General features: G+C 38.3%; 6 protein-coding genes and 1 non-coding gene across 26 annotated transcripts in view; 3 read left to right on the top strand and 4 right to left on the bottom strand.

The window, feature by feature from the left end:
• Positions 1–48,375: 48,375 nt before the first annotated feature.
• Positions 48,376–155,070, bottom strand: NLN (neurolysin). Of its 5 annotated transcripts, none has more exons than XM_077898001.1 (18): positions 153,710–153,846; positions 149,648–149,745; positions 119,524–119,780; positions 116,176–116,324; positions 104,560–104,667; positions 101,389–101,491; positions 100,391–100,551; positions 94,646–94,781; positions 93,277–93,643; positions 88,394–88,595; positions 76,230–76,416; positions 75,565–75,693; positions 74,178–74,314; positions 61,065–64,187; positions 57,966–58,048; positions 56,189–56,274; positions 52,009–52,341; positions 48,376–48,530 (listed from the first exon to the last, which is right to left on the bottom strand). In XM_077898001.1, the coding sequence occupies exons 2-14, from the start codon at positions 149,695–149,697 to the stop codon at positions 64,053–64,055; spliced, it is 2,121 nt and encodes a 706-aa protein (XP_077754127.1). In that variant the 5' UTR covers positions 149,698–149,745; positions 153,710–153,846; the 3' UTR covers positions 48,376–48,530; positions 52,009–52,341; positions 56,189–56,274; positions 57,966–58,048; positions 61,065–64,052. The 5 variants fall into 5 exon arrangements, with proteins under 5 accessions (XP_077754127.1, XP_077754129.1, XP_077754126.1 ...); XM_077898003.1 differs by lacking the exon at positions 153,710–153,846 and adding an exon at positions 153,091–153,355; XM_077898000.1 differs by lacking the exons at positions 149,648–149,745; positions 153,710–153,846 and adding an exon at positions 154,754–155,070.
• On the top strand, positions 154,360–202,241 carry SGTB (small glutamine rich tetratricopeptide repeat co-chaperone beta). Of its 6 annotated transcripts, XR_013379975.1 has the most exons (13): positions 154,361–154,534; positions 155,696–155,819; positions 164,512–164,615; positions 169,213–169,282; positions 174,963–175,062; positions 186,351–186,455; positions 191,752–191,890; positions 191,995–192,057; positions 195,181–195,218; positions 195,448–195,531; positions 196,801–197,073; positions 197,431–197,518; positions 201,735–202,241. XR_013379975.1 is itself a non-coding variant. In XM_077898020.1 (12 exons), the coding sequence occupies exons 3-12, from the start codon at positions 155,720–155,722 to the stop codon at positions 196,910–196,912; spliced, it is 915 nt and encodes a 304-aa protein (XP_077754146.1). In that variant the 5' UTR covers positions 154,360–154,534; positions 154,780–155,080; positions 155,696–155,719; the 3' UTR covers positions 196,913–200,227. The 6 variants fall into 6 exon arrangements, 2 of the variants coding, with proteins under 2 accessions (XP_077754146.1, XP_077754145.1); XM_077898020.1 differs by lacking the exon at positions 201,735–202,241 and adding an exon at positions 154,780–155,080 and having other exon boundaries at positions 154,360–154,534; positions 196,801–200,227; XR_013379976.1 differs by lacking the exon at positions 197,431–197,518.
• Positions 200,083–239,058, bottom strand: TRAPPC13 (trafficking protein particle complex subunit 13). 7 transcript variants are annotated; one of them, XM_077898015.1, is made up of 13 exons: positions 238,917–239,058; positions 227,134–227,202; positions 226,476–226,575; positions 224,522–224,606; positions 218,111–218,238; positions 214,747–214,819; positions 213,420–213,464; positions 209,615–209,632; positions 207,549–207,682; positions 206,055–206,253; positions 204,439–204,539; positions 202,042–202,192; positions 200,083–201,922 (listed from the first exon to the last, which is right to left on the bottom strand). In XM_077898015.1, exons 1-13 carry the CDS (start codon positions 238,960–238,962, stop codon positions 201,815–201,817), a joined length of 1,257 nt encoding a protein of 418 aa, XP_077754141.1. In that variant the 5' UTR covers positions 238,963–239,058; the 3' UTR covers positions 200,083–201,814. The 7 variants fall into 7 exon arrangements, with proteins under 7 accessions (XP_077754141.1, XP_077754142.1, XP_077754138.1 ...); XM_077898016.1 differs by having other exon boundaries at positions 202,042–202,189; XM_077898012.1 differs by having other exon boundaries at positions 200,083–202,192.
• On the bottom strand, positions 233,965–239,054 carry SHLD3 (shieldin complex subunit 3). The gene is made up of 2 exons (XM_077898025.1): positions 238,917–239,054; positions 233,965–235,690 (listed from the first exon to the last, which is right to left on the bottom strand). The coding sequence occupies exon 2, from the start codon at positions 235,573–235,575 to the stop codon at positions 234,820–234,822; it is 756 nt and encodes a 251-aa protein (XP_077754151.1). The 5' UTR covers positions 235,576–235,690; positions 238,917–239,054; the 3' UTR covers positions 233,965–234,819.
• Positions 239,059–239,671: 613 nt separating the features above from the next.
• On the top strand, positions 239,672–276,981 carry TRIM23 (tripartite motif containing 23). 3 transcript variants are annotated; one of them, XM_077898010.1, is made up of 11 exons: positions 239,672–239,833; positions 246,167–246,329; positions 247,280–247,401; positions 251,113–251,217; positions 252,222–252,404; positions 255,453–255,668; positions 258,608–258,742; positions 268,810–268,939; positions 269,449–269,559; positions 272,498–272,622; positions 274,697–276,981. In XM_077898010.1, exons 1-11 carry the CDS (start codon positions 239,753–239,755, stop codon positions 274,874–274,876), a joined length of 1,551 nt encoding a protein of 516 aa, XP_077754136.1. In that variant the 5' UTR covers positions 239,672–239,752; the 3' UTR covers positions 274,877–276,981. The 3 variants fall into 3 exon arrangements, with proteins under 3 accessions (XP_077754136.1, XP_077754135.1, XP_077754137.1); XM_077898009.1 differs by having other exon boundaries at positions 250,939–251,217; XM_077898011.1 differs by lacking the exon at positions 251,113–251,217.
• LOC144314998 (U6 spliceosomal RNA) lies at positions 254,180–254,289 on the top strand. The gene has a single exon (XR_013380821.1). It is a non-coding gene; the product is annotated as a U6 spliceosomal RNA (small nuclear RNA).
• A 1,903-nt stretch (positions 276,982–278,884) lies between the features above and the next one.
• Positions 278,885–288,358, bottom strand: part of PPWD1 (peptidylprolyl isomerase domain and WD repeat containing 1) — a 20,557-nt gene continuing 11,083 nt past the window's right edge. For all 3 annotated transcript variants that reach the window (XM_077898006.1, XM_077898008.1, XM_077898007.1), the window contains 6 exons: positions 286,968–287,158; positions 285,925–286,114; positions 283,496–283,677; positions 281,719–281,800; positions 280,234–280,416; positions 278,885–279,191 (listed from right to left, as the gene is read on the bottom strand). In XM_077898006.1, the coding sequence (XP_077754132.1) occupies positions 279,048–279,191; positions 280,234–280,416; positions 281,719–281,800; positions 283,496–283,677; positions 285,925–286,114; positions 286,968–287,158 (972 nt within the window). In that variant the 3' untranslated portion in view covers positions 278,885–279,047. The remainder of the gene's footprint in view (positions 279,192–280,233; positions 280,417–281,718; positions 281,801–283,495; positions 283,678–285,924; positions 286,115–286,967; positions 287,159–288,358) is intronic.

Below are 288,358 nucleotides of genomic sequence, written 5' to 3'. Positions count from 1 at the left end.
CAGCCAGTCTCAAGTGCTCCCAGCTGCCTTCCCTTCCAACCTGCCCCACCCTCCCCACCCCCCGACCCCAACATCTGTCACGGCTCCAGCCACAATCACATGAGAAATTACGTGGGCTGCAACTGCCTAGCCAAGCCCTCCCCAAGTTTCTCACCCAGAGAAAATATGAGATATAATATTGATTGCATTTAAGCCAAAATATGTTGGGGGTATTGTGTTAAACAGCAATAGTAACCAGGACAGATACAATTTTCTTTTTGCATCAAAAAAATTTTTGTATTAAAAATGTTTTTTTTGGGGGGGGTTGAAAGATTTCAAATACATTCTAGAGCAGAGAGAGAGTTCCTCTACAAGGAACTCTACAAGGAACTGAAATATTTTAAGCCGCATCCCAGACATTGTGTTACATCAAGTATCATACACTACGTCAGTATGAATATCTTAACAAACAGGTATTTTCTTATGTAATGAAAATGTCATCATCACACTTAAGAACATTAACAAAAAGTTTCTGACATCATCTAACATCCAGACTACAATCAGATTTTTTGACTGCTCAAAATTGTGTTGTTACAGTTCTCAGAATAAGAATTCAAACAATGTCTACATACAGCATTTGGTTATTGTGCCTGTTAGCCTCTTTTTTCTAAAAAAAAAAAAAAAAAAAAAAAAAAAATTCACTTCTCCAACCCTTTCCCCCTACCATTAACTATTTGCAGAAACCAAATAATGTCTGAAGAATGTTTGCTTTCTTGTGGTGTCATTTAACTTGCTCCTTTATTCCCTGTAGTTACTGTAAATGAAAGTTGGATCAAAAGAATTGATTAGATTCAGGGTCAACATTTCCCCCCAGGAAGGATATTTGATAAATGCTGTGCGCTTCATAATGCATCACATTAGGAGGCACATCGTATCTGTTGATTCACTTTTAAGGTGCTAAGATTGATCAATCATGCTCACAGCCTTATTATCCCTCATGATAAAGTTCTCACCTGCCTTTCAACTAAGTTTTCACTCGATGATTGTTGCCTGAATCAAGTATTACATCATCGCTCCTGGGATGTCACTGCTCCTACACCTTCTCAATAGCTGGTAGTAGGAAACACGTACATTAGAAAAAGGGGGAAAAAATGCTGATAGTAATGAGGTTTCCAAGTCAAAATTAACATTACAGCAATGTAATCCTGTAGGATTTTTCCTAAATTCTTTGATTTTCTACATGTTTCCCTTACACTGCAAAACTTCGTTCCTAAGATCCATGTAATTACTTATTTTCATTAACCTCTAGTGTGTTTAAAAGTTTCAGAATGAAAAGAGAAAAAGAAAAAAATAGTTTCAGAATGATAATATCAATATTGCCTCTAACAATTAGATACAGAATACAGTTTACAAATTCTTTCTACTTCTTTTTTTTAATTTTTTTTAAATTTTTATTTATTTATGATAGTCAGAGAGAGAGAGAGAGAGAGAGAGAGAGGCAGAGACACAGTCAGAGGGAGAAGCAGGCTCCATGCACCGGGAGCCCAATGTGGGATTCGATCCCGGGTCTCCAGGATCGCGCCCTGGGCCAAAGGCAGGGGCCAAACCGCTGCGCCACCCAGGGATCCCAAATTCTTTCTACTTCTATTTGTTCTTCGACTCTGTTCTGTTAAGGTATACTCTTGAAATAATTATTTTCTTTGTATCTTTTTATTTTATTTTTTATTTTTTAATTATTTTTTCTTTCTTTGTATCTTTTTAGTTGTGTCTTTTGTGTTATTGACTTGATATTAAGTTCATTTGTTTCAATTCATTCAGTTCAGTTCAAGTAAGGTTCATTTGTTTCAGTCTGTTTGTAACTTTTACAAATTGCTTTAAAAATGTTTTTAGTTTGCTTTTTGAATATGTGCAACATCGATATACTTTACATGGTCAAATGATCTAATAGGATACATTTTGAGAAGCCATTCCATCTTTTTTCCCACTATCTGTTCATTTTTTTAATAGTCATTTTTTTATTAGTTTTGGTTTAGCACTATGTTTTTAAAAGATTTTCACTCATTTATGTTATTCTGACAGACTGAAGGGTGACAAATTAGCCTTTAGGCTAAATGGCTACAATACCTAGGCTCATGAGAGCTGCAGATTAACGAAGAATTAAGGTTCAGATGCAGTGGATTTCATACAAACAAGTCATTTTGGTTTTTCTTTCCTTGCAGCTTCCTCATCAAAGTCTTTTTTTGTTTTTTGTTTTTTTTTTAAAGTAGGCTCTATGCTCTATAGACTGAGGCAGCCAGGAACCCCACCATCAAAGCCTTTTTTAAATAGAGAAGTACTCTTCTGCTTCTCTTCTTCATGTTTTTTTTTTTTATCACTTCTACTGAAATGTGCTTACCTAGTTAAAAGATTCCTTTTTCCCTTAAGATTTTTTTTTTTAAAGTAATCCTTACAGCCAATATGGGGCTCAAACTTACAACCTTGAGATCAAGAGTTGCATGCTCTATCAGCTGAGCCATCCAAGTGCTCCCAAAGAATTCTTTTTAATGATTAGAAAATAAAATTCATAATAGGATTCCATTTTACACATACATATGTTTTCAAAGAAAAAAAAGCAGTGACACAGTATACCAAAATAACAATGTACTTATTTGTGAAGAATAAAATTTTAGATTATTTAATTTTAATTTTTATCTTCATTTTCTACAATGATGATATACTTGCATAATATTAAAGGGAAATGTACTTTTATTTATATAGAAAAATAATAAAATAATCATTTAAAAATGACTAGATGAATGATAAACTATTCTTATAGGTACAGAATTTTTGTTTGGGATCATGAAAAAGTTCTGGAAATGGATAGCAGTGATGGTTGCACAACATTGTGAATGTACTTAATCTTAGTGAATTGTACACTTAAAAATGGTTAAAATGGTAAATTTCATGTTATGTATATTTTGTTACCATAAAAAAAGAACAATAAAGTAAAAAAAGTTACTACACGTTATCCCTAGTATTAAATAAAACTCGTTAAGTACCATGATCTTGCCATACTTCAGTTATGTTTTTTAAAGTTTATTTATTTATTAGTAATCTCTGTACCCACTGAGGGGCTCAAACTCATGACCTTGAGTTGCATGCTCTACCCACTGAGCCAGCCAGGTCCCCCATAAAATTATATTCTTTAGATAGATGTCCAAAACATTATTGCTTGCTTGTTGCACAGAGAGAATAAATATAAACTAATATTTACTGAGGGACTGAATGAACATGTTACACATAAGATATCATTTAATATTCCCCAAAGTCCATGAGATAAGTACCATTATTATCTCCATTTTAAGCACGAGGAAACTGAGGCTAAGAAAGTTTAAGCCACTTGTCAAAGGCCACCCGGCTAGTAAGTGGCAAAATCAGGATTTCACCGAAGGTCTGTTTGACACCAAATCACTGCTCTTAACCACCATTTTCTGGTAGTTGGGCTATCCCAGCTCTGGATTGCCACAGAGGGACCAGTTACACAACATGCTGTGGTTATAATATGTTGTTTCAGAAGTTTTTGGAGAGGAGTTTACTTAAGATGTCTGCTGTGTTTGCTTTTAAGCTTTCCTATTTCTGCTATGTTTCAAAATGGGTTAATAGAGTTGTCATAGAAACCATTCCTTATTAATTTCATAGTCATGTCAAATAATGGCGATGATGGTACATTTGTTCTATTTCAGCTAGAGACAGAGTCGGCAAGAAGGTGCAATTTAGGATGATGGATTTTGAACACGTTTTTCCAAGATGAGGTCAGCAGCTTGCTGGAAATGCTGGGGGTGGGGATGTGGGTGGGGAATCACATAATTATTATTCTAAACCCAGCAACTTTAGAGTCTCCAGGATCTGGGGAGAAGATCAAGGTTTCGGTTAGTTCTGAGTTTAAGAAATGTAGTCACTGCTCACATTCTCCTAAATTAGAAGGTTGAAATGTACTTTGTGAGCTTACTCCTATGGCAGCATGCTGCTCCTAAGACCCCCGTCCTTACTTCTTCCTTGTACTCCAAAGTGCTCAGGAGTGAGTTCTGGTTGAGAGGTGAGAGAATTTGGGCCCATTATGGTGTTCTGGCATGGCTTAGAGCTCCTGCAAGGATCCTGGAGTCAATCCATTCTCTTAGATGCTGTTATGAATTTCAATTCTGAACCAGACATGTGGCCACACTCCTAGATGGACTATTAATAAGATCACATTTCTTGGGTTCTTTCAACTGACCCTTTAGACACTGAAGACTCCAGTTGGAGGTGCAAGAAGCTACCTAGGGCTTAGGGCCACACAAGCAGTCACAAAATGAAAATGTGTCTCTACGGGGAGCCTGCTTACAACTTGGTGTTGGACTGACTTAATTTTCCCAAGTAAAATGTAACTTGTTCATTTAAAAGAAGGAATGCTGTTTCCAGTGCTGTTGAGACAAATGTAAACTTAAAAGCATTACAAGGCCACTCTTGAAAGAAATGTGAAAAGCAATTAAAAGTTATCAATATTAACTTTTAGTACTTTTAGTATGAGAATGAGAAAGTAAGTTTCATGCCAAGAATTTGTCCAGTCGTGCAGAACTGAAGTCTGAGCATGCAAGGAACTCAGTTAATCAGGGTCAAAGGAGGCTAATGAAACAGGCCTTGGAGGTATAGAAAGACTGTGTAAAAGTCGAGTGAACGTGCAGAAACCAAAAAATCTAGAGGTTTTACCCTCTTGAAGTCCAAAAGATTGGACATTGAGAATATTTTTCCATAGTTAAGACTCTGAAATGTTCTTCACATAAATATCTGTGTAAAGACCCACAAATATGCCCTTAGCCATTGTACAAATGACCAGCATTAGACATCTCCACTTAAAAAGAAAGGGTGTCTACCTGTGAAAGGCATGCACAAGGAATAGTGAGTGTCTATTCAATGTCCATTATCCTTGCCCATGAAGAGAAGCTATGGAGTAGGAAATCCAAAACCCAGGGTAACCCCCAAATTACTCATATTTCAATTCAAAATGCTTCCTTATTTTATCCTTATGTAGGCCAAAACATCTCAACTTTAAGACTACTGACATTTCAGGGGGACCCGGGTGGCTCAGTGGTTGAGCCTCTGCCTTTGTCCTGGGATCCAGGCAACCTTGGGCTCCCCGCAGGGAGCCTGCTTCTTCTCCCTCTGCCTCTCTCTTTGTGTCTCTCGTGAATAAATAAAATCTTAAAAATAATAAAATAAAAATAAGTAAAACTACTGACATTTCGGACCCAATTACCATCTGTTGCAGGTACCCTGTGTATTGTAGGATGTTACCAGGACTTCTGGCTTCCATCACCAGATGCCAGTTGTGACAACCACAAATGTCCCCCGGGAAGCAACATCAGTTGCAACTGAAAACCACTCATGTACACCAATATCAAAGATAGTCTGTCCTTCCTGCTGGCACACACCAGCTGGATGGTGGGGGAAGTGGCATGAAAAAATATAAGAAGCTGACCCAAGACAAAGAAAATTTATTGCCGATAATCTGCAGTGTAGATAATAAACAAGTAATTCACGGAAATTAAATATAGGGCTCAGAGCATCCTATTAGAACCAAGGTTCTCAATTGGTAGACAGTGAGTGATTGAGGTTAATACAAATACAGGACGTGGTGGTAATCACCTTCCGGCTGCCAGGGCCCAGCCACTGATGATCAAATCAAGTATTCCTTTTATAGAACTGAATGACTTGATACACATTGTGCAGTTGAGAGCTCGCTTGTTTTTCATTCATCGACAGCTGGTCTAGCAGAAAGCCTGCCAGACGCTTGGGTCAGGCAACCAAATTCCAAAAAGCATATTGATCCTGAGAAGGTATAGATCCGATGAGTAAAGATTTCCAGAAAGAAGTAACCACTTCTTTTTTTTTTTATTTATTTATGATAGTCACAGAGAGAGAGAGAGAGGCAGAGACACAGGCAGAGGGAGAAGCAGGCTCCATGCACCGGGAGCCCGATGTGGGATTCAATCCTGGGTCTCCAGGATCGTGCCCTGGGCCAAAGGCAGGCGCCAAACCGCTGCGCCACCCAGGGATCCCCAGAAGTAACCACTTCTAACTGAAACATACATTTGCTAGTACTTCTGATGCATGTAGGCAAAGCATATTTTAGCCTCTTTTCTGGGTTTTATATATAGTTTATGGACAAAAATCTATTTCTATCAGGAAGTCTTCAGTGTTGACAGCAGGGAGGTGTGTGAAGTTCAAAACACAGGCTAACCCTCCACATGCCCCCTTCTACTCACTAACTCCCCCCAGGATGGTCACTGGACTGATTTCTAACAAGCATCGAGAACTTTTGCCCGTTTTTGTATGTTATTTAAGTGGGATAATACAACGTGTGTTATTTTGTGTCTGGCTTCTCTCCTTTGACATTACTTTATGAGATTCATCCAGGTTTTATGTGTGTATGTGTGTAACTGTAACTGGTTCTTTTTTATTGCCATGTATTATTCCAATGAGTTAATATCCCACAATTTCTCTGCTGATGGGTTGTTTTCACTTGGAATTATTAAAAACAGTGATTCTCTGGGGAAAAAAATACAGGCTGCTAGGGGCACATTCTTTAAGAGAATACATATGTGGACTATATTTCTTCTTGTTCTACATTAATGATACTGACTGGGTCCTGAACTCTGTCGTCTGCCCAGTGTGTCACATTTAACAAAAAAAGTTGAACCAATGTGCTTGTGGAATGGGAAAAATGTGTTCACTTGTATTTCTATTGGGTTCAACGACCATCTTCTTCGTACGTTCATTAATAGATTATGTATGTTTCCACTTAGAGAAAAAATTAGAATTAAGAGATGTGTCCAGGGGTTGATCCTTGAAACTAGTATGTTGCAATAATTCTATTAGTGAATTTAATAAAGACTCCCAGGAAAAGCATTTACTGTATCTATAACAGTGCCTGGAATAAGAAAGCCACGTATTTGTTGAAAAAATGAGCGACTAAATGGACGGATGGCAAAAGTGATGTCACATGACTAAGAGACAAAGCCAATATGGTAAGTAAGGAGAAAATGTTATTTCAGGAAATATTAACAAGGTAAAACAATCTGCCCATTGTCAGGCAGCCAGAAAATGTATAAACGGAATTCTGAACCAGGGAAGTCTAACATTGAAGCACTTAACCTCTAAACCAGGAACAATGCTCAGAAAGGTAATTCTAATAGGGTTAAATTCCTGACTTTAAGAGGAAAAAATAAATCCCACAAATGAAGGACTGTGTACTGTTCATGGCCACAGTGCATAGAAGAGACCTGGTGGCTTTAGTTGACCACAATCACAGCTGAGCCCACAGAGTGATGAGCTAGTTAAAAAAGCAGAAGCCATCTGAGGCTACGCTGATCACGGGAGAATATCCCACTCAAAGCAATCCCAGCTCTGTTCAAAATAGCTCAGCATCTTTCACTTCTCTTTCCTCGACCAATATCTCCGATAGGATGTTATGGAGAGATTCAGCTCCTATCCCTGTCTTCTTGTGTGTTTTGGGGTTTGTTTTGGTTTTAAATAGGCTCCACACCCAGTGTGGAGCCCAAGGCAGGCCTGAACTCAGGACCCTGAGATCAAAACCAGAGCTGAGACCAAGAGTCACAAACTTAACCGACTGAGCCACCCAGGTGCCCCTCTGGTGTCTGATTATCACTGGAAATATGCAAGCTTCACCCCATACAGACAACTAACAAGAACACCTTAAGACCACTTCAATCAACCCATTCCAGATTACTAATTTTTTGCTTCAGGTCCAGCTGTTGCCCACTCTTCCCCTCACTTGACATTTTGAATTGCCCCTTCCTTCTGGTCCACACTCAAATGGGATGTGTCTTTGCTTGTATCTCACAGACTCAAGCCAGCAAGATCCACTCCTGCAACCAGCCTAAAACTCTGGGCCCTACTAATTTGGAAAGGGGATTGGGCATGTCTCAGTTCACTCTCAGATGGAACATCATCTTTGGTTATGTGAGTCTTGATAAGACATAACGACAAGCTAAGGGCAATCAAGATGGTGAAATATCTGGAAACCATGCCATACGTACACATTTGGTTTTAGCCAAGAGACTGAAAAAAAGAATGTGTTACCAAAGGAAAAACTGAAGAACCTGGAGGAACAAGAAAAGGAAACGGTGTATGGTAGGCTTGATTGTGATCTGCACTTGAACAGCTGTGATGCAGATAAGGGAATAGTTAATCTCATTTTATTAGTAGGAAATACAAATGGATGGAAGCTTTAATGGACACTTCAGATCTGATGGGAGGAAGAACTTGGCCATAAAGAAACATCTATGTTAGTCATGTTAACACATGGAAGAAAATGTACTATATACATTTTCTTTTATTTTTCTTTTTTTTTTTGAAATTGGAGCATAAATAACACAGTGTTACATCAGTTTCAGGTGTACAATATAATGATTCGACGATTCTGTACATTGCTCAGTGCTTATCCAGATCAGTGTACTCTTGATCCCCCTCCTCTGTTTCCCTCCTCTCCTCCTCCCCTCCCTGGCAACCACCAGTTGGTTCTCAGTATTTGAGAGTCTGGCTTTTTGTTTGTCTCTTTTTTTTTTATCTGTTTGCTCATTTGTTTGTTTTCTGAAATTCCACATACGAGTGAAGTCATACGGTATTTGTCTTTCTCCGACTGACTTATTTCACTTAGCACTATACTCTCTAGGTCCATCCGTGTTGCAAAAGGCAAAATCTTCAGGAATGCACTGCCTTTCAAAACTGAAAAATTCATAGGGAAAGTCAGCTTCAGATTTGAGGAGGAAATAGGACAAAAACACAACGGGGGCCAGGATTCCACGGCATTCTGAGTCACTTTACATTATTTCCGAAGGTTGGGGTGCCTTGGGGTCAATTACTTGGAAGAGGTTGGTTTTTAAAATATTTTGAAGAATAAAGTAGAGATGATTTTCAGGGACACAATGAAAGATTGCCCAACACAATGCAGCTGCAGTGGAGAAAAGAAAATAGTGGGTATACTGAGAGGTTTTCTGTTCGACTAGACCAGAAGAAGTACACTGGACGAAGAGTGAAAAGATAGGAAATTTGAGACAGAGGCAGAATAATTGGTGAATCAATCTTAATCTACCTCGTAGGGTATTTATGAAACACTTTAGGTCATAGACTCCTAAAAAAATTCTTAAATGTTTACTTATAGGGAAAATGAGATCTGTTTATCTGGAAAATAATTATGATGTCATTTTCAAAAATATACCAATATATTATTAAAATAATCACATTATTGGATAATTTGCCAACAAGTTTATGGCAATATTTATAGACCTGTGATTTCTAGATAATATATCAATAATGCATAAATATCAAGATACTATGCTTTATAATATATTTCTATATTCATAGCCTATCTCTGGAAGGAGATGTAAGAAAGTGGTACTAATTGCCTCTAGGAAGGAAAACCTAAAGGGCAGGGGATGGAGGTGGAGGAGAGAATTTTCACTGCACACCTTTTTGGTATTACTTGAAATTTTCTATCATATGTATGTATTACCTAGTCAACCTTAACTGAATTACTAATTAATAAAAAGGAAATCTTTTATTCATATTTTAGTCAATATCAAAAGTTTAAGAAACTCTACATATATTTTCCCATTGATCTGTCTGGGTTTTCATCTCTTTCTCTTTCCACATAATTTGGATCTTGTTTTAATAAGCTGCTTCTTTTTTTTTTTTTTTAAGATTTTTATTTACCTGTTTGACAGAAAGAGAGAGTATGAGCAGGGGGAAGGGACAGAGGGAGAAGCAGACGCCCCATTGAGCGGGGAGCCCGATGCAGGACTCGATCCCAGGACCCTGGGATCATGACCCGAGACGAAGGCAGACGCTTCACCGACTGAGCCACCCGGGTGCCCCTTAATAAGCTTCTTTTGCCAAGGAACATAGCTGACTAAATATCTGTCTGATCAATCTTGTTATTTGAGGGCAAGCCCTCCAACCAGACTTAGCTCCTCCTTGCTGTTGGTCGTTGTGGCACCTTGATGGGATTTTACTGAGGCAGAAATGGCTAGAAGTAATTTAAATGACCACCTCTCAAAAGCGTCCAGTTTCCCCCATTCTTGTTGCTCCTTCCTTAACCTGGGACATCAGATGTTCCTGCCTCTAGTCTTCTCAACACTCTGTGTGACGTCCTGCCTCTCTGTCCCTGTTCTCCACTTTGCAGCCAATGACCTCATCACGTCGCTCCTGCTCCAAGCCCTTGGGGGACCCACCCTTGTCCTCAGGGAAGAAATCCAGCTGCCTCCATATGACTTACGAGGCCTGTCAGGATGCGGCCCCTGTCTCTTCCTCATCATCTCCTGCCACCCTCCCCATCTGAGCTTCCCATCTCTGGAACCCCCCATGCCTTCCCTGACTCTTACAACTGCAAAAGAGTCTGCTACAGCGTCTCTGCCTGGCTAATTCCTGTTCCTGAGTTCTTGTAGAAATCACATCCTGTGGAAGGCCTCTCAGCTCCCCGAATCCGGGTGAAAATACCCTCCCTTTCCAAGCACCCTGTACCCCCTCCATTGTCTGTTACTTCGCTGCTCCTGCTTCCCATGAAGACTCTCAGCTCTGTGAAGGCAGGGATCACAGGCAGTTACGCCCCAGACCTCAGCACCTCAGGAGTGGAGCAAAACTTAAGCCAATTCAGGTATATTCAGAAAAAAGGAACTCTTCTTTCTTTTGTGTGTTGAAAAATAAGATTGTCCTGTTTGGTAATAGAGACTTGCCTGGCAGGAACCATGGGAAAGAGGGATCTTATCAGTTTAATTTATTAAATTGTGTTAATACAGTTTTGTTCATGAATATTGTCTTTATTGAATTCCTGGAAGGAAGGCATTAGAATATTTCCTTTGAGTTGAGCCTATGTTTATATCCAGGACACACATTAATAAGGTTGGCTCTGTGGTTAGAGAATTTTGTTGTAAAAGAATACCTGGACATCTAATTTATTTGATTAGGACTTTATTAAATTTTCCTCAAAGTCACCTTGCTTGCCACCACTCTTTCTCTTACAGCTCCTACCTCTGCACAAAATTTTCTGAAATAACCTCTTATCCTAATATGAGCAAGTGCTCTCACCTCTGAATAAAATGGTTATTAAATTCAATTCTTATAAAATCAGACATTATAATTCCTCATTTTAAAGATTTGAAACATTTTTTTTCCTTTTCAGGGAAAAAGCAAATATGAAATTAGATACCGCCAACAGTCTTCAGCCTCATACCATACCAGACACACTGTAATATGAGAGAGTATGTCTTAAATACTCACATAAACATACATATTATATGTGGAGAAAAGAGTGGGAGAAAGCACAACAAAATATTAAGGTTGGTGGGATGTGTGATTATGATTAGTTTTTGTTTTCTTTCATTTTCCTCCCAATGTTTCTGCAAGGAGGAGGGCTGTCATTTTTTGTATGACTGACAAAAATCAATCAATCCACTTTAAAAATAGGCCTGATGTATTTAATGTATCTTTTTCTTCTCTTCTGGATGCTTGAGGTCTCTGAGTTCTCAATTTATGAAATGAATCAAAAACACTCTTGTCTTAATTTTGGGTAACATACTGTCTCCAGAGGGACCTCATACTAATGGCTCTGCTTCTAATCTTTTCACAGGAATGCCATTCTTCTTTCTGGATGGAATTCCAGAGAAAGCTTGTACATAGTCTTCAGATCATTATTCCTTGCGCGGCTACCAGTTTTTGTCTTAATCTGCATGTGCACGTTTCAGGACATCCAGAACTGGAATTAGGGCCTCTGACATACCTGCACATCTGATACAAATGGGATATGACAGGAATCAGTTTCCAAGAGCCTGCAGATGGTACTAGATTTTGTGACTGTTCAAATGTGGTAATGGTGGAGAAAAGAGGAATCCTATAAATGCTCTTATTTCCTCCTCATGTTCGGGATGCCTGAGAAAACAGCAAGTCGGCTCAAAAATCATTTTTACCTTCCATTCTTTTTTCCTGTAGCATTTCTTAGCCAAACAAAAAGCCTCCGGATTTTATGCATCTTTTTGCTTTGTAAAAAGTTGAAACAAATATCTTGAAAAATGGCCCTTCCAGTAAAGCAAAGTTAACTTCATTTCTTGACAGTTTGCCTGAGAGCCACTGTACTGGTTCCTTGGAGTGCTGAATTCTTGGAAGCAGAGGATGGAGGTAATACTCTGGGAGAAACTGCCCTCACAATCATCATTTGTACGTCTCAGAGTGCTTGTTTAAAAGAGCTCATTAGGTGGAAGCATGAGCTGTCTCAATCATGTAGAATGCCCCCTCCCCCCACCCAAAGATGGTTTTCTTATCTATTCACTACTTGGTTGTTCAAACTTCTAACCCATCTTGGGCTCTCAGCCTTGAACTTAAAAGCCTCTAAATTCTGATAGTAGTAATGATACACTGCTTCAGTCTTTTTTGGTAGCATATTTCTATTTTTTTCCTAGCCATTTTCACTGAAAAAGTCAATTGCTTTTTAAAAAAGCAACTGATTGTTTTTTCCACTCTACCCCATGAAGAACAGTAGATCTTAACCATGCTTGTGGCTTCACTACCCACCTCCGTGCCAATGGCTCCCAATTCTACATCTCTTGCCCAGACACATCTCTCTCTCCTGAGCTCCGGATGACCAACCACCAGCTGCATTTCTCAATTTGAACGTAGAAATTCATTCGACATTAAATGAATGTAGCACCTCAGTGCTATGTACTCAAAATTTACCTTCTTCCTGTACTTTGATTTCTCTCTCTCTCATCTTTAATTTCTTCTCTCATCTTTATCTTTTTACTCAGGTGAATGGCCCCACTATTGACCTACTTTCCCAAGCCAGCAACCTGTCATCTCTGACCCATCCCTGTCCATCATCCCTCACATCCAAATGCCAAGACTTGTTGATTCTATTTGCTAAACATATCCCAAGTAACTTTTCTTCATCATCATTGCCACTAACAGTTTAGACCACGAACACCTCTCACCTCAGTTATCGCAAACATTTTCTAAATCACTTCCTCGCCTTTGGTCTCTGTCGCTGAAGATCCAATCTAGCCAGAGTGATCATTCTGAAACACAAATCTGATCCTATCACTCTTGTGCTACAAATGATGTACTGGATGTCCACTGCCCTCAGAATTAAATCCAAATTTCTCAGCCTGGCTTTATAAGATTTTCATAATCTGGTCCCTACTCGTTTCTACAGTTTCAGCCCCTCCCACCTCTCCTTCCCCCAAACCTTGTCATAGCTACAATGAGCTTCTTTTTGCATGCTCTACTATTTCCTGGTCTTCACGTATACCACATGCACCACTTGGAACACTCCGGCTTCTCTGTATCACCTGATACTGGTTATCAGCTACACTCAGTCTCAGATCTCAGTGTAAGTGGCTTGTTCCCTGGGAAGCCTTCCCAGAATCACTCCCACCCTAGACTGATTAAAGTACCTCACTATATTCCCATAACACTCCCCACTTATCCTTGTCTTTTCATTTTTTTTGTTTACTTGTTTGCGTCCTTCTCCTAGATCGGTAGCTCCCTAAGGGCACATACACGTCTTGTTTACTCTTACCTCACATCTTCTGAGATCTTATAAAGGTCTCGTAAAGAACCCAGTAAAGTTCTAGAACCAGTAAGTTCTCAATTAACAGTCGTTGAACTAATGAATAAAGTTAGAGAACTAACAGGTTCCCTGGTTGCTGGAACATTTACAAATAAAGTTTGAGTTATTCTGATTGCTTGGATTGGCAAATGAACCTGCAGACCTAGGCCAGATTGGAGAAAATCAAGACTGATTTTTGGTAGAGCCTGGCCTAGATTAAACTAAGAAAGAAGAAAAGCCCCTAATCCTTGATGCCAGTGGAACCAATTTCATCTTCAAAATGGATTATAGAGGGATCCCTGGATGGCGCAGCGGTTTGGCGCCTGCCTTTGGCCCAGGGTGCGATCCTGGAGACCCGAGATCAAATCCCACGTCGGGCTCCCTGCGTGGAGCCTGCTTCTCCCTCTGCCTGTGTCTCTGCCTCTCTCTCTCTCTGTGTGACTATCATAAATTAAAAAAAAAAAAAAAAAAAAAAAAAGCATTATAGGGATCCCTGGGTGGCTCAGCGGTTTGGTGCCTGCCTTTGGCCCAGGGCATGATCCTGGAGTCCCGGGATCGAGTCCCACATCGGGCTCCCTGCGTGGAGCCTGCTTCTCCCTCTGCTGTGTCTCTGACTCTCTCTCTCTATGTCTATCATGAATAAATAAATAAATAAATCTAAAAAAAGACATTTATAAAAAAAATGGATTATAAACTAGGAAGAGTGAGTTTGCTATTCTTTTCCTTGTTGGGGTATTCTTCTAGGGATTAGAGGATTTCAGCCTTAGATTCCAGAAAAACAGACAGACAAGACAAGATTAGTGCTACAGAACAATGCAGGGACAGAGTGTTTGAATGAATGGGTTGAATGGTTGGAATATTTTTATGGGAATAGGGAATATGCCAGAAACAGATTTGAACAAGAGATAATGCCTCTGTTGTATAGAAGGTGAGAATGAGACAACAAGCAAACAAATAAGTCAAGAAGACACAATCAGAAAGTGATTAATATTATGATGTCAAAACCAGTTGATGTGATAGAGGATGTGGGTAGGGAGGTGGTTGCTTACAATAGAGGGTCAACCGAGGCCTCTTTAAAGAAGTGACATTTGAGCTGAGATGTGAATAGTGAAAAGGAGGCAGGCATGTAAAGAAAGGAAGGAAGAATAATTCCGTTGGAAGGAATAGCAAGCGCAAAGAATAAATTTGCAAGTTCAAGGAATGGAAGAAAAGGCTATGTGAACAGGAGAGGCATGGCTGTCGATGAAAACAAGGAAGTGGGTGGGAGCTGATGGAGCAAGGCCTTTTCACCTGTGCTGGGAGTTTGGGTTAATAGTGCACTGGGAAGCCACCAGAGGGTCCTAAGTCAGTAATTGACTTTACCTCAATACTCTTTTCTATTTTTATTTTTTAAGATTTTATTTATTTATTTGAGAGAGAGAAAGGGCACAAGCAAGGGGGAAGGGTACAAGAAGAGGGAGAAGCAGGTTCCACTCTGAGCAGGGAGCCCAATGCTGGACTCGATCCCAGGACCCTGAGATCATGACCTGAGCCAAAGGCAAACCCTCAACCAACTGAGCCATCCAGGCCACTATCTTAATATTCTTGAATTTACAGACTGAGGAGGAAGGAGTTAAAAGTGAAAGAAAAAAGTATTCTTTTTAACTTCTCCTACTTAAACTAAAGCCATGTGTTTGTGCTTTTCAGCATTTCAGTACCCAGAATGATTTGATGACACATTAAAATACATTTATTATACATTCCATTTCCTTAATTGAAGGAAAACTCAGAAATATCCCTGCCAATAGTGTTTCTAGGTGAAGAATCAACATTCCCTAGACATTTTAATTTTTTTACTATTCTTACCCAATGGGAGATTAGAAAGTAATTTTGTTTAAGAATTAAAATTAAAGTAATTACTAATTTTAACCTATTCTGCTCCCATGTGGTTATCTCAATTAAAATCAGAATCTATAACAGTCACATCCAAATGGGATTCAGGGTTTTAAAGCCTTTCATCCTAGACCTTTAAGTGACTAGCTGAAATCTTGCAAATCTCTGCTTAATTGCAATTTACACAGCCTTTCTGGTGAAACTATGAGGTTTAAATACGAATTGAATCTGAGTTCAATTAAAAAGTTATTTGGACAACATTCCTTGTTAGGAAATGTGATCTACATGGTGTTTGTTGATGATTATAAAGCCTGGTTTGTTGTCTCTAATTCAGACGCTTTATGTGGTTCTCTGTCAAAATAAAAATGGAATACGCCGTAATATTGAAACAATATTATTTTTTTCCTAAGGAGCCCAAAGCACTTCAGTGATGTTTCCTCATTAGTCCTCACCACCTCCCCAAGGTAAGTAGATGGAAAGTATTATGCACATTCAGTAGAACGCGGAACAAGGCCAAGAGAAGTGAATGAACATGCCCAAGGTCATGTAATACGTCATGGCAGGGGAGGGATGAATCTCAGGTCTTCTAATTCCCAGGGATCTGGCATTTTGTAATGCAGGGCAAGGTCCCAAACCAGTGCCTGTTTACTTTGGTACATTTGAGTCCTCATGTATACAATTACAGTGAACTAATACATCTGTCCTAAACTCTGTCTCTATGTTTGCTGTTTATATTGGCAATAATTATCAACAGTTATTGCTTTTAAGATTTTATTTATTTATTTGAGAGAGAGAGAAAGAATGCAAGTGAGGAGAGGGGCAGAGGGGGCAGGAGAGGAAAGGGAGAGAATCTCAAGCAGACTCCTCGCTGAGCCCAGAACCTAAGGCAGGACTCCAACCCATGACCCTGAGATCATGACCTGAGCCGAAACCAAGAGTCCAATGCTCAATCAACTGAGCCACCCAGGCCCACAATAATTATTAACTGTTATTTTCAAATGAAGACATTGGGGAGGGAATAAAAATGCAGTAAGGTTAAAATATTTATCTCATATATTGCAGATGGGTTATCTGTCTAGGAACCTATACTGCCTATAGGAACTTTATCATTTTGCCAAGGATTACATGTGTTGCTTGCTATTTAAGGAATCAGAAATGTAAACAGACACACACACACGCACGCACGCACACACACACTTCATTGTATCATTTTCTCATAAAATATTTTTCCTCCATAATAAGATATTTGAAACCTGTGAGCTTCTATAAAAAGTTAAAGCTGTTTGAGCTTTGGTTCTTAGGTTTTAAAGTGTTTACATGTCCTCTCATATTAGCATATGTTCTTGTTTTTTTTTTTTTTTTTTTTTGCCTTCTTCTCTCTCTCTCTCTCCCATTTAAATTTGTGTAAAAAAAAATCCAAACACACATAAGCATAGCAAATATAATACAATACACCTCCATATACCCACATCTTGATTATAATTACATATAATCATAATCACGTAATTATAAAGATTTTGCAACTTTTATTTATCCCTGTTTTTGCCCTTGCTGAAATTTCAAAAAGTACATCTCAGACATCAAGTCATCTCATCCCTGCACACGTGAACTATGAATCTCTAAAAATAGAAACTTTTATTTTTTAATTTATTTTTAAAAGATTTTACTTATTTTTTTGTTTATTTTAGAGAGAGGGAGAGTGAGAGCAAGCTGGGGGAGGAGCAGGTGGAGAGGGAGAGAATCCCAACCACACTCCACGCTGTACATGGAGCTCAAGCTGGCCAGATGTGGGCTGACCCAGCACCTGGAGATCACGACCTGAGCCGAAATCAAGAAGCTGTCATTCAACCAACTCAGCCACCCAGGTGCCCCAAAATAGGAACTCTTAAATCATAATCATACTGCCATTATTACACCAAAAAATTTAACAATAATGCCTTTATGTATCCAAAATACATAACATAAAGTTTCTCAGATTATTTTTTTTAATCTTTTCATAGGGGTACCTGGGTGGTATAGTTGGTTGGGTGTTGGATTCCTGGTTTTGGCTCAGGTTGTGATCTCAGGGTTGTGATCTCGAGCCCCTCTCAGGCTCCCTGCTTAGTGGAAAGTCGCTTCTCCCTATCCCTCTGCCCCTTCCACTTGTGTTTTTTCTCTCTCTCTCTAAAATAAATAAAATAAATCTTTTTTAATAAAGTCTTTTCATGGTTTGTTCAAATCAGGATGGAAGCACATGACATCTGGTTATGGTGCAGCCTCCTCTGGAGCAGCTATTTCCCTTTTCTCTACCTACTGCTCTTGACTAATGGCAGATATCAGGGAGGCTGCCCCGAAGAATGTCCCACATTCTGAAATTATCTGTTTGCTTCTTTATGGCATCATTTAACTTATTTCTCTATCTCCCATATTTGCTACTAATTAAAGTTAATCCTAGAGGCTTGATTATATTCAAGTTCATTAAAAAAGAAAAAGAGTGCTACAAGAACACTTCACAGGAGACACTGTGAGCTTCCTGTTCCATTGTATGACGAGGCCCATATGTCTGGTTGTTCCACCCTTGGTGATGCTAACATTATTAGAGGGTTCATGTGGTGACAACCTCATCCTTCCATTATAAAACTCCCCAACAGCCTTTCCAATAATGGTATCAACCACTGATGATCTTTGCCTGAATCCGTTATTTCAGGGATTTCAAATAATTATTTCATAAACTTATCATTCCTTCCACATTTATTAGCTGAAATTCTTCTGTAAACCAGACTCTTTCCTCCTCAACTAAGCCTATTAGCTTAAACAGAGAATTGCTGCTTAATTCTTTCCTTTGATTTGACAAGAGGTTGGTAACCCAGTTACATTCATCAGTGTTCAGTGGGGTGGGTTTCAGATAACTGCATTCATGATTTTTCTTAATACTCAAATTCATGCAATGACTTTTTACTTCTCACAGCAGCAGACAGTAGAAGAATATAATACAGGTGGAGTACTAGCTCTGTATTGTTTTTTGGAGAAAGCAATGGAGCAGCATATAGGCAGTTCTCTCTAGTATAAGGTACTTCCCTAGCTAAACTGAGCCTTTTCTTTTGTTTCCTTTGGCTTTCCTTCACTGTCTCATGGGGATGAATGGGATGTAGCAACCAGAGAGGAGGAAAAAGAAGGGAAAAGGGTAGGGACAAAGAGGAAGGGTAGAACTGTGACTCCGGAAAGACAATTGGCATATGGCTTCACTCATATGTGGAATATAAGAAATAGTGAAAGGGGCAGCAGGCCGGCCCCAGGGGGGGGGGGGGCGTGGAGTAAAAAAAAAAAAAAGAAATAGTGAAAGGGACTCTAAGGGAAGGGGAGGTGCTGAGTAGGGGAAAATCAGAGAGGAAGACAAACCATGAGAGACTCCTGACTCTGGAAAATAAACAAAGGGTTGCAGAAGGGGAAGGGGGTGAAGAGGATGGGGTAGCTGAGTGATGGGCATTAAGTAGCACAGGGGATGTGACGAGCACTGGGTGTTATACTATAAATTGAATTTAAATTAAAAAAAATTATGACTCATGTTCCAAAGCCAAGCATCCTGGAAAAGAGAACTACAAAGGAACCAAAAAATACTTCTATACTATCTCCAACCTTGAAGGAAATGAACCGACCATAGGAAGTTCTTCATAACTTTAAGAAATGTGACACTGAGCTTTATCAGTCTTTGCCTTAATAATTGTGTAATTAATTGGTGAGAGTAGCTAGAGTGAGGAGATGCTGATGACCAAGACTTCTTGCAGCACTTTCATGTTGCACATCAGAACAAGATCACTAGGCAGAAATACTTTTGGTTTACCTATGAGCCCAAAGGGTTTATGGGATACTACCATTAACAGGGAAGATGGCCCTGTTTATGCAACTGCCACAGGCCTAACTGGTTGCATAACTTCTTTCTAATAACAACCTTTTATTCAATAACAATATATTTTTTATTGTAGGTGTCAGAAATAATTTCATCCTCTGCTCACGTACAAAATGAAGCTGGGAGAGTAGCTTTCAGCAACAAAACGGAAACTAACATTCCAATATCTTTTGATGTTAGAGATATTTACATAATATAAAAGGTATTTCCCAAATTAAAAGGGTTAATTGACAATATTTTTTGAGTGGTTTAAAAATTCATGTTGAAAATTATCCCTCAGAGTAAGAATGCTTTGTTTTTCATCCACCTTCTCGTAATGGATATTAATCCCTGAATGCATAAAACTTTAATCTGCCCTGCCAAGTTATGCATTCTAAAAATCAAATCTTATAACACAGCCTAACATCCCTCAAAGAGAAACAACATGAGGAATAGAGGTCTTAGAATATTTGAAGGCAGGTGGAAGCAAGAAATGACTGACCTTTTATGGAGAGCAAGCTTCAATGGTGTCTTTTTTCTAAAAACAGTTGAAAAGCATCTTAATACCCAATTCTGCTATCAATCTAGCGGTAGTCCTTGTGGCGAAAGTTATTCAAAGGTTAGACTGGGAAAGTGTGAATAATGAGTTCCCTGAGGTTAAATGGAAATGATTGATTTTTGGTGTCTTGACAGTATTCTCATTAAGTAGCATATACATTTATGGATGGACATAGGAGAGTTGGCATGGAATGCGAAGATCTTTGTTCCACACAGTAACACCTACTAGGGAGAAGCCACCCGGAAAGAGGCACTGAACAACCAAATAGAATGACTTGGCTGGCTGATGTCAGTCAGCCTATGTCGTTGGTCACTGCAGGGCTGGCATGATGGGCCCAGGGATGGAGCCAGGGGGACAGATAGAGACGGTGCATGAGCCCAATTGCACGAGCTACCCTTTACTGAATCTGATCTAACAGTGTCACTTGGGCAACATGTCAGCCATAGAAAGCAATATTGAGCCACCCCTGTAACACTGTTTCCCAAAGAGGGGATACCAAATACAACTTCTTACGTTGGTAAGAAGTTAGATATACTGGACCCCTTCCACTCATTTTTTTTTCTGACAGTAATAGCCAAATATTCTGGTTATATATTAGCTTTTTCTGCCTACTGAGCCTCTGCTATCATCACTGTCACATTTGATTCACCACCATGGGATCCTACATAACAGCCATTAGGCCAAGGACTCACTTCACAGCAAGGGAAATATGAGAGTGGACCCATGACCATGGGATTCCCTTGGCTTTATTACATACCATGCCAACTGGAAGCTACTGGCCAGGTAGAGACTGGGAATGGCTTGCTGAAGACATGCTTAAGTGCTAGCTCAGAGCCAGCAGTTTGTAAGGATGGAGTGCAGTCTCCAGTAGAAAAAATTCATGAGACTGGGAGCCAAAAAGTCAAAGCAGGAATGATCCTACTTACCCTCATTCCAATAATCCCCCTAGGGAATTTGTGCTACCCATCTCCATTACATTAGATTCTTCAGGGTTAGAGATTCTGATCCCCAAAGGGAAACATTCCCCCCCCCCCTAGGGAAAACAATAAGAACCCCATTAAACTGTAAACAGGCTGCCCTTGAGCATTTCAAGCTTCTTGTGTTACAGGGCCAGCAAATATGAAGAGGAGTCACTATTCAGGCAGGAATAATTGACCCTGATCACCACAAGGGGGTTGAGCTACTATTATACAATGGGGGCATGAAGGAAGATGTGGAGCTCAGGTGATCTACTTGGATACCGCCTGTTACACCTTCACCAAATAATGGTGGAAACAGATGAGAGAGATGAGAGAAGTACCCCTAACCTGAGAAGGACGTGGAGACAGAGGCTCATTCCCTCTGGGAATGGAGAGGCCACTAACGAAGCCACCCAAACCAGCAGAGATGTTAGATGAGACTGAGGGCATTCCAGAATGATCAGTGGAGGAGAGATACATGGAGTCTTAACTGCAGGCCCAAGAGTAGGCTCAGCGATAGTAGGTGTAGTTTGTTTTGCTAGCCTTCCCTTTCTGAGGAAGAGAGGCCTGCTGGACATACATGAAGCACAAGGGGTCATCTGGGAGTGCAGCTGACAGCCCTCAGCTGGCGGGTCTTGGAGGGATTGCCTGAACTGCAGAGATCTGCCTTGCCCAAGGTCGCACCCTTCTGGGATAGCCCATCCCCAGGGAATGGTAGAGGTGAGAATATAAAGGCCTGGCTCACTGTGGGCCAAGTCTGGGAGGTGATCTGATTTAACCTCCAGCGCTCCCTAAGGAATTGCCTGAGGCCTGCACTGCAGTGTGACTTCTCCCTCTGCTCGATCCTTCTTTCTCTCCTCCCCTGGCAAATATCCCCAACAGTAAGCTCTGTCTGAAGGTCCACTTCCCAAAGTACACACACTGTGATTATTGGTTACAGAGAATCCTGCTTCCATGAATTTTCTCATCAGCCAATTTCTTTGGTTAGACAGATTTCCCAGGCAGAGCTGGGCCCTCACCTCTTTGCCACCACAGCACTAAGTCTCCTCCTTGCGTTCCAGCACTCACCACATTATGTTGAATTGTCATTTAGGACGGTGTGTCAGTCTGCCTTTCTAGACTGCTAGTCTCAATCTGGAAAAGAGGGATCTTTTCCTCACCAACCTTTGGGCTCCCAGCGTCCAGTGCATAATCAGTGCTCACATCATGTGGTTGAATGGGGATGAAGGAACGAAGTCTTGATTTCAACAGGCTTGCGTTTCACTCCTTCTTGAAGGTCTAAGCCCTTTAGGAGACAGACAAACACAAAAGATTTCCATCAGACTATCTTTCTTACATTTGACTCTGTGTCAAGAAACGTCATACTGATCATATTGAAATTTATGTTCCCTTTGTGTTGATTATGAGTCAAGTGGTCCATGGCTACCAGCAGCAGCAGCAGCAGCAGCAGCAGCAGCAGAGCAGCAATTGGTTTTCCAAGCAGGTGTAAAGTGTGAATGAGTTCTGTCAACTAGTCTCATCAATATCCTTGAAGTCAGTAACTCTCTGCTGACACATGCAGTTGACATTCACAGAGAAGCTGCTATGCATCAAGCACGGTGCTATCCTAGGAAGTCTTACCTGATAAGGAAGACAGATGAGTGAATAAAACCTGGATGTGCATAAGCCCTGTTCTTTCTAAAACACCTGTGACAAAAATAATAAAATAAAATAAAATAAAATAAAATAAAATAAAATAAAATAAAATAAAACACCTGTGACAACGTCAGTACCAGGACAAGAGTGAATTGTGAAGAAGTCTTTGGAATGAAGTAATAAAAGCCAACAATAACTAGAGTTTCTTGGAGACACACATGCAAACCATCCCCACCTCCCCCACCCCACCCCTTTTCTTCCATAGGTAAGTAGCCAGGAAATACAAACTTTCCCAGAAGAAGACAGTAATAGAAAGGGCAGGTTATTTACTGGGAAAAGAAATTAGGTGACTAGGTGACAATGAAAGGTTTGTGCAATAAAAGTTCTAGGAAATGGTACCAAAGATGAACTCAGGATCAATGAGGGGACTAATGTTCTCTCTTTCTCTCTACTTTTGGGAGATGTGGATTCAGGGGACAGGCAAAGAAAAGATTCATAGTTCTTTCTTATAAAATGAGAACCTAACATTTAAACTAAGTGTTTAAATGAATAGGAGAGATAGACTTAAAAAAATTTTTTTTAATTTATTTGATGTGAGAGATAGTGTGTACAAGCAGGGGGAGCAGCAGAGGGAGAGCGAGAAGCAGGCCCTCCGCTGAGCAGGGCAGGGACCCCAACATGGGCTCAATCCCAGGACACTGGAATCACAACCTGAGCTGAAGGCAGATGCTCAAGCAACTGAGCCACCCAGGCGCCCTGGGATACCAAGTTTTGTACCAGGATATGAATTAATTACTTACACATGGAAAAAGAACAAAGAGTCAGAAAGTTAATGCATCTTCTGGAAGACTAGCACAAGAGCTGACATCAGTGAGATAATAAATGTTATACTAAATTAATGAGTTGCCCTTTTGTCAACAGTAAGAATGCTACAGCACCTCCCACCAGTAGGACTTGCTCTGTGAAGAACAAGTAAGGATTTCTCCAAAACCGGTTCTACTCTTTTACTCTTTGGTCAGGAGTTGAAAGCAGTGAGCAGGTTAGGAATTAGCAGGATCTGTACTTAGGCAGTCACAGAAGATCACGGGATCAGGGGAGAACCCTGTGTAGGCAAGTGCTATGTTCAGAGAAATGTAATAAGGAAGATGCCGAAAGATAAATGGAACACAGCACTAATCGAGGCAGGATGGAAGGTTTGGCCATCATCCATGTGTCCACTGCAGTGCTCCAGAAAGTTCCTTTCAAGCTTTGGTCCTAAAGCCCACATGGAACCTTAAGTCTTACAGCTGGCTAGATTGTGTGGGAGCCACAGAGACGGCCTTTGCTCCTACCCAAGGTCCACCTGAAAGCATGCTCTCTCCTTTAGGCTCAACGCTAACTCTTGGTTCCACCACTCCAACGGTGAGATGAGCCCAAGAAAGATAAACCTAAGGAAAATGAGCCAATTGAAAGGACATAGACTAACAACATGGATGAACAGCACAGACACAACAATGAGTAAAAGGAGCCAGATACAAAAAGAACATACTGTATGATCCCATTTATATCAAGTTCAAGAACAGCAAAGCTAACATATGGTGACAGATGTCAGAATAGGAGTTACCTCTGGGTACAGGCTGGTGGGGGTGTTAGATATTGCCCGGAAAGGGCTTCGAGACCTCTTTCTGGGCTGTGAGGGATGTTCTGTATCTTGATCTGGGTAGGGGTTACCCAAGTGTACCCAATATGTAAGAATTCATTAAAGCGTACGTTGAAAATGTCTATGCTTTATGTATGTTATACCTCAAAATGAAGTAGAAAAAAATTCATTTACTTGTTTTTTTTAAATCACTTATTCTTCACTCCATTTCCCTTTTCTTCCTTCTACCTCCCCACCCTCCCCACCCCCCACATTCACACCACACAAGTTATATAGCCCAAGTACGTTGGCCAGTTTACGTCTGAGCTCCTCTTCCTTGGGAAACAGAGTAGGGAGGGACCGCTTTGCACGTTCTCTAGGGGTTGGAGGGTGCCAGAGACACACTGGCACATGGCACAGTCCCCGATAGGAGCATTTGGTACGTGCAGAGTGCATCTCCTGAAATTTGTAAGTGGGGTGGGAAGGTCTGGAAACCTAAAGAAAAGGGACATCTAAGACTAGGTACTTACAGGGACTACAGAGACTTGCTTACGAAAAGCGAGACCGGTGCCCTTTTCCTGCGTGGAAGTTGAAATAATAGACCAGGACCAGATAGGTCAATGATGCTGCTGCATGCCATGGAACTCAAATCCCAGGTTCTGTGATTTCCCTGGTCTGAGAAGAGGATGAGCTCCAGAATCTGCAGGGGAATTACACTACAGGGAAGGATTGTTGTGTGGCCCCATTTTTGTGAAAGGAGCCAGAGAAATCATTAGAAACACCATCCGAAGCCAGAGAAACGAAAGGAAACTAATTCTCACCAAGGGATTAACCTGAAACCTTAGGTCCAATGACACAGTATTTTAATCAAGTGTCTTCCAAAGAGGCGATAGGCACTGGAACAAAAGCAACCCTGACCCTTTTCAGGACGTGAGACCTTGCCTATTACCTTCATGGCTTTCAACTTCGAGAGAACTAGAATGTGTCAGGGCACGGGGCACGCAACAGAACGGCGGGATGGGCCTCCCGCTGCCATCAGTAGATGCACGGACATAAGCATGGCTTGTCTGCCATCAGACATAGATGCTATTGTAATCGGAAAGACAGAGCAGCTCTCCGTGCAGTCATCTGAGGACAACGTTAGCCACTTTAGCATGTGAACACAACAACGCTGTCAGAAACAACAGCTGCATCTGAGAACACACTCCTCATCAGAGACCAGCACCAAACTGGGCAATCAAATAGCAGCCTGGTAATTAATTAAGTTTAGAGATTGTTCTAAGGTAGCTGCTGGTCTTATTCACTAATGTCATTTATCAGAAGCACTTTTTTCCCCCCCAGTCAGGACAAGAGTACATGTTTATAAAGGTGACAGTCTTACGCCCGGGAACAGGACTGTGCCGGACTCCCCTTCCCGAGACACCTCTTCCAGGATGCTTCTCCCGTGCTCATGGTTCTTCTTTCCAATGTGTCAAGTATGCGTCATTTTAATTGGCTTTCGAAATATCTCATTACCTGGCCTCATTATTTTTTCTTCTTTTAAGATTTATACATTTATTTTAGGGAGAGAGTGTGCACATGGGCAAGGGGTGGAGGGTGGGAGGGGCAGAGGGAGAGGGGTAAGCAGACTCCCCGCTGACCGTGGAGCCCTACGCAGGGCTCAATCTCACGACCCTGAGATCATGACCCAAGCTGAAATCAAGAGTCTTATGTGCAACCGACTGAGCCGCCCGGGAACTTCCCTGGCCTCATTCTTTGTAGCAAAATTTCTGACTACATGTGGGACCCTTTCTGCTTTGGTCAGGTTGGAAAGCCTTTGACCTGGCTACTCCCTCAACTTCCCTCCCACCCGTTCAAACACTAAGCCGGCTTCTGAACCCACTTCTAGGTTCCCCTTCTATAGGTGTGCACCGGCTCTGGATCCCATTAACTGTCAGTGAGCTCCTCCTCACTTCCCTCAGCACTTGAAAACAAGGTCATGATTCCTTAGACAAGTCAGTCCTCCATCTCTTCATTTTATAGAAACAATCTTCCATACTCATTACTGTTGGAGGTAATTTAGTCTTTCCCAGTACCTTAGAAGCCCATGTGGCACCTTCCTGATAACATCTTCATCTCTTTCCATCAAAAGAAGAATCCCGCTGTTTATTTTCAGGTGAGAGCTTCTCCAGAGTGTACATAGAACTGGAATTGAAGTTGTAAGTTTTTTTTTTTTTTAAGTAATCCCTCTCCATGTTGGGTTTTGTTTTGTTTTGTTTGTTTTATTTTGCTTTAAAGATTTTCTTCATCCATTCACAAAAGACACACGGAGAGAGAGGCAGAGACACAGGCAGAGAGAGAAGCAGGCTCCATGCAGGAGCCTGATGTGGGACTCATACCCGGGATGGTGGGATCATGCCCCGGGCCGAAGGCAGACGCTCAACCACTGAGCCACCAAGGCGTCCCTAAAGTTTTAAGTTTTATGCATCTTCAACTTTGCCAAGTAATTGCCAATGGATTTTCTAAAGTGCTCATAACAATTTGTATTCTACTAGGAAAAGAGACTCTGAGAAGAAGATTATGGTGCAGAAAATTTATTAGGGAGCACTCTCAGGATCGGCACCAAGGGCAGACGGGAAAGGGAAGGGGATGAAGCAGGACCAGACAGGCAACGTTAAGGAAAGCCCCAGCTCTCTCACAGGGAGCTTTGAATCTGAAGTACCCAGAGTTGTCTGGGGCTGGGGGGCTAGACCTTTACCATCCCCCGTGGCCACACATGAGCTGTAGGCTGCCACGGGGAGACTGAATGAATCATTCTGGGCAAGACAATTGTCTTTGTTTTTTTTTTTAAGATTATTTATTTATTTATTCATGAGAGGCACAGAGAGGCAGAGACACAGGCAGAGGGAGAAGCAGGCTCCTTCAGGGGAGCCTGATGCAGGACTTGATCCCAGGACCCCAGGATGAGGACCTGAGCCAAAGGCAGATGCTCAACTACTAAGCCACCCAGGTGCCTCCGTGTTTAGTGGTTTTATGACACGGCCATAAATCGAGTTTCCACAATGTGTCGATTGTGTCTGGGATCTCCACCCTGTTACATTACTCTACTTGTCTTCTCCTCTACCAATACCGCATTGGGGTAATCACTATTCCTCCACTGTAGCTATTTTGTGGGAATTTTGTGAGAATTTTCCTAAAACACTGAATCTTCCTATCTAAAAAAGTGGTTCGGGATCCCTGGGTGGCACAGCGGTTTGGTGCCTGTCTTTGGCCCAGGGCGTGATCCTGGAGATCCGGGATCGAATCCCACATCGGGCTCCCGGTGCATGGAGCCTGCTTCTCCCTCTGCCTGTGTCTCTGCCTCTCTCTCTCTCTCTCTCCCTGTGTGACTATCATAAATAAATAAAAATTAAAAAAATAAAAAAGTGGTTCATCTTTCTAGATATTGAAATCTTCTTTAATGATAAACAGTAAAGTTTATCATTATACTGTGAGACAGATCTTGCATATGTCTGGTTAGACTTATTCCCAGACACTTCATATTTTTTGTTTCTATTATAAATGGAGTTTTCCAGTGGCTTGTTGCTGTTGTTTAGAAACACAGTACATTTTCATTTTGATCTAGCAATCTTACTAAATCCTTAACTTTGATTCTAATAATTTCTCTGTAGATTCTTTTCAGTTATCCAGTAATTGCATCTATTTCGTATTATTAAACCGTTTCTGTAATAATTCATTACAGTACAAGGATGTGCAAAATCAATGCTAATTATTTCCCCCCTCTCCTGTCACATTCCACGCTCTGTGTCTTCATCTTCTTGAGTTTACCAGTGTTAACAACCTTCCCTGCATTTCCTGTTCTTTCCCTGTGTGTACCAATATGCAGGGACTTTTAATTGCTTTTATTGGAATAAGACTATCACAAAACCATTATTCTACAATCTGTGTTTTCCTCTTTCCCTAGTACCATGAAGTTCCATTATTCCATCTTTTTTTCTAATATCTTTATGCATTTTGCCTAAATGAGCTCCTATCACATATGCTAGCTGGGTTTTTTAATTAAATTAATTTTATTTTTTGCCTGGCCGGTGTGAGTGCTTTACTCTTTGAAAAACAAAAACCGACTGTGGATAATCTGCAGGCCAAATGTGAAGGCCTTGACCCTTCATGAAAAGATTGCTGAACTAGTTGCACATATAAGTATTAAGTTTTAATAAAACATTTAAGGTATCTATGTACCTTTTTGTTAATGACTCACACTGTGATTGACTTGATTATTGGACATGGAGTTAGACACACACTGCTGAGGGACCAGACTAAATCTGTTAAACTGTAAAGTCATGAGCAGACGCACAAACCAAATAAGAAGCCGTGCTCAGCAAAATACTTGGTAGGCCTCTAAAGATAAAATAACAATCTGACTTGCATTGTCCTAGGGTAATGTAGTGTATCAGGTGATTCCAGTTGTCTCAGCGGCACTGTGCTGTGCCACATGGATCACATCTGTCAGGTGGGATTAAGTGACAACAGAAATTATTCCAGTCAAGCTGCCAATAATTTGACTGGGATTTTATTTAATTTATTTATTTTTAAAATATTTTATTTATTTGGGGGGTGGGGGAGAGTGTGAGGAGGGGAGAAGAGGAGAGGGAGAAGCAGCTTCCTGCTGAGCTGGGAGCCCAATGTGGGATTCCATTCCAGGACCCTGAGATCATGACCTGAGCCCAAGACAGACGCTTAACTGATTAAGCCACCCTGGTGCCCTTTGACTGAGATTTTAAAGCAGTAACCTAGTAGTGATTTTAAGCTAGAACCCAAGGAAGTAAACATAACAAGACTTCGTGATTCTTGTTATGTCTTTGCAGCAGAGCATTCTACTTCTATGACAGCATATAAAATCCCATTATGTCAAAAATCTTGAACACATGGAGCTTTCTGCAGAAGCATGATGTGTTATCTGCCAACAAGATATTAAACAAACCAAATTCATCTGGTGTTTTCTGTAAATAATTCACTATTGTTGTCTAGCATCTTGTAAGTATTGACTGTGTTTGTGAAAATATAATTCTAGGAATGACTTATCCTATTTTCTGGGATTCCACTGAAGAAAGAGCATACTGTTTCATTTGTGCATTTCATGTCAGCAATGTTTTACTATTATAATTTCCTGTTAATATTTTATTCTTAGAACAATGAATTCATAATATTTTCCAAACCAAGTGAGTTATTTCTTTGAAAGTTAATAGTGTGTATATTTCACAGTCTTCATTATCATCATTACCAACAAGTATTAAGTGTGTATTATAGGAAGCCCCACCGCGTAGAGTTTGCAGTATACCAGAATATAGGGCTGCAGTTTCTGCTATCCAGGAGTTGACTGTCTAGATGGAGAAAAAAGATGTCAACAGATGATAAAAAAGATAATCATAATACCAGCTTTTTAATAGATTATTATGTTCTGCTATTATGGTAAGTGCTTTTTATAATTATCATAATCTCCAAATAACCCAACGTGATAGGTGGTATGTTTTACAAATGAGAATTTTTACAAATGAGAATACCATACGTAGCAGAAATTTTGAACTTGACTGTGAAAAAGATTTATTCCTTTCTTCAATAATGATCACTTCATGAGTATCAGAATAATACTATATAAGAAGTCAACGGAGGGAGAGCTCTGTTTGGTAGCACTGAGCTTTGTACCTTAGTTGGATTTTAGTTAAAGCAGAAGAAGAGCGAAGGCAATGCAAACAAGAGGAAACATACTTCCAGAAGGCAAAAACATGAAAGCAAATTGGGTGACAACAGTTGGGCTCGAGTGAATATAAGGAGGAGAGTGAAGGTGAAATTCTGTCAGCAAACATTTCTAAAAGACTGGCAAAGGTGGTTTGAGGACAAGCTGATGAGTGCTTTAGGTATGAAGCTAAGAGGTTTAGACTTTATTCCACAGGAAGTGGTGAGTCAAAAATGATTTAACATGTTTAAATTATTGAAATGATAGTAGTTACATATGCACATGTTTGCAAATTCAGACAATACAGAAGTATAGAAAGAAAAAGGCAAAAATTCTCCTCCCTCCCACCATATCAAAATTTTACTTTCCAGAAATAGTCACTGTTAATAAGTTTTGGGTGCCACCTCCCAACATTTTAAAATTCATAAAAATATAGATCTACTTTTCAAAATAAGTGAAATTATATTATCACCTTTTTTGGCCACCTATTTTTTTTTCCTGCTCAGTGATGTATCATGAATACCTTTGCATGTTAATACATGCTATGAGGACTCTTGGACAGCCCCAAGCATTTCAAAGCTTGGATGCACTGAAATGAAAAAAAGTTAGAAAAAATGTATTAACATAACCAATGTTGTAATGAATATCTTTGTATGATAATCTTCCTTGCCCAATTACTTCTTTAGGCTAAGTTCCTAAAAGTGGAATTGCTGGATATATACATATTAAAATTTGGTAAATTTTCAAATTGTTCTCTGGAAAAATTATGTCAACTTATACTCTCAAAGAAAGTGTTTTGGAATGTTTTTTTTCTGTACCTTCACCAACATCAGATCTTATCAAAAAGAAACTTTTTGAGCAAGGATGTGACATGATCATAACGGCGGTATGTCTTGTACCTGGCTTATTCCAGATCATTGTTTTTAATGCATGATTCATTGTCTATTTTAAGTCCTAAAGCCAACAACGGGGTAATCAGACACTTTGGAAATGAGGATTTCTAATGTGTTAGGAAGTAGACTGAACATAATAAATCTCACCTGGCAAAATATTAATCTTCTTGCCTTAAGTCAATGGTTCTCAAACCTTGGTGCACTGAAATCATTTGGGGAGCTTTAAAGACTATCAATGTCTGGGTCCCATGTCCAAAATTCTCACTTAATTGTTCTGAACCTGAGCATTGAGATTCTTTAAGCCCCTCAGGTGATTCTAACCTGAGACACGATTGAGAATTCCTGCTTTATCTGTTAATTTTAGAAGTATCCGAACTTCATGCCCAGCCCCCTCATAAAGATGCCGCGTGTAGCTTCCTTTTTCTGAGGCTGTCTTGAAAGTATGATATGCATTCCACATTTGGGAGAGATCTCACTAGATTCAAACCAGGCCCTATAGAGTCACCGTCTGAAGAAGTTTGTATTTCTTTTCTTGGCAAAGATCCTGGATTGTATTCCAGGCTTAATTTAATTTCTATACTTTTAAGCTACAAAGACTAAGAAATATAAGTTTTGGCAGCCTTGGGTCAGCCATTCTGTTAGGACTCAGGTGCATTAAATAGAGGTCTGGTTAATCTGCAGAAAACAAACAAAATGACAGTTCTCAGAGTGTTCCCTGGAAGGAACAGAAGCTCCGGAGTTAGAAGCTCCGGCCTGACTGACGTACAGAGAAAGCAGGGTTTACACAAGGCAATATTAGTAGAATAACAAATGACTAATTCTTCTTCAAGTGTTTCAACTGTGTGAGTTCCAATTTTTCCTATCTCATTACTGTAAAATTTTCAGACATGTTCATTGTGATTAATAGTATTGGAAGGATAATCCCATCATGTTTTGAGGGATGAATGTCCCTTCGCTTTGCTGACCAGGAGAATGAGTAACTCACTTGCCATAGCCCTCAGGATATTTTGGTACTCCACGTCAACCTATCATTGCCAAGCAACAGCTGACACTTGAAAGAGAACTGCTGCCCTTCAGAGATGGAAACTGATCTCTAAACATTGCTATTCTGAGTTTCATATTTGCCTGGGTTGGTAACTTTCTAGGTATTATGAGAAGCAGGTTGCTGATCTTTGGCAACAGAGCATCAGGCCCGGGATTCATTTCCTGAATCTCACTGCAAACAGGATGTCCCTGCCCATGTGTGTGATGGTAAACCAGCTCTGTGGGGCAGGAGCCACGTGGAAGTGGGCTGATTTCCAGAATTTGCCAATTTCTGTGGTGTAAATACTCCTATTGTGACTGATTTTAGGCTACCAAGATCTAATAACCAGCACTCAAAATCCTGAATATTTAATAATCAGCTCTCACCATCTGGCTCTAGCATGCTACTGATTTTATCTCACCAAGAATCAGCAATCTTGGTTTTCTGGTAGGTAATTATAGATTGATAGCTAAAATACACTGCAATTATTACTCTTGAGGCCATTTTGTTATTTAAAATTCAGTGTAAGTAAGCAGCAAAGCCCAGCTCACACCTAGATCACAAGTTTCTAAAAAGCAAGCAATAAATAAATAAATAAATAAATAAATAAATAAATAAATAGCAAGCAAACAAACAAGTTTCTCAGCATGGACTTTCAAAAGACTCTAAGGTCTAACAATGTGAAAGCTTAACTATTAGCACTTTCAGAAGGTTTATTTAATAGAATTTTTACAAGAATTATAGTCTAAAATAAAATAATTATTTGGGGTTAGAACCATGGAATGTATTGAAATTTTTAAAATATTCAATCCAGCAATTAAATCAACTCATTAGCCCTAATGGTTGCATGCTTGACCATTGCCCTTTTATCTCATGAAGTTCAAATGCTTGTTGAGAAGACAGAGGCTGTTCCAGATCCCATTTTGTTTGACCCAACTATAAATTATAATCTCTTTACTTTAGAGAAAGGATTTCTCTTGTGAAGTCCTATGTCCCTCAAGTGGATGCCTTCCAGAATAGAAAGAGGCACTGGTTGGCCTGGCTCCTGTTTGGAAAAGGAACCTGTTTGTGTAATCTCAGGAAATGATAATTTTTTTATACATCTGTTTTTAGGAGGTAGTCATTATTTTTATTTAGGACTGTTCCCTTAAAAATACATGAAATGAGGGTGCCTGGGTGGCTCAGCTGGTTAAGCGTCTGTCTTTGGCGGAGGTCATGATCCCAGGGTCCTGGTATCCAGCCCCTGCTCTGTTGGGAGTCTGCTTCTCCCTCTCTCTCTGCAGCTTCCCCCTGCTTGTGCTCTCTCTGTGTCAAATAAATAAATAAAATCTTAAAAAACATATATATATATATGAAATGTGTAAAACATCTCAATTACTATTTGAAATAATCATCTGTATGTGTTTTCTATGCCACCATGTCATAAAAACTGCTTATTTAATCGCCGTACAAAGATAATAACACCTTGCATGTGTAAAGAGGTTGAGTATTCAGGAGTCTGAATAAATGTGTTTGTATCCTCACTTGTATCTTCAATGTGTAAATGAATATTCTCCCTTGTAAAAACAAGACACAAAAATAATACCTACTTCATGGGGTTATTGTGGGGATTAAATGAGACAACATAAATAAAGCACTTAGCATAAGCTTGGCATTTAGCAGATGCACAATAAAAATCAAGAAACTTTATTTTTACAGTGTTCTGTGACTGTATTTAGTAGATGCACAATAAAAATCATTTAGTAGATGTATACTGGCATTTAGTAGATACATAATAAAAATCAAGAAACTTTATTTTTACAGTATTTTATAGTGTTTTGCCCCTTTCAGTGTTTTTTAATTAATTCATTCTCATATGATCTTTTATCGTAATCAGGTGAAATATGTAAATGGTATGCTGGTAAATGGCAACCTGGGATGGGTTTTTCATTATATACATTATATATAATTAATCATAATACTATTTACTGACTCAAAATAGGGTATAAACTGATAAATAGCAATAAAAGCAAACCAGAGTCAGAATATTTTTTTCATTCAGAAGTAACAAAATATTGCTAGCTACTGATTTTAGAAATATTATTATTTCTTGAAAGCAACCATAAGTTTCTTCTCTTACAGCCGAAACTATTTTCAAATGTTTCCTATGTGCTGAGCACTATGTTAAGGGCTTTATCCCTTTTGATCCTCAGAACAACCCTGTACAATAGGAATTCTATTCTTTTTTTTTTTTTTTTTTTAAAGTCTTTTTTTTTTTATTTTTTTTTTCATTTATTTATGATAGTCACACAGAGAGAGAGAGAGAGAGGCAGAGACATAGGCAGAGGAAGAAGCAGGCTCCATGCACCGGGAGCCTGACGTGGGATTCGATCCCGGGTCTCCAGGATCATGCCCTGGGCCAAAGGCAGGCGCTAAACCGCTGCGCCACCCAGGGATCCCAGGAATTCTATTCTTTTTACAAATAATCATAAAAGCCAACACTTACACCATTTAGTCTGTGCCAGACATTGTGCCAAGTGGGTTTTTAAAAATTCATGTTATTTTATTTTAAAAATTTTATGTATTTATTCATGAGAGACACAGAGAGAGAGAGAGAGAGAGAGAGAGAGAGAGAGAGGCAGAGACACAGGCAGAGAGAGAAGCAGGCTCTGTGCAGGGAGCCTGACGCGGGACTCGATCCAGGACCATGGGATCACGCCCTGGGCCGAAGGCAGACATTCAACCACTGAGCCACCCACGTGCCCCAGAGTATTTTTTTAATAAAGATTTTATCTATTCATTTGAGACAGCGAGTGAGAGAGGGAGGGGGGGAGAGAGAGAGAGAGAGAGAGAGAGAAAATGAGCGTGGGGAGGGGCAGAGAGAGAGAGAGAAGGAGATTCCCCATTGATGCAGGGGCTCAATCCTGATCCTGGGACTCAGCAATCATGACCCAAGCCAAATGATCAACTGGCTGAGCCACCCACGTGCCCCTGTGCCAAATGTTTCACATGCATTATCTCATTTTAAGCAGCCTGACAACCTTCTGAGATTGGGAGGGACTATTATTATTATCCCGGTTTGCTAATGAACATGATATATAGACAAATTTGCTGGAATGATAGAGCAGGGAACTTTTTTATTGGGCATCATCTCTGTGTAATTACATAATTTAAAGTTCCCAGGATTATCTTTCTAGAGCCAGTTGCATTAAAAATAATCAGTGACATACAGATTGGAGAGAAAACAGTTCTGGGGGCAAAATTCTGTTTCAAGTATGTTGGCACCATTCCCTGATCCTACCACTGTCCCAGAGTTGCACAAGAGCAAGACCTGCTATGACACACTTGAGTGCTGGAGAATCACTGTATTAGTCAGCCCTTTCCAATTTGAGTAAAAATAAATTCAGTTTGGCAACTGCACACTGGAGAGTAAACTATTCTTAACACCTGGTAACACATCATAGCCTTTCCAGAGATAAAAACGGTGATGGGGTCAAAGAAGTATGTTGTTTCAGGGCGTATGTTGCTATTATTAAAACCGGCTCTCTGCAGGAAGTATACACAGACAGCGCACAAAAACAGGAAAGTCACTCAGGAACCTGCTTCAAAACTCCTGGTCTGAGTTCATGAAATTGCCCTAAACGTCACAAGGGATGGATATCACCAATTAGCAGTCAGAGAGAACACGGTTGTTCTCATACTTTAACTCAGACACTGTATTTCTAATCCTGTGAAAACTGATCCTGATGAACTAAGGAATCCAACTTTTTACACCAAGCCCAACACATTATAGATAAAGAAACCAAAATTACAGTGGACACGATGGATATCTGAAGCTAGTGTTTTTGCCTGCTCAGAATTCATTTCCCCTTCTGGTAACAACCGGTCTCCTGGAATTTTCTATGGTACTCCTCTCTGATTCATGATCTTCCTGTTTTTAGAGGGCCGATCTCAGCCTTACGTCCAGGAGTGGGCATAAACTGGGCTTGGACGAAGGAGGTCACACTAAGCACTCGCTTCAGGCATGAAGCAGAACCTGAAATGATTCAGTAGACGTGAAAGTAAATCTAAGAGCACATGGTTAATTCCAAAGCTAGGGCTACGTTGCAAGCCCAATGTTCCTTTCATACCATCATGCCACATAAACCATGTAAATTAAAAAAAAAAAAAAAAGTTCTTACTGGTCTAAAAAATAGTCACAGGTTCCATTTCAGTGCCAGTAAGCCAGACTGTCTCAGCGTCCATGCTACTTCCTGTTTATATACTAGAATACCTGCAACCTATACCCACGTTTCCTTCTATTTCCTTAAAGAGAGTAACAGCTTCTACCAGGGTAAGGAGAGAAAAATTATAAGTTGCTGCTCTACATTCAATATTCCTCTAAGGTCTTTAAAAAAAAATCATTCTATGGCACTAGGATGCTGCAATCTATTTTATCCTACTATAATGATTGCGATCTGATTTCCAGCTATGTGAAAGGGGGCTAGGGAAGAAGTGCAAGGGAGTACAGTGTCCCATAGTGCTTATTGTGGTTGCACTGGAGGGACTAGATTGCTACTAATTTCCTGTCATTCCATTATTTTCCCATTTGGGGCTTAATACTGTATTTCAGAAATCAATAAGCTTATACTTTTCTAAAAATTTATTCAAATTATAGATTATCTGTTATCTGTGCTTCAAATTATTCAATCCTCTTTTCTATGGTGGCCATTAATCTCCTCCTTAATTCTACCAGGAAAAAAAAAAGCGGTGACTCAAGCTAGAGGCCATTGGGCCTATCCTGGGCTGTAGTCTTCCTAGGAGTGCCCGTGTGAAAGTGTGGCTGCATTAGGGCCGGTGCAGCAGAGCTCCCAGGAAGACAGCCAACTCCCAGGAAATCAGTGAACGAGGAAAGAAGGAAGTTTAGGAATGACCCAGATCAATTTTAGTTAACCCTATCAATGTGGTCTCTCACGGCCTCAGGAAATTTGGCAATTACTTCACCTTATATTTGGGTGTCACATGAGGCCTCAAACACAGAATGTCTGAACTGAATTCCCTTATCTTTTCTTTTCCAGAATAGTTGTGTACTTACTCCACACTCCCACCGTATCTCTCAGCTCCGCCTCACTGCCTACATTGGACTCATCCTCAAGTACCAACCAGCATGTGTTCTTTACCATTCTCGTATTGCTGTATCGCCAACCGTTGTGTGGACTGACAGTTGCTCAGCTACCAGTCTCGTCCTCCTCCCTTTAATCCTCCACGGGGATCTTTAACATTCCAAATCCAATCCTGCCCGTCCCCCAGCCCATCTCCACCCACAACTCAGATGCTGTGGGTAGTTCCTGATTTCCCTCAAGATAACATCCACAGTTCTCTAGGATGGCATTCAAAGACTTCCAGGATCTGTCCTCTCTGGCTATCATCTTAGCATTATCTGTCACCACCCCTGGACACTCATGGCCTCACCTCAGTCACATCAAACTCCCTGAGTTACCTATCCGCACAAACTATTCCTGCTGTCTGGGAAACCTTGATCCTTCCATCTGGGGGTGATTAATTCACATCTGTTGACAAAAGAGTTTGTGTTGTGTTGTTGCCTTGGTGTACAACATGAGATGATTCATACATATGCTTCCAAATGCAGAGTGTGTTTCCACAGGAACACATAAGAAACTGGTTGCCTGTGGAAGAGAGAACTATGGAACTGGAGATGCGGGGGCAGGAGAAAGACTTTTTCACTCCATACTCCTTTGTGCCTTCAGAATTTTATGCCATGTAAATATACCAACAATTTGACTAAAGCTAAAGATAAGTCTGCTCTATGGACCAGCATGTCCGTTGATTGGTATAAACACAAGAGAAATGAATGTGCAGGGACACCTGGGTGGCTCAGCAGTTGAGCCTCTGGGTGTGATCCCAGGCTCAGGGATCGAGTCCCACATCGGGCTCCCTGTGAGGAGCCTGCTTCTCCCTCTGTCTGTGTCTCTGCCTCTCTCTGTGTGTCTCTCATGAATAAATAAATTATATCAAAAAAAAAAAAAAAAGGAAATGAATGTGCATGTTCACCGAAAGACATGGACAAGAATATTTGTAGCAACTTTTCTCATGAGAAACCTGAAACCTCCAACTGTCCATCATTAGGAAAATGGATATTTAAATTGAACTATATTTATTGAATGGAACCATATAGGAATAAAAAAGAATAAACCCTGATACATTCTATCAGAGATGGAATGTTGAGCCAGTGAATTCAACACAGAAGGGTAAACACTGGATGATCCATTTCAACATCAAATATAGGCAAAAGTAATCAATAGTGATAGAAGTCAGAATAGTGATAACCTCCGGCAAGAGTAGGGTATGGAGGGCTAGGAGGGTGGGGCATGGAGGATATTGACTGGGAAGGGATAAATTTGGGAGTTGTTGGCAATGTTCTGTATATCTTGGGTGGGTGACAGTTAAAAAGATATATACATATGTAAAGTACTCATATACACTAGATACATATGTAAAAATAATTGAGCATTACATTAAAGATTAGTGTATTTTACTGTTTGTATATCCATGAAATTTTAAAAAGTTCTTAAAAAGCATAAAAATACATATTACCAATTTGATAAAAGTAGATAAAATAATTTAAAAAAATTTTACCCAAACGTAAATTGATTTCTCCCTTTACATTGATAAAAGTCAAGGCAACGTCCATGCTAACAGTCAGTATGGGGGGAAAAAGGCAATAAGGAAAATATCAAGAATTTCTTTAAATTAAAGAAAAAGTCTGAAGCAACTACTGATTGTAAATGTAAAATCCCAATTAAATCCATTACAAAATGGAAACAAAACCAGAATTTTCTATCAAAACCCTAAAGCCCGAAGGTGAATGAAAGGGAACTAAGCCTGACATGTTATCGGAGGACACCACGGTAACCTGGAGACAGAGCTCACTTTGTGGAAAAGTGGCAGCTAGAAGTGGAAGTGACAAGTGCACTAATGAGTAACTAAGGTTTACCTGACACACAGAGAGGCAGAGCAATGGTGATCTTTCTAGGTGAAAGGACAGGAGAACCACGTAGTCCAGCGAAAGCAAAAGAGACAAGAGACAAGGCTCTTGGCAGCCAGAATGTTTACAAATGAATTTAAAAACGTGTGTGAAACCGTAAAACAAGCTGTGTTAGACTATATCAGAGGAGTTCAAGAGCTACACAAGGGCAGGTTGCCACCCAAAGTGAAAGCAACATGTGCTGCTTTTTAAAAAGACTTTTTTTTCCTCTTTTCTTTCTTTTTCTTTCCAGTTCCGGAGAGGCAGTAACAACAAGAGATATTTGGCAACCAAGCTCCCAAGACTTAATACTTTGAATTTCTTGTCTGTCAGGTTTTTTTTCCTCCTCTTCATAATCTCTCTCTCTCTCTCTCTTTAAATTAAAAAGTAACACAGTTTCATTGTAGAAAGTTTGGGGAATACAGAAGAACTTGAAGGAGAAATCAAAAATCACTCACCAGATGACCACTGTTGCGTTCAAGAATGGGCCAATTTCTTGTAGGTAGAGAACAGCCCAACGAGCAGGTCAGAGGCTCTCCTGCCCTAGGAAGCCAGACAATGTTTATTATCGGAGATTTGTCATTTTTATTTTTTATTTATTTCCCACTAGAAGTTCCATGAAAGTGGAAATTTTGTCCCTGTAGTTCACTGCTATATCCTGGTGCCTGGCACATAATAGACACTCCAGAAATATTTGTTGAATTAGCAATTTTTCCACGTTTACTAACAAAGATTAGCTGCTACTTTTAGTTCTTTGCCCTCTCATAATTAAAGCATTTTAATTCCTTTTCAAGTTGCATTCATGACTGTTCTCCTTTATCAGAACAATGTAGACATTAAATTAAAATGTCTGTTGAAAAAATAAAATAAAATAAAATGTCTGTTGAAATTAGGAAAATGTCAAATGTAAACAAAATCTTCATGATTTATATTAATACCACATTGTATTTCTTCTGTGGTGCCTCTTTGTGTATTCCCCCTGAATATTTGAAAAAATACTTCCTTCCATTCCTTATGTTAATCTCTTGCTCACATAGCTTACTGAATAGAACTTGAAAATCAATTAACACCTAGGGCATTGCAGCACATGTCTCCTTAAAAACCATGATTTCTTTTTAAAATTTAAGTTGGGTTACTAATTATTTTCCCCCAAATTCAGAACTTGCCTTTGTTGAATGAAAAGTGATCTAGGAGATCCCATGATGCTTAGAAGTTCAGTGAGGGCAGTAAAGAATATTGAATCTTCTTGTAGTAAAAATTTTCAGGGAGAGCAGATGGAATTGCTAAAGCTTGAAATATGTCCAAAATTCTGTAGTCAATATTCCTACTCTTAGAATTAAAACAAGACCTTTGGAATCTTCCATCATCAGAGATAGCCAGGGCCCTTCAATCATCCCAAATCAACCAAGGCCTCAGGGACTATGAACAGTTTTTTTTGGGGGGGGGATAATATCACATAGTTAAGGGTGTGGTTCATATAACTGGGAAGTCTAAAGGTAGAACTAATGGGCGAGGCCAAGTCCACAGGTTAGATAATGTCAGGGTCCTCTCTCTGAGCACCCATGTGATCAATTCTCAGAGGACCAGTTGGTCCTGGATCATGAACAGTGACCAAAGGAGAAGATATTTGAGTTGGGAGGGCATGGACAATGCTGGGGCCACGTACTCAACCATGTAAAGAGGGAAGTGGGATCAACTTTATTCAAGCAAGAAAAGTGGAATCTGTCACCACGTGGAGTGGCAGAGGGTATTGGTGATATGCTGAAATTTATCTGAGCCTGTGCTCCTGGAACACAATCCTCCTCATACACACACCCACCCACCCCTTGTGTTCCAAGAAATGGCTTCCTGCAAAGAACCACCCTTCCCCAAATGACTTAAATAAGACTCTTGACCATCTTGTCTACCTATGACAAGACACAGACACTATAAATTTCCATTCTTTGTCTCATAAATCATTAGCTAAACCATTTACACCACTGACCAAGCTGGACAAATGGCCACTAACTTGATTTGAGTAATCTTTAGTCAGATTTCTCTACTTCCCTCTGAATTTGGTCCCTGAACTTGGCCTACCTTTGACCTGCCTGACCTGAGATGCTTGCAAGTCTTATGCCCTATGATTAGAGCACTCCCCCTATTGCAACAGCCCCCCTCCCTTCCATGCAGTAATCCTTCTGAGCAAAGTCTGTCTCTCCTTACCTCACCCCAGATTTGTTTTTCACTCGACATTGGCCAGACAAAACAATAGATGTTTACCACAAACACTGTTGTCCAATGTGCTGGGTCTTTTTTTTTTTTTTTTAAGAATTTGTTCATTTATTCATGAAAGACATAGAGAGAGAGGCAGAGACACAGGCAGAGGAAGAAGCAGGCGGGGAGCCCAATCTAGGACTCGATCCCAGGACCCTGGGATCACACCCTGAGCCGAAGGCAGACACTCAACCACTGAGCTACCCAGGTGCCCCAAGATCTGCTGGGTCTTAAAAGGATGAAAATTAATCACGCCAACCCTTCCCATCTTCAGTTCTTAACCAGTGGAGAAGTAGAAAGAAAAGCCAGAATCAAAAAAAAAAAAAAAAAAAGAAAGAAAAGAAAAAAAAAAGAAAAGCCAGAATCAGGCAGGTAAGAGTTCACAACGTCAGCTTCATCAAGGGATAAATGGATAAAGAAAATGTAATCACACGCAATGGAATATTATTTGGTCTGAAAAAGGAAGGAAACTCTAACACATGTTACCACACGAATGAACCCTGAAGACAACAGGCTAAGTGAAATGAGGTGGTCACAAAAAGATACTGTCTGATGCCACTTACCTGAGCTACCTAGAGTAATCACGTTCAGAGACACAGAAAGTAGAACAGGTTGCCAGGATCTGGGAGAAGGGGGAAATAGAGTTGTTGACGAACAGACGGACGGTGTCAGTTTGAAAAACAAAACAAAAAAAAGTTGTGGAGATTCTTTGCATGACAACGTGAATATAATTAACAATACCAAATTGTATACTTAGGAATGGTTTAGATGGTATATTTCATGTTTTGTGCTTTTTCCCATAATAAAAAATAATTTTTACACAAGTCAGCTTCTTTTTTTTTTTTTTTTTTTTTTTTTTTTAAATTTTTATTTATTTATGATAGTCACAGAGAGAGAGAGAGAGAGAGGCAGAGACACAGGCAGAGGGAGAAGCAGGCTCCATGCACCAGGAGCCCGACGTGGGACTCGATCCCGGATCTCCAGGATCGCACCCTGGGCCAAAGGCAGGCGCCAAACCGCTGCGCCACCCAGGGATCCCCACAAGTCAGCTTCTTTACCACTGAAGCTGATTGGAGATGGAGATGTTGATTTGTGCTCAAATGAGCTTACTAATACTTTGCAGATTTCTTTTTTTTTTTCTAAAGATTTTATTTATTTATTCATGAGAGACACACAGAGAGAGAGAGGCAGAGACACAGGCAGAGGGAGGAGAAGAAGGCCCCATGCAGGGAGCCCGATGTGGGACTCGATCCTGATCCCAGGATTTCAGGATAAGGCCCTGGGCCGAAGGCAGGCACTAAATCTCTGAACCACCCAGGGATCCCCCAACTTTGCAGATTTCAAATAAATTTCTTCAAAGTTCAGACCTTCTTGCAGGACAGGACCTACTATAGTAAGATTACCACAAGGTCAGTCTTTAAGGGCAGGCCATTCTGAAAGAAGGGCTGAGTGACACGTTGGTACTTCATTCTCTCTCTTACCAAGGAAAGTGCTTTCTCCTCAAGGTGAGAGTGACCAAGGAGGAGAGGCCTGAGTGCTCCCAAGTCATCCCCACTGGGAAGCAGACAGATTTCAGGGTATAATCATTTACTCCTAAACAATCTGTTAGGAGAAAACCACATTAGAATGTAGGGAAGGAAGGAATATGAGAAGCAGCAAAGTTTTTCATATTTTTGTTGCTAGGATAACAGCAACAGAATGGTCTTTCTTTCTCAAAACAATTTTATTGGTGTGCCTTTTTAAAAATATAATTTTCCTAACACTGGAAGTACCACATTAATGATAATTTGATACACTTAATTTATTAAGTGGCTGGAAGGGGAAAAATGAAAAGGATTATTAATGTACAGTTCTCATTTTATAATTATCTTTTTTTCTGAGACTATTTATTTATTCACGAGAGAGAGGTAGAGACATGGGCAGAAGGAGAAGCAGGCTCCCTGAGGGGAGCCCAATTGGGACTCGATCCCAGGACCATCTGAAGGCAGATGCTTAACCGCTGAGCCACCCAGGCATCCCTCATTTTATAATTATCTTAACTATTTTCTGGCTTTTTGTCCTGTAAGTTTCATTAGTAGCTATCAGTGACACGAACAGTTTCAAAATGCTTTTAATTGATACGAATGCCAAAACAAGAGGATAATTTTGTGTTGGAAAGCACACATCTGACTTAGATGTTTTATTCTGAAAAAGAAAGACAGCCCCTTGGGCACAAAAACTTCAAGGTCAGATATAAGTCCATTAGACATATTTGACTGGCTACACATTTTTAAAAATTGTACTATTAAATGCACTATAGGGCCGGGATATCTCTGTCTTTCCAACATCTCTATGGAGAAAGCAGAGCAGATTTCATTTCTCCAGGTTATTAGATGAAAAAAAAAAGTCTATTATGTTAAATTAAATGCTTGGTATTATATACCCACAGAATGAAATAGCTGATTTAAAACTTTCTTCTTTTCTTTCTTTGCTTTCCCAAACAAGTATATTTAAATATATACTTCTCAAAAAATATATATATATATACTTCTCTCTTATTAATTTATGGTAAAAGGATTATCTTTAAAAGTTACATGCAATCAGACTTAAAAGAGAAAAAACTTACACTAAATGTAAATTATACCTCAATTTAAAAACTTACAAAACTTTAAACAAGTTTGGTGAAAAAAATTCCTCTGTAGGAACTTTAGACAAATAAAGGAGTACATTGAAAATCAGCTGTGATATGACACTTTGAATTAATAGTACAGAGTGAAACACTTTGCATCTTTAAAAAAAGATAGATACTATTATGTCAAAAAAATGTATATCCTCTATCAACAGAAAGCACATTTGGTTTGAATAATTTCTACATCCTCAGAGACATTCTCTCTCTAAGGAATCAATCCATTTAGGAAATTACTTCCTAGAACTTGTACTAAAAAATGAAGAGGACTTATCTATTACATTTGCGTTGAGGGGAAAATGGTGCGCTTTAGATAAAACATTGCAGTGACCAAAATACCTCCCATCTGTCAACTTTATATTCCTCTCATTTAGTTTCACGTCATGCACTTTGGCAGGATTCATGGGAGGAAAGCAGACAAGAACCTATTTTTACCATTGCTGAAAGCATGCCAATTTGGCAAGGGTGTGGGACAATGGGCAGTCTCATACGCAGTAAGAGTATAAATTGGTTCCGCCTTTCTGGAAGGTAATTTGGCAATATAAAGGATATCAAAATTTTAAATATGCATATCTTTTGGCTTAGAAATTCAACTTCTGGGAATTTATCCCAGTGAACGAATTGAACAAATATGTAAAGATACACATGAAAGATTGTTTACAATAAGGATAAGTTAGAAACCACCTCAATCTTCTATTGTAGACTGATTAAATACTTTATGTCTATTCATTGGAGTACCTTATGGTACTTTAGAATGATCATATATACTTGGGTTTATTGCTAAGGAAAAGTTATAGAATAGCATGTATAGTCTGGGTTGTGAAAATATTTCTACACACATAGGAAAAATCCTAGAAGGATAAACAGTAAAATAATGTTACCTCTGAGTTGTGCAGTTTCAAGTGATTTTTTTACTTTTTTATTTTTTTGAAACTATGTCACAAGCCTGTATCATTTCTTTAGTCCTAAAACACATGTGTTTCCGCTTGAAAAAATTTAAAACATGCCAACCTAAACAATTGTTTCAGGAGAAAGTACTTGCAAATCACATATCTGCTAAGGGACTAATATCCAGAATATATAAAGAACCTCTAGAATTCAACAAGAAACCCACAAACAACCCAATTTAAAAATGGGCAAAGGATTTGAGCAGGTATTTCTCCAAGGATGATATGTAAATGAGCAATAAGCACATTAAAAAATGCTCAAAATCACTAAATCATTAGGGGAAATGCAAATCATAACCACAATGAGATACCACTTCACACCAATTAGAATGCCTAGTATAAAACAACAACAACAACAACAAATAACAAGTGGCAAGCATGTAAAAAAAACTGGAACACTTCTGCTTTGCTGGTGGGAATGTTGCTGTGGAAAACAATACAGTGATTTCTCAAAAAGTTAAATGGAATTGCTATGTAATTTAGCAATTCTACTTCCAGATAGATACCCAAAAGAATGGAAAGCCTGGACTTGAACAGAATATTTGCACACTAAAGTTCATAGTAGTATTAGTCACCATAACCAAAAGGTGGAAACCACCCAAATGTCTGTAGACAGAATGATGGGATAATTAAAATCACACGCACACATACAATGGGTTGTTATTCAGCCTTATAAAGGAAAGAAGTTCTAATACATGCTACAGTGTGGATGAACCTTGAGGACATTATGCTAAATAATACAAGCCCAACACAAAAGGACAAATTCTGTGTATTTCCACTTACATGAGCAATGTGGAGCAGTGAAATTCATAGAAAGTTGCCAGGGGATGGGGGAGGTGGAATGAGTTGTTGTTTAATGCATACAATGGGGATGGTTGTACAACAATGTGAATGTATTTCATACCACTGAACTGTACACTAAAGTTCATGTTATAGATTGTTTTACCCCAATAAAAACGTTTTTTTCCCTACCTAGTGCTATCTTCTGTCATGACTAAGGAAGATAACTTGTCAGAAAAATATCTGTAGGCTTTGGAAAACAGAAAACTCTTATTCATCTCAATTCATTTCCCTTAGCCAGGCTTGGCCTACATTGGAAGGTATAAGTGACATTAATCCAAATTAATAAGGATTGAGTTAATCCTCGTCATTTCCCTCAATCCAATTAGGTTTATTTATATGTGACCTTTATTTCTTCAGCTCAGACCAGATACCTGAAAGACACGGGGAGATTGTGGGTAATCACGGGCAGATGTTTACTACAGACATGTCAGCTCTTTGAGCCCACCCGAGATAGTCTGGCTTCTCAGTGATTACAGCTCTTCAGGGTGTCAGAAGTAGTCTGGGTCTAAGCACTTTTTAATCTCCATGGGGGACTGAGCCGGTAGGGGCCACTACTGCTGTGACCCCAGTCTGTGCCACTCTCTCAGGCATTTTCCACCACCTCAGCTCCTGACCTCAAAAGGAGCATGTACCCCCGTCTTCGAGCTGATGGTACATTTCTGTCCTTTTCTGGGACCGTCTGTCCAGAGGTGGTGGCAGCTTTCCACTCAGCTGATGGAAGAAGTTTATTCTGGTGGAGGCCTCTCCATGCCCAAGTCCCCACTGCTATTCCTCTTGGTGGTCATGGTGGCCCTAGGGTGGACAGACAGGGTCTGGGCTAGGACTGGGTAAGGGGAGGAGGTTGGGATCACCCTGGACCTGGGCTGGTGCAGGGAGGGTAGGGGGAGCTGCAGCCTCTGCTCAGACTTTAGCAGACGAGCAGCTCCCCAGCTCTCCTTAGGAACCCCCGTAACAGCATCCCCATAAGTCGTCTACCTTACAGTAGCTTCCATTCTGTGGCGATTGTCCCTTCCTCACCCAGAGAAAAATAAAACAAAAGCAAACACTGGCCCACCCCCCCCCCCCCCCGTTTCACTATCCAAAACCCCAGGCTTGGGGCACCTGGGTGGCTCAGGTCCTGATCTCAGGGTCCTGGGATGGAGCCTGCCTGGGGTTCTCTCTCACTCTCTCAAATAAATAAAACAAAATAAAATCTTAAAAAAAAAAAAAGAACGAAAACCCACTCTTAGTTAATATCACCTCATCTAGAAAGAGTCGAGAAGGGTATGGTCTCTGTTGTTCTATGCAGGGTGGGCCACACTATACTGGCCATATTTTTAACCCACTCCCCGCTGGAGGTGGAGCCCGGAGAACCTCTGCAAACAGGACTCGCGGCCTGCCCTGTACCTCCTCCTTCCTTGGATCCATCACTGCTTGGATTCTCAAGGCCAGAGCACATGGGCTCACAGGACGTTAGAGCTAAAAGAGACGTTGAAAAACAGCTAGTCTAGTTGCTTTAGCTTTTGATGAAGTTCAAGGACATTAAGTGATCTGGCCAAGAACACGGCTATTAGGTATAGAAATTTCCACCACTATGTCTAGAGATAATTAAGATCTCTCACTTGTTGCTGTTTGTTTTCAGTGACTGGCTTAAGTATTATGAAGGGAGAATTGAGAAGAGGGGGAAAAATCTCAAATTAGTCATTCTTGGTAGTTTCTCACAACTTGGATGCGAGGTTTTTGTGGTGAAGGAAGTTGAAATTCATGACTAAAATGAGTAATTTTTTAAAAAGTCAATATTTGCTTAACATTCTCCTGTTCTCACGGATATTTCAGAGCTTACAGGATTCAGCATACAGCACCATTAGCTGCAGGCATAGAATGCTTAAGAACTGTGGATAATACAACAAAACAGCCAGTTGAAAAATAATTTTATTTCTGAAAATAAAGTTATAAAGCTAGGCATGTACACACACACACACACACACACAAAGCATGCTTTCGATTTCAGCTTTGGAAGATTGGGTCAGATTTGCTTTTAGAAAAGACCCTGTTCTTTGTGACTGAGCCACTTATAATTAATTGGAATTGTCTTTCTAACCATCTTTTGCAGTTTACACCAAGACTTGCATGCTTGATGTTCTGCTGGTGGACGTATGAAGTTGGTGAGATGGGGAAGGTTTAAGATCTACCCATCAAGGTTGGGCCACCAGATAGAAGTAGCCGCCAACGTGGACTCCAGAAGCCTAGCTGGTTGGGACAGGAAGAGCTACTGATGCAGTGTTCAAAGGACAACAAGCATTTCAATTCCAAAAGTGAGGACCACTGGGCTTCCGATAAAGCAGGTTGGGCACAGTTGTGGGAAATTCAGGAGGTACCTATCACTCAGGACTCAGTCTAAAGGGTGAAGTAAGGGCAAGGGTTAGAAGGATAGGGAAGGGCATAAGTTTGGGATAATTCAGATACAGAGATCAATACAAAGCTGATCTTACCATAGGCAGGGAGAGGGAGGAGATGGGAGATGGTAACACGACCATAATGGCTCAGGGTTCATCCCTTCAGACCCAGTTAAGAACATGAATAGTTGGGAACTAATTAGCCCCAGGTGTTATCATCAGGACAGTAATAGTTGGAAGAGTTTTCATCACTCCTACATGCTTTTTTTTAAGATTTTGTTGATTTACTCATGAGAGACAGAGAGAGAGAGAGAGAGAGAGAGAGAGGCAGAGACACAGGCAGAGGGAGAAGCAGGCTCCATGCAGGAAGCCCAATGTGGGACTCGATCCTGGGTCTCCAGGATCACACCCTGGGCCGAAGGCAGGCGCTAAACCGCTGAGCCACCCAGAGATCCCCTCCTACATGCTTTTCATTTATATCTCACACACACACACACACACACACATACACACACACACGAAGAGAGACGGAGACCGAGACGGAGATAGAGATTTATTGCAAGGAATTGGCTTATGTGATTGTGGGGGCTAGCTGCGCAAGACCAGAATCTGCAGGGCAAACCATCAGGAAGGGCAGGCCGCAAACTCTCAGGAAGGAGCTGACACTGGAGTCAACAGGCAGCATTTCTTCTTCCTTTGGAAAAAACTCAATTCTGTTCTTAGGCCTTCCCACGGATTGGTTCATGCTCACCCCAATTATGGAAGATATCTCCTTTCCTTAACGTCAAGTAACTATAGATGTTTATCACATCTACATAATACCTTTGCAGCAACACCCAGATCAGTGTTTGATTGAATAACTAGGTACTTTAGAGCCTAGTCAAGTGGACAAATAAAACTGACCATTACACCAGTTTGGTAGCATTGAATTTGCATTACACCCTGCTTCCCAGAGGGAGACAAATGCATTCCACTCATCTATATGATTATCATTCCTAACATATAAAAATATGGGAGAGATAAAACCAAAAACGTATTGCCTGTCTTGAAGATTTATATATCTGAAAACAACCGAGACTGAGCCTTCTTGGTGAAGAACTCGGCGGGGCCAGTTGTGGAAACTAGGTAGGGCAGAGATTAGGGGAGGTAGTACAACCTCATAAAAACAGGATGGACTTTGGAATCAGACACACCTGGGTATGAATTATAGTTTCACTACTCTGCAAATGCTGACTTTAAGCAAATTGCTATATGGAAAAAAAAATCCATTTCTTGAGATATAATTTATATATAATTTAAGTGAGTTTTAACACATTTACACATGTGTAATCATATACACGATCAAGATATAAAAGTTCCCTGTACCTCTGCGCAGTCAACTGCCCCTGATTGCTAGCCCAAAGCAACCGCTGACCTGTGTTCTCTATTTATCAATTCATTCATTTTAAACTAATATTTATTGAGTGCTTACTATGTGTCAGGCATAGTTCTGGGCGCTGGAATATAGTAGTGAATAAAACAGGTAAAAGTAGCCGCTGTTATGTAGAGGGAAACAGAAAGCAAACAAGAATACATAAGGAAAATATAGGTGGGTCATATGGTGGTAACTTCCCCAGACGAAAATGTAAAATGTTACTGGGGAGAACCAGGGTGGGGTGGGGGTGGGGCACATGTTGCTCTTTTCAGTGGGGTGGTCGGGGATCCCATCACTGGGAAGGTGATGTTTGAACAAATTGCTGATGGAAGTGAGGGCATAAACAATGTGGGTATTAGGACAAGAATGGTCTAGGTAGAAAGAATAGCAGGTGCAATGGTCCAATGGTGAGTGCTGCTGGAATGTTTGAGAAACTGCACAGAACTCAGTGTGTTTGCAGTGGAAGGGACAGAGATGGAAAGCAGAAAAAAGTAGAAGAGGTCCAGCTAGGATAAGGCCCGTAGTCCACTTTGACATTTTACCTTAGTGTAATTAGGAGCCACTGCAGAGTTTTGAGTAGAGGAGTTGACATATTTAAAAGGATCACCCTGGCTGCTGTGTTGGGAATTGACCGCAGAGGCCATGTGCAGAATTAGTGTAAAGTGCCTGGTACAGAGCAGATGTTCAATAACTTTTAGCTATTTGGAGCTTATTGATTTCTTAGCACAAGTGAGGCTGTGACCTCTTTTTGTTTCTTTGTTTTTGTATAATGCAAATACAAATCCATTCGTTTACCCAACAAATATTTGTGTAACATGACTATATTGGGTGCTGGGGAATGTGGAGTTAAATGTTGAGTTAATGCTGGGGAATGTTGAGTTAAATGTTAAGTCAAAAAAAGCTAAGATTGCTACAAATTCATAGAAACAGAAAGTAGGATGGTACCAGGATGGGGGAGGAGAAAATAGAAAGCTGTTTTTAATGTGTACAGTTTCAGTTTCGCAAGATGAAAATGCCTGGAAATCTATTGCACAACAATGTGAATATACTTTACTGAACCGTACACTCGAAAATGGTTAAGATGGTAAATTTTACATTCTGTGCTTTTTCTTTAACCACATTTTTTTTATTTAAAAAAAATTAAAGCTTTTTAAAAAGCAAAAAAAAAAAAAAAAAAAAAAAGAGAGAGAGAGAGAAGACTATTGTTAGGGGGGTTAACCAGCGAATTAACAACAGAAATGTTAGGTAGGAATAAGTAGCTACGATGAAAAAAATAGTGGTGATGTAGTGTGATTGGGGGGCTCCTTTAAATTAAAAAAAACTAAGACCCGTCAAAAAAGAAAGCATGACCCTATTTATGTAAAGGAGTATTTAGGTGTCTGCTGCCTGACTAGGCCTTAATCACTTACAAGCAAAATCCCAAACAATATGAGTAAGTCTTTCATCTTGGGGCATGTGGGTGGCTCAGTCCGTTAAGCCCTGACTCTTGATTTGGGCTCAAGTCATGATCTCAGGGTTGTGAGACTGAGCCCCACATCAAGCCCTATTTCGGGCTCCACACTTGTGTCAGCTTGGGATTTTCTCCCTCTGCCTCTGCCCCCACTGGAGCATGTGCTGTCTCTCTAAAATAAATAAATAAATCTTAAAAAAAAAAAAAAAAAAGTCTTACTTCTTTATCCCCTAGAATGTGGAATCAATTATATAGTTAAAATGCTATTTTTCTGTCTTACTAAAAATAGATGTGTACATAGGTGTGTATAACTTACATACGGGTATGTGTGTACATATACATACATACACACATTGGCACATACATGCATATGCTTGTATGTGTACATGCGACATTAAACAGATGTGTCTGGTTGCTTATTCAGCTTATTCAGCATCCAGGTAATAGAATACCTTCACTTCATTTGTATACTTTTCTGTATAGTATTAATTTTTAAAGTAATAAGCATGTAGCATTTTCCCTAAAACAATAAAGCTATTTTAAAAATTAAAACTACAACACAGTATAGCTCTGGTGTATGAGTTGATAAATGTGAAGTGCTTGGAACATGTCTGGAACGAGTCAGTGCTGATAAGTCAGTGTTGATTAACTCTGCTTGTTACTGTGTCACCTGTTAGGCCCTGCTCCAAGTTCTCTACATGTATTTTCTCCCTTAACCCTGACGGATATGACAGATGCTGAGATACAGACGCATTATGACAAAGATTCCACAATTTTTAAGTGGGGAGACTATATTCAGACAAATGTCTTTTAACTTTTTTTTTTTTAACTCCTTTAACATAAATGGTTATTCAAGATGCCTCAACCCTGTACTCATGGAAAAACTCTTTGCTGAGGACATTCTCAACTGATACCATAAACACATAAGTGCTTTATGTGATTCAAAAGAATGATGTATACATTCTCATAAGGTTTCTGAAGTATCATTTAAAATAAGTGAGTCAAATAACTACAGTCTAAGGCATACATAATTCACACAGAGAACTAAAATTTGCATCGTAACATTAGAGCAAAATTATTGATAATAGAGCCCGTTTGCCCTTGAAGAGCAATTTAAGAGTTTACAAAGCACATCCACATATGTTGGCTCATCTTGAGCTCCCAAACCATTCAGTGAGGTGGTAGGGCAGGCCAGACATGGCCGAGGAAGCTGAATCATGGATGTAGCTTCAGTTAGAATGCCTGGCCACAAGTAATAAAGCCCAGTTCTAATTGGATTAAAACACAGAGCTATCCTGGCTCACTTACTTGGATGCCCAGAGGTGAGGTGGTCTTCAGACTTGACATAATCTAGCTTCACTTCTTTGTAATACTCTTGGTTCTGCCCTTCATGAAGTGTTGGCTTCATCTTGAGACTCATACAGTCCTGGGCCTCAACGATACACATGACAATGCCAGAGGAGAATCCATTTCTTTCTGTCCCTTTATCTTGAAAACTAGGAAGCCATCCTCAGAAATCCTTAGCAAATTTCCCTCATTTATCATTGGCCTGGAGAATTCATATGCCCATTCATGAGTCAATTATTGGCAAGGGCCATGGGATTACCCTTAGACAAATCAAGATACTTGAGAATCTGGGCTCTGTTAAGAAAGAGGAGAAAGGGGAATGGTAATGAGCACTGGTTGAGTACTACAACCTGGGAAGGAGGAGTCAGGAGTCAAATCCAAAACTCTCTCAGGTTAAGTCCTGTGGCCATGAGAGTACCACTGAGGCCATGGGAGCAGGACTCAGGTCCTTGCACTCTCATGTTTTTCATATAACAACCTGAACTTGAGTTTCATTGGATTAGAATACTCATTTTTGGCTTTTGTGAGGACACCCAAAAGGTATCCTTAAAATGTTTGTGGGAATTAGCTATGCCTGGATTTTGCAAGGCTGAGGTTGGATGGACTACAAAAAATTTGCTTTGAAAGCCACCTTTTGAAAATTCCTTTTTTCAATTAAAAATATTTTAAGGAATAAAAAACAAAGTTTTTAAAAACATTAACATTATGCTATATTTGCACTAAATTTTTAAAAAAGATTTATTTGAGAAAGAGAGAATGTGAGTGGGGGTGGGGAGGTGCAGAGGGAGAGGGAGAGAAAGAATCTCAAGCAGACTCTGCACTAAGCACAGAGTCCGATGGAGGGCTCCATTCCAGGATCCTGAGATCGTGACCTGAGCCAAACCAAGAGCTAGACGCTAAACCAAGTGAGCCACCCAGGTGTCCCTGGATTCTATTTTTAAAGAAAAAACTATTGCAGTTATAGTTGAAGCACCCTGAGCATATCTCCCAGATTCCATTCTTTTATTCTTCCCTCACCAGAGAAAATCATATTCTGAATTTGCTGTCCATTTTCATGTGGATGTTTTTGTACCTTTAATACTATGCATAGATCTAAGATACATAATATTAAATAAACACACACACTTTGCATAAACACTAGCCTGAACATATCCTTCTGCAATGGGACTTTTCATTCAATATTTTTTTAAGTGATACCTATATTGACATATGCAGCTTTAGTTCGCTCATCCTGATGGCAATATAGCCTATTATTCAAATATACCCCAGGGTATTATCCACTCTTCTGTTGGTGGATATTTTCATTATTTTGCAATTCCAAATAAAGCTATTGTGAGCATTCTAGTAGATATTTCAAGGTACACATTCAGAAGAGTTTGTTCGGTCCACATCTTGGAGTGGAATTATTGGTCATGTTCATCTTCAGCCTTAATAGATCTTGTCATATTGCTGCCTGTCTGATGGCTGTGATGTGGAATTACATTGTTGGTTTCAGAAGCATAGTAATTTCTTTTTTCCCTTCTGTTTCCTATGCATTTGAGACCCTCCAGTTTCTTAAACTTACCCCATTTTCTAGATTGGAAATTTGTTTTCTTTCCCTCATCATGGAAAACTGCAGTGCTTATTATGAGTCTCTTCATCTTGATAGGTCTTATTTAAGTTAGCCTGCTTTTTCCTTTGAAATTTATTTTTTTGTTTATTGGACACAGTGAAGTGGCAACGAGAGAAAAGAAGTAAAAACACATATCCACTTTCTCATATCCACATGTCACTTTCTCTTCAAAGTGTTGAGATAAAATAATTTTTCTTAGTAATTTCTTGCTTATTTGATGAAATATGTGATCACAGTGTGATCAGAATTTGTGTATTTTGTACAGAGAATGGAATAAGTATATGCCTCTTTCTTCTCACTAGAGAAATCCCTAAATCAGAAGGTTTAGGAATAGCACTGATAACCAATTAGTTTAATTAATATTTGACAACTCTGTTTAGCAGAATCCTTGGACTTGTACCCTGAGCATAGAGATGACACTTCTGAATGATGCCACTTTTGCATCCTAAAACACCTCTCTATTTTTACAGCGTCTCCTAAGAGATTCAGCTGCACTTGGATATGCTTACAGCAAGCTCCCTGAGGACTTTCCCTATGTTAAGGGGAAGAAGTAAGGTCAGTAAATCAAAATTTACACCCTACTGTCCTAGGAAATGCAAAGGCAACCCAATAAACAAACATGAGATCATATTTCCATTTTGGCTGAGGACAAGGGGAACATTTAATCCCGAGGAGAGTGAGAGAGAGAGACAAGAGGAAATTAAACACGCGCTAATTGAGACCGTGCTGTTTTCTCTTGCAGTTTGCTTTGCAAAATCCAGATGGGAAAGGAATAAGTATTTACTTCTCGTGCTTTCCACACTTACCTTTTAAGTGTCTTAGCATCAAAAGAAACACCCACCCTGAAGCTTCATTTTCTTTACCCAAAGAATGTGGTATAAGTGAGAATGTTGTATGAGAGGGAGGAGGTGCAGGGTGAGCTCTGGGGGCACAGAGAAGTATTCAAGATAAAAATGCTAAAAAGGATAATTTCCAAGATTTGAGACACAAGTTTGATGGGGGAGAGTTATTTACGTTGGTTATGGGTTCCTAGAGAGTTGCCCCACACCATTTATCCTTTTGTTTATTGATTAGGTTGTTCAGAAATGTTAGAAACGGTTGTCAAGATTGTCAAACAGCTCCTTTTATTGCTTCCTCTAGAGTCGCAGGATGACAGCTAGATTCTTCTGGCATGCACAGTAAAGGTCAACTTTGGTAGTGTTCCATTAAAACAAGACTACAAAAGTTTTTATAGATAAGAGGTAATGAAGTTTTTAGGAATTTCCCTTTTTCTTTTTTAAGATTTTATTTTTAAGTAACCTCTGCACCAAATGTGGGGCTCAAGCTCACAATCCTGAGATCAAGAGTCACACGTTCCATCAACTGAGCCAGCCAGGAGCCTCTAGGAGTTTTCTTCTAACTTCGTTCATACCTTTTTATTATTAAAGTTAAGGAAGACCCGAACATTTGTTGGAAGCAGTTAGATATTCTCTTATGTTACTTTAAAAAATTACTTATCTTGAATTAAAATAATAATTTGTTAATCAAATATGTCTTGAAGCCAAACACTCTTTTCTCTTAAATATTCATGTCCTCCTCCCCTCGGAGTTCTGCAGTTGTGCACAGCTGGCACTTGCTGCTGTTGGGTTCCCGTCCCTGCCTTCTGAAGCTGACCGGCCAGCAGTTGCCTTCTGATGGGCACCTTCAAAGTGCAGCCTTCACACCAGCCTGTCCTCACTGTCTTCCGTATCAGAAACCTCTGTGGTGCTAAGTGGCACTTTGGCTCACCCTTTCCCGGCTACGAAAACCCTTCCAGCTGCTAGTTCAGTGACCTTAACCTGGGAGAGCCAGTGTGTTCGGGGGGGGGGGGGGGGGGGGGGGGGAGAAGTATATTCTAAGCACATGATCCATTTTCTGATGTAATGACTTCATTTCTATTATCCCAGAGGAATGCAGCAGGCGTACTGACATTGTGTCTGCTGGCCCCACGGACAACAGTGTGTTGTTGTACCAACACGCCCGGCTAAATTTGGATATGGTCCTGAGAATCTTATTAGGTAGAGAGAGGAACTAACCGGGTCTTTGTGGATGTTAACACAACTGCACGCCACCCTTATAAAAGAAGTTGGCTTTAGTTATAACTAGGGCAAAGTTAAAGTAGGATTCAAAATGTTTAATTAGGGCTCAGTGAATGTTTTTTCCACCTTAACCTGAACTTCAAGAGATAAAAGGTGAACCAGGTAGCACATTCTGGCTTTTGGGAACAAGTGTATAGCCTTACTTAAAACTTGGCTGACAAGCTATGAATGAGGCCAAATCTTTGAGAGCTCTTAAGCGTTCTGCAAACATTTTAAAACAGCATTTACTTATACGGGTAGTGGTATATAATTTACCCTGTTCTAGTCCTTCCAAACCTCTTATTCAGCATGCAGGCATTAGAATATTCACCGTAGTTAAAATGGGATGTTGTGAGAAAAGCCTTCCAAGCACCACCCCCCTTCCCGCCCCCCGCCCATGAAAGAGCACCTTGACCTTTGTCCATGGCCTCACCAGGGATGTTTTCTGCTTCAGATCTCTGTCATGTTCCTACTGGGATTTGGAGACATTCGCTTAAATCTTCCATTCACCTAATTAGTCTTTTGGGAGAAGGACAGATGAAAGAAAGGGAAGGCAGGAGAGAAAGTGATGCTTCACAGAGCTGGTTAGACCACAGGATGTAACTTATCTACTAAGGGATTAGTGCCATGAAAATCATTACAACAGAAGGACTGAGCTCTGTGAACTTAGAGGTTCTGTCTTCATTTAGATAAGTCACATTCAAACTAGTCCTATTTCCCTCCTTAACTATGGCGGAATTAAAAAAGGAAATGCAAAGTTGGGTCACCTTCCCAAATGGCTTCACAAAAATGTCCCTCATCAGAGGCCCCCCCAAAAGAAAAAATAAACTGGGGTATATAAGGGATTGATAGATAAAGTGTGAGAAATTTCTCTCTTGCCACCTGATTCCAGTTGGAAATTCACTGGCTGTGCTGCTGACTGAACAAAACAGAGGATAATAGCCTCTGGCTGAAGATTTTATAATTGAAGCTGAGGCAGAGTGGGCCATGTGCGTGTTCAGAACAGTGATTGCATTGTGAATTACAACACAAGTCCCACTTGTCAGTCACACAAATGTTTAAGACCATAGAAAGGCATCTGATTTGGGACAGGGATGACAAAATGGATCTTTTGGTTTTCCCCACTTAGCCCTGAATACAAAGGACTGACGACTGCTTTGTTCTGGGATAAAGTCTTACATTCCTTGTAGGACCTATCCAATCACTAATAGAGAAAGAAAATTCCTGTCTGGAATCACTCCTACCACTTTCCCAAAGAAGTAGACTTTAGTTCTCATCACCCGATGGGGGAAAGAAAGCCATATAAACAGTAACACACCAGATTTTGTTTTGTTTTGTTTGCTAATCATCATTTCCCCTCATTTATCTTAACTGAATACCTCAACGTTAAACAATTGTACTAAACAGTATTGAGAGACATGGCTCTAATTTGATAATATTTGTCAATACTTAAAATGCTTCTACCCTTTGAACCAGGAACTACACTTAAAGAATGTATTTAACAGATAAACTGATAGCTGTGGAAAATGATATATTTTGAAGGGATAGTCTTGGCAGCATTGTTTGTAATGTCTGAAGAGTGAAAATGTCCTAAAAGCTCATCGACGGGAAATTGATTAAATAAATCACAGTACATTTACACTTCTGAGGTCCAGTTCCAGTCCTTGTCACCAAACTTGGAACTCTCAAGTTTTTTATTCTTTCACTGATCTGCTTAATTAATTGCTATCCCTCGTGTCACAAGTTATAAATAACAGGCAATAAGGGATTGAAGAGTTGGGTGCTTTTCTTCAGCTGTTAGCAGTAGTAATGGAAAATTAACACTGGTGGGAGAAGGAAATAAGGAATCTTGACTCATTCTGGACCATCTCTAAACATCTCAATGGTCATCTTAATTAATAGCATGTTTTCTGGATTTATAGGATGTACCAGTGCTTCCTGGGTATATTATACTTATCAGGCCAAGGGGAGTCCCATGTCAGTTCTTAAGGGCTAAGGTTTATAACCATCTTTTCCTTTTTTTAGTTTTTAGGTAGGTTCCATGTCCAGCATGGAGCCCAATGTGGGGCTTGAACTCATGACCCTGAGATTAAGACTTGAGCTGAGATCAAGAGTCAGATGCTTAACCGATTGAGCCACCTAGGCGTCCTGGCATATAACCATTTAATCACAACACATAGATAGGGTTAAAGTGAATATTCTATTCTTACTTGTAAATCCTTTAATCACAGGGCCTAAGAAAATTCTAGGTGTAACAGATGGAAAAGCACCATTTAGTCCGATTGCTGACAGGCTGAAAAGAAAAAATCAATCATTTTATTAGAAATAAGTCTGTGCTGGCAGGTGGCATGATAATCATAAAATTTAGTGGCACAAACATTGAATTGTAAAATGGAGCCAACTAGTGTCAAGAAAAACAACAAGAAGGCTTTTTAAACATACTTTCTTCTAGAATTTTTCTCAATGTATTATAAGCCTATTTATCTTACTCACTACATTTGAGTCCCTGGAACTCAGAATTTTTTGTCATTTTTTTGTATCCTCAAGAGCCAAGCACATAATGGGTATTTTATAGTCTTCAAAATGAATTAAAAAACAATAGTTTGAAAGCAAATTGTTTAAGATCATCCTTAAATTTTTCTGATTAATGCTAGAGGTCCTTTTCCCAGAAAAATACACTTATCCATGCATACAAAACTTTCAACAGAATTTCTGGGCCATCATGGATGCCTGCTTTCTTTTCTTTTCACACATTTTCTAGGGAACCAGAGATTCTAGATTAAGAAATTCCTAGATTTTTTTTTTAAAGATTTTATTTATTTATTCATGAGAGACACACAGAGAGGCAGAGACACAGGCAGAGGGAGAAGCAGGCTCGCTGCAGGAAGCTGGATGCAGGATTCGATCCTGGGTCTCCAGGATCATGCCCTGGGCTGAAGGCAGATGCTAAACTCCTGAGCCACCCAGGGATCCCCAAGAAATTCCTAGATTTAGAGTACATAATCACAGAGAGAAGTGGAGGAATCTTTAGAAATATTTCCTATTCCTCAATTTTTCTTTTACAAAAAGCATGTTTTTTTTTTTTTTCATCTACTTTACAGAGAAACTTTCAGTCCCTAAGGAAAAGGGCCTCTTTGAGGTACAAGGTGTGTAAAAAAATTTTATCTATATAATTTTAGGTTAACTTAGATATTTTGCAGTTACCATAGTAAAATACAGCCTTATAGCAAAACATAAGTTTAAAGAGGTTTTTTTTTTTTTTTTTTTTTTTTTTTTTACAGATTTACTTATTTTAGAGAAAGGGGCAGGGGGAGAAGATCCTCAAGCAGACTCCCTGCTGAGTGTGGAGCCTGACAGGACTCAATCCTAGGACCTTGAGACCATGACCTGTATGGAAATAGAGCTGGATGCTCAAATGACAGAGCTGCTGAGGTGCCCCAAGGAAGTTATGTTTATTTAACAAACATTTAGGGACTATTCACTATGAGTCATGGACTGTGGAGGGCAGGGACTAGAAACAATGACTCAAATCCTAATACGGTAGAGCACAGGCATCATAAACTGGGTACTTGAGTTAGATTTTTGCCTCTGCGTATGTGTGCTGAAGGTAGTGATGGGTGTAATGAGCAGAGAGCAACTATAAATTCCGTGAAAGGAAGAAAATGCAACCGCAAAAACCTTTGGTTTTATTATGGTCATATACAACTATTAGCCTCCCTTCCTGTTACCAGATGACCCACAAGGAGTCTGATTATAACCTCTGGGTAAGCACTGATTGATTATGGATGAGGAGTAAGGTAACGCTTGAACTACAAATGCTTAAACTCTACCTCTGTGCATGAGCAGCTACAACCACCTACATGCCATTTCTAAGACCAAGCATGTAAATGTTTCGTTCACCCGAGTGATGTTTTTCTAATATTATGTTTGTGGCATCTTAAAGCTTTGGGGAGACCTCAAAGCTGATCTGGCATGAATGTCTACTCAAAGGAGAAATGCCCTCTGGAACACTCCTGAAGCCACAGGCTTCGTTTGAACTCTCATTAACAGCAGAATGTATTTGCAGTCACCGATAATTATTAGAAACCACCTCCTCATAATTGAACTAAGACCTCCTTATATTTTCCAATCATTTCTCTGAGCTTTGACTTCTGGAGTAATGCAGCATAATCCTATTCTCTCTCCCTACCCTTAAGGATCTGAAAACAGCCATCATTTTGTATTTCTGAATTTATCTCCAGGCTGTACTTTCCTTTCTTCAATGTATTCCTCTTGAGAAATATTTTCACAGTCGTCACCTTCCTGTTCCTAGTCTTTCACACACTGTAATACTTGGCCAAAGCCTGCTGAAAATGTGACACCTAGAACAGAACACGATATTCTAGCTCTGAGTATCTAGCACATCTGAGTCCAGAGGAATTCTTTTGATCTGGACACAACCTTCCACCAACACACTCTTCCAAGCTTTCATCCTTACCTCCTGTTCTCTCCCTAGGTATGCTGTGCTGTGGGCAAAAACATTTGGAATTTGGTCAAATAAAAATGTTGTCTTTTTTTCTTGAGTACCACTATCAACTCAAGTTCCCCTTTCATTTGCCTTGGCAATGGAATGTGTACAATTTCATCTTAAATTTGCCTCAGCACTGACATAATTGTACATCTTAATACATCATATTTAACCACTGCAGATCTGCTATCTGTAAATTTGATAATACTTTTTATGGAATTTCTTGTGTCTTCAAAGGATTGGAAATTGGCTTCAGTTTAATGTGAATCATTATTCAACTCTCAGGTTGTTTCAATAGCCAGGAATCCACCTGGCTGATTACCCATCTTGGCCACAAAGATTTCAAAAGAGATGTCGAGTACCTTGCTGGATTCAGTGAATATGGTACCTTTAAACCAGTCTAAGCCAAAATGTTTCCCCGATGACAAATCCTAGGGACATTTTATCACTGCCGTGAAATTTTAGGTGAGCTTCCAAGCTCTATGAAATAAGCAGCCAGGATGGGTGCCAGGTCATGTGAGTAGAAACAAGAGAACCTGTGTCATAGTCACCATTTCCCCTTTTCTGGTACATATATAGTGGACCAGAGGCACTGGATCTATATTTTATTAGGAGAGGTAACTCTGAGGTAAATTCAGCCAAATAAAAACTCAAAAATCACTCACTAGAGAGGGATATGTGAGGGGTTCTGTTCATTACCGCAATTTTCAATATTTTTTTTCAGATAAAATCTGAAAAGTCTTATTGTGGGTGTGTCAGAAAAGGCTACAATGATCTAGTATTTAGATTTTATAACCTTTACCCTTTGCCTTTGATAGAGTTGGTACTTAGGTGGATCTGTTGCCTGTGTAAATTTCTCCATTAACGACAAATGAAGAGGTAACCTTTGGACATTGACCGTTTTTCAAAGAAAATGAAAACATGTATTTTTTTTTTTTTTTGCTTTTATTCTCACCAAACATTCATAAGTGAAGGCATATTCAATTTCGAGGGGCTATCCAATTTCAGATGTGAGACACATAACTGTAATAATGTTGTGCCGAGGGAAGAAAGAAGCCTTGGTCATTGTATCTATTCAGATGAAATAGGTTTTCTCTTTTAACACTTTTAGGGGCTCAGTTAACCATGCCTAAACCCAATTTGGGGGATTAGTATTTTAATTCAATTCCTTCAGAGCATGAACAATTCTTCCTGTGCATGACAGCAAGGGAAAAAATGAAAAATGGTCATAAACAAACCAGCTGATCCACTGAGGATTACTATACAGATTAATTTATACAAAGGCTAAAGGCAAAATGAGAAAAGTAGAAAGTTAAGTCATTCCCTACTAGTTAAGGAAAGAACAAGTACAAAATCATATCAATTAAAAATTAAAAAAAAATATTATCTCTATTTTAGTTTTTTACACAATGCAGTTTGTCAATTTTACAGAGCTACAAATAGTTACCTTTCATCCTACTAGCTTCAGAAAAGCAAGATATTCATGTAAATAGCTCAGGTGGTAACTCTTCAAGATAATTTTTAGTTATTCATCTAGGTAACATGCAGCATTCCTACTAAAGGGAAAAAAGTCTATGTTAGGTGGCATAATATCATGCCTTTTCTTTCTTTTCTCTGTAGTAACCCAAAATGGTCCTAAATCTCCTGGATCAACAATCAAGAGAGATTTTATTATATATTGCTCAGTTCACAAATCTGAAGTGTATGTTGGCCAATGACAATTTTTATAGTTTATCCACCATTCAGAATGCTTTACCAACACTCTATGCTCTGATCTGGAAAAAAAGAAAAAAAAGAAAAAAAAGAAAAAAAAGAAAAAATAGATGAACGGCTATATTCAAAAACACCTAAAAAAATACTCCTTAGTTTTGAATTATGCTAAAGAATAAATATTTGAATTTATTGCTATGCTTTGCTAGATTTTAAATATCAGATGTGGACTTTAGATAAAAAGAACTTCATAGCAAAAAACAAAAAAAGGACTTCATAGCGCTTTTGCTTTCTTATGAATTTCAGTTTTAACGTTAAAGTATGAAAGAAATGTGAGCTCGTTCTCATGGATAATAATTTAACTTTATTGTGTGCAGCCTTTTTCACACCAAGTATTTGTTTTTCCATGTGAAATAAGATTTAAAATTATAAAGTTATTGTTAAGGAGACACACAGAAAGGCAATAGAAAAAGCTGAAGAGAGTTTTTGTCTGAAGCTAGAAAACAGAACAGTCTGGGAGAAAAAGATAAGAAATGAGAAAAGTATCAAAGGTTAAAAAAAAAACTAGTTTTGGGGAGAGAAGGGCCAGGCAATTGTCTCAGAGGGACGGTAAGATTTCATGTGCATGTTTAATATATGTGCTTGGCAATAATAATCTTAGAATTTTCTTCTGTGTCATTAGAGCTCTTAATTTTTCCCACTGTCTATAATTTTATGCAACATTATATATATGTGTGTGTGTGTTTATGTAGCACAAAATCCATTTGTAATTTTGTACCTCCCAGCAAAGTCATACCTCAGATACGAAATGGAAAATAACTGGAAGACCTATCAGAGTACATTCAAAGTTTGGATTTTTTAATTAAAAAAATTTTTTTTATTATCCTGCTTTGGTTTCCTTATTGAGTAGACTCCTGGGGAAAAGTAAGTACAGTGAGTTTACTGGTCTGCTGTAGAAGTAAAATTAGACTCATAGCAAAGAAAGTTAAAAAGAGATCCAAAGGTTCACTTAAAATAAAAATCACCAGACAAGATAGGCTATGAGGAGCCTCCTCCCTGTGGATGAGTTTTAGCACACACACACTTTGGAGCAGCTATCCGCAGATACTTCTGTCCAGAACCCACTCCTTTTCTGGAGTTTCTGAACTCTTTTTGCCCCACATCAGCTTTAGCTCTCTTCACTATGCTGCCATTTATGATATGTTTACCTGCCACTTTGGATGAGATGGCAGAGAAGGAGGAAAAGTCCCTACTATTTATCAGAACATGAGAAGAGAAACAAATCCCTGGACTTGCTTTAGTGCTCTAATTGGCAAATATGCCAAAAGACTGACCATCTCACATGCTGAGGTGGAAATGAACCTCTAATATAAGATAAAAAATCCTCTAACACAAGATACAAAAGATAATATACATTAGGCCAGTTCAGTTAAAACTCATACTTTTTTTGGTACTCTCTGACAGGACTTTAGAAAAGATATACCCCAATGGCAGAAAGTAATTTAAGTATGGGAGAAAGTTAGAAACCATAATGCCTGAAATACAAAAATAAATGCATTACTGAGGCATATTCCCCTGGTGCTGAGGTATGTGGGCAAAGAGGTCACACTTTACTGTGAGACAGGGGGTCAAAGGTGATGCAGGGCTCTAAGAAAATATTTACCAGAGGAATGTGATGATTCATTTACCAGTCCAGAAATCCTAAGTACAAAACTTTAAGATATAAGAAGGATCAAATTATATAATGTATATGATTCAATTTAAAAATTCTTAGCCCTCTTACATTATCTAGATTACAGTAGTAAAAAATCAAATTACATTCATATGAAACTTTTATAAAAAGAAATCAAATCCATTTTTATGAAATTTTATAGTACAATTATTTTCTAATGGGTATTTTCTTAGGTCATGGTATTTATAATTCCATTTACATCTGCAAAATTTTTCAAATCGAAAAACAAAAGGCAGTCAATAGAAATCTAAACTTTCATTTGCAAAACTCCCTTCAGTTTTCAGGCCAGTAACACATGGTGATGTCAACTTCTCCTCCAGACATGGACTGCTACCAAAGATCCCCAGTTTAAGGAGCATGCAGGCCTCTACTCATTAGGAACGCTTTCTGGTTTGGCTCACGTTTCAAGAAATTCTGGAGCATGTCCATGCCGTCCAGAGATCCCCCAGGTTTCAGGATTAGGTTTCTGTATTTCATTCCAACCTAATAAAATAAAACATCATGCCTAATAATTCATTGTTAAAGCAGTTTTCCAAATCCCTAGATGCAAAAGAGAAAGGGGTAAAGGTGAAGAAAAATGGACTTTACTATGTCTGGATGTTCTCTTTTGCCAAGAATACAGCTCTGTAGTACTTATTTATTTTGGGAGCTGTGAGATCTGAAGCTTAAGAACTCTGGTCTTCTACATTCCTCTCTAATGTCTTGTCTCCTTAGAGTCTCAACAGTGAGCAAACAGATGAACAAAAAAATAGCCAAATGGAATGTATAACTGATTTTTATTGGTTAGTCCATCTCTAATGCTATTTCAAAAGGGTTAGCAAAGCAAGTGTTCAAGAAGGCCAAAAACAGGGGGTCTGTGTACCTGGAAACAGTGGTACCACTTCTGCCAAAATGGCTTCTGCTATGTTTTAAACAAGGGGCTTTACACAAAACCCCTCATCTTTATGGATGGCAGTAGGACAACAGCACATGCTCCATGGTATAGGGCAAGATATTTCTGTGGGTCCAGAGGTGGGAATAAGAACTTTGTAAAGTTTTCTTTGGGGATGAGGTCTGGAATTTTAAAACATTGCAGTTACTCTGCTTTTATTTAGAAAAATATATGAGCAAATAAATATGTGAGAAAAAAATGACTGTACTTCAGTGTCAGTGTTATTCACTATTTTCACTTCCTTTTCATCATCCTTTTGAGGAAGACAATTCAGTGAAGCCTAATTCTAAATATACATTTAAAATAGTTCACAGAGTAACACTTTGAAATGTATAACCTTTATATCACTGTATCAATATGATTAGTAGTCTTTTTTTAAAGATTTTTTTTTGGGAAAGGAGAAGGTGGGGCGAGGGAGAGAGAAAGAGAGAGGGAGAGAAAGAGAGAGAGAGAGTGTGCACATGCATGAGCAAGCAGGGGGAGGGGCAAAAGGAGGGAAAGAGAATCCTCTAGACCATCACTGCCTGGCTTTTTTTAAAAAGTAAAAAACAAAAAACTTGGTAAAATTAATTTTAATAAAATATTCTCATTTTAAAAAGATTTTTATCTATTTATTTCACAAAGAGAGTGCACAAGAGCATGAGTGAGGCCTGGGGGATGGGGAGGAGCAGAGAGACAGGAAGAAGTAGACTCCCCACTGAGCAGGGAGCCAGCCGCAGGGCTCAATCTCAGGACCCAGGGATCATGACCTGAGCCAAAGGCAGCAGCTTAACCTACTGAGCCAACCAGGTGCCCCTTAATAAAATATTTTAACCAGTAAATCTACATTTATCTCAACTTCTACAAATATAAAATTACTGAAGTTTACTTTTTGTTATAAGTCATCAAAATCTAGTGCTTTTTACTTTTACAGCACAATTCTTCAGTGGCACTAGCCACAGTTTAATTGCTTGATAGCCACAGGTGGAGAGCATAGACAGGTGGAGAGCCCAGAACACTGATGATCTTTAGAAGGGCTGGTTGGACGATATTCTAGTCTGACATTGAAAAGGCATGTAGTAATCTTGCTGCTTTATTTAAAAGCTTTGGATAAATTTTCTTTTTTCTTCTTTTTTTTGGATAATTTTTTTTTTAAAAGGGCAGGGCCCGTAATCATTGATATTTCAATACCTGAAAACCCTGGTAATGAACGTTTAGAGCTTGATTTAATGTTCTTTAGGGGGAAAAAAATGACATGTAATTTCTTACTTGGTCTGCAGCAATTCATTACTGGTACAAGAGCAATCGAGAACCTAAAATGTGAGTGATGGCTATACCTACCTTGGACTTTATTATTCTAAGAAGTAGCAGCTCAGGGCCCTTAAGCCCAAATACAGTCTCCCTCTCTTCCCTTTATTTCATTGTCCAATGTGCTTACATTTCCTACAGTGTTAAATCAGTATGGGGACTGGGTGGTATGGGGAAGAAAGACTACGCTCTCTGCAGGTAGCAATATGGGAAGAACGTGGAAAACGCGAATTAAGTTCATCTGCAGAATTGTAAAAATATTTTAATCGTTAATGGAAAAGGATGTAAATATATGCTAATAACTGAGACAACAGTATAATGAAACCCATGTACCCATCATCCAAACTCCATAATTAATATTTACCTGCAGAAATTCTTAATGCTTAGGATCTGAGACTCTTTTACTTATTAAAAAGAAATTTTTCATTCCACAAATACAGGAACGTCATGAAAATCTAGGTAGGGTAAAAAAAAGAAATCTCCTGCAATGCTGGTACCAAAACAGTCTCATCTGTACAGGGAACTGTGGCCCTTGAGGAACTGCCGGGTACTGGGAAGAGGCAGCTCCGGGCTCCTCTGAACAGTAATGCCCCCATGGAGCTGGGTACTGTTCCGACTCACGGTACCCAGTTCAGCACAGCTCCAGCCCTGCCCTGCTTACGGCTCCAAACAAGTTGATTCAATTTCCTGAATTACAGAGCAATGGTCTTTTAATAGTTTCATTTCCTTCACAATGAAGTTTGGAGAACAGTTTAAGAGTCATTTGGTAATAGGATCTTGCTTTTCTTAAAAAAGAAAGAAAGAAAGAAAGAAAGTTAAGTGAATTTTAGTATTTTTGGAAGGTACCAGCTCTCTGGGTGAGAGAACACTTCTGGGAGACATATGCCACAGGTGGAAGGAGTCTTTGCCCTAAATTGTTCTACTTTGTTTACATAATAAAGAAACTTGAACTGAGAGGAAAGCAGAAAGAAAAGTTCTAAGACAACCACGGAGATTTTTCATGCTGAAAAAAATCCTTCAGGAGGATCTGCACATAGTATGCTGAGCTTCTATTAACTATTCCAGAAGGTAAATCACATTAGTCACCTGTGCGGTTTTTAATCCTGGAAGATTAGAGTGTATCTATTGGCAACTGTGCAAGTCCTCTCTAACAGTGATGTTTTCTAAAGCAAGGTCAGGGTGTTGGGAGTCAGGGCCAAATCCGAATCTTGGCTTCAGCCTCGGCTCTGGGACCGTGGGCCTTGGTTTCCTTTACCTATCAAGTAAGAATATGCCCCCCTCGTTTAGCTGATGGGGAGTTAAGGATGATTTCGGTACATTACCCACTCCCTAGTGTACCACATGGCATCCGGGGGGGCACTCAGCAATCCTCAATGGTCGTGCATCCCTCCTCTCATTTCTGCCCCTCTCACACTGCTGCTATGGTTCAGTGTCTCACGTACAGAGCAGGAACACAGATGCATTCCGGGTCTGACATCTCCTTAAAATTCATTCTGTCTCCTAATAAAGCTAAAAAAAAGTACGAGAGACTTCATCTCCATTATTAATAAGAAAGAGACTCTAATTCAGTATGAATATTAAGTCAGAGACAAGGCACTCATTTTATCTAAGAATATGTACCCTTATTTTTCAGAGATTTATTCATCTATTTGAGGGAGAGAGCACAGTAGGGGGTAGGGGCAGAGGGAGAAGGAGAGAAGCAGAACCCCCCCTAGCAGGGAACCCAACCTGGAGCTCGATCCCATGACCCCAGCTGAAATCAAGAGTTGGATGCTCAACTGACTGAGCCCCCTAGGAACCCTTGAGGTAATATTCTAAGAACAATATAATGACCTGAAGGAAGGGTGCCATCATCTATCTATCAGTAATGAGAATATGTAAATGGTCAACAGCCTGGGTCTCCTGCTATCTCCGGCATCTGTGAGACAGCACATGCTTCTACTGCCTTCCAACTCTCTCCTTCCTGTTGCTGTCTCCTTCCTACACTGAGTAACACACATCAGGGCAAAGGGCATCCACCTGAGCACAGGGGATGATGACCAGGCACCCAACAGGCTCCCTGACCAGCTTTTAAAGTGGACTTTGAAACCTTCCCTTCCACGGCCCATCTGTGAACTCCTTCTCAACAGCACACCCTTTGTTTTCTATGAGGGTGGGGAGATCGTGGGTGGAAAAATAATACCTTGGACAACAACAAAGAAAAAGGAAGAGAGTCAAAGATTGGTGCTGGTAGTCAAGGAGATGGAACAAGAAGAGTGGGTAGGAATCTTCGCTTCATTAGAAGAGGCCTTCTGGAAACCTTAAGCAATGTTTCAGTTTGTGAGGGTAGACAGACAGATCTTTATTTATGGGGAGGGAGAGCAGAGAAAAACAAAACAAAACAAAACAAAAAACAACCAGCCTGGGCAGTAGCATGCACTGGGGGAAGGGGAGGCAGATGGGGAGGACCACCACCATAATTAAATAGAACAGTTTTGAAGCAGATGACACGCAAAAATGAATAAAACAGCTCCTTAGGGCCTTATGATCTAGGGGGTGAGATAAAGGAATAGACAATTAACAAAACAGATTATTAGGGTTTAAGGAGAAATGCGAAGAAGGGCTGTTAAGAACACAAAGAGGGAAAAACTGCTTCCAGTTGGTTGGGATTCAAGACTTAGAAGGTCTGGCCTTGTAAATATGCAAGAAGTTGGAAATCAATCCCATTTCCTTCCTTTATCCTTAAATCAGGCAAAATCTAAGTCTATTTGAAAAGGCTGCAATGTAAGAGAAATCAGCTTTGGGGTGGTGTATCAGGAGAGCTGAAGCAGAATTTAATCCGTTTGTAAGGACCTGCAGGAGAGGAAATTTCATATTCTCCCTTAGCAACACATTATAGAAAGAACTGGGCCTAGACTTCTGATGGAAGAGCACTGGAACACTGAGCTTTATATTACACTTTCACTGTCAGGCAATTCTTTTGCATGTTAACCCCAAATTCGTCAGGTTTCTGTCTGTTATGGCATGTGGAGATCTAGCTCCTTCCTAACGGCATTACAGACTGAAATACAGTGATACTTGATTTTAGTTCTTCTCCACTGACAGAAAAAACAAAGGTTAGCAATTTCTCTAAATGCAAAAGAGGTGGAAGATAATTCTAGCTTAATAATATAATTGTCTTTGAATCCACAATGTCTACTAGCTCTTAGGAAATTTTCCCACAATGAAGTTGCCTTATAAAAAGAAATGGCCCTAGTTAAAATGCCCCCATTTTTTTCCAACCCTATGATTAGCTGCTGTATTTTGAAACTACATTTGGTGACCTTAAAGATATCTTCAAAGAGCCCCTAGAGCTTGCTGTTCAAAAGTGTTATTCCCAAGCAGCTCCCTTCCATAGCTATTTAAGAGATCAGTTGGAGAAGGAAAAGAGGTGTCTGATAATGAAACGTCTCCATATTCTACCAGAAACAAAGACTTTAGAATATATTTAACTAATTATATAGTTAAGACGGTCTATCTATTTACAATGAAGAAATTAGAAAATCACAAATAAAGCCAGAGGGAGCAAACTTGTGGCTATTATAGGTAAGTGGCCAATTCTAATACTTTGATAGAGCCCTCAAAGCAGAATGAAACCAGTGTACCATAAAATATGCTACTGCTACCGTTGGTATTCGGAAGGCTATAGGTTTGGGGCACCTGGCTAACTCAGTTAGTAGAGCATCTGACTCTTGATCTTGGTTGTGAGTTCGAGTCTCACACTGGGTATATAGATTACTCAAAAAAAAAAAAAAAACCAAAAAAAAAACCCCAAAACAAAAGAAAAGCTTTATACTTGACCCTTCCTTTTATTGTTTTCCCAGTGAGTAAGGCACTTTCTACAGTTCTGCTTGCTAAGGTCTGGAATGTTTCTCGGATGAGCAAGAGGTTATAGTGAGAAGGTCTGGAGATGTTCTTTTGTTTTTGTTTTTAAAAGATTCTATTTATTTATTTATGAGAGACACAGAGAGAGGCAGAGACACAGGCAGAGGGAGAAGCAGGCTTCCTGTGGGGAGCCCGATGTAGGACTCGATCCCAGGACCCCAGGATCACGACCTGAGCCAAAGGCAGACATTCAATCGCTGAGTCACCCAGGTGTCCCTTGTTCTTTTTTTTGTTATCAATGACAGGACTGGTAATGTCAACAGTATGTGATCTAGTTAGTCCTCAGCCTCTCTAGAGTCTGGGGACTAAGCATAGTAGGCACTGATTCCTTGAAGGGCCACACCACTATCTTCTCAAAATGATTCAAATACTTACTGGTGAAATTAACCTGTCTTATTAGGTGTCAACTACAGTGGCACCAATATGTACTCAATTGTGATGCTTATTAAGAATTCTAAGGGAGTCTAATTCTTCTTCCTTTCACAGTGTCTTGTCATTTGTTTCTTGCTTTTGTTGTGGTTTCATACTGAAAGTTTCTAGAGTCTATTTTGTATTCTTATTATTCCAGAATTTTTATAATGGCTTTGGGAAAGTCTTTTTAATTCACTGTGCCGGGCAATAATAACTGGTCCCTTTCTGCTAAAACTTTGTAAATCTAGAAAATATAGCAGAATTCAGTGATGAGGAAAAAAACAAAACATAGTTGGGAGGGTGAGGGCTTTGAGACAACACAGACTGTATGATATATTGTGATTGCTCTGATACCCATGACTTCAGATCAAATTCAGTATTTCCTTATACTATAAAAATTCTTTCAGGGCACCTGGCTGGCTCAGTTGGAGAAGTATGCAACTCTTGATCTCAAGGTTGTGAGTTCAAGCCCCATGCTGGCTGTAGAGATTATAATAAACAAACAAACAAACAAATTGACTTTTAAAAAAATTCTTCCTTTTCATCACAACATACCTGTAATAATGACTGATGTTTTTTGTAGAATGGGATTACTGCCTCAAAGTATTAACTTTTAATAAGTGGGTATTTGAATTTTATAAATCAGGTATTACTTTATTTTTATTTTTTTCTTAAGATTTTACTTATTCATTTGAGACAGAGAGACAAAGAGCACGAGTGATGGGACAGGGCAGAGGGAGCCCTGAAGAGCAAGGAGCCTGATGTAGAGCTTGATCTCAGGACCCTAGGATTATGATTGGAGCCGAAGGCCAACATAAGGGCCCCAAGGAGGTATCACTTTAAAGCAAACGTTGGCAAAAATTAAAAAAAAATTAAAGCAAACAAAACCAAACAGTACACTGTAAGATGGAACAAAATGGCTATTTAAAAAGCTGTTCTAGTATCTGCCACTGCAGTGAATAGTGTGAAGGTAGGGTGTGGAGGGATTCCCCTTAGTTGCTGGAACCAGATTCACTACTGTTGTGACAGCAGCGTAGCAAGAAATGACATGATATCCCAGAGTATTTGATAGGAAAGGATGAAATAAAGTCAGTTTCATGGCATAAAATGAGTAACACACAGTGATGTCATATCCAGAATTATAGCAAAACTGAAAACTGTTTTTAACATTACAAGGCAAAAATTCCAAGTTGTTGGGAATTTTGCTTTCTCCAGGATCAACCCAGGTCCCTGTTCTAAATTAAAAGTAGTCTGGCTGCCTACCAAGCTGTGAAGCTTGAGAATAAAAGGAAGTACATAGAAGCATAAGGGCAGGGATTGATCTGCTGGACTTGCAAGTTCCTTGTGGTCCACTGGGATCAGTACTTTGGCTGTTACCTTGATAGGTGGAAGAGAAGAGGTGACAGTGGAAGGTACTGGAGATGTGGCTGTGGGAGTGGAAGCACAGAGGAGGTGGATGAGGGAGAGTAATTGAAAAAGGTACTGTAGTACTTATGCCAGGAAGCCTCACCCACTAGTAAAAGCCAGTAACAGGTCATAATTGACCTTTATATAACTAGACCTTGTATCTCTTTAATCATTGTTTTCTGATTTCTACAATAATGCATGCTTTATGTAAAAATAAGGAAAAGCTCCATAAAAAAAAAACAGAAAAATATTGAATAATCACTCATAAAGTCATTACCTGAAGCTAAGAATGGACATTTTGATGTACTCTTTTTCTAAACACATCTTAAAATAAAAATTTATATTCGATGGTACAAAATATTTTATGACCCAACTTTTTTTGTTCTGTGTATTAAACACTCCAGACATAAGAAAAAAGCTGTTGAAGCCCTTCCCTCATGCCCAAATCCATTCTGCTCTTCAAAATATGGAAAGGCCACTTTTGGTTCAAATGATCTGGAACATTTCACAAGTGAGTAGCCTTTTGAGTAGGGCCTTTAAGAAAGGTAAAATTTTTAAGAGGCATAAACAAGGAAGGCACACGTTTTAGGTGGAAAAAACAGAATGAATAAAATTTGTGAAGGTGCAAAGACCTATGGGAACACACAAGGAGTCTTCTGGGAAGTAAGGAAGGGATTTGATGGCTAAGGAAAGGACTATAAACAAGAAGAGGAATAAGAAGGAAATTAAAAAAAAAAAAGAAATGGCAGGTGAGGGCCTTTGGAAGTTGGCCAATGGCTCATCAATGGTTAACTGGAGAGTAATTTCCAGTTTAGTTGATGGAGGCAAAAGCCAGGTAACAGGGGCACCTGGGTGGCTCAGTAGTTGAGCATCTGCCTTCAGCTCAGGTCATGATCCTGGGGTCCTAGGAGTGAGTCCCACATTGGGCTCCCCACAGGGAGCCTGCTTCTCCCTCTGCCTGCGTCTCTGCCTCTCTCTGTGTCTTTCATGAATAAATAAATAAAATCTTAAAAAAAAAAAAAAAAGCCAGGTAACAGAAGTTGGCCAAGACTGTTTCTTAGAGCAAGAAATTAGGCTGTAAAGGAAGAACAACCGAATAGTAGCAACAGGGTTATCAGAGTCAGTAGCAATTACCCGTTTTTTTCCCCCAAGATGGCAAACCAGTAAGGCTTGGTATTAGAGACATTGCTGAGACAATGGAGGAAAGAAGATAAGTACTGAGGTATAGAAAGAGAATAAAAAGATGAAGTACTCAGTCTTGATGCCCTTACTTTTCTTAGAGGAGAGGAAAGAGGTATTAAGAGACTCCGGGGAACGCAATAAGGGAGGTGGAGGAAGACAGCAGAGTAACACTGGGGGTCCAGACAGGTTGGATAGCATGACTTTGTAGTGGGGCATGTTAATGGAGTCACATGATCTTCCCCAGAAAGTGTGAATCCCAAGGACACCATCTCCAAGTGCGCTGGTGGAGAAATCCAGGGCTCTGGGCACTTAGCCGAAGGTCATGCAGAAGTCAAGGTATTTATAAGAATAGTCAGTGGTTGACCATTGTAATAGGTGGGCTAGGGAATGGAAGGAGACCTACAGTGACCTAAGAGCCTGGGTAGGGTGGGATGGAAGATGGAGTGATTAGAAAGGCTAGTGTATAGACTATAAGTGCCCTGAAAGTGTTTTGGCGGGGGTGCGGGGTGAGCTTGGGGGGGGATGGTGGTCTAAACGACAGCCATGTATTTCAGTATCTATGTGTGGAGCACTATGCAATCCAGAAACAAAGTTTAAGGGAACAAATTGGTTAGCTAAAATAAGTACAGAGAGCCTGATTTTGAGAATTTGTTCTTCTCATTTCTGAATCAAACAGAATAGAAAGCACACTGGAAAATGCATCAGCCCTAGAAATAATCCGACAGCTGAGTCTTCAACAAGAGTGGAGACTGGGGGCCTGTAACTCAGGAAGGTTTGGCTGGTAGCCACCTGGCAGTCAATTTACTATACACAGAAAGGAATGGCTCAGGTTAATAAAGCAGCTTGAATTACTTAGAGGCATTTGGGTTACAGACTATGTAGTAGGTGGGGTAGGCCAGCCACAGAGAAAGGGTACCTCACGCAGAAAATGTATAAAGAAACTGTGTAGAGAATATCAAAATCTTTGTAGATCATTTCTATCAGGAAGGAGTTTACCTTTCTTTCCCAACGTCCTATAAAACTAAAACATGGTTCAGCACATGTCAAAACTAGCTGCTATAAATGCTCAAGTGCATAAACAAAGCTTTGAATTTTAATTATGCAATATATTGGAATGTTAATAAGCAAGAAAATGTAGTAGGTTTTTTTTTAAACTTATAGAATTAGAGTTAATCACTTGTGCACTGCAACTTAATGATGTATGATTTGAAAAGATGCAAGACTTTAAAGTTGAAAGCTGTTACCGAATCTCTTATTCTAAAATCTACACGTAATAAGTACTTTACACTAGGAATTAAAGGGGAGGGAGGCAATTGCAAAATTAACAAAAAGGAGAAAAGAAAATACAATACCTCTGGATTCATTATTCCTTTTTTTTTAAAACAGCTGTAAAACATGTCCATGGAAAATACTTCACTCCAGAGGTATCCATAATATTGGCCATCGTATCCCCCTGCCAAATGTCCAAAAGTAGCTGGCATATTTGTGCCTTTAAAGAAAGATACATTTCAATCAATGTGATGGCCAGTGTTAATTATCAGGTTATCAGCTGCCTAAGGTTTCCCTAGGGGGAGTGCAGGCACTGGGGAGAGGAGACAAGCAGGATCCTACCTGTAGTACTCCATGGATTCACATGTGCCCTCGGCCAAGATGTTTACAAACTTCTCTACTATGATGACTCAACCTTGAGCAGGTTTCGGCCTTAAGCTTTGGAATGCCTAACAATAGTTTCAGAGGCTTTGTCCACACCCATCAGATAGCTCAGTGTTTCAGAACTACTCAGTCCTTTCTTATCCCTTAGATGTATATGTATCTTACAGATACTCTACTATTAGAGCCTACCCTTCGTCACACCTCTTTATATCTAAAATTTGTCAGAACGGCGCTTATTTTAGGTTCATAATTACTGAAAAAGAATTATTTAAAAACCTAAAAAAAGTTTAGGTTTAAAAACCTAAAAATTTTTACCAACTCAATCTACCTCTAGGGCTACTTTTAAAAAGGATTTTGTCAAAGTGGCCTCAGGCACAGAGTTGTGTATGGTCTGCTATAAAGAGATCGCAAAAGTAAGTGAGGATCTGGGATGGACTCAATGAACTCTTCTGATCTTTATCATCACTATTAATGTTGACGGATTTATTTAAATAACGACTTTTACAGAGAAAAAAAAATCACCCTACCAACTATGTGTACACGAAAAACTACCTGTTGGCTTAAAATATGTAAATATATAAATGTGAACACACGTGTGTGCACCTACCCACCCACACACATGAATATCATAAATATAGGGTTAGAAAGTGCTAGTTAAAACTGCCTTAACTGATCTCAGAACCAAAATCAGAAGCAAAGTTTGTGCTTCTCTCTAAAACTGCCCCCTTCTGCCAATTTCTTAGTGGAATCACTGGGAAGTCCTGGTACATATATGGAGGGAGGAGCCAGGTGGGAGCTGCCAAACGTGAATGGCTTTCTCTGCTTTGGGGTGGAGGCCAGTTGCTCATGCATGATTACACTAAAATGCTGAAAGCTGGAGCCACCTTTCCTTTAAGCATATTTGGACAGGATAACTCATACACGAACATAGTAAGCTTATCTGAAAGTCACTGCCTGATTATAGAAATCAGAAACAAATTACATGAGGTAAACTTCCTGACAATCTCGGCCTTCCCTAGCAGTGCTGTAGGACTTTACCGTGTGTGGAACAGAAAAAAATGAATTCAAGTCTTGGTACTCACATACCTGGGGTGGCTGCAACACCTAAAACCTCTGTGCAGTATTTGGCATATTCACTTGCGGCGTCCAGCGATGCGTTGGTATGGAGAGACTGATCAACTTTGCTCAAAACAATCTGACGTAAGGTCAGAAGACCTATTAACATAAGAATGTTTGGGCATGTTTTGGAGAAAAGAGAACTATGTGTTCTAATATCACAAGATCAAAGATTTCAAAAACTGATGCCTGTAGTACATACTACAGAGTGGGAGCAAGGTAACTCACTTAAGATTTAAAAGGAGACAGATTTTTTTTTCTTGGGCACAATCCTGTATATTTAGCAGTCTTCTCCCCCCCCATAATAGCACTTTAAGAGCACTAGGATTATCAAAGGGGAAATAAGTTCTATAGAAGAACATGTCGGCAATTCCCTCTTAAGCAATTCTAACAAATTTTCCTTTTCTATAAATTTTTATTTTTTTAATTTTTATTTATTTATGGTAGTCACAGAGAGAGAGAGAGAGAGAGGCAGAGACACAGGCAGAGGGAGAAGCAGGCTCCATGCACCAGGAGCCCGACGTGGGATTCGATCCCGGCTCTCCAGGATCGCGCCCTGGGCCAAAGGCAGGCACCAAACCGCTGCGCCACTCAGGGATCCCCAAATTTTCCTTTTCTAAAATTACAAGTCATACCTGTGTTGACCAGTCTGGAATCAACAAGCTTTTCAAGCAGATCATCCATGATAGGGCTTCCATCTTTATAATGTTTTGACAATCTTCGGAGGGAATCCATGTCCCATACCCAGTTCTCAAGCATTTGTGATGGCACCTCTACAAAGTCGGTTTCCACATTTGTTCCGCTAAATCGTGCAAAATCAGTCTAGAAAGTGAACACAGAGGTCTTTTTATTTAAGCACTGAATGAAAACTACTTATGTGATGCATTATAATTAGGACTCTAAGAGCTGGGCACCTGGCTGGCTCAGTTGGTAGACCATGTGACTCTTGATCTTGGGATTGTAAGTTTGAGCCCCAAAGAGGGTAGAGAGATTACTTAAATAATTATTAGAAAAAAGGGGAGGTGTCTGGGTGGCTCAGTCGGTTAAGTGCCTGCCTTCAGTTCAGGTCATGATCCCAGGGTCCTGGGATTGAACCCCATGCCGGGCTCCTTGCTTAGCAGGGAGCCTACTTCTCCCTTTCCTTTTGCCTGCTGTTCCCCCTGCTTATGCATTCTCTCTGTCAAATCTTAAAGAAAAAAAAGGAATCTCTAAAACTCAGGACAGAATCAGAGTCACCTGCCTCTTTGAATAAAGGGTTAGGATAACTTCAAATTCAAATGAAAACAAAACACAGTAGCCAAGCAGCCTGAAAAATAACCCTCCAAGTACTCTATGTTCATTTAAATGAATATTTCATATTTTGAATCATAGACAAACTTGGAATAATCATCAAGAAACATAACTGAAAAAAAAATCAGTCTGAGTTAAAACTAGCCTTAAGCTTTGGAAGTAAAAAGATTTTAAAAATTTTCCATTGAAAATGAATATATTTAGGACAATTTCCCCCTACTTCTCTTTTCCGTTTGCTTCCTTTTATTTATTCGATAAGTCCATTTCTGGGGCACTCATCACTCTATTATTTAACTCCTCAAGTTTTCATCAAAATCAGAGTTAAATTACAACATTGCAGACAGATATCCTTTCCATGTGTGTTATGTTTTGTGTTCTAAACTTTAAATAAGTGATTTCTAAGGTAATAGTGTTGTAGAAAGCCTAGTTGTACCTCTCAGGATAGAAGAGGTTGCCTTAACACAAGAAGCCATTTCAGCAGGAGTTAGAGCTGTGGGTCAGCTGGCAAGTGGGGGCAGTGAAATGCAGCTATAGTTTCCTGGACAAAATATATACTCAGAAGTTAAAGCATCCCTTATAAAAATAAAGGACTTATTCTGAGGGTATAGGCTAAGAGTTAATTTTTTTTTTTTTTTTTTTAAAGGGAAGTTTAGGAATGCCTGGGTGGCTCAGTGGTTAAGGGTCTGCCTTTGGTTCAGGTCGTGATCCCAGGATCCTGCTCAGCTGCTCAGGCAGTCGGCTTCTCCTCTCCCTATATTGCTCCCCCTGCTTGGGGGGAGCGCTCTCTCTCTCTCTTTCAAATAAATAAATAAAATCTGAAAGAAAAAAAAAAGTGAAGTTTAGTGAACTATTGAAACATATGTCAGGAAAGCTCTTGATCAGAAAGAGGGGAACCTGCACACCATCCACAGAACTTCAGTAAAACTGACACGGGCAGAGGAGAGTTAGCATGAAAACAACTGGGTCGCCTGCAGAATGGGGGTTATCACTGTGTTGTCTTTCCCTGAACCTCTCTGTCCTGTTTCCCTCCTCAGTCCCTCCCTGACTTCATCATCCCCGGGGTTCTGCAGGGAAAGGAAAAGAAGAAGGGCTTAAGTGCTGGGGGAGGCGGCAGATGGGATGCCGAATCAGCAGCAAAGAACTGATTCTGCTTTTGGCCCAGGGCAGAAGCGCAGATGTCAACGCCATTTCACATTCTGCCTTCCTCTCTTTATGCAAAAAAATGTTTTGCTTGACTTCCTATTATAATTGCGCTGATTCTAGATATGAGGAGCTGCAAATACTGCAGGGCCAAAGGGAAGGAAATTCACTAGGCGCTGGAATTAGGCCACCTGTGTTTGAGGACATCCTAAAAAAAAAAAAAATTCTTATAGGGAAGAGGCAAGGGTTCCAGAAAACTGAATATTTTGCCTCTTTCTGGTATCTTCTAAAATAACAAACATCCTACATTTAGATAAAACACTTTGATGCAATAAACATACCAGTGGAAATCCATTGAGACTTTACCACGTCAGACATTATGCTAGGCCCTTTATATGAATTATCTGATTCAAATTCTAAAATGATTATATGAAGTACATACTGTTATCTCTGTTTGGAGATAAGGAAATTGAAACATACTGAGATTGACAGGAGATCTAGGGTTTGAAACCAGGTGGTCTGATTCCAGAACCCATGGTTTTAAGCACAATTGCTATAATGCCTATGCTATAGAAAAATAAAAAACATAAAAGGTCAAATTATGACATTACAAAGTGGCTAAATCCTAGATATTATCTAAAGTAGAAAAATCTTTTTTTTTTTTTTTTAGATTTTATTTATTTATTCATGAGAGACACAGAGAGAAAGAGAGGAAGAGACATAGGCAGAGGGAGAAGCAGGCTCCCTTCAGGGAGCCTGATGTGGGACTCGATTCCGGGACTCTAGGATCAGGCCCTGGGTCAGAGGCAGATGCTCAACCACTGAAACTCCCAGGCTTCCCTAAAGTAGAAAAATCTTATATCAATCAAACTTGCCTTCATAAGAAGAGCAAAACTGAGGTTTCAATTGTGCTTCCTTAGGAATCCTACTTCCTCTACATACTGGAAGATGTTTCAAGGATCAAACATGAGCCTGGCTGTGAAGGTCGGCCTTTGTAAGCACCTCTCCTGCACTTGGGATTCTGTTAAGAGTAACTGCATGATTTTCTAAGGATTATAGTTTTTAAAGAAGTACTAACAGACCAAATAAAGGCAAATAAATCATACCATCAGCTACCACTCCGCGGTATTTCGACAAAAATGTACATTTTGTATATTCTGCTTGTGTGAATATTTTTCAGTCAGCATTTGCAGATAAGGGTGCAAATCAGCCCCAAGTAACAACAAAATGTGTGTGTGTTTGGAGGTGGTGGTGCTGGTGGTATTTCAGAACCTAGAAAAACATGAACAAATGAGAAACTCATGAGTTAAAACTGAACAAAATAAAAAGTAACGCAGTTATGTCATTCAGAGTAGAGAAGAGAAGGCTTATTCTGTCCAAAGCCATCGGGTGGTGGGGGAGAAAGCATAGCACATGAATGAACAGATCAACAATGTCTCCTAAAGAACAAAAGGAAATGTTTGCAAGGAGTAAAAGCTAAAAATAGCCCTACGGCTTGCTTACTAATTTCCCGAAAGTCAGAAAGTCAGTCACGCTGTTTCTCTGTGTGCCCTTTGAGCAGTATCATTTAAATATTTTTCAAAAGAGGAGGACAAAGATCCTATGAAATTCAAAAGCTCTATTTCCAGCAAACAACTGAATTGCTTCTAAAAAGAAAGGCATCCATGGTCAGCCACTGTATGAGTCAACAAAGGAACCCTGAGCAAGTCTTAGCATCTAGTAGCCCGCTGGGGGTCTGACACTCAGGACAGCACGGCTGCTGAATTATTTACTCACTGCTGACCAGTCAGCAAACACCACCTCCTAGTTTTAAAGCGCATGTTCCAAAGAGCCCTATAAAGCCCTTTATATGGTTTTCAGTAAGAACAATTTGAAGGTGTCGAATAAATAGTAGCTTATAGGCTATAGTATCTATTGATGTTAATATACTTCCCAGATAAAGCAGAGCATCGTGAAATGAACACAAAATAACACGATTAACGAATCATTTTGTAGGTGACACTTCGAAAGGTTTTAGAGCATTACCGTCGCAAGAAATGTTTTGACAATAAAAGCCTAGAAGACAATGTAAACTTAGATTTCTGTTTGATTTTAATTTCTTGGGAGGAAGAATGTTAGTTAAAACCATGAGATTTTTCATTATTACCCTTTTAAACAGACAACGGGATACCTAAAATACACACTATTACAGATTTTTACAACAGATCACTTGATGCTATAAAGAATTCAGACAACACAGCAAGAGCTGGAACAAAATTATATAAATTAAAGCTCAAAAGTCTGTGAGCTTCTGGTGTATTTAAAGACCAAAGTCTTACGGATGACTGTTCTAATTAAGTGGCTGGATGCTTTTAGGGGTTGCAACTAAAGTTTTATGTTCGTGATACCAAATTCCAGCTCAAAGGAAAAGCAGTCGCTGAAATCCGTAAGTGTACTGTGTTTAGAAAAAGAAAAGGCCCCAGGAGAATGGACTCTGGCTGTCTGAGGTGATCCCCTACCGATTTCCTCACAGTCATTCCAGATCCTGACCTGCGCGACTTACCCCTAAATCCAGGGATGGTGCAGAAGTTTATGTAACAAACCATTAAAAAAAGACAAGTGCCACTGTTTCCCAGACTCTGACACAAATAGAGGGTTAAGGGTTCACACTTTTAACTTCACATACACCTACCCATCAATGGAAGTAATAATAGTAATAAAGATACCCTGAATAATACTTTGCTGACTTGCTTATTAATCTTCACAGCAGCCCTATAGTTCAGCAGATCAGTATCACCACCATGATTCAAAAGACATAATCCGTAGAGGTCCTAAATACTGCTTTTTTTTTTTTTTTTTTTAAGAGAGAGGGGAAAGAGCACACATGTGTGAGTGGGGGCTGGGTGGGGGGCTGGTGGCAATGGTAGGATAGTGGGGAGGGGCAGAGAGAAAGAGAGAGAACTTAAGCAGGCTCTACACCCACCATGGAGCCTGAGGCTGGTGCTTGATCTCATGACACTCAGATCATGACCTGAGCTGACATTAAGCATTTCTTTTGTAGACATGTGTCTCTCTCTATACACACACACACACACACACACACACACTCATATATATAAATAAGCACACAAATAAATACAGTGACACAGAGACCTGGGTAGCTCAGTGGTTGAATGTCTGCCTTCGGGTCAGGTCATGATCCTGGGGTCCTGGGATTGAGTCCCGTATCAGGCTCCCCGCAGGGAGCCTGCTTCTCCCTCTGCCTGTGTCTCTGCCTCTCTCTCTCTCTGTGTGTCTCTCGTGAACAAATATATAAAATCTTTAATAAACCAAAAACAAATAAATAGAATAACAAAAATGGGATCCTGAAAGACATCGCTTCTAATACTAATGATGGAATCTCTAACTGTGCGGGGCTGGGGGTAGGGAGCAGAGGCCACAAAGTTGTTGATAAGTGTTTACTGTACTTTAGGACTAACACTGAAAGGTCACCTTATACAGAGGGAAATGTGGAACTAGATAAACTCATTCCACACATGCTTACTTGTGGTTGACTTAGAGAGAATGTCATTTAAGAAGCTAAGGAGAAAAAGATCTATCAGACAGGAATACATACTTGGGAGATCAAATTCTGGCCACATGATGCACTGTTGTCTCCAGGGCGGGGACTGAGAACAGTGGTTACAGGTAGCAGACTGGTGAGGAGCATGACCATCAGATCGGGGACAAGCCATTCAACCCTCTTGAATCTCTGTTTTCTCTACTTGGAAATGGGGGGGTGGGTAACAGTTTAATAGGAGAGGCCATATTCCTTATTCAGGGAATACTGTGAGGATAAAATTCATTAATGGATGTGAGGCACTGATTATAGTGTCTGGCACATGGTCAGTGCTCACTAAGTCTTGGCTGCTATTATCGTTCTTAGCCTGCCCAGTTTGCCTAACCAGGTATGGTCTTGGCTGGTCTAATCGTGCTTGTCCTTGGCTTCCTTCAAGGATCTATTTTTCAGTATTAATACTGAAGATCAAACAAACCCATATTCTTTTCAACTCTTTTCCCACCATTGCAATACTTGAAACTGCTCATTCTGCTCTAGCTTCAGGAATCAAATTTCCAAATGGGCAATAAACATTAAAACAACAGAAAGACGAACACAAACGTGATCCTTCCTCCCTCCCTCAGACTTACTCATTTGAGTGAGAGAAAGAGAGTGCACATGAACGGGAAGGGCAGGGAGATGGGGAGAGAGTCCCAAACAGACTCCACACTGAGTGTGGAGCCTAAGGCAGGGCTCCTGTCACGAACCTGAGATTACTGCGTGAGCCGAAGACAAGAGCTGGAGGCTTAAGCACTATTCCAGCCAGGCACCCCTAAATCAGATGGTTTCTAATCACCTTCCAAAGATCTTCACCCAAAAACCTACTGAGGGTAGGTGTTTGTGAATTTCTTAAACTGAAGCGAAGGTACTTTGCCTTGTGGCCACTTTTTTCCTTCTCTCAAATTATGACGTGTGCTATGTAGTGATCCCCGAAGCTTGAATTATGTGTAAATACAGTTACAATACTTCAAATACATATGGTACTTAATGCTTTCCCAAGTACCTTTCATACATTATTAATAATCTTACAGGCATCCAGGGAAACAGGTATGAGAACTGTTGTCCTCATTTATGAACAAGAAAAATGAAATGGCTCAAGAAGGTTTAATAACTTGCTCAGTCACATAGGCTCTCAAGTACCTGGATGATTTTTAATACAGTGATTTTTTAAAAAAAGATTTATTTATGAGAGAGAGAGAGAACTTGTATGTACAAGCTGGGGGGCGGAGTAGGGAGAGAATCCCAAGTAACCTCCCTCCCAAGCACAGAGCCCCATGCTGGGACTTGATCTCATGACCCAAAAATCAGGACCTGAGATGAAACCAAGAGTTGGACGCTCAACTGACTGAGCCCTCCAGGCACCCCTAAGGCAGTGTTCTTATCCTAACACTAGGGTGCCTGCCTGGCCTCTGCCCCACAGGGTTTATTTACAAGACAAGAGGCTCTCTATTAGTCTTTTGACCAAATTAAAACATTATTTGGAATTACAAAATTTGAAGTTTTTCTGCCCTTCCATCCTTCTCACTTTTAATTGATAAGGCTTTATTGTGATTCTATGATGCTTTAAGACTTATTTATTTTATTTTTTAGAGATTGGGGGAGGGGAGAGAGAGAGAGAGAGAGAGCAAGCAAGCACAAGCTTGAATTATGTGTAAATACAGGAGTAGGAGGCAGAGGGGGAGAGAATCTCAAGTAGCCTCCACTCTGAGCCAAGTGAGGGTCTGATGAGGATCTGATCTCATGACCATGAGATCACCATCTGAGCCAAAATCAAGAGTTGGATGCTTTGCTACCCAGGTGCCCCCTATGTTGCTTTACAATAATGATCTCTAACAGTCTAAAACTCATTACTCCCAATGTGCAGACCAATGACATCATTATGGCAGCTGTTAAGAAGAATTACTTTTCTTTTCTAGCCTACCTAGTTCAAAAGGCCAGTGATTACTGAGAGCCCAAACCACAATAAAGCCAAGAAACAGGAAGAGATACCAGAGATGCCATCTCTTGATTGTTATCTTCAAAATTATATACCCCATAGTACTAACACAAGAAAATATAAGAGAAACTCATCTCCTGAATGATGAAATAGGAGACATATTGAACTAGTGCACATTCATGTTTGCAAACTGGATGTTCCTGCAGTCACATTTAAATATTACTATGACAAGCTCCAACGAGCTCTTCAGGTCATCAAACTTGCACAATGCCAAAGTGGAGGACCCAAACACTGAGCTGCCATATCTTAAAATCAATCTAGTGGATGTGTACAGCAAAATTATTATTATTTGTTTAAATTAGAGAGAGAGAGAAGGAGAGGAAGAGAGAGAATTTTTTTTTTTGACAGAGAGAGAGAGAGAGAGAGAATCTTAAGCAGGTTTCTTGCCCAACACGGAGCCTGATGTGGGGCTCGATCAACAACCCTCAGATCATTAACCTGAGCCAAAACCTAGAGTCGACTTAACTGACTGAGCCACCCAGGTGCTCCCACATGGCAAATTTTAAATTCACTATGTATTTCTCAGAGAAGTCAGAAGTGTTACTAAACATAGAAGCTATTAAAACTCCTTATTCACTACCACCCAGGTTACGTTAATACAAAAGAATTTGAAATTATTATAAGGCTGCAAGGAGGTGGTTCTGTGCCTATTACTTTTGAGACAAAAGTACTGATTATTGGTTCCATATACAATTAACTTAAAAGTTCTTTTGGGTGGTCCCGGTGGCTCAGTGGTTTGACCCTGCCTTTGGCCCAGAGTGTGATCCTGGAGACCCAGGATCGAGTCCCACATTGGGCTTCCTGCATGGACCCTGCTTCTCCCTCTGCCTGTGTCTCTGCGCCTCTCTCTCTCTGTGTCTCTCATGAATAAATAAATACAATCTTTAAAAAAAATTCTTTAAAAAAATTTTTAATTGACCTATAGTAGACATACAACATTATATTAATTTCAGGTGTACAACATAGTAATTCAACATTTATATCTTTAAAAGTTCTTAAAGCATTACATACATATGAAAGAATTAATAGAGATTTTTCAAAGATGATCTCATGAGATGACCAATCAAGGGATTGTACTACACACTATTTAGTTATATGACACATTCTGTGTTCATGAAGGAAGTTAGGCAAACTCTGTAAGAATTGAAGGTAGTCCAGTGTTTCAATAGAGACACCATATACAAACACTATCATCATCATGATACTGTCATCAGTGTATCACTATATATACTGATTCATGTATATATTATACATTTATACAGTTTATATATATACGTACACACACACACACATAAACATACATATATTTCAGTTAAGAGTCAAAGAGCTCTAAAATAATAAATTTAGGAACCAGGAACATTATTTTCCAGCATTAAAAGTGACTATCTCAAAGGATCAAAAATAACATAAGAGATCATGAGAATAACAGAGTGGTAGAGAAATGCATTATGAGCACATGGTAAGCATATAATACTCAGGTTCTAAGAGGACTATGTCTGAAAACAAGAACACACATGAAGAGCACTGAAAATCCACTCAAGAATCACTATTACTTTAATAAATGTGATTAAGACGCCAAGTTATTCCTTTGTGAAATCATTAGTTGCTAATCAATATACAAATAAGGAGGAAACTGCTATAACCCAGGAGTTCTTAACTTGGAATTCATTATGGTCTGGGCTTCAAGGAATCTGTGAGCCCTTTGGAATGTTATGTAAAAATCTGAGTATATGAGTTGTATGTACATTTTCCTAGAAGAGGTATCCACAGCTTAAAATCAGATTTTCATAGAATCCTCATACCCAAAAGAGTTAAGATCCACTATTCTAAAAACAAGCTATGGTTTATGTATGTACAAATATATAACTGGATCTTGGACAACCTAAGTAATATTCCATAAGTCTGAAATTCAAAAAGGTATCTGACTTTTCTAAATAACTCATAAAAATATTTTTTAAAAAAGGAAATGGAAATTAGACTTATCTTAATTAAAGGAAACAGCTACAGAATGGACACTGATTGAAAATAAATACTGCAGGAACCTGATAGCTGTGAAAGTACTTTAAAATTATGTCAGAAAGAAAATTTGGGTTATTCTGAAAGATTTCTTTTCCTTGGATTAAATACAGGATAGAACTGGCTACATTGGTGTATGAGGACTTATTTGAACAGATTCATATCTTATTTCCCTATTTTTTTGAACTAAACATGGAAAAATCAGAATGTAAAGATAAATTGTTAAAAGAACTAAACAGGTTTTTTTAAACAATAGTGACAGTATTGTTTTGGAACTGAGTGGATACATCTTTGGTTATTATAATGACTTGGGAGCTATTCTGAGGGCCGGGGATGCTAGATGTCCAGGACCAACTGCATATGTGTGGACAAAAAACAATTGTCCCATATGCTACATGCCATTCATATGTCCTACTGGACATTTACATAAGTGAAAAATCTTAATTAAGCAAGCCCAGAAACTAACTCCATTGCACATATTTCTGTAAAGTATTTTGTACCTACCTTTAATTTCCAGGACTGAACTATTGAGATCAACTAGGTAAATCAAAGCAAGACTGCTTTTTGTAAGTTTCCCAAAAAAATGTTCACCATTTTGGAAAATCAAGTCACCACTGGTGCTATTGACCAATATGGAATGTCTTTGTTCCCCCCAGTTCATATGTTGAAACCTAATCCCCAATGTGATGGTAGGAGGCAAGGCCTTTGGGAGGTAATTAGGTCGTGAAGGTAGAACTTGCATGAATGGGATCAGCGTCCTTGTAAGAGAAAACCCAGGGAGACCCCCAACCTTTCTATCACGTGACAACATGGTGAGAAGGCACCATCTGTGAACCAGAAAGCAGGTTCTTACCGGATACCAAATCTGCCAGCACCTCCCTTGATCCTGGAACTTTTAGCCTCTGTGAGAAAGAAGTTTTCATTGCTAATAAGCCACCCAGGCTAAGATATTCTGCTACAGCAACCTGAACCAAGACACTTGGCAATATCATTCTAGGGCTTGAGTTTACAACACAAACCGCATTTATCAGTCTGTAGTTTTTGTTATTAGGTTCAGGGTTATTCATAATGAAGACTTCATTATATCTTACTATGGAGCCATGCCCAGGCCTAACTATCTGGAAAACATAAAAATGTATTTGTTTTATGTTCAAGGAGGACAATATATCAACTACAAAATTTTCTGTGAAAAAAAAATTCTGTGTGGAGAACGGCTGTTGGGAAAAATGAGTAAAATCTAAAAAGTGCTGGGTGTAGTTAGGAGTACTGTAGCAACACTGGCTTCATGGTTATGACCAATGTACTATGGTAGTATTAGATGTTAGGAGTAGAGGAAACGGGGAGGGTTACATGGGCAATTTTTGTTCTGTCCTTGCACCTTTTCTGTAAATTGAAAACTGTTCTAATAAAAAGCTTCTTCTTAAAAACTTTGCCTTTGGAGATGCATAGAAATTTCAAATTTGGAAAAATGTTCCTCCATTTCTTTTAATATCAGTTTCCTTCCTTCCTTCCTTCCTTCCTTCCTTCCTTCCTTCCTTCCTTCCTTCCTTCCATCCATCCGTTTCTTTCCTTTCTCCCTTCCCTTCCCTTCCCTTTCTTTCTTTCCTTTCTTTCTTTTCTTTCTTTCCTTCCTTCCTTCCTTCCTTTTTTCTTTCTTTCTTTCTTTCTTTCATTCATTCATTCATTCATTCATTCATTCATTCATTCACTAGAGACACGAAGAGAGGCAGAGACACAGGCAGAGGGAGAAACAGGCTCCACGCAGGGATCCTGATGTGGGACTTGATACCAGGACCCTGGGATCACGCCCTGGGCTGAAGGCAGATGCTCAACCACTGAACCACCCAGGTATCTCTAATATCAGTTTTCTAAACTGTTTATTAAACTGTTTCTAGGGCAGCCCTGGTGGCGCAGCAGTTTAGCGCCGCCTGCCGCCCAGGGCGTGATCCTGGAGACCCTGAATCGAGTCCCACGTCAGGCTCTCTGTATGATGCCTGCTTCTCCCTCAGCCTGTGTCTCTGCCTCTCTCTCTCTCTCTCTGTCTCTATGAATAAATAAATAAAATCTTTAAAAAAAATAAACTGTTTCTAACTCGGTGTTTTCATGAGTCAGATAACAGTGAAATATTAACAAGTTCATATGGTTTATCCTAGAATACGGTGGGCCTAGTTTACTGAATTGTATTACTAAGTTGAGAAAAAAATGTTCATTTTCAGAAATAGAGGAATCAGTTGCAAGCCACCGCACACACACACACACGCCCTTTTTGGCAAGTTCTCCACATGGTTATACTACGTTATCTATGATTTTAATTTGAGGCTAGTAGTGGGAGGTGTTTCAATGTATTTATTATTAAAAAAGGAGTAGAGTCTGAGACAGTTGAAAATCACCAAACTAAACAAAGCATTAATAAGTGGAAGAAAAGAGATTACAGCTCAGTTTATCTGTGAGGCTTACACCAAATCCCTATGGAGAAGAAGATAATTAAAAGTAAAAAAACCCAGAGTTATCTGTAACCCTTAATGATAATCTTTTTCCATTGGGTGGTATTCAATGAAGATCCTTTACCAGTGGGTTAACCTCTGAGTAAAAAACACAGTACATGTGAGGACACAATAAGAAAACTTTTATGTTTTTTTACAGAAGGCCTAGGAGATTCGTGAGCATGTTCAGATTCTGAAAAAACATGTTAAGGGGAGGAATCGAACGGCAGCAGAAAAAATAAAAGTCGGAAAAACAGTTAGTAGGTTTACTATTAAAAGAAAAAAAAAATCACTCACCTGTGCACAAATCTGATGCATGACATGACCAAATTCGTGGAAGTAAGTCCGCACCTCATCATGCCTCAGGAGAGAGGGACGAGCTGCTGTTGGCTGCGAGAAGTTCACCACAAGGGCAGCCACGGACATCATGCGGCTCCCATCAGGCAGGAGGCAGCCAGGCTGGAGACCAAAGCAGGCTGCGTGGTTGTACTTTCCTTCCCTGGGAACCAGAGCATCATGGGTGAGATATGAGAACTCTTCTCTAGCAACAACATTGCTGGGACCTCTCTCAGACACAAAGTCTTACTGGATACCAGAGGGATGTAATCCACACTTAGAAAGTAGGTCAACATTTTATCAAAATGGATAAACCAGAACTAAGCAAACAAAAACTCTACTATCGCTTCACATGAGTTCTATCTCCAAGGTTTCTTTTGCTGAAAAATCTTAATGTAAGAATTAAGAGTATATACCACACCCAGTACAGAGCTCAATGTTTAATGGAATCTTGCTTTTCTTCTCCAAGGACAGGGTTACTAAACACTAAATTGTGTTAATGCAAACTTGAGATAAAAGATAGAGTTTGATTTACGAGGCAGTTTTTTCTTAAAATTACAATTGACAGAAAACCAAATACTGGACAAGAAGGTTGTTCCTTTTATTCAAGGAAGGAAGAATCAGCATTCACAATTAAATGAGCTCCTTTTATAAACTAGTCAGGCCTTTCTGAAACAGAATGCTTTTAGTTAGCTTGGGAAAAAGCATAAATTACACTATAAAATTGTCTATTCATGGACAATGGGGTATCAGTGATGGTCTCTCCAAAAGCAATGTGCAGTTAGACTTTATTCCACAAGTAGGTTTCCTTCTTCCTTTTCTTTTTTTGGCCAGAAGACTAACAGTACATTCAGGTTTGGGGTAGAACTTTTAGTTTGTTTTGATTAATATATAAAATTTTTTTGTATTATCTTTTCTTGCTGACTCCTTATTAGTCTGTTTTCCCTGCTGTTCTTTAACTGTTCTTCAAGTTAAAAAAAAAATTAGCCTTTTCCAGCTTCCTATAATGGTATAATGCTAGAAAGGGCAATGTTCCTATCCACACAACCATCACAATGTGTTTCACAATCTCCAAATCACAACTTTTTCTGAATTCATCACTAACTGGAAGGCATTCAACTGACCATCCAAGACAGATGCCTCCAAGGAGAGAGGAAGTGAGGAAGCAAGCATTTTTTTTTTTTTTTTTTTTAATACCTGGGGCAAATCCTGCAGAAACCAGTAAGAAAAGTCTTTTAACAAATTGTCAAAGGCTGTGGTGGACCAGTGAAAACAGGGAGCCTCTGTGAACTACAGATAAGGACATTCTGCCTCTGTTTGCAGGGTCTTCTCCCTGAATCTGGCCAGGGACACACAAAAAGACGGTGGCCAGGGAATACCCTGATAGAGCATCAGTCCACGCAGGCCTGGAGAGGGAGTAGCTGCCTGGGTAAAGGAATGAAGCGCTGCCTCGCTTCTGGGAGGAAGCGCACAAACTCTGCTGCCCTAAAAGCACTGGTAAAAACCCAAAGCCAAGGGAAAGAGAAGAGAAAAAAATCCTCTCCTTCTGAAGGAAGGACAGGAACGTAGTGTGGGCCCAGACCTGCAAATGAGACCTACTGAACAGGCTATGTCAGCACTGAGCAGGGACATGGGAAGGAAGGGGACAGATGAGGAGGGGACAGGCCCCATGAATGTGAACACCAGAAACTATATGCTGAATGTGATATGATTTTCAGCCAGCCCAGATTCTGGTGGTTCAATAGAATAATTCCACGTAGTTACTTCTAAATGTGTAAACAGATCTATAAATCTTTTTTTTTAAAAGAATTTATCTCTTTGTTTATTTACATATTTGACAGAGAGAATGAGAACACAAGCAGGGGGAGCCAGAGAGGGAGAAGCAGACTCCCCGTGGAGCAGAGAGCCTGATGCAGGGCTCGATCCCAGGACCCTGGGATCATGATCTGAGCCGAAGGCACATGCTTAACTGACTGAGCCACCCAGGTGCCACTATTCTATTTTATACCTCTTAGTGCACTATGGAGGGTCAAGAGTGTATTTTTCCCCCAAAAATGTGTTCTTCATTTGAGAGTAGTATGTGTGCTACTGTGTTAGCCTTGTCTGTCTAACATCAGGCCCTGGGCTGAAGGCAGATGCTCAACCACTGAGCCACCCAGGTGCTCCACTGTACATGTTTAAAAATGCAGAGAATAGGACGCCTGGGTGGCTCAGCAGTTGAGCGTCTGCCTTCAGCCCAGGGAGTGATCCTGGAGACCCGGGATTGAGTCGTGCACTGGGCTTCCTGCAGGGAGCCTGCTTCTCCCTCTGCCTGTGTCTCTGCCTCTCTCTCTCTCTGTGTCTCTCATGAATAAATAAATAAAATCTTTAAAAATAAATAAATAAAAAATAAAAATGCAGAGAGTAATGCTGTAACTTACAGGTTTATTTTTTTTTATTTTTTATTTTTATTTTTTTTAACTTACAGGTTTAAATGTAGATTCTCTGGTGAACAAAAGCTCCCCAGTGACATTGCTGTATATTATTCATTTTATGCTATGAAGCTAGCTTTATTATTTTTTTAAAAGATTTATTTATTTATTTATCTATTTATCTGTTTGTTTGTTTGTTTGTTTATTTATTTATTTATTTATTTATTTATTTACTTATTTATGATAGACATAGAGAGAGAGAGAGGCAGAGACACAGGAGGAGGGAGAAGCAGGCTCCATGCTGAGAGCCCGACGTGGGACTTGATCCCGGGACTCCAGGATCGCATCCTGGGCCAAAGGCAGGCGCCAAAGCACTGAGCCACCCAGGGATCCCCGAAGCTAGCTTTATTTAATCTTTCTTTTTCTTTCCTATCAAATGCTCTGGGATATCATGTCATTTCTTGCTCTGCTGCTGTCACAACAGTAGTGAATCTGGCTCCGGTGACCAAGGGGAATCCCTCTGCACCCCACCCTCATACTTTTCACTGTAGTGGCCGGAGTAACCCATACCTGAGTTCTCTCTGCCACACTGAGATGATTCTTACTGAAAGAGAGCAGATTGTCCCTAAATCAGAAGAGGTTGCACAGAAGAAAAAAGATATCCCAAAAGAAACTAAAGACACAAAAACTTATGGCCCAGGTGTAAATTCTGCATAAAATAAATGCAAATTAAAAAAACAATAATAAATTTTAAAAGGTCCGTATCAAGCATCTTATGTTAAAACCAGAGTGTTTTGCTTTTTTGTTTTGAGAATCTTAGTATTCAATGAATAAAAATTGAAATGTGATTACAAAAATAAAGTAACTTTTTTTTAGGCCTACTCCAAATATCATTTTTTGACTCATGTAGAGAAAATGAGTTATTCCATCTCACTTTTATGAAGTGACAGGAAGTGAACATTAAGTAGGTCACTACTTTCACAAGAGATCAGCTTCTGATTCCCATATCAGTGCTGGTAGCAATGGCCAGATCTCAGAGTACAAAAGAAACCAATTATATGTTGGCAGGGAGACAGCAGGCGGAGGTGGCAAGAACTGCTATCTTTGACCCTGGAAGTAGAACCTGGGGACAGTTACAGAACACTCCAAGACTGAAGGATTTCCCCGGACAGAATTTTTGGCTTAAAACTCTATGCTGACATTCTTATTAAAAATAGACTTGTCTACATTTGACAAGGGTTTATTTTTAGATTATATCAAAAGTGAAAGTAAGTCCAAAAAACATTGGGATAAGACTCCACTGTCTGGATGACACAGTTAGCCAGTGTCTTTCCAGCAACTACCTAAAGTCACCCAAAGTCTGTGGGTTAAAAACTTTTTGCACTACAAAAAGTAGGGGGTTACTGTAATTTCCTTTGGCCTAGTTAGTAAAACGAACTGGTAATTGTAACAGCCTAGCTTTGTTTTAGAAAGCAGCCTAGAGAGAAAGTGATCCAAATCCTTTCATGTCTGATGAAACAGAGTCCATAGTTACCACATGTTTCAGAGACAATAATATTTTGAATTCTCACCATTGACTGAATACCTAGCCTGGGTGATATGCATAAATAGCCTAATGCATGAAGTAATCCTATAAAGGGATTACCAGTCCCAAACGACAGAGGAAGAAACAGAGTCTCAAAGAGGTTAAGTCACTTAAGCATCTCAACTCCATGTGAATGACTACAAAGATTTTGCTATTCCTACTATACTGTGCTGCTTCTCAGCCAATTCAGGGAAGTGCCCATAGACTAAAGAGTACTGGCAAACAGATTACCTGAATAATAAATATTTTAGGGACCAATTTATTTATTTATTATTAAAGATTTTATTTACTTATTCATGAGACACACAGAGAGAGGCAGAGACACAGGCAGAAGGAGAAGCGGGCTCCCTGCGGGGAGCTGGATGTGGGACTCGATCCAGGATCTCGGGGTCACGCCCTGAGCCAAAGGCAGCCGCTCAACCTCTGAGTTACCCAGGCGTCCCAAGGGGCCAATTTTAAATGAAGTAAGTGCAGTGCACAAACCAGATGATGATGGTAATGATGATGATGATGGCTGCAAACACTTACTAAGCAATTGCTATATGCAGAGTCGTCTTCTAATCAATGTTCTGCACATCATTAACTGTTTCATCCTTATAACCCTACAAAGCAGGTAGAACTAATATTCACATTTTATCAAACCTATAATATAGGTAAGGGAACTGGGGCACAGGAACATTATTAAGTAAGATGCCTGGTAAGTGACAGAGCCAGACACTCTGGCTTCAGAGACCACATGTTCACTCTCACTTCTAAGAACCACACGTGAGAACTCTGGAAGACAAGAGTTCTAACCTGGGTAGGAATCGAATCCCTACAGTCCCTTCCAACAATAGGATTCTCAGTACCTTGGATAGAGGTCCAAGTAGAACTGTCCCAAAACTTCTCCTGTGGCTTTGTCCTTCACAGTGTAAAGTGTCACACTTTTATGCCACACATGAGCATCTGCCACCTGCTCGAATGAAAGCCCCAACAACTCCTGGTAGATGTTCAGCAAGCCTTCAGTGACCACTTCAATTGGGAAGTATTCCTTGAGGCTCTCTTGATCGATGGAGTACTTGAGTTCTTCTGTCTGAGTCATGTAGTAATGGAGATCCCAGGCATTGATTTTCCCATCATATTCAAAACCTCTCTCTTCACATTCCTTTTTCTTCAAATTCAAAATAAATTCTCGCTCTGCCTCACCCAACGGTTTTAATTTCTGGCTTAAGTCATCTGTGAGGGAAATGGGAAAAGCCAGTGATTTATTGCTTTTGGGGGCAAGCACATTTATACACATACCAGTGTTTTAGCACGGTGTTTTCTCCTTTGTAGTACTTGATACACATAATGGGAGGAAGGAAGAGCGGAAGGAGAGAGCGAGGGAAGGAAAGCAGGCTCTCTTATGACAGCACTGCTGTTCTCTTTGGGTAATTTATCATGGCTCCTTGCCCTCCCCCCCCTTTTTTTTTAGTTTTTCTTTTTTAGCACCAGCCAAATCAAGCCACAACTTCCTCATACCATCAACAAAGCTCAAGTTTATCTCGGAGAACTCTGACTCCAGAATGTTATATAACTCAGGAAACAAAACAATAGTGAAACCATCTCATGTACATGATTACTCTTCAATGAGATGAGGCTCCTCAAAAAGCCAGGGAAGATAAATCAGATGCAACCTGTGATCACTATTACTAAAAACTGCTCAGTGCAGTTAAAGAACAGCCATGGGTTTTGTTTATCACCAATCCCTTCCTATAAAGAATGTCTATTTGGATATAGCAATTCCACTTTTTAGATGGATACCACAATTTATATACCGTGGTTAATTTTGACTATTTCGCTTTCTCCCTAACTTACTTTATTTATTTATTTTTTATTTTTTTCCCCCTAACTTATTTTAATTTAAAAAGGGCACATTTCCATCTGGGCTATCGTCTTGCGGCCTGTATTCACATACTCTCTTACAGGCCTAATCAGAATTGTATCACTCTGTATCTCCCTTAAGTTTCCTTCTTTCTCTTTACAGGGCTTATCAGACAGTTGTCTTCACCTTTACACTCTAGGATTGACTTCCAAACTGCCATGTCCTGTAACAGAGCCAAATACATGTTTATCTTACCAATATTTGTGACAAATTGAGGACAAATACATAAGAGCCCATGCATTTAGCTGGATACAGTGAGATAATCAAAGAAAAAGAAAGATGGAAATATACAACTGAGTATAAAAAGACCCCACCTAGAAAGGCTGTTACGTGGCTGGTACTCTTTGCAGTGTTCATTTCAAGGACAAAGTCGGCATGTGTGCTATAGCCAAGGAGTTTGGCTACTCTGGCCCGCAGTGGGAATAGCTGCTGCAGGATTACGGTATTTTCCTAGTAGTAAACAACAACAACAAAAACAAAGATTCATCATTAATTGGATCCAAAGCATTAAAAGAGAGTTATTACATGTATTTTTAGGTTGGCAAAACTGTCAGGTATTTTTAAACCATCTCACCTCTGAATAAATTACTACAGTGTTAACGGATTTTTTTTTTAAAGCTATGATTGAGTTTTATTTCTGAAATAACCAACTTTTTAACCCTCAGGAGGTTGCTATGAGGTCTTAATAAAATTTTAGGTATTATAAACTTAAGAGTGAAAAATATTAAGGACTACAGTGATTCCACATTTAATTTCATTGATAAGACTGCAACAAATATTGATACTTACATTTGTTTTTGGTATTATAAATATATGTAAACACTAGTTTGCCACTTTTTTTTTTTTTTACAGATTTTATTTATTTATTCATGAGAGACACAGAGAGAGAGGCAGAGACACAGGCAGAGGGAGAAGCAGGCTCCCTATGGGGAGCTGGATGTGGGACTTGATCCTGGATCCCAGGATCATACCCATGATCTCAGGATCATGCCCTGAGCCGGAGGCAGACCTCAACCACTGAGCCACGAAGGAGCCACTAGTTTGCCACTTTACTTCACACCCATTAGTATGGCTACTATAGAAACAATAGAAATATAATGAAATATATATATTTCATGAAATACATATATTTCTATATTATAAGGAATATAATACAGAAAAATAGTGTTAGTGAGGATGTGAAGAATCTGGAACCTTTGTGTACTGCTGATATGAATGTAAAAAGTATAGCTGCTGTGGAAAACAGTATTGCAATTCCTTAAAAAATTAAACACATAATTACTATATGATCCAGCAGTTCCACGTGTGGGTATGTATCCCAAAGAGTGGAAGCAGGAATTCAAAGATATCTATACACCTGTGTTCACTACAACATTATGTGAATAATAGCCAAGTGGTGGAAGCGTGTTCATCAATGGATAAATAAAGGAAATGTGGTTGATACATACAAAGGAATATTATTCAGTCTTAAAAGGGTAAGAAATGCTAGCGCATGGATAAAATGTCAAGACATCACACTAAGTAAAAATAAGCCAGCCACAAAATATGTCTCACAAATTGTATGATTCCAACTTACATAAGGCTCCTAGAGGAGTCAAATTCATAGAGCCAGAAAATAGAGCAGTGAATGCCAGGGGTTGGGGAAAAGAAGATTGGGAGTTAGTATTTAATGGGTACAGAGTTTTAGCTGGGAAAGATGACAAAGTCTAAAGACACATAGTGGTGATGGTTGCATAGCAATGTGAACATTCATCTCAAATCATTACACATTTTTTTGTTTTTGTTTTGTATGTATTAAGAATATAAATAATGATATTGCTTTATTTTTTTAATAATAAAAGGAAAAGTAATCTCCTGGAGAAAGTAATAAATGTTGAAGTCAAAGAAAAATTACCCCAATGATTAAATCATATTTAATTGTTTCTAAGGAAGATCACACACTGAGGTCAGTCTATCCAGGTTCTTAATTAGGCTCTACCATTTATTATTTATTTGACCTTTGTTAAGTCCTTTAACCTTTCTAAGCCTCAGGTTTCTCATCTTTAAGATGTGGACAATAGAAGTAGCTGAATCGTAGGGTGATAACGAAGACTCAAGTCAGAATATATGTCAAGTGCACAGAAAAGTGCCTGGTACGTGAGCAAATACTAAATAATTATTTACTCTAATTTTCATTATTTTAAAACTACAATGGAAATATGGATAAGAGAAATACATAACTCAAGTTCTAAAGTTTACTAGTTTGAGTTTTTCCCATCTTTTTCAGTTTTCCTAGACTTCTCTCTAGACTGACAATTTTCTCAAAATCCCCCTCCCCCCATTCTTTCTTTTAGTAAAAGAATTTTCTGAGTTTTTGCTGGACACATGATACCTTGACTACCTCCTCCAACCTCTCTTAAAACTAGCTGTGGCCACATGATATGCAACGGAACAAGGGACTAGCAAAGAGGTCATGAGTAAAATTCCCGGGTTATCTCTTTATAGATGCTTGTCTTGTCAGCTGTGAACTGCATGTGACAACAATGACTGTGGAAGCCACGATACCAAGGATGGCAGAGCTATCTCCTCCAACTCTGGATCATTCACCTCTGTACTGTTAGTTGCAAGAGAAATACACCTTTAGAAATTGTGTTAAAACACATGTAACATAAAAATGCCATTTTAACCATTTGAAAAAAATTATTTAAGACTTTTATTAGCAGGTGCTTGCCATCTGCTGACTTTGAAAAAAAATCAAGTTTAAACTTTTATTACAAATTTAAAATTAGGTTCTTAAATTTAAATCTTAACTTGACCAGATACAAAACAACTTAAAAACTTTTAAAGGTGTATTGAGAAAAACCAGGCTAAAAAACCAAACCAAACCCAACCCGTTTATCATTACCAAAAGACAGCTTTAGGTAAAAATAATAGAAACCTCAGGCTGCATAGATAATGCAGATTAGAAGTTCTCCTTATTGGCTCAATGGGCAAAAGGCAAGCACTTAAAGTCTTTGGCTCCAATCTCTTGTTTATTTCTTACTGCTGGAAATTCATATTTACTACTTCTTGTTGGCCAGCTAAACCGGATGATAGTAGAGACGGTAAGACCGCATTTACTTAGTGCCCCCAGCCTCACGAGCCTACCAATTCTCAGAAGTAGATTGGCTGAGTTTGTCTCTGGAATCTTGTGGTTTGGGGTTTTCTAGCATCTGTGTGGGTCACTGGAGTTAAGTTGGCAGAGACCTTGAGGCAGCTGTTGATGTTGGGCCTCATCTTAATTTTCCTTCCTTTCCACTTCAGGCTCTGTCAAGAAGGAGCCCTGTGGGATCATGGTCTGAACCCCCATACACACTGTCTCACTGGTCTGCCTTGCTCTCCTGTCCGCTGGTCAGAGCCCTCCAGTGCTTCTCCCTGCGGGCGAGGGTTGGAAGAGTGGTTGCTGCCCATAGTCAAGTGGGAACTTGGTCTATGGGAGGTCTGGCGCTGTGGGGCTTGCCTTTCAGGAGCACTGTCCCAGTCCTCCTCCTTCCCCATCCTCACTATTCTGGTACTTCTGCGGGTAACTGTGGGGAAGGCTCCTGCAATGAAGAGCATCTTTAACAGTTATCACCTGCTGCATATTTATGGCCTTGAGCTGGGGCTCCACCACAGCCTGGCACTTTTGCTGCCTCCCTACCCTTTCCTCCTCCCACACCAGACTCCAGCCTCTCCCTTCCCTACACTAAGCAGGTACTTCCCAGGGTGATTCTTTTTGGCAATCTGGTATACAAACACCTTGGTCTCATTTCTGTTGATCGAACTGCATCAATTTCTTAAAGTGAACCACTTTACGTTCTCCACACCTTCATTGTGATGACCTTGTGGTGCTGCAGAGGTGAGGGCAGGGTCACCTCCCCCCAATTGTTGCGCGTGGTGACAGTGATGGTGACTGGGCCACTGGGGGTGCAGCTGCTTAGGGCTCTCTGGGGTCCACTCTCCTTCCCACTCTTGCCGGAACTCCCATTCAAGCCATTTTTAAGTGTCTAATTCAGTGGCACTAATTGCACTCAGTTCATACTATTAGGCAACCACTACTATTATCTGTTTCCAAAACTTTTCCAACACCCCAACTGGAAACCTGGTAACCATTAAACAGCAATTCCCCAGTGTCCCCTGCCTCTGCCAACCACTAATCCTTTCTGAAGAGAAATAGCTTTTATCTTATTTGAGTCACTGCACTGTTGGTTGGCTTTTGTATAGCTGCTTACCCTGCTTACCCTGTACCCTCACACACACAGAGGTTTGATATTAGGAATAGGGTACTGCCATAAGAAAAATGAAAAAATGTACAGGAGTAGAAGGTGGGAACAGAGACACAGCAGGCTAGGAAGCTGGCAATCCTCATTATACCATGGGCAACATTTGTTAAAATGATTTCATATCATAACTTGGAAGGCAGGACAATTACCTACTAAGTCTTAGCCCTAGGGGGACTGTTGGGGACACCTAATGTTGGTGCATGTGTGTTGCTATGTGTGGCTTTTGGAAAGATTGCATGAGATGAACTCAAATGAGAATTGTTCAGTTTACAAAGATAGAAGGAAAAGACTTCTGTTAACCAAGGTTTTGTCCATGGCGTACAATCTAGGACCTCAGATGTCTGGGGGAGCCATTGCTCTGTACTCCTAGGATCAAGAGAAAAGACTCACTTAGAGTTATTGAATTACAGAGAGTAGTTTGAGAATACTGTCTTCTTCCTCAAGCCTACTGTTTCAGAAGGCCCCAGAGCAGACTCTATTAAAGCAAGATGAACAAGATACAGGAGCCAATATAAAAAAATCTAGAAGACTTAGGAACTACTGACCAAAAGTATTACTTGGGTATAATCATTTTAATCTGAATCTGACTGGAAGCAAACAGACAAGACACTTACTACATTTTTGAGGGAATTATATTACCAAAGGCATCATGAACTTGGCCTACAAAAGCTTGTGGTTATTTGATCCCTAAAGCAATCCTCAGGCTTCAAACCAGCATGAGCAGGAATCTTGACTAGTAGCTGCCCAGGATTTGGTCCTAGAGGGCAACAGACAAGAAAGAATTCCTGGCAGGCAAAATCAGGGATCGTGCGGTACAATTGCTAATTACTGCTAGAAAAAAAAAAAAAAAAAGTAACTTTAAGGAGCTATCCAAGGACCTTCATCAAAGCAAGGAATCCTCACAATTTCTGCCAGTTTTTGAAAATTGGTATGGGCCTGCCATATGTCTCCCATTCTTTCCTTTTCCAAACAGGAGTTTTTAGTGTGGTTACTGCGTTCCTAATCCATCAGTGGGTGTGTGTGTTGGGGATGAACAGATCAGACAACATGCTCTCTCTTTCATAAGTTGCTAGATCATGAGGAAGCTACAAGTGGGGAGGACTCCAGACAGGCTTGTCTTTGAGCTCGAGGCAGTTAACTCGTTACGATTTGACATATGGTGAGTGGGTTCTAGGTGTGGCAAAAAGGTGCTCACAGTTATCTGGAGGGCCCAAGAGGCAGACTGTGGAGGAACTGGCCAGCTGACTCTCAGAAGGCATTTTTAATTCTTCCTTTTTTCCTTTTGGCAGTGGAATCCCCTCAGCTAAGCACATGGCTGTCAACCAGAGACTACATTTCCCCCCGTTCCCCTGCAGCTAGATATGGCAAGATGATGGAATCTGAGTCAATGGGTTGTGAATGGAGTTGATGTACATCATTTCAAGGTCTTCTTAAAGGTGCTTTATTTTCCCTCTTCCCTAAAGGCTGGGACATGGTGAGAGCTGGTATGGCCTTGGAAGTCATTTGTTGAGGACAGAGAGGCCTAGACTTCTGACTTGGTAAATGAATACAACTTTTGTTTATTTAAACCATTCTATTTTAATGAAAACAGCTTATGATGTGGCCACACCAAGGCTGCCACTGAGCAAGGAGAAAGTTAAAAGCTTTAAGAAATTAGGAGGCATAATACACAACTAGGCATATTGGTTTCTGAGCTGATGTCAACATGGGTAAACAAAGGAAACCCATTTCTTAAAATCTTCCACAAAAACAAAAGAAAGACAAAAACATTCAGAGTACCTCTTTGCACCTTGTATTAAAAGCCATTTCCATCTTCCTTCTGGTCTCAGGGATACAACATTTCTTCATGACAGGAAAATAGTGTGGATATTTTAAGGTAATTTTATACTTGTCATCATCTGTCTTTTCTAAACTGTCAATGAAATCATCAGGAAGTGCACCTGCAAAAAATCATTTTCTCATTCATCTATTTTTCTACTCATTATTAGTGTATTTAGCAATTGGCATGATGCCTTTAAGAAGCTCTAGGAATTCTGTGAAGTAACTGAGATTCAAGTAAAATAATGATAATCCTTATAATATCATTTTGATGTTACTAGAATGGGGGTGGTGATCAGAGGACGGTGGCTTAGGAGATGGTAATTCAGAATATGAATAGGCTTCAGTGCACTTGTACAGATGGTGTTTTGATGGGGAACAGGCAAAGCTAAGCCACAAAAGATTCAGAACAGATTAAGCACAGACTACTTAAAGTTACACTGTAGGAGATATTATAAAGCAAAAAATTTCAAGGCACTGAAGGCTGTTAAACACTAGCATAAGTTACCAGGAAATATTATGAAATCTCCTTTGGATTATCTCTAGAAATAGTATATACTCTTATTAGAATAAAATCTAGGCATGCTTTGGTTGTCTTTTTTGTTGAAGGGGTGATGAGTTCTATAGAAAACTACCTGATCATTTTTTTTTTTAATTTTTATTTATTTATGGTAGTCACAGAGAGAGAGAGAGAGAGGGGGGGGGGGGGCAGAGACACAGGCAGAGGGAGAAGCAGGCTCCATGCACCAGGAGCCCGATGTGGGATTCGATCCCGGGTCTCCAGGATCACGCCCTGGGCCAAAGGCAGGCACCAAACCGCTGCGCCACCCAGGGATCCCTACCTGATCATTTTTTAAAGAATTCTTTCAACTTTGATTTGGCAAATGGTGAGGTAACATTATTTCTCTAAATTATACTATTTAACCAGAAAAAAAAAAAAAAACAACCCAGAATTTTACCAAGTTCAGCCTTGGAAAATACAAGGAAGGTATCATCCTCATTGAGGTTTTTGTTGAAGTCAATACATAGCTCACTCACTCTTTTCTTCATTGCTTTGATTTCCTAAACAGAAGATACAGATATAGAACATTAACAAGACAAAACTTTCATTTTTTTAAAAAAGATTTTATTTATTCATGAGAGACACACACACAGAGAGAGGCAGAGACACAGGCAGAGGGAGGAGCAGGCTCCATGCAGGGAGCCCAAAGTGGGACTCGATCCCGGGACTCCAGGATCACACCCTGGGCAGAAGGCGCCCTAAACCGCTGAGCCACCCAGGCTGCCCGAAACTTTCATTTTTAATGCCATTGTTCAAACAAGTTTCACTTTTACATGAAGATTGGCTTCTATGTCCAGCCTGCAGGAAGTGTTTTTTTAAAGATGTGTTTCATAAAATAGTTTCTTGAAGTCTTCTATGCAGTATCTGTATCTGTATGAGTATCTGATACAGAGTATCAGTATGCAACATGAGTATCTGTATGCAACACCTACAAAAGGCAATCCCAGTGATGTGTTAGAAATTAGTCATAAGAACTAATTTGTAAGAACTAAATAAACTTAGGTATAATCGAAGCAGACTCTGGTACAGAGTACATACAGATAGTAAATAGTTGTTGGGTAAATGAATGACTGTAGTAGTCTGTTAATAATTAACATTTTTCTTTCTTTTTAAAAATTATTATTATTTTAAAGATTTTATTTATTTATTCATGAGAGACACAGAGGGAGTGAGAGGCAGAGACACAGGCAGAGGGAGAAGCAGGCTCTATGCAGGGAGCCCAATGTGGGACTTGATCCCAGGTCTCCAGGATCACACCCTAGGCTGCAGGCAGCGCTAAACTGCTGCGCCACTGGGGCTGCCCTAAAATTATTTTTTTAAAAACATTTTATCTATTAATTTGAGAAAGACAGAGAGACAGAGCTTGAGTGAGTGAGAGAGAGAATGCACGAGCAAGGGGGAGAGTCAGAGGGAGAAGGAGAAGCCGACTCCCCATTGAACAGGGAGCCCGATATGGGGCTTGATCCCACTACCCAGGAACCATGATTTGAGCCGAAGGCAGATGCCCAATTGATGGAGCCACCCAGGCACCCCTAATTAACATATTTCTAATCTTTTCCAATTCAGAGTTTTAATGTAGAAATCAACATTTGGTGCTGAAGTAAACAGATAATTAATTTTATGGTTGCTTTGGAAAAAAGGCTGTGTCTTAGTTTTATAGACTTTTGTAAACTAAGGTAATAGGGGCCTTAACATTTGCATAAAAAATATTAGGTGGGAAATCAGAGGAAGCAAAAAGGAAACCACAAGAAAAAACATTAAATGTTTATATTAACCTGTCTTATATTCTAAAGATGCTGGATAATGAAATTTCAGGAACCATAATGGTTCTCAAAGCATGGCCCTGACCCCAACATCACCTGGGAGTTTGTTAGAAATGTATATTCTTGAGACCCAAACCAAACCAACTAAAACACAAACTCTCAGAGGTGGGACTCTGTACTCAGAGCTTTAACAGCTTTGCTGTAAACCATCACTTGGTTTGGATGTCTTTCACACTGGTTTCCTGTTTCTAATGTTTACAAGAATAACCTGATAATTCTGGTGCACACTTAATTTGAGTCTGCTGACTTAACACATACTGTGCAGTATTGGTTTTGGACACTTGGGTTATCACCTCAAGCTCCCTTCCACCACCACTCCCCCATTCTACATTAGCCATGTAGTTTGGGTGGGACCTGATCCTATCTGAAATTTCAGGAATGTGACCCTATACCATTCAGGTAATCCCATCCCCACTGTAGTACTGACTGGTTCTGATTAGCAAGGCCTGGCATTCTCCTGACTAAAAGGGGAGTCAGGATTAGGCATATGATCCAATGCAGGCCATTAAGACATGAGAGGAAGTTTGACACTATGTCCTTTTGGATGGTGGATCTTCTAGTTATACAAGCAAATAAGTCTTTTCTATTGTTTAAACTGAGTCAACAGGGTTTTATCAATTGTAAATAAACATATTTCAACTAATACAATGCCCCAAACAGAAATGATGAGTGACCCAGAAGACATAAGGTAAATTACGTAAGTCAGATCAGTCACATTTCTCTAACTAGGTTGAGGAAGATACAAGGTATTCAAAGGGCGTTTAGGTGACAGAAAGGTACCTGTATCTCAGTAGTACCTTCAGTTATATCTACTAGGCTGACATCACTTGGTTTGGCTATCTTTCACACTTGTTTCCTGTTCTACTGTTTAGAAGAATGACTTGGAAACAGATCCAGGGTTGTATTTCCTGTCCAAGAAGAATGATTTAATTCTGTAGCTGAGTTTACTTCTGATAATGGAAGACAGGATCAGCATCAGACAAGAAAAAGTTTGAGGAGCACTTTTCAGTAGCTAATGTGTCCTCATATTCGGTTGGCCCTTGAGCAACAGGGATTTGAATGGTCCAGGGCCACTTATATACAGATATTTTTTCAGTAAATAAAGTTCAGTACTATAAATGTATGTTCTCTTCCTTTTGATTTCCTCAATAATAACTTCTTTTCTCTGGCTTACTTTAAGACAATATATAATACATATAACATACAAAATACATGTTAATCAACTATGTTATGGGTAAAGCTTCTGGTCAATAGCAGGCTATTAAGTTTTTGGGGAGTCAGAAGTGTGGATATTTTTGACTGTGCAGGGGAATTGTTATCTCAACCCCCAGGATGTTCAAGGGTGAACTGTATTAATCCTAGGGTATTCCACTCCAAAGTGCTTGTATTAAAACTCTCCATCATAAAAATTTTATTACCAATGACCATGGGAGTGAGAGTGCAAATCAACTACTAAGACCTGGAAATAGCCATAAGGAAATATAAAATGGAGAACGGAAAATAAGCCCAGCACATATGAAACAAATGTAATTTGCATAGGATTAAAAATTCTGATTATCAGTTGTCAGTCACCATGAGGTTGAAAGGAGTTGTAGAATTTAAAACCACTGACTACCAAATACACTGGAAATGGATTTGTATTACGTATTATTTTCCATAATACAAATGTGTTGTTTTCCAACCTGTTTTCTGTTGTATTTTATTTATTCTTTTTTTCAAATAAGAAAAAAGAAACATAAACTCACATTTTGAACTTGTTCTGGAAGATGGAGCCCATTCCTTTTTCCCATTTTAATTGACTTTTCCAAGTATCTCCTGGCTTCAGGTTTTATCTTACTCAGATCAGATGTTTCCTGAAATGAAAGGGTATGACAACCATTTCTGTTACAATAGTGCATGGGTAAATTATAAACTATGAGAGCAAAGCAAATTTATTCATCATCTCTGATGGGCTATGAAGCACACAGGTGATTACGAGGCAGGCTCTTTTGAAGACCTAATTTCTTTTATGCCTTAGTGAGCTTTGCTCATTTAAAAGGGAAAAATTAAATAAATAAAAAAGCTAAACAGAACTGCCTCGCCTCACATCAGAATAAAAAATGCCTGTACCACTTGAAAGTGTGATAATAGAAACATTTGCATAATCTCATTCTGAGTATTCTCTATGACCATGGTCTTTTTCAAAGAACGTATTCCTTATCACGAATCATCTGGATTTAATTTTCTATCATTTGCTAACCTGGTTCCACTTGAGAGGCAGGAATAGAAATAATGGGCAAATTCTACACAAATGGAGAATGGGATTCTTTTGCCAACATACCAAACAAGGACAGCTGGATTAAAACCCCAGCCAAAGGCTTCCAACACTTCAAAAATGCCTTACTGCCATTTGGCAAGAGAGATCAAGAGACTACAGCAAGCAGCATATGAACGAGTATCTGGGAAAATGAGTCAACACTGCACAAAAAGGAGGAAAGCTAGACAGAACATTTGAACCTGTATGCAGGAGCAAAACAACATCACTCAAAAGAATGGAGAATTCTCCCGGCAAAAGCAAGCTAATAAAAATACCAGATGTTTTCTCAAAACAGGTGGCAGGACAGACATGGCACATCTGGGTGGCTGGTCAGTTCATGGTCCCTGGGAGGAAATGGGGACGCCAGACAGACTCAGCAGGTGTAATGGATTCAGCCTGGGTGAGAGCCAATAAGGGACACGTGTCTCTAGAGCCTTAGAGACCTACCATTGAGTGCACTCTCTCTCCAAGACCTGGGCTGCCCACCCTTGAGTTTTATATTTTCCCAACTAAAGACATCTTTGAAGGAACACAGTTTTAGCTCCAGAACATGCATTTTAGATTGCTGGTGTAAGGCTTTTGCTGCAATCATTCTGCAGCTTTTTTTCATATTTTATTGCAACAGGCAAATAGCTGTATTTTATTTTTAAAAATATTTTATTTATTTATTTGGGAGAGAGAGAGAGAACATATGAGTAAGGGGTAGAAGCAGAGGGAAATCACAGAGAGAAGCAGACTCTCCTCTGAGCAGGGAGATCTACTCAGGGCTCAATCCCAGGACCCTGAGATCCCAACTTGAACCAAAGGCCGATGCTTAACTGACTGAGCTGCCCAGGTGTCCTCAAATAGTTGTATTTTAACTAAAGGTACTACTCGATACAGCAATCCGTATCTCACTTTGCCTACCAATACAAAATCGTAGGTCCTAAGTACTAAAGCACTTTTGTGCATACATTACTCACAGTTTCCTTTGCGTTTATTCACAGTGGAGGCAGAGAACAGTTAGACTCCTTTTTCCATTATAACCTTCTTTTATATCCTTGGAGAACTTCTGCGCATGCTGGCATGACTGGAGTTGGAACCCCCCCTAACTGATATTGGCACACACTGGGATCCCAGCAACACGTGCCTGCAGTGGGAAGAAACCCCTAATGGCCAGGGAGAGAACAGGGCTGTGGGCTGGCTCCCTCAGGGATGGCTAGCCGTTCGAATCACAGAGTTCAGGGGCATGTGATTAACCTGGGTTGATCAAGGCTGGTTTTAACAGCACCAGGAAGTATGTCCTGAGGTGTGGGGCACAGCAACCGGAGTTTCTAGAAGATATAATACTGGATACTGTAAGGTTGGGGAGCATCTAGGCGAGAGCTATGTGTAGCAGAGGAAAAAAAGTTCCCCATGAGGAGGGTCTGGGGAGAGCTGGGTAAGTTGTGAGGGGCCCAAATAAGCAGGCCCAGAGCCAGAGCAGAAGGCCTTCCCTGCAGGGCAGTGAGCCACGGGGCAAGTCGGGCACACTGCTGGGCAGCAGTGTACCAGGGCCTCGGGTTCCTGGCTTCACCTGGTCACCAGGGCCCTGAGCTTAGAACAGAGGCTCACTGCGAGGCCCACCAGCTGCCGTGAGCAGATTTCTCCCTCTTTGCTATGCTCGGTCAGGAAGGGCTCACATGCTAGGAGTGCCCGGCCCCGCTGTATCTCGGGAGTACAGAGCTGGTCCTTCAAAAAGCCTAGAAGCATACTCGGCAGAGTAAACTCAAACTCCTGGTCTTGACTGGGTAAAAACGACCGACTCCCTAAAAAGATAAGATGGGCATCAACAGGTACAAGGATGTTCTGAGAAAAATCTGCCCCAAATTAGGTCTAATTTAAAAAAAATGACTAATTATCTGTACTGAAATGTTTGACTTACCACAAAAATGACCCTTAACAAAATTCTGACTCAACTATAACCAGGCATCATCCGCCAGTCAGACTCCGAGCCCTCAGAAATCTCTGGAGGGCTCTCGTAGGAGGAGAGCACTTCTGATATGTGCTTCTAAAGCACATTCCTGAGCTGATCATATGAATATTCTCCCTTATAATCTCCAGGCAAGAGCAGAATCACTGTGTAATGATTTTCTAGGAGCAAAGCAGCCAATACTCTGGACTGCTCTGTGGTAACTGCATCTTCCTTCCTGAATAAGAATTTAATCCATTTGAATCTGAACCAGGTCTCAGACCTCCTTGGGTGAAGTTTCTCCTCGTTAGGGGTGGGGGAAGGCCTAAAGTGCCCTTGAGAAATTTTCCAGTTTATATAATCTGACAGTAGAGGCTCGGATTTACTTTAATCTCTGTGGTGAGGAGATTTAGTTTCTTCCTATTCTCCTCCTGTAACAAAGAGGCTTCACATGAAAGTGTGAATGTGGGCACATGTGCGCACACACACTGACACATATGCTCGTATACTCATTTTATAAACAAGAAAACTGGGGTTAAATGATCTTAGTTCACTCAGCTATTGATTAGTAAAAATGCATAGAAATACATTTTATAAATTCTTACTTTGGTACTTTCCCCAATATATTATACCACTAGATTATACCTTGATTTATTATCATTCTTTAGAATTTTATTATAAATCAGTGAACATTTTCTTAATTTCTCTGCAATCCTCCCCACCTTCTTTCTTTAAAATATTTTATTTATTTATTTATTCATGAGAGACACACACACACAGAGGCAGAGACACAGGCAGAGGGAGAAGCAGGCTCCATGCTGGAAGCCCAACGTGGGACTTGATCGCAGGTCTCCAGGATCAGGCCCTGAACCAAAGGCAGACGCTCAACCACTGAGCCACCCAGGCGTCCCTCCTCCCCACCTTCTATCCCATGACTGTTCTTTTCTTTGCAAGAACTTCCATTTCAGCTTCTAAAATACATAAATAAAAGATAATTCCAGTGGGATTTTCCATATTGTGTATATAAAGAAGAAACCACAATATTGTTAAAAGAACCCTGAAAATTTAAGATGGTATATTTCTTTGAATATCATCTAGAAAAATGAGTTCAGGGATTCCTGGGTGGCTCAGCGGTTTGACACCTGCCTTTGGCCCAAGGTGTGATCCTGGAGTCCTGGGATCGAGTCCCATGTCGGGCTCCCGGCACGGGGCCTGCTTCTCCCTCTGCCTCTCTATGTCTATCATGAATAAATAAATAAAATATTAAAAAAAAAGAAAAATGAGTTCATAAGCTTGGAATATGCTATAGCAATAGAAGATAACAGAGTACAGATCCCATTGCAAAAGCTAAGACAGAGGCATAACTTAATTAAATGTGTTATATTTGCAGTTCCCTTCCTGATTTTCCTGTTCTTTTCAACGTTATGTTTTCTGTTAGGTTTCTATCTGACCACTGTGAAGAGGGCATTCTTAGGTAGCTTGCCTGTGTTTGCGGGGTTGGGGGGGGCACAGAAAGGTCTGCTTGCTGACCACTAATTCAAAATACCACAAGAGCCCTTGCTTTGGTGTGAGCCAGAAGCCCAGCGAGGACACTGGGAACAGGGAACCATACTGCATGAAGACACATTTTAATGGGGACTGGTTCAGTTCCATTCAGCAAACATTCACTGAGCTCCTACTTATGCCAGGTACTGGAGGAAAAAAAGATGAATATGTTTGAGGTGCTTTAAGTAATATGAAGGGATGCCTGGGTGGCTCAGTGGTTCAGCATCTGCCTTTGGCTCAGGGCATGATCCCAGTTCAGGGATTGAGTCCCACATCAGGTTCCCTGTGAGGAACCTGCTTCTCCCTCCGCTTGTGTCTCTGCCTCTCTGTGTCTTTCACGAATAAATCAATAGAATCTTAAAAAAAAAAAAAGTAATATAAAAGAAAACAAAAATATTAGCAGCTAACATCAGTATCAGGTAGTGAGTGAAGAGAGAGCTCAATACTTGGGAAGCCCAAGAGTGGTATCTGGCTAGTAGGGAAACTAAGGCAAGGCAAGGCAGTTGATGCTTTGTATTAGGTCTGTAGGCTTTTAAAGCCTCACAAAGCCACAAGTTTCAGTAGTACTGAAAGTTATTATGACCAATAACTAGACTTTTATGTTTCAAAATCAAGAAGGATGGTGTAGGTTAAGGGAATTACCATTATCATGCTGATTTTTGACTAAAGGTTTTTCCTTCCCTTCCCTGCTTCCTTTTTTTTTTTTTTTTCCATAGTCTTAAAGGACTGGTTTGTGTATTTTAATTAGGCAGGCCTTCATGGCTGGTAGCGTAAAAGGCCATATAATGTTTAAAAGCATCTTTACTTAATACCATGACCTCATTCTTTTACACTTTAACAGTAAAACTTTAAGTCACTAATTGGCTAAGATGAATTGGCCTGACCAAAGCCCAGGGCTCTGAAAAAAAATATTAATATTACAACAGATAACTGTATTTCTTGATTCAGCTGGCATAACTGAGACTTTTATTTCACTAAGGAATCCCTCTTTTATGCGTATTAGTTAGCAGTTCACTGGAGTAAAATATTGCATGCCTGGATTGTCTTAGCATGGAGACACTGGACACTGCACATTTTTCTCATCAATACGGCTTGAAAGAGTGTCTAAGACTTCTCTGCTGGCTTCTTAGCTAACAACTAAGAAACCTTTGTCAGGACGGTTGGAAAAACCAACACCTGTGGCCCTGACTGCTGGCTTCTACTGTGGCCCTGGACAAGCTTTTAGCTAAAGGAATGAGGAAATGGTTGCTTTAATTTCTTATTCTTTTATTTCTTCTGGTAGAATTAAGGCTAAATTTAACATGTTAAATTTGCATGTAATATTTTAAATCTATAAATGAGTGGAATTACAAACATATGTTATAAAAACACATTAAATCCACCCTTTAATTTACAAAATAGAATAGTAACACGGCTGCACTTACCTGTGCAGCAGATAACCATTCTCCTGACTTTTATGCTAAATATTTTCTCCAGTTTTACTGCTTACATATACATTATTTGGTTTTGTTTCCTTTTGAGCTTGATGAAATGATGTCTCACTGTAGTGTTCTGCGACATTTTTCTTTCATTGCTACTAAGATTCAGCCATGGGGCTGCATGCTGCTATACTTTACTTACTTTCCTGATTATAAAATATTCCAATGTAAAAATACTAAAATTCCTTGATGCATTTTCTTGCTGATAGAAATCTGACTTGTTTCAGCATTTTGCTATTATAGGTAATGTTGCTATGAACAATAAAATTGTTGTCCAATTTCACAAATGCAAAAATAGGGATACCTGGGTGGTGCAGCGGTTTAGCGCCTGCCTTTGGCCCAGGGCGCAATCCTGGAGACCCAGGATCGAATCCCACGTCGGGCTCCCGGTGCATGGAGCCTGCTTCTCCCTCTGCCTGTGTCTCTGCCTCTCTCTCTGTGTGTGACTATCATAAATAAATAAAAATTAAAAAAAAAAATGCAAAAATATTTCTAGGTAAACAGTAAGGATATACTGAGTTATGAAGATTGTGAGATCCAACTTCATAATACTAAATTTTTCTCCAAATTAGTTACTACTCTAATTTTTTAAAAATTTTTATTTATGATAGTCACAGAGAGAGAGAGAGAGCGCGGCAGAGACACAGGCAGAGGGAGAAGCAGGCTCCATGCAACGGGAGCCCAACGTGGGATTCGATCCCGGGTCTCCAGGATGGCGCCCTGGGCCAAAGGCAGGCGCCAAACCGCTGTGCCACCCAGGGATCCCACTACTCTAATTTTTGAATTAACTTACACCCTTACAGGTAGTGCATAAACATTCCCACTGACTCATATTTACAGATACTGAGCATTGTTAAACTTATTTTTGCCAGCCTGATGAGGAAAAATTGTATCTTAATGTGACCTTCATTTGTACTTCTCCAATTATTATTATTATTCTTTAAAGATTTTATTTATTTATTCATGAGACACAGAGAAAGGCAGAGACATAGGCAGAGGGAGAAGCAGGCTCCCTGCAGGAGCCTGATATGGGACTCGATCCCGGGACCCCAGGATCACGCCCTGGGCTGAAGGCAGAGGCCCAAACGCTGAGCCACCCAGGAATCCCTGTATTTCCCCAATTATTAATGAGACTGAATATCTTTTCATGTTTAATTGCCATTTGTGTTTCTCCTAAAATATCTTTTCATGTCATTTGCCCATTTTTCTTTTGCAATGTTGGCCTTTTTTTATTGACTATAGTAGTACTTTATATATCCTAGGTACAAATGTTTTTCTAGTTCCATATTTTACAAATTTCTTAATTTAGTATTTACATATTTCAGTATTTGTTAGTATTAGTGTCTTTTCATTTTATTAATAGAAGTTCTTTTTTTTTTAAAGATTATTTATTTATTTTAGAGAGAGAGAGAGAGAGCACACACACACTAACAGCGGGAAGAAGGGCAGAGGGAGAGGGAGAGAATCCTCAAGCAATTTCCCTGATGAGCAGGGAGCCCAAGTCAGGGCTTGATCTCAGGACCACAAGATCATGACCTGAGCCCAAAAGCAAGAGTTGGATGCTTAACTAACTGAGCCACCCAGGTACCTCCTAAGTTCTTTATTTTAATGTAGTCATGTTTATCAGCCTTACATTTTACAGTTAGCATTTTGGTGTCTTGTTCAACAAATATATCCCTGCTCAGGTGTCATAAAGATTTATTCCTATATAAACTTCTAGAACTTGTTTCTCTGTTTGATTGTGAGTAGGAGATCCAATTTTTCCTTTTCCTATATAGATAACCCATGTCCTAGCAACAATCACTGAAGTCCTATCTTTTAGATCTGTCACCAAATGTTCCTCACTTTAGTTTGATGAATAATTACCTCTGTGGCTCCTGGGAGGTTACTATTTCTGAGCTTCAGCATATCTATTTATAAAGAGGGATGCTTCACAAGGTTGGTATAAAAGTTAAATTAGGGCAGCCCGAGTGGCTCAGCAGTTTAGCACTGCCTTCAGGCCAGGGCCTGATCCTGGAGACCTGGGATCGAGTCCCACATTGGGCTCCCTGCATGGAGCCTGCTTCTCCCTCTGCCTGTGTCTCTGACTCTCTCTGTGTTTCTCATGAATAAATAAAATCTTAAAAAAAAAAAGAAGTTAAATTAGATAACTACAATGTTGTGCCAATGTAAACTACTAACCACAAATTAGGGAGGAGGTAGGAAGACTATGGTATGCTAGTCTCAAGCTCTATTGTAATTTCATCCATCTATAGTCACCACAGGACTTATTTTGGAGGTTTTGAAAAATAATTGCAAATTAGTTGATACTTCTTAGACGGAGATGCACTGTCTCTTGAATTTGGGCAGACTGCAGGGACTTGTCAATCAATACAGTATGGCCAAAGTGATGCTATGTGACCTCCAAAATGGTCAGAAAATGCAATGTTGCCTCTGTGTAGTTTGTTGAAACACCCTTGTCAGAGTTCTGAGTTTCCATGAAACAGATCCTACTACCCTGATGCTGCCATGCTATGAGAAAGTCCAAAGTAGTCCATGTATAGAGACAACAAGGAGATGCCTTGACATAACATGAAGAGAAAGATGTCTGGTTGGCCTCTACATGCTTCAGCTTCAGCCACCACTGCCTTAAATCCATGCAAGACCCCAAGCCAGAACTATCAAACTGACTTTTTTTTTTTTTTACGATTTTATTTATTTATTCATGAGAGGTGCAGAGAGAGAGGCAGAGACACAGGCAGAGGGAGAAGCAGGCTCCATGCAGGAGCCTGATGTGAGACTCGATCCCAGGACCTCAGGGTCATGCCCTGAGCCAAAGGCAGACGCCCAACCACTGAACCACGCAGGCGTCCCTCCAAATGACTTCTTTATGAATTCCTGACCCACAGAAATGGTGACAGAATACAAAATGATTGCTGCTATATTCAGCCAGTAAGTTCTGAAGTAATAGGTTATATATCAATATATCACTAGAAGCCTTACTGAGCATAGATTTTGCATAAAGAACTGTGAAAAATAATTTCATATTTTTACCATCAATCCTAAGTGAAGAATAAGATGATAGCTAAAATAACATCTTATATCGAATTAAGAATATTATAGATCATTATCTACATTGGTGGTATCTTGAGACCTCAGTATTATTCAGAGCATCCTCATTTTAGTAGATCATGCTGAAATTGCTGACTTAACATAAATTTAAAATCCTATCACCCAGCTTAATGAAGGGGTTATGTATTACACCATGGTTGCCCTGTTTTACTTACAACATTACAGAGAAATATAAATAGAATACTTAGATATATCTAACTTTGTCTTTTTTAAAAATAATTTTTTTTAATAGAGAGAGTGTATGTGCAAGTGCATGTAAGCGGGCTGGAAAAGGCAAGGGGAGGAGCAGAGAATAAGGGAAAGAATCTTAAGCAGGCTCCATACCTGACATAGAGCCTAACATGGGCCTGGGTTTCATGACCCTGAGATCATGACCTGAGCCAAGAGTTAGCTGCTTAACCAACTGAGCCACCCAGGTACCCCTAACTTTATCTTTTAGTATGAATGAGATGAGATTTATCATTTGTTAAACTGTCCAATGCTAGCACAGAACTCACACTGATAGTTTTAGATTTTAAAAAGTACTGCCTAAATACTGGGTAATATATAGAATTTCTGAGTCACTATATAGTATACCTGAAACTAATTTAACACTGTATGTCAACTATACTGGAATTAAAATAAAATAAATACTACCTAAACAAATGCATCTATTTGTCAAGGAATGTGTTTAAAGGGAACTAAATTCACTAAGTAAGCTCCAGTGATTAAAAAACCCACAACAGTTATTTTTTATTATTCCGATCTAGTCCTAACAGACATTGTAAAAGCTTCTAAAAACGGTTGCACAACAATGGACAGGTATGATAATAATTACTCCTTTGGAAAAAAAAGAAAAAAATGATGGAAGCAACTCTAAAACTACCGTAAATTATTACAATAAAACCTTTGAGGAAAACAAACAAACAAACAAAAAACCTTTGAGGGATGCCTGGGTGGTTCAGTGGTTTAGCGCTGCCTTGGGCCCAGGGTGTGATCCTGGAGACTCTGGAGACTCGGGCTCCCTGCGAGGAGCCTGCCTCTCCCCCTGCCTGTGTCTCTGCCTCTCTCTCTTTCTCATGAATAAATGAATAAGTCTTAAAACAAACAAAAAAAACCTTTGAGTGAACCAGCCCAAACAAATGGACAAATAGATGAATGCACTGGTATCTATCTGGTATATTTTACTAGCATACTATATAGGCAGCAGTTTGTTCCCAAATTTAAAAGTATAACAAAGAAATCTAAAGTGACAAACCTCCTGTATCTTGCTAACATTCATAAAGATCAGAGAAAAACATTAATACAACATATTACATTAGGATTGTGATATCTTTTTAAGGCTTGAAAATCCCAAATGAAAACTTACAAGTCAGAATGGAAACAGAGTTCATCAAAGGAAATTAGAAATTCTGGGAAAAGGTTCTGAAATACATATATAATATAGAGCTAGAAAGGAAATCAGATTTTTTAAGGAAATAAAAAATAGAAGACTGTAAGGGCCATGATTTGAATCACACAGAATTAATAACTGGGGTCAAAAGAAGAAAATAAAACAATGTAGCTAATAAAGAACACTCATAAAATTATTACAATTTATGTTATTTTTATAGTGCTAGAGATGAACAGTTATGAATCACACAGATGAATATAAATCACAGGGGGGGAAAAGTGCCTGTTTGACATGAGAGAAGAGACAGCATGTACATCTCACATGTCTAAATAAAGTCTTAATTACATATTCTTTAGTATGTCACAAATAAAACATCTGAAACAAAACTGCTGTTTCATTTCAATTCTTGTCATAATTTGCTAAAAAGAACAAAATTTGAGATTTTGCATAAAGACACATGCAAAATTAAACAAAAATGTCTAGGATTATAAAACAATGGTTGTTTTTCAAACAAAGTGCTGAGCGTCATGAAAATAAAAATTCAAAGCAAAAACATAATGACAATGCTGGGAAACAAATCAACATTGGTGATGAAAAGATCAAAAACCCTCAAGGCAGACCCTAACTTAAAATATCCATTATCCATAATTTCTGTGAGTCCTGAAAAACATAAGGATGATAGACAGGAATGATGACTGTGGCGGGTAGTATCAACAGTATGTCATCAATATCATGGCCCAAACCACATGATATTTATAGGTAAACAACTCACAATCCCATTTGGTTGTAGCTGACCTGATCTAATATAAACCTTGCAACATTCCAGAAATTCAAAGAGGTTTTTACATCGAACCATTATGTTCAAGATGGTCAAAAATCCTTAGATTTATAGCTGTACACTTTTTTATACCTGGTCTTTAGTGTTGAACGTGAACAGCAACTCAACATAAATCTATAACACTGTGCTATTATAACACTGTGCTATTATATATAACACTGTGCTATTATATAATATATATATTATATAATAGCACATATATATATAACACTGTGCTATTATTATAGTATAACGATATGGTGTAATATAACAATCTATGGTATAACAATATATAACACTGTGCCCATTATTATAATAATTAAAAACAAAATCTAGAAACTTTCAGATACTTTTGATTGTTGGTCAAAGATTTTTACTTTTTTATTATAGATTTTGTTTTCTTTTTAAAGGGATTTATAACATTGGAGTGCCTGGGTGGCTGAGTCGGTTAAGCATCTGACTCTTTTTTTTTTTTTAAGATTTTATTTATTTATTCATGAGAGACAGAGAGAGAGAGAGAGGGGTGGAGAAGCAGGCTCCACGCAGGGAGCCCAACATGGGACTCGATCCTGGGACACCAGGATCATGCCCTGGGCCGAAGGCAGGCACCAAACCGCTGAGCCACCCAGGGATCCCAGCATCTGACTCTTGATTTCGACTCAGGTCATGAGATCAATCCCCAAGAAGGGCTGTGTGCTCAGCAGGGAGTCTGCTTGAGAGTCTCTCCTTCTTCCTCTGCTCCTTTTGCTTGTATGCACTCTCTCACTCTAATTAACCAATCAATTCTTAAAGGGATTTATAATATCATTTACCTGTAAATGAACAATTCTCAGAAATATATCTTCTCTCATGCTCATCTCAATATCAAAACGAGAAAGTCTTTTGTCTGCTTCTGTACTTGCTGCCCGCACTTCTTTGTCAGAAGAGACATGCTGAGGAAAGTCTAGCATGGTTCGCTCCACTGGCAATAGAGGAAAAAAAAAAACCATAAGGACTCATTGAATCAGGACTAAGAAAAATACCTCCTACCTGGATGAATGATTAACCCAATTTAAGTTTTTCATTTTATACTTTCTGTAAAGGTTCCTGAGGCTATCAAGAAATAGCATCTAGTGGCCCGGGTGGCTCAGCGGTTTAGTGTCGCCTTCTGCCCAGGGCGTGATCCTGGAGACCCGAGATCGAGTCCCACGTCAGGCTCCCTGTATGGAGCCTACTTTTCCCTCTGTCTATGTCTCTGTCTCTGTCTTTTTCTCTCTGTGTCTCATGAATAAATAAATAAAATCTTAAAAACAAAAAAAGAAATAGCATCTAATGCAGGACTTGGCTGTGGCAGAGCATTACTAGGAACAATCAGGGTAGACACTGTGCAGAGTATGTGTAGGGTGTAATTTATTAACTGGGAATGCAGAAGGATAAAGACATAGTTCTCCTAGTGACACATTTTATTTTATTACTATTATCTTGTATTTTTTGTGATGTATTTCATTGTCTGGGATGTGAGAGTATGGAACAATATGTGAAAAAATAACCATACAGGACAGAGCAACTAAATTGTCAAATGAATGCGAGAGTAACTCAAAGACAGCACTACTAAGGACTGGAGCCCTATGTGATGCCTTATGGATAAGGCTGGACCCTAGGATGGCAGGGCAAGAGGAATATCTCAGGAGAGGACTAGAGAAGTAGAGACGACAAGCGTGGGACTGGCAGAGACAGGATGTTTTGGAAAAAAGAAGACCAACTTAGTGAGAGGGGGTTTGTTTAGAACAGGAGTTCTTAACCTTTACTAAAGATTCCTTAGAGAATCTAATCAAAAACTCTCTCTCAAATACACATATTCATACAAGCATAAAAAGTTCCATACAATTTCAGAAGATTCCCAGAAATCTCAGCAGACACATCAAGTAAGAGGCTCAATACTGGGGTTACTTCTGTTACATAATGGTAGTAATGCAGTCTGCTCTAATTTTTACATATTAAAATGATTTCTTGGGTTTTTTTATACATTTGTATTTTGACTTTAATTGGGCAAAAGTCTGACTAACCCATACAACAGGAAAAAAATGAGTATAACTTATAGGGATGGTTATAGCTATGCTGTGACAATGAATACATTTTTATTATTTTTAGTACTTTGAAGGAATTATAAATAGGTAAAACTTCCTCATGTGAATATGGTAGAGAGTAGAGCTATCCTTTACATACCAAGAAATTGTCCAGTTAAACAAGCTACCTCACTTTAATCAGTCCTCTTAAAACATAGCTACAAATAAAGCTGTTTGAAAATTGCCTCAAATATCAGAATGAGTTCATAATGTGTGGTTTAAAAAATCAAATTGAATAATTATTCTTTAAGGATTTAAGGAATAATTATTTTTAAAATATATAGTTTTATGTCCCTTGATTAAAGAAAGAATGGAACAGAATTAAAATTTCGTACATAGCACTTCTTTGAATAATAAACTACATAGTTATAGATTCTGTTTACTTTTTAAAAATTAGCTCAAGAAGATATTAGGAAAAATCAAAATTGCAGAACAAGAACGAAATGAGCAGAACAAAATGCAGGAGCCTGAAACTGGAAACATATTCTTAAACAAACAATAATACTAAAAACCATTTCCTTCCTTTGCCACAAAGACCTGAACCAGACTTATGTTCTCACTGCCAAACTATAAACAGTACATGACACTAGACAAATGAGGTTTTAACAGCTATTGCAGGAGGCAGATTAAACTCTAAGAATATATACTGATAAGAGGAAATTTGTTTTTAAAAATCTATTCCTGAACTCAAAAATTTCTATGATTAACTCACAAAACTAAACTTATGGGATAGCAAGAATATTAGAAAACTAAAAGCATATCTAAAAGATGTATTATTGGGGAAGAAGCAGAATTTAAGATAATTAAAAAAAAGATTTTGTGCTTTCCCCACTGATTTTTGTATTTGTTGAATGCAGAAGTCACCAGGCTGCCACACTATCTTGGCCAAATGTGACTGCAGAAGAAATGAGTCTCTGAACCAAGGATAAACCACATATGGGGAGGGAGATACGTATGAAATTGTGTTCTGGGAAAACGCCAAGTGGGAACCAACTCCATCCCTTTGACTATGACTAATGAGACCAATGAGGTCTTTTTTTATTCAGGAGTTTAAACTCAAGACTGTTAGCCAGATTTAATGGCCATTAATCAGAGTGAAGCCATTGGTGGTAAGAGGCAGAAACTGAAACAGAATAGGGGAGGTAAGAGAATCCCTATTATGGTGGGAGACAGGTAGGGAACTCTCGGTGTTGAGGGGTTGGTGGGGATAAAGAAATGAGTAAGTCACTAGAGCTGTGCAGGATTCTGGACAACCTTCCAAATTCCGGAATACATACAAATGTTTCTGATATCCAGTTCTACAGATAACCTATGCTCTTACAAGGCCTGGATACACAGCCAAGGTCGTTTAGCCATAATTATACTCCAGAGTACACCTAACCCTTAGAGGCAACTGATGTGAATCTTCACTCCTTTATTTCAAAGGACTTGTATGATAAAAATAATATATTTTTAGTGTAGGAAATATAGAAAATAGAGAAAAGCAGAAATAGTGAATTTTTAAAAATCAACTGTAAACTCAATACTCAAAAAATAAGCTATTATTAAAATTTGTGTATTTTCTTCTCGTTTTCTTCTCTGTGCTTTTTTTAAAAAAAGTAACTAAATACTGTGCTTCTAGCATGATTTTAATGGCTCCACAGTGTTGCAGAGGCTGAGTGTACTGTTATTTAGCCTATTTGTTGCCACCCAGGGATTGTTTCCAAGCTTTTGAGAGGACAGAGTACCTATTTAAACATAAATTTACACAAAATTTCTCCTGTGTCTGAATATTTCCTTAGATTAAATGCCTGGATGTGGAATTAACAGGGCTAGGATATGAACTTCTTAAGCGTTTTGATATGTCAAAATATTCCCTAGGAAGCAGTTGTAATAGGAGTGTACATTCTGTAGCATCATTGCCAACACAATAAAAACAATTTTAATCTTATTTAATTGAATTCTAAGCAATTTATTAATCATTATGGAAAAATCAATGTCTTGTAAAATTGGAAAATGGACTGCCAAAACAGAATGCATAAAATGGTTGATGCCTACAAAATGCATCCTACTCACCTATGTACTTCACCTCTACATCTGCCAAGGCCTGCAAACAGTTCTCATAAGTTACTTCCTCAATGTCAAGCATTCCAATAGCATCGTACACCTGTTTGGTTTGCACAATGAGCTCCTCAGTTCTTGTTTTAATTTGCTCTGGTGAAAGATCCCATCTTAAAACATTTCTGCCAGCCACAGTATAGGAAGACATGGCTTGAAGAGGAGACCTCACTTCTCTTCCTAAAGTCATGAATAAAATCTTGGAACCACCAACTCTGAAAAGAATCAGAAAAATAAAAATCAGGCATTTGTTGGTCCAAAGTCGATACACAGATGTGTATTATCTAATTAAATTAACTTTTTAATAAAACTGAGTAAATCCCTTTCGGGTGAACTTACATAAAATAAGCATAAAACTAAATGCCTTTGCATTTTTCCCCTTTGACTACAGACTTAATGGAATTAGTACTTACCAAACACTGAATTGGTTATGTAATTAAATTATGTTGAGAAATAAAGTGTCAAAGACATAACAACTGTCCTTTATAAATTAAGCCAGTAATCTTTCTTATTTAAATGTTTTCCCTGTGCTGGGATGTCTAGTTGGCTATGATCTTGGGGCTGTAAGTTCAGGCCCCGTGTTGGGTACAGAGATTACTTAAAAAACTAAAATCTTAAAAAAAAGAAGAAGAAGAAGAAATACATGTTTTCCTGTGCTAACATCTATCTACAATGTACCAGACTCAAAAAATGTTTTAGGATTCAGCAAGGAAACATTTTCAAAATGCTCTTTTTATAATGAACACCAATGTAAAAAATTTTTTTTACAAAAATTTCATGTAAATCAACTATGGCAATCTGAATTTAAGACTGGAGAAATAGGGACACCTGGGTGATTCAGCAGTTAAACATCTGCCCAGGGATCCCGGTGGCTCAGCGGTTTGGCGCCTGCCTTCGGACCAGGATGTGATCCTGGGGTCCTGGGATCGAGTCCCACATTGGGCTCCCTGCATGGAGCCTGCTTCTCCCTCTGCCTGTGTCTCTGCCTCTCTGTGTAGCTCATGAATAAATAAATAAAAATCTTTTAAAAAATAAATAAACATCTGCCTGCAACCCAGAGCATGATCCTGGAGACCCAGGATCGAGTCCCACATCGGGCTCCCCGCATGGAGCCTGCTTCTCTCTCTGCCTGTGTCTCTGCCTCTCTCTTTCTGTCTCTCATGAATAAATAAATAAAATCTTAAAAAAAATGCTAGAATTAAAAAAAAAAAAAGACTGGAGAGATAAACTCTGGTATTGCTATAATGTTATTCTAAAAAATAAAAGAAAAAAGAAATTGTCATGATACCAATCCTTCACCTCCCTAAAACTCTCAAACTAATAATTAATGCCATATGTGTATACATATGTAATATATACCATTCAATATAATTTTAGAGCTTATAAATAAAAATATTATAATTAATAGCTAACATCTGTTGTATGTTTAGGCAGTGTACTAAATGCTTTCCATTTATTCACTCAGTCCTCACAACAAAACTATAAGGTAGATACTATGGTTATTTTCATTTTATTTTATTTTATTTTTATTTTTATTTTTATTTTTGTTTATTATTTTTTAAAGATTTTATTTATTTATTCATGAGAGACAGAGAGAGAGTGAGGCAGAGACAGAGGCAGAGGGAGAAGCAGGCGCCATGCAAGGAGTCTGACGTGGGACTCGATCCTGGGTCTCCAGGATCACGCCCTGGGCTGAAGGCGGTGCTACACTGCTGAGCCACCCAGGGGATCCCTGGTTATTCTCATTTTATTTACCACAGAGGAAACGAAAACACAGGAAAATCAAGTAACTTGCCCAAGGTCATGCAGATGGTTAGACAGTAGAGATCCAGAACCTACACTCTTAACTACTATGCTAAACTTCATTCCCATTATCTTACAAGACCCTCAAGACCACCTTATGTGGTTGGCAGTGCATTATTCTCTTTTAATAGCTGATTCAGTTGAAGCTCAGAGAGGCTAAGTGACTTATTTAAGGCCATTCACTCAATAGATACTTATAAGCATATACCGTCTGGTCATTATGACAGGCATCAAAGATAAACAGGCAAACTGACTAGGACCCTGCTGTTAATAATACAGTGGAGAACTCTGAAAGACCACAGAAGGAACTTTTCTAGGATGATTTTCTAAAGGGAATAAGGTGCAAGCCAAGATCTGGATGTTGTCCACAAATTACCCAAATGCCAAAAGCTGTAAGGAGAGAGGTCGGATAAGATCAGTGGGGACTAGAGAATGAAGAGCCTTGGGAATCACTTAAGAGTTCAACCTTATTCTGAAGGCAGTGAGAGAGCCACTGAAGGGTTTTAATCAGGTAAGAGATGAAATAAGATATACATTCTAGAGAAATCGCCCAAATTACAGTGAGTTGAGAGGTTTAGAAAAGAGAGATCATATTAGAGGTAAGCTATTACTGTAATAGGGACATAATATTAAGGTATACTCAATAGGAAACGGGGAACTGGAGTGACTTAAGAGATATTCAGGAAGTAAAATCAATATGACTTTTTTTTTTTTAAAGAGTGATATAGGGATGCCTGGGTGGCTCAGTGGTGAGCGTCTGCCTTTTCAGGGCGTGATCCCCGCGTTCTGGGATCGAGTCCCACATTGGGCTCCCTGCATGGAGCCTGCTTCTCCCTCTGCCTGTGTGTTTCTGCCTTTCTGTGTGTCTCTCATAAATAAATAAATAAAAATCTTTTAAAAATAAATAAACAAAAGAGTGATATAAGAGTTTTATTTAAAAATAATATTTACATGACACCAGGAAAGACATACTTTGGCAACATCTTAAGTTGATATTTAGAAAGTGAGGGGATACATGATCTTTCAAAATCCTTTTCGGGGGTGGCGCATGAGCAGAAGAGGGAGTGATGTGCTGTATAACACTGGCAGGTGAGGCTGGGGTACCTCCTGGAGTAGAAGCACCTGGGGGAGGGTGCCTGCTTTTTTTTTTTGGTACTTGGTACAGGGGTGGGGAGTGAGTCAAGGATGTTGTCCAAGATTCTGTCTTGTAACTGGATGGATGGATGGATGAAAGGATGGATGGATGGAGGCACCTTCACTAAAACAGGAAATTTAGAAGGAGGTGACTTTTTGTGGGGGTGGGGGGGGAGAGAAATTAATTTTGAACATGCCAAGTGTGAAGTGGCTGTGACACATGTAAGTACAATTCATTAATATCAGATGGTAACTGGAGTTATAAGGCTGGCTGAATGGGCCCAAGGGAGTTTGCAGAATAAGAACAGAACAACTGAGCCCTAACTCTAGTTTAATCACTGAGGTAGAAAGAAAATGAAGCCAGAATGGTTTTAGTAAGTTGTGAAAAGCAAGCATAGAAAAAGGGAGGGAGTGAATAAGTGCCAAATGTACAAATCTCCAGAAAGATGGACGAGTCTGTCAAATTTAGCAACAGGAATGTCACTGATGACTACAGCAAGAACAGTGTCAGTGGATGGTAGTGGTGAAGGTCAGAATGCTGTGACTGAGCAGTAGGAAGAAGGTAAAGAACTGGAGAGTGCATCTAAGCAAGTCCCTAGAGCTGGATGTATTTTAGGTAAGAAGAGAGACTACTGTCTCAGTAAAATAAAAACAGGTAAAGTGGGAGTTGTTAGGTTTTAATAAAAAAGTATGGGTTTGAATTTAAGAATTCAAAGGTTAAGCAGTCTGACAAGATCCAGGATATTTTCCCAGAAGTGGACAGTTGATATAAATGAGTTGGAAGAGTGCATATGACCGACTATCTCGTACTGGATAGATTGTCTATGTGAACACTGGAGTCAGCAGCTTGATAGCTCGGCCTGGGAATAGAAAGGAAGACTGAGCCAGTAACCAAAGTCTTCAAAGATTGGAGAAGACCAACTAGGTAGCTGGTGGAGGATATCATAGGCAAGGTAAAGGATAATAAAACCAGACTGTGAGCCTTGAAGGTGTTTCTATACAATGGTGAAGTGTTGGTCTGGGAGCATACCTGGGGGAAACAAAGATGTGATCTTTCCTCCTTACTTTGTGGTATATGGGGTGGAGAAGAAAGAGGGATGTATAGAAAATGTTTTCCCTGGGGTTGGATGGATTTCAGTAAAGGTTAATAGAAGACAAGACAATCCAGGGAGTATAAAAAAGTGGAGGAGTTTGTTTATTATGGGACAAGGGTTCCAGAAATAATGAGGGAGGAGCCTAAGAGTAGATTAGATAGCTAGAAATGGGTTGGTTGTCCAGCCATTCACTGCTTCCCTCTAAGTATATATACATCTTTCTTCATGTTACCCATGCACCATCACTGCCCCTGTCCCAGTCCATGATCCATGGAGGTGGCTGTCCCTTCCCTCAGAACTCCTGTTCCCACTGTGTATAATCCAGGAAGCTTATGTCCTTGATAGCAGCTGGCGTCCACCTTACGACACAAAGTAGAACCTGACACGATGAAGCAAACACTGTGAACAGAAGAATAAAGGAAGGAAAGCAAATATTTACTGATATCCCTGAGCCCCTATATCACTTAATCCTGAAACCTGACCTAGAGCTATTTTCCAGTTATGCTGAAGCCAGTTTGAAGGCAGTTTTATGTTATTTATTTCATAGAGCATCCTAACTGATGAACAAATGAGGACACACACACACACACACACACACACACACACACACACAAAAGTATGAAGGTCACAACAAGAAATGATGGATGACTAGAGGATCTTAAATGCTCAGTAGTGGCTGAAATTAATAGAGATCTGAAGTTCAGTGTGTGGAGTTGGCTGAAAATGTCCAAAATAATTATTTCCACAATCCTTCATAGAAACACAGAGCTGATGCATCAAGGAGGTGTCAGCCAAGTCCATGACTTTCCAACTATAAGTGAAGACGCTGGCCATGGGATTACTGATGTAATCAGTAATTCAGTGTAATTCCGTGGACTGATGACTGAAACACAGCACCTCTGCAGCTTAACCCCTTGTTTTTTCTCGATTCTTCTAGGTACAAGCCAATTATTACAAATTTTCATTACTGTTAAGCCCCCTTAAGAGAAAATTACTTCAAACATTCAATGATAAGATGAACCTCCACTACTTCTCCATTTCCTAATATTTGTCTAAAGCTTGAGTGTTTGGTCACAGCATGTGCTTCTAACTCAGTGAAACTGGTAAAGTTATTACAGTACCTACACCCTGGCTGAAAAGACAGACTCATCATCCTCCGTGTACAGTTTGTGTTGCAATTAATGAAGAACTATCCCTTCCTTGAAGTGATACTACTCCCTGAATACAGAAGGAGTAAAGAGAAAGGAGCAGAAGTTAGAAACCATAATTTTATGGGTCAATAGAACATATGACATTTTTTTTCCATATACCTTTTCTCACCTTGTGGGATTCTGTTTTAATTTCTTCCAGGATTTATAATTCTTGCTACCAAAGAAAAGGAGACAAAGGATTGCCTCCTGCTTCTAACCAAAACATTTCGATCTATTGAGAATTTTTCCACCTGCCTAGTCTCTGCTTTTCTCCTTCCATCATCATTTTGCTGAGTATCCCTATTCCCCTTTGTTATGATTTCAAGCTTGTTCAATGCTTCAGATGCTGGTACATTTTATCTTTTCTTCCCCTTCAGGGCCTCTGCAGCCCTGGAGAACTGCACCTGCGTGGAGAAACCAGTGCACCTGCAATCACTCTAGCATATGTGATTGTACCCTTGAGAATCTGGTGAGGATTTTTCTAGTAACTTTTTGCAACTGAGAGGTACCAGAGTTGAAAGCAGGCAACAAAAAAAAAACAACAACAAAAAAAAACACACACACACACAAAAAAAAAAAAAAAAAAAAAAAAAAGAAAGCAGGCAACAGAGCGTCATTCTGTCTTCCCTACAGGAGTTACTACATGCAATTATTTGAGAATCTAGGTTAAATCTGAGATTTCTACTGTGTAATTAAACACAAGTTTGTTTCACTTTCTATAAACTTCCAGGCTCTATTATTTCTGTACCATTCATACCCTCTTCATCATCCCTTCCCTCTTTAAATCATTTTTTCAACACAAAACTCTGAAGCTTCTAACTAAGAAATAATACCAAATACTACAATGCAGTTGACAGGAAGGTGCATTTGTTAGGGCTGTTGTCTCCTGTGTCCAATATACAAATGAAGTATTTAGGGAAAAAAAAGTGGCACAAATTTTGAAAGAGATCACCAGGTTGCAGAATTTCATTCGGAAACATGAGCATGCCACAATTATTCTGAGTAATTGCTGTTTTAAGACTTGCAAAGCATTTTATGGAATGGACTTTCAGAAATGCTCTGACTTACTGGATTCATTTTCTTTTGAAGCATAGTTTAAAGGCTTCCATTTCCTGCCATCAGGGCTTCTTTGACCATCCCTGTTCACCCAAATCTGAGATTCTATCACCTTTTATTTGTGCCATTAATTTTAGGCATTTAAATTACTATTATCCACCTGTTCAATTGGTTTGATTCATACTCTAAATTAGACTAGGGCTTTCCCAAGCACAACAACCACTGTAGATTTCTTTTGCAAAACCCCCAACCCTAACACATTGCACACTGATGAACACATAGGTGCTCACTGCATATTTGAAATGAGATGGGACTGATGGGCTAAAACTCTGTGGCAACACTATCTTCCTTCAATATCACCAATAAATATCCACATAGGGAAAAGTGTTTTATTAGAGCTAGGACTAGAGTGAGGATCATTATGCAAAATGGCCTACTTTCTATTCCCCACAATTTATATTTTATCCATATTTTCCTCCTTTCTCTAAAGTGGCAGCACAGGCATTTCCTGAAACTTAACCAATTCTTTAAAACATCGGGCAAACCTTTCTAGTTTTGACTTTAGAATTAAGCTTTGACTTTATCTACAAGTGGCTATTGAGGACTCCAGTGCTCCCAGACTGGAATTATCTTTTTTTTTTTTTTTTAATTTTTATTTATTTATGATAGTCACAGAGAGAGAGAGAGAGAGAGAGGCAGAGACACAGGCAGAGGGAGAAGCAGGCTCCATGCACCGGGAGCCCGATGTGGGATTCGATCCCGGGTCTCCAGGATCGCGCCCTGGGCCAAAGGCAGGCGCCAAACCGCTGAGCCACCCAGGGATCCCATGGAATTATCTTTTTTATCTCAACTCAAACTTCACCTTCTCCAGCAGTTTTAGGAATTATTCCTCTGTAAACTGAGAGTACCCAACACGTCATTCATCAAAGCACTTACACTGAAGAGTATTCACCTACTGACTTGGTTGTATGTCCAAAAGACCTTGAGCAGACATTGGGTTTTAGTGAAACACGGAGACTCTGAACCTAACATAGTTTGTGGTACATGTGTATTTTAACAGTGACAAGTTTACCCAAAAAAATTCCACTTAAGGTACATGTGTATTTTAACAGTGACAAGTTTACCCCAAAAATTCCACTTAAGGTTATTAATACTTCTATTTAATACTTCTATTATCTGTATGTCCAATATACAAGTAGTTCCATCTGAGAACTGAATAGCCTCCACTGAATATTATAGAAAGTCCTGATCTGCAATCAGAGAAGATGGTCCAAACTGGTTAAAAACAGCACATATTGGACTCAAGCAAAATGAATGTTGCTAATAATTTTTCTTCTGAATCAACTGCTGCATTGGAGGCATGGAGTCAGGATTAGTACTCAATCGTTACTGAGCCCTCCAGTTCAGGTCCCTAGAGCTCCCTAACAAGGGTAAGCATCTGGTATTTGAGTTATTAATGGTCTAGGCAACAGCTTTTCCATTTAAGGACATTTTATTTTTTTATCTTTTTAAATCCTTTATTTATTTTGAGATAGAGTGAGAGTGGGAGAGAGAGAGAGAGAGAAAGAGAGAGAGAAAACATGAGTGGGAGGAGGGGCAGAGTGAGAAGCAGGCTCCTTGCTGAGCAGGGATCCAGGACCCTGGGATCATGACCTGAGCTGAAGGCAGATGCATAATCAACTGAGCCACACAGGGGCCCCCGTTTAAGGGCCTTTTAATTTGGCTTAGGATACAACTGATCATGAACAGAATGTTATCGAACTAAATGCCTTAGAGTAAGTCAACTTTTATCAGTAAACAGAGACACAGATTCTTTTTTTTTTTTTTTTTTTTTGAGACACAGATTCTTAACCAAAATTATTACTCTTGATGTTCTTTAGCAGAACTAATGTCTGGAAAAGATCCTTCTAGATTGACTACTGAGGAATTACAGGAAATGCAATTAAGTATGATAATCTCTTAAATCTCTACTCATTCCTATGTTCTTTCTCTTAGTTTTAAAGAAAAAAACATGTGTCTCCCAACTAAGGGTCTGCAATTTTTGCATCCTGCAAACTTCCCACTTACTGTCTCCACCTTGTCTTACCACTAATTCGTCTGCATTATTTCATTAAAAGTTCCCTGGCAAAGCTCACTTTTACTCTTTCTTAGTCCTTCTTCCACTTTTATGACCCTTTCTTCTCAGTCTCCTTTGTTGGCTTCTCTTCCTGTACCACTGAAAGTTGGTATCTCCCATGATTCCATCTAGATGCCTAGCTGGAGTTCCAGACCTGCAGACATCTCAAATGTAACATGTTCAAAATTAGATCTTTCTCACGAATTCTCATTCTCAGTTTACCAATCACCTAGGCTTTTCAGCTAGAAACTCACATATGACTGGAAGCACCATCATCACCCCTACTATTCATTAACAGCCTGCTAATGTGCTGATACTGTATCAAGATTTTACATGATTTTTCTTATTCAATCCTGCCAAGAGGCACATATTAAAAACCTACTAGTATGAGGCGTGAAGAGTAAAGGGTCAGGGTCACAAAGCAGGTGTGGAGCTAAGATTGTAACCTAGATCTGTGTACAAAGCCCATATTCTTAACCATGCTATACTCATGTAGCAGATGCATCATCTGCTAGATGATGTAGACGATGGAAAAGAGCAGGTTTCTCACTAGTTGCACCTCCATGATGATCCACCCTGCTCGTAATGAGGAGAAAATCAGGCAAGTAAAGCAAACATTTTAATGTCACTTATCTGATCTGCTATCTATACCACTCCCTGAAGGACTGCTGCCAAGGGCTGTGGAGAAGTGCCCCACTTCAGCTTGTATCCAGCTCTGAAAAACGGGCCATGTAGGCATGGGCAGCTTGTAGTCACCCATTTCCAAAAACTAAAACACCTCAAACTGGGATGACCTGATGGTTACCCTTTGCACCCAGGTCTCAAATCTTTTTCAGGGCCCTTTGATTAATTGCTCTTAGGTAAGCAGTAAACTACTTGAAAAAGTGTATCATTGGAAGCTGCAAACACGTTCTTAATGTACACAGCCAAACAATCTACATTTCACATAGATAAGATTCAGCTGAGGCATTCTAAGAAAACTTTTACGCAACAAAGGCTAGTTCTTTATTCCCTGGTGATTCTCAGATAAGAAACAGTGAGCTGTTACCGTCATCTGTGAATATGCCTAAACTCCAGATTATATTATCAAAAAAAAAAAAAAAAAGGTTTATCATAAAGGGATTTTCCATGAATGAAATGAGTTGATTCAGTCATTCCTTTAATTAACTTACTGTGGTTACAAACATGAATGGAATACAGTTATTGCCCTTCAGGAGCTTACAGTTTTGAGAAAGAGACAGAGAGAATACAAGACAGCAAATTTTACATGAATAAAGTGATGGATGATTTAGAGGACAGAGCTATTAACTCTGCCAAGGGTACATTCTTCTATATTTCCCTCTGTGCATGCATACACACCCCCCTGCAAATACACACACACTTAGACCTTGGTTCTCTTCTTTCATATCCTTTGTATAAAATATTTTAATACTTTTCTTATTAGCTGTTGCTACATAGATAACAGAATTGATGTAGAGTATCATACTTCTATTTTCTTTTAATTAGCATTTGTAGAACATCATCCAAGTATATTCCCAGAAATATTACTAACATTAGCTACTTCTAACTTCTAAATTCCTTAAGTTCAATGTTTCAGGGTCTGTATGTCAACTGGATACTTTATACAATCTGTATTTAAAAAAATTAAAAATAAATGATACATCCAAAGACTGGTCTTTTTAAAAATCTGTAAGGAAAAAAGCATAAATTTATAAGTTAAACTCCTATAAAGTGCCTGATATGCAATAGATATTCGTTTAATAAGTTAAAATCTGTATGAAGATTTAATACCACCTATAGATTGGCTGGTGAAACACTAGAAAGATTGATTGACCTGTTTCCCCCAGGTCAGGGGAGGAATGAAGACACTCTCTTTCTCATTCTACTAGAATGTAAGCTCTTTAAGAACACACTCCACATCTTAGTCACCTTTGTGTTTCTTAACAAATATGGAAGAATGTGTCAATGCAAATCATACAGGTTCTAACTGCTGAATCAATGAGCTAGAAAAGTGATGAAAAAGCTGAATTCCTAGCCCTAGAATGACTATTAAGTTAAGCCCAAGACACCAAGTAAATAAGGTAATAAAGCAATCAAGAAAAGGTGCCAAGACAATAAAGTTGTTCAAGAAAAGTAATTAAGGAAGGGATATATCATAAAGATACTTTGAGTCACAGACAGATTATCTACAGAAAAGGCCCGTGTATTTGCAAGGCAAGTACACAATAAGTCTGCTCTTGCTTCCACCTGCTGGTATGGGAAAGTAATTTTTTAGATGATACAGAAAATGTTGAACAGCTCTAGGAAAATCTTTAAGAAAACGCTGAACTTTCAAAGTGCTCTTGAAAAGGTAACACAGTAGCATCCCACAAAGAGCCCGTTCACAAAAATATATACCATGATCTCTGCCACAAATACTTTGAATACAGAACAGAACTACTCCAAACCTAGAGATGTTCCAGTGGCTCTTATTCTAAGTAGTCTCCTGTGTCTGATAAAGCCAAGAGAAGTACCTATTTTCTTTCATTGTACAGTCTCTTTTTTGTTCCCATGGAAGTAGCATTCACAGTTGATGACTAGTGGTCACAGAAATTCACTCATGTGAAAAAAAATTACATATATATACACAAACGCATAGAAATGAGTGGATATAAAACTGGTGAAATGTGAATAAGGTTGGCGGATTGCATCAATTCCATCAATTCCTGATAGTAACCGGAGAAAACTGTATGAAGTGGCTATGTGATCATTCTGTGTTATTTCTCATATAACTGTTTGTAAATCTGGATCTCAAAATTTAAAGTTTTAAAAAAATGTGGCTAAAAAAAATTAAAATAAAAAAATAAAAAATAAATAAAAAAATGTGGCAGAGTGCTGTACCCACCACTTGTGACTTCTTTAAGAGGAGGGAGAGTCAACGTACAACTGGTTTTTCCAAAGTATAAAATCTATGACTCCCTACTGACATACATGAGTAAAGAAGGAAGGAAGGAAAGAAGGAAACAGGGAAGGAATGAAGGAAGGAAAAAAAAGCTCCAGTATAAGTAAATATCAAATATTTGATGTAGACACTCCAGAGCTCAAGAGGGTGAAGATTAACTTCTCTCCTGCCTTGAGTACGGGCTGCACTTAGTGACTTGCTCCCAAAGAGAAGGGCATGGAAAAATAACTTTATAGTAATCTAGCAAACACTACCTCAGCCAACTGACCAAGATTAACATCATCAGTGATGTCCTGTAGACATCATGTACCCCTAAACATGACATGATATAAAGGGCATATGACCTCTGCAATCTTCTTCCCCAAAACCTATAACCCTGATCTGTCTAATTGTGAGATAAATTAAGGGACATTCCACAAAATACCTGTCAGCACTACTCAAAACTATCAAGACTATTCAAAATAAAGACTGAATGATTCTCACCACCCGGAGGAGCCTAGGGGAACATGCTGATTAAATATAATGTGATCTCCTGAAACGGATTCTGAAAGATGAAAAGGACATTAGGGAAAAATGAGTGAAATCCGAATAAAGTATAGAATTTAATTAATAGTCAAGTACACATACTGGTTTCTTAGTCCACTAAGGAACCAATGTTGGTTCTACTGTAACCATCTAACATTGTAACCACGTAACCCCTTCCAATGTAAGATGTTAACATTAGAGGAAACTGGATAAGGGATTTATAGGAACTCTGTACTATCTTGGCAACTTCCCTATGAATTTGGAACTGTTCAGGGATGCCTGGGTGGCTCAGGGGTTAAGCGTCTGCCTTCAGCTCAGGGCGTGATCTTGGGGACGTGGGTTAGAGCCCCACATCGGGCCCCCTGCATGGAGCCTGCTTCTCCCTCTGCCTGTGTCTCTGCCTCTCTCTTTCCCTGCATCCCTCATGAGTAAATAAATAAAATCTTTAAAAACAAATCTGGAACTGTTAAAAAACCAAAAGTTTATTTTTAAATATCAACAAAAATTTGATGACTAAAATGACCAGTGCAGCTATAAAGGTCCAATCGTGGTCCTATACAATGAAAATATACTATGTATTTTGGAGCCAGTGCTACATACAACCTCAGTTATATACAACTTCCTATTATCAGTAAGGCCTAGAAGTAGAACTAATGTTATTATACAAAGTCTCCCCTAGGAATGAATGATGATTCAGTTTGGTGAGCTCTTTCTTAAAATAGTGATCTGGGGTGCCTGGGTGGTGCAGTTAGTTAAGTGACCCACTCTTGGTTTCAACTGACTCCTGGTTTCAGCTCAGGTCATGAGCTCAGGGTTTAGAGCTTGCTTAAGATTCTCTCTCCCTGTTCCTTTGCTCCTCCCTGCCCCACCTCACTGCCCCTTGTGCTCTTTTTTTCTCTTTCTCTCTAAAATAAATAAATCTTTTTAAAAAGTTAGTGATCCACTTAAAAAAACAAGGAAATTCTCTTTAGATTTTAGAATATAATGGAAATAAGTTCTTCTGAAAATACATGAGAAGAGACTCTTCAAAGTCATCTTTTCCAGGAAATAGGAATACAAATTAAAAATGTTACAAAGAAACTGCTTAAGGTCATATGAAGAACTTTGTGAGACTAGAAATACTTGTACTATTTCTACTCTGGGCAAATAGAATTTACAGAGAAGGTTGATTACAAAATTATAAGGAAGGAAATAGAAAAATCTCAGGTTCTGAAAAATAAGAAGCAGAACATATTAGTTTAACTGATTTTTCTCCTAATGTTGTATATAGGACAAGTGGTTTAATATTTACAGGTTTTAAAGAAATGTAGTATAAATGAACATGAAAAGATGGCTCTTCTTAAATCCTTTAACTGGCTTAAGTAAAGCCACCTGAGAAGGAGAGCATCTGAAAACAAGTGCTGCATCACAAATAAAATCAAGACTTCCTTAATAATTCATTAGTAAATGGCCTACTCACACTCATGAAAAACCACAATTCTAAAAAGACATTCCACTTTTATTTTTCTCTAGGAGGATGAGTAAATTGCTTCTGGCACATGTAATTGGTGTTTGGGGTATAGTTCTTAGAATTGAAATCCTTCCTAAAGTACTCAGGAGAGACACTTCTCTCCTTGGTACATTAGTTAATAGGCTCTTTTTTTGGGTCATCTACACATGGATATTTTGTTGAATGAATGATAATGGCTAAATCCTCATCCTCTACCTAACAACTAGTTTGCTTTTCTTTTTAAAGATTGGTTCAGCCACTAATGTGTGTCCATTGTTATTACATGTGACGACGATAAGTAGATTATATATCTATTATTATGCATCTACTGATTATTATAGATTATGGATCTCTGAAAAAGAATTTATCTTAGGGCTATAAACTGAAAAACTTATGATTAAAGTAATATAATGCTAGGAATATGTCTCAAAATAATTGGAGGAAAAAGTATATGAAAACAGATTGGCAATGAGCTGACAATTTTGAAGATTGGGGAGGAAAGTCTGCTTACTAATTTTTGACTTTGGTTTATGATGGAACATTTACATAATAAAAAATAAAAAAAATAATGACTTTCCATGTGCCTAGCTCTAGTTATTATTCTAAATTCAGATGTGATCTGAAAAAGAGAAGAATGCAACAGTAACAAATTCAATATTAAAAGGGACACTAGAGGCACATGGCTGGCTCAGTTGTAGAGAACACACCTCTTGATCTCAGGGTCCTAAGTTCAAGCCCCAGGTTGGGTTGAGAGATTGCTTAAAAATAAAAGAGATATTAATTGGAGCAAACCTCAAAGAAAAACAAGAGCACAAGAATAAACATACTTGACCAGAGAATGAAGGAAGATTCACAAAATCATGGTTGGAAGGGACCTTAGAAACTAGTTAGTTCAAATCTCTTAATTTAGGATGGTCAGTGAAGTTAAGTCCTGGGTAGCCAACTACGGGCTTATGTTTCAGCATTTTACTTTCTTGCAGATATAGTGAATGTTACTCAATGTGGCCATTTCTAAATTCTGATAGTCTGAGAGTTAGAGAACACCCTCCTCTAATATTCACATGTCCAAATCCTACCCCCTTCAAGGATCATTTATGACCTTGTCCCTCCCTTTTATCTTGGAACTAATCTCTCCCTCCCCTGAACTCCATATCAATTTGTTACTCCCTGGTACTTAACACCTTCTACCCAAGTCCAGGGAGTTTGGCTTCTGTGCCCTTGGCTGACCCCAGGCTCACTCACAAGAAGTTTGTCTTCTCTCTTTCTCAGCTTGGTTGCTTCTGACCCAGTACTTCACAGGCTGGAACCTCCTTCAATTTCTTCAGTATCCAAGTTGACTTATTTAGAATGAGTCTTGCTCCCAGAATATTCATTACATGAGACTATTACTCTTCAGATCTACCAACTGGGTCTGCAGGGCACCAAATCACTGTGTGAATGCCTCCAGGGATACGGAGTAAGACTAACATCATGTTTTCTAATATATGGCTTCTCTTCTGCCTCATACTCACACAGTATATACTAAAAATTCCTTTGTATTTGTTGGTTAAATTATCTTCCTATTGCATATTACTCTACTCTGTAATTTTTTATTACTCAACTAGGCCTAAATTAAGACTTAGACATAGTACTTTCCTCTGGCAATTGTATTTTTGAATAAAAAAAAAAATCAGCAATGAGCTATTTATTTCGTATAAGGATTGAAAGAGACACAAGCAGAGGGAGAAGCAAGCTCCCTGCAGGGAGCCTGATGCGGGACTTGATCCTGGGACTCCAGGATCACGCTTTGAGCTAAAGGCAGGTGCCAAGCCGCTGAGCCACCCAGGGATCCCCAAATAGTTACTTTCTATTGAGTTTTACCTGTCATTGTCAAATCCCGGCCTATACTTCTTTGGTATCACCAGCAAATGCTGAATTTTCAGTTATTATCACTGATAACTTTTTATCCATCCAACCATCCATCCATTCACGTTAGTTCAATAAATATATTAGTAAGCATCTACCAAGTGAACAACACCAGGCTAAGTGCTAGAGATACAGAAATCAACAACAACAACAACAATAGAGGCTCCTGATCTAAAAAAACTTGTCAACTAGTGAGGCAGACAAACATTACTACTGCTACTACTGTGTGTGCTATGGAAGTACTTATAGTACTCAAAGGGACCAAATTTAGTAGGAGTTGGATAAGTTCATTCTGAGGAAGTGCAAGTAAACTGATATTAACAGCATCTATTACAATCTAACTTTTTTAAAAAAGATTTATTTTATATTAGAGGAACAGTGAGAGAGAGCCCACGTGCGTGAGCAGGGGAAGCAGCAGAGGGAGATTCTTCAAGCAGACTCCCCACTGAGTGCAGAGCCCAACTCGAGGCTCAATCCCACATGAGATAATGACCAAGAGCTGGACACTTAACTGAGCCACCCAGGTGCCCCACAATCTAACTACTTTAGAGATTTGTTTCATTACTCTCTGACTCCTTGAATAGAGGGAGGGCATGAACCCATGTGAGCAGGGATCATTTCTTTTTCCTTTTTTATTAAGTCAAAAAAATATTTTTTAAAGATTTTATTTATTTTTTCACGAGAGACACAGAGAGAGAGAGGCAGAGACACAGGCAGAGGGAGAAGGAGGCTCCCTGTGGGGAGCCCAGTGCAGGACTCAATCCCTGGTCTCCAGGATCAGGCCCTGGGCTGAAGGTGGCGCTAAACCACCGAGCCACCCGGGCTGCCCTTAAGTTTTAAATTTTAATTCTAGTATAGTTAACATACAGCGTTACATTAGTTTCAGGTGTACAATATAGTGATTCCACATTTCTATATATTACTTGATGCTCATTGAGATAAATTTACTCTTAATCCCCTTCACCTATTTCACTCATCCCCCACCCACCTCCCCTCTGGTAACCATCAGTTTGTTATTTCAAGTTAACAGTTTATTTTTTGGATTGGCTTTTCTTCCATTGTTCATTTGTTTCTTAAATTCCATATATAGGGCATCCCTGGGTGGCTTGGTGGTTTAGCGCCTGCCTTTGGCCCAGGGCGTGATCCTGGAGTCCCGGGATCGAGTCCCACGTCGGGCTCTAGGCATGGAGCCTGCTTCTCCCTCTGCCTGTGTCTCTGCCTCTCTCTCTCTCTCTCTTTCTCTCTATGTCTATCATGAATGAATAAAAAAAAATCCATATATGAATAAAGTCATATGGTATTTGTCCTTCTCTGACTTATTTCACTTAGCTTTATACTGTCTAGCTCCAAGGGATGGTTTCTTGACTACAGCTGTATTCTCAGTTTAGCTCATTATCTACTAGCATAGATAAAGTATAAGTATTTTTAAAATATTTTATTTATTTATTGACTCTTTAAATATTTTATTTATTTATTTGACACAGAGAGAGTATAAGCAGGGGAATGGAACGGTAGGCAGAGGGAGAGGGAGAAGCAGACTCCTCGCTAAGCAGGGAGCCCAATGTGGGGCTTGATCCCAGGATGCTGGGATCATGACCTGAGCTGAAGGTGGATGCTTAACTAATTGAGCCACTCAGGTCCCCCTAACAAATATCTTATTTGGGCAGCCTGGGTGGCTCAGCGGTTTATCGCCACCTTCAGGCCAGGATGTGGTCCTGAAGACCCGGGATCGAGTCCAGCGTTGGGCTACCTGCATGGAGCCTGCTTCTCTCTCTGCCTGTGTCTCTGCCTTTCTCTCTCTCTCTCTCTCTGTCTCTCATGAATGAATAAATAAAATTAAAAAAAATATATATATCGTATTTATTTATTTAGAGAGAAAGATGGCGCAAGCATGAGGAGGGGGAGAGGGAGAGAGAGAGAAGTTCAAGCATACCCTGCCTTCAGGGTGGAGCCCTATATGTGGATTTCAATTCCCTGACCCTGACATCATAACCTGAGCTGAAACCAGGAGTCGAACAACCAACTGAGCTACCAAGGCACCCCTGTAAGTGTGCTTTTTGAGTGGAAATCAAATGAAGTATCTAGAATATATTGTTTATATAAATATATAAAAAGTGCTCAAATCCAGTATGAAAAAAATAAACAACCCAAGGAAAATAGACAAAAGACACCACAGGTATAAAATACAAATGGCAAATAAATGTGAATATACACTCAAACTCATTAGTAAACACAGCAATGTGTACAAAATCCAAGAGATACATTTTATAACCACCGTACTGGCAAAAGGTCTGACAACACCAAGATTTGCTGAGGATGGAGGATCAATGGATACTCATGAACACTACACAGGGAGAGGAAGTAAACTAGTATTACCACTCTGGAAGAAGACTGGATATCATTTGATAAAGCAGAAAATGTATAGATCATACAACCTAGCAATTTTTCTTAACCCTTGCACATATGTATTAGGAGAAATTATAAAAATATTAATACCAATATTGTTTATAATAGCAAATAACTGGGAATGACCTAAATACTCATTGATAAGAAACTAGACAACAAATTTTAAAATGATCACCCAGTGAAAGGTCTCAGAGCAATAAAAATGAACCACAGCCATATAAAACTAGTTTCATCATGTGAAACCAAACCATATGTTGTTAAGGAAAACATATATTTGTGTTATGACGTAAAGAAAAGCAACAGGACTATAAACATGAATACAGGACAGCAGTTATCTCTGGAATAAGGAGAAGAGATATGGTCAGAGAGGGGCACGTAAAAGACTTCAAAGGTACTAGAAATGTCCTTTTAGATATACAGATACTCTTTTTTTCATTCTTTTAACTATAGATCTCTTTTGTGTATAATATTTTATGATAACTTTTAAGATGAATGACAAGTATTAGCCAGGCTGTGGAACAGTAGGGAAGAAAAAAATGTTCCAAATAAGGGATCAGTATGTGTTAATTTATGAGAAGGATATAAAGACATGACTTCTCTGGCTGAAATACTGAGTCCACTGAGTGAGAGGAAAAGCTGGGCCAGCTAAGTAGTGGTTGGACTGTATAGGGATTTATAAACCAATAAAAGATTTTGATTTTATCCTAAGGTTAATGGTAAACTAAAGATTTTTATCTTTTTTAAAAAATATATTTATTTGATAGGTGGGGGAGGGGCAGAGAGAGGGAGAGACTCTCAAGCAGACTCCTTGGTGGAACATGGAGGTTGATTCAGGGCTTCATCTCATGACCCTGAGATCACGACCTGAGCAGAAACCAAGAGTCGGACGCTTCATGACTGAGCTAGCTGGGGGCCCCTGAACTAACGAATTTTAAATTGCAGTGTGACAAGTCACATTTGGATTGCATAAAGGTCTCTGTTTTTGGAAGGAAAATATATGAATAGGGAGCAAAAATTGAGGCTGTTATACATGATGAGGATTTGGATTAAAGTGGTGGTACTGCAAATAGAGAAAAAAGAAAGTCTTTAAACAAGGTAATTGATGGAAAAGATAGAGACAGAGAAAAAGGCCAGGGACAGCTCCTAGACTTTTGACGTCAGTAAATGGTGACATTCAGAGACAGAGAACAACGGCAAAAGACAGATTTATAAGGTTTCTAATTTTGGTTTAGGATAAAGTGACACTGAGATTAAATAACGTTAACAAGTGCTCAATAAATATCTGTAAAATGAAAAAGACTGAATATAAGAATTCTAAAAAGAATTGCATAATTGGCAGTTGGAATCTAGTATCATTCATCTATTTCTCTTTCAAATAAATAATTTATGTTTCTCTATGTTGGCACAGAATTCTATAAGAAGTGAAATCTGGAAGTTGTATATTTGTATAAACTTCAGTGTTAGAATGATAAAACCTAACAGTGTGGCCCTTATTGTATGAATGTTGTGCATTGTAGAAAGTTAGGCTATACCTGAAAGCTGTGATTATTTCAGTCAGTATAACTATTGTTAAGGTGTGGGGCAGGAAAACCCTAATGACTGTTAGAACTGATAAACGAATTCAGCAAAGTAGGAGGACACAAAATCAACATAAAGAAACCTGTTATATTTCTAAACACCAATGATGAAGCAGCAGAAAGAGAAATTAAGAAAACAATCCCATTTACAATTATAACAAAAATAGTAAGATATCTAGGAATAAACCCTACCCAAGCAGCGAAAGGCCCATACTCTGAAAACTATAAAACGATGAAAGAAATCGAAGATGACACAAAGAAACGGAAAGACATTCCATGCTCATGGATTGGAAGAACAAATACTGTTAAATATTTAACAATTTGTTAAGAAAAAATACTGTTACTACCTAAAGCCACCCACACATTTTCTTAAAGATTTTATTTATTTATTCATGAGAGACACGGGGAGGGGGGGGGGCAGAGACACAGGTAGAGAGAGAAGCAGGCTCCCTGCAGGGAGCCTGATGCGGAACTTGATCCCAGGACCCCGGGGTCACGACCTGAGCCAAAGGTAGATGCTCAACCACTGAGCCACCCAGGCATTCCATCATCCACACATTTAATGCAATATCTATTAAAATACCAATAGCATTTTTTGCATAACTAGAACAAATGGAACTACAAAAGGCCCTGATAGCTAAAGCAACCTTGAAAAAGCAAAGCAAAGCTGGAGGTGTCATAAATCCAGACTTCACGTTATATTACAAAGTTGTAGTAATCAAAACGGTATGGTACTGGCACAAAAATAGACACACGGATCAAAAAATCAGAATAGAAAACCCAGAAATGAGCTGTTCTGGGCACCTGTGCTGGCTCAATTGGTAGAGCATGAGACTCTTGATCTCAGGGTTGGCAGTTCGACCTCCACGTTGGTTGTAGAGATTACATAAAAATAAAATCTTAAAAAAAGACAAAAAAGAAAACCCAGAAAAGAACCCATTACCATATGACTGATTAATCTTCAAGAAAGCAGGAAAGGATAACCTATGAGAGAAATGAATGTCTCTTCAACAAATGGTGCTGGGAAAACTGGACAACAACATGCAAAAGAATGAAATTACACCATTTTCTAATATCATACGCAAAAATAAATTCAAAATGGGTTAAAGACCCAAATGTGAGACTTAAAACCATAAAAATAATAGAAAGGAACACAGGCAATAACTTCTTTCCAGATAAGTCTCCAGAGCTAAGGGAAACAAAAGCAAAAATTAAACCATTAGGACTATATCAAAATAAAAAGCTTCTGTACAATGAAGAAAACAATAAAACTAAAAGGCAACCTTCAGAGTGGGAGAAGATCCTTGAAAATGACATATTGCATAAAGGGCTAGTATCCAACTTACAAAACTCAACATCCAAAAACCAAATAATCCAATTTGAAAATGGGCAGAAGACACGAATAGATATTTTTCCAAAAAAGACATACTGATGGTCAACACACACATGAAAGATGCTCAGCATAATTTATCATCAGGGGACTACAAATCAAAACTATAATGAGATATGACTTCACACCTGTCAGAATGGCTAAGAAACAACACGTGTTGGCAAGAATGTGGAGAAAGGAGAACTCTTTGGCATTGCTGGTGGGAATGCAAACTGATGAAGCCACTCTGGAAAACAGTGAGAACATTTTTCAAAAAGCTAAAAACAGAAACTACCTTATGATCCAGCCATTGTACTATTCACTATTTACCCAAAGAATACAAAAACACTAACTCAAAGGGATACAACCACCCTGATGCTTACAGCAGCATTATCTACAATAGCCTAATTATGGAAAAAGGCCAGTGTCCACTGATTGATGAGTAGATAAAGGAGATATGCAGTGTGTTTGCATATATATGTATATATAAATATGTCTGTATATGTATATATGTGTATATATCTGTATTTATATATGTACATATATAAATGGAATATAGGATGGAACATTACTCTGCCATAAAAAAGAATATAATTTTGTCACTTGGCAATGACACAGATGAAGTATTATGCTCCACAAAATATATCAGAGACAAATACCATATGATTTTACTCATATGTATAATTTAAGAAACAATATAAACAAGCAAAGGGGGGGGTGGAAGAGCAAAACAAACCCAGAAATAGACTCTTAGCTATAGAGAACCAATCAATGATTACCAGAGGGGAGGTGGGTGGAACAATGGGTGAAATAGCTGATGGGGATTAATAAGGAATGTAATTGCTGAGATCAGACCAGATAGTGTCAAACCACTATGTTGTACACCTAAAACTAATATTACATTGTATGGTAACTGAAATTTAAATAAATTTAAAAAAAGAATACAGGTGAAAAAAAAGTATTCATCTCTTTCTGTATGGATATGCAACTGACCAAATATTATTTATTGAAAAAAGTCCCCCTTCCCCCTACTAAGGTCACACTGTTATTATAAAATAGTTGTCAAGTATGTGTAAGTTTATTTCTGGACTCTCTTCATCTATTTTTCTATCCTCGCACCAATACCACATCGTGTTTTGTTTTTTAGTAACCGTACCTTTGTAATTCCTTGATATTTGGTTGCTCGCATCCTCTGACTTCATATTTTTCAAGTTTGTGTTTTGCTGTTCTCAGCCTTTTGTGTTTCCATGTTAAATTTTAGAATCTACGTGTCAATTTCTCCAAAAAGGTCTTCTGGTATTTTGGGACTGGGATTTTTACTGAATCTAAAGGTTGACTTAGGGGAAATTTTACAATATTCAGTAGTCTACTTTTCTGCTTCCCAGGGAGGGATCCACAGATGTTCCACATTCCCACTGTAATGTAAAGGGAACCTTTCACAATGCCCAGAGCTCTTGATGTCCCGCAAATGTAGGAGGAGGATGTCCTCAAATTCCTTGCAGCAGGGACCCATTTAGCTGGCACCAAATGTGACCTCCTGACGGAACAGTACATCTACAAAAGTGATGGTATGTGCATCACAGATTCAAGAGAGAACCTGAGAAAACCTTCTGCTGACAGCTCACACCACTGTTGCGACTGAAAACCTGGCTCATGCCAATGTCCTATCACCCAGGAATACAGGCCAGCGAGCTATGCTGAAATTTGCTGCTGCTACTGGAGCCACTCCTATCGCTGGCCACCCCACACCTAGAACCTTCACTAACCAGATCCAGAAAGCCCTCGAGGAGCTGAGACTTCTGGTGGTTACTGACCCCAGGGTTGACCACCAGCCTCTCCAGACTGTCTTACATTAACTTGCCTGCCACTGCTCTGTGTAACAGAGACTGTCCTCTGCAACGCACAGACATCGTCATCCCTTGCTATGAGGGATGCACTCAGTGGGTCTGATGTGTGGATGCTGGCCTGGGGAGGTTCTGTGCTCCTGTGGGGCCGTTTCTCCTGAACACCCACTGGAAGTCATGTCTGATCTCTACTTCTACAGAGACCCTGAAGAGATTGAAAAGACTAGGCTGCATAAAGTATTTTTTAAAATATTTTATTTTTTTAAAAGATTAAAAAAAAAAGATTTAATATCTTTATTTAAGATAAAGAGACAGAGAGAGTACAAGCAGGGGGAATGGCAGGCAGAGGGAGAGGGAGAAGCAGGCTCCTCACTAAGCGGGGAGCCCTATGTGGGGCTCCATCCCAGGACCCTGGGATCATGACCTGAGCCGAAGGCAGATGCTTAACCAACTGAGCCACCCAGGCACCTGCTAAATTTTTTTTTTTTAATCATGAAGGGTATTATCAAATTCTTTTTTACATCGGGCAAAATAATTACATGATTTTCCTCCTTTATTCCATTGATTGGTTAATTTCATTGATTTTCTAATTTTTTCTAACTTAAAAAAGCCCACTGGTTTTTCCTTGTATTGTCCTCCTGAATTTCTGTAATAAGGGTTTGGTGGTCTCATAAAACTAAGTGGGAAGTGTCAACTATTTTCCTATTCTTTGGAAATGTTTATGCATAATTGGTGTTATTCCTTAACTATTTGGAAGAGTTCATTGCTAAAGCCATGTGGGTCTAGACTTTTGGTGGAAAAGTCTTTCAATACAAAAACAGTTTCTTTAACAAACATAGATTGTCTATTTCTTCTGGTGTCTATTTAAATGTTATATTTTGCAATGAATTCTTCCATTTATCCACATTTTCAAATGTATTGGCAAATACTTCTTCACAACAAATACTCTCATTTTTGTAAAATCTGTACTATCTGTAGTGATGCTCCCTACTTTACTCCTTTTATTAATAAATGTATTTTCTTTCATTTTTCTTGCTAAATAAAGTTCATGGATCTTTAAGGAACTTTAGCTCTATAGAATTTCCCTATTGTATGTTTGTTTTCTGTATCACTGAATTTTGCTTTTCATTATTGCCTTCTTTCTATGTTCTTTGGGTTTAATTTGCTATTCATTTTCTAGCTTCTTGAGATAAAAACTCAAATCTTTCCTTTTTTGCTAATGTATTTAAAGACACGTTTTTCTTTTTTGAGCACTACAGAAGCTATGTAATAGATTGCCAAAAAGACCACAAATTGTTCCTATTTCTGTCAGCATAACCTATTATCAAGTAATTTAACAGTTTTTTTCCATCAAGAGGTGTCTCCACCCTTGACTCTGGGTTTTGCCATGTGACTTGATTTAGTCAATAGATGTCAGCAAATATAAAACAGAGACTTTAAAAGCTTTTAAGCATCGAAGCTTATCTTCTCTTAGACTTGGAAACTTGAAAAAAACCAGGTAAATGAGAGTAATTTCCATAAATATTTTTATATACGTCTTATGTATAGTGTAGCATACTCAAAGGGTAAAAAAAAAAATTACTCCTAAAGGGGAAATCTTTTGCACTGTTGGTGGGAATGAAAACTGATGTAGCCACTCTGGAAATCAGTTTTGAGGTTCCTCAAAAAGCTAAAAATAGAACCTTTCTTTAACTATAGCTGTAATACAAATACCTGATTTTTTCCTTGAGGATGATGGCCTTACTATTTTTCTTAATTCTGATGTTTGAATCATATTTTCTAATTTTTTTTCCACACCTCCCTTCCTTTTTCTGCTGCAGCAATTTAAAAGAATACACTTGGATAAATTATTCTGATGGTGGGTGCCAATCTACAACTATACTGTCAATTAAAGATTCATGTATATTTTAACTGTGTTGGGGAAAAGCTACCCACTTTCTCCTCATTAGAGCATTAACATAACAAAACAACACTGACCCTAAGAATTTAAAGCCTCTAAGTCATTACTAACTAAAAACAAAAACACCACATATTGTTTTCCCCATTGATTTTAAAAACCAGAATAAATACTGTATATTAGAATTTGCTTGTAAAATGAGTTATAAAAACTGGATGTACAGTCTCTTTCCTGAAAATGTTGGCATAGTAAATAAAGTTCATAATTATAAAAAACAAAAATAGAACTGTTCTATGATCCAGCAATTGCACCACTAGGTATCCCAAAGAATAAAATATACTAATTCAAAGGGATACATGTACCCTAATGTTTATAGCAAAATTATCTTTAAAAGCCCAATTATGGGACAGTCCGGGTGGCTCAGCGGTTTAGCACCACCTTCAGCCCAGGGTATGATCCTGGAGTCCCAGGATTGAGTCCATGTCAATGGGACTCTGCTTGTGCCTCTGCCTCTCTCTCTCTCTGTGTCTCTCATGAATAAAAAAAAAAATCTTAAAAAAAAAAAAAGCCAAATTATGGAAACAGGCCAAGTGTCCATCAACTGATGAATGGGTAACATGTGGGGTGTGTTTATGCAATGGAATATTATTCAGCCATTAAAAAGAATGAAATCTTGCCATTTTCCATGACCTGGATGGAGGTACAGTATTATGCCAAGTGAAATAAGTTAGAGAAAGACAAATATTATACGAGCTTCACTCATAAAAATGGAATTTAAGAAACAATACAAATGAGCAAAGAGGAAAAAAAAAAAAGGGAGAGGCAGACCAGGAAAGAGACTCAACTATAGAGAACAAACTGATGGTTTCCAGAATGGAGGCAAATGGGGGGACAGGTAGAAAAAATAAAAGACATGAGGCAGGAAAAGAATTTTCCTCATGGTCTTGATCACAACCAAGATTAGGTATCAAAGATAACAGCTCATGTGGCTGGGAAGTAAGAGGTAAGAGGGTATTCTTCTGAATGCCAAGCAGGAGGAATAGATGATCTCACAGTAGGCAGAATGGGATACAATCTTCCAAAGTACATTGCAGTAAATCAGAAACCCCTATTTTGTAAGCTGGACTTTCCCATACTTTTTTGTGGGGTTTATGTGGATTTCCTTGTTGTTTCACTTAATAATTAGAAAAGTCACTTCAAAAAAGTCAGTATTCATGACAGAAAAAGGTTTCAAATGTGAAAAATGAAACAAAAAATACTAGAAGAAAAGGCAGGTGGTTTTAAAAAAATTATAATCTTGAGGTAGGGAAGGGCTTTCTAGGCACTCGACCAAAGGCAGAAGTCAGGAAGGAAGAGATTGATACACTTGATTATATAATAAATTTAAACTTTTGTAGGCAAAAAAGCAGTTAACCTACCCCAAAATCCAATGACGAAAAAAACACAAAACCCTCCAACGTTTATGAAGGGCTATTACACATTATTAATCTGACCTTGAAAACCTCCAAGATCCAATGAGGTGGTTCACAAACATGAAAATAATAGCTAATATTTATGGAGCTTTTATGCGACAATGTGGTAGGCCAACTGCTAAAATGGCCTCCATCTCACCCCCATACGTATCTACGACTTATAATTTGAGTTTGCTGCTCCTCCCATCGAGATACAAAGTCTACCTACCCATTTCTTGCACCTGGACTGGCCTCGTGAATTGCTTTAGGCCCGTAGAATGTGGGAGAGTTGACGGTGTTCCAGCTCAAGCCTAAGCTTTAGGAGGAGGCCTATATAACACTTCCACTCTCATGGAATCCTGCCATCGCCATGAGAAGAGGTCGGAGTTAGCCTCCTGGGGGCTGTGAGACAATGTGATTCCCACGTATACGGGACAGCTAAGCCAAGATCAGCAGGGCTGCCTACACAACCCATGGCTGGCTGTAGGTGCAGAATGAGCACCGTTAAGGCTAGAAAACCTCCCCGGAAAACATAACAAAACATTTGTCAGCAAACATAAATAAATATCTGTCATTATGTTTTGTGGAGATTTGGTTTGTTACATGGCATTATTGTGGTGACAATAATGGACATAACAGGCAACGTTCAAAGTACTCTGTATTTACTCTCAATCTTAAAAAGGTGATGTGCGATAATAGCAACTATATATTGGTCTTTGCTCCTGGTTCCTGGCACTGAGCTCCTTGTTGTTTCCTAAGTGACAAGAGTTCTGGAATCATCTCTTGTTGTAATATTTAGTTTCTAACCCTAGTTCCTGACACAGGGCTCCTGAAAGCCTTGCAATTTCCTGGGTGAGAGAAGTGGCTTTTCCTCTGATGAGTGGCTCTGCATAGGCTCCTGGATAAGGGCTGGTTACTAGAAAGATCGAGCCATGATCGGAAGTTTGGAATTTTCAGCCCTGCCCTTCACCCCTCAATTCTTTGAGAAGGGGGAAGGGCTGAAAACGGGAGTTTATGATAGATCATGTCTACCTCATGAAGGCTCTATTAAAACGCCCTGTAGCATGGGGTTTGGAAAGCTTCCAGTTTGGTGAACATATCCATATACCAGGAGGGTGATGTACCCCAGCTTCACAAGGACATAAGCTACTATGCTCAGGATCCTCCCAGACCTCACTGCATGTATCTCTTCACCTGGTTGTTCATCTATAACCTTATGATATCTTTTAATAAACTGGTAAACATGTTTCCTGAGTTCTGTGAGCCTCTCTAACAAATTAGTCTAACCCAAGGAGGGGATCATGAGAACCTCAGATTTATAGCCAATTAGTTAGAAGCACAGGTAACAACATGGGCTTGCAACTGGCATGTGAAGTCTGGGGAGTAGTCTTCTGCGACCAGCCCTTAATCTATGGGTCTCACAATATCTCCAGGTAGCTAGTGTCAGAATTGAGTTAAAATGTAGGACATCGGGATCCCTGGGTGGCTCAGCGGTTTAGCACCAGCCTTTGGCCCAGGGCGTGATCCCAGCATCCCAGGATCGAGTCCTGCGTTGGGCTCCCTGCATGGAGCCTGCTTCTCCCTCTGCCACTCTCTCTCTCTCTCTGTGTGTCTCTCATGAATAAATAAATAAAATCTTAAAAAAATAAAATAAAATGTAGGACATCTACATGGTGACTCAGAGAATGGCTTGCCGTGGAAAAAACCTCCACATATATTTGGTGACTGTTTAATGTCGGAAGTGGAGTTCTGTGTGCGTAGTAAAGGGACTTCCAGAAGGGGGAACTGTTTTCCTAATATAGATGAAGCCATTTTCCCCTCTCTTGTCCCATATCCTACTCACCTATCTGACATGTATTCCATTCTAGTCACAATGGCCTCTTCACTTTCTCAAACACACCAGGCACAGTATCAACTTCTCACTGAGCCCTCTCCTGTCAACTCTATCATTTCATTTTCACCAATACTGAATATCTTTCTTTCCTGCTTTACTTTTGGCTCCCTTGCACATTTCCCCATTTAATATACTCTATTTTTTCCTTAGTTGTGTTTCCTTAAGTTCCAATAGAAGGTAAGCTCCCTGAACACAAAGATTTTTGGCTGCTTTGTTCATTGCTATGTCACCGAAACTAGAATAATGTTTGGCACGAAATATACACTCAAAATATATTTGATGAGTGAACAAAATCAACCAATTAATTTCAATTTACTGATGAAGAAACAGACACAGAGAACCTAAGTAATTCTGCTTGAGATCACTGTGCTGGTAGGTGGCAGGGCCAGCTTCAGATTACTAGAGCCGGGTCTAGTCTAGTCTAGAGTACTATACTATCCCCCTTTCTAATGCAGAACTTGGTATATATATATGAACCCAAATACCACCAATTCCCTTGGCTCTTCATACTTTAATCTAGGTATTTCTCCCCACAGAAGTCCTCGACTTTGCCTTAACCAAATAGGCGATAATATTTAAACTTATGTAAGTACCAGGATGTTACTGGTACCAGGATGTTTTTTACTCCTGGTACCAAAACCAGGAGTAAAAAGAACAACAAAAATCCTCCTTTACAACTTTTAAAAATTTATTTATTTATTTATTTAGAATGTATTTTTACAAATAATCTCGGCTCAGCCTTTGATATTTAATTTAAAACCTTTCCTTCAGTGGTATTTTCTTTTCCTAGCAATATTGTCCTAAAATTCTGGGGTTTCTATCTATCAGATTTGGGGGGACAATCTCAATTTATTCAACTACTATTAAAGTACATAAATATTATTAAACTTATCAAGAACTGTAATTTAATTTGTCTGACTTTCTAAGACTTCCCATATGAAAAAATTGTCACATGCGAAAACAACTTTTTTGGTTTTCAGATCACAAGTCCTGAATTTTCATTAAAGGATTAAACTCACAGTGTGCTTGGGTGGCTCAGTTGGTTAAGTATCTGCCTTCAGCTCAGGTCATGATGCCAGGGTGCTGGGACTGAGCCCTGCATGGGGCTTCCTGCTAAAAGAGGAGCCTGCTTCTCCTTCTCCCTCTGCAGCAATCTCTGCTGCTTCCCCATCCTCCTACCCTCACCTGTGTTCTCGGTCAAATAAATAAATAAAGTCCAAAAAAAAAATTAAACTCACCAAATAAACTCTCAACAAAAAATGCAAATTATAATAAGCAAAGTCTCCATTTAACAAATTGATACGAATAAAAAATTTTAAAATGTTTGGTGTTGCTAATGGTGTAGGAAACTAGCATTTATATACTCCACTGATAAGAGTGTAATTTGGGGCAGCCCGGGTGGCTCAGCGGTTTAGCGGTTTAGCGCCGCCTTCCGCCCAAGGCGTGATCCTGGAGACCCGGGATCTAGTCCAACGTCAGGCTCCCTGCATGGAGCCTGCTTCTCCCTCTGCCTGTGTCTCTGTCCCTCTCCCTCTCTCTGCGTCTCTCAGGAATGAATAAATAAAATCTTAAAAAAAAAAAAAGAATGTAATTTGGGTGCAACTTTTTGGAGAAAAATAGGATAACAAGTACTAAAGGCCTGGAAGATGTGCATGCCCCTTGATGTACAAATTCCATTGCTAAGAGTTTATACTAATGAAATAATTAAGGATTTGGCAAAAGACTTAAGAGCAAGAATGTTTATCTAAGCACTATTATTCATAGCAGGAAATGGAAATGATTTTTATGTCCAAAAGTAGGGATAAGTATCATACATTTCCAAATAAACTACATTGTAACTGTTTATATAATGGAAAAATGTTTACACTTTATAAAACTTATAAAAATATGGTATAATCCCATATTTGTAAAAAGAAAAGAAGTATCAATATGCAAAAAAGATTTTTGGGTGCTGTTAATTGTTTTTTTTTCTGGATGGGTGGATTGTGTCTTTTGCTTATGAATATATTCTAAGTTTCCTACAATGAACATACATTGGTGTCAATTTTTTAAACTGTGGTTCTTTTTTAATTGAATGAAGAAACTGGGGCCATTATAGCTATAATTTGGAATAAATACTGTTGAGTCATCTTTCTCATTTATTTTTTTGAAAATGCCATCCATCCCTTACTCTATAGCGTACATCAGATTTTGCTTGGCTCACACGCTGTGCAATCTGGCTGAGATAGGAGGGGAAGTTCTCCTGGTTTAATTGCTATGGCAACAAAAGTTGAAAGAAATCTTAAGTATCCTTTGGTCCAGTCCTTTTCATTTTACAAAATAAGGAACTTGAGAGGGAACCAAGATATTGAGTGATTTACTTAAGGTCACAAGATTATCTGAGCAACTAACCCTGTCTTCAGATTCTCTGTTCCCTCATTCCAAAGAAATTGGAATCTCATCAATGATCCTGGCTGTCAAACTGGCTTTGGAAAGGAGATATAGAAGCTCTGCCAACAGAAAAACACAAAAGAAATCATAAGTCAGCAGATAAAAACCTAGTTACTTTTAAAACACTAAAACGAACTGCCAAGTGTAGGAAGAAACAGGAAAAAATACATCAAGAAAACACAAAGGACCTTTCATGTTGTCTAGTATTTTTTTTTTAAAGATTTTATTTATTTATTCATGAGAGACGGTGAGAGAGAAAGGCAGAGGGAGAGGCAGGCGCCCCATGGAGCACGGAGCCCAATGTAGGACTTGATCCCAGGACCCCAGGATTATGACTCGAACGGAAGACACTCATCCACTGAGCCACCCAGGTGCCCCCATGTTGTCTAGTATTGACTGTTTTTTGGAGGACACAATTTGAAACAAAGATTCTGTGATTAAGTCACTCACAAGTCCCATAAATTAGTGACTACTGCTGTATATATTAACTGTAATATTATGCTGTTAAGTAACAAAATAGTTGATATATTTGATTACCAGCTTCTAACAAGATAATTGCAAAGCTTTTTATATATTTATTTTCTTCCACGTATAAACAAGGAATATGAGGAACACTATCAGTGGTTCTCAAATGTGTTCTGTAATCTTAGGGGTGAGAATATGCAGAGGGGTCCTTCAGACCATTTCAAGTCATCTATGAGGTTAAAAGTACTTCCTGATAATACTATGATGTTTACTTTTTTCACTTGGTCGACATTTGTACTGATGGTAAGAAGCGATGGTAGATGAAATTGTTGTCTCCTTACAACATGTCAAGGCACCCAACTGTTTTAGCAGTCGTCATATTCTTCGCCACTCACTCATGCTAAAAATGTCAATTTCCCCTTCATGAAATAGTAAAATAATTAATTTTATTAAATCTCAATCACTGAATGGATATGTGGGGCAAAGTACGCATAAAGCACTTCTGCTTTATACTTTTATACTTGAGCACAAGGCTGTCCAGAAGATTTGGCTGCCCAAACCAAAAGCACTTGTGTGATTAAATCGTGAGCTGAAATTGGTGCTTTTCTCATGGAACACTATTTGTACTTGAAAAGATGAGTAACAAACTATGGTTGATCAGACTAAAGTATTCAGCACAAATTCTCCCAGAAATGAAATAAAGTGAGCCTGTCATTTCAAGGAACTGATACTATTTGTTATCAAGGATAAAACTTCAGCTTTCAAATGAAAACTAGAATTTTGAAAAATTGTACCTGCCACCACGAGCTTGCCAGCTTCCTAATACTTCATGACATTTATGATAGGATGGATGATGATATTAATGAATATGATTTGATACTGAATAATGTAACATGCCAACATTAGGAAGATCTGTATAACACAGTGTACTGTTATTTTCCAAGTAACCAATGTTTGACATTAGAAAATCATGCATGGGTAAAATAGCCATTTAAAATCTAAGCTAGAAAAAAAAAATCTAAGCCAGACACATGGATTTCAACGTAACAGAATAAGAAAAGTACATTGATAATTTCATATCCGTCATTGCAACTACCCTTAAAAAAAACTATTACCTGTGAAACTTTGATATGATATCCAAGCATATCCATGATTATTTTTAAGCTGTTAAGTACTCCTATTTGAGTGAGTACATGAGTGAGAGGTGGGATTTTCTTCCTCTTCTTAAAGCAAAACAGTGTAACATATAAAAGGCAGAAGCAGATGTAAGAATGCAGCTATTTTCTATTAAGTCACACATCTGTTTTACACAAATGTAAAACAAGGCCACTCCTACGATGGTTGTTATAAAAAACAAAAACAGAAATCAAATGTTGGTGAAGAAGATGGAACTCCTGTTCACTCCTGATAGGAATATAAAATGGTACAGGTGCTGTGGGAAACATAGCGGTTCTTCAAAAAAATTAAATACAAAATTACCATAGGGGCCCACTAATTCTAAGTATACATGCTAAAGAACTGAAAGGAGAGACTCAAATAGATATGTGCACATCCCGTGATCACAGCAGGATTATTCAAAATAGCCAAAAGATGGAAACAAGCCAAATGACCATGGACCGGTGAATAAATATGTGGTATTTTGATACAGTAGAATATTATTCAGCCATAAAAAGGATATTCTGACCTAAGTTATAATGTGGATGACCCTTAAAAACATGCTAACTCAAATAAGCCAGTCACAAAAGAACAAATACTATATGATTCCCCTTGTAGGAGGTACCTAAAGTAGTCAAAATCATAAAAATAGAAGAAGTAGTGGTTACCATGAATTGCAAAGAACTTAGTTACTGTTTAATGACTACAGTGTTTCACTTTGGGACGATGAAAAAGATCTAGAAATGGATAATGGTAATAGTTGTGCAACAATGTGAATATTCTTAATGTCACTGAATTGTGCACTTAAAAATTGTGCACTTGAGGGGATCCCTGGGTGGCTCAGTAGTTTTGCACCTGCCTTCGGCCCAGGGTGTGATCCTGGAGACCTGGGATCGAGTCCCGCATTGGGCTCCCTGCACGGAGCCTGCTTCTCCCTCTGCCTGTGTCTCTGCCTCTCTCTCTCTCTCTCTCTGTGCCTTTCATGAATAAATAAAATCTTAAAAAAAAATTGTGCACTTGAAATGGCCAAGTGTTATATTTTGTTTATTTTACAACCATAAAAAAATTAAGGAAAAAGAAAAACCCAAACTACAAGGTCACTTTCTTACTGATTTTTTTGGAGGCGTTTTGGAAAGGTTATTTTTCATGAAAAAAATGTTATTTGTGCAGGTAATGAATTTATCACTTAAAAAAAAACCCTAATAAATACTTTAAAAATCCCTTAGTTTTCATTTCTAATCTGATAAATATGGATAGGTATAATCGACATAAACAGCTTTTAGGTCCTCGGTAGTTTCTGCAAGGTAAAGGGGTCCTGAGACTAAAAAGTTTGAGAACCGCTGTCTTATACAGAATTTATTCTCTTCTCACACCTGCGTTATGGGAGTATCTTCATTTGTACCTTTAGCTGCAACTGGAAGCCGTATCACTCGCAGCCTGCAGACTAAAAGGACAATGTGAAATACGATAAAAATCATCACATTAATTCTTTATGATTACTACTATCCTTTGGATGCACCATAACCTAAGGACCGAACAACGCAAAGCTCCACACAGATGAGTGGCCTTACACAATAGAAAACTGTCAAAAAGCTTAAATGCTGGGCCTTTTCCAAAGTAGCTTTGTAAGTATCTAGCAAGAAATACACATTTCCTTTCTTCTATTGGATCTACGTTAGGATTTACAGTTTAAGGCTGGATTTGGGGATGGGGGGTGGGAGAGGCATTGTTTCCTGAAAACCACTCCATCTAGTGCATCCGTGCAAAGAATTTAATTCTCTCACCATCTTGCTACTGGTCTTTTGCAGAGGTGCGGCTTGGGAGCTAGGAAGCAATCCAAGACAGCAGCTGAGGCTGCCCCAAACCGCGTCCAACCGATAATTCCCTCCATTTTGGGCCAAGTCAATTTGCCCCGGCGAGAGGCCGAATGTTTTTACGGGGAAGAGGTAAATAAAAAGGAAATTAGGAAGCACGGACGGAGATGAGCAGCGAGAGCAGAGCGGCGGCACGCAGACTGCGGTCAACGAGCTGTGGCTAGTGAGGCGCGAGGGGCGGACTGGAGGCGCAGTTCCGGAGCCGACGGCTGCGCGCACGTTCACCGGGAGGTCTGCGGGGCGGGGCGCGGCGGGGCGCGGCGCGGCGCGGGGGGAGCCAAACGATTTTCTTGTCCGCACCCTCCTTCCGCGCTCATTCTGGGCCGGCCTGTGTGCAGCCGCAGCCCCAAACAAAGGGGAACGGACGCCCTCCCGAGGGAGCGGAGGGGGCAAGGTGGCCCCGAGGGCCCGCGCCAGGTGTCGCTCAGGGTAGGGCGCGGGCCGCGGGGACGTGCGACCGGCGCGCCCCGGGGAGGCCGAGCACCACGCCCGGCCCCAAGGTCTGCGCGAGCCCGCGCGCGGGAGGTACCTGTGGAGGCCTCGCACAGCCGGAAGGCACCGGGCGATCATGGGACGGCCGAGAGGCGGCGGCGGCGGCGGCGGCGGCGGCGGCGGCGGGGAGGCGGGAGGCGGGGCGCCGGGCAGCCGGGAGGCGGCCCCGGGAGGCAGGCGGCGGCGGCCGGGTCCGCGCCCTCCCACGTGCGGCAGCCCCACGCCGGCGCCCACTTCGGCCCCGCCCCGCGCCCCGCGCCCCGCCCACTTCGGCACAGCGCCCCGCCCACTCAGGGCCCGCCCCGCGCGCCTGGCACCGCCCCGGGGCCAGTTCCCGCGAGAGCCCGGGGTCCCGAGCGGAGCGCGCCGCCGGGGGCGTGAGGGGCGGCTGCGGCGGCGGGGGCGCGTCGTCCTCCGGTGCGGGTCGGGGAGGCGGGGCGCCGGGGAGCCGAGAGGCGGCGGCCCCACGAGGCAGGCGGCGGCGGCGGCGGCGGTAGGATCCGCGCCCTCTCACGTGCGGCAGCCCCACGCTGGCGCCCTCGTCGGCCCCGCCCCGTGCCCCGCCCCATCCAGGCCCCGCCCCCGTTTCGGCCCCGCCCACCCCGGGCCCCGCCCCGCGCGCCTGGCACCGCCCCGGGGCCGGTTCGGGCTAGAGCCGGGGGCCGCGGGCGGAGCGAGCAGCCGGGGGGCGGGGGCCCGAGGGGTTGGCGGCGGCTGCGGCGGCCTCGGAGCCGGGGAAGTTTGGGCGGCCGCGGGCCGTGCTGCGCTCGGGAGCCGGGCTGAAGCCGGAGGACCAGGGGGCGCGCGAACCGGCCTCCGGACGCCCCCCGGGCCCGCTGCCACCGTCTCGCGTCCTCGCCTGGTAAGGGGCTGCGGGCTGGGCTGGGCGTCGTCCCCCCCCCCCCCCCCCGCCCCCGGGGCCTGCACCGCCCCGCCGCTCCCGCCTGGGCCACCGCGGGCCTGGGGCCTGGAGGGAGGGAGCCGGAGCTCGCTGTGCCCGGGGAGGAGCCCGGGGAGAGGCCTGCGGGAGGGGGCTCGCCCCCCGCCCCCCGGCCCCCGGCCCCCGCCGTGCGGTTTTCACCTTCCGTCCTGGGGCCTTATTTTTAGTGCTTGCAGCCCCGTGGCCTGGAGACTGCGCTCGCCTTGGAAATAAGCGCAGAAATAATAAACACGCTGGCGGCGGGTACCACACCCTGGCTGTGGCTTAGGGAGCCCGGAGAGCAGATGGATGATGCGATTGAGTGCAAATGAGCCGCCGGTGCCGCCTGGCCCTGCGCCACAGCTCGGAGGCGGTAGTATCCGAGTGAATGAACCTGCCCCAGAGCTTGCAGCTCGTCCCCGGGAGCTCGGCTGCTGCGGAGAGCGCCGCTCGGCGTGTAGCATCCTCCGACCCAGGCCACGACCTCACGTCTCCATCCAACAGAAATGCCGTTTTTTATTAAGAATGACACTCGGTGGTTGAACACCTTCTCATTATTAAATACATTTCCTCCTCCTGTGACAGTCTAAGCTTGCAAAAGTTGGTGCAGGGTAAATTCATACCTACATTTAAAAAAAAAAAAGAAGAAGAATCTCTTGAAACTGAGGAAGATGCTCGTTGTCGATCAGCTTCTGAGTCAGCAGTATGAAAATCTCCCTCCACTGAGTCCTGAGGCCTTTGGGGGATTTCTACATCTGTAGCTAGACCCCCCCCCCCCACCCCGTCCTGATCTCTATTTGTACTATGCAGACTGTTAGGGTAGCAGGGACAGTGAGAGCCTAAGCTTGTGTTCTACATGTTTTGAGAAAAATTTTACTTTGGCAAGTTCTGACATAATCTAACACTGCTGGGTGTAGGTGAGAATATGTATTTCGTTACGTATTTTTGTCCTCCTGAGTCTTTAAAAAGAAGAACGAAGGTAATACAGGGTTTTTCTTTTTTTCTTTTTTTTTTCTTTTCTTACTTCTGATGTGATTTATGACCTTGTTATTTATAACCTTTCCTGGCTGATTCTTGAAGCAGTGTTTTCCTTTCTTTTATCAGGGAAAAAGTGTTTAAGCTTTTAAAATGTCATCTATCAAGCACTTAGTTTATGCAGTTATTCGTTTCTTGCGGGAACAAAGTCAGATGGATGCTTATACTTCAGATGAACAAGAAAGTTTGGAAGGTAGGCACCTGCTCTTTATGTCCATTTGTGTTATAATAATAAGCCAAGACTATAATAGCTGTAAGCGTGACTTTATGATCTATTATATTTTTTATTTATTAAAGATTATATTTATTTATTCATGAGAGACACAGAGAGAGAGGTAGAGACACAGGCAGAGGGAGAAGCAGGCTCCATGCAGGGAGCTCGATGTGGGACTCGATCCTGGATCTCCAGGATCACGTCCTGGGCTGAAGGCAGCAGGGGCTAAACCCCTGAGCCACCCAGGCTGCCCACTTTATGATCTATTATAACAAAATCAAAATATTTTATTGACAATTCAAGAAGAAAGATTGTGTTTCCATTTTCTGAGGCTTGTTTTCATTAACGACAGAATAAGAGGACAATCATTCATTTATTGAACAACTGTATGGTGTCAGAACTATGCTGATCATACAAAATCATAGGGATTTTTTTTCTTAACAGTTAACAGTAACTGTTAAGTTAGTATTATCCTTATTTAACAGATAATGAATGAAACCAGATAGATTAAGTAACGTAACATAACAACGACATAATGTGGCAAAGCTGAGATTTAAATCCCGGCTTTTACTCTGAAGGTCTTGTCTCTTCCTAATAGAAAAGCATCCCGTTTAGAATCCATATATGAAAATACCTTAGTCATCATAAAAGCACTATGTAAAGTGTAATAATTACATCACAATTAAGCTATGACAACTTTCTGTTCCGGGATTTGAAAATGGGAGGATTTCACTGGTGTTCTGCATGAGCTTTAAATATTAGATTTGGTAATCTGTTAAATTGAGCTGGACTTGGATGACAGCATCACGTGTTTCTTTGAACACCATCTTTTCTGCTTCATGTTTATGCATTATAATATTTAAATCCAGTATAAGCATAACAGGATACAATGCTGCAGATGGGCTTGGGGAGGTTCAATGAGCGTAGCTTCTTTGTGCCCTGAAGACTTAATTATTGCAATGAGATAGTACACTTAGGAGAATTTAATGAATTATAATACAATTTGATTTTGCCATCTAGAGGCTGTTTCTCCTATGAAGGGGATACATCTATTAATTTCAATAAGCACTTCCATTGTGAATATGCTTTTAAGAGGTGGGGATGAAAACTGGGCATTTGCTCTAAATCTGCTTGCAATCTGGTGAGACGCTGTCTTTCCAGGTGGCAGTGAGAGGAGCAGGTGACACACAGTTGGAGAACATTGCAATCGGTTCATTTCATATTAAGGTTCTTTTTGTCCTTGGTGGTTAGACTATGTGAAGATAAATCTAAAGAAAATATTGGTTATGGTTGCTCAGTAGCAGACAGATAAAGGCAGTCATTTAATAAAAGATGTTTCTTCTCCAATCAAACGCAGTATAATACTTCTAAAGGCCAGAAAGAAAATTGAGTTTTTTAAAAAATCAAGATGTTATGTCCTATTTTTAGGATGGTCTTCAGCCAAAAATATGTGCCTTCAGCTGTTTGTTATACATGGAAGTCAGAAATGGTGCCAATTGTTTTTGACCGACCCCTATTTTTGACTCTATGAGTCTAATTTAATTGAGTATGAAATCATGTGGGGGAAGTCTGCCCACCTTCTAGACATTTAAAAAAGCCCTGGAAAAGGAGCCTAAGTTCTAGTACCAGCCTTCCCATAGCAGTAAGGTCTTATAGTCTTATCAGCTTTGAGCTTTTGCATCATATTATGTCACCCACTCCTAATTGTTGTCATCTACTGACATCTGTTTCATGTGGCTTCTGCTCCCTGTCACTCTCTCGAGTACTACTCTATCTTATTCTTGGCAGTTGCAATGACCTCATAGATGTTTCTTTCATTTTTCTCAGCACTCTGTTCCTTGACCTTCTGTCCTCCAGTGATCTCAACCACTCAGCTGCATGGTTATACCCTAGACTAGTGGTTTTCAACGTAGGGTGATTTTGCAATGTCTGGAGATATTTTTTTTTTTTTTTTTTGATTGTCACTACTAAGGGGCTGGTGTTACTGGCACCTAGTGGGTAGAGGCCATGGATTCTGCTAAACATACTATAATACACAGGACGGCCCCCAAGAACAAAATCCAAAATGTCAGTAGTGCCAAGGGTGAGAAACTCTTCCCTGGACCTTATCCTTACTAAAATTGCATTCTCTCCATAATGTCTATTGTAGACATTTCACTTCCTGACCTGCCTGTCTTTCCAGGTCACTCCCTCTAGAATCCCTACCCCAACTATTCTTTGACCCTATGAATACCCCCAGTCTGTTGATCCCATACCTTTTACACTCCTCTTCTTACCTTTCTTAGATTCCATGATTCATTATTATATTATATATTATTATTATATGATATATATATTACATATTATTATATTATATATATTAGAGATACATCCTTGTATATCTCTTCCTTTCTTGCAAAACCCAGCCTCATGTAAATTCAGCTTTCCACCAACTCTGTGCTCATATCCATGTGACTATGTATAAACGGAGCAAAACATAAAACTTTGTTGAATGGTCCCACTTTGAATTCATGACCATGAGCCTCAGGTGGACCTTTAACGCTGCCTGGCAATCACACTATCTCTTCCAAGTTCATTCATACTTTTGCTTTCCTAGGCCACTACTTTAGCACTTTCTGGTGTCTCCTCAAACCCTCAAACCTCCTCTCCTGTACTCACTTTTAATTGATGACCGTGCTTCCTACTCTACCAAGAAAATTAAAGTAATAAGAAAATAACTTCCACAGACTTCCCCTGCCCCATCTATCCACACACCAACATCTACACCCCCCACCAACACTCTGCCTGCCTGCCTGTTACCATATGCCTTGGACTAAATATTTATGTTTTCTCAAAATTCATATGTTGAAACCTAATGCCCAGTGTGATATTAGGAGATGGGGCCTTCATGATTGGGATTCGTGCTCTTATGAGAGACCCCAGAGAGTTCCTTTGCTCCTTCTACCATGTAAGGACGCAGCAAAGAGGCACCATCTCTGAACCAGAAAGCAGGTTATCACTAGACACTAAATTTGCTGGTGCCTTAATATTGAACTTTCCAGCTTCGAGAACTATGAGAAATAAATTTCTTTTGTTTAGAAGTCACCTTGACTATGATGTTTTGTTAGAATGGCACAAATAGACTAAGATACTGTAGATGAACTATCCATCGACTTTTCTAAATGAAACCTCTCTGCTGGCACACTGGATCTCATTCCATCCTGTCTCGCCTACTCTGGGATGTCATTCTAGTTACTCTACCCTTCTTCTCTTACATCAGCAAGTTTTCACTCTGTACTGGATTATTTTTATCAGGATAGATGTTTCATTATTTTTCCCAGGATAGATTTTTCATTATTTTTCCCTTCTTAAAAAAAAAAAAAAAGCAAAAACAACCGCTTATTACTCTTGCTGTATTACTCCCTGCTTCTAAACTTCTGCCTCCTTCTATTGTCTTCCCCTTTTGCTGGAAAACTCTTTGAAAGAATTGTGTGTACTTGTTTTTTAAAGTTCCTCTTCTATTCCTTCTTAAACCCCCTATTCCAGTTAGGCTTTTGCCTCAGTCTCTTTCCACTTGTACTATTCTCATTAAGGTCATCAAGGATTTCTGGTGATTTAGTTAAGTGGTCAGTTCTCAGTCTCCATCTGTCTTATTAGCTGCCATTGATAATGCTGATAATCTCTCTCGTCTTGCCCCCAACCTCCCTCCACCTCACCCCCCTCCCATCCTGCCACTGCTCTATACTTGATTTACTTGGCTTCCAGGATACCTCCTCACACTCTTAGTTTTCTTCTTCTCTCATGGCCTGTTCCTTCTGTCTCCTTTACTACCTTTTCTTCTTTTCTCTGACTTGGAGTGCCCCGGGTCCAGTGCTTGATCTTCTTTTCATTATCTGTACTTACTTTTTTGATGGTATCATTCAGTTTCTTGGCCTTCAGCCAAGACCTTCCTTCTGAACTGCAGATTTTTATATCCAACTGCCTACTAGGTATCTCCACTTCTATGTCTAATAGGCATCTCAAACTGAACATTTCCAAGACTGAACTCCTGATCCTCCCACCCAAAATCTGTTCCCCATCTCAGTTGATGGCAACTCTTATCTTTTCCACTTGCATAGGCCCAAAACTTGGACATCATTCTGGACTCTTCTCTTTCTCTCAGACTCTGCATTTAATCATTAAATGATTAAATCCTGTTGGCTGTGCCTTCAACATATATATCTAGAGTCTTACCATGTCCTCCCACCTTCACTGATGTCACCCCTGGGTAGAATTAAGTATTTCTCCTCTGTTTTAATGTAGTAGCCTCTTACAGGTCTGTCTGCTTCTGTTCTTGCAGCTTTGTTGAATATTCCCAACACAGCCACCAGTGACCTTTTCAAACAGTATGTCAGGGGTGCCTAGCTGGCTCAGTCAGTGGAACATGAAACTCTTGATCTTGGGGTTTTAAGTTTGAGCCCCACATCGGGTTATAGAGATTACTTAAAAATAAAATCTTTGAAAAAATTAACAAAAAAATAAAACAGAGTATGTCAGATTCTATCATTATTCCACTCAAAATCTTGCCGTGACTCCTCATGTTACTTAGTCATTGTTTAAAGGATTTATATAATTTGGACTTCAGCGATGTGTTGTTGACAGACGCTTCCCCTTTCTCATTTGGCTATAACCAAATTAGCTTCCTAACTCTGAATATACTATATCCTCTTTCCTAAGGGCTTTGGCTGTAGTTTTTTTCTGCTTAGATTGTTATTTCTCCATATAATAGTAATGCCCCCATCTTCTTTGAGTCTTTGTCAAATCTCTTTTCTGAATGAGACCTATGCTGGGCACTCATATCTGCAGCCTGCTTCTCTGCTCTACTCTCCATACTTGCAGTACTCCTTACTGCTTATAGCCTACCTCTCCACCCCTACCCCCAAGAAGTCAGGGATATTTTCTGTTTTAGTCACTGATTTATCTAAAGCATGTAGAAAAAGTGCCTGACACGTAGTAGGTGCTCAATAAATATTTGTTGAATTGGGTTGATGAATTGAGTCAAGTGATCGTGGGCATATCACTTAGTTGATCTGTAGCTTAATTTCTAAGGCTGTTAGGTGAAGCCTCTGACTCTTCTCCATCTGATAGATTTGTCAAGAGGATCAGAATCAGTGATGACAGGTACCTGGCATATGGAAGCTTTTGAATAAAGTGGTACATGGGATATCATAGTGTTGTATAGAAGTCTTCACTTGCCCTGCTCCTCATTAGTACCAAATGCACTGTTATTATTTGTGGTTAAAGGGGAACAAGAATTATATAGTGTACTTGTTTATATTTGTAGGACTTATTCCTGAGTGAGGAATTTGTATTACTTATTCCTGAAAGAAGGCTTGAATTTGTTTTATAAATGAGAATCTTGAGGTAAAAGTAAGAGAAATTACTGTAACTAGGTTATTTGATTTTTTTTTTTTTTTTTGGTTGGATGAAAAACGATAACGAAATAGTCCTGAGTTCTTGTCGTGCTACCCACCCTGCCACTTACTGCCTACTCTTTTTGCCTGTTTCTTTTGCTGGAAAACTCTTTGAAAGAGCTATCTATACTGCTCTTTTCTAATTCCTCTTCTTCTATTCTTTCTTGGACCCATTCCAGGTAGGTCTTTGCCTCAATCTCTCACCCACACTGTTATCATCAAGGCTATCAATATTTTGGCTACTGGGTTTACTTATCAGACAATTCTGTTTGCTTGTGTAGGGAATCTAAAATAGTAAACTCACAGAATGATGGTTGCCAGCAGCTATGAAAGAGCAAATAGGGAGGTGATGGTCAAAGGAATTAAGTTCTGGGGACTGACTAGTCTGCCCAGTGCCTATCATTAATTATGTTATATACTTAAAGTTGGGTAAGAAGGTAGACCTTAGGTTAAAGTGTTCTTACAACACACGTACACATGATAATAAAGGTGGTGAGAGGAAGCTTTGGGAGGTGATGAGTATGTCTCTGGCATTGACGGTGGTGATGATTTCATGGGTGTATGCTTATCTCCAAACTCATGGAGTTATAGACATGAACTATGAACAGCTTTTTATATGTCAACCATACTTCAGTAAAGTGGTTTGAAAAAACACACACCAAATAATTGTTTAAAACAAAACAGCCACCTCCTTTAATGATATTTAATTCCATCTAATATGAACCAGGTCTGTGTTTTAAGGTGAATGGCAGAGGAAATAAGGAAGATGAACTGAATTGCTTCAACAGGATAGGGCATAAAAATCCCTCAGTTACCACATGGACTGTTCACCTGTCCGTGTTGTGCAGTAAAGTTATATACTCTGGGTTTTGGTTAAGGACTTGGTTGTGTACTATCCCTCTTTCCCATGGTTGTGTATTAATGTTTTGGTGGAGAGGAGTGCTTTTCTTCAAAGGGTTTATTGTTATTTTTTTTTTCTGTAATTAAACTATGACTTCCATTGTAAATGAAGATGTAGATTAAATTTATTGAACACCTATTATTTGCCAGATCTGCTAAAGTCATAGATGAGTAAGATGCAGTCTTTATCCTCAGAGGCAGTCTAATGTGGGAGACATTTAAATGCATGGAATATAGTATGATAAGTTCAATAATAGAAACCTGTACCAGTGACATGGCACAGTAAAGGCAGTGACCAGTCTGATCAGGAAGGGAAGATACTGATCAGAATAAGTATATACATATAAACACACACATACATTTGCCATTATTACTATTGTTGTTGTTCGCATTGACTGTCTTCATGGAAGTGGGAGTCTATTTTCTTGTGGCCCAACGTTTATAGTGCTGGTATGACTGAAGTGCCGGAACAAGTGCTTGGCAAGAATAGACATTGAAAGGGGCACCTGGGTGGCTCAGTTGGTTAGGCATCTGCCTTCGGCTCAGGTCATGATCCCAGGGTCCTGGGGTCGAGCCCCACATCGGGCTCCCTGATCAACTGGGCACCTGCTTCTCCCTCTCCCTCTGCCTGCCGCTCCCCCTGCTTATCCTCTCTCTCTGTCAAATAAATACATAAAGTCTTAAAAAAAAAAAAAAGAGAAGAATAGAAATTGAGAGAATGAGGAATGGGTAAATAGTAGATTATATTCTATGTAAAAGATCCTCTGACTCCTTCTTGCAATTGGTAACTTAGTTGCTTATTCAGTCCCTTTTCTAAGGAGAATTGTTTGCTGGTTAGTGAAAGTAATAGTATTTCTTTTATGGCAGAGGTATTTTTCTCAGGACCACTGAAGGATCTCTCTTATATATGGAAGCTAATAAATGAACAAACCAAGCACATGGGTACAGAGAAGAAATTGGTGGTTGTCAAAGGTAGAGAGTAGGGTGAGAGAAATGGGTGAAGTGTTTTTGTTTAGTTTTTAGTTTCGGTATATTGAATACAAATAAAGTCATATGCAAATAGAAGTGAACCTGCTGCACGCTGTCTGGGAGTACACTGGACACTTGGCTACATTCTCATCTTGTGGAGCCAGGAGAGAATTCCTCCTCAAAGGAGAGCATCCTGAGGACGGGAATCCGCATCCATTCCCGTCCAGGAGTACTTGTAGAAACAACAGGCTATCTTTCTTTCTTTCCCATAATTGCCCTGGTTTGAGCCCCTTGTTTGTTTAGATCATTTAAGTAGGAACCCTCCGTGGTCAGAGTGGTGGTTTCCTCCACTCTGTCATGTAGCTGGTGTGTGTTTCTGTCATTGAACTTACTATACTGTATTCCATGCGGTTGGATGTCTGTCTCTGTGAGGATGAGGCCTGTATCTTATTCCCTGTCTAATCCATTCTCAGCATTCCTACCACACTTCTGGTTCTAAACACAAATCCAGGTATGTTCTTCTCCTTCACTGAATTCTTTAATGGCTCTCCATTTGCCCATAGTGTGACGTGAGGCGCCTTGTCATCCAACAGCAGTGACTTGCTCTCTCGCATCGTCTCCCACCATGTCTTTCCACCTCTTCCATCCCCTGGCCGGTTATCTTGCCATACACTGAATGCAGCCCCGTTTAACATGCCATGTATTTTTGGGTTTGTCTGCCTCCTTCTCTTAACATAAGCTTCATCACATGGATAATGAGGCATTAAAGATTTTTGTCTTTAAATTAACTGTTGTATTTCTACCATCTTAGAACAGGACCTTGCACATATGTAGGTGCTTGAGGTAAATTTGCAGGCAATGAATGAATTTTTTTAAAGCCAACCTATCTTCACCTAAGTAAATATACCAGGATTGCTATTTAGTGCCTCCCATGAGCCAGAAATTGTGTCTGTTACTATTTTTGGTCAGATTGAGAGTCTGTTTCTCAGAATTGAAAAAAAAAGATTTTTTTGGTTCGTTTTATTCAAGCCTTTAGAACATTGGTGGCTAATCAGATATTGGCAGAGAGGAATCAGTTGTTGATGACTTGCTTCAATAAGAATATGATGTAATGGATATATTGAGAAATTATATTCTAGGTAACATTTTTCTTTAAGTAAGGAATAAGAAATCAAGTTATCTTCCCTCAGCAGCTGGTCTATAAACAGAAATCTCTATGTAGCTGAACCATTTAGTTTTTCCTTATGTTCTGTGATCATAAATACTGAATTACCATAGATTGCACAGAATGCAGATTTCTACCAAAAATAAAAGGTCATTCCTTATTTTAGGTTGCTAATTTTTTTTTCACTATTCAAATTTATTTCAAGTTGCAATTCAGTGCTTGGAGACAGTTTTTAAAATCAGCCCAGAAGATACCCATCTAGCAGTTTCACAGCCTCTGACAGAAATGTTCACCAATTCCTTCTGTAAGGTAAGCTGTCACTGTTTTCTCATTAGTATCTGATTTAAGTATGACTACGATATTACGTTGTTAACATCTGAGGGGCTAGGCCTTTACGTAAATAACCTCCTCCTTGAGCATAAGGTCGATAGTCCACATGGAGATGATTTGGGACCTAAAATATAACTTTTAATGTGCTTTAGATTTTCATGTTAGTAGCTATGAGCATCCTCTCACCTTCATTCATTCATTCATTCATTCATTCATTTTAAAGATTTTATTTATTCTTGAGAGACACAGGGAGGCAGACACACAGGCAGAGGGAGAAGCAGCCTCCATGCAGGAGCCCGACCCCCGGGCTCCAGGATCATGCCCTGGGCTTAAGGCTGTGCTAATCTGCTGAGCCACCTGGGCTGCCCTCACCTTCTTTTATATTTAATGATATGTCTTAGTTGCTTTTTAAGTCCTTTCTAATACCTGAGCATTTTTTAGATTTCTGACATGGAATAAAACATGGAATACAAGTTAAAAAAATTTTCCTGTTTATAAAGCAACTATGTAGAAATACATTCATCAGGAATTGAATCATCATTTGAAGCATATTTAAATTGGGCCATTGATAGGGCTCTTTAAACAGGGAAGGTTCAAGGTCATTGTGCAAAAGTAATGCCAAACATCAAATTTTCTGATCTGTGCTCTTGAGAACTGTTTACAATAATGGTCTTGGGTTTCTGGCCTTTTCAGGGAATATGGAACATAAATTTGTCTGAAAAAAAAATGTTTTTAAAGACAGTTTGCTTGCTTGCTTTTTCTGAGAAACAGCATAAACAGGAAGCAGGGAGGGGTAGAAGGAGAGGAGGAGAGAGAATGTAAGCAGGCTCCATGCCTCCTGTGGAGCCCGATGGGGGCTCAATCTCACAACCCTGAGATCATGACCTGAGCCAAAATCAAGAGTCTGACACTTAACTGACAGAGCCACCCAGGCTCCCCTTAACCTGTCTGAAAAATTTTAAGGTTACTGAGTTTAGGGCCCTGGAATGACCTCTGATGTGTTTTGTCATTTCATTTTGGTGCCTCATGAAGTCCTTTTGTTACTCTGGTTCTGTATTCGAGCTTCAATATGGATTGAGGAACTCGGGTGAGAGGCTGAGGCATGTGGTATTATACTTCATACTGGCAGGGATGTTGCTGAGACTACCACATTGACTGTAGAACTTGTTGGAAGAGGTTCTGAGAGTTGCAATGAAGACGGCAATTTGGCAGTATACTGTTGTCTCTATACTTGGAAAAAAGAATAATGCAGTTATCAGACAGATCAATTCTGATTCAATGATAAAGCTGTAAAGAGATAGTGACATGTCTGTGTGCTCCCCATCACAGGATTCCCCGGTTCTTCTCTTTGGTTGCTGTGGTTTTTTTGATTGCTGGGCTTCTGGCCTCCTTAGGGAACTCCATTTCAGTGGCTGGATATGCCCCTGGTTAAAGTTGACTTTATTTAACTCATAGATTCCCAAGAGTCCTGTGCTTCAGACAACACTTGGATTTGCTCACTCCTTAGTGTCTGTCACTGTTGACCTCATACTAGAGATCAGAACTCTTTTTTGCCTCCCAGGAAGCTCAAGTTGACTCTTGCACTCTGTTTAAATAGGGCTCTGTTTTGGGATGCCTGGGTGGCTCAGTGGTTGAGCATCTGCCTTTGGGGGCGTGATCCCGGGGTCCTGAGATCGAGTCCCACATCAGGCTCCCTGCAGGGAGCCTGCTTCTCCCTCTGCCTGTGTCTCTGCCTCTCTTTGTGTCTCTCATGAATAAATAAATAAAGTCTTTTTTAAAAAAATAGGACTCTTTTCTTTCTCTCTTACTATTTTCCTCTGATTGTATTTAATCATAAAATTTTTTTACTTACTATTTTTTTTTTTATTTATTTATGATAGTCACACAGAGAGAGAGGCAGAGACATAGGCAGAGGGAGAAGCAGGCTCCATGCACCAGGAGCCCAATGTGGGATTCGATCCCGGGTCTCCAGGATCACGCCCTGGGCCAAAGGCAGGCGCTAAACCACTGCGCCACCCAGGGATCCCTACTTACTATTTTTAAAATATAATTTCTTGGAACTGGCTCCATTGTGTATCTGCATAGTGTTATTTGTGGTGTCAGTCCTCTGTTACTCCATTTTAACAGCAGCAATTTCATCACATGTGTGTTTGTTAGCAGAGTAACCCAGAGAGTCCAAAACTTGCCTGAATCAGTATCAAGACTTATAATTAAATAAATTATTTGTCTCTATTCAGCCATAAAAAGGAAAGAAATCTTGCCGTTTGTAACAACATAGTGGAGGGTATTATGCTAAGTGAAATAAGTCATTCAGGGGAAAGATAAATGCCAGATGATTTCACTTATATGTGGAATCTAAAAGGCACACAAATAAGCAAAGGGAAAAAAAAAAAAGCGAGAGAGAGAGACAAACCCAGAAACAGACTCCTCACTATAGAGAACAAAGGGATGGTTACCAGAGGGAAGGAGGGTGATGTGGTGGGTGAAATAGGTGATGGGGATTAAGGAGTGTGCTTGTGATGAGCGCCAGGTGTTGTATGGAAGTATTGAATTACTGTGTCGTATACCTGAAACAAATATAATACTGAAGTTAACTAACTGGAATTAAAATAAAAACTTAAGAAAAAAAGAAATTATTTGTCCCACCAAGTGTCCTTGGTTGTTATGTTGATTGTTTTAGTTTTAGGATACTGTTCTTGTGTTTTTCCTCCCAGTTAAGTTTATATCCCAAATGGATTCATTCCTTTTATGTAAAGTAGGTGACAATCATCCCCACATTATAGGCTGCTTAAATGTATTCGGTGAATATGAGAATTAGTTTTCAAAGTTGTACAACTGTGGCAATCTCATTAAACTAATTCAGGAGGATTTAAAAGACAAAATGGATTAGAGGTCATTTTTCAATATGCCACTTTTTGACTCAAAAAGTCACTTTTTCCCCATGCATTAACTGCCCAGGCGAAATAGAAGGAACCCTGACAGCAAGTACCGCAGGGCAGTGTCGTGTGTCCTTGATAAATGTCTATCCTCGGAGACTGTAGTCAGTTTTAAGTAGTGACTTCTAGTTACCAGGATTCCCATTTTGATTTTATACTTTGTTATTCTAATACTTTATGTTTAGAAAAACTGATTAGTAGAGAAGGATTACAAAAAATAAGAACAACTCATATGCTTGATGAATGATTTCATACTTGAGAATATTTTTGTGTAATTAGCAAAGTATATTTCCAGTGTTAGAGTTACCAAGTTTCTTAAAACTTTAGTCAAGACAAATAACATGGTGGATATATTCTAAATGTAGTACATAGGTATATTAGCTACAAACTATGTTTTCTTGAAAACTGTAGACGAAAAAAAAACTGTAGACGTATTCATGAACTTCAGAGTCAAGTGTAAAAGCACAGTTTTTAAAAGCTCTTTCAAAACTGGAGAAGTGCATTGTGTTTCCAGGGCCACTTGAGATACTTCTGCAGACACCTTTGGTTTGAGCCTTAGGAATGCAAAGGAGGTTTGAGGATGATAGTATGTACTGAAAACAGAAAATGTACATTGTTTTTTATTTTATGATGATATTATTATATATCCATTGTTTTAAAAAATTGATCAACATGGAAAGATTTAAAGAAGAAACTGAAAATTTGATCTCCAAATATTATGGTTAACCTTTTGTGCTAGACCTTTCCTGTCTTTGTTTTTTAGCCTGTGTGCACATCTGTGTGTGTGTGTGTGTGTATGTGTGCACGCGCAAATATTTGAATAATAGGATCATATTATTAATGCTTCTTTTTGTCAGCTGTGAATTTGACTTAGTAGGGTATCTCTTCAGATATTAACATTATATTTCAAGATTTTCACTAATATAAACAATCTCTTGAGTATATTCCTTTTTTTTTTTTTTTTCTTCTTGAGTATATTCCTATTCCTATTCTTTGCATAGGGATATTTAACCAGAATTTAATAGAATTTATTAGGAATTTGAGAACAACAAAGCTTCCCAACTATAGCTAATATATAATTTGAATAACAAAATATCCTGTTTTATTTTTTAATATGATGAATATATTTTCAGGAGCATGTTCCTAAACAGTGAAGCATTTTCATTCACTAAAAATATATTTGTCAATAAAATACATAGTAAACTTATAGCATAAATGTAAACTACTCAATTTATCTCCATTACCCATATATAATATACATTTATTTTATGCTTATACTATTTTATATAGTATATGCTTATACTATTATACTATTTTAAATATACTGATTATTTATATTTGTTGTGTATGAAGTTGGATTTTTTGATCTAGGAAAAGCAAGTAAAAAATTTTGATTCAGATTATCTTCTAGAGAAATTCTACATATTCATTTTCCTAATAAAAAGTATGTGAAAAAAAATAAAGTATGTGAGAGGACTTTTCCCCTATTTCTTTCTAACCATCTTATTTACAGTTAAATTTCATCACATGTAATTACAGAAGAGTTATGGTAATACAAGTTATTCATTATTATAGTTCTGTGGGATGACTCCTTTTTTATGTGGCTAAATGGAAATACATTGATTTTTATTTAATTTCAGAATGACATAATGCCTCTCTCCAACTCAGTGCCTGAAGATGTGGGAAAAGCTGACCAATTAAAAGATGAAGGTGAGTATTCCATAGAGAAATTACTTATTTCGTAAAACTTTCTGAAACTCTGGAGAAAATGACTTTGTCAATTAAGATTCTGGTTTACACTGCCAAGGCTGGATTGTTGCAAAACCAACATGGTATTTGTGAAACAGAAATAAATGTGATAGGTAGGAAGCCTAGAAACATAGTATGGCTTGTTAGCAATATAGTTATGCCTTGCTTCAAGAAAAGCAGATCTGGTGTGAATAAAACTTGGAAAACAAATATCCTAAGGGGTGATTACTTATAATGATTACTTATAACTGAACTTGCTAAGTGTACTCTAGGATCCCAAATTCTTTTTTATGCTTAAAGAAGATGAAAATAATTTTCAGTATTATTTTAACTCTCATATAGATTTAGTATTTTCAATTCTTTGAAATTTGTTCATGGCAATTGACTTAAGTATTACCCAGCACATTTAATTACTGCATTATTACATCTTCTAATAGTGGCTTTTAAAGCATTCTTAGTTTTTTTTTTTTTTTTTTAAGATTTATTTTTTTCTTTATTCATGAGAAACACACAGAGAGAGGCACAGACATAGGCAGAGGGAGAAGCAGGTTCCCTATGTCAAGTTTGGCAAACAAGATTTGTACTGAGAAATTGGAGGGCAGGGTTTTGATATTAGCAGTGAATGAGAGCCAGGATATTCCTTGTCCTTTAGGCCGAGAGTTATTAGGGAATATTCCACATTAAGAAGCTATCCTAACTTGGTTCAGAACCATTTTCCTGGGCTTTTACTTGCACTGAAGAAGGTAGTTTAGTTAAAAAAAAAAATGGTGTCTGAAAAGGTAGATATGGAGGAAGTATGCTTTTCCTACTCCTTGGGCCTTATCCTCTCTATTAAATTTATAAATATACACCTATATCATTGTTTTTAATAGCTCCATAGTGTTCCATGGTACTGTAAGACCATGATTTACTGACCTAGACAGATAATTTTATAATCCTAAGTAAACTCTTAATATCTTTGTCTGCATTTTTACTGTTATGTGATTATTGTCATAGGATTACATCATAGAGTTCTGTATTTCAAACAAATACTGCTTTCAATGTTCAATTTCTTTTTTCCTCTAAGAAATGATACTATGACAGGGCCTTAAAATTTTAGAATGACAACTTTCGTAAATTACATGCAAATTCAGCAACAACTAGGGGTGCCCGAGTGGCTCAGTTGGTTAAGCATCTGCCTTCATCTCAGGTCATGATCCCAGAGTCCCGGGATTGAGCCCTGCTCAGTGGGGAGTCTGCTTTTCCCTCTCCCTCTCCCTCCCCCCGACTCGTGCTCCCTCAAATAAATAAATAAAATCTTTTTTTTTTAAATGACAACCAGATCCTCGTTGTCTTTGAATCAAGAGTACTCTCCAAAGAATTTGAATTTATATTATCCAGATAGAAATGCATTTTCTATATATTTAGTTTCTAATTGGAACAATTTAACCTGATGTTTTCTGCCTTGCTCAGAGATTTGTAGTATATGAAGTCACTGAAGATAATATTGAATAGATGGCAATTTGAAATTTTATTTTAGTCCCTCACGTTTATTCCCTCTGCGGGAGATTGTGATCCCCACACGGTTTGCTATGATATGCTCAATGCTGGTAAGATGAGGATTAGGAGGTAATGCAGAGAGTTATTTATTGTTCTAGCCTGGGTAACTGAACTCCTCCTGCTTTTGCTGTTAACTGAAAGCTTTTATTCTTTGTTTTCACTAAGACCTGTCACATTTAAGACATGTAACACACAAAGTTAAAGCAACTGTTTTTATTTTATTTTATTTATTTATTTTATTTTATTTATTTTAGAGACAGAATGTGAGCTGGGAGTAGGTGGGAAGGGAAGAAGGAGAGGAAGAGAATATCAAGCAGGCTCCATACCCAATGCAGAGCCCCACAAGGGGCTCAGTCTTACAACCCTGAGATTGTGACCTGAGCTGAAATCAAGAGTTGGATGCTTAACCAACTGAGCCACCCAGGCACCCCAGCAATTGTTTTTACACAGGATTTGCTATTCCTGTGAAAACTAATGTCCATTGTAGATTGTCAAGCATAAGGTTATTCCAGGCTGTGTGTTCCACTTATCTGTGTCAATCAAGGCTTCTAGCCAGCTGGTCCCTTCCTGAAAAGCTGCTTTCAAATATTTTTATGTGTTTTGTTTCTGAAGAGCTGCAGTAAGACCAGACAAAACCAAGATGGTTTCATTTCTGTCATTTTCTGACACATCACAAAAGTATAGGGATATCTTATAGGTTATCTTGATAATTAAAGGAGACAATTTCATAGGAGACTACCACATAAGCATAAAGTGCTATAATACATTTCTTCATTCGTGTTCTGAATGTTTGTATGTTAGATATTTTTTTTTGTATGTTAGATATTTTGTGACTTTAGGCTTATTGTTAATATATATAAACGTATATATACATAGAGAATGTAGATACTTGATGGGGTGGTTTACAGGGAGACATACAACAGATTTTAAAATAATAATAATAACAACAATAATCATACTATATTGATGGACAATCCGTCACAACTGCTGACTCAGGAAAGGAACATGTGAGGCCAGCTGCTCTGTCCTTCAGAATCTCAAGGGGGCTGGACAATCAAGCACAGCTACTGGCTGAGTTTGCCAACACTGTCATGATCAAACTCAGATAAACTCTTGCAGGAATAGCCGATAATTCAAGAGAAGAGGGTTTGGAAAAGAAAAAGAAATTTATGTCAGGTACTGGCAGCAGAGGGAGTGGCAGCTCCAGTCTCAACAACCCACCTCTGTGCCCGCGAAGTCGACACCTGGAGTTTTATAGGGAGAGGGTCAGCGGGGTACGTGCAAGAGAGCAGCAGGCAGGGAGTGCGTGATCATGGTTGGGGATCAGTGTGTTTTTGGAACGTGATCACGGGCAGGGAAGGGGACCTGTGGGGTGTGGTCCCCTAGTCTTTCCCTTACTATCAGTGCATTTCTGGCCTGGTGGTTGGAATGTGGTGGTCACTGCACAACACCTTCATCATTGCCTCAAGAAAGTGTGGTAAGAAATAAGCACAGTGGATTTTAGTTAGAGCATGAGTTAAGTGGTCATGTCTATTTCTGGTTTTAAGTTTTGGGGTCTATGATGGAGCCAGAGGGCTCCCCAAGAACCCCAAGATGAAAAGGCCCAAGAGCAAAAAGATTCCACATAACCCAGAAAATTAAATCTTTTACACAGGGGAAGCAAACCTATATAAGTACCAGACCTACGTAGTTAATATCTTGCTCTGTCATAAAAAACTGTGTAATTGTCTTAGCTTCCTTAGAGGTTTTATAGTCATTACTTTTGGGGGGGGGTGAGGATCTAAATTATTTTTTTTTATTTTAAAAATATAGCTTTATTGAGGAATACTTGGATGGTGCAATTGGTTGAGGATCCTACTCTTGGTTTTTGGGCTCATGTCATGATCTCAGGGTCTTGGGATCGAACCCTGCCTTGGGCTCCATGCTCAGTGGAGAGTCTGCTTGAGATTCTTTTTCCTTCTACCTCTGTCCCTTCCCCCACTGGTGCTCTCTCTAAAATAAATAAATAAATCTTATAAAGAACAAAAATCCTCAGCTTCATTTGAGCTATAATTTGCATACCATGCAATTTATGCCTTTAAAATGTACAAATTCATTGGTTTTATAGTATATTCACAGAATTGTACAACCATTACCATAATTACAGAACATTTTTATCATCTCAAAAAGAAGCCATGTACCTATTAGTGGTCACTGTTTTGTTTTGTTTTGTTTAGAGAGAGAAAGTGTATGCACATGGGTGAGCAGAAGGGGGGGGGGGAGAGAGAATCCTAAGCAAAGCTCCATCCCACCACCCTGAGGTCATGATCTGAGTGGAAATCCAGAGTTGGATATATCTAACCGACTGAGCCTCTCAGGCGCCTGTCGTGGTCACTCTGTTCATTTCTGACTCTTAATTTGCAGTAACTTTTTGTGTGATTTTTAAAAATTAATTAATTAATTAATTAGAGAGTGGGAGAATGGTGGAGAGGGGCAGAAAGAGAATATTAAACAAGCTCCACATGGAGCCTGATGCAGGGTCTGGATCTCAATCTCACAACCCTGAGATCACAACCTGAGCCAAAATTAAGAATCAGATTTAACAGACTGAGCTGAGCCTCCCAGTCGCTGCACTTTTGCATGATTTTAGATGCTTTTGTCTACCTGCGTTTCCTTTAATCTTCCTGGTCCTTGCAAAGTACTTTCCTCCTTCTATTCAGTAGCTAATGATCTATTGAAAGACCAAGCTAATAGGAGAGCTTCTGGTTTAGAGAAAGTTGGAAGGAATAATACAGCCTTTTGTGATGTAAATCCTTCCTCTTAACCCCAGTGTTTTAAATTTTAGATTTTGAACAGTGGTTCTAATCAATGAGCAGGACACTTTTTTTCCATTTCATGGAATACAGAAGATAGCCAAAGGAAATCCCTTATTTTGCTGACTGGTTGTTATCCTAGTTAAATTATTTCCAGATGTATCTGTAGATCACCTTCTTGAAAATTAGTACCCTGTGGGCTAGCCCTGATACCTGAAATTCTGTCTTTCTAGAAACTAATGTCCTACAATCTCCTTTTAAAAATCTCTCTCTGGGGGATCCCTGGGTGGCTCAGCGGTTGAGTGCCAGCCTTTGGCCCAGGGCGTGATCCTGGAGACCCGGGATCGAGTCCCACATCAGGCTTCCTGCATGGAGCCTGCTTCTCCCTCTGCCTGTGTGTCTCTGCTTCTCTCTCTCTATCTTTCATGAATAAATAAATAAAATCTTTTTTTTTTTTTAATTTTTATTTATTTATGATAGTCACAGAGAGAGAGAGGCACAGAGACATAGGCAGAGGGAGAAGCAGGCTCCATGCACCGGGAGCCTGATGTGGGATTCGATCCCGGGTCTCCAGGATCGCGCCCTGGGCCAAAGGCAGGCGCCAAACCGCTGCGCCACCCAGGGATCCCAAATAAATAAAATCTTAAAAAAAAAATCTCTCTCTGGAAGTGATAGGACATAAAAATATTATCTGCCAATAACATATTAACATGATTAATCATATCAGCTTACACAGCAGAGTTCTGAGGGCTTGGCTATTCAGCAGGTATATGTTTTGATGGGGAAGTAGTGACAGGGGGGGTCCAGACTGAGATGATGATTGTGAAGGATGTTGCATCTGGAATGGGGTGGGCCGCTCTAAAAAGAAAGGAGAGAGATGAAGTTAAGGAAGGTGAAAAGAGATTTCGCCACGAGATTTTCATAATTGTTGCATTTACTCACATTTTGTAGCCTGTATTTTATAGGGTATGCAAATATTAATTGTTTTAAGACTTTGCATTGTTAAAGTCATTCAAAAACACCATGGCTAAAGGAATATCAATTGTATAGTGCGATGGAACATTTATCTCTGAGGTCACTAAAAAATCATGTTGATGGGGCACCTGGCTGGCTCAGTTGGTAGGATATGTGGCTCTTGATCTTGTGGTCATGAATTCAAGTCCCACGTTGTGGTTAGAGTTTACTTAGAAAAAAAAAGAAAAATCATCTGGCTGACTTTCGTATTATTGTAGTTTCTATGAGTAAAATTTATCTTTCAGATTTTCTGTTTTTTGTTATATTGTACTTATTGTACATATTGATTGTTTCAGGCAATAACCACATGAAAGAAGAAAATTACACTGCTGCCGTGGATTGTTACACACAGGCAATAGAACTGGATCCAAATAATGCGGTTTATTATTGCAACAGGTAACCTAGCACTATTGTGGTTTACAGTTCTTAAACTGTAATTTGCATTAATAGCTCTGAAGAACTGTAAAATTTATTTTGAAAAATTTGAAAATTCAGAAAAATATAAAGAAGGAAAATAAAAACCTCATAAAATTACCACTTAGAGCTAATCACTGTTACTCACTAACCTTTAGGCATATTTTGTCTGATGTGAGTGTAATCGATTTTAGATTCATTGTTATTCAGTAGGCATATCATAAACATGTCCTTACTTTGTTGAAACTCTTCATAAACATTATTTAAATGGATACAAATTAGTCTGTTATTACCTCCTGATCTTTTTTATATTTCTAAATATAGTCACTGTGGCTAGCAAAAGGCACTCGCTATTTTTTAATAAGCGGATAAATGTACCTTAATTTATCTTATTTTAGTATTATTATTTTTAATGTACCTTACTTTACATAACTTCTGACCTATTGGCCACCTTGGAGGTTGTTCATTTTTTTTTTTCAATATGATGAAGCCACAGGGAACATCTTTGTTTCTCAAATTATTTTCTGAAATTTAGATGTTCTGGACTTTGGATTCATCCTTGGACCTGCTTTCATTTGGTTTAACAATGTAAACGGTTAACATTACTGTCGATGCTAATTGCAAAATTGTTCAGACTTCTTTGAAAATTGATTTCCTTCCCTAGGTTGTATGAGCATATCTGTTTTTACCATATTCTTTTCAGTACTAAGTACTTGAGTTTTTATTTATTATTGTTAATTTAATATTTTTATTTTAATAGTAATTCTTCTAATTTATATTTAATTACTGGCAAGGTCAAACATTTTTCAAATGTTGGCCGTTCAGGGTTTTTTTGTTTTTGTTTTTGTTTTTTTTGTCTTTTTGTATTTTTGCCAGGTATGTATTATACCTGTCCTCCCCTTTTTTAACAGAGAGCCTAACCCTGATAGGTTGCATTTCCCCAGGCTCCTTTGTCACTTGGGTTTTGTCTTGGTTCAGCCACAGGAGGTGCTGGCAGGAGATTGGAGGGCAGAGGAGGAGAGAAGTCAGGGTATTTCTTCCCTTCTTTACAACAGGGTGTTTATCCAGCAGGGGCTGCTTCCCATCTTTGTCTCTGTCTCCCATACAAGACAACTGCTGTGGTCCCAGCTTTTGCCAGGTGATGTTGGGTGTTGGACTGCACTTTGTCCTCTGTCTTAGGGATGGTGATGGCTTCCTGTTGTTCCTCATCTCTGGATTGCTGCACAACCCCCTACTTGGCATCTCAGCTCTCCGATCAACTATATAATGAATTCCCTGAACTAAATTAATCTATTTTAAATACTAAAGTTCCAATAGTACTTCCTGCAGTGATGGAACTCTTCTGTGTCTGCATTGTTCAATACAGTAGCCACTAGCCCAAGTGGCAGTTGACCACTTGAAATGTGCCTAGTACAATTGAGAAAGTAAATTTTTAGTGTTTTATTGATTGAAGATCAATTTAAATTAATTTGAATTTTAGTGGCCACATGTTGCTTGTGGCTACTGTTCTGTACAACATAGCTGTATATTAAAGATATAATCCATTAGTCCTAATTGCACAGCTTACTGTTTGCCTTTTAATGTTTTTCATAAGTAAAAGTTGTAAATATTGATGTAGACAAGTTTATTTTTCCTTTCTTTTGAAGTCCATTCCAGTGTTTTTAATCTTAAACCTTTCCCTATTTGCAGACTAGGCAAATAACTTCTCTTATTTTTTCTTCACATTAAAATTTTATTACTGCAAGTGTGTTTTGGTGAATGATAGCTATTTTAACCAATTTGAAACTTCTTATGAAAGAAATATATAAAAATAACCTTTTATTATATAGTAAGTTCTTAGATTTGGAAGATATCTTTAAGTTAATTTGATCTAATCTTTCACTGAGTTATCCTTATCTTGTTTAGAATATTCATAGCCTTCTAAGGTAGTCCCTTCTCCCCCACCTTTTCTTCTGTGGTCCTATCTGTTGAAAAAGCCTTCCTTGTGTTGACACTGAATTTGTTTTCCCGAAACCCTCATAGCTAATCTTAGTTGGCAGTTTTTATTTTTACTCTTAAGGACAATTACAGAACAATTATGATCTTTGTTTTTCATAATAGTACCTTACATTTTGAAGCTTGCTACCAAATTCACTTGAGTCCTTTTCTCCATATTATCTTTGCAGCTTCTTCAGTTATACTGCAGATAATAGTTTTATTTTCTGCACTGTTGCTCTAAACTTGTTCCAGTTTACCTGTATGTGTAGTTCCCAGGAATTTACACAGTGTTTCTGGAATTGGTCTGACCACAACAGTCTTATAGGGCTCTCATTTAACCTACCTCTAGATAACATACTTCAATATTAGCATTTTGTAGAATTATTTATTAATTTCATGTTTTGCTTTTGGCTTATTAAAATGTCTCTTCTTCACACATTCTCCTTATTTTGTCATTCAATCATATTTTCATTTGACAGCTTCTTGCAAAACACTTGCTGCATTACCAGTGCTGTCCCTGGAGGTATAGTTGGTGGTCTATACTCAAATGCGGGATCTTACATTTTATCCCCACAGAATTTTATCTTGTAACAGTCTCTTATGTGTATGACCCTTAATCTTTTTGGATAATTGGTAAAGTAACGTATTTGCTTTTGCTCCTAGTTTCATGTCATCTACAAATTTAAGCATATATTATGTTATGTCAGTTATGATGTCAACTAAGAGAGCAATCATAGGGAAGTGGTTAAGAGCAAGGGTTCTGACTCAGAGTCTTTGAATTCTAATTTCTGGTTGTGGCGTTTACTAGGTATGTGACCTTGAGCAAGTTACCTAATATATGTATGCCTTAGTTTCCCCATTAGTAAAATGTGGATAATAGAATTTACCCTAGAGAACTGCTGTAGAGATTAAATAGTTAATACATAAACAGTGCTAGGAAGCGGTCTCCTAAGTGTTGCACACAACAATATTATTATTGTATGATATTGCATAATTGTATGTTACAATGATAAAATTATTATTTAAATATTGTTTAAATATTATATCATTAATTCTGTGTTATATATTTAATGTCATTTATGCAATCTGGTGTGGGTTTTTTTTTTTTTTTTTTTTTTTTTTTTACTTTGATCAGAATATGAAGAGAGATCCAAATTTATCAGGGTCCAAATATTTGGCCATTTGTCTTTCTCTGATTTGCCAGTCTGGTAGCAAGCCTGTTAAACTAAAACAGGAAATGACGTTAGATGGGAATTGTTCTGAATTAATCTAGTGTCATTTATCTTCTTTTGGCAGAGAGGTCTTTTACATTTTTATGAAAAATTTTGAAGTCGAAAAGAAGTTTACAGTAAATACTCTTATAATCATCCACATCAAGATTTTGCCTTTAATATTTTAGTATATTTACTATGTCACGTTTCATCCATTTGAACCCCTTTGTTTGTTAGTCTTATTTTTGCATTTCAAGGTAAATTGCAGCCACCTGTACACTAACCCCTAACTACTTTATCATGTGTGTCATTAATCTAGTTCAATATTTTGCATTTTTTTCTTTTGAGGTACAACTTGCAAGTAATAAAGTACACAGATCTCAACTGTACTTTGCCATAATTTTGACAAATGCATACATACACTTGTGTAACTCCCAACCCCCTGACCAAGATACTGAAAATTCTGCACGCCCCTTCAGCGTCAGTTGCCTAAAACACCAGGGGCAACCACTGTTTCATTTTCCTACTGTAGATTAGATTTGTTTTTTTGAGATTCCGCATAAAAGGAATACCATATGTATTTTTTTGTGAGAGACTGTTTTTGCTCAGGTTAATGGTTGCGAGATTCACCCTGTTGTTGCTTATCTCAGTGGTTCTTTTAATTGCTCACTCATACTTTTGTTTGAATATACCACAGTTCGCTAAGCCATTTTCCTATTTATGGCCACCTGGGCTGCTTTTGGCTTTTGTTTTGTATTTTGTCCAGAATTTATCGTTGTTATTTGTGGAAGAGTTGGATCCATAAGGAAGCTAACTGTCCATCCTAGAAATCTTTTTTTTTACCAAAAAAATCCCTTTACTGATGTGTTCTAAAAATCTAGCCTAGGAAAATTAAAAATCCAAATAATTGTTGGAAAATGAATTCTGCAAGTATATTTTATTCTCTGTCATCAGATGACTATATAATGTTTTAATTTAGCTTATGAAACATTTGAAACAAAAACACTTAATTGTGTCACAAAATGTTAGGGCCAGATATAGGTGTTATCAGAAAATTGCTTGTTAATAGACCACAGTAAGCCATACAGTTTAACTATGACTATGGTAAATTGGAGCCTAAGTAAATCATTTATTTCAAATGAGATTAGGGTTCATGAATCGTCGTCGTATGTTTACAAGTACTGGATTAAAAGAGATTCTTGGCAATACCTGTGCTTGCTTTTCATTTAATTATTGTTAAATCAAAACCAATGATCATGCTTATCTTTTTCATTTAAATTGTATCTTTTTTTTTCCTGAGGAGTTCAGTAATAGAACAAGCAATTTAATATTAAATAATTAGAAGACTTTATTTGTATATTTAATACAAATATTGAAAAAAGGTTCAGAAAAATTTTATTAGACCCTAGCAGTTATAAATATCTCAGTAGCCTATAGTCTTGCCAACTACCCCTGCATTTTTCTTAGCCAGCTGGCTGCCAAGAATTGGAAACTTGGAATAGTAGATTAAATCTTCCTTTTGATACACATTTTCACAGTTTTATTACTAATCAAAATATTCATATATTAAACTTGCTAGGATGAACTATAGTTTTCTTTTTATAGGAGTGCTGTTCTTATATGTTAGAAAATAATTATTTGGCACATTTCTTAACCAAGCCTTTCTTTTCTAGTATTTATCTTCTGTTTTAGCCTTTTAGATTCCTAGGGACGCTTTAGGTTCGACTTAGGTACCAAGAAAACCCTAGTTCTTCCCTGAAAATCTTTTATCAAATATTTTTATCAAAATCAAAAATAAATTTTTCCTTTTTTCTATACTTAGCACGCACTGACCACGATGTATATCATTTATGTCAATTTATCGTATGTTGTGCCTTATTATATTTGCACATTTGTTTTATTTTTTCAGGTGAAGGGCAGAGATGGGATCTTGTATCTTTTTGTATCCCTTATAATGCCTAGCACTGTGCCTCACAGGACTTCAGCCAATTTTTGTTGGATGCATGGAGGACTATAGAAGAACTATGAGAAATTCCCAGTGATCCTGAAGCGACGACAAGTGTTATATAACACTTGTGTATATAAAATAACAAATGACTGAGTATAGGCCTAAAACATTTCCAAGTACTTTATAATGTGAAATGATATTTTACAGTAAACTGGCTAACTTTCTGTGTCTTACATCACTAAACAGTATTCTTATTTCTTGTGTACAACCTTGTTGTTCAGCACATTACCCGTTTCTAGGGTGGGTAGGTGGTTGAAGGACTGAGACAATGAAAGGAATTAAAGGTGTACAGGAGAGAGATGGAGCATTATGGAGAGAATTTGTGCAGCGGCCTCTCAGGTGATGGGGAATTGAAGATGGAGCTAGATTTGATGGACAGGTGGAACATAGGTGGAGAATAGGGAAGGGCATATAGGTTGGAGAACATAGTATAAAAGGCACAGTTAGGTGGGACACCTGAGGGACTCAGCTGTTGAGCATCTGCCTTTGGCTCAGGTTGTGATCTCTGGGTCCCAGGATCAAGTCCCACATCGGGATCCCTGCAGGGAGCCTGCATCTCCCTCTGCCTGTGTCTCTACCTCTCTCTCTCTCTCTTTCTTTTTCTCTGTCTCTAATGAACAAATAAATAAAATCTTAAAAAAAAAAATATATATATATATATTTAATACCTAGCATAGTTCTAAGCTTTGAATATTTGCTTCTTTCAAAAACAGTGTAATTCCTACATGTAAAAATAGGTTTTTGCCATAAGTTACATATGACATACAGTATGGGAGAAATAAGTTACCTGTGATTTTTCTATCTGCCTTATTTTCTATAAAAATAGAACCAAGTTATATTCCTACTCTTGCTCTAAACAAGGTAAAGAAGGCAAGGATGTCCGAAAACATGGTGACTGTGATGGTATTGTTCTGTTGGAATTTCATTAGTCATGCCCTGATAACCAGACAGCAGGGGCAGAGAGAGCGGCCACATTGATATTCAGTTCAGACACGGGCATGTCTGGCTTCATCTCACAGAAGATTTGAGTATAACCCAACTTTTCTTCCCTTTCCTGGCCTCAGAGGTTCAGCTCCCTGTCCTTGTCCTCTTTTTAAAGATCCTAGCTTGTAGTTTGTGGTGTGTAAAGCTAAAGCTATCAGGATGGAAACATAGCGATCCTCTTCCCATCTGCCCACCCTTGTTTCTGCGTCTGATTCTCCCGGCCTTATTCCCTGTCTTCTTAGTGTCTGAAGCCAGAGATCAGCATGTCTTCCGCTCAGTTTACCTTTTCTGTCTACCTCCCCCGAGCTCCTTTGTTCCCGCCTCCATGACCATCACTACTCCCTTAGTCCAGGTTCTTAAATGTTGCTAAACTAGAGCTGTAGTGACTTCATTTGGCTTCTAGGGTCTACTTGTGCCCCCCGTCTCCAGTCTTCTGACAAAAACAGTCTTTTAAAAATGTGAAATGAATCATCTAACTCTTTCTGTTTGCTAGACCCAAATGCCTACATTATCAAATGTAAATTCCTCAGCATGCATGATGCTTAAGATCTCTTAGAATATAGGCATTTTCTTTTTTAAAATTCCATTATTTTCACTGTTCTTCCTACCTAGCTATTCTTCTCTCTACTCTGTGCACATGGAATGTGAAATTTGCTGACTTCTTAAAAGTACCGTGTTGAGACATCCCTTCGTGCTTTTATGCGCTCTGCCTAGAATGCTTCCTTCCTTCCTTAACTGGTCATCTGCCAGCCATCCTTCAACACCCCGCTAGGTGTTGCTTTTGTTTTGTTTTGTTTTTAATATTTTATTTATTCATGAGAGACAGAGAGGCAGAGACACAGGCAGAGGGAGAAGCAGGCTCCGTGTGAGGAGCCCAATGCAGGACTCGATCCCGGGACCCTGGGATCACGCCCTGAGCCAAAGGCAGATGCTCAACCACTGAGCCATGCAGGCGTCCCTAGTTGTGGCTTTTGGAAAGAGTTTCTTAATTTTTCCTCTTCCCAACCTCCTGTCCATGCTCTTGCACCCTTGCCCACCATGATCAATGGAGTGATGCTGTCCAGTATGGTAGCTCCTAGCTACCTGTGGCTGGACAAATGTTAAGTTAAACTTAAAATAAAAAATTCAATTCCTCAGTCACACTAGCATATTTCAAGTGTTCTTTTTTTTTTGTTTTTCAAGTGTTCTTTAATCATGTGTGGGCAAGGGGCTGCTGTGTTGGATAGGACAGATGAAGAGCTTCTTTATCGCAGAAAATTCTATTAGACAGTGCTGCAGAGAGTTAACTGCAGTTTTCTCATGTGGCCTGTATCTTTGACACTTTGTAGATACATCTTTTGATTCCATTGTGGCACTTACCACACTATTTACTTATTTATTTACATGTGTTTGTCTCTATTAGTGAAAGATTGGAGGGAAGACAATATATCTTCTTCATCTCTGTGTATTTGATTTGATTTTAGGGCTTAGTATATTATTTGTTTTCAACAAAAGTTTGAGTTGAATTGATACAGTGAGGGTTTTTTTGCCCCCCCATAGGATATTTTTTTTTTTTAAGATTTTATTTATTCATGAGAAACAGAGAGAGAGAGAGGCAGAGACACAGGTAGAAGGAGAAGCAGGCTCCCTGTGGGGAGCCTGATGCAGGACTCAATGCTGGGACTTGATCCTGGGACTCCAGGATCACACCCTGGGCTGAAGGCAGGCACTAAACTGCTGAGCCACCCAGGGATCCCTGATACAGTGAGTTTTAGAAGGGAGAATTACCTCTACTCGAAGACTTCTAATAGTGAAGCAGTAACATGACAGCATGTTTTATATATATGTATAAAATATATATGTAAAAAATATATATTTTGGTATGTTACATTTGATACTGTATTTTGATATGTTACGTCTCTTTTAATCTAGAAAATACTACTGGTTTTTAAATTATTATTATTATTTTTTTTAAATTTTATTTATTTATGATAGTCACAGAGAGAGAGAGAGAGAGAGGCAGAGACACAGGCAGAGGGAGAAGCAGGCTCCATGCACCGGGAGCCCGACGTGGGATTCGATCCCGGGTCTCCAGGATCGCGCCCTGGGCCAAAGGCAGGCGCCAAACCGCTGCGCCACCCAGGGATCCCTATTATTATTTTTTAATGACATAGACATTTTTGAAGAGTTCAGACCAGTGATTTTATAGCAGGTGCCGTAATCTGGATTTGTGTGATTGCTTCCTCATGATTAATTTTAGGTTAAAGTGTGGTATGAGGCCCACATAAATAATTATGTATGCCATTTATTGCATTATAGTAGGAAGCACATAATTTCAAGCCGTCCATTAATGGTGATTCTAAGTTAGTCATCTTAGGGTGGTAACTAGCATCTCTATTATTCCTTTTGTAATTAAAAATTATCTGAAAAAAAAAAATTATCTGTAGGGTGACATCATGTGAATATCCTGTTCCCAGCAATCTTTTTACTCCATGTTTTACCATCTGTTCATAATCTTTCCTTGAATCATTAAAACACTGATGGTTGCAAAATGATGATTTTCTAATTTTTACATTTATTTTGTCTGTATTTCCTCACATATTTCTGTAAAGAAGAGTTTCTTTCCCACTCCCCTCTTTTCCACTTTCCTCCTCCTTCCCCCACCCCAAATTTTTTGAGTATCATTATGGACTCATGAATTTTTAAAATCACTATTTAATATGTTATAAAAATTGCCATAATTTTTGCCACTGAAATCATCCCATATTTGGCTAGTGGGAGCCCCTTTAAACTGGCTGTGTGTCCTTTTATGTAACTCTGTTTTTGAACATTTTCTTGCTTTCTCAGACAACAAAGTATTCCATATTTGCCTTGTACATTCCTTGCTCTAGACCTGAGCTTAGCTTTTTCTACAAGTAGCCCCTGTTCCTGTTAGTGGAGAATAGTATTTAGAAACCAAGATCTGGTTGCAAGATATGATCATTGCTATTGAAGTAGTGTTGTTACTGCTTCTTCAGTGAACAGAGCTAGAAAATACAGTTTTTTGAAAAATGTGCAGATACTTTTAATTTGCATTCCATTGTCACAGAAATCTCCCTCACCTTTCCCCATTTTATGTGGATTTCTTTTCTTTCAGGGTGAAAACCCTGCTTTCCAACACAACCAGTACGTTTACTCATTAGCTCTACCTTTCAGTATTCTTCAATTGATAGTATAATGCCATTATTACACCACGAGCAAGCCTGCTAAGTAAATTTCACAATTTCTTTGCAATTTCTCTTTTCCTTAGACTCCATCTCATTAAAGATATATATATTCAGAATACTACTTGAAAGTTACTTGAATGCTTTTTGATATACAGTCAGCATCATTTGTTTCTGTTTTACTTAGTTTGAGGGTTTGCTTTTTCATCCTTTTTGAAGTCTTATTCCTATTTTTATCCCCTCTACCCCATGCCTACCCATCCTTTGTGAGAGTGAGATTTTTTCATATGTTTGATTTCTGTACCATGTAGATGTTTTCCATAAAATTAAACTAACAGGATGATCAGTAATAATGGCTCTTTTTATCCTTAACAATGCTTTTGCTTCATGTCTGATATTAGTGTTTTCTACACAAGTTTTTTTTTTGCCTGGTTTTCAGTTTGCTTGATTGTCTTTTTTCTATCCCTTTCTTTAACCTGTGTGTGCTTATGTTTTAAGTGATGTGTATACAATTTGAGAAACTGGTTTTTATCTAGGTTACTTTGTAGTTGCTTTTATGTTTGAATTGTTTTTTCTGCTCCTGATATTATTTGGCTTCCTCTTCCTTCCCTACCTTTTTTTAAAAAAATTATTTGGAAGTAATACATACTATATCTCTTCTTTTAATGGTCTTTTTTTTTTTTTAATGGTCATTTTTAATGGCCATCCTTCTCATGCTTGTTGGTGCATATTGAATGGTCAAATAAACCCTCCTTTTCTTATGTACTACCAAATTAGGTTTGTTGAATTCTGGACTTTCACACTTAAATTTTTTTTTTCCACTGGAAAAAAGGAGACTGTATGTTTGTTTATTTTTTTAATTTTATAATCTTAATTTGGAAAGAAAGGGTCTCAGTCATGCTATATGAAGAAAAATTGGCAAAAAAAATACTGGGCTGATCACCACCTTTATAATCTGCCAGCCACCCTCTTGCCCCTGCCAGGAACCTAAGCACTGTTGAGGCCAGGAATACTATTTTGATTACTGCTCTATCCATTATGACTAGAAAAGTGTCTGGGCATTAGCTAGACCTCACTAGATGTATTCATTGAACGAATAAGTAGAAATATTTAGTCTGGAGAAGAATGAATGGGACAGTAGTAGGAGTGGGATGGAGGGCAGGAAACACGATGGAATGTTTAGTTTGAAGAGCTTGCTTGTCAAACAGTCATCTGCTTGGTTAGTATGGCCCTGAGGACTGAAGTGAGCATAACAGCAGGAACACAGGGCTGTCTACTGTCAGAACCGTGTGGAGAAATAGAAAGTAGCTTCATTATGCCCTTCCAGTTACCTCTAACAGAACTCTCCTGAAATAACTGGAAGGGATTCAATAGTCCTTAATTGCTCTAAGAGTCTTTTGCTAAGTGGATGGAATGCATTGCTCTCCTTCATTTGCAGCCAGATTTAGGTGCACAGGTAGGTTAAATTTCCATCTTAGACTTGCCAGATGATGATCTTAACCTTACTAACAAGTGATCATTTAACAGCATAACACTACGCAGTCATCAGTCTGCATGCTTCCCTAACAATCCCACACGTCCTGGTGCTTTCAGTTTTTTGTTTGGGCAAATTAGAAAAGCAGTAAGTATGTAGATTGTATTGTATGTAGATTGTAAGTATGTAGCTGTATGATTTGCTTATTTGTCATTTTTCTAGCAAACAGTGAAAGGTAGCCTGCATATTTTCTCTCAGTTTTGCCTTTGAATTACCTTTTTGTTTGATTTTAGAATTATCTTAGTATGATTTAGATATTTACTGGGAGTGATGTACAACTTGGGACAAAGAACATGAGGTTTTATTAGTACCTGATGATCTAAACGAGTGCCTTGAGGGCTGCTTATAATAAAAATCTCTTCTTTTTCTCTTAGGGCTGCTGCTCAGAGTAAATTAGGTCACTACACAGATGCAATAAAGGATTGTGAGAAAGCCATAGCAATTGATTCAAAGTACAGCAAGGCCTATGGGAGAATGGGGTAAGTTTTGGCAAAATGTTCAAAGTAGTACCAAGGAGTATCAGATTTGCTATTCTTAATGGCTTGGTTTTCCATTTCCTGCTTAAACATTGCAAAGAAGATCAATATACCATTGAAAGAGGAAATGATTGCAACTTCTGTGACCTGGGATAGAGATGACCCACTTATATGATGAATGGTTGGTTGTTGGAGAAAATTATACAGAAGAGTAGACTCACTTTATGTTCAAGCCTACAAATCTCAAATGAGCATTCAATATTTTGGCAGACAATCCTACTGTATTTCCTTCTATGTTCACCTTACCTCTCTGAGTTGCTGCTTCCCACCTTCTCTTCTTCTCTTCAAATTTCCACCACACGCTCCATGGCGACTCTCAGCTCACGCAATTGCCTTGCACTTAATTAAGAAAATGGATGCATTTAGAAGAAAAGTAACTCCTCTTCCTGCTTCTGAATCCACCAATTCACCTGCATTTGTATCCTCACAGATTGCCTTTTGTCCCTGCTCAAATGGAGCGTTCTTATCTAAGACTGGCCTTCACTCACGCCTTACAGCTCTCCCTTTGTACCTTCTCCGGGTCTTTATGCTTTATGCTTGGAATCCTCTCCTGTATCTTCTGCAACCCTAGCTTTCCTGTCTCTAACAGTGACACTGACTGCATGCAGAAAGGTCCTAGAAAATCACCTACTGGAACTGTCCTTTTCCCAGCAAGGCACTTCCCAGCTCTTCTTTCTCTGATTTGCTCCCATGGCTGCTTGTGTCTGCGGTCGCATCTCTCTCATGTCTCATTTGCTCTCCCCTCACTCTGATAGGGGCTTTGTCTCTGTCACTCCACAGACAGCCCTGTTTGGGGTCTCCAGTTGTCAGTATTTTGCCAGGGCCGGTGTTCATGTCTGTATCTTTACCCTGCCCCGTGTTTTAGTATTTGGCATGATTAACTTTACTTTCTTTTAAAGTTTATTTATTGGGGATCCCTGGGTGGCTTCAGGGTGTGATCCCGGGGTCCCATGATTGAGTCCCACATCAAGCTCTCCACATGGAGCCTGTTTCTCCCTCTGCCTGTGTCTCTGCCTCTGTGTGTCTAGTGAATAAATAAATAAGATCTTTAAAAAATTTTTTAAAATAATAAAGGTTATTTATTTCAGTAGTCTCTATACCCACCATGGGGCCTGAACTCACGACCCCGAGATCAGGAGTTGCATGCTTTTCTAACTGAGCCACCTGGGCTCCCCTGCATGATTAACTTCTTTTTTTTTTTTTTTTTTTAATTTTTATTTATTTATGATAGTCACACAGAGAGAGAGAGAGAGGCAGAGACATAGGCAGAGGGAGAAGCAGGCTCCACGCACCGGGAGCCTGACGTGGGATTCGATTCCGGGTCTCCAGGATCGCGCCCTGGGCCAAAGGCAGGCGCTAAACCGCTGCACCACCCAGGGATCCCTAACTTCTTTAAGTACTTCGTCCTCTCTGCTTCTACGACATCACACTTCCTGCTTTTCCTTCTACTTCGCAGGATGCTCTTTCCCAGTCTGCCCGGCTGGTTCTTCCTTCTCTCCCACCTCTAAGTACTGAGGTACTTCAGGGCTCTCTCCTCTGCTGCCGCTGCCATTTTTCTGCTCTCTCTTCTGATTCCATCCAGTCCCATGCTTTTAAATTCCATCTACAATCAGTACTCATTATTTATGGATTCTGTACTTAGGAATTTGCCTACATGCTGGCATTTTTTTGTAACCCCCAAATCAATACTCACTTGCTTTTTGTGGTCATTCACAGAAGGGTGAAAAATTTGAGTCAGTTGTCAGCAGAGGTCTGCCTTTTTGTTTTAGTTCTCATGCTGTAAACGAGTGTCCTTTTCAGTCTGTGTAGAGCTGTATTGGTTTTTTGCATTTTTGTGTCTTTTGTGGTTGATTTCCCTGTTTACACTGGCGCCCAAATGACGGCTGAAGTGTTGTGTCGTGTTCCTAATCACAAGGAGGCTACAATGTGTCTTATGAAGAAAATACAGGTAATGTTTGATCAGAAATGAGTTAGTGCTGTTGAGTGTTGGTTCAGTGCTAATGAATCAGTAGTAAGGTTTCTTTAAATGGAAACACACATAATATAAGATTATGTTTTGATTTGTTGATGAAAATGCTGTGACCTGGGTGGCTCGGTCAGTTAAGCCTCTGCCTTTGGCTCAGGTCATGATCCCAGGGTCTTGGGATTGAGTCCCCACATCAGGCTGTCTGCTCAGCAGGGAGCCTGCTTTTCCCTCCGTCCATCCCCCCTGCTTGTGATCTCCTCTCTCTCTCTCTCTCAAATAATTAAAAAAAATTTTTTTTTCTTTTTTTTTTTTTTTTAATTTTTTTTTTCAAAAAAGAAATGAAATGTTGTGACTGAAGGCTCACAGGATCCCAATTCTATATTTCCTCTGGGAGCAATTGTTCATTATTTGCTAATTTATTGTTTGTGGTGCCTTTATAGAATATAACTACTGTTGTTAACAAGACTCAACTGTTTATAATGATATAGATCTTAAGTAATGTCTGAACTCCATACTCATATATTCAACTACTTTTCATTTCCACTTATATGTGTGACAGGCACTTAAAGCTTAACATGTTCCCCAAAGAACTTTTTTTTTTTTTAAAGATTTTATTGGGATCCCTGGGTGGCACAGCGGTTTGGCACCTGTCTTTGGCCCAGGGCGCGATCCTGGAGACCTGGGATCGAATCCCACATCGAACTCCCGGTGCACGGAGCCTGCTTCTCCCTCTGCCTGTGTCTCTGCCTGCCTCTCTCTCTCTCTCTCTCTCTCTCTGTGACTATAATAAATAAAAATTAAAAAAAAATAAAGATTTTATTTATTTATTTGACAGAGCAGGGCATATAAACAGGGAGAGTGGCAGGCAGAGGGAGAGAGAGAGAAGCAGACTCCCCACAGAGCGGGGAGCTTGACATGGGCTCAATCCCAGGGTCCCAGGCTCATGACCTGAGCCAAAGGCAGACGCTTAACCAACTGAGCCACCCAGGCACCTCCCCAACAAACTTTTTGTTACTTTCTTAAATCTTTTCCATCTCAATAAATGGTACCTCATTTACCTACTAGTGCCAGAAAGTCAAAAGCCTAGTAGTTATCCTTCATTATTATTATGCCTGACAGGATTAATCTATCAGCAAGTCCTGTCCATTCTGATTTCAATTATATCTTGAATTCAAGCATTGAATGCTATCTTGCTTCTAACCCTAGTCCAAATCACCATCTCTTACTTAGGCTACTGCGGTAGCTTCGTAACTGGTCCCCCTGCCACCATTCTACCCATACCCATGTTGATCATCTGCAGAAAAGCCAGAATGAATGTTTTTATTTGTTTGTTTGTTTTGTGAGCAATGGGGCAAAGGAGAGGGAGGGAGGGAGGAAGGAGGAAAGGGCAGAGGGAGAAAGAGAATCTTAAGTTCCATAGATGCGCAGCACATAGGGCTCAATCAATCTCACAACCCTGAGATCATGACCTGAGCCGAAATCAAGAGTCACAGGCTTAATGGACTGAGCCACCCAGGCGCCCCCAGAGTGAATGTTTAAACCACAAATCAGATCTGTCACTCCATTGCAACCAGAATAAAATCCAGACTCCAGACTGTGGTCTTACATGGTCTGGCTCCTGATTATTTTATTCCCTGACATCATCTTTCCACACTCTTTTCTGTGCTTCCTCATCAGCTCTTGTCCGGTTCCTTAAGGATGCCAAACGCATTGTTCTCAGCACTTTGTGTTTACAGTGTCTTCTGTTTCGAATGCTCCTTTGATTTACAAGTGACTGCTTTCTTCTCATCACTCAGGTCTTTTCACTGTGGCTGTCTTTGAGCAGCTCCCCTTTAATACTATGATTTTATTTGTGTGTGTATTGCTTATCTTCCCAGGTAGGATGAAGTTTTCTTAACCTCAAGGACTTCATCTTTCTCTTTGTGAACTATAAAATAGTATCTGGTATGCAGTAGGGTTTTTTTTGGTTTTTTGGTTTAGAAATGTTTTTTTAAATATTTTATTTAAATTCAAATTTACCAACATATAGTATAATACCTAGTGGTCATCTCATCATGTGCCTTCCTTGGTACCCATCACCCCATTACCCCATCCCCCCTCCTACCTCCCTTCACAAGGTAGGGTTTCAATAAATATTTATTGAATCTTGATTAACTGATTACTCTGAAGTAATATCTTTATTGTTGACTGGAAGAAAATCAATTAGGTTCTGAGAATTTTTCTGTGTTTAGACACTGAATTTTGTTTTGATCAGAGGTCTGGGAGGTAAGTCATCCAAGAAAGAAATAGAGTAATTTGTTAAAAACAAACAGAACAAATAAAAACCCTCAATACTATCTGTCCATATATACTATTACTGTATAGTTGGGAAGTAATTTTCTGATAAATTCTAACTAGATAGAGGATAACAAAATTTAATAACTAAGTCTTTGATCTGTGCCTGGGTTAATAATGTGTTGAGTGGTAAAGGATCCTAATTTTATCTACTTAAGTTAATACGACTTCTTCAGGAGTAGTCCACTGATACCCCATAGCCCATTTTTATTTTTTTAAATGGTGAATTGAGGGATCCCTGGGTGGCGCAGCGGTTTGGCGCCTGCCTTTGGCCCAGGGCGTGATCCTGGAGACCCGGGATCGAATCCCACGTCGGGCTCCCAGTGCGTGGAGCCTGCTTCTCCCTCTGCCTGTGTCTCTGCCTCTCTCTCTCTCTGTGTGACTATCATAAATAAAAATAAAAATTTAAAAATAAAATAAAATAAAATAAAATAAAAAAAAAAAAAAAAAAATAAATGGTGAATTGATATTTATTGTGGCTCAGTGTATCTGTTAGGAAGAAGGAAGAAAGTGGGACATTAGGAAGCACACATCTAGTTGAGTCCTTAAAATGATTTTAGCATCATGGAGCTATAATGGCCACAGGTTGTTAGCTCACATCTTTGTGGAGCTTTGCCATTACTAAGGCAGATTACTTAACATATTAACCTTAAAATTTGAAAGGTAGGTAAGGTTCATTTCTAAGCATTAAATTCATGACTCACGGGACAACGTTTCGGGATGGCCAAGTTTGCCAGCAAGTAGAATGGAGAGAGTCCAGACTTACAGAATCTTGAAATTAGAAGGAATTTTGGTGATATCCCTGTGAATCATAGTACGGTGGATAAAGTAAGTGTAGTGTGGATTCAGATTGATTACCGAGGCAGATGTTTGACTGTTGGTGATGTCCTGATGTTCTTTAATCATGTATCTTATACTCTTCTATTTTATTCTTTTCAGACTGGCCCTCACTGCCATAAATAAATTCGAAGAAGCAGTTACAAGTTATCAAAAGGCGTTAGATCTTGACCCTGAAAATGATTCTTACAAGTCAAATTTGAAAATAGCAGAACAGAAGTTAAGAGAGGTATCCAGTCCTGTAAGTTATTGACGACAGATGATGGCAATATTTTCTGTCATTCACAATTTATTACAATCAAATTGCAGTGGTTAAAATAATTCTCAAATATCATTGTTTTACAGACAGGAACTGGATTGAGCTTTGACATGGCTAGTTTAATAAATAATCCAGCCTTCATTAGTATGGTGAGTAGATTTCCTTTTCTGTTCTGCTGGCTGTCTTTCCATAGCGTTATATGGTTCCCAGGCTTTTAGAAACATACAAGGGAGCTTTGGTGGTGGGGGGTGGGGTAGGGGTGGTGGTAGGGGTGATATAATGCTCTGGCTCAGGTTTTTAACCTGCCTGTGTACCTCTTTGTGAGAAAGCCATGGAGAGACTTTAGGAGGCCCATGGATTCCCTGAAATTGTATATAAAAATTTGTATGTAAGTGTACCTATGCATTTTTTAGGGAGAGAACTGTATTTTTCATCCGATGGACAAAGGGGTCTGAAAATCAAAAGGTTAAAAACAAGTCTTTTCCGTGAAAGCGGCCCTAGGAAGATCTCTAGTAATTGAGGTCTGAGTGGTTTGACTGTCACGGTACCCTAAGGTCTCCTCTTTTGGTCTGCTTCCTTTCTATCCTGAGTTTATTTGAACTTTTAGTATAATCCTTATATGTATGTATTTCATCCTTCAACAAAATCACTCATGGATCTTTTTGAAGACACACATGCTCTGATCCAGTTTGTGGAAACTGATTTAGTGGGTCGGGGATGTTACATGGCCATGTAAAGCTCCTTGAGTGATTATTTCTGGTTGAGAACCATTCGTTCTACTACATGCCATGCCCTTGGAAGGCGGCAGTGCCACTTGTATTCATCTTTGGTTCTTTCAAAAAAAATGTGCCCTGCATCCACGGTATCTTTGTTTGCATTGAAATGCAGATGGCTCATTCTTGATGAAATAAAGAAGTCTTTTAAACAATTAGTAGGTTTATAGCAACTGGCAGTGTACAACTGGTAGTTGAAATCTTTGTAGACAGTAGTTAATTTTTGAATCATTGACTCTAAATGAGGTGTTGGGAAAGCCACCACTTGCTTTTATTATCAGAGATAATTATTTGACTGACCTGCAAATAATTCAGTAACTTCTCAAGTCTCAGGATTGAACTCATCAAATTAAGTTGGTCTTCTTATCTACATGCCAGCAATAATATGTCTCTCTGTGGGTTTTGGGACATCTTTAGCATCGTTACCCATTTCCAGGCCTCAGGTGATGCTATTATACAGGATATGAAAAGGGATTTCTTCTAGTTTCAGATTTGTTTTAGTGCTCAAACTGCTGTGTACCAAAGTGAAGTGTTGTAAAAGGTGGCAGTTAAAAACCTATCGTGTGGCTTGTAAGAAGAGTCGGGTTGATAGAGTAAGAGGATTTTTGGAGGAAGCTATTGGAGTTAGCCGTTTTCCACTTGCTGGGAAGTAAGGGGACCTGCCCTCCTCTCAGGCCCACAGAGAAAGGGCTTTTCTGGCCCCCTCAGAGAGCTTTCTACGTGGCCCTCAGGGCGGAAGACAGCAGACTGGAGTCTGGCCCGTCAGCTAATGAAGCCTGTGTGGTTTAGCAAGTAACTGTACCAATGGCAGTGGAGTGGAGGAGGTGTGCTTCCTGTGGATCACGGTGTGCCCGGGAGCTCATCTAGTCCAGGGTGATCCGCCCAGAGGGGCCTCCTGGAAGGTGACAGGACCCTGACACGTCATCTCTAGCGGAGGACTGCAAAAGACTTGGGACAGCACGGAAAGTCGCAGCTTCTATCCAGAGAGTAAAGTCCCTTTCTCAGAGGACAGAGGAGAAATGCCCAGAGCGGTGGGGGTGGGAAAAGTTTCTGAAGGACCTTAGAAAGAGCCCCAAGAGAGATCCATAGTAATTTTAAACAGTTTGCACAACCAAAGAGCACCAGTGCGAAAACCACTGAGAAAGTACCAGTCATCGGATAACTTTCCTGCACCCCTGACCCTCGTCCCTCCTGGAGGGCCAGGACTCTTGCCCGGCCAGCTGTGGGGAGAGGCACAGAAGCACGGTGGTGAGGAGGAGCAGGCAACGGCGCCCCTCCGCACTGGTGCAGCAGGCCCACCTGATGCAGGCCCATGGCGCAGAGCGGACGTGCACTTGGTTACTGCAGGGAGCCAGACGCGCAGTCCTGAGCCACAGGTCATTTTGTAACTTTAGGCGACTAGAGGACTGCTTACTTTAGAGTGACCAGAAAAGCCCTAGGATCTGCTCTGTTTCCTTGAGGTCCTAGAGTCTAGAAGAGGATGAACTGCTTTATAGAATCAGATTAAAGGGATCGTGACACAAAAAGGCTTTATGATATTTGTGACCCACAAATCCTGCTTTTTCTGTGTATTTGTCCACAGAATTCATGTGTTGGTGCAGAGGCACCAATCCTACCCAAGACTTGAGGGAAGTTACTGAACCGTTTGCAAGTTAAGTCAGACAGTTTTCTTTATGGCAATGAAAGCAAGCGATGGCTTTTTCCAACGATTCATTTGGGTCAGTAGATAAAAAAAATACCATCTACAAAGATTAACTTAATTTTTACACGAACATTGTGGACAGTACCAGTTTGAGGCAAAAAAAATCTGATATGGTTTCAAAATAGAAAGTTTTACAAGTGAATATATGTATGAATGTAATTTCCCTCCCACTATAAGCAGGGGAGGAATAAAACCACCAAGCCCCATGGAGCAAGGTCACGTCTCCTACTCTTTTGAAGTAGACCTTCAATTATAGGAGACTGTTCATACTTTAAAAGTCTATTTTTTCCTTTTCACTTTATTGATCTGATAAGTAGTAGGAAGTAAACTGCTCTCAATATCCTCAGCTTAGTATATGTTTGTAATCTCTTTATCCTCACAATGTATTTTCAATGCCACTTTTTCCTAGTCCTTCCTTTTTTTTTTTTTTTTTTTTTTTTTACATTCCCATTCACTTTTAAAAATACACTAAAGCTAGGGGCTCCTGGGTGGCTCAGTTGGTTAAGTATCCAACTCTTGGTTTCGGCTCAGGTCAGGGCCTCAAGGTCGTGAGATTGAGCCCTGCATCGGGCGCGGAGCCTGCTTGTGATTCTCTCTCCCCCTCCACCCTTCCCCACTCTTTCATGCACACGTGTGCGTTCTCTTGGTCAAAAAAAGAAAAATACACAAAAACTCTAAAGAATGTTAGAATGTACCTGGTTTAGTCTTCATTCCTGGGTTTTTTAAAAAAAAGTCTTTGTTAAAGACCCGTAACTATGAACTGCCTTTAATGGGAGATGCCATTTTTTCAATTGCAGGCAGCAAGTTTAATGCAGAACCCTCAAGTTCAGCAGCTGTAAGTATATTTTCCCCTCCCACCTGCTGGCTCCTAATTGGAGCACATCAGCTCCAAAATGATAAGTGATAGATGGTAGATGAATGCCAGTCATTTGGAACTTAGAGCCATGCACATCCGCCTTGACTTCCTACACAGTATGGGTGTATTTTCCTGACTTCTCCTTCGCCAGTACCCTGCTTGCTAAGACTATATGCCAATCCCAGTGTGTATCTCTTGCCTATTCTAGAATGTCAGGAATGATGACAAATGCTATCGGGGGACCTGCTGCCGGAGTTGGGGGACTAACTGACCTGTCTAGCCTCATCCAAGCGTAAGTGTTACTATAGAAAGAGTAAAAACAAGTTTGTATTTGACAGCTTGTCTCTAAAGTGAAAGGACCAGGGCTTTCTTTTTAAATTTTTTTCTTTTAGTATCAGTGGCCTCATTAGTTACTCAGTCTAAAGAAGTTCGTAATATGGAATTTTCAGAGTGGAGGGCAGGAATCCAGATCTGTATCCATGCAAAAGATTTTCAGCAGATTAGAATAGTTACTCAAGGAGGTAGATGAAAGTCAAATATCTGCTTGCAGTATGGATTAATTTAGGTATACTCATGTATTTAAAAATCAGGTATCCCATACATTAATGTCCCGACAATTTAGGAAACTATTTTATTTGAGCTTTTTCCGTGCACATCATTATCAGAGGAACCCCTTGCATCTTATTATATGAGCACACTACCTTCACTTCCACCCGAGTTGGTTAGGATACTCTGCTTTATTTTTTTAATCTTTATTTATTTATGATAGTCTCACAGAGAGAGAGAGAGAGAGGCAGAGACACAGGCAGAGGGAGAAGCAGGCTCCATGCACTGGGAGCCCGACGTGGGATTCGATCCCGGGTCTCCAGGATCGCGCCCTGGGCCAAAGGCAGGCACCAAACCGCTGCGCCACCCAGGGATCCCCGATACTCTGCTTTTTTAATTGATTTTTTGGTTGGCCTGTAATGTTACCACTGGAAATTTTATATAAAGACAGAGGAGGACCCTGTGCTTTTTGTGATTGCAACCATGTAACCAACCCTACTTACAATATTGCATTTTTAGTGATCTTTCAGTGGCTTGATTCTAGTGATGTGTAACACTTGCAGTTGATGGTTACACACTCAGGCATTTGTATTGTTTTTTTGCCTTTGTAGAAATCAGTTATGTTAGGTGACATAGAGGTGACCAGAAGGATTGTGACACCTAGCATACCTGATGACAAGAGCAATTCCTTGCGTTGTATTTGAGCACCGACAACGAAAGCATGTACTCTTCAGCCCTTTGCTTATTTGTGGTTAAACACTAAACCGGGTAGATTTCACCCTGATTTCAGGAAGTCTCTTTTTAGCGTGGGTGTTTTGTTTCTTATGAAGAACACTGCACTGTCCTAGTGCTATATGGAGGAATTACTGGAAGATAGTAACATCAGGAGTCTAAAACTTGTTTTTATAGAAAAAGTTCCCTTTGAATAATACCCACATCCTCTGCAGTTCTCTGGGCATTGGTGTTATGTGACTGGAAGTTCCCTAATTCATACCACTTTGCCTCTTTACTACAGGGGACAGCAGTTTGCTCAGCAGATACAGCAACAGAATCCTGAACTTATAGAGCAACTCAGAAATCACATCCGGAGCAGATCATTCAGCAGCAGTACTGAAGAACATTCGTGACTTGATCAGGGACCCTAACCCAGAGCACAAATGATTATGGCTCTTAAGTGTTTGCTGTAGATAGTGGCCAAAACAAAGACACGTAAAAGAATCAATCTGTCTAGACGATAGGTTTATCATCCACAGACTTGAACATAACATGACTCCTTTGTAAATGAATGGTCAGTAGCCCTGTGGAGTGCCAGTAGAGTACTGGACAGGGTTCCATTTTCAAATCATCATCATATTTGTATATTAGACCTAATAGCAGAGTATATTTATTGAACAGGAGGGCTGTTTATGGGTGAGTTCTCTAGCTCTAAATTCCCTGAAGCAAACTGTTTTTGAAAGATGGCGATGGCCAAGAAGAAAGGTTTCTCATGCTGGTTTAGGAGAAGTATCCTGGCCACTGAACAGCATGCATATCTGGAGAGGAGAAATGTGTTGTGCAGATTTCGTTTTGATAGTGCTATCAGGACTGAATGTAAATCACAGGGGCCAGTACTGTCTTTAATGCTGCTTGTTCTGATGGGTAACAGGGAATAATCAGAGCTGGTGGAAAGAAGCATTTGGTGCAAGGGTGGTTTTGAAAAGAAAAATAAGATGCTGTGAATGTACAGAGTGAAGGTAGGATGTTCAGGTTTTCTGCATAGTTCTTAACTAATCTTGCCTGCAGTTTGGTCTTGATAACATTAGCATGGCCAATTACTCTAAGTACATAATAAAATACATTTAGAAATCCTTAATGGTACTGTTTAGGTCCTTTGTATAAACTACTCAATTTAACTAGCACAATTTCCCCAGTGGTGACTTTACCATGGAAACTCTCAAATATACTTACATTTAAATAAGCCACTGTTTTGGCCCTCAAGTTAAGGATTTTCTAAGTGGCATTTAATTATGTGCATATAAATACTGATTTTTTTAAAACTCACTAATTATTTGATGGATTACAAAAAGCTTCTATCACTAACACTGCTTGTTCATGTAAACCTTTGCTGTAATTTGGCTTAGCATGTTGCTTTTATGCTTAATCTTAATTTGATGCAATGTAAACATAACGGGACTTAAAATATTTCACTGAAATCAGAATTCATAGTAGTTAATGAAGAAATGTGGCATTAAGTATTAATGGCATGTCTTTACAGTGATAAAAGACCATTCTAACTGGAATTTCTTTTGTTAATTATGAAATTGGTAATGTAGGGTGAACACAATAATTTCACAAGTGTTGTGACAGCTGAAAAAGAAATTAATATAAAAAGAAGTCAGTAATACTCATGATGATGAGGGGCCTTACTGTAACTATTCTCTTCAAAAGACTTGGTATCTCTATAAGGTTAAAAACCAACTTTTCCTTTGTTTCCCCCCTTGTGAGATTAGAACAGTGGTTCTGTAATTTCACTGTAAGAATTCATTAAAAATGCAGTTTCACAGCCACACTTTCCATTTTTATTTAGTAGTAAGGCCTAGGAATCACCATGTTAAATACCATACCAGGTGGTTCTGACTTAGGTCTTAGGACTCTAATTTAGAGCAAAGGTAAGTTAGAGATTTCTACTCAGACCAGCAAATTCCTAACTGCCTGAGCACAAGACCCATAAGAATCTACAGTTCTGGCCAGAGAAGAGCAGGACTTAAATTTTAGGCCTTCTGAATTAAATTTCCTGTATTCCATCTAAACCAACTTAATTTTTCATGAGGTTAAACTCAGCTCCTAGTGTTTAAGTGTTATACAGAACGAAATACTATTCGCATGAAAGTTAGTACTGTCCTGGAAAAAAAAAAAAAACGTGAAAGGTGATTCACAATTAAAAATTAGCTACTCTTGGGGTGCCTGGCTGGCTTAGTAGGTAGAGCATGTGACTGGATCTCAGGGTCAGGAGTTTAGGCTCCACATTGGGCATAGAGTTTGCTTAATTAAAAAAAAAAAAAAAAAAGGCTACTCTTTTCCAGTGATAAGACAAAGTTTCTAGCAAAACTATCTTGTATATTAAATTGCTTTTAGATCAATAAAATTGGTAAATCTGTAGGTGACTGACTGGAAAGAGAGAAAATACAAATCAACAGTACCACAAGGGAAAGAGAAGACAGCACCATAGCCTTCGAGACTTTAACAGGATAATCAGAAAATACAATGACCAACTCTGGGTCCATATATTGAATAACTTACATGAAACAGATGAATTCCCTGTAAGATAAAAACTACCAAAGTGCAGTGAAGAAATAGACATCCTCCAGGAGAGCAAGCTTCAGGCCCAGAGGACTTCAGTGGTAAATTCTACCAAACACAGGAGAAATACTATCAATTCGACACTATTTCTTTCAGAAAACAGAAGAGGAGGAAACACTTTCCAAAGCATTTAGCTATTATTACTCTGATACCAAAATCAAACAAAGGCATTATAAGAAAAAACACTTTTTAAAACAATGTCTTGATTTGCCAATATCTCTAGTTGGGGTACGCCATCCTTTTTATGTGAAGAGCTGGTATAGTCCTTCCATTACAAATTTCTTGTTTGTTTCTTGGTTGATACACCACCTATAACAAGTTCATTCTAGGCATTTGTCATTCTATTCAAGCCATTTTTGCTCTTCAAATACCTTTATCATTTTGGAATCACAACTGCAAATCATTTCAAGTATCTGCATTTGGAAGTATGCATTTGGATTGTGCTAGCTACTCTTAAAATTATAAGGACTGTCCCAAATACTTTGCTGGCTTGTTTGGAACAAGAGGACATTAAGGCAATGTACTAGAATGTAATTCTAGAATTTAGTATACATTCTGTTTAGGAATGACTGGCTTCTGTTAACTACATTTCATTGTAGTAGCTATAGCTGTTATGATGCTATGTGAAACTTAAAAGGTTCCTTTTATGAGGAAGACGTTTTCATTTAATGTACCAAATTGTTTATCTAATTTTTATAATATGGTTTAAACAGATCCTTTCTAAGATGACATTATCTAACCTTTACTTAAAGAATGGAAGATATGTATCAAAAAGAGACTTTGTAATTAAATCAAATTACATAGCAGCTATCAAGTGACCATTATATGTTACTTTTAAAATCTGGAACAATGAAACAGAAGGTTCAGTCATGAGAAGATGCTTGAAAAACAATGGAAATACACAAGGCAGTGGCTATAAAGTCTTATTAATCAATCTTACTCTGAAAGAAAGACAGACTTCAACTTTAGACTGCACTTTATTTTGCACAGATATTTCATTATTAGTGCAATTTAAGGGGCAAATCTCATTCTGAATATAGCTTTCACTTTGGACCAAATAATTTGTCATGGCAATAAATAATTATGCATTTAAGAAAAACCAATTTTTGTATTCGACTTAATGCATCTAACATTTAAGCAATTATATTTACATCCTTGAATTCCGACTTACCAAAATAGGTTTTTATTTAACAGCATAAGCTTTTGGTTTCCTTACAAAATATTGAAGCTTAGGATATTCATGTTGCAAATTTGTTTACAATTTTAACTTTCTAACTATTTTGTCCTGGAATAAGTAAATCACTGTGATTACATACAGAGAGTTTTGTAGTATTTATACATGATTTAGAGTTCAAAATCAAATATCAGAAGTTGGAAATCCTTTAAATATGCCTTATGAAAATAAGTGGCTTATTTTTCAATGTGAAAAAACACAGGGCTTTTTAGCTTAGAAAATTAACAGGAGGGTATCCCTGGGTGGCTCAGTGGTTTGGCGCCTGCCTTTGGCCCAGGGCCTGATCCTGGAGTCCCAGGATCGAGTCCCATGTCGGGCTCCTTGCATGGGGCCTGCTTCTCCCTCTGCCTGTGTCTCTGCCAGCGCCCCCCCCCGCCATGTCTCTCATGAATAAATGAATAAAATCTTTAAAAAAATTAACAGGATTCTTAGTTAAAAGTTAACAGAGTAATCAACAATCCAAGCAATTAAACCAATTCTGATCTGCTGTTAGTAACTGATATTTAGATGTGAGTGTTTATATGTCACCACAAACACAGGTACACATAAATATAATAACCTTGAAAACAACTAGGAGAACTCACACTGTGTTGGCAATATTAAGGTTACATAAGCACTACTCTAGTTGTCTTAAACTTTTTCTGCTGAGGAGTTAGGAAAAAAAGGGTGAATTGGAAAATTTTTAAATAAAGTATTATAAAAATCTAAAGTTTCAAGAAACAATTTTATCTTTCAGATCAAGGTCAGCAAACTAAAGCCTGCAGGCCAAATCTGGCCAGCTGCCTGCTTCTGTAAACACTGCTGTGCTCTTTTTGCCTACGGGTTGCTGTCCCACTACAATAGCAGAGTTTAGTCTTTTCTTTTTTTTTTTTTTTTTAAGATTTTATTTGTTTATTCATGAGAATACACAGAGAAGAGAGAGAGAGAGAGAGAGGCAGAGACACAGGCAGAGGGAGAAGCAGGCTCCATGTAGGGAGCCTGACGTGGGACTCGATCCCAGGTCTTCAGGATCACGCCCTGGGCTGAAGGCGGCGCTAAACTGCTGAGCCACCCAGGCTGCCCCAGAGTTTAGTATTTTCAAACCACATTCCCTACTAAGACAAATATTTAGTATCTGGCCCTTTACATAAAATGTTTGCTAACCCCCCATTCTAGATACTTGCTAGGGACAGTGCCTCAAATATAGAGCTTTTGGGAAACAAAGTCCAATGGTTATCTAAAGATGTAACAGGTTGAGTGTAAGAAATATACAAATGTCCGTTTAGAATATAATTCACAAGATAAAATCTGTAGATGGTTCTTTTCAAAACAAATATTTAATATTTTAACTTTTGCAGGAAAGAAATTTAAATAATAGGTACTTATTTTTGTTGTAGACGTGATCATTTCACAAAGGTGACCAATACACAGGAAGTCCTGTGAAACTCCATGAAAAGTAGAACACTGGAAGTTTTCTTCAACTCTCCACCTTAATGGCCGAAGATACCACACAGACCTGTGCGATGTCATCATATTCATACGTTCTCTTTAAGAACGTGTCTGTTAGTCTTAAGCCGGAGACACTCTATTGAGGGAAAGAGAAAGGCATAAATATCTGGGAAAGTACCAAGGGAAATGTGGAAACAGTAAACGACCTTGGGTTACCCGTGCCCAAATACTGAAATTACTGAGAAGAGAGCACACCTGCAGTCCCTGCACCGAAGACAGCAGGGTGAGAGCCAGGCAGAGGGAGGAACTTGGATGTAGCTTTCCGAGCTGTCTTCCTGAGATGCCACACCAGTGGATAGAATTGGTATTGCACATTTCCAAAACCAGATCCATAGTCCTTTCACTGCTGGAGGAATCAGAAAGACGGGAATAAATCTTGTTCCTTTCACAAAGCAGTACTGTGCTATTTCTTCCACTAGTGCCAATGAATTGGTTTTCAGGGTATCCAGGAGAATAAAAAGCAGAATCAGAAATAAAAAGCTATAATGTCATTTTTATTTCACTTAAGATAGAAACAGGAAAATAAAAGGAGATGGCATCTTCTACGGTTTAAAGTGGCACTGAGATTGATCTGCCTGTCTGGATATAAGCCTTCTGGTTCTATTATTGAATCCTGGCTCCCTGGTGCTGATCTGTTAACAGCTTTGCCATTTCTCTGGGAGACTTCCAGACATCTGTGTCTAATCTTGTTGCTATGTTTCCTTTCTATTTCCGGCAGGTACTCTTCCGGAAAGAAAAAGATAAACTGAGTCTTTTTGTTATTTAACCTAGGTTCCTTTACCATGCAGATAACACAGAAAATGACAGTATTTCTAAGTAAATATTATCCAGGTTTGTTCACACCGGAAAAGACTGCTTCTGCTTATAAGTGATATCACTAGTTTAGCTTCAACATGTTAAAAAAAAAAAAAACTTTCAATGACAGTATACACATTGTTCTTTTTTTTTTTTTTTTTTTAAATAGCCAGAGGCTCAAAGTAAAAAACAGTCCTCTGCTCTACCACCATTTTTGGCTACTTTCAACTGTTTCCGTTTTTTTTTCTTCCTCTTCCTTGGCTCCTTATTTTAAATACTTATTTAAATTTCAATTCGATTCTTAAGACATACTGATTTAATGATCTTTAGCTTTTATATGTCTCTATTTCTGCAACAAACATTTCAAATGTCCACTGTGTGCCACAGACCAGGTTAAATGTACTACGTGAATTTTCTCATGACGTTTCACAAAAATCCAGTAACTGTATTTTGTGCATGCCTGTGGGTGTGTGGGTGTGTGGGTGTGATAGTGGTGGTAGTGACAGGGATCCCATTTTTATACATGAGAAAACTAAAGGTCTAAGAAATAGGTGCTTTTTAGAAAATTCACTTCAATCATCTGAAGTTAAAGCAGACACCATAAGAAAATGAATTTCTTCATTTTTTACAGCAGTTTGTCATTTGGTCATTAATTGATTTGCTACACCTCAAAACATTTAAATAAACAAAAAATCCAAAGCACACCTATACACATAGGGTCTTTAGCCTACACATGTTGCTGTTTAATGAGCTTCCACGATGGGGCAAATTCATCTACAATGCGAGGTAAGATATGGTCCCTTTTGTTGAATAGTGCAGAATGTAGTAAGGGAGAGACTGAAAATTATAGCAATATATATATATTCATATATACATGAATGTCACCAAGAAAAACTATATAAAAATTCGCTATCACAAAAAAGGAATGATTAACTGTGCATTATAGGTCACTAGCTTCAGAGGGAGGAAGGTATTTTTTTTAATTTTCAAGGATGAGTATTTCCTATATCATAAAGTTGGAGTAGATATGGAATTTTAAAAGAGTATACATTCAGACCATGTTGGATGGGAATTATTACTGCATACTATCAAAATGCCCCAGCTAATAATACATTCCAAGTAGTAATACAAGTTGTACCAGAAGCAAGAGGACTGGAATTTAATCCTGTTTTTCTGGCGTCAAAGCCCTATGCTCTTTGCATCCCAATCGCTAGATTATATCAAGGCCCTATTTTCCAATCTATGATTGATTGATTCCTTGTCTTAAATTCATAACCAATTTTTATTTTCTTAATAATAAAGCTGCGATCCAGGTATAAGTATAGTTCAGGAAAATCTCTTATTACCTTCAATCTATAATATATTACTTCATAAGAATGTACTAGTTCATGCATTAGTAATCTGAAGTGTGAGGAAGTGTGAACGATGAAGAAGAGCATGGACTCTGAAGTCAAATACACCTGGTTTCAAATTCTGGCCCTATCTTTTCTAGCTCTCTCTGCTTGTCTAAGTCACTTAACGTCTGAGTTGGCTTTCCCTTGCATAAAATGTGAATAACTAGTACCTACCTTGTAGGGTGCAATTCATGAATTAAGCAAAATATAGACAATGCCTAATAAAGTAGGACCTCAAAAATAAGTAATGTATACAGCTACCAAAAGAACTTTACAGTATGCAACACCAACATCAGAAAAGGCTTACGTCAAGAGGAAATTTAAGACGGCATACTCAAAAGACTTTAATTTCTTTGACGTAGGCGAGGAGCAAAGGATACCCATCCACAAACACTGCCATTACCTGCAGTTTGTTATTTTACAGGTAATATGAAAAGGTTCTTCTAGGTTTACGGTATCTGGGATTGCCTCCAAAGACAACCTAACATCTCCATAACCTGGAGCCTAAGAGAAAAAGCAACACAGTTAACATACATCTATTACAAAACCTTTCCACTTTAATAAAGGTACCACACTAGCCCATGTACTCAACAGTTGTTGCATCTCCAAGCTCATGTTTGGAGAAAATACTTCTCAGTCATTCTTACTGTTCTCCGTTCTAACTTCTTTTCCTAATATCGTCTGTGGACCAGCACTGTGGACCCTGTGTTTGCTATGATTATTCCATGTTCAGCAGAGATCAAATGAATCTCAGAGGTAAATAGTAAAGACATTTCAGTATGTCTGATCTTAAAGGGATGTTTTCCAAAAATCCTATAGCTTATACATACATAACTCTAAATAAGGTTATTGGCAAAGCAGGAAGAGTAAGATTGCTGTGAAAAGATCCAAGAAAACAAACATGTCCGTTAATGAGACACTCAGGCAAGGAGAGACCAGAGAAACATCAAAGCTTGGAACCTCTATGGCAAGATGAGACCTAACAACTATATTTTAAAATAGGCTCAGTGGGGTGCCTGGTGTTTCAATCGATTAAGTGTCTGCCTTTGGCTCAGGTCATGATCTTAGGGTCCTGGGATTGAGCCCCGCCTCAGGCTCTCTGATCAGTGGGGACGCTGCTTCTCCCTCTAATTTTCCCTCTATGCTCTTTCCCTTTCTCAAATAAATAAAAATCTTAAAAATAAATAACTAAAATAGGCCAGTGATAATCTTTTTTTCCCACAGCGAAATTAAAAACATATATATGTGTGTGTGTGTGTATATATATATACAATAGTTAATATTCAGCACAAAGGGCATACTCCCACCAGTAAGAGAAAGAGTACTAGAAGCCATCCCTACTTTAAGAGCAGAAATTAGGTAAATTATTCAAGTAATGTTTACAAGGTAACTTTAACGGGTCTCACTTTCTGATTAGACAACTCAGATTTTCAAAATCTTTAAAAAAGTATGAACTAGGGGCACCTGGGTGGCTCTGTGGTTAGTGTCTGCCTTTGGCTAAGGTCGTGATCCCGAGGTCCCAGGGTCCCACATCACGCCTGCTTCTCCCTCTGCCTATGTCACTGCCTCTCTCTCTCTCCGTGTGTCTCTCATGAATAAATAAAATCTTAAAAAAAAAAAAAAAAAGAAAGAAAAAGTATGAGCTAAGTTGGTGAATTTAAGTCTAAGAGTTTCAGGGCATTGCAAAAAAATCCTTTAATGTAATAGAAGTCAGATGAACAGAGAGCATGAAATATCATAGAAGGGAAAAATTGGTGAGCACTAGAGTTTAATTTCCATTTGGTAAGAGTAACAAACCATGTATTATGGATCAAACATTCGAACATTTTTCATTTATCATAATACCGAGTTTCTACCAAGAGATCAGTAAAATTATTAGTCTTTTATCTCTTACTCACTGGTAATATTAGCGCTTCTTATACTGCTGATTTTTAGTGATGCACCTAGGAAAATTTAAGCTGTCCTAACCATCTGCCCCTCGCACACCAAAACCCCCTCAAATGTTTTCTCTAGACTCACCATTCGCTGAAGTTGGCTGGTCTGTAATCTTCCCCTTTCACCTAGATTTGTTTTCCACACTATATCCAATTTTCCAATTACTGTTACTCCTTTAATGATGCCTGCTTTTTCTGCAAACTCTTTCTTGGGTTTTAGGCAGTACAAATACTGGCGTGTATCCATTGGCTGCAAATATGCTCTTGACCCAAATGTAGTTACACTGAGAGGGGTGGAGAGAAGAGAGAGAGAAAATTCTCTAGAGTCTTTTAAAAGAAAAACCATGGCTGTGACTATTCCTTTGGACAGGAACTGAGATTTACCATCCAAATATCTTAAATAGAACAGTTCAGTGGTTTCAACACAAATGAAAAATGACAGAACTGAGAGGATTTATTTTCTTTGAATTTTTTAGATGATATGGAAAATCTTTAGGTTCTTTATAATAGAATGCAATATATTACCTAAAATACTGGATATGTATCAGTTAACTGAAAAAATGCAATAGCAATCAAACCCAAAGTATCCTGTCCCGGTTCTCTGTAATTACTAAAGAAAGTCATCTAGAAGAAAAAACATACCATTATAAATGACATGATCATTTTAAAAATAAAAGATCAGAGAAAGAATGGAAAGTTACTGTTTTCTTTAGTGGGGATATAGAAGGCTACAAACTTTACTGAATTGAACCATCATAATAAAAGGTAAATGTTTCGTTCTTGGTGAATAAAATCAGGTATTTTCCAGATATTGCCTTTTTATCCTTATTAACATCAACTTTATATTTATTCTTCCTTTTTAAAATAACCTACAAAAAGACATACGTATTTCATTTCTGCAAAACAAAACAAAAAACCAACACTAGATCTATTCCTATGCTCACTCCTTTTAATGTTGACAGATTATTCTTAAAGCTCACCCTTCATCTTTATCCTTTCTAACCTCTCCATCATTCCTTCCTATGCCTCAGTTTTACCATTTGCAGGAAAGGTTGAACAGTTTCAGATTTATGTCTCTGAATTATTCTAGAAATTAAAAGACTAAGTGCTTCAAAAAGTAAAATATAAAATGCAAATGGTTAGGATCTTTATTATATTTTTATGTGGAGGGAAGAATGGGTGAAGCACAGGAGATTTTGGGGCACTGGGACTATTTGGTATAAGAGAGTAAAAAGGTGGTTACATGTCACTGCATTTGTCAAAATCCACAAAAGGTAGGACAGAAAGAGTAAACCCCGAATGTAAACTATGAACTGTAATGAATAAAAGTATTAATACTGGTTAATCAACTCTAACAAATGTGCCACATTAAAACAAGATGTAAGTAATAGGGGAACTATGAGTAGGGGGAGACATGTGAGGAACTCTGTGCTTTCTGATCAATTTTTCTATGCACATAAAACTTCCCTGGGAAAAATAAAGTCTCTTAATTAAAATACAAATTACAAACCATCCAAGAGTAACAAATGTTAGAAGAGTTCACATACTTGAAAACAAACCCTTCATAATTCATATTTACCATTCTCCAGCTTGGCTGACTGAGTTTAATTCTGCTACATTGTACATTATAGATGGTTCCAATGAAACTTTCTCCATAAACATGGGCGAGGTTGTAATATTCTGAATCTGGGCTTCGAGAAATACTTCATCAGTCTGAGGATATGAAAAAAATATCCACCAAAGTGTAATGGTATTTAAAATATTTACCTCAACAAAAATATCTGATCTATACGAAGAAAAAATATTAACCACAAATGTGATTAGTTCATGCCTGCAAATCAAAGTTATCATAATTAATGCAAGAAAAGAAATCTCTCATCCTAACGTAATTAACAGGGGCAAAGTCAAGTGTTAGTTAACTGATAATTTGTCAAACAATGGATGGGGGATAACTATAACAGTTTTTGTATCAACATCCAAAACTAGTTATTTAACTGGAATTTCATTCACAGATATCCTAAATCTTTGAGTAGGTTTCTAAACGTTAAAATGTCATTTAGTAGTATAAATATACCTATGTACCTATCATTTCAGTGGTATGTTAATATAATTAGATCTTCATTATAATATTCCATCATAATATGGTTTCCAATGGTCATATTATTTCAATTTAGAAAGTATAGAAGCCACCAGTACAGTGAATAATCAATATATTTTATAATCTTATAGGATTTAACTTTTTATTTAAAGCAATTTGTTAGTGGTCATTTGCGATTTCTTGGTTCATCTTAAATATATATTTAGGGTTAAAAAAAGTATGTAAATTATACTTGATAATCATGGAGCTTCCAAATCAAACATAAGGTATTCTGTAGCCTTAGAGAAAGATTTGAAAACTAATGCTGTTTGGCAATATTGTAATGAAGGGGTAATTTAAATATGTAGTTTTATAAAATTTTTATTTTCTAAATTTAGGGATTAAAATTTAGATTATTTATACTAAACATCCTTCTTTTTATGTGATTTGTCTCTTTTTGTGTGTTTATATAACTGAAGAATAGGAGAACTTGGTTCATTTTTGAAATCGACTTATCTAAAAAATAACACATTAAGGATATTCAATTCAGTAAATAAAACGTTTCAGAGTCATACACAGAAATAAAAAAATATAAACTATGACCCCCAAAATTTGGCAGTTAATATAAAATCTAGGAAAATGGAAATCATTTGCAAAATTGTAATAATGAAGTTTAGTGTAATATATTATCTAAAACAGATTGTTTAGGTCTTGGCACATGTGCTCAAATGAAAATAGAAATACAGTGATTTATCAGTTTAAAATAATTGCCACTTAAAGGCATTGTTCTGTTACATTTTCTTAAAAAAAAAAGGTAAATATATCCCATCAATCCATTGCTTTAAAAAAAATAAATAACCACAGGCCCACATTTCAAATTTAAAAATGCAATTTTCTGCTTACGTTTAGGAAAAGCTTAGATAAAATGAAAGAAAAACAAGCAGCATAATGGAAAATTAAGTTAGTTTGAACAGTTAGTACAAAGTAATTTGACACTTGAAAAATTAAGAATTCTGTGCTACAACATTAAGATGTTGTTATTATGCAAGTCATGTTATTATAAGCAAATGCTGCTTATATTAAATAGAAACTTGAAAATATGACTTTAGCCAACTTGGGAACATCTGAGGTTCTTTTGATGTTTACTTTACCCAAACATAAAACTAAAACCACTGTGCATTTTAAGATAAATTTCAACTAGAGAGTTTGCCTCAAAGAATTAAAGGATGGTAAAGAATCTTATGTTAAGATGTTGAAAATCCCAAGGCTATTTTAAATAAGGTTAACATGCCTCTTTTAAAAAACACCCAAAGGAAAAACAATAAAAATGAGTGCATAATTGTTTCAATATGACAATTTAATCTTCAATCTAATTTTTTTTCCCAGAGAATAAAACAATCAATATAATATAAAAAGTACAAATTAGAAACATCTTTTAAAGTCACACAAGTGGTATTCACAACTAACTTTGTTTTTCCACTATGTTTTATAAAGAGAGATTAATTAGGCAGAGTCAAAAAGTGGTAAGTAAGAAAAGCATATAAATTTATAATAAAAAATCAAATTACCACAGAACTGAGGTCACTCTAATGGAAAAATAAAAAAGAAAAATTAGAAAAATCAGAATTAAATGTTAAAGAAAAAGAATAACTAACTTTAAAATAAAATGCATTTCTGCATTTTTTTTAATTTACTAAACAAGACAGCATTAGTAAAACAAGGAAGTAAACAGAAAGTACAAAGGAATATGACAAATCATTTTTCTAAAAAGGTGAAACTGCTATGGTTAAATGAATAGAGAAGAACACTACAGGTGAATATTTAAACAGGAGCAAATATTCAAGGACACATTTGGGCAAGAAAGGTATACCCCATGCGCCTTTCAAGTTCTATAATTCTTTACCTACACTGTAATTCTTCATGGATACTTAGGATGGTTATACACTACCCTCCACAATCAGAGTAATACACACTGTACAGCTTCTCCTTAATTTATCTAATAATGGAAGCATTTTTTCAAGGAGCATCTTCTGTGTTTAGAGTTCCATGCATTACACTTGAGGAAATGCTGGGCTAGACCACATCAGGCAACTGAGAATTTATTCTTTTAATATATTTTATAGTTCATCTTTTTTTTTTTTTCATATATATTTCTAAGGCTACTTATTTATCAAGGCTCATCTAAAATGTTGCTTCTTTTGTCCAACCCACTGCTAAAAATACTTTTTCACACCTCTTTCTTCCCAGAGTCTAAATACACTTTATGATCTAGGGGGTGGTGCTTACACTGCAATTTTGTAATGTTTGTTTCCTCCACTAGATTTAAGTACCCTGAGGATTGGGAGGATGTCCAGTTTTCTTTATTTATCTCTCTCTTTTTTTTTTTTTTAAAGATCTTGTTTATTTATTCATGGGAGACACACACAGAGAGAGGCAGAGACATAGGCAGAGGAAGAAGCAGGCTCCTTGGAGGGAGCCCAATGTGGGACTCAATCTCGGGACCCTGGGATCACGACCTGAGCCAAAGGCAGATGCTCAACCACTGAGCCACCCAGGCGCCCCTCTTTAGTACCTGGCATGGAGCTCTATCCCTATCAGGTGACCCAATGTTTGAATCCTAGTTGCTAATGTCACCAATCTTCCTATTTTAGAAGACTTCAACAAAGTTTCTCATAAATAGAAAAATTTCTCATTTGAGACAAATGTGGGGCTGATAAAAGTCAATGAGTAAGAACTATGGCATAGAATAATAAATATCACCTACTGATATCAGTTTGTTTACAAACTCCTACAAGTTACCTTAATTTTCTAGTTGGGGTCAAGAGAATCTGCTTTGTGCTAGGCCGAATAGTATTTGCCTAATAAGGTAATCAATATCTTAGAGATATTGTTCTAAAACTATTTGTTCACTCTTGGTTGTTAAAGAAATCTCCATTTTCAAAGGTTCAGAATTTCACTAAAATTTTTTTAGCTGACATTTGTTGGCAACGATTTCAGATTATGTTTACATATAATGCTAACTGAAAAAGGCAGCAAACTGTGTTACTATGATTATAAAAACAATACTGAACATAAGTGAGTAAAAACTGAAAGAGAATATGAATTAATAAAAAGCCCATTACTATTTGGTGTGGTGCAATTGTGGGGATTTTCCCCTTCCTTTTTGGGGAGTATATAACTTTTACAATACTATTTATGGAATAACTAGTAATTTTAAAAAACTGTAGGAATCATTCTAAATATTAGTATTATAGAACTATTTGACAAGTATCTTAACAGACCACTACAGTTGCAGCAGAGAAAGACCTAAAATAGTTTAATATGTGTCTTCCTAAGAGCCAATTATAAGAAAAGAGACCCACACATACAGCCCTATTTGTTTCTAATTTTCAAATGTATGTATTCTAACACTAGTTATCTGTCTTCCCTCATGCTATGGATGAAATCTTTCCTAGCAAAATGATACATTAAGATCACTTAGGGCACCTGGGTGGCTCAGTGGTTTAGCGCCGCCTTCAGCGACAACAGTTACATGAGTTACATGTGTATTTACTTCGGCCTGGGGTGTGATCCTGGAGACCCAGGATTGAGTCCCATGTCAGGCTCTCTGCATGGAGCCTGCTTCTCCCTCTGCCTGTGTCTCTGCCTCTCTCTCTCTGTCTCTCATGAATAAATAAATAAAATCTTAAAAAAAAAGACCACTTCGGGATCCCTGGGTGGCTCAGCGGTTTAGTGCCTGCCTTTGGCCCAGGGCGTGATCCTGGAGTCCCGGGATCGAGTCCCACATCGGGCTCCCAGCATGGAGCCTGCCTCTCCCTCCTCCTGTGTCTCTGCCTCTCTCTCTCTCTATGTCTATCATAAATAAATAAGTCTTTAAAAAAAAAGACCACTTAAAATTCAATAAGCTAAATAATCATAATTAAAAGTATTCTAGTAAAACAAAAAAAGCAGAACACATATGTAGTGTGGCAACTCTCCTATCCCCTGAAAAGAAATGTTAACTCTTTAAACATCTAAGGAATCTCCTTGATGAGACTATCCCCCCATGAAATATGTATATTCTTCACTTACAGACTCAATATTCCTTGTGCACTTATAATTCTGCTTGGAATGCCTTCACTGCTTTGACACTTTTATGTTTCCAACATCTATTATTTCCAGACTCTGCTCCAGTTCCCCTTCTCATCTTCTCTGAAGACTACTGTAATATCTCAACTCCAGACTTCCTATAGCACATCTTTTTATATCATTCACTTTAGATTCGCTATATATATATATATATGTATATATATATATAATACTAGGTAGTTTTATTATTTTATATACTTGTTTCTTTTCATCTAATTGGGCTCTACCACAGGTCAGATTCCTTATCCTAGACATCTCTTGGTAAGCCCTGCTGTAGTACAAACTTCATATTGAATAAAAACTCAGATGCTGATGGTAAAAATACATACCAAATTTGACATGTGACTACAAATTTCTGATCATTTGGTTAAGGGTAATAAAGACATAATTTTCATTTCAAAATACTGCAATTTAATACTTTGGAACTAACATTTTAATAAAATGTGAAATTTTAAATTTAACAACTTAACTGTATGAAAGACAAATTTTTTGAAGGGTTAAGGGGCCCATTTGGAAATCTGTTTTTTCTGGAACTCAGGAAGCCAAAATAAAGTAGAATTTTAATTTATTTTTATTTTTTTAATATAGAATCTTTAAAAAGAAATTCAAACAATAAAACCTTTATCCTACGGCAAAGTCTATTTTATCTCTTTTGCTCAGATAGAAGACAGATTATCTTCTATTCTGAAAGTTACCATATTTCTGTATTTTTGCCAAACTTGTTTCTCCCAAAAAGTATTTTAAGCCATTCACCGAACTTAATTACCAAACTGCAGCTGACACACTGATTTCCCAGCACAAAGAATTTAATTTGCTGAGCTGTATTTGCCAATATTTTCCAAGAATATTAAATCATTTTTGCAGGGTTAGAATGACTACTTCAATTTTTATGGTGTCAGAATCACACTGTAGATATTTAATAGATTGCTAATGTTTTTAGACAGTAACAATAAACATTAAAGGATGTTTTGGGCAATCATTTAATGAAAGGAGGTGAAAGCCTCATGAAATTAACAAGAATAAAATTTAAGATACATTGATTCTATGTAATTTAAAAACAGCAGATTAAAAGATCTATAATGAAATGATTCTCTTTTGATTGGACATTAGGTTCATTTTTCACAAGTAATTCATAATCCTATGGGCAATTTACTTTAACATGAAATGAAATGCAGTACATTAGAATATTAGTCAAGTAAGATCTTACTGTTTAATCTCAATTCCCATTAAGTGCCCAACACTTACCTCTGCATTATAAAATTTGGTTTTCACATCCAATGGTTTGAGAACCTAGTTGAATAAAGCATAACAATCAGAAGAGATTCTCATTTGATCATTTATTTTTATTTGTTTTAAATCATAGGGCTTAAATCTGTCAAAGGCATTTTCCAATTGTAATTGTAAAAAACTTTTTTAATAGGTATGCAATAGTTTTTGCAAAACAAAAAACAAAAAACCCCCCCAAACAATCCCAAATACATTTTTAAAAGACAACCATCATTTCTTGATTGGATGACAGTTACATGAGTTACATGTGTATTTACTTCATAATATTTTGCTAAATTGAATACATGTATTTTATGTATTTTTCTCTATATGTTTCACAAAATGTTCATTAAAATAAGCAGATAAAATTTTTTTCTTTTAAAAGGCACGCAAAATCTTAAATAAGTGATAGAGCAAAGCAATAGCAGAAGTTTTCCCTTTCTTAGAAAATTTTATTTTTCCAAGTAATCTCTATGGCCACCATGGGGCTTGAACTCAAGACTCCAAGATCAAGACTCACATGCTCCACCTAATGAGCCAGCCAAGTGACCCATAATAATTCTGGGTACATTTATTTACATTGGTTTATTATTCTTACTGATAGTACTTTTTCTTCCACTTAAAAACAGAGGTATGAAAAATATATATATAGCATACTATCTCGATATAATGTAGAGAGTTATATACAGTCATCTCATCCCTTCTTGCACCCACTTACTGGGTTAAACCAGTGGTTTTTAACTGTTTTTAATCATGGAGTTAAAATTGCGTATAAACACAAAACTCTACCTACAATTTTGGTTCCTCATGGAATCCCGGAAGGAAGCTTGGTCCACTAGTCCCAAGGCAATAATCTCTCATTTAAATATTTCTTTAGAAATTTGATACGATTTATTTTAATTTATCTGGACTTCACACTCATTTTAACTCTCTTTTATATTCTTCTGTGCTTTGACATGGCATAAAAACAGCACAATTTTTTATGGATAAGAATCTTTAAGTGAGGGGTGTCTGGCTGACTCAGAAGAGTGTACAACTTTTGATCTTGAGGTCATGAGTTTGAGGTCCTCATTGGGTATAGACATTACTGACAAAAAATAATAATCTTCAAGTTAAATATTATACTGACAATGATAGTGCTTTATTTAGTCTGACTTTAGATTTCTTGTAATATAATATGACAAATCCAGACATATGAAGCTATTTGCTTTATTTGGAGCCTGTTTTCACTGCAGATAAATAGGAATAACTTCATAGAGGGGGAAAAAAGTCATCTAAAAACTATTTACATTGTCATATTCAATACCTGAAATTTGAAGAATTTTCTAAAATACATTTTTTCTCCACCCTGAGTTGTATAGCTCACTGCACACACCAAGCTGAAATAGAAAGATATCTCTGAATCATCTTCAATTTTATTTTTAAAAATTTTTTTTTTCATTTATTTATGATAGTCACAGAGAGAGAGAGAGAGAGGCAGAGACATAGGCAGAGGGAGAAGCAGGCTCCATGCACCAGGAGCCTGACGTGGGATTCGATCCCGGGTCTCCAGGATCGTGCCCTGGGCCAAAGGCAGGCGCTAAACCGCTGCGCCACCCAGGGATCCCCAATTTTATTTTTAAATAATAAATCTAAAATACTTCAATTCTACTCACAAATTTGGAAAATATGACTACCAAAGATGTGAAAGTATAGCCAAATGAGTCCACAGTAGGAAAAAATGAGGTTCAGTGGAGAAGAATTCCATGAACAAGAAAGCTCTGATTAGCCATATATCATGGTGAAATATATTCCAAAACAAATCCCAGAATAACCAAATAGCTGAATGTACAAAGTAAGTTCATATAAACTAGAAGAAAAATACATGAATTAAAAAAAATTCTTGGATGAAAAAGACTTTTTTTTTTAATTTTTATTTTTATTTTTTTTGAAAAAGACTTTTTAATATAAATAGGCAATAGAAAGGAAAAGTCTTAGAAATTTATAAATTGAATAAATGAAAAACACGTTAAAACAAAAAGCAAAATACAAAATGGGACAAAATACTTCTAACAATATGAACAGAAATCTCATAAGCAAAACATTAGTAGCTTTCTCAAGATAGGAGGAAAGGATACATAGATATATTGCAATATTATAAATAGCTAACAAAAATGTGAAAATATTCAGCCTCACAATTAGTCAAAGAAATACAATAGTGAGATACAATTTTTCTACCTCTTAAGATTTGAAAAAAAAATTATTTACAGGTGTTACCAGGATTGATGAGGGTTTAGAGAAAGGGACTCTCTATACACTGTTAGTCGTTACAGGAGATTTAGAAAATAAGCCCTAAGTAAGAGTCTTAAAAATGTTTATATGTTCCTATAGTAATGCTTCAAGCAATCTACCACAGGAAATACTAAGGTGTTCATCACTCTGCTACTTAGAATAGTGGGAGACTAGAAATAATCTAAAATCCAACAGTAGCATAATCAAATTAAAATATATGGCTCAAGGATGTAAGATAAAAATATCTTGGGGCAGCCCCAGTGGCTCAGTGGTTTAGCACCACCTTCAGCCCAGGTTGTGATCCTGGAGACCCCGGATAGAGTCCTACATTGGGCTCCCTGCATGGAGCCTGCTTCTCCCTCTGCCTGTGTCTCTGCCTCTCTCTCTCTCTCTCTGTGCCTCTCATGAATAAATAAAATCTTAAAAAAAAAATTCTCAAAAATAATGTTTTCAGGGATGCCTGGGTGGCTCAGTAGTTAGTTAAGCCTCTGTCTGCCTTTGGCTAGGGCATGATCCCGGAGTCCATGGATTGAGTCCCACACTGGGCTTCCTGCATGAAGCCTGCTTCTCCTTCTGCCTGTGTCTCTGCCTCTCTCTGTGTCTCTCATGAATAAATAAATAAAATCTTAAAAAAAATAGATTTTTATTTTAATTTTTACATTTGTTAAATTTTACTAAAAATTTATTGTTTATTGAAGTGTATTAAATGTGTAAAATCCTCCATTTATTTATTTTTAAATGTTTTATTTTTAAATTATTTATATTTTTAAAAATCCACAGGGAGCCTGATGTAGGACTCAATCCCAGGACCCCAGGATCATGACCTGATCAAAGGCAGATGCTCAGCCACTGAGCCACCCAGGTGCCCCAATTATAAAAATTTGTAAAAAATATAAAATTAAAAAAAATTTTTATAAAAAAAAAAAAGAAATAACAATTCTCTGTTAGACTGTGGGGTAAGGGGGACAGAGCTGACTTCATGGAATTCATACACTATTTTTTCTTTTAAGAGAGAGGCAGAGACACAGGCAGAGAGATAAGCAGGCTCCATGCAGGGAGCCCAACGCAGGACTCGATGCCTGGTCTCCAGGATCAGGTCCCAGGCCAATGGTGGCGCTAAACTGCTGCGCTACCCGGCTGCCCTGGAACTCATACCTAATGGAAAGGACAGGCACTATGTAATTAATTTTAAGTAGAAGACCAAAAAAATGACAAGTTGTCGATGCTATAGAATACATTAAAAGGGGTATTTAGTTTAGGAGGTCAGGAAACCTCTTTGAGCAGTCATGGTGAATCTGAGACTTGGAGAAGTGGAAGTAAGCTAAACAAAAGAACACAGGCATTCATTCCTTAAGAAGGGGAGAATATATTTCAAGGCATAGAGGAGTGCAAAAGAAAGAGACTTCCAATATGCCTCAATATAAGAAGGGAGAAGTGAGAAAAGGTTAAGAACTAGAGTGGTTAGGATTAGTTCTAGAGAGCTTCCTAAAGCAAATACAGTCAGAATTTTCTAAGGGAAGTGGTAGGTCACTGAGAAGTTGAGTGACTTATCCAAGACCATGTAGTAATAAATGATGAAGCTGAAATTTGAACTCTTTAAATTTTGCCTCCGAAGCTTATGCCAACAACAGAATATATGCTAAGAAGTGCTTACAGAAGAGTTGTCACCAAAATGAACTGATTAATAGCTAATATTATATACTTAAGTCAAGGAAGAGAGGCAAAAATGGTGACATAAGTGGAGATGAAGAAGGGGGGATAATGACATATAGTTAGCAAGAACTAAAAGGACTTTGTAAATTGACTGTGTGTGTGGATGGTAAGGCAGATGAAGTCTAAAATTACTTTCGATGGCTAAAATTTTCATATTTGCCTCTCAAAGAAAAATAGAGCATTCACATTCAAAGACATACATAGGCCAGGAATATAGAATTTGAGGGTTTTGTTTGTTTGTTTTTCTCATAGCTTGTCTTACTTTGGTTCTATATTTCTGAATTCTCAGGGTAGAGTGTATATACACAGTTAAATACAGAACTGAAAAGCTGTAATTTAAAAAATAAATGTTATTAATGTCAGTTGCCAGTATTTCAAAAATAATGAACCTAACTTTCAATCAGAGTGGAAGCTGGGTTCTGAACACTTGCATGTTTTTTTATTTTTTGGATAAGACCATCTATAGATGCTAACATGAAAACAGAAATAAATGAAAATAATAAATTAATATTTTTTCCTTACAAAACAAACATTTTGTTTAAAGTTTATTTGTGATAAGCATGTAAACCTGGGACATTAAATTCCTTCTTTGGTAGGTTTTTAGGCTTGATGTTAAATGGACAGAACACAAAAAGTTCAAATAAAGGCATACGTAAGTAAAAGAACTAGTATCATTTAATCCTTACATGTGTGTTCCAATTTCCTTTACTTCATGGTGTATGACATCATCAATACAACAATCAGGTTTAAGTTCAGCCACTGCGGCATTGGAAGCTGAAAGATTTAAACGCTGAGAACTTGTCTGAAGATCAGCCTTGAAAAAAAGTTAAAAAAAAAATCTGTATGAGACTGGGTAGCTACAGGGTGTGGCTACACCTGTAGAGCAGGAACAAGGAAGTAGGGTTGATGAGTAGCAACACTTCTTGGTGTCAATCTTTCTATACAACTATGAAGCCTAGAACCACGTTGGTGGTTCATACATCCACTCCAAATTAAATAAATAAAATCAGCCAGGAAGTAGGGGGAATAGGTAATGGAATACAAACAGTACCAAATGAACACAACCACAGTGGAGGAGAGGGATGGGAAAAAAAGAACTAACCTAAGTAAGTATGGCAAACAAAAGCTAGAGACAAAAAGAATAGTATGTGAACTTGGTACTCTATTACGTGTGCCTGTTCACAGGGGTATGGATTAGCAATTCTGCAACTGTTATGTGTATACTAGGACTAAACAAAAAAATATGGATAACAAGAGAGAAGTTTCTTATCCTTAGAGAAAAAAATGGTGCAAGTAAGGGAACAGAGAAGGCTGCAATGAAACCTTTAGTGTTGAGCTGGAACCTGAGTTATCAATATGAATATACAGTTTTAAAACATATATATAAATGGATATTCCAGAAACAAATATAGGTAGATGAGTACACATGTGCTACTATCTAACACTAAAAGTTAAATAACTATTCAAAAACAGTATTAGATGTTATTTATAGAACTAGAAATCAGCATTAAAGTCACCAACAAAGAGAGGACCACCTTCTCTAAAATAACAACCAGTTGCTTTCTATTGTATTCCCTTTTTGTTTCTTTTTGAACATTTCTGTGATTGTCATAAATGGCATCCTCCCTTAATCTCTAATATAGTGAATTTTTTTTTCAGTTAAAAAACAAACAAACGCTATTGGTTTCCAGTTAAACATGGTAGATTATATAAGCATTTTTATTCTCAAAAATGACACTAAGCTGACAGTAAGAGAATTTAAAAAGTACAGATTCACAGTCTCTCTTCTTTGATTCCAAAATTCCGAGAGTTGTAAAAAATTAAAGTTTTGAGAGCTGAAGTAATAACAGCAGTGTAATTGTGAATCTCCCAAGTCATCTCCCAAACCTTGTGTTAGTATAATTAGAAACTAGCAAATGTCCAAACTTCAAATTACCTGTAAGTAGACAAATATCAAAATTTTGCCAAGCGATTTCTCATGCTCTTGTCATGTGTCTTGGCAAAGAATGAGAAGTTTAAGGAAAGAGTAGAGATGGGCCTAACACTGATCTAAACCACTTCCAGGAAGACAAAGCCTATTCTAAGTGTGAAAATACTGAGAAAGTGCATTACTGGAAAGAAAACACTTCAGGGGAAAAAGAGTTAAAAAGGAGAGATAGCTTTTAGAAATGAGTGAAGAGGAAAAATTTAGGACACTACAATTCATATAAAAAGAGAAAATCTGAGGAACACACACTCCCTTCTTCCTCCATCAGCTTCCCCAAAGGCCACCCAGTAAAGAAACCAAACTTTGTTCACAATGCTTTAAGAGGGTGTTTTTGAATTAGGAATATCAAAGCACCTAAACTACATTTCATAGAATGCAAAGCCACGAACAGTCTTCATCTATAGAAAAATACTGTAAAAAGAGGGGCGGGGACGGCTGGCTCAGTTGGTTAAGTGGCCTACCTTCAGCTCAGGTCATGATCCCAGAATCCCGGGATCGAGCCCTGGATCCCAAGCACTGTGCTCTCTGCTCAGCAAGGAGTCTCCTTCTGCCTCTCCCCACAACTCATGTACACTCACACTCACTCTCTAACAAATAAAATCTTTAAAAAATACTGTAAAAAGAAAATAGATGAGAACTGAAATAATTCACTGATTAAAAACTGCCACCCAAAACCAATAGTGAACAATTGTGTACTAACAGAAGACAACTGTAAAATAGTCAAACTGAATTAACTATCTTCAAGAGAATATCTGAAATATGAAAAAACACCTAGAATGAGAAATTTTATTTTTAAAGATTTTATTTATTTATTCATGATAGACACAGAGAGAGAGAGAGAGAGAGAGAGAGGCAGAGACACTGGCAGAGGGAGAAGCAGGCATCATACAAAGAGCCTGACGTGGGACTCGATCCTGGGTCTCCAGGATCACGCCCTGGGCTGCAGGCGGCGCTAAACCGCTGACCACCGGGGCTGCCCAGAATGAGGAATTTTAAATCTAAGACTAAAACTTTTTGTTGTGTTCTTTTAGCATGGAGCTAAAACTTTTTTTAGAGAAGAATATATATGGTTGAATTCAGTAAAGAAAAAAAAGGACACAAATCATATCAGAAATGTGAAATGACAAAATAATAGAATATAACTACTATTAAAATACAATCCATGAAAACTTTTTAGAAATAAAAAATCAAAACTTACCTATTGAAAGGGTCCACTTGCTATCAGAGAAATGACATCAAACAACCAATTCTAAAACATACAGGGAAAAAAAAATCCCCAGGGCCTCCAGGAAAATTATCAAATAACTTACAAGGCAAGAGAATTAGACTGGCATTAGTCCTCTCAAAAACAGCATATATAACTAAGTAACAAAGGAGTAGCATTTTCAGAAATCATATAGAAGGAAAATATAATAAAGAATTTTATATCCAGCCAAACTGTCCTTCAACTATAAAAACACTTTTGAACATTTCAAGGCTCAGAGGATATTACACCCACAAGCATGTCCTGAGCATACTTAAGAAATCCCCATCCAATCAACATGCAAATAAAAATGGGAAGATATGAGAAAGGGGAAAAGGAAAGTGGTCTAAGCAATAGGTAAGATTTGTTAAAGGATGCTATTAAAGACTAAAAGCCCTACAGTAAGCAGTTGAGTAAGAAACAGTGAAGGGGGGAATATCATAAAAGGCATAAATATAAAGGCAAAACTTAAAACAAAAATACAAACTTTCTTAAACACAAAAATTATTTGAAAAATAAGGAATGAAAACATGTTGCGCAGAGAAAAAAGTTATAGCAGATATAACGTAATATGCTTACTATTTAAATAGACAACATGATATATTTGAAACCAACCATGTAAACTTATCGATACATGTGAATGGACTAATTCATCTAACAAAAAGATTCAAGATGGCTTACAAAGCCAGACCAAATATGTGTTATATAAAAGAAACATCAATAAAAACAAAATGACTGAGAAAGGCTAAAAATAAAAAGAACAAAGACACACCAGGCAAATAGAAACAGTTTACAAAACGGGGTAGTGATACAGACACTTCAAGTAAGATCTGAGCTGAAAACCATTAAACATAAAAAAGGAGAAAACTTTTAATATTATAAGCCACAATTTGAAACGAAGAACAAGCATCTGTGAATGAAACAGCATAGCCTTTATCAAGCACAAAGTATAAGATATAAATAGAAGCATACTAATAAGATTAACATGTCATTTTCAGTACAATACAGATCAAGTTGACAAAAAAAAAAAAAAAAAAAGGAAGTAAAGATAAAGATACAGGAGACCTAACAACACCATCAGTAAGATAAATCTTATGGATCTACATATCTAGCTTTACAATGGGTAACAGAAAATACACTTCTTCTCAATTACACATGAAATATTCATTAAGAATTAATATTAGGTCACAAAGAAAACACTAGCAAGTTCTATAAGTAGGAATAAAACAAGAAAAATATTTATCACAATGCAATTAAACAACCTTTAGATCATTAACCAGAAGGAAAAAAAAAAAAAAAGCTTTTCTATCTGAAAAACCCATTAAACAACTCTTGGGTAAAAGAGGAAATAAATACAAATTAAATTATAGAATTCTTAAAAACTAATCATAATGAAAACACTATATGTTAGAATCTGTAGGATATTTTTAAAGTGGTCAATCAGAAGAAAATTCACTTTTATCAACAGAAATTAAAAAATGAAAATTTAAAAATTAAATCCCCAGCTGAAAAGCTAGAAAAGAACAAAGTAAAAAATTAGAAGCACATGAAAAGAGCTTGTTAAAAGCAAAAATCAATGAGGTAGAGAAAAAAAACAAGTAATGAAATATAAATTAAATACAAGTAATGAAAATAGCTTTTTTGAAAAAAAATTAAAATACACAAATCAAAAGATAGTTTAATGGAAAAAAAAGCAAAATTAGGCAAAATAAGAAGTGATCAGGGGAAAATAACACTGAAAGAGCAGAGTTTTTTTAAGAGACAACTTTGCAGACTTGTATGCAAATACTACCTGAAGTGGAGCATTTCCTAGAATAAAACAGTTTAACAAACTGTTATACACTGTTAGATGTAAAAAGTTTAAAATGATCTCCACAGGAAAAAAGTAGAAATGTTACCAAGAAACTTCCCCCATCAGACACACAAGCTCACATGATTTCACAGAATTCTATAAACCCTACAAAAACCAGACAGTCTAAATGCTCCACATATATTATTCATTAAAATGACACTGAAAATGAAGGAAAATTATCTCCATCTTTTATTAAGAAACCGTAATACTGACATCTAAAGCTTTGATAGACAACATAAAAAAGAAAAAATCAGGCCAATGTCATGCTGTGCTTCCTCAGCTATATCCTCTTAAGTTATTCTGATGTAAAAAATGGCTTATGTGTGTATATCATGAATCTGAACATCTTACCTGAGAAACTAAGATAACCCTTGGTGGGCACTGCACAATAAATATTAGCTACTATCATTATTAAATACTGCTGCCTTTATGAAATTAAAACTGAATAAAGCCAACATAAATACATATTTTATACTAAGTATGCTATATTATTACTTTCTTAAATACTGACTTAAATCATATGCACTTGGTGATTTATTCACCTTACAAAAATAATCATTTACTGAAAGTCAAGTGTATGCCAGGAAAAAACTTGATATTCTCAAACTTCTCAAAGTCAGACCTTTTCACAATCAATATAGAGGCTGGCCAACTTTTTAAAAGGTCAGATAGCAAATACTTTGGACCTCACAGGTCATACAATGTCTTTGCAACTCTACAGCTCCTCAGTTGTAGCTTGAAATCTGTCCTAGGTAATACATAAATGAATGACTGTGGCTGTGTGCCAAAAAAACTTTACTTATGGACATCAATCTCTGCATTTTCACATCACAAAGTAATAAGATTGTTTCTTTTGGATCACTTGAAAATGTAGAAACCATTCTTAGCTCAAAGGCCTTATAAAAACAGGCAAGAGACCAAATTTGGCCTGCAGGCTGTTGTCTCCCAACTCATGATTTAATAAAAGGCAGAAACTCCATCCCTGTATGACAAACATACAAACATTTATGAAAATTTTGCATCTAGTTTCTGGTAGTTGGGTCATATGTAAAATTTGGGATACTGGCTCTCTGAGGTTCTTTTCAATTCTAAATACTTGCTGATCACTTTAAAACTCATTTTAATTGGACTTCCCTTTTGGCGATGCTCTAGTAACATAAAGTTACCACATAAAGATCCCCTTAATGACTTCTCCCGACTTACCCTAAATCTTTACTTTCTTCATGCCCTTTCTCTTTCTGAATAAATTTCAGTCTCTGGCCATTCCACCCTGAACGCACCTGATCTCATCTGAATACATTTCAGACTATTTAACTGAGTTGCATATTTTATCACTTGATTTCTAAATTACTGTGACAATCTTCAAACTGGTATATTTCCTACAAAGCAACCCATACAGTGCTTTCCTATCCGTCGTCCAACACAGTGTGAATACCTTTGCTCAAGAGGTCCCCACTGACTGCCCACTGCCTTAAAAAAAAGGGGGGGCCCCTAAAACCTTTAGCGATAACCTGGCTTTCAAGACGCTCCACTTCAGGCTACGACACATCTCTGTAACTTACCTACTTCTTCTATCAGTTGAATTTTGCTCACTGTTACAAAGAACACATTATGGATTCCCATGCCTCTGCTCCTGATTAGCATGTACTTCTTTTTCTCTAAATCCTACCACTCTTTCAAGATCCTGTTGTGTTTCTCCTCCAGGAAGACTTCGTGACTGACATGATCCTCTGTGATCCTCCCCTTTCAAATTTTACTGTGTTAATCACAAATTATTAATAAAAACTTGAACCTTGGTCTGCTTTGTCACCCTAGCAATCACAACCTTTGAGAATAAGGAAAAATGATTCTGTGCTTAGCATATTATCTTATACCTTTAAGGGTTGAATTAATGCCTGCTGTTAATGAGAGTTAAAAGTCCAGTATCAAAATGCATTTTAAGGAAGTTTCAAAAACATAAGAAATTACAAAGCTTATAAAAGCATATACATATCCCAAACAAGAATGCCACTTACTTTTACTAATATATCTTTTACAACTTGATTGCTATCATTATGAACGCTGATATAACTGGAAAAGGTCTCTCCCAAAAATATATTCCTGTAAAATAAAGTACACTTTTAGCCAGAAATTCACCCAAGCTTTAATATAAATATTCTGTATGAGCACCACTAAGAACTTAAGATGGAGAAGAATTTACTAAAGGATAGAAATCACGTGGACAGTCCAGATAGCTCAGAGGTTTAGCTCCGCCTTCAGTCTAGGGTGTGATTCTGGAGTCCCGGGATCAAGTCCCATGTCGGGCTCCCTGCATGAAGCCTGCTTCTCCCTCTGCCTGTGTCTCTGCCTCTTTCTCTGTCTGTCTCTCTCTCTCATGAATAAATAAATAAATAATCTAAGATAGAGATTCGTAAAATACTACTTTAGCCTTCCTTTGTGTACCCTAGGCTGCTGATTCATTGTCCTGTATAGCTCAAAATACTGACATATGCTATAAAACATGGTATCTATTATGGTCCTCAACTATTGCACAAACAGCCGTTTCCCTAGACATAAGCCCCTGAAATCAGACCCATGTTAAAAGTCTTATGATTTATTTCTGAAGAGGCTGGAAATGGCGATTTTTGATATAACTTATACCCTAAATCTAGAAGAGACCCAAGTAATCGATCTCAGTATTTTTTACCAATGTGTCTAGTTTTTTAAGTTTTTTAATAACTTTAAGTTATTCTAATATAAATAATGGTTACATGACTACTGGCCTTACTTTGTATTTTTTGTATATTTTATAAGAATACCTATTTATAAATATATATTACACAAAAATCCATAAAAATATTTTACATGAATATATTTCCAAGCTTTCAAGATACAAGTTAATGACCATATTCCGTAAACTGTTTTTAAAAACCTAAAAAATTCCATGTGGTCTTAAATTCTCTCAGTTGCAAACAGACTGAAACCAAGGGCATCTACCTCATTAATAACCCAGAATAAGAGTAAGAAAGGGAACAAAAACTGACAGTTCTTATTTTTTTTTTAAATTTTTATTTATTTATGATAGTCACACACAGAGAGAGAGAGGCAGAGACACAGGCAGAGGGAGAAGCAGGCTCCATGCACCGGAAGCCCGACATGGGATTCGATCCTGGGTCTCCAGGATCGAGCGCCCTGGGCCAAAGGCAGGCGCTAAACCGCTGCGCCACCCAGGGATCCCTGACAGTTCTTAAAGAGCTGACAAGTCTTATAACTTATGTTGGGAGAGGGGCCATGAAACTGAACAAGAAAGTCACTTCTGAAAGACATTTAGATTAAATCAGTAAAATAAAAGGAATACATAAAATTTTATCATCCTAGAAACCACTATTCATACTTTGGTATTATCTTTTTTTAATTTGCAGGGGGTTAGGAGGGGATGACAGAGGGAGAAGAAGAGAGAGAATCCTAAGTAGACTCCATGCCCAGCACGAGCCCAATACAGGGCTTGATCTCACCACGAGATCACAATCTGAGCTGAAATCAAGAGTTGGACACTTTACTGACAGAGCCACCTAGAAACCCCCATCCCTCCCTTTTTTTTGTATCTTATTTTTTAGTTAAAACAAAACAAAACCCAGAATCACAAAGTATACTTTTGGTAAAATCTTTTTTTCTTTTAACTACATAAGTGTGTTAGGATGAGTAATTTTCCATTCCATAGTTATTTTATGAGAACATAATTTGTAATGGCTTTAAGTAATGTTGCATAGTTTATATCAACATATTCTTTTTTTTTTTTTAAAGATTTTATTTATTTATTCATGAGAGACAGAGAGAGAGAGAGGCAGAGACACAGGCAGAGGGAGAAGCAGGCTCCATGCAGGGAGCCCGACGTGGGACTTGATCCCGGGTCCCCAGGATCAGGCCCTGGGCTGACAGCAGTGCTAAAGCGCTGAATCACCCAGGCTGCCCTCAACATATCATTCTTACCCAAAATTCTGTGGTAAAGTCAACATTTCTCCCAACATTAAAATTTCTGCACCATTTACAGTTGAAGGATCATCTCTCATGAGTTGGTTAAAGAGATCTCCTATAGAAAGAGAAAAACATAAATTCTAACTTAATCTTGTAAGTTTTACTTCCATAAAGAAATAGCTAGAAGAAATATTTTTTAAAAAGAATCTTAACAAAAATTATATCATAAAAATCTAATTTATAATCTTTACTACAACAAATGCATGCCAAGAAATTCTAGTTTCATAGAAAATGAACACTTTAGAAACAAAGGCAAATGAACATCATGAGATAAAAAATATATTTAGTGAGCACTAATAATTTTAAATAAAGAGAATGCTAATACACACATTGATGGAACATTTAAGGATAAATAAAATTTTAGTGTCATGACTATGAATGTATCCTTACTAAAATTAAAAGTTTCTTGTTGCCATGGGATATCAACAGTATCTTGACTTAGAGATTATGGGTGAGATCTACTACTTAGATGGTTACCATTTACATCATACAAAAACTGACAAAGAATGCAGCAAATAATTAGTATAAGACTGGCAAAACTATGTTTATTCCAAGGTAATACAGGCAATCTGTGTTTCAACTTTTCCCTAAGTGTAAGCAGAATAAAGCATACCAGGCAAGTCTTTTTCTTCGCATGTTACTGGAATATTGGTGAATAAAGTAGGCTTAGTTAACCGCATCACTGTGAATTAAGAAAAAAAAGAAAGAAAATATTAATATTGCTTTGAGCTAGTATTCCCAAACTGAGTGTATGGTACTCATCAATTCTATAATAAAATCAAATACAACCTAAAACTCCCTAAATATAATATTAAGTACTTCCAAAACTCACACATCATTTACTAAAAATGTTAATTTATAACAGAAAACCTTATATGATTTACTTAAAACCTAATATATTAAAAAATTAAATGTAAATGTAGAATATCACATTATAGAAAAACTAGAAAATAAAGAAACTTTAAAGCTTAAGGTATATGAGAAAAAGACCTTTTTTTCCCCCCAAAGATTTTTATTTATTTATTCATGAGAGACAGAGAGAAAGAGAGGCGGAGACACAGGCAGAGGGAAAAGCAGGCTCCATGCAGGGAGCCCGTGGGACTCAATCCCAGGTCTCCAGGATCAGGCCTTAGGCTAAAAGCAGCGCTAAACCGCTGAGCCACCCGGGGTTGCCTGAGAAAAAGACCTTTAAAATAATCTTGAGTGATGTTTTGATTCACCATCTTGAAGATGAAAGAGTAATTTTACAAAAAAAGAATCTTTATAAAGCTTTATCTCTTGGTTCTAATCGCCAGCCACTGGAAGTTCAGTAAGTGGATCTTTATGTATTATTAATTCTGTACAGAAATTACAAAATTATCACTTAATGTACAGCTTTTTAAAATTCCAACCAAAATTAAGATTTGTTCTTGGGACATAACAGAGTGTGCCGAAGCTTAGAAAAAGAAGTAAAAATAAGCTAGGGAAATTAATGGGAAAACAATGAGGAAGAAATGTATTTACCATATATTAAAAGGTAGTCTATAATCAACTAACTGGCTTATTAATGCAAGACCACAGATGTATTAGTTTAAAAAAGATTATTAGGATGCAGAAAAAAAATAAACATGACAAAGTGCTAGCACAACTGGTTAGCTATTTGGAAAAAATTAAAAATTTAATTAAATTCATTTCAAATATCAAATAAATTGCCTATGTATCAAATATTTAACAGGCAAAAAATTAAGCCACAGAAAACTAAAAAGAGTGAAAATTTATGAAACCTAGCCTAGTGAGGACGTTCCAACTAAAAAACAAAATCTTTTTCAATTATTTTAAAAGATTGATCTTTGATCAGATCAAAATAAAGACAAAAATTTAACAGTAAAAATCATACAAACTTGGACGCCTGGGTGGCTCAGCGTTGGGCACCTGCCTTTGGCCCAGGGTGTGATCATGGAGTCCCAGTATCAAGTCCCACATCAGGCTCCCTGCATGGAGCCTGCTTCTCTCTCTGCATCTCTCTCTCTCATGAATAAATAAATAAAATCTTTAAAAAAAATCATAAAAACTTGTAAAATATTTCAGAAAATTAATCAAAGAAGACTATTTCTTTATACTCTATTAAAAATGTTCATTCAAATCAAACCAAAAAACTTTTAAAGACTATTTCCCAAAATGGTCAATTCACAATGTAAGTGGTATTTATTAGTATATGTAAACATGTACCACCTAACTACTAACTAGCGATATCATTCATACCAAATTTAGTGCCTTTATCCTGGTTTCAGCCTAAATGTCATCTTTTCCAAAAAAGAAGTAACAGCTCACCTTGTTTCTCTGATAGTCCCTTATATTTATCATGAACTGATATACATACTTATTTATAGCACTCTGATTCAAACTCCATGAGGTTTAGGCTCTTAAGTTTTATATTGTTTTCTGGTTTTGTTGCTTGACATAGGTTCTGGCACATAGTATACTCTATAAATCTTTGCTGAATGCAAGAATTAGCACCTCACCCAACTCCTCAAGTATCTGGCATTATCTTGAAGATGTTGTTTCATGAACTGAGGTCATTAAACAATGTTATATTAAATAGATGGCTGTTGAGGGGTGCCTGGCTGGCTCTTGGTCTCAGAGTCATAAATTCAAGCCCCATGCTGGGCACAGAGCTTAAATAAATAAAACAAAATAAAAACAGATAATATAACTAGATGGCTATTGAAACAGGCAACAGATATTAACCTTAAAATTTCTGAAGTCACTTGTATAACTGGTATTTACTAGTGGTAGACAGTATGCTAAATACCTCACAAGTATCAACACATTTAATTCCCATGACTACAAATTTGGTATCATTATCTACCAAGGATGACACTTGGGGAAGGTAACTTGCATATAAAAGATTACACAGCAGATAGGTTGCAAAATTAGATCTGAACTCAGATAAATTCACTTTGTTCAAAAATAATTCTCTATATTATTAATTATAAGTCTATTTATAGACCTATTGGGCCATAAACCTGCACTGTGATGTCTTACCAGAAACATCCTATAGGAATTCAAAATAGGACTCCATCTCAAACAGTATTAATCAGCTAGCTACCGATTGTTGACGAGGCAGGCACTGGAAGTGGTTGAGGAGGTATTTCTAACTTTCTATTTCGCTCTTTTTTCTATCGAAAGTCGATTAAAATTAAGTACAATCTGAAGGGGATTAAAAAAACGCTCTAAAAATGATATAGATGAGACAGGTTTTGTTTTTTTTTTTCACAATCCAAATATCTAAGACTCTAAGCTCACCTTTAACACCAAATGGTGCTCTCTATTCCCCTTTATTTTCATTTCAGAAGAAATCTAATTTTAATAAAAATACATTCTCAAGGGAATCCTAAAACACTCTTTTAAAAAAGTGTCCTTGAAAATACCATGTGATTTCACTCATATATGGAATTTAAGAAACAAAGCCAGCAAAAGGAATAAAAAAAAGACTGAGACAAACCAAGAAACAGATCCTTAACTAAAGAGAACAAACAAATGGTTACCAGAGGGGAGCGGGGTGGGGGCATGGGTCAAGCAGGTAAAAAGGATTAAGGTGTGCACTTGTATTGAGCACCCTGTATTGTATAAAGGTGCTGAATCACTTTTTGTACGCCTGGAACTAATATTATGTGTATGATAACTAACTGTAAATTAAATACTTAAAAAAAAAGATAAATTGTTTTTGAGTTTACCCGAACATGTAGCCAACTTATTTCCTTAGTATATGCTCAAACTTCCACTGTGTACAAAAGTCTTAGAAAGCTTAATTTTATGGATTCTATGATTTTCTAGGGGATGAGATAATAAGTAGTGGATAAAAGATAACCCTCCATTAAAAAAAAAAAAAAACTTCCCAAACTGGTATTAAAAATACCTGTTTTCTTCATATTTTCAAAGAGGGTAAAAATTAGTGGAGGAGGGGGGATAGCAGTTGGTTAAGAATACTATCATCCTGAAGACTCAAAGAAAACTACTATAAAGCACAGTTTGTCATATTGCCGATTCTGAAACACAAACTGGGAAAGCCCAGTAGTAACTTAAAAGTATGACATATCAAAACACATTATTTCCCGTCTTACAGCAAATTAATGAACCTCGAATATTACATGTAATGTTAGTTGGAAAAGAGCAAATACCAACAAAAAGTAAGGTTTAACAAACCTGGCAGAGGAAATATAAAGCACTGGTTATTCATTTTTAAAAGATGTATTCACTTTATATATTTAGAGAGAGTACATATAGATGGGGGAAAGTCAGAAGGAGAGGGAGAGAAGCAGTGAGCATGGAGCCTGAAGCCAGTCTTGATGTTATAACTCTGAAATCACAACCTGAGAAGTCAAGAGTTGGGTTAACCCACTGAACCACCTAGGCACCCCAGTAAAGCACTGGTTATTAAAAGATAATCTTACATTCAGCCTTCAATGTTAAAAAAGATTCTTGGTCAAAAATTAAAGAGGCGAAGAGAGTATGTGATTTTCAGCCAAGTGCCAAATCACGTAATCACTACGCACAGCAACTAGTGTCATGTGTGGCACCATTCTCATTGGAACTCACAAAACAGACATTTTTATGAAATCTAGGTTTCAACTGTTATTAAAAAAAAAAACGTGTGTAAGTCTTCAATAATTTATGAAATTAATGAACTAATGAACTGGGCCAAGTTCAACTTGTGTATACATTTTGCTTGGAAATAACATGAAAGAATTAAATTAGGGAGAATCTTCTTCAAGTTCAGAGTCCTTAACTATTTTCTACAGTCTTGCCTGTCTAGTCTCTGAATAATTTCAAGTTTGTGAACTGTGAATTCTGGGCATTTTGAACACATTATATCAAAGTGAATCATTATGCAGGAGCTCATCTCTGAAATTCTCGAAAAAATGGCCTTTAAGATATTTGATGAATTGGCAAATGAAGTTGAATTCATATGATACCCTCCACATCTTTCGTTTATTGAATTTCACATTTATCTGAAGGTAGAGAGGTTGTCAGGCAAAAAATAATATTATGGTACTGCTACCACTTTCCTAAATAGTAAATGCTATCAGTACTTTATCAAATGCCCTCAGAGATTCACCTTTCTGTACACATTCTTGTGTCCCCAATTATCTTCCAAATCTATGACTTAACAGTGGAAATGAGAAATAGTGCAGAGACCTTCTATTAGCTAGTGCTAGAATCATCAGTCCTAAAGTTCTAAATACTCTAAAAAGCTTCAAAGTAGCAGTGGATTCTAAATTCTTAGGTCTTAATTACCTAAGTATTGTCTAGGTAGATCAGAAATGGATCTCTCCTTCTTTTGAAATCATGAGCACTATTTGCCGTAAAACTCAACCTTGAGTTTTCCATGTCTGATTGCTCTTTCCTTGCTTCTCAAAGAGGTAGAAAGCAATTGATACAAGTGAGAAAAATTTAAATCTGCCACATATGAAGGCAAAGAAACTTTACAAAAAAAAAATATATATATATATTTTTATTGGAGTTCGATTTGCCAACATATAGTATAACACCCTATGCTCATCCCGTCAAGTCCCCCCCAGTGCCTGTCACCCAGTCACCCCATTCCCCCCCCACCTCCTATTCCAGTACCCCCTGTTCATTTCCCAGAGTTAGGAGTCTCTTTGAAACTCTTAATAAAGTGTGATTCTTGGCTAAAATTAACAACTCAGGAAACAATAGATGTTGACAAGGATGTAGAGAAAGGGCAACACTCTTACACTGTTGGTGGGCATAGAAACTGGGGCAGCCACTCTGCAAAACAGTATGTAGATTCCTCAAAAAGTTAAAAATAGAGCTCCCCAAAACCCAGCAATTACATTACTAGGTATTTATCCAAAGAATACACACATAGTGATTCAAAGGGGAATGTGCACCTCAATGTCTATAGCAGCAATGTCCATAATAGCCAAGATGTGTAAAGAACCTAGATATCCACTGATAGGTGACTGGATACAGAAGTTGTGGTATACACATAAAAATGGAATATTACCCAGCTATCAAAAAGAATGAAACTTTGCAATAACATGTATGGAACTAGAGAGTGTTATGCTAAGTAAAATAAGTCAGAGAAAGACAAATACCATATGATTTCACTCACACATGGAATTTGAGACACAAAATGGATGAATATACAGAAAAGGAAGGAAAAACCAAATAAGATGACAAAAGAGAGGGAGGCAAACCATAAGAGATACTAATCTCTAGGAAACAAACTAAGGGTGGTTGGAAAGGAGGTAAATGGGGGGGAAGAGGTAATTTGGTGATGGTCATTAAGGAAGGCACGTGACATAATGAGCACTTCATGTTACATGCAACTGATGAATCAGTAAATTCTACCCCAGTAACTAATAATACAGTATATGTTAACTAAATTGAATTTAAATATTTTTTTAAGTATGATATCCGGATAAAAAATGTCCATAACAATCTCATGACTTGATTGTACCTTATATTTTCAGTGCTGTGAACAATCATTTCAAAATAATAAAACTACATCAGAAAAAAATTGTGTTCTGTTCAAGTTACATAACTTTTAACCCTTGTTTAGCAGCCTTCTGGTAAATAAGACCTAAACAAATTAAATCCACTGTCTTTGACTGCCTAATAATATTAACAACTCTTATTTGCAAAGCTTGCTGGCAATATTGAATAACTTCTTGACATTTCTGCAGCCGTCCATGGTGAAAAGATGATTAAGGAAAGAAAAAGGAAGTAATTACTGAAGAAGTGACCTCAGAAATTCCCTCCAGACCTGGTGATTTTTTATTTAAAGACATTTGGAAGCATCACATACACATGATGATTATTTTCTGGACAGCAGGCTCACTTGAGACAATAAAAAGGTAACTGAAAGTAGTTAAAACAGTATTTGGACAGACTGAAACCTAATTGGAAAATATTATCTCTTTATTTAAAAATTAGTAGCTTGAGGATGCCCAGGTGGCTCAGTGGTTGAGTGTCTGCCTTTGGCTCAGGGCGTGATTCCTGGGTCTTGGGATCAAGTCCCACATCGGGTTCCCACAGGGATCCTGTTTCTCCCTCTCCCTGTGTCCCTGCCTCTGTGTCTCTCATGAATGAATGAATGAATGAATGAATGAATGAATGAATAAATAATTTTTTAAAAAATTAGTAGTTTGCTCTTTAGCAACCTCAGCTCACTCGGGCTATGAAGAATCTCTCCAAATGGCATGTACATGTATTATTGAGCCCTTACTGAATCAAGCACCACAAGACAAATGTGTGTCTTCGTTCCAGAAAGACTACAGTCTTACTTTTTTTTTTTCTTTCTCCCAGGGAGTTGGTTCGACCTTGTAATGAGAATAACTCCACATGAGCTCTGTAAGAACAAGGTCCATGTTTCTCTCCTTCCATACTACATTCTAACATCTATCTCATGGTAGGCATTTAAAATTTGCCAAATAAATACATTTTTACATATAACTTTTATTGTATGATCACTTTGGGTATTTTTATGACGTGAAGTGTAAACCCAATTTATAACATTTTGCTTACGGGAAACTCACAGGAACCAGTCAACTAGTAATCAGCATTAACCATCAATAAGGCTGAAATACTTGTACTAGATTAAAGAATAAGAATCTCTTATCTACATTTGATATTTCCCTTCAAAATAAGTTATATCCTTAAAGATACATTACGGTCTATGGCAAATTATACATTTTGTACTTTTGTTTCAAAATTCCACATCAAATAACTGTCAGTTACAGATTTTTGGAAGCATCAGTGGAGTCTGGTCTAGTTTCCCAATTTGGACTATGTTCATGCTACTTGAATAACATTTGCAATAGAATTGGTTTTCTTTCTTGAAAAAAAAAATCATTATGCTTTAAAGGAAAAAAGAAAAAACACTACAATTTTACATTTTGAGGCTTTACCAAAATCCAAACTATCTGCTATCATTCACGGCAATATCTAATTCAACCACTGGAAAAGTAACAGGACAAAAGGAATAGAACATTTTCCCTGTAAACTCGGTACAAGTAATTTATCACGATTCATTTAGAAGACTACTAAAAGTATAACCCAGAAAGCTCTCGAGTTAATAGATAAGTCTAAGAACTCATCTAATAAACATTTATTTCTAGAAAACAATGGTATACAAATTACCACACAACTTTTTACAATATTAAGAATGAATAGGATGTATTAGTGAAGGGTCAAATGAAAAATTTAAAAACCCATAAAAATTTATTGATCTCACTATTTCAGATCATATTCAGTTTATTCAGAATATTCTTCTCTTTGACAGTGAAATTCATTACATACTAAAAATAACACCATATTTATGCATGAATAAATTCATTTTCCCAGTAAGAGCTAACCTTCCTTTAAGAAGATTTCCCACATATTCACAGTACATAATATCACAGAACACCCATATTTGGTCTAAGTGTCTCTGAAAGGTTGCATTACAAGATGGAAGTTCATTGTGCCTGATAATTTGATTGAGTTTTGCCCAAATGTCTTCCAGAGTTTGGTTGTTACAAATAGCGTGCTCTATAGTCCATCTTGCTCTGTAAAGTGAATGCAAATTCAGTGCCTTTAAACTATCTTGCAATTTCTTAGACAAAGGAAAAATATTTTCAGTACAATTACTGTTGGGAAGTGAAACACTCCAAAACCTCTTCTTGTGCTGTCTTCCCTTCTCTGATTGTTTATCTAGATTTCCACAATTAGTCTGTTCATTCAGTGAATGTGACCGGATTAAGTGCTTCCTTTTTTTTAAATTAGGTTGAAATTCCAAAAGATCTACTGTGCAATCATAACTCTGTGATTTAGCATCGTGTTCTGAAATGGTTAAGTACTGTTTCACATCTTCAGCTGCCTCTTCAGAAATCACAGGTGGTGATCTTTTAGGTTTGAGTGGAAGTTTGGACCCATCATGCAGAAACCAAGGAATAAATCTCGTTAGTGGACGTGTAGGAAAGTCTTGAATTGCTTTCTCTGCAATTTTTAGCAGTTGTGTGGGATCATTCTCATATGGTCGATAATGTAATATTACTTCTGTAGTCATCCTGCAGTAATCCAGTTACTCTTAATGAAGAGAACATTTCTTAGATGTGCTCCTCAGCGCTAGAATGTAATTTATAATTACAAGACTCTCTTTCCAAATCAGAGGGAAACAGGACCTAAAGTGGAAGTATTGCAAAGAGTAAGATACGGTAGGGGCAGCCTACACACAAATAGGGAAAAAGAAAAGACAAAACCAATCCCAATATGACATTTTACCAAGTGCTGTTGGTAAATGCAAATTTAATCCACAAAACTGGAAATGCTTTATCTTACCAAAATAAGGGATCTGGATTAGATGCCCTATAAGATCACTGCCAGCCCTATAAGATCATTGCCAGTAGTCGATGTGTCTAACATAACAGATATAAAGGACTTGGAACTACCATCATTAACATAGTAGGTAATAATAATCTTAAGACTATAGCAAAAAACAGAGTAAATTAGTGATTCTTAGAATACTAGATTCATCTGAAGATAACAAAAATGTTATGGTACTTAGAAATTTGAGACAGCTGAATTGAGGACAATGAAAATCATTGTAATTTTTAATGCCTTAAGAAAAATGATCATTTAATACTTTAAAATTATATGAATTCTACCAAATACAGAGACAGAATACTTAATGACTTTATTTCATTTGCAGTTGTAAACACTAATAACATAAAAATAGTTTAACTCTGAATTTTAACTAGGCTAGGAACTGGGTCTGTGACAGTCTCCTTTGTATAAATGGAGGACTTTCAGAATATCAAGACCTTGGTACTATGGTTCCTGAATGGGGGGCGGGGGGGAGGAGGAGGAGGAGGGCGGCAGCTAGACTTCACTTTTTTTTTTTTTAAAGATTTTTATTTATTTATTCATAGAGACACACAGAGAGAGAGAGAGAGAGAGAGAGAGAGAGAGAGAGGCAGAGGGTGAAGCAGGCTCCATGCACGGAGCCCGATGTGGGACTCGATCCCGGGCCGCCAGGATCACACCCCAGGCTGCAGGCGGCGCTAAACCGCTGCGCCACAGGGGCTGCCCTAGACCTCACTTTTTTTCCCTCTCATAACAACAAAGTCTTCAAGTTGCCCCAAATGAAGTCATTGATAATAAATTTCAGCATATAGGTAGGTTTCCTAACCGAGTCCAAAGCTGCAGGAGCCATAATGCAGGCTCTTTCAAATCCTAATTACTGTTGGAAAAAAAAAAAAAGAGAGGTTGTATTTCTTCTCCCCCAAATCATTAGAGAACCTTTCAAAGGGATTCGCCTATTGCTAGAATGATGATGGGTGGGAACTCCTGTCATGATGTCACAGTATTCATTGACCACTGATTCTGAAAAGTCAGAAGTAATTAATCGCATAATGATTCTTTTTACCTATTGTCAGTGTCCACTAACAGATGTGACAACTTAAATTCATAAATGACTGTGATCCTTACCATCCATAATTTTAATATGAACCTAAACACAGAGAGCATATTCTTAAAAGCATTAATAATACTTTTATTTTTTCCTTTCCTTTTCCTTACATTGTAAAATATGGCACTGAGAATTCTTCTTCTTTTTTTTTTTTTTTAAAAGAACTTATTCAACATTGTATTCCAAGGATGATAAGGTTCGGAGAGCTTCTTAGTATTTTACATATATAAGAAACTTAAATGACTATATAAATTGGTACACTTGGCATCCAATAATTAGTAAAATTAAAATCTGTGACAATTATTTTTTTCAGTAAATTTTTTTATTTTTTAAAGTAACCTCTACATCCAATGTGAGGCTTGGACTCACTACCCCAAGATGGAGAGTCACATGCTCCACCAACTGAGCAAGGCAGGTGTCCCACAACTTGTGAAAATTCTTGAGTAGCAAGGGGGAACAATGATACCGAGGAGCTTTAATAAAACTGAAACTATCAGTGAACTTCACAGCACTTGTCCTCTTAGGCTGCTAAAATACTCTTTCCCAGGTGATCTTCTGTTTCAGGAAATAAATAATAGAAAACTAAAAATACCCAATGGCACTTAGCTTCCACATCACTGCAATGTAACTTGGCGTTTAATAGCTTTCAGTTTGCGTAAATTGATACCCAGCAGCTAAGAGAACTGTTTCAGATTCCCCGTCATAGTAGTTAATGGGAAAATGTTCTCTGAAAATGCAGCCTCCTCCATTAGGAGGCAACATGGAGTCTTGGAAAGGTAAAGGCCTTGGGCTAAAATATTGCCTCCAATCGCTTTCTAGCTCTGTGATCCTGAAAGTCTCTTAAATTTCTGATAGATATTAAGTAAAATCTATTCCACATACTTCACATGAGATTAAGAAGAAGAAGAAAAAAAGACAGTTTCTTTCCCTTCTTCTATATAAGAACCCATTTCAGTCTAGCTCATTTTCTCAGGCTGAGCTTCCAGATCCTATTGCTATATTATTTAATACAGTTGTTTTCTGGGATCCCTGGGTGGCTCAGTGGTTGAGCATCTGCCTTTGGTTCAGGGTGTGATCCTAGGGACCCTGGATCGAGTCCCGCATCAGGCTCCCTGCATGGAGCCTGCTTCTCCCTCTGCCTGTGTCTCTGCCTCTCTCTATCTCATGAATAAATAAATACTTAAAAGGAACTTTAATATCGCTTTCTAATCCTACAGCCAGAGATAAACCTATTATCCTCAGCTAGGAGTATCTGATTTTGTTAGGGATGGCACTGGTGAGCTTCTGGAACGTCTGATGCTCACATCACTGAAGGTCAGTGCAACTTAACTGAATTCAAGTAATCTATTGAGCCTTTTCCCAGCTCAGTCCAAGAACTTATTGGTGACCACACAGTAGAGGAAGGGAGGGAGAGAGGGAGGGAGGGAGGAAGGAAGGGAGGGAGGAAGGAAGGAAAGAAAGGAAAAGAAAGAAAAAGAAAAAACACGTTTGTGGAAGCAGAAGAGAAAATAAAGCTGAAGCTATCTTAAAAAGGTTTTCAGAAAACAGTAAGAATTCCAGAAAAACGCCGCCCTGTGGGTTTTCCCCTAAATCATCAAATTCACTACAAGTTTTCTTGCCATGCACAGAAAACGGAGGTTGACATGAACTGTCCCATCCCCACGACACCCCCTGCAGCCTGGCAGGTGCAGCAGTACCACCTCCGGTGATTTACCAGGTTATCCGTTCCTCTCTAGGGAGAGGCCGTCAGACCTGAGAGCCCCAAGGAGAAGAACCCCCTCCTTCCGCTCGTCGCCCCAGGGCAGGGCAGGGCAGGGCAACGTCGAAGGAAAAGACGAGGCCTGAGTCCCCGGGACCGGGTCTTTGTGGCAACGACTTCGAGAACCAGCGAGAGAAGAGGACAAAACAGACTAGAGGGAGTCAGGTGCGTAAAAGTCTACCTTTCAGGGCCAGCAGGTGCTCCTGTTTGGGGGGATTCACTTCCATCCTGACCGGCGCTACCGACCCCCGGCCTACGGCAGCCGCACAGGTTCAGCGCAGCCCGGAAGCGAACGGAAGAGCCGACGTTCGCGAAGCTCCACCTCGCTCCCCACGGGGTTCTCCGCGCTGCTGCCGCCTTCAAGGCTCTTCTTTATCACGTCCTTCACGGACGGACTCAGCGGCTTCCTTTCACCGAAGCCATCCCTCGCTCCTTAGACACCTGTCCATTACATCCCTGTCTATTTCCCAGCGGCAGTCACGCATCACAATTTCAAGAAACCACTTCTCGGTGACAGCGCGCAGCGTCCCAAAGACTTGCATCGCACAGTGAAGGGGCGGGGGGGGGCGCGGAGGATTTTGCATGCTGGGATTTGTAGTTTATAAGCAGAGCCGCATTGCATGCAGGGAGATGTAGTCCACTCCCCATCCCGCGTCTCGCCTGCCATTAGGCGGAGGTGGTGATCGAAGCGGGGGCTTCCCCTCGAAACTTTGCTTCTTGCTTTATCCCTTCTTTTTTTAAAATTTCCTTTATTCGTATTCCTTCCGCCAGTTGCAGATGCAGACCGCATCTTGAATAAGAATACAAACAGCAAAGCGTTCAAACACACGAGGCGGCGCCGCCGAAGAGGTAGGGACTGGCGGAAGGAGGGGGGCAAAGGTCAGCCCCGCGGCGCTCCGCGCTTCCTACTGCGCCTGTGCGCCGGCGGCGAGCGCGGAGGCCTCTGGGTAGGCGGCTGGGCCCCGCCCCTCCGTTGGAGGCCGTGACGGCTGCTCCTGCGGCGCCGCTCCGCGTAGGATGGCTACCCTGATTGTAAACAAGCCTGGAGCGGGACTGGACGCTGGCCGGCAGGGCGGCCGCGGGACGGCCGTGGTGAAGGTGAGGGGCCTTGCGTGCTGTGTTCCCCACCTGCGGCCTCCCCTGGGTTCGTCCCTGAGGTCTGGCGGCCGCGCTCCGCCGTCTTCGCTGGGCCTCTGCGCCCCTCCTGGCGTCACTAGCCCTCCCCTCCCCTCCCCCGTCCGTTCTCCTCCCCTCCGACAGATCCAGGGGTGACTGCCTTTTTAGCTCTGGTTTTCATTATTGCCCTCCTCCTATCACCAGACGTGTGGTGTTGGTTAGTCGGGCCCCTCCTCGCTCGTGAGTACGGACTGTCCACACGTTTGGGACGCGTCCCAGCAGCAGCGTGGCTGGGCATTGGGATATGGGGATTGCCCTGTGCTTCAGGTTCCAAATTCTAGTGTGCTTACATGCTTCAAGATTCATTGATTAAGAAGTCAGTTGGGAGCATCCCAGGGGGCTCAGCGGTATAGCGCCGCGTTCGGCCCAGGGCGTGATCCTGGAGACCCGGGGTTGGGGTCGAGTCCCATGCCGGGCTCCCTGCACGGATCCTGCTTCTCCCTCTGCCTGTGTCTCTGCCTCTCTCTCTGTGTCTCTCATGAATAAGTAAATAATAAAATCTAAAAAAAAAAAAAAAAAGAAAGAAAGATCAATTGAAATACGTGGGATTCATCCTTGCCCTCCACTCTAGACCTATGGGAAAGAAGATGTGCAAGGGAGAACTGATCTCAGTGTCTTGTGATAACTTTCAGGATTGTTGTAATCTGAGTTATTGGTAATTGTCATTACTGGCTACATAGTAGAATGAGGACTTTTTTTTTCTTTTTTTTAAGATTTTATTTATTTATTCATGAGAAACCGAGGCAGAGACACAAGCAGAGGGAGAAGCAGGCTCCATTCAGGGAGCCGAATGTGGGACTCTATCCCAGGTCTCCAGGATCGTGACCTGGGCCGAAGGCAGGTGCTAAGCCGCTGAGCCCCCAATAACTGAGGACTTAAACAAACAAACAAACCCTGCTGATACACACCTCCTCCCCCAGTTCTGATTAACTTGACATCAGCATTTTTTTTTTTTAAACATCCCAGAAGCGGGGATCCCTGGGTGGCTCAGCGGTTTAGCGCCTGCCTTTGGCCCAGGGCACGATCCTGTAGTCCCGGGATCCAGTCCCACGTTGGGCTCCCGGCATGGAGCCTGCTTCTCCCTCCTCCTGTGTCTCTGCCTCTCTCTCTCTTTCTATGTCTATCATAAATAAATAAATAAATAAATAAATAAATAAATAAATAAATAAATAAATAAATATAAATAAATAAATAAATAAATTCTTTAAAAAAAAAATCCCCAGAAGCGATTTTAATGTGATTTTAATGGTTGAGAACCAATATTCCAGATAATATCTGAAGTTATTTTAAGATCTTGGTAAGACCCATCTGTGATTCTTCACCTATTGTTAGTCTCGTATGACAACAAATGCTACAACATTTCGGCTCACAGGTATGCTATCACTTGTTGATGGCTTTTAATTCGTCTGGCCTTTGTGTATTAATAAAGGTACCCTGAAGGTACACAGCTTTATCTGAGATACAGAGGGGCACTGTTGTTAGGCACGTTGTATGATCGGAGTCTTATTTATTAAATTGTGCTTTATCTAAAAGAGGATCCCTGGAGATTATTTTGTGAATTATACTGAATTAAGTTGTAATTACAATGGATATTATTGGTGTATCTATTATTGTTACTCTAGTTGCCTTAAAATCTCTCTCTCTCTCTCTATATATATATATATGAAAGCCTCATATGACTCAAATTTGTTACAGCACAAAGTTTGATATGTTAGAGGTTCACTTTGTGTGTTTTTTGTCTTCACACATAGAATGTGCCTGAGCTGTGCAGGAGGGTAGTCCTTTTTGTCAAGATCCTTATGCCGTAATTTGTAAGGGGTATGATGGCATAAATTTTTAAAAATCCGACTAATTGTCATTTTTGTAGATGAAAGCAGAAATTATTCATTGGAAGGTAAAAGTTGAAGTCTATAATGTGAAAATGTGAAATAATGTGTTTAGTGAACGAGTTGATAATGACAGGGTTTTTTCAAATTAGAGAAGTCAAAGGCAAAATTTGACATTATGAAATTACTTACATTCTAAAAGAAAAAAATATCAGGAAAGTTTTTTTGTTTTCGAATTTTTCTTAATTTATTTGAGAGAAAAAGCGAGCGTGAGTGTGGGGAAGGGGTAAATGGAGAGGGAGAAGCAGACTCCCTGCTGAGCAGGGGCCTGGATTTGGGGCTCCATCCCAGGACTCCGAGATCAGGACCTGAGCTGAAAGCAGGCGCCCAACCTGCTCAGCCACCCAGGTGCCCCAGGAAAGTTTCATTTGCAGAGTGAGTCTTCTTAGTCTGGTTAGGGTACCTGGCTGGCTCAGCTGCAGGAGTGTGCTACTCTTGATTTTTGAGTCATGAGTTCGAGCCCCATGTTGGGGGTAGAGATTATTAAAAAAATAAGAACTTAAAAAAATATGGTCTGACTTATTAAAATTTGATTTACATGTGATATTAGTTTGAAGCTCCATTTGACATATTTGTGAAGTTGATAAAATTAAGAGCTTTTTTTCTTATTTAGGATTTAATTCCTTGTGCTGTTAACCACAGTTCCTATTCATAAACACTGAAGGAAGAATATCTCACTCTCTTGTTTATTGAGTTGATGTGAAATAGTCTAGTAAGTTTATTTTTGGACTCGTGTTTGGTTTGTAAATCTGTGGTATATTACCAGTGCTTTTTGAAAAAACCTGTGGTAGCAACTCAAGTTCTTTCATCTTGTGCAATTATGGGGTCAGAGATAAAAGATATCAATGCACTAAAATTTATTTTGATTCTTTGGAGATTATGGTCATAAATTTATTGTATTACAAAAATAAGAACATATATAAAAATGTTGTATTTATTTTATATCTAATTCTATTGTATCTTTTCTGTATCTGAATGAATTTGATATTTAAGCGAGGATATTATTTATTTATTTTTATTGGAGCAATTTGCCAACATATAGCATATCACCCAGTGCTCATCCTGCCAAGTGCCCCCCTCAGTGCCCATCACCCAGTCATCCCCACCCCCCGCCTGCCTCCCCTTCCACTACCCCTTGTTCGCTTCCCAGAGTTAGGAGTCTCTCATGTTCTGTCTCCCTCTCTGATATTTCCCACTCATTTCTCTCTTTTCCCCTTTAATCTCTTTCACTATTTTTTATATTCCCTAAATGAAGGAGACCTATAATGTTTGTCCTCCAATTGACTTATTTCTTTTTTTTTTTATTTTTTTTTATTTTTATTTTTTTTTTTCAATTGACTTATTTCACTCAGCATAATACCCTCCAGTTCCATCCACGTTGAAGCAAATGTTGGGTATTTGTTGTTTCTAATGGCTGAGTAATATCCCATTTTATATACACATCTTTATCCATTCATTCATCTTTTGATGGGCACCGAGGCTCCTTCCACAGTTTGGCTATTGTGGACATTGCTGCTATAAACATCGGGGTGCTGGTGTCCTGGCGTTTCACGACATCTGCATCTTTGGGGTAAATCCCCAGCAGTGCAATTGCTGGGTCATAGGGCAGCTCTATTTTTAACTCTCTGAGGAACCTCCACACAGTTTTCCAGAGTGGCTGCACCAGTTCACATTCCCACCAACAGGGCAGAGGGTTCCCCTTTTTCCACATCCTCTCCAACACCTGTTGTTTCCTGTGTTTCCTGTCATGTTAATTTTGACCATTCTCACTGGTGTGAGGTGGTATCTCATTGTGGTTTTGATTTGTATTTCCCTGATGGCAAGTGATGCAGAGCATTTTCTTATGTTAAGCGAGGATATTTAAATGAAACTTCTGTCCTGCCTTTTTAAAAAATGTAAGATACATTTAAGTGTCTGTGTATAATACAATTTATGTGTAACTCTTCCCATCTGTTTTCCTCCTCATAGGGAGCCATTTACTATTCCAGTGTAATCCGTTTCCTGTGTATACTGCTAGAAAGATAGTGTGCCTGTATAAAAATATATATATAAATATATGCTCTTTTTTCCCCAGCTTTATGCAAAAGCTAAATATTCTATGTATTTTTCACTTTTCTTTATTCATATGAAACAATTCTGTGTGTATACATAAGAAACTACCTTTCTCAACAGACTGCGTGGTTTTGCAGTATATGAATATACTATAATTTATTTTCCAGTCTATACTGATACCTATTTATTTTGTTTCCCATCATTTGCAAATGCAAATGGCGCTGTGAGGAATGATCTAGAGATCTTGTCACACCCTTGTGATATATTTGTCAGATATATTTCTGTAAATACAACTATTAAGCTAAGTAAACTTTTGATAGGTATTGTTAAATTGCCTTTCTTAAAGCCTGTTTTAGTAAACATTTCACAGCAGTCAGTAAGTTTAAGAATATCTGTTTTCCCACACACTTGCCGACACAAAGGATTACACAAAGGGTTTTCCACCTGTTTGATCTAATCTGAAAAAATATATTGGTTTAGATTTAAGTGCGTTTCAAAGTGCTTTGACTGAGATTGAACATCTTTTCATATGTTTAAAGAGCTGTTTTTATGTTTTTTCTCTTGATATGTATGTTACATTTAAGCCTCTTTTGAACCATACTGGGGTGTAAGCCAATTATGAATGATCAGTATACAGTGAAAGTTTGTATTTTATGCACGAAGTCCAAATTAATTAGAGTTGATTTTAAATTTTTAATGGATTAAGTCTTATTTCCATGTGGATTTTCTTTTTTTTCTTTTATTTTTTACCTTGCATTGTGTATTTGTTGGGGGAGGGGGATGGTGGTTGAGCTGAACTGTTTTTAATTTTTTATTTTGTCAAATTTATTTATATAAGCACACCAGTACTGGATTGTTTGGGATGCCCAGTTTCTGAGGGCTTTTTGGTCTAAGAGGGAAAAAGACAGGCTGGAAGCCAATAATGGAATTAAAGTGTTTCAATGTTAAGATAAACACTTATCTGTGGTGCATGATGGCCCAAGAGATAGTGTGGTTATTTCACTTGGACAGAGCTGTGGGTAGACTGACCCACAGCTCTGTCCACAGCTCTGACAAATACAGTTGTTTAGAAATTTGTTTATTAATTAAAAAAAAAAAAAGATCCACTTGAAGAATGTTTATTTCCTTGGCATTAGCATAAAAAAAGAGGCAAAAACAGTGTGTCATGTTTTGGAAACTACACATTTTTTTTATATAGTTTGGGAATTGAGTCTTAAGTGGGTGTCAGTGAAGCAGTAGGACAGAGACCAGATTGTCACAGGTCATGGATAGCTGACATAGGAGTTTGTGGTACAATTGAGCATTTCAGTGTGGGTATTTTTAAAAATAAATTAAAATTGTATAACACTTCATATATATTGGGAAATAAAGGTACCAAGAGTGCTTCATTGATAAAAAAAAATAGTTTGTTGATTAATTATAAAACATAACCTCATGGACTTGGGAAACAGAATATGCTCGATTCTTGTTGCCGTTCTTTTGACTACGTGGTCTCAGGCAAGTCATGTGCCTGTAATTGGAACTATATGGACAAAATATTTCCTAACCCAGGGGCATATTTATTAATTGAGAACAACGAATTGAAATTCAAGTCTTAGCTGACTGCTTTCTTTACTTTACATGATGATAAGTGGATACTAGAAAATGTTTGAAAATTATACTCTGTAATGAACAAGTTCATTATCATTTATAAATGATAATTGTTACCCTAGTACATAATTCAAATGATTTCTGTTCAAATTAATGATGGTCTTTTAGGGGTAGGTAATTGCAGAAAAATTGTTTAAGAACCCAACTTTGATAGAATAATATGTTACACAGATTCAGATACAATGAATCAAGTCATAATTTTCAAAAGAGAAAGATGATGTTAATTTACAACATTATCTTGGTCCCTAACCTTTGATACTTCAAGGTGATTTTACTATGATGTAATTTTTGCAGGGTCTGTCAGATAAAATGATAAAAGGTGATTTAACATTTTATGACCGAGACTGTTTTTTTCATGGAGGAATAATGTAACAAGATCGATTTAGTGTATTAGATTGAGTATTTTTGGCCAGAAGAATGTGTGCTTTTAAAATCATTCAAAGAGGGCAGCCCTGGTGGTTTAGCGCCGCCTTCAGCACAGGGCTTGATCCTGGAGACCCAGTATCGAGTCCCACGTCGGGCTCCCTGCACGGAGCCTGCTTCTCCCTCTGCCTGTGTCTCTGCCTCTCTCTCTCTCTCTCTCTCTCTCTCGCTGTCTCTCATGAATAAATAAGTAAAATATTAAAAAAAAATCATTCAAAGAGCACGTTTCCTTTCCAAACACTAGGTGCTGGAGTGTGGAGTTTGTGAAGATGTCTTTTCTTTGCAAGGAGATAAAGTTCCTCGCCTTCTGCTTTGTGGCCACACAGTCTGTCATGACTGTCTTACCCGCCTGCCTCTTCATGGAAGAGCAATCCGTTGCCCTTTTGATCGACAAGTAACAGATCTAGGTAGGAAAATACATTGTATGTATTTAAGATTTAAAATTGTAGGGATCTCTGGGTGGCGCAGCGGTTTGGCCCCTGCCTTTGGCACAGGGCGCGATCCTGGAGACCCGGGATCGATTCCCACGTCAGGCTCCCGGTGCATGGAGCCTGCTTCTCTCTCTGCCTGTGTCTCTGCCTCTCTTTCTCTCTCTGTGACTATCATAAATAAATAAATAAAAAAAAAAAATTAAAAAAAAGAAATAAAATTGTTTATTTGTGTGAAAAAGAGTTTTTATAGTCATTGAGTGCTGCAGATTCTAGTTTAAATGAGAGGTGGGGAAAAAAGATTGTGTTTAGCTGTTTGAGTTCCATTTTACTAAGGAGTTATTTTAGGTTAAGTGTATGTTTCTTACAGTGGTTTTCAGACATGAATCATAGCTTATTTGTAGTTATAAAATCAGTTTAATTGGCTGTGAGCATGATTTTTAAAAGAAGAAATAGAACAAAAATGTGGGTGTGTTGCACACTGTAAGGGTGAATATTGGTGTGTGAAACTCTTGTTTCAGATGTATATATACACATATTTAAAAAAAGTATTGATATATATATAAATAAACGTATGCTATTCTGTGTTGTAATTGAAAATATGTTTCTTACTGAAAGTTGATATAAAAAATATTTTAAAGCCTTTGGTTTAATATATGTAGTAAAAATCAATGATAGGATTTATAGAGTTAAATGATAGAAAAATAGTAGAACTTTAAGTATGTTTCTACTCGCAATGCTAAGGAACTGTTTTTTAAAGAGAATTTTAGCAAGACAATAGTTCTAACATAAAAAGATAATGAGGAAATTTGAATTTTGAAAATTTAGATATTAATGATTAAAATATATGACAAATTACTATTGAGGTATAGTAAAGGTAAAATTATTAATAGTCCATTTTGTTAGATTTAGTTATTTTTATATTCTAGGAGATTCAGGTGTTTGGGGATTGAAAAAAAATTTTGCTTTATTGGAGCTTTTGGAACGACTGCAGAATGGACATATTGGTCAATGTGGAGCTGCAGAAGAAGCCATTGGAATATCTGGAGAGGTACTGATAGAACATGTGAAATATTTATTATGAGTATGAATTTTTTCTTTTAATTTAAAATCTTTGCATTAAAAGCACAATCTTACCTCACTTGCTCCAGCAGATAGGATTCCAGAAACATAACTTTTCATTATATTACAGATTTGTAGGCAGCAATATTTCCAGCTAAATAGCAATTCTCTGAAAATACTATACCCAAAGTATGTTTTATATATAAACTTATCTCCTTATTATAATTCAGTTCTACCCAAGGATAAAGTCAAAGAGTAAGAAGGTTATGGAATGGTAAGAAGAAGGTGTAAGCTACATTAAACCAAGGATGCAAAAGTGAATCAACAGTAAATAGTACAGCACAAAGAAAGAGGAACTCCTTGAAAAAGGCCATTTAATGTAGAGGCCAAATGCATTAAAAATAGCAGTAGCTCCTGAGGGAATTATTACTATTAAATATCTTCATGAAAAGTTTAAATTGTGTGTAAGTATACTCTCTTTATCCAACAGGCTGATCGTCCAGTAAATATTAGAATGAAGCTCATTAACACAGGTTAAAATACATTTTTATTTTTATTTATTTTTATTTTTTAAATTTAGTACGCTCCATGCCCAATGTGGGGCTTGAATTCATGACCCTGAGATCAAGAGTTGCATGCTCTAGACTGAGCCAGCCAGGCGCCCCTTAAAATACATTTTTAATGCTTGAAGGATTGTCGCCATAGCTCATATATTGTACTAGATATAAGAATAGTTGTAGTAAATAACAGTTAGTGATTTTGGTGATCAACTTTAAAACCACAGGTTCAGTATCAAGGAAAAAAAGTCATTGATTTCTACCTCTTTTTTATTAGGTCATGATTTCTTTTTTTTTTTTTTTTTTTAGGTCATGATTTCTTTATGTAAAGTGATTCACTGAAGTGAATTTCAGACTGGAACACTTTTTTTTTTTTCTTTAAAGAGTTTATTTAAATTCAAGTTAGTTAACGTGTAGTATAGTATTAGTTTCAGGGTTAAATTTAGTGATTCATCAGTTGCCTGTAACACCCAGTGCTCGTATATCATGTGCCCTCCTTAATGTTTATCACCCATTTACCCCATTCCCTAATCCACCTTCCCTCCAGCAACCCTCAGGTTGTTCCTGTAGTTAAGCATCTCTTAATGGTTTGCCTCCTTCTCTGTTTTTATCTTAATGTCTTTTTCCTTCCCTTCCCCTATGTTCATCTTTTTTTGTTTGTTAGATTCCACACATGAGTGAAATCATTTGTCTTTGTGTGACTGATTTATTTTGCTTAGCATAATACCCTCTGGTTCCATCCACAATTTTGCAAATTTCATTCTTTTTATGGCTGAGTAATATTCCATTGTATCTATATATACATATTTATCTGTTCATCTGTTAATGGACTTTTGGACTCTTTGTATATTTTGGCTGTTGTGGATAGTGCTGCTACAAACATTGGGGTGCATGTGCCCCTTTGAATCACTATTTTTGTATCCTTTGGATAAATACCTAGTAGTGTAATTGCTGAGTTGTAGAGTAGTTCTGTTTTTTTTTAACTTTTCGAGGAAGCTTCATACTGTTTTCCAGAGTGGCTGCATTGGTTTGCATTCCTACCCTCAAAGCAAAGGGTTTTCCTTTCTCTGCATCCTCCCCAACATCTGTTATTTTCTGAGTTGTTACTTTTAGCCATTCTAACTGATGTGAGGTGGCATTTCATTATGGCTTTGATCTGTATTTCTCTCATGCTGAGTGATGTTGAACAGTTTTTCATGTGACTGTTTACTCTTTATATATATATCTTCTTTTGAGAAATGTCTGTTCCTGTCTTCCACCACTTCTTAACTGGATTTTTTTATTTTAGGGATATTGATTTTGGTAAGTTCTTTATAGATTTTGGATACTAGCCCTTTATCTATGTGTCATTTGCAAATACCTTCTCCTATTCTGTAGGTTGCCTTTTAGTTTTGTTGACTATTTCCTTTGCTGTGCAGAAGCTTTTTTATCTTGATGAAGTCCCAAAGGTTCATTTTTGCTTTTGTTTCCCTTGCCCCTGGAGATGTGTCTAGTAAGAATTTGCTGTGGTTGAGATCCCAGAGGTTGCTTCCGTTCTCTTCTAGGATTTTGATAGATTCCTGTCTCACATTTAGGTCTTTAATCCATTTTGAATTTAATTTTGTGGATGGTGTAAGAAAACGGTCCAGTTTCATTCTTCTGTATATGGCTGTCCAGTTTTCCCAACACCATTCGTTGAAGGGACTGTGTTTTTTCCATTGGCTATTCTCTCCTGCTTTGTTGAATATTAGTTGACCACAGAGTTGTGGGGAGCACTGTTTTCTAAAATTTTTGTAGTTCTTTCATGTGCTATATCTTTATCTTTCAAAAGACATTAGAATATTGTCTAATATTGACCTTGTAAATTATTTTTCATGTCTGGAAAACAGAAGACATGAATTTTTAGTTTTATGTGTATGTGTTTCTCAAAATTGCAAGTAAAAATGTTTACCTTTGAGTTCATTTCTTAATTTACTTTTTAAAATTTATTTATTTTTAAATTTATTTTATTTTTTTTAATTTCTTAATTTAATGTGATATTAAATGACACCATTGATATATTTTCTAATTTTTATTTCTGGAACAATTTATTCCAAGTTTCTCCCTTTCCAGTTATGGTCCTTTATTAAGCGTAAGTTTCAAAACATTCTTGATTATCTAACATGTAAAGTTTTTTAATTTGAATGCTTTTTGTAATTCATGAAAATTAGAAATAATATTTAAAAGCTTATATACAACATAGATTTTATTTATTTTTTATTTGGTTAACTCAATGCTTTTTCAGCCAGGATTGTGCAGTGAGCTCACCTGTGGAGTTAAAAAAAAAACCCAGCTCAGGCTTCTAAGCCTATTGGAATAGGTATTTCCTAGGTTAGAGTCTGGGCATCTATATTTTTAAAAACTTTGTAGCTGATTCTTGTCTACACATCGTCTCAAAATAACATTTGGATTTCTCTTTTTTTCTATATATCTCTGTGTTAAGTAGTATTTAAAGCAGTTGTCAGGGGTACGTGGCTATCTCAGTAGATCATGGAACTCTTGACCTCAGGGTTTTAAGTTTGAGCCCCACTTTGGGTGTAGACATTACTTAAAAATAAAATCTTAAGAAAAAATAAAGCAGTGGGGATATATTTGTTATCAGTTTTTTTAGTCCTAAAAAGATTTCCAGCCTTTATTGTTCAATTTCTTTTATGTAAAATTAAAGGACTCCGTGGAAGATATCTTTACACTGTGTATCTCTGAGAACAGTTTTATTTTTGGCCTCAAATTCATAGCATATATTGATAATCAATTTTGGAAATAGCTTATCACTTTCCTATAGAAATGAATACTTTATTAGATGAATTGTAAATGACCTTTTTACTTAATTACCAGTATTTCATATATAAAGCTTGGTCAGTCAGAAAAGATTCTGGGCTTTTATATTTTAAAATTTGTCATGTTCCAGTGATTGAGGTTCAGTTTGAAGACATTAATTTTTTGTTTATTAGAGCATCATTCGTTGCGATGAAGATGAAGCTCACGTTGCGTCTGTATATTGCACTGTATGTGCAACTCATTTGTGCTCAGAGTGTTCTCAAGTTACTCATTCTACAAAGACATTAGCAAAACACAGACGAGTACCTCTAGCTGATAAACCTCATGAGAAAACCATGTGCTCTCAGCATCAGGTACATGCCATTGAGTTTGTTTGCTTGGAAGAAGGCTGTCAAACTAGCCCACTTATGTGCTGTGTCTGCAAAGAATATGGAAAACACCAAGGTCACAAGGTATGAATATAATTAGACTGGATGACTCTATCTAGTTTACCAGCCTACCATTTGTTTCCATTGATCTGGTTCTTTATGCCAAGTAGGGATTGAAGAAGAGTTCAGTGATGAATGAATTGAGTTTGGTAGCGTGAAAAGAAATGAAAGATTTAATTTCTGAATGTCATAACAAAAATTTCAGAGAGGCTTTATGATTTTTTATTCACTAAAGAATAGCTTTCCAGAAGGAAACAAAATTTCTATGTGTGCATGTTTTTATAATGTACTGGATTGTGTTGATAATATTTATGTCTGTTGATGAACTGATGTTTATGGTAAAATTATAAAGTGAGTCTCTTGGATTCTTTTTTTTTTAAAGGGAGGGAGGGAAGGAGAGGGAGAGGGTGGATGGGTAGGGAGAGAGAATATCTTTTTTAATATTTATTTATTTTAGAGAAAGAAAGGGAACATGGTGGGGGGAGGGACTGAGGAAGAGGGGGAGAGAAACTTTAGCAGACTGTGCTGAGCACAGAGCCAGATGTGGCGCTCCATCCATGACCCTGAGATCACAACCTGAAATGCAACCAAGAGTCAGAGGCTTAACCCACTCTGCTACCCGGGCACCCCGAGAGAGAGAATCTTAAGTGGGTTTCATGCCCAGTATGGAGCCTGATGGGGGCAAGGATATGGGGCTGGAACTCACAAACCTGAGATCTCACAAACCTGAGCTGAAATCTAGAGTTGGATGCTTAACCAACTGAGCCACGCAGGTGCCCCATCTTGGACTGTTATTTAACAATAAATGGATTCCCAAATTCTAAATTATGTCTTTGAAGGATAAATAGTTTTGGGGTGAAGGTAAATTAGTATTTGTTATCTTGTGCTTTTTATATATGTGTTATAAAAGCCATTTGTGGTTGATGCTTCTCTCTCTTTTTTTTTTTTATCATTGGAGTGATTTAAATAGCATTTTATGTCATTAGTCATTACTGTGAGTTCTTTTCTATAATTTTGTTGCACTTTAGCATTCAGTATTGGAACCAGAAGCTAACCAGATCCGAGCATCAATTTTAGATATGGCTCATTGCATACGGACCTTCACTGAGGAAATTTCAGATTATTCCAGAAAATTAGTTGGAATCGTTCAGCACATTGAAGGAGGAGAACAAATAGTAGAAGATGGAATTGGAATGGCTCACACAGAACATGTAAGGACTTTTTTTCTTCTTTCTTTATATTTTTACCCTTTTTACCTCTAACCTTTTATTTTTATTGAGCAATTACATTGTGCTAGTACTGCACTAGTCACTGAAAATAAGTTTTTTAAAAAGTCTCAGTCTTCATGGAATTTATAGTCTGTTGTAGAAAAAAGTTTCAAGTGTGGCAACTTTTTTTTGTAACTGAAGTATAGGATGCCTTGGCAATGCATAAGAAGAACATTAATTTGCTGAGTCAGGGAAGGCTTCCTAGAATACAGGGTACCAAACTGAGACTTGAAGAATATGTAGTCAGTGAGAAAAGTAGGGTGGGAGTGAGTTGTCCCACTGAGGAAAGAGTATGTTAAATGCCTGGAAGTGAGAATTCGACGTAGTATTGAAACAACTCCGTTCAGTCCACTTGGAACTTTGAGTATTGGATGGGGCCTGGCGAGAAAAATTGTTAAGAGAGTGAAGGGCCAAATCACGTAGGATCTTGTTAGCCACATTAAAGAGTTTAGACTTTATAACAAGGGTAGTGATGAGTAGTTGAAAAATTAGCATAGGAATAAAATAATCAGATTTGTATTAAGAAAGGTAGCTCTTCAATGTAGAAAATGAATTGGAAGCAGGGAGACCTATTAACAGGAGGCTGCTGAAATTATCTGATTGAGAAATGTTTATGGCCTTTAATACTACAGTAGTGAGAATGGAGAGAAGTAGATGGGCATGAGATTTTAAAGTAGTGGAATAGGTAGGTCTTAGTGATTGATAATATTGATTGTATAAGTAACTTGAAGGGTCTGGCATGTTGCCTAGATTTTTATCTTGCTCAAGTTAGTGGATGGTGATTTCATGCACTAGTGGGGGAGGAGGAAGAATTTGGAGAGGGGTAATAGGGCCAAGGTAATAATTTAATTAAGGTATTGAATTTCTTAGATCTGTGAAATAATGGGGATGATACCCTCCAGTGAATTGAAGAGTAAGTGGGTGTTGGGAAGTGAGTGTGTTTAACTTTTAAGAAATTTAGCTGTAAAGAGAAGGAAGGAACTAAGGGGATAGTTACGGACTGGCTTTTTTAAATTGAGTTGTGCAGGAGAAAGGAATATTTTCAGATGGGAATATTCAGGGACATACAAAATGCAATGTTTTTCTTTGGTAATCAAACAAATTTAAAGCTAAATCATTGGGGGATAATTCAAATACTGCTTTGTCAAATATAGTAGTCATTACCCACATATGGCTATTTAAGTTTAAATTAAAGATAAGATAAAATACAAAGTTTGGTTTTTAGTTTCACAGGTTGCATTTCAAGTATATTCAAGTAAGTATAGCTAGTGGCTACCGTATTAGACCACGCAGATACAGAATGTATCCATCCTCACAGAAGGCTCTATTGAACATTTTGTGCTAGAATGGAAATATTTTATTCATTCATTCAATCAACATTTCCTGAACACAAAAGTTTTAAACACTCTTTTAGCATTGTTCTAGCTAAGGAGACATTGCTATGTAAGTCAGAAAGCTCTGCCTTTGCAGTTTACATTCTAATATGGGAAAGGGGTCAAAATAGGTTAGATGCTTTGGAGAAAAACAAGAAAAAGGGAGAGTGTGCTTTTATATGGGGTGTTCGTGGATAGACTTCCTGAAAAAGGGACATTGAGCAAAGAGGTAAAGCAGAAGAGAAAGGGAACCATGCTAATATTTGGGGGAAAAGCATTCCAGGCAGAGGGAAGAACAAATGCAAAGGCCCTGAAGTACCTGCTGCACTTAAGAAACTGTGTGGAGTGCTCACTTCAGCAGCACATATACTAAAATTGGAATAATACAGCAAAGGTCATTAACATGGTGCCTGTGTGAGGATCATTCAGAAATTTGCGAAGTGTTCCATATTTTTAAGGATTAAGAGGTACAGACTTCCAGTTATAAAATAAATAAATCACAAATGAAAAGCATAGCATAGGGAAGAATATAGTCAGTCAAATTGTAATAATTTTGTATGATGACAGGTGGTGACTATACTTAATTGTAGTGAGCACTGAGTAATGTGTAGAATTGTCGGATCAATAGGTTGTACATCTGGAACTAATATAACATTGTCAACTATAGTTTGATAAAAACAAAACAACTGTGGGGAGGCTAAATGCAACTAGAGTAGAGTGACAGAGGAGAGCATAACAGGAGTTGAGATCAGAAAGGGTCTTCTTGGGTACTTGCTCTTCTTTCTGTCAGGAATGCTCTTCAAGATACTAATGTGGGGGCAGCCCTGGTGGCTCAGCGGTTTAGCGCCGCCTACAGCCTAGGGCGTGATCCTGGAGACCTCCCTCTGCCTGTGTCTCTCATGAATAAATAAATAAAATCTTAAAAAAAAAAACTAATGTGGTTTTCTTTCTTACCTTCCTCAGGTCTTTGCTCAGACGTTGCTTTCTCAGGGTGTCTGTCCTTGAACACCCCACATAAAGAATTTTGGCATTTACTCTGAGTGGAATAGGAAACCATTCAAGAATTATGGGCAAAAGAATAATTATGTTTCTGACTTAACATTGTAGAAGGATCAAATCTGGCTGCTGGGTGGAGAATACACTGTAGAGAGCAGGAGTAGATCTAGTGAGACCAATTGGAAGACTATTGTAATAAGTGAGAGATGATACTGTCATAGATCAGGTTGGAGAGGTGGAGGTGGTGAGGCTTGGTCAGATCTTGGTTATATTTTGAAGTCAGCAGAATTTTCTGGGGGACTAGGCATGGAATATGAAAGAGAAGTATTAAGGGTGACTCCAGTGTTTTTATTTTGAACAATTTGGGAGGGCTTTGCCAGTTACTGAGATGGAGGAAACTAGGTTTAGCTGTGGGAGACTGGAGACTAGGTATTCCATTTTGCTTGAGATGTTGCTTAAACAGTTGGATACCCAAAGGCTGTGGTTAAGGAGAAAGATCAAGTGTGCCGATGGCAATTTTGGAATTTTTTAAGGATATACACGGTAAATTTTCATTAGTTCACATAAAAAAAAAATCTTTGTTACAGTTAAAGATGCTTTAAATTAATTTTAATTTCCTTAGGTACCAGGTACTGCAGAGAATGCCCGGTCATGTGTCCGAGCTTATTTTTCTGATCTACATGAAACTTTGTGTCGTCAAGAAGAAATGGCTTTAAGTGTTGTTGATGCTCACGTTCGAGAAAAACTGATTTGGCTCAGGCAGCAACAAGAAGATATGACTATTTTATTGTCGCAGGTTTCAACAGCCTGTCTCCATTGTGAAAAGACTTTGCAACAGGTAGGTAGATTACTTTGCCAGCTGGCTTCTTGTTTAGGTTCCACTAACAGGAAATTGGAGAGGAAGGCTGGAGGGTAGAGGTGGTTTCCTTGGGGTTCCCATTTGCTTTGGGTTCCTGTGAATTTCACTGCTCACATGAGAAGACCACTTTCCTTAGAGACCTGAGTTTAGATTTCATGGGGGCTTTCCTGTAAGTTTCTAAGTTTTAATAATCTATCCTACAGTTGCTTCCTCCATGATACCTCAGAGTTCTTTTTACCCTTTCAGTTACCTAGTTAATAACTACACCTAGTTAATGGTTCTTCATATTAAATTCTTTGAGTTCACATAACTGGTATAGTTTTTTTTTCCTGATTTGGACTTGAATGATATAATATGCATTGTTTATCCTTCTAGATGTTGACTAGATGCATCTTATTTATCTTTATATCTGGATAGAAAAAGCTTAATAAACAGTTGTTCAGTTCATAATGAATAATCAGCAATCAGCTACACAGCAAAATCAGAAATGGATTATCTTGATCTCATTTACTCGAATACTTCAAAGTATTTTTATATTTATTATGTTGCAAAGTATGCTCGTAGTTACTGATATATTTAGAAGTTTTTTAGAGTTTCTGAAGCATTTCATCAGAATTGTTAATGATACGATATTATCTCACTGTGTTAATGCAAATGAAATTAGGGTCTTACAGTCATTCTTCATATTGACTTAAAATTTTTTTTTAAGTTTTATTTATTTAAGTAATCTCTACACCCATTATGACCCATCATGGGGCTCCAACTCACAACCCGGAGATTATGAGTCATATGTTCTTCCAGCTGAGCCAGGCAGGTGCCCCCACTTTTGCTTTGATTAATGGTCATAGAACCCTAACTCTAACCAGTATTCTTCAAAGTTCCTGCTACAGAGATAATTGAACAGACGCATGGTAGACCATGTACATGTTTATTACCAGTTTTGAGAACAAAGCTTAATTATCCTTCCCCTCCAAAAAAATGATGCATCATCTAAGTCCAAGGTATGATGCTAAGTGGTGACGATTTGTCTGTTCATTTAGCAAATATGTTTTGAGTGCCTACCATGTGCCAGGTACATTCTAAATATATATGCTATATTGGTAAAGAAAACAAAAAAAAAGCTATAATCTTGTGGAATTAGCATTTTAGCATGACAAAGATAAATTGTAAACTGTGATCATATCTAAATAAGTAGATTATATAACATGTTAAAAGTGGTAGGAACTAGGTACAAAAAAAAATGAGGGTCCAGCAGACTGTGTTCTTAGATAGTGTAAGCATCATTCAGAGAAGGTGAGATTTAGGGATGCCTGGGAGGCTCAGTGGTTGAGCATCTGCCTTTGGCTCAGGGCATGATCCTGGGGTCCTGGGATCGAGTCACGCATCAGGCACCCTCCATGGAGCCTGCTTCTCCCTCTGCCTATGTCTCTGCCTCTCTCTGTGTCTCAAATAAATAATAAATAAATAAATAAATAAATAAATAAATAAATAAATAAATAAATAAATAAATCTTAAAAAAAAAGAGAGAGAAGATGAAATTTGAGCAAAGCCTCGAAAAGGAAGAAGGTGAAGGAATTTGTTCAAGCCCTAATGTGGGGAAGAATAGTCTAGCTGAGGAAAGGATTAGAATAGAAACCCTAGGACACCATGCCTGGTGTATTTGAGGAACAGCAAAAAGAGACCACTGTGGCTGGAATAGAGTAAGTGAAGAAAAGGGTAATGGAAGCTGAAATTGGAAGTAATAGGGAATTATCTGTAAGGAAGGCTTTCTGAGTCACTGGAAGGACAGACTTAAGCTTTTATTGATTGAAATGGAGAAGTCATTGTGAAATTTTGACAAGAATGACTTTGATGTATAAAAAAATAGATTGAAGGAGAGTCAGGATGGAAGGAAGGAGTTAAAAGAAAGGAGGAGTTTGGAGACTTCTGTAGAATTCCACATGAGAAAGAATAGTGGCTTAGCTTGTGGGAGTGAAAAGTGTCCAGATTTTGGACATTCAGTGGGATTCATTTATTTGTAGGGCATGAGAGAGTAGAAGGCAAGAATTGCAGGGTTTTTGTTCTGAGCAACTGGGGCAACATGCAAATAATAAGCAAAGTTTATTAATTCATAATCAGCTAATGTAAATATGCAACAGTGAGCAAAGACTGTAAACACCATTGCTCTTGTGGCGCTTACATATTATTGGGAGATCTCTATCTTACGAAGAATATATTGGTACGTGTGTAGAATTATATCTGGAATATTTGAGAAACTAGAAAGTGCTTGACTTTGAAGAGAGCCTGGGGATCTAGAGGGGAAGGGAGACTTTTCAATTTCACCTTTAGTCAGTTTTTTTAAAACCAACACCTGTATATCTGAGATCATTTTAAAAAGTACAACATACATACAGAAGTGTGTGCATACGTGTTCAGCTTGCTGAATTTTCAGACTGGACATTACCATGTAACTAGCACCCAGATTAAGTAACAGAACACTAGCAGCACCCCTAGAAACCCCTCAGACTCCCTTCTAGTAACTACCTGCTTTCCACTGAGGATAAACCATACCTTGACTTCTAATGCATACCTTATTTTTGTCTCTTTTGGTAATTAATAAAAAAGGAATCTTCATGTATGAAGTCTTCATGTCATTTCTTCTTTTACTTGACATTATGTTTGTGAAATTCATATCAGGTATAACTGTGGCTCATTCTCATTGTGGTATAGTGTTGCCTTTCTGAATACACCACAATTTATCCATTCTTCTCTTGAAAGAATTCTCTTAAATTATCTGTTAATGCCCAATTATTATCCTAGTCAAATTTACATTTTAGCTAACTTTGAATACTGTTAAATGAATTATTCTTGATTTTTGGTGGTCTCTCTTTTTTCCTTATCTGTGTAAAAGTTTACAAGAAAACTATTCTCTTTTCTAGGATGATTGTAGAGTTGTTTTGGCAAAACAAGAAATTACAAGGTTACTGGAAACATTACAAAAACAGCAGCAGCAGTTTACAGAGGTTGCAGATCACATTCAGTTGGATGCTAGTATCCCTGTCACTTTTACAAAGGTAATCACTTTACTTCATTTTTAGGTATCATTTCTGATAAGTCATAATTGTTTTATGTTCCATGATAATCAGCTTGAAGAGACAACTAAGAAATTCATAGGTTGTTTTTTTTTTTAAAAACTTTCATCAGTGCATAATAGAAAGTGGTATAATGAATCTCCGTGTACCCATCACCCACTTTAACAATTAAAAACTTTTTTTTCATCCATCATTTTCCCCATTCCCTTTTTCTTCCTGAAGTCTCTCAGGTTATTTTGGAACAAATGTCAACGTATCATTTCATCTATGAAATATTTTTGTGTGTGTTTGTGAAAGGTAAGGACTGTTTTAAAAAACATAGCCAAAATATTGTTAAAAACCTAGAAAATTTAATAATGAATCTCTAATGTTAACATGATCGTTACTTAGATTTCCTAGATGGCTAAAAAAAATTTTTGTTTCTGGAAACAGAATCCAACCAAATAAGGCTTATGCTTGCCGTTTGGTTGGTATATTTTAGTCTCCTTTAAAATGCATGGCCTCGAGTGCCTGGGTGGCTCAGTTGGTTAAGCATCTGCCTTCAGCTCAGGTCATGATCCCAGGGTCCTGGGATGGAGCCTGTTGTTGGGGAGTCTGCTTCTCCCTCTCCTCCTGTCTCTCCCCACTGTTTGTGCTTACTTTTACTCTCTATCAAATAAATAAAATCTAAAAAAAAAAAAAAAAAAAAAAAAAAAAGTGATTTGCTCCTAATTTAAAAGGTTCATGTGTTTCGTTTTACTTTCCCTTTTTAGGGTCTATTTTTTTAGAACTAAATCTTATTTTATAATAATGTGAAACACTTTTATGGTCCGTAGTCAAATCTATAAAGCAGGGTTCATTTAGAGAAGTCTAGTTCTATCCACTTGTCTTTCTCTTTCTGTGGAAAACCATCAAGAATTTTTTCTTAGTTTTTTTCATCATTTAGAAATAGAAATACATTTATATATTTGTATGTACGCTCATCACATTAAAGGTAGAAGACAGGGATGCCTGGGTGGCTCAGCAGTTGAGTGTCTGCCTTTGGCCCAGGGTGTGATCCTGGAGTCCTGAGATCGAGTCCCACATTGGGCTCCCCGCATGGAGCCTGCCTCTCCCTATGCCTGTGTCTCTGCCTCTCTCTCACTCTCTCTCTCTGTGTCTCTCATGAATAAATAAATAAATCTTTTTTTAAAAAAAGGTAGAAAACATTACATATTTCTTTACCTTGTTCTTTTCACATAAGTGTACATCCTAGAGATTATTCCATAGCAGTATTCAGTGACATTATTTATTCTTTTTTTATAGCTTCAAGATACTTTATTGTGCAGATAATACCACATTTGTGTGTGTGTGTGTGTGTGTGAGAGAGATAAAAAACTTAAAAATTACCATCTTAACCTTTTTTTTTTTTTGAAAGAGAGAGCAAGTGGAGAGGGTGGGGATGGTGGAGAGTGGCACAGGAAGAGAGAAAATCTCAAGCAGTCTCCATGCTCAGCATGGGGGGAGCCCGATGCATGGCTCAGAACCCTGAGATCATGACCTTTCTGTTTCTTTGTATTTGAGTACTCTAAATACCTCATATAAGTGGAGCCAAATAGCATTTGTCTTTTTGTGACTGGCTGATCTCAATTAGTATGGCCTCAGAGTTCACCCATGTCGTGGTATGGGACACAATTCTCTTTGTTTTAAGGCTAAATAATATTGCATTGTTTGTATATACCACATTTTGTTTATGCATTCATTCATTGATGGACATTGGGTTGCTTCCACATCTTGGCTGTTATGAATAGTGTGGCTGTGGACATGGGTGTACACATATTTCTCTGAGACCTTGTCTTCATTTCTTTTGCATATATATCTGGAAGTGAGATTACTGGATATGGTAGTTCTATTTTTAATTTTTTGAGGAAAAAATTATGTTTTCCATAGTTGTACCAAATTGTAATTCCCACCCACAGTGTACAAGGATTGCAATTTCTCGACATTTTCATCAACACATGTTAATTTTGTTTTGTTTTAGATAGTAGCCATCCTGATGGGTGTGAGGTTGGTATTTCATTGTGCATTTGATTTGCATTTCTCTGATGATTAATGAAGTTGAGCATCTTTAAATATGCTTAATGGCCAGTTTATATCTTTTAGGGAGACATATTTTTTTTTTTTTTTTTTTTGGAGACATTTTGTATAAGTCCTTTGCCTGTTTTTATTTTTTTATTTTTTTTATTTTTTATTTTTTTTTAACCTACTGTGGATGTTGGATTATCCATGAGATAACAATTTATTTTTTTTCAGCTTTTTTTTTAATTTATTTTTTATAGGTGTTCAATTTACCAACATACAGAATAACCCCCAGTGCCCGTCACCCATTCACTCCCACCCCCTGCCCTCCTCCCCTTCTACCACCCCTAGTTCGTTTCCCAGAGTTAGCAGTCTTTACGTTCTGTCTCCCTTTCTGATATTTCCCACACATTTCTTCTCCCTTCCCTTATATTCCCTTTCACTATTATTTATATTCCCCACATGAATGAGAACATATAATGTTTGTCCTTCTCCGACTGACTGACTTCACTCAGCATAATACCCTCCAGTTCCATCCACATTGAAGCAAATGGTGGGTATTTGTCATTTCTAATAATGTATACATAAACCACATCTTCTTTATCCATTCATCTTTCGATGGACACCGAGGCTCCTTCCACAGTTTGGCTATTGTGGCCATTGCTGCTATAAACATCGGGGTGCAGGTGTCCCGGCGTTTCATTGCATCTGTATCTTTGGGGTAAATCCCTAACAGTGCAATTGCTGGGTCATAGGGCAGGTCTATTTTTAACTCTTTGAGGAACCTCCACACAGTTTTCCAGAGTGGCTGCACCAGTTCACATTCCCACCAACAGTGTAGGAGGGTTCCCTTTTCTCCGCATCCTCTCCAACATTTGTTGTTTTCTGCCTTGTTAATTTGCCCCATTCTCACCGGTGTGAGGTGGTATCTCATTGTGGTTTTGATTTGTATTTCCCTGATGGCAAGTGATGCAGAGCATTTTCTCATGTGTGTGTTGGCCATGTCTATGTCTTCCTCTGTGAGATTTCTGTTCATGTCTTTTGCCCATTTCATGATTGGATTGTTTGTTTCTTTGGTGTTGAGTTTAATAAGTTCTTTATAGATCTTGGAAACTAGCCCTTTATCTGATATGTCATTTGCAAATATCTTCTCCCATTCTGTAGGTTGTCTTTTAGTTTTGTTGACTGTATCCTTTGCTGTGCAAAAGCTTCTTATCTTGATGAATTCCCAATAGTTCATTTTTGCTTTTGTTTCTTTTGCCTTCGTGGATGTATCTTGCAAGAAGTTACTGTGGCTGAGTTCAAAAAGGGTGTTGCCTGTGTTCTTCTCTAGGATTTTGATGGAATCTTGTCTCACATTTAGATCTTTCATCCATTTTGAGTTTATCTTTGTGTATGGTGCAAGAGAGTGGTCTAGTTTCATTCTTCTACATGTGGATGCCCAATTTTCCCAGCACCATTTATTGAAGAGACTGTCTTTCTTCCAGTGGATAGTCTTTCCTCCTTTATCGAATATTAGTTGACCATAAAGTTCAGGGTCCCAAAAAAAAAAAAAAAAAAAAAGTTCAGGGTCCACTTCTGGGTTCTCTATTCTGTTCCATTGATCTATGTGTCTGTTTTTGTGCCAGTACCACACTGTCTTGATGACCACAGCTTTGTAGTACAACCTGAAATCTGGCACTGTGATGCCCCCAGATATGGTTTTCTTTTTTAAAATTCCCCTGGCTATTCGGGGTCTTTTCTGATTCCACACAAATCTTAAAATAATTTGTTCTAACTCTCTGAAGAAAGTCCATGGTATTTTGATAGGGATTGCATTAAACGTGTATATTGCCCTGGGTAACATTGACATTTTCACAATATTAATTCTGCCAATCCGTGAGCATGGAATATTTTTCCATCTCTTTGTGTCTTCCTCAATTTCTTTCAGAAGTGTTCTATAGTTTTGAGGGTATAAATCCTTTACATCTTTGGTGAGGTTTATTCCTCGGTATCTTATGCTTTTGGGTGCAATTGTAAATGGGATTGACTCCTTAATTTCTCTTTCTTCAGACTCATTGTTAGTGTATAGAAATGCCACTGATTTCTGGGCATTGATTTCGTATCCTGCCACGCTACCGAATTGCTGTATGAGTTTTAGCAATCTTGGGGTGGAGACTTTTGGGTTTTTTACGTAGAGTATCATGTCATCGGTGAAGAGGGAGAGTTTGACTTCTTCTTTGCCAATTTGAATGCCTTTAATGTCTTTTTGTTGTCTGATTGCTGAGGCTAGGACTTCCAGTACTATGTTGAATAGCAGTGGTGAGAGTGGACATCCCTGTCTTGTTCCTGATCTTAGGGGAAAGGCTCCCAGTGCTTCCCCATTGAGAATGATATTTGCTGTGGGCTTTTCGTAGATGGCTTTTAAGATGTTGAGGAATGTTCCCTCTATCCCTACACTCTGAAGAGTTTTGATCATAAATGGATGCTGTATTTTTCTTTAATTTTTTTTAATTTATTTATGCTAGTCACAGAGAGAGAAAGAGAGAGAGGCAGAGACCTAGGCAGAGGGAGAAGCAGGCTCCATGCACCGGGAGCCCGATGTGGGATTCGATCCCGGGTCTCCAGGATCGCACCCTGGGCCAAAGGCAGGCGCCAAACTGCTGCGCCACCCAGGAATCCCTGTATTTGTCAAATGCTTTCTCTGCATCTAATGAGAGGATCATATGTTCTTGGTTTTTCTCTTGCTGATATGATGAATCACATTGATTGTTTTACGGGTGTTGAACCAGCCTTGTGTCCCGGGGATAAATCCCTTGGTCGTGGTGAATAATTTTCTTAATGTACTGTTGGATCCTATTGGCCAGTATCTTGTTGAGAATTTTTGCATCCATGTTCATCAGGGATATTGGTCTGTAATTCTCCTTTTTGGTGGGGTCTTTGTCTGGTTTTGGAATTAAGGTGATGCTGGCCTCATAGAACGAATTTGGAAGTACTCCATCTCTTTCTAACTTTTCAAACAGCTTTAGGAGAATAGGTATGGTTTCTTCTTTAAACGTTTGATAGAATTCCCCTGGGAAGCCATCTGGCCCTGGACTCTTGTGTCTTGGGAGGTTTTTGATGACTGCTTCAATTTCCTCCCTGGTTATTGGCCTGTTAAGGTTTTCTATTTCTTCCTGTTCCAGTTTTGGTAGTTTCTGGCTTTCCAGGAATGCGCCCATTTCTTCTAGATTGCCTAATTTATTGGCGTATAGCTGTTCATAATATGTTTTTAAAATCGTTTGTATTTCCTTGGTGTTGGTAGTGATCTCTCCTTTCTCATTCATGATTTTATTAATTTGAGTCTTCTCTCTCTTCTTTTTAATAAGGCTGGCTGATGGTTTATCTATCTTATTAATTCTTTCAAAGAACCAACTCCTGGTTCTGTTGATCTGTTCCACAGTTCTTCTGGTCTCGATTTCGTTAAGTTCTGCTCGAATCTTTATTAACTCTCTTCTTCTCCTGGGTGTAGGATCTATTTGCTGTCTTTTCTCTAGCTCCTTTATGTGTAAGGTTAGCTTTTGTATTTGAGTTCTTTCCAGTTTTTGAATGGATGCTTGTATTGCGATGTATTTCCCCCTTAGGACTGCTTTTGCTGCATCCCAAAGATTCTGAACGGTTGTATCTTCATTCTCATTAGTTTCCAGGAATCTTTTTAATTCTTCCTTAATTTCCTGGTTGACCCTTTCATCTTTTAGCAGGATGGTCCTTAACCTCCACCTGTTTGAGGTCCTTCCAAACTTCTTGTTGTGATTTAGTTCTAATTTCAAGGCATTATGATCTGAGAATATGCAGGGGACGATCCCAATCTTTTGGTATCGGTTCAGACCCGATTTGTGACCCAGTATGTGGTCTATTCTGGAGAAAGGTCCATGTGCACTTGAGAAGAATGTGTATTCAGTTGAGTTTGGATGTAAAGTTCTGTAGATATCTGTGAAATCCATCTGGTCCAGTGTATCATTTAAAGCTCTCGTTTCTTTGGAGATGTTGTGCTTAGAAGACCTATCGAGTATAGAAAGAGCTAGATTGAAGTCACCAAGTATAAGTGTATTATTATCTAAGTATTTCTTCACTTTGGTTAATAATTGATTTATATATTTGGCAGCTCCCACATTCGGGGCATATATATTGAGGATTGTTAGGTCCTCTTGTTGGATAGATCCTTTAAGTATGATATAGTGTCCCTCTTCATCTCTCACTACAGTCTTCGGGGTAAATTTTAGTTTATCTGATATAAGGATGGCTACCCCTGCTTTCTTTTGAGGATCATTCGAATGGTAAATGGTTCTCCAACCTTTTATTTTCAGGCTGTAGGTGTCCTTCTGTCTAAAATGAGTCTCTTGTAGACAGCAAATAGATGGGTCCTGCTTTTTTATCCAGTCTGAAACCCTGTGCCTTTTGATGGGGTCATTAAGCCCGTTCACGTTCAGAGTTACTATTGACAGATATGTGTTTAGTGTCATCATGATATCTATTCAGTCCTTGTTTTTGTGGATTGTTCCACTGAACTTCTTCTTAAAGGGGAATTTTAAGAGTCCCCCTTAAAATTTCTTGCAGAGCTGGTTTGGAGGTCACATATTCTTTCAGTTCCTGCCTGTCTTGGAAGCTCTTTATCTCTCTTTCCATTTTGAATGAGAGCCTTGCTGGATAAAGTATTCTTGGTTGCATGTTCTTTTAATTTAGGACCCTGAATATATCCTGCCAGCCCTTTCTGGCCTGCCAGGTCTCTGTGGAGAGGTCTCCTGTTACCCTAACACTCCTCCCCATAAAAGTCAGGGATTTCTTGTCTCTTGCTGCTTTAAGGATCTTCTCTTTATCTTTGGAATTTGCAAGCTTAACTATTAAATGTCGAGGTGTTGAACGGTTTTTATTGATTTTGTGGGGGGGGGGGGATCTCTCTATTTCCTGGATCTGAATGCCTGTTTCCCTTCCCAGATTAGGAAAGTTTTCATCTAGAATTTGTTCAAATACATATTCTGGCCTTCTGTCCCTTTCCGCACCCTTGGGAACACCAATTAAACGTAGGTTTTTTTTCCTCAGGCTGTCGTTTATTTCCCTTAATCTATCTTCATGGTCTTTTAATTGTTTGTCTCTTTTTTCCTCAGTTTCCCTCTTTGCTATCAACTTGTCTTCTGTGTCACTCACTCGTTCTTCCACCTCGTTAACCCTGGTCGTTAGGACTTCTAGTTTGGATTGCATCTCATTCAATTGATTTTTAATTTCTGCCTGATTAGCTCTAAATTCTGCAGTCATGAAGTCTCTTGAGTCCTTTATGCTTTTTTCTAGAGCCACCAGTAGCTGTATAATAATGCTTCTGAATTGGCTCTCTGACATCGAATTGTAATCCAGATTTTGTAACTCTGTGGGAGAGAGGACTATTTCTGATTCTTTCTTTTGAGGTGAGGTTTTCCTTCTAGTCATTTTGCTCAGTTCAGAGTGGCCAAAAGCAAGTTGTATTGGGAAAAGGAGAAAAAGAGAGGAGAGAAAGAAGAAAAGAAAAAGAGAGAGAAAAAAAAAGGAAGATAAAAAAGAAGAAAAAAAGAAAGGAAAAAAGGGGTGGAGGAAGGAAACAAATCAAAAAGCAAAACAACAACAAAAAAAGAAAAGAAAAGAAAAAAAAAGAACAACGGGGGAGTATCTTCTGATTCTGTATATACTCTAAGTCTCTTGACTTCCCCTGGAAATTGTCCTTCTAGCTGGTCTTCTGGGGGAGGGGCCTGTTGTGCTGATTTTCAGGTGTTAGCACTTGGGGGAGCTGCTCTTCCCCCTGCCTGGTGCAGGGCTCAGTGGGGGTTGTTTACCCGGTGAGGCCCCAGGAGGAACAACCCCAGTGGCGGGGCAGCTCTGGAAACCTGGATTCAGCCCCCGCAGGAACTCCTGAGCTCTCCGTCTGCAGGGCCTGGAGGCTCCGGGGCGGGGCCGCTGATCTGCTCAGCTCGGGGCAGGAGCGTCCTTGCTGTCCTGGGCCCTCCCGGCCTCTGCCTGTCCCGGGGGGAGGCCGGATCCTGGGCTGTGTCCCGGCGCCCTGTGCTCCCGGTCTGCGCTGTTGGATTCGCGCTCCCGGCCACGCAGTCCCCTCCGCACAGAGCCTCTTCCTCTGCCCGAGCCCCTCCGAGCTGCTCCGGTCCCGCCGTGCGCGCTGCAGCCCTTAGGGAGCTCGGCGCACTCTCCCGGGGCGCAGGTGCCTGTTAGTGTCCCAGGGAGCCCGAGGGCATCCCCGCCCTCCTGGGTCCTGCTCCAACTCCCTGCGAGCCCCTTTCCGCCCGGGAAGGTCGGTGCAGCTCCTGCGTCTCCGGGACGAGGCTCTCCTGTCCTGGGGACACTCGCCCCGGCCTCAGCCTGGCTCCTCGCGGGGCCCCTCCCCCTTGGAGGCCTTCGTTTCTTTATTTCTTTTTTCCCCGTCTTCCTACCTTGATAGAAACGCGAACTCTTCTCGCTGTAGCATTCCAGGTGTTCTCTCTTTAATTCTCAGGCCGAATTCATAGATTTTCAGGATAATTTAAAGGTTTTCTCGGTAATTTGGTGGAGACAGGTGATTTGGAGACCCTGCTCTTCCGCCATCTTGCCCCTCCTCCCCTTTGCCTGTTTTTAATTGAGTAACTTGATTTTTTCTTGTTGTTGAGTTGTAGGAGTTCTTATATATTCTGGATAAGAATCCATTCTTAGATATATAATTTGCAAATACTTTGTTCCATTTGGTAGGTTGCTTCTTCACTTTGTTGATTGTATCCTTTGATTCATAAAAGTTTAAGATTGATATGGTCCCATCTGTCTACTTTTGCTTTTGTCGACTTTGTTTTTGGTGTCATAACCAAAAGAAATCAAAGCCAAATCCACTGTCATGAAGATTTGCACTATGTTTTCTTCTAAAGGTTTTATAGTTCTGGGTGTCATTTTGGAACTTTTATCCATATATTTAAAATCCAAGTATTTATAATTATATACTTTGTAAATCTATCCTTTTATCGTTATATAATACCTTTTGTCTCCTATGACAATTTCTTATTTAAATATTTTTATTTATTTATTCATGAGAGACAGAGAGAGAGAGAGGCAGAGACACAGACACAGGAAGAGGGAGAAGCAGGCTCCATGCGGGGAGCCCAACCCAGGACTTGATTCTGGTTCTCCAGGATCACACCCTGGGCTGAAGGTGGCGCTGAACACTGCTGAGCCCCTCCGGGCTGCCCGACAGTTTCTTATTTAAAGTCTATTTTGTTTAATAATAGGATAACCACCCGTGCTCTCTTTTGAGTATGATTTACATGGAGTATCTTTTTCTTTTCCTTCACTTTCAGCCTTCTTGTGTCCTTAAATATGAAGTGAGTCACTTATAGACAGACAGCATATTGTTAGATCTTGGTTTTTTTTCAATCCATTTAGTCAAACTGTGTCTTTTCCTTTGGGAGTTAAATCCATTTATATTTCAAGTAATTATTAATAGGTAAAGACTTATATTATCATTCTGTTCATTGTTTTTTGTATATCTTATAGCTACTTTGTCCTTCCTTTTCTCTTACTGCCTTCTTCTGTGTCTTAGTGATCTTTTATAGTGTCATCATTTGATTCACCTCTCATTTCCTTTTGTGTATATTCTGTGGATTTTATGTGTTTACTATTGTTATTACAGAGAACATCTCATTTTAACATTCTATTTGAAAGTGATAACAATTTAACTTCTTTTTCATATAAACCTTCTATTCTTTTATAACCCCATTCCCCATACTTTATGTGATTGATGTCACAGATTACACCTTTGTACATTATATACCGGTTACCAAGGCTTATATAATTTTTTAAATGTTTGTTATTTCAGTTTTCTAAGGATAGATTCATGCAACAAAATTATAATAATACAGGTTGCTATTTGTTCGTGTAATCAGAAGAATGAATAGGAGATGAAATAATTGACAAGGGTATTATAAATAAAAGTATAAATGCTAATACTTAACTCCATATCAAAATAAGAGGATTTAAATTTTTAAAAATTACAGGACAATAGAGTTCACATTGGACCAAAAATGGAAATTCGAGTTGTTACGTTAGGATTAGATGGTGCTGGAAAAACTACTATTTTGTTTAAGTTAAAACAGGATGAATTCATGCAGCCTATTCCAACAATTGGTAAGTATGAGTACTGCTTTTTACTTTAATGGATGCTTTATAGACACTCTAGCTTACAGCTGAGTTCTTGGAGGTCTTATTTTATGCCAGTATGGCATTGTGGTGGGCTCTTTACATAAGCATGTCTGAGAAAAACAATGCAAGATTCAGTGGCTGTTGGATTGAAATGTAGATGGTGGGATATTAAGAAGTAACAGATTTGTGGGATCGTTGGAAGGATTAAAGGGTGGTGAGGGTTAGGGGAAAGGAGTGGTAGTAGTGCAGAGCTGTTAGGTATTTGAGTTTCAGGATCTAAAGATCCTGGTGGAGGTATAGAGGACTAACAGCTGTTAAAGGTATATCTTCCCCATATGTGTTTATTAAGACTGGAGTTGGTTGGGCTGCAGTAGATATTGCTGTATGAAGATAATTTGTATTATCACAATTATAAATAGTGGGTCGCCTATGTTTGGTGTGTTACTGATTATAAATATAAGTTCAGTATTAAAGTAACTTTTTTTTGAAAACAGGTTTTAATGTGGAAACTGTAGAATATAAAAATCTAAAGTTCACTATTTGGGATGTAGGTGGAAAACACAAATTAAGACCATTGTGGAAACATTATTACCTCAATACTCAAGGTAAGAGTCAAAATGGTATCTTAATTTTTCAGAATTTTAGGATGCCAGTTTTCCTAGGAAAGGAATTGATTTAACTAGTGAAGCTTATTTTATTAAAAAAGTTAAGGTGGAAAGAGTGGGATCTGTACTTAGGTTTATTTCATGAAAAAGGTCATAATTATAGCTTAAAACTTACTTACCTTATACCTAGGCAGTTAAGAGTACATACTGCTTGCCGCTCTTAACAATTAAAGTACGTTATTAGTATTCATAAGAGTGTGATCACTGCCTATACTGTGATGTAGAGTAGAATTCTTGGTGTATGTTTCTGCTGCTCTCTTCAATTCAGTTAAACATTTTCCTCATTACAATCTCTCAAAAGCTCCATTCCTTCATTTCCATTCACAGTTATTTGTTTTCTGCAGAAGAACCTGCGGTGGTTTACTTTTGGCCAAACTGAGTTTTATCACATATTTCACCTAACATTTATTAATATTTGGGCCTCATTCTATGCTTTTGCTTATACCAAACATAAAACTAATGTTCATGCCACCTGTTTTATATATATTCATACTTTCCACCTAAAAGAAAAACTTGGGATTTTTTTTTTTTTTTTTATGATAGTCACAGAAAGAGAGAGAGAGAGAGAGAGGCAGAGACATAGGCAGAGGGAGAAGCAGGCTCCATGCACCGGGAGCCCAACGTGGGATTTGATCCCGGGTCTCCAGGATCGCGCCCTGGGCCAAAGGCAGGCGCCAAACCGCTGCGCCACCCAAGGATCCCAAAACTTGGGATTTTTGATATTGAATTTAGTATAAGCCATTGATTAATAAGGGAAAAAATGGGATTTTGAACATGAGGAATGATTGAAAAGTCAGAATGTTTAGCTATCATAAGGTACCTGGAAAGATTCCAAAAGAGAATCAATTCACTAGGTACTTGTGAAATTTCTGCTATGTGTTTTGAGTATAGTATATATGGAAAGTGCTGTGCTAGACACCAAAAGAGATACTTTGCAGAGATAAAGGTGGTGATTTATTTAGACTATTTTTTGGCAAAGGAAGTAGTAATCAAAGAACAAGTAGCATCATAGGCCATGAAAGAAGCCTTAACAAATTCAAAAAGATCGGGGGATCCCTGGGTGGCTCAGCGGTTTTGCACCTGCCTTCGGCCCAGGGTGTGATCCTGGAGTCCCGGGATCAAGTCCCGCATTGAGCTCCGTGCATGGAGCCTGCTTCTCCCTCTGCCTGTGTCTCTGCCTCTCTCTGTCTCTCTCCTCTCTCTCTCTCTCTCTGTGTCTCATGAATAAATAAATAAATCTTTAAAAAAAATTCAAAAAGATCAATGTATCTTCTCTTTACCTTTTTAAAAAATATTTATGTCCTTAGTGTGAATGGCAGAGGGGCACAGGGAGAGGGAGAAGGAAAGGAAGAATCTCAAAGAGACTCCCTATGGAGCCCTACGTGGGGCTCAACCCCATGATCCTGAGATCATGACCTGAATGAAAATCAAGAGTCAGACGCCTAAGCAGCTGAGCTACCCAGGAGCCCCTCAATGCATCTTTTCTGACCACAATGCTATGAAACTAGAAGTCATCCACAAGAAAAAATATGGAGAGACCACAAATATGTGGTGGCTAAATAACATGTTACTAAATAATTAAGGGGTTGGGCAGCCCCGGTGGTGCAGCGGTTTGGCGCCTCCTGCAGCCTGGGGTGTGATCCTGGAGATCCGGGATCGAGTCCCACATCGGGCTTCCTGCATGGAGCCTGTTTCTCCCTCTGCCTGTGTCTCTGCCTTTCTCTCCTTCTCTCTGAATAAATAAGTAAATCTTTAAAAAAATAATAATAATAATAAATTAAGGGGTCAACCTGAAAAATCAAAGAAGAAATCAAAAAGTACATAGAAATAAGTGAAAATGAAAGCACATGGTTCAAAACCTTTGGGACGCAGAAAAAGCTGTTTTAAGGGGGAATTTTATAGCAATACAGCCTACCTCAAGAAGCATGAAAAATTCAAATAACCTAGCCTACACCTTAAAAGAGCTAGAAAAAGGACAAACATAGCCTAACCAGTAGACAGAAGAAAATAATAAAGATTAGAGCAGAAAAAGGAACCCTCTTGCACTGCTGGTGGGAATGCAAACTGGTGCAGCCACTCTGGAAACAGTACGGAGTTTCCTCAAAAAGTTAAATTTAGAACTACTGTATGAACCAGCAATTGGACTACTAGGTATTTACCCAAAGAATATAGAAACACTAATTCAAAGGGATATATGCACTCTGATGTTGATAGTATCATTATCAGCAATAGCCAAGTTATGGAGAGCTCAAGTGTCCATTGATTGATGAATGTGTAAAGAATTGGTGGTATACATATACAATGGAATATCACTTAGCCATAAAAAGGAATGAAATCTTGCCATTTGCAATGACTTGGATGGAGCTAGAGAATATAATAAATAAGTCAGAGAAAGACAAATACTATATGGTTCCACTCATGTGGACTTTAAGAAACAAATAAGCAAAGAGGAAAAAAAGAAAAACGAGAAAGAGACTCTTAAACTGATAGGTATCGTAGAGGAGATAATGGTGGGGATTAAGAAGTGCATTTGTTACAATGAGCATCGGATGATTATAATAAAAAGCATTATTTGGGAAATCATGGGAGGTATATCCCCATTAATTAGGAGAAAAATGCCCACATACACAGCACTTTGTTTTGATGGAGGAAATGTTTTAAATCCTGTTATAGATGGGAAAATGAAGAAGGTCGAAAAGTTAGGTGAACTATATGAGGTCATACTGTTAAGTACTGCTAGGCCCTCTTGTAGGCAGCCTTTCTGTGAAAAACATAGTAGATAATAGACTAAGCATAATACAGTAAGGAGAGCATTAAAATATTTGGTCCATTTACTGAGAGTTAACAGATGACTAATTCAGTTTTTTTTTTCCCCTAGCCGTTGTATTTGTTGTTGACAGCAGTCATAGAGACAGAGTTAGTGAAGCACATAGTGAACTTGCAAAGTTATTAACGGAAAAAGAACTTCGAGATGCTTTGCTCCTGATTTTTGCTAACAAACAGGTAACACGTATTTCTGAATACTATTTGGTAGTTTTGTTTATTCTACATTACAAGGTAACTGGAAAGATTTCAAAACAGATAATTCAGTAGATACTTATGAAATTTCTGTTGAGTATTTTATAAATACAATGTATATGCAAAGTGCTATACTTGGTACCTTGGAGTATATGGGAAAGAAAGAAATTGATGCTTACCAGAAACTCCTATATATGTATGTGAACGTGTAAGTGACTGTGTATGAGATTCTAATACATAGAAAACTGGCAAGTCACTTCAGTAATATTAACATGCTATGGGAAATTAGAGTAGTTCTAAAGGTGGCATCTTGTAAAAGATTTGTAAAAAGTGGGATTTGAGTTGAAATTATGGATAGGACTTTGAATTCATATGTGAAGGAAAGAACACCATAGGCAGAGAAAATAAAAGCATAAATAGGGAGCATCAGCATATCTATATGTAAAGGGCAAATAGAGGATGACGAAAATCTAGAATAACAAATAAGGTCTAGACTGAGAAATTTAGGTTTTATTCTGTGACAGGAAAACCATCAAAAGGTTTTTGGACTCTGCATTTTAAGACCATAGTCTGGGGGTAGAATACAGAATTAGGGGGAAGGGACTAGAGACAGGCATACACAGTAAATCGCTGCAGTAATTCAAGTGAGAGAGTTAGCAAGATCCTCAATTAAAGGAATAGAAGGGTGGAAGCAGATTGGAAAGAGTTTATGAACGTAGATTTGTTAGAATTCTGTGTCTGAATGGGGAGGGTAAAGGACACGGGGAAGCTGCAGATTCCTAGATCTGAGCCTATGCTTCTAGGAGGATGACAAGTGCAGTAGAGGGGCTAACATGTCATAAAAAGGAAGGGTAGGATGGCGAATAAAAGGTTTTCCTCATAAAAAATAAAAGGCAAACTACTAAGAGCAAGATACACTTTGCTTTACTTATTGAAAAAGACACGTAAATAAGACAAAGTGAATCCCACTTTTCATCGTTAAAGATAAAAATGTTCATAATCTTCAGACTCATATATACTGTTGGTGTGGTTATTAGAGACATTTTCTTGGAGGGCAATTGGGCAGTACCATACCTATCAAAATTTTAGATGCATATACCTGTACCCTGCAATTTTACCTCTAGGAAAGTATTCTACAAATATCCTAAAGTTATCCTACAGATAATGGTGCAAATGAACGTGGGTAAAAATGTTACATATGTATATGTATGTATTTGTAATAGCACATAAATAGGAGTTCAGAGTAAATATTAAGAATAGGACTGGTTGGGCAGCCCGGGTGGCTCAGCGGTTTAGCACTGCCTTCAGCCCAGGGTGTGATCCTGGAGACCTGGGATCGAGTCCCACGTCGGGCTCCCTGCATGGAGCCTGCTTCTCCCTCTGCCTGTGTCTCTGCCTCTCTCTCTCTCTCTCTCTCTGTGTGTCTCTCAGGAATAATAAATAAAATTTAAAAAAAATAAAAAAAGAATAGGACTGGTTAAGAAAATTAATGTAGCACCTACACCCAGGAATGTAATTCGATGTTAAAAATAATGCTGAAAGTCTACTTGTCCAGATAATGGAAAGATAATTATCTTCAAGATGTGTTCAGTAAAAAATTTAAAAAAACTAAAGGATGTTTATTTGCATGAATGTGCATGGAAATTATCTGGACAAATATATAAAATATCATAACTGGTGGTTGCTTCTAGGAAGTAGGGGTGTTCGGGGGTATTTGGAGTGGGAATTTAGTAACTTCATTTTATAAATTCTATGTATGAGCCATTTTTGTGATACAGATGTGTTAACCTTTTTAAGTCAATGCCTTATGACTCAGGCAGTATCTTTCATTCAGGCTGCATTGCCTTTATTGATTTCACTGTGATGTTATTCCTACAGACTATATTATAAATGATCTTAATCACAACCCTACTTTTCTCTCTATTAATTACAGAATAGTTACTGAAAGGTGAATTTAGGTTTTAACTTTAGGCTTTTGTTAGAATGGCACCAACAGAATTCTATATAAATAATTTTGATGAGTGGATTATAAAAATTTTGTTATGTATATATCTTTCAGGATGTTGCTGGAGCTCTGTCAGTAGAAGAAATCACTGAACTTCTCAGTCTGCATAAATTGTGCTGTGGCCGTAGCTGGTATATTCAGGGCTGTGATGCTCGAAGTGGTATGGGACTATATGAAGGGTTAGATTGGCTCTCAAGGCATCTTGTGGCTGCTGGAGTATTGGATGTTGCTTGATTTTAAATGCAGCAGTTCTTCAAAGTTTTGTGGTTAAGAGTTACTTTGCACATAATATAAGAAATTCTGCACTCAAAGTTAATTTAGGATGTATACTTAAAAGGACTTTGGGGAATTGAGTACAATATTGCTTTTTAAAAAGTTACTCTGTAGTAAAATTTAAATATTTGAGCAGATTAAAATTGCATTAAATAGGGACTTAGTGAATATACATTTTTTAAAAACATAAATTTGTTATTTTTTTCACATTATATGTGAACCATATACTGGGAAAGAAGTAGTGAGAGAAAGGGTAAGGTGAAGATTTATTCTTTCAGTGAAAAAGGAATAGCCAACTGAGTGCCTAATGGAACCTCTGTGTGAAGCAAGTGAAACATAGCTTCTCTTTTATCTTACCTTTTCACTGGATTTGGCAGTATTTAGTAACAAAGCAGCAGTGATTTAATGAAAGAATCCAGACTGTATCTTTGGGTAGTAGGATTACTTCTATGTTTATTATAACAGAACACCTTTAATGCTAAGAACTATAAGCTGCAGAAAATTAATATTTTATAATGTTTTATTAAAACTTTCTCTAAGCCCTTTTGTATAAAACACAAGTGAGTCATATGACGTTATCTAACTAGGTATGACTGTCAGATTAGTATTAAACTGAAGAATAATTAATAATAAAACTGTGAAAGTCAGTTATGTTGTAGTTAATCTTCACTTATGAAAGACCCATTTCCCGGGTTGAACTTAGATATATTATTTCCTAGGTCACAGCTCTAAATTGGTCCTTCTATTTTCAACACATTTAAATTAGTTAGAGTTTCTTTTTAAAATAATATTGCATCCTTAGTGGGAACGATTATAGGGTAAAATGTAGTAAGTTACACATAGAACCAGGGTTGTTGGCTTTACATAAAAAAAAAAATAGAGATCTAAGTAGAAAACTACATTTACCTTAAGAGAAGCAGTGGAGAATTAGTTACTTTAATAGCTTTCCCAAAATAAGTGCATTTATCTTGACAATAAAATGTTATCAAGGCTCTTCATGATAAGGCCTTGAAAAGTTAGTTGAGAAAGAATGTGTCTAAGGAAATGTTCAGAAAGTTTACATCACCTTTATTAATGCAGTGTTGTAAAAGTTTAAAAATTTTGTGCTTTTTACTGTTTTTCATTTTTTAAGGATACTCATTATGGCAGTACGATTTATATTTAAACATAGCTAGATTCAGTTTTATTATTTTTTTAAAAGGCTCTTCATCCTTTAGGATGAGGTTGAGTCCTAAGTCGTCTTAGTTGAACTGCTAGGAGAGGTAGGTCCCTCTTTGGTGGTACTGTTTTTGGTTCAGTCTCTTCAAATGTACTTTTGTTTAAAATAAACAACAAAACTTTTAGAAAACAAAGCATTAGAAAGAAGTCCATCAGTGTTATGGGCAGTGTGTAAATAAGTAAATATTTCATCCTTTATTTTTCAAGTAAAAGTCATGCTGTTACAAGTGTAATTTGTGCATATAAGTAACACTTATGAATTAAATTATTTAATATTTGATTACAATAACTGTGAAAAATAAAAAAATGTGTTAACATTTGCCTGTGAGCCCTTGACCTGCTTTCTCTACTAGGTAATTGAAAAAGAAAATCTAACACTAAAATGTAAAGTTGTTTTCCTTGTAAATTATTAAGTTTATTTCACCAATTTTGGTAAACTTTGTAATTCACATTCTTAGGATATTACTAAACACAATGTAAAAATTGTGCTTAGACTTGATTATAATGTACATAACAGTGTTCGTGTGTGATTTCTTTTTTTTTAAGAAATATTTTTCTCAGGCCCTTACTACTATTTATGGTTGTATTCTTTCCCTAATCATTGGTTAAGATTTTGCTAGTTCCCTCTGAGAAATGTCAAACTTAATAATGAGAGAGATGTCTTAAATACAGTCTATTAGGATTTGCCTCCTAGCTCTGAATTTCTGTATTAAGCTAAATATTATTGTATGGTTTATGTAAAGCAGGTTTACAAGTGTGTAGCCCTGGTCTGTAATATCGGAATGCTTTATTATCACCAGAAGCCATTATTTGCATTACATATAGACAGCAATAAAATGTTAAAATCATTTTAAGGAAGTCTTATCATTATTCTATAAGTTCTGTTTCATGTACCATCTATCTACTAGTATAATTAGTAACCACCTAAAGTCCTATTTATGCTGTGGTTATGAGAAAGGAAACAAAATGGGGTAGGGATTGACTTCCATGTCAAATCTGAGTTTATTAAAGATTTAGAAATAAATAAAGCATTCTGTAGTTGCAAAGTAAGCCACACTTAAATGAGCATTATCTAGACAGAACTAAATTTTTGCATTAAACATCGTGAAACCCGTTTTTTTAAATTTTAAGTAACTGTTTTAGAAAATGGCTGAGAATACTTAGGTGCAGCCTTATGAACTAATATTGCCAAAAGAAAGACATTTTCCTTAGCATTGAGATACCTTTCAATTTGCAAAGTGGTTAATAGGGAAGAAGACAGTTACACTTTTCCTAAAAAAATAATGAAGAGGATGAATATGTATCAGATGATATCCTGCTAATAATAATTTAAAACATGCTTTACAAAAAGATACTGGCAATGTATATTTTTAGGTCTACTGACTGTTAAATTTGTGACATGAAATGGAAAAATTCGTTAATCAACTAGGATTTTTCACTCAACCAAAATAACTATGTTTGGCAGAATGGGGCATCACCACCACTTGGTGGCAGTATTATAAAAAATTTAGGATTAAGTTTTCAGGAATGAATAAATTGCTTGGGTGATGTCAAGACATCTAAAATAGTAAGTAAAGGTAAATGTCACAGTGAAAAGTCATTTTATGTCTAAGTTCTGCTTTATAAAAGGAGGACATAATATTAAAGTAGCATAACTTGGGGGCGCCAGGGGTGGCTCAGTCAGTGGCTCAGGTCATGACCCTGGGGTGGGTCCTGGGGCTCCCTGCTCAGCCAGGAGTCTGCTTCTCCCTCTGCTCCCACCAGCCCCCCGCCAAAGTCATGCATGCACTCTCTCCCTTTATCAAATAAATAAATAAATAAAAATCTTTAAAAAAAAAAGTAGTACAACTTGGTACATTAATCCATCTCACAGGTTTGTGGTACAAAATGGATAAAGGAAGTAATCCTGTTTGTCAACAGAAGGAAAAGTGTAAGTTTAGGTTGAAACATAAGAATGTGAATTCCCTAAATAGGTCTGTTGAACATGCTCCTCCTTTAACTACTTATTCTTCTTTAACTTCAAGAATGGAAATAAGAAGCCATGGTTCTTAATAGTTATGAAGTCAGGAGGGAAAGTGAAGAAGAAATGAAATCAATAGAAGACTTAGAACTCATTTTATTGCTCAAACTCCTACTAATTACTCCATTATTAGCTACTAAAAGTTTTACTTAACATACACTTTTTCTCAATGGTCTATTTAGTAAGGTAAAGAAAGATACTATTATTTGAGGACAGAAAATTTGAATGTAGCTACATGAGGAAAATAATGTGAAAATAGTAAATGAACCTGTATATAAAAATAAGGACTGAAATACTACTTTATTCTCATACTTAAACACCAGGTGTAATACTCATTTAAATGTGACTTACTTAGAACTACAGAGCTATTTCTAAATCTTTAATAAACTACAACTTGCTATTTATTTAGTGAAATTTTACTTACTTCTACTTACTCTTTTTAACAATGATTAAAAGGCAAAATTATTTGGCACAAAACACAAACCCAAGAAAAGAAAGGAAGTGGTACATTATTATGAGATCCTGGTATCCTTTCTTAGTGGATCCAAAGAAACATGAAGGCAGATTATGTACCATAATTTTTTAAAAACCTAAGGAACATATGCATACAATTCTCATTACTCAATATGGTTTTGAGTAATTACATATAAGGAGTACTGTTTGCCCAAATTTAGTCCATTTCAGTTTATTATCTCCTAGGATGAGAAATACTACAAGGAAAACCATAGGCAGAGTTTTAAAAAAGGACTTTTAATGAAAAATATAAAAACATAATCTTGCATCCTTGAAACATGATTTGTATGTCCAACAAGTCCTAAGAACTTCCTAATGTAAAATAAACCTATTTGATATATGTGTATTTTTATTTACATATACAATGAAACAAACCTTATTTTACTTGACAGTAATATTTATGATGCTGACATCCTCATAGGGCTTATCTGTTTTGGGATTGACTTTGACATTGGAGATCCTTTGTACAACTTCCATTCCTTTAGTCACTCGTCCAAACACTGTGTGCTTATTATCAAGCCAAGGCTGCAATGGAGGAGAAATGGAAAATCTTGGAAAACTCAGATTTCCTAAATCACACCCTCTGGGTGAGCAAATTAAAGAGAATTTAAATTTATGCTTCATTTAAAAAATTTAATTAAAAGGATATACAGTTAATTTCATTTAGCAGCTTTTAAGAATGATTTCCATGTTTATACGAAAAAATATAAAAGCACAGTATACTGTTTAATTATATTTCTGCATCTTTCAGACCAAAGGGAGCTGTAAGATATTTGCTAAAGGTAAGTGTCTCTGCACAGCTTAACGAGTTATGGCTCAGGTTTTAGAACTTCTCTGCAGGAATCCTCCCTGCATTAAGTAAGAGGCAGTCTGGAACTGTTTAAGCAGCACGTACTTTCATCTTAGACATGGGAGCTCAAATGCTAGCTCTGCTGCTTACTTGATCTCTGACAACTTAAATCATATCTCACTGTTCATTTCCTCATCTATTTTTTAAAACTGGGTATAATAATACTAGAATTTTTGTGAATACTACATGGGACTTTGTGCCTGATAGTAATTATAAATATTTTTCATTGCATGGTGTTTAATTTCAAACAGTGTAATAAGTTGTATCATTTTGTATAAGTGCAGAGCAAGAAAGCTCAATATTCTTATACTGTATTTTATCAAAAATACAGTGCCATTGATTATGGGCTGCATTCTGATTTCAGAGATATAAGAATATATATAAAGGTCTTAAAATTGAGAATTCATATACTCTAATTTCCCCCCACTCTAAAGATAAGGAAAAGGCCCCCAAGTGAAGTAATTTGTTTTCTATTGTACAATTAGTATTGGCAAAGTTGACTTAAACTCAAGTGTCCTTAGTTACAAAAAGTATAGTTTTACAAAGTAAAATCTGATTTGTTCGGTAATTTTACATTTTCTCCTTTAAATTGTTTTCATTTTTATATTCTGGCAGATATAAATAATGGTAGAAAATAGTGCAGCTCTCTTCCACTGAATTCATTTTTACATCGTAAACTATGAATCTGTGGCTTACAGACAATGCTGTTCTACTTACCGTTGGTACTACTGTTATGAAAAACTGGGATCCATTAGTATTTGATCCAGCGTTGGCCATGCTGAGCGTATATGGTCTGTCATGTCGTAATGTTGAATGAAATTCGTCTTCAAATTCTCCTCCCCATATGCTTTCTCCTCCCATACCAGTACCTGTTGGGTCTCCTGTCTGAATCATGAAGCCCTTAACAACAAGTACACAAAAAACATATTACACTGTTCTTTTCTATTTTTTTTTTTTAAGATTTTATTTATTCATGAGAGACCGAGAGAGAGAGAGAGAGAGAGGCAGAGACACAGGCAGAGGGAGAAGCAGGCTCCCTTCAGGGAGCCCGATGTGGGACTCGATCCCAGGACCCCGGGACCATGCCCTGGGCTGAAGCCAGACGCTCAACTGCTGAGCCACCCAGGTGTCCCTACTTTACTTTGGAAGATAAATTTCCTCCGCTTACACACTACCTTGTTTCAGTGACTGAAACAAAATTGCAAAGGTCTCCTCATTGATAGACATGTACTGGCATTCTCAATAATCCAATTAAAAACAATATTTTAAGTAAGTTTTATATCTGTATAGTGTGGTAGGTTTTACAGAATTGCCCCACTTTACTCTCTTCCCTTTCCCTCAACACTGTGGATTGCCTGGTTCACTAATTCTTCTAATTCACTAATTCTTTCAGGCACCCACCCCACCACCCCCCTCAAACCTGGTTATTCTTCCTGTCATTTCTCCTGCCATTTCTGACCTGCCAGTAACCAAGAGCTACACTACAGCCCATCCATTTTATGGAACCCTGCTCAACAAAATCCTGGGCCAAGTTCTTTCTGACTTCAGGTTTTAATGATGGTTCTCCAATTTTACTGTTATGTGCTGCCGAAGCAAGCACTTAATGATGGTTCTCAAAGACTAAGTGGCATCACGTTTCTTCTATTATTTAAAATCTTATCTTTTAGATCTACACCTTATCTAGTCACCAAGTAACCTTAGCTATTGGTTTTATCTAAGCATGACCTTTTTACTCAGTATGTGACCCTGGTTTTAGCTGTTGACAAAATACTGATGCAATGTTTCTAAAAAGGTACCAAGTTACTATTCCTGCACTTGATTCTAGATCTGATGTTCATGACCATCCATTTTTCTTTTGGCTTCCATAGTCCATTTTTCCTATTCATTTCTAATAAACTGATCATTGGGAGACAAAGAAGATTCCTTAGGCTTAAAATTCTGGTTTTGCAAAAACTATTCCTGAAATGACATAAATTTTGTGTCAACTTAGGGAGCCTGGGTGGCTCAGTCACTTAAGCATCTGACTCCTGGATTTGGCTGAGGTCATGCATGATCTTAGGCTCCTGGGATCAAGCCCAGCATCAGGCTCTGAACTCAACGGGGAGTCCGCTTGAAGATTCTCTCCCTCTGACCCTTCCCCTGCTCTCTCTCTCTCTCTCAAATAGATAAATAAATCTTTTAAAAATTTCTTGTATAACTTACCTTAATTATACGGTGAAATGTATGTCCATTATAATAACCATTTCTGCTATGAACACAGAAGTTTTCCACTGTCTTAGGGCACCTAGTAAGACATATGTTAAAATATAAAATCTGTTCAAAAAAAAAAAAATCTATTCAGAGCATCTTAAGACAGTTTTCTTTGCAGTTGTGCTTCTTAATGTTGTTTTCAGTATCTTCTGAAACTCTCAGGAGTCATTTTTCATAATGTCTTCTATTTTTTTTAAAATATTTTTTATTCATGAGAGACAGAGAGAGAGAGGCAGAGACACAGGCAGAGAGAAGCAGACTCCATGCAGGGAGCCCGACATGGGACTCGATCCTGGGTCTCCAGGATCAGGCAGGCCCTGGGCTGAAGGTGGCACTAAACCACTGAGCCACCCGGGCTGCCCACATAACCTCTTCTAATCTCAGGATAAGCAAAAGTTGAAAGAGCATACAAACCATAGTATATTCATATTGTTTAATTCATTATCTTTAGATCATGATTGCTTATTATATTTGAGCTTGACAGTATTTAAATTTCAAAGTCATTTAGCAGGTTAAAAAATACAACTACAGCACCTTAAGGTGTATATATGTTCACTGCATATATAAAAGTTCACTGAACCCATATAGTGGGTTCAGTTCTTGGGAAAGATAATTCCCTTATACAAAGAATGTTATGGTACACTAACACCATTCCTGACTAAGCATTTACTCTCTGAAATATCTCCCAAATTTAATTAACTTTAAATGACAATCACAAAGTATGAAGCTTTCCAAATAATGTTAATCAATCTCATGTGATGATCTAATAAGGTACATTATCATGTAATAGCTCTTAGAGCTGGGAATAGAAGGGAGATACAAAAGATAATTGCACGAAGTACATTAGGGGACAGGCTTAATAGCTGCATGGAGGTTCTGAGTACCTAAAATGAGATGGTCCAGGTGTCTAGAGCTGCTTAGTTCTTTGTTCATTACCACGGCAGATATAAAACATATCCAAAATAAGTACTTTTAAGTAAAGGTGTTGTAAAAGATGTCACCTTTTGGATCAAGAATAGCGAGATATTCTACTGTATCTGGCATTCCATGTTCATCTTGCAAAATTTTAAACTGTCCAGAATACTTTTCTTTTTTCAATTCAATGGCCTTATGTTTTTTGTTGGAACTTTTCAAACATATAAGGATAACACTGGGACTAAAGAAGAGGTTGTGGATGTCTAGCAAATGACAGGGGAAAAAATTATCCTCCCCTTAAGGATTTGCTTTGAGGGTAAAGCCAATTATAACAAGTGAGTCACAAAATCTAGTTGGGATGTGTTATTAATGGTAATATATCACTTATAGTTTACATTCAGCACTTTCATAGCCATATGTTTCATATTCACAATAATAAACCTATGAAATATGTGTGTGTGTGTGTGTGTATATATATATATATATATAAAATTATCCCATTTTCTAGAGGAACAGTTATCAGAAAACTAAAGGTAGATGTTCTTTCAAACACTTCTTCAAAATTTCTCAAGTTGGAATAATTTAAGGTTGCACGGTTTCTTAAAACATATTTACATTGATGTTTATCTAAGACAACGAAAATAGTACATACTCAACAGGAAAAAGTTTGATGTGGAAAACTAAAGGTAGATGTTCTTTCAAACACTTCAATTCTTTAAAATTTCTCAAGTTGGAATAATTTAAGGTTGCACGGTTTCTTAAAACAGAAATATTTACATCGATGTTTATCTAAGACAACGAAAATAGTACATACTCAACAGGAAAAAGTTTGATGTGGATGTCTCCCATACTTGTGTGGATAATGGCACTGTCTGAAACTCGTTTAGGTCCTTCAGCTTGAGTAGCTGCCATGACTTCTTCTTTAGAAGGTTTCTCATTAAAAACATCTCTGTCAGAATCTGCACTTTTTGTATCTTCTGGTTCTCGTTTGGTAAACTCACAAGAAAAGAGAGTGAATGAATTAAATTTTCATCTGGTTAAAATTTATCAACAATAAAATTTAATTACTATTTGTGATGTTTGAGAAAAGAAAATTCACATCAGAGTAAAACCTTATTTTAGGAATCACTTCCTATTACAGGATGTGTAACGCAGTTATTTTTACACTTGTCTAATAAGAAAATAATCCATTTAATGAAGATGTATGTATGATTTCAAATGGGGTTAAATTTCTTTTTGGATACACATTTAACAAGATACAGTTTTCTGGGATAGCTTTCTGCTTCTGCCTGGTATTACATCATAACCTGTCACCTGCTGCTTACTTTTCACTATTTAGATTTCCTGGGTTTGAATTCTAGCTCCGCTACTTAGTAGTTTACACAATTTGGGAAAGTAAATTCATTTCTTCCTTTTAAATAGGGATAAGAGGGCAGCCCCGGTGGCCCATCTGTTTAGCGCTGCCTTCAGTCCAGGGCATGATCCTAGAGACCCAGAATCAAGTCCTGGGTTGGGCTCCCTGCAGGGAGCCTGCTTCTCCCTCTGCCTGTGTCTCTGCCTCTCTCTCTCTCTCTCATGAATAAATAAATGAAATCTTTAAAAAATAATAATAGATAAATAGGGATAATAATAACTACCTCAAAATAGTACCTATTGTGAAGATTAAATTAAGGGATATAAAATGTTGAGAGAATTAGAGAACAGTGCCCAACATGTAGAAGGTACTATACACCTATTAATAATTGTTATTATTTCAATAAGCAGAATTTTGAGTGAAGTAGAAATTTCAGGATACCTTAGGATATTGGGAAAACTGAAAGAAACTTTTCAATTGTTGAAACTTTGGATTAGGGAAACCTAGGTGGCTCAGCGGTTTAGCGCCTGCCTTTGGCCCAGGGCATGATCCTGGGTCCCGGGATCGAGTCACACAACGGGCTCCCTGCATCGAGCCTGCTTCTCCCTCTGCCTGTGTCCCTGCCTCTCTGTCTCTGTGTCTCTCCTGAATAAATAAATAAAATCTTTTTTTAAAAAAGAAAAGTTTGGATGGGATAAACTGCTATTTCCTACATTTATCAATCAATAAATAAGCTGAATAGCATCATAGTTGCTTACAATACATCAGATGAAAGAATGAGTATGCTATAATGAGCCAGACACTTTACCAAACCTTGTGAATAGTGAAGAAAATACAATGCCCTGTACTTGAGAATTTTATATTAAGGAGGAGATGACAGGGTCAGAGATTTTAAAAAAAGGGAATTATTCCAAAGACTGTGACACACACTGCACAAGCAGACATACCTACTCAGACTTGATGTCAAGAGAAGGCTGCCAATTTGAGACCTAGTAAAAGCAGGGACTGGGGACAGGTGTGTGACGGGCAGAAGTAACAGCTTGTGTAAATGCACTGAGGTATAAAAAAAGGACAATTAACTACTGCAAAGGAGTTCAAGTTCAGCACAGTGTAGCAAACGAACTAAAAATGAAGAAAGATAGGTAGAAGAGCCAGGTGAGAGCTGACGAGCCATTAAAGGGTTTTAGGCAAAGAAATTGCCAAATTTGGGACTTAGAAAGTCTCTGACTGCAGTGTGGAGTCAAGATGTGGATGTCTCCCATACTTGGGAGAGAATGAGAATGGTAGGGTAGAGGGTCTTCATATTTGAGATTTTTCTGCTTGGCTCAATGGTTAGGACACTGCTACTTTTAGCTGCTTGGTAGTTTGATTCTGAGCCCAATGTTAGTTAATAGGAGAAGTACTTGCAGTGCAGTAGAAAAAAGGAATTCCTCGGGAATACACACTTTTCAAGTAGCATTATTACAAGGGAGTTAAAAGGTAATAAAAAGAAATGTGCTTAGAGGAGGCAGTGTGCAAGTTCAGGGGAGATAAATTATGTTTCAGAATAAAAGATGAAAAATGATCCTTTTCAGGAGAATTTTAAAAGCCCATAGTGAAAACTATTTTGGATGCAATTATTACCGTAACCACTTACTTCCTAACATCTTAGACAACACAAATAGTTTTAGAAGCCAGGTTGAAAAAATTTCAAAACAGGAGGGAAAACAGTACAAATTCAAGTCCTAGTTAAAAATTCTACAATATTAACATTTTAAGATGGTATTCTGGTTGTTTAGAAAGTCTGCTATTATTGCCAACATTCTCTCCAGTTGAAAGCACAAGCTAAGAAAATAAAGCTCCAACCAAATTGGAAGAATTAAGGTCTATTTCCTAGTATTTCCGCATACCATATAAAATCTGTTCTTTTTGAAAGATGTACAAACTATTGTTGGGTCAGCTTGAATATTCTGAAGAACGGGGTTTTCAGATGCTTTCATTTCTATGGTAGTTGCAGCACGATGTTTTTTAGCTATTCCCTGGAACAAAGCCAACTGCATCACTCTGATATTTTCTTGCTTGCCTAAGATGCGCACACACCTGGAAAACACAACGTTTTATACAATAAAATTATCAGAATGAACTCCAATTATAAAACCTTTATAGTTAAAAGGTAGGAATCAACTATCCTTAATCCTTTACCTTTGTATAAAAGAATAAGTGAAAGTTTTAAAAAAAAAAGTGTTTCTCTATCTCTCTCCCCCCAAAACAGTGACTTTAAATTGGTAAGTGGCTGGAATTTTCAGGTTAAAAAAATACAATCATTCAGTCATATAGTTTTAACCTATCTCTATTATTTTAATCTTTCTGCAAGCCTTCAAAGATTCTATACTGCCAAGAACTACAATATAAATTTGTTTACATGTGAGAATGCACAGCACTAGATTTTTTTTTTTCCCTTTAAAATATACTTGAAGTTCTTTTCATTTACATTCAGTGATAGTATCTGATTGTAGCTATTTTCTACTAAAACCAAATGGACTGTTTACACAAAAGGCTTATTGTGGTTTCATGCATTTTAACTTCTGATTTTATGTCTAGCAGGATGTAATGCTGAATTCTGTGGTTAAAATATTTGGCAACATTTAACATGAACCAGGCTAATTTAAATCAATAAGCAAAAGAGAGATTGAAACTTGTTAAAAAAAAAAACCAACTTGAAACTATGCATATCTTTTTTCCATTTCTTCTACAAACACGAGTGGAAACTTTTTACATAAGATTATAAACAACCAAAAGACCACAGAAAAATCCAGTCAAAACATTTGGTTAAGTTTAGACATTTGGGACCATTCCACTTGTCTTGGAACAAACAAAACTCCCATTGTTTCCCTGAAGGAGGAAATGGTCCCCCATAAATGAATGCACTTTTAAAAAACATGTTAAAGCTTACCGGTTTGTTTCTACATTTATAACTTTAATGCCTAGCATTGTTCCATACAGCACGAAGTGTCCAGTTTCATCAAAAACTATGTTAATTAATCTTACTGCATCCACCTTCTCCAACTCACGTTCGACAGCCATTCGTCGGCCAAATTCCATGTCGGGTAGCTGTTGCCTCATCTGCTGCAGTTCAGTAAACATCTAGGAAGCAAACCATTTATTAATAAAAAAGCTACATGATAAAGGGAATGACAATTTAAATAGTAGTGCAGTATACATTAAGAGCTACTGAAAGTTTGTGTACTTAAGTGTTATTTTAAGGTGGAATCTATTAAAAAATAAATTATTATAGTATTAAAAAATAGTATTTACACTAACTGGTTCTAATTACAAAAAAGTTAATATACCTACTGTTTTCTCTTTTTAAACTGTATCTGCTGCCTTTTATAAGCCACAGACTAGTACCTTCCAAGAGAAATATAAAGCAAACCACACATATAATTTTAAATTTTCAATTAGCTACTTAAACAAGAAAAGAAACAGGTGAAATTAGTCTTAATAATGTTTTATTCGACCCAACATATCCTAAATATAATCATTTAAACTTTAAGCAATATTAAAAAATTGAGATGAGGTGCCTGGCTGGCTTCAGTTGGTAGAGGATGTGACTCTTGATCTCAGGGTTTCAAGTTCTAGCCCCATGATGGGTGTAGAGATTACTTAAAATCTTAAAAAAAAAAATGAGATATATCACATTCTATATTTCTCATATTAGGTCTTTTAAATCCTGTGTGTATTCTATACTTTCACCCATCTCAGTTTGGACTAGCCACATATCAAGTCCTCAACACCCACATGTGGCTAGTGGCTATTATAGTGGACAATGCAACTATAGACAGGGATCATGGGCCTGACATAATGTAAAAAGCACTCAATTGTTGTTGAATGAATTAATTCGTATTATTTCACTAATTTATAACAATTTCATTACATTTTAGAAAATGTTTCAAGTTATTTTTACAGAAAGCCCACACAGATTATTATTAGGTAAATGTGTCTTCGTGTAGATGAATATTTTTATGAGTGCTCTGTAGTTTTGATATTTGGTTTTCTTATCTTCAGAAAAGATATTATTATTAAAAGATATTATTTAAAATAATTTTCATAAAGGTTTACATCATAATTATTATGTATTATCATACCACAGGCTTCCCCAAAATATGATCTTTCATTCAGTTTTCCAGACATTTAGGGCATCAAGCAGCAGAATTCAAAAGTAGCTCTCCATTGGAGATGAAAAGGAACCAGGCTTATGTCCAGTCTAATTTTTTTTATGCCTGTATTAACTGGAAATCCCGTTCTTCTAGATACGGAAAGAACAACAATGTACATAACTCCAAA

Source organism: Canis aureus, chromosome 5, assembly GCF_053574225.1.
Source record: "Canis aureus isolate CA01 chromosome 5, VMU_Caureus_v.1.0, whole genome shotgun sequence".
NCBI classification, from domain to species: Eukaryota; Metazoa; Chordata; class Mammalia; order Carnivora; family Canidae; genus Canis; species Canis aureus.
The sequence above is the reverse complement of the archived record's forward strand: the minus strand, read 5'-3'. Positions and strand labels throughout refer to the sequence as shown.

What these genes read in the sequence shown, in the direction of transcription:
- TRAPPC13 (XM_077898012.1), bottom strand. Translation starts at nt 238,962, where the DNA reads ATGGAAGTGAATCCCCCCAAACAGGAGCACCTGCTGGCCCTGAAAG. An exon ending in ACTTTACCACAGAATTTTGG is followed by an intron (nt 224,607 to 226,475) that starts GTAAGAATGATA and finishes TTTATTTTACAG; the next exon opens with GAATATATTTTTGGGAGAGA. An exon ending in GTCAGCCAAGCTGGAGAATG is followed by an intron (nt 206,254 to 207,548) that starts GTAAATATGAAT and finishes CACCCCTCTCAG; the next exon opens with TGTAACTACATTTGGGTCAA.
- SGTB (XM_077898020.1), top strand. Translation starts at nt 155,720, where the DNA reads ATGTCATCTATCAAGCACTTAGTTTATGCAGTTATTCGTTTCTTGCGG. An exon ending in TGAACAAGAAAGTTTGGAAG is followed by an intron (nt 155,820 to 164,511) that starts GTAGGCACCTGC and finishes ATTTATTTCAAG; the next exon opens with TTGCAATTCAGTGCTTGGAG. An exon ending in AACCCTCAAGTTCAGCAGCT is followed by an intron (nt 195,219 to 195,447) that starts GTAAGTATATTT and finishes TGCCTATTCTAG; the next exon opens with AATGTCAGGAATGATGACAA.
- TRIM23 (XM_077898009.1), top strand. Translation starts at nt 239,753, where the DNA reads ATGGCTACCCTGATTGTAAACAAGCCTGGAGCGGGACTGGACGCTGGC. An exon ending in GAATGGCTCACACAGAACAT is followed by an intron (nt 252,405 to 255,452) that starts GTAAGGACTTTT and finishes TAATTTCCTTAG; the next exon opens with GTACCAGGTACTGCAGAGAA. An exon ending in TTATTACCTCAATACTCAAG is followed by an intron (nt 269,560 to 272,497) that starts GTAAGAGTCAAA and finishes TTTTTCCCCTAG; the next exon opens with CCGTTGTATTTGTTGTTGAC.
- NLN (XM_077898000.1), bottom strand. Translation starts at nt 155,055, where the DNA reads ATGCTACACGCCGAGCGGCGCTCTCCGCAGCAGCCGAGCTCCCGGGGA. An exon ending in TTCCAGAACAAGTTCAAAAT is followed by an intron (nt 101,492 to 104,559) that starts GTGAGTTTATGT and finishes TCTTCTGTTTAG; the next exon opens with GAAATCAAAGCAATGAAGAA. An exon ending in TACTTGGACCTCTATCCAAG is followed by an intron (nt 88,596 to 93,276) that starts GTACTGAGAATC and finishes TCTGGTTCCCAG; the next exon opens with GGAAGGAAAGTACAACCACG.
- SHLD3 (XM_077898025.1), bottom strand. Translation starts at nt 235,575, where the DNA reads ATGACTACAGAAGTAATATTACATTATCGACCATATGAGAATGATCCC.